This window comes from Pongo abelii, chromosome 1, assembly GCF_028885655.2.
Source record: "Pongo abelii isolate AG06213 chromosome 1, NHGRI_mPonAbe1-v2.0_pri, whole genome shotgun sequence".
Classification (NCBI taxonomy): domain Eukaryota; kingdom Metazoa; phylum Chordata; class Mammalia; order Primates; family Hominidae; genus Pongo; species Pongo abelii.
Window position 1 is genome coordinate 140,804,028 of NC_071985.2, and position 288,358 is coordinate 141,092,385.

The 288,358-nt window shown below is 39.5% G+C and overlaps 4 protein-coding genes and 2 pseudogenes across 13 annotated transcripts; 2 read left to right on the forward strand and 4 right to left on the reverse strand.

Annotated features, from left to right (window-relative positions):
• Positions 1 to 274: 274 nt before the first annotated feature.
• BTBD8 (BTB domain containing 8) lies at positions 275 to 104,585 on the reverse strand. 4 transcript variants are annotated; one of them, XM_024237260.3, is made up of 18 exons: positions 104,178 to 104,585; positions 96,108 to 96,305; positions 82,366 to 82,562; positions 77,033 to 77,150; positions 55,244 to 55,333; positions 45,622 to 45,702; positions 43,894 to 43,990; positions 37,830 to 37,918; positions 37,316 to 37,418; positions 17,910 to 18,092; positions 17,050 to 17,187; positions 16,055 to 16,184; positions 13,568 to 13,629; positions 7,460 to 8,177; positions 7,108 to 7,195; positions 6,544 to 6,683; positions 2,407 to 4,737; positions 275 to 1,135 (listed from the first exon to the last, which is right to left on the reverse strand). In XM_024237260.3, exons 1-18 carry the CDS (start codon positions 104,324 to 104,326, stop codon positions 669 to 671), a joined length of 5,379 nt encoding a protein of 1,792 aa, XP_024093028.2. In that variant the 5' UTR covers positions 104,327 to 104,585; the 3' UTR covers positions 275 to 668. The 4 variants fall into 4 exon arrangements, with proteins under 4 accessions (XP_024093028.2, XP_054387147.1, XP_054387137.1 ...); XM_054531172.2 differs by having other exon boundaries at positions 104,428 to 104,581; XM_054531162.2 differs by lacking the exon at positions 96,108 to 96,305.
• LOC100940164 (cAMP-dependent protein kinase type I-alpha regulatory subunit-like) lies at positions 56,803 to 59,989 on the reverse strand (annotated as a pseudogene).
• On the forward strand, positions 69,352 to 70,244 carry LOC100940225 (glyceraldehyde-3-phosphate dehydrogenase-like; annotated as a pseudogene).
• On the forward strand, positions 104,467 to 110,971 carry SETSIP (SET like protein). Its single transcript, XM_009235471.3, is given in 4 exon segments — positions 104,467 to 104,844; positions 109,347 to 109,602; positions 109,604 to 109,664; positions 109,667 to 110,971. Coding segments are annotated over 3 exon segments (873 nt in total). The 5' UTR covers positions 104,467 to 104,844; positions 109,347 to 109,422; the 3' UTR covers positions 110,299 to 110,971.
• A 10,354-nt stretch (positions 110,972 to 121,325) lies between these two features.
• EPHX4 (epoxide hydrolase 4) lies at positions 121,326 to 158,171 on the reverse strand. The gene is made up of 7 exons (XM_002810606.5): positions 157,846 to 158,171; positions 155,526 to 155,611; positions 145,153 to 145,310; positions 142,455 to 142,583; positions 137,695 to 137,798; positions 135,448 to 135,596; positions 121,326 to 121,922 (listed from the first exon to the last, which is right to left on the reverse strand). Exons 1-7 carry the CDS (start codon positions 158,074 to 158,076, stop codon positions 121,691 to 121,693), a joined length of 1,089 nt encoding a protein of 362 aa, XP_002810652.1. The 5' UTR covers positions 158,077 to 158,171; the 3' UTR covers positions 121,326 to 121,690.
• Positions 158,172 to 172,000: 13,829 nt separating this feature from the next.
• On the reverse strand, positions 172,001 to 236,062 carry BRDT (bromodomain testis associated). Of its 7 annotated transcripts, none has more exons than XM_054531251.2 (21): positions 235,777 to 236,062; positions 235,504 to 235,562; positions 222,758 to 222,986; positions 220,933 to 221,070; positions 217,433 to 217,547; positions 210,736 to 210,908; positions 209,781 to 210,128; positions 208,869 to 208,997; positions 207,395 to 207,583; positions 206,332 to 206,504; positions 205,969 to 206,258; positions 205,766 to 205,879; positions 205,389 to 205,529; positions 202,361 to 202,474; positions 195,195 to 195,256; positions 194,142 to 194,192; positions 192,198 to 192,369; positions 184,444 to 184,544; positions 181,976 to 182,181; positions 181,399 to 181,579; positions 172,001 to 172,222 (listed from the first exon to the last, which is right to left on the reverse strand). In XM_054531251.2, exons 3-21 carry the CDS (start codon positions 222,947 to 222,949, stop codon positions 172,154 to 172,156), a joined length of 2,958 nt encoding a protein of 985 aa, XP_054387226.1. In that variant the 5' UTR covers positions 222,950 to 222,986; positions 235,504 to 235,562; positions 235,777 to 236,062; the 3' UTR covers positions 172,001 to 172,153. The 7 variants fall into 7 exon arrangements, with proteins under 7 accessions (XP_054387226.1, XP_054387209.1, XP_054387221.1 ...); XM_054531234.2 differs by having other exon boundaries at positions 235,504 to 235,572; positions 235,777 to 235,823; XM_054531246.2 differs by lacking the exon at positions 235,504 to 235,562 and having other exon boundaries at positions 235,777 to 235,903.
• Positions 236,063 to 288,358: the final 52,296 nt, after the last annotated feature.

Consider the following 288,358-nt stretch of genomic DNA (forward strand, 5'->3'; position numbering starts at 1 on the left):
TGGAAAATGGAGAATGAGTGACTACCTGTAAAGGAAGTCTATGCTTTTGAACAAGGGCAGATTCCCTTCTGTGGATATATCCCCAGAAGAGAGGGACAGGAAATTCCATTTCTCTTGTTTTAGTAATGATGTGGTTGAAATTTGAGATGTACTTGCTTCAGAATTTCCTGGGCCTGAATTGCTGGGAAAGCTAAGAATTTCCCCAACACTCAGCTATCAGCCTCAATCACCTAAATGTGAGTTTGAATGTTAGTCACAGAAAACTCTACATGAATGGACACAAGCACAGTAAGTTTTTTATTGTTAAATTACTATGTTACCCTATGCAGAGCAAAAAGTAAAGGGACTGATCTACTTGTGCATTCACATTTTAAATTCTTGAATAATGAACAAGTGAACAAATCATCAGCTAGGAAAGGAAAACTGAAGCAAGGGTTTCCTTATAAGTCTTCTAATTTCTCTAATAATTAGAGAAAACATGCTCAAAAACTTTAGAAAAACATTTTTCTATATGTGATATATTAATAAATAAACTATGTTTACCTCATTAAATTTTAAAGACTCAATATTAAGGAAAGTTTATAGCCGGCTAATGCAATTATCATTTGGATATAATATAGGCATCAAAAAATAAAGGAGTGGCATAAATGTTTCCAAAATGTTAACACTTAATGCTGAGTTTCCAGTTCCAGAATTGTCCAGTCGCCTTGAGGCGAACAATCTTCAGAGGAAAAACTAGCCATGGTGATGCTCGCTGAGGAATCAAGTGGAGATGTTAATTCACTCCATCTGTTCAAAGTGTCAATATGTGCTATACCCTGAGGTTTTGAACTATCTCGTGCTAAAAGTAGTGTCTGATTGATTAGATACTGTGCTAAACTTAAGTCTTCAGGAACGGAATTTGTAACATCTAAGTTTGAATCCTGTTCGGAGAGCAGTTGCTTTAGTAGTGTCCAATCTTGTTTTGCAAAATGTTGGTCATCTTCAAAATCCATATCTGTAACATGTGTTTCTGATTCCACTTTCTGCTCAAATGCTTCTATTACATCCATCTCATATATTGGAGACAGGGTTTTTGAAGGCCGATGGTCATACATGCGGGTTTGTGCCAGTGTGTCACAATCATCTATGTCTCCTGAAATAATTCATAATACTACACAATGTAAAAACTGCACGTTGGTACCTTCAGAGTTTTGTAGAATATTAACACAATATAACAGTGATAGTCCAAAAAAAAACACAGAATGGGAAAAATAACATCTATACAAAATTGACAAGATTTTTGAGGCATTTTTCTGTGTTAAAAATTCAAGGGTAACGTTTAGAAGCAAAATCAACATAGGTAACTAACAATAATTCTCCATACTTTAATTTGAAAACTTCTGATACAGAAAACATAAATCATTTAAACATAAACATAGAATGTGCACATATATCTAATTCACTACAATAGAAAAAGAGAAAAAAAAAGACATAGTGTTTTGATGATGATTTTTAGGGTAAGTCCGTTGCAAAAGGCAGGGATAAATACATTTCACCTAAAGGCTTATTTGTATATTGCACATGCAAAGGAAGATGCAAGCAAGGACAAACAAACAAAAAAGTACAACTTTAAAGACCTCCTTATTCTTCCGATTTTGCTGAACAGGAAACTACTGATCAGTATTTTTCTTAGTTATAATACACAATAGCTACTCAGTTAGCCACTATTGCATATTTTAAATGTGGGTCATTAGTCTGAATTACTATAATAAGGAAGACAAAAAACACAAAACAATTAGACAGAAAATCATCTAAACAATATGAAATAAGCCTGGGCTTTTTTCATATATTATCATTGCTTCTAAATATAATCTCTTTTAGGAAATTTATCTTTTTATTTGAAAACTTTAGAATAGACAGATCCTGAAAATTTTAATCTCTGTAAAATGTATATAAATTGTAATAATCAATCTAGTTGTTAAAATAGTTCAGTGCTTTTAGTTACACATTACTAGAGTGATTGCACAGGCCTCTTATATACTATCAAGTCTATAAATCATATCCAATGTATAATAAAATTCTAATAGTCAAGAATTCTTGTGTTAAATTATACATAAATAACTAAATAGCAGCAAACTAAGTTTTTCTTTTTATTCTTTCATGTAAAATCTCTTAGTAGGTTAGCTCTATATAACAATCAAAATTTTTACTAGATATTACTTCTTCATTAGGATTTTAAGTGAACAATAAAGAATGAGTAACTAGCTAATTTTCATATTAAGACATTTTTCATTTAAAATTTTAATCTGTTGCTTAAGTAATTATTCTATCTGACTAAAATATAACATTCAGGGCTTCATACAACTTTAAAATTTTATAAACTTATTTTCTTATGCATTTAGCATTTCTATTTCTGTACATTACCTGCAGATAAAGCAATATTAGCTTTTTCAGTAGTTGTAGAATGGCTCTCTTTCACTGGACCTTCCTGAGGCAGAACTTGACTCCGAAAGGAGTCTAGAGATTTTGTAGAGCTGTTCTTTGGTATGTCAGAATTGGGTTCTCTTCGATGAAGCTCCAAGTGACATGGTCTTTCTTGAGATTTTACATCACTATCCAAGAATTTGCTGCGTTGCTGAATGTCATTATCCACATTGCTTCCATTGTTTACTTTTTTATCTTCTGGAAGAAGCTGTCTGCTTCTACTGGATAGGATGTCTATTGTGTTTTTTTTTCCTGTGGCTGAAATACTCTCTTTATTTTTTCTTGAAGAGTCAATGCTACTAAGATCCAAGAGAGTGCTTTCATTTTTACATACACTATTGCCTTTATTTTGTTTACATTCTAAAATATTATCTTCACTTTCTCGTGAGAATCTGGAATAGCAGGTCCTTCCATGATGTTCATGAGAAATGCCATCAAAAACATCAGAAGGTGAAAAAGAATCTACAGAAGGCTGAAAGGGAGTATGGACTTCTCCTTCATCTGATCCCAGCTCTTCACATTCATCGACTGAAAGTAAAACTGACCTTTTAAACTTTTTATTTGCAGAAAATTCACGACATTCATTTTCAGTTGCATCTTCAAAAGCTAAATTAATTATTCCCTGAAACTGCTGAGGAGCTGGGTTAGATATAGAGAAATTTTCTGCAACATTTTCAGCTTCAGATCTTTCATCTTCTGTTTCATCTGCTGAAGAAGATACCTGATCTATTTCCTGAGCAAACTGGACACTGCCTCGTGGAATATTTTCTCTTTCCCTAGAGTGAACTATTGCAGATCGAGACCATATTTCTGGCCTTTTCCTAGGGATTTCATCATCACTTGTTGAATTAACTTGGAAAAGATCATTACTACTTTGCTTTTTCATTTTTACTTCAATTCTTAAATTACTATCATAAATTTTTAATTCTTCAGGAGTACTGGTATCACTGCTACTTCTTCCAAGGAAATCATGGCACAGCATAGTGCCACATTTAGAGATACCTCTGTCATTTGACCCATCATCATCCTGAGACCCTCCGGCATCATAGTCTTCAGATCTGGGCTTTATGTCATCAGAGGAGGTGGTAGCACTGCCAGTGTCAGATTCAGGACTCTCTCTCTGATGCAGAACACCGGTACTCAAATTCCAGTGACCCGCAAATGGAGTTTCTGGAGTTTCATGGCTCTCTGGAGATTCTGATGTTTCCATATTTTTAGGAGAATTTTTTTCTGATAGCTGTCCCGAAAAACACTTGGAAGATACATCTGAGTCTGCTGTAGCATGTTTGTCTTCATCCATAGCAGATTCATCAGACAACTTACTAGGAACTGTCAGTCCTTCCACAGGAACTTTCGATTTTTTGTCTTCTTGAGCAGAATTTAAGGTACCATTTGTCCTTTCAGGATTACACAGTGAAACATCTTCCACACATTTAATACTTGATTGTTTGTTTGTATCTTTTCTCCCTACTTGGTTCTCCCTAACTGCTATCAAATGGATTTGCCCTGCACTTGTTGAGTCTAAATCACAAACTGGATTAGAGTTCAAGGAGTTTTCATTTGGATTTGAAACCATGTATTTCAGGGCTGTGGTGCTATAAAATTTTGAATTTACATTATCACTCCCATCAGAATGACAACATATGTTAGCTGCATTGCAATGATCTGTTTCTTTGTGATTGGGAAATTTTGTTTCACTTTTATCTAAACAAATCTGTTTTGATTCCAGTTCATGTTTTAATGATTTATCCAGCTTTGAAATATTTTGGCATTCTAACGCCAACTTCTCTTTTTCTTGATCGTTTAATGGCTTTTGTGGGTCAGGCCTGCAGGATGACTGGAGTGCTTCTGCATCACTGATTTCAGATGCAAGATTAATGAGAGGTTTGTGAGGCTTCTGTTCAGAAACACTGTCCTTGTTGTTACTATCACGCACATCATGAAACATACTTTTTTGGACAGTAGATGTTTCATGTTTTAAAGGTCTTTCGGAGGAAGGCTGAGTTTTTGATATAACCTGTCCAGGAAGCATTTTCTGTTTTGAATCTTTATTATTCAAAGTTTCACCTTTCTTTGACTGATTTAGATTTTTAGGCATTGCCACTATTTTTGCATTAACCTTAGGCAAAGCTGTGTGTACTTGCTTGACCATTTTTCTCTTAGGTGCTTGTTTCTCTGTAGTTGTATTGTGGTCCAACTTTGCCACATTTTCATCAGACTGCCTTGAAGAGACTGAAGATTTTACTGAGTTTGGTGACTCTCCTTGGGATCCTAAGAAAAGTAAGAGGGTATATTCAGTAATGTAATATCACCTCCAATTTGTGAGTAAAATTTAGTATTTGTTTTAAAGTTACTTCAGAAAAAATAAAATCAAGAACACAATGGAAGGGTAACATATCTATGCTCAAATGGACAAGCACAGATTAGGAATCAGTTACATGATAAAATAAAAATTTTTTTCAATTAAAAATATAGAGGGACTACTCCAGGGTCCCAGTAAAAATTACTAAAATAGGATCTCTCTTCCTCAAGTAAAGAGACTTGATTTTTATGCCAAAACTGGATTTGCAAAAATATATGAGGGTGAAAAAATTGGATTTTCTTTTATCAAAGGAGCAAGAAAGGTCTTCCCTTTGAAGTTTTTGGAGAAAAAAAATAGTGTGCTCTACATAGCTGAAAAGGAGAATCAAGCTAAATATAAAATAAATAGAACTGTTAAAATTGTTGCAGTTGTTTTCTTCAAACATGAATAAAACCAATTTACTTGTCATAACCAGATTATCATTACTGTAGCTCATTAGGGTTAACGACTTAGATCTCCAGTGGAAACTAAAACTGCTGACTGGAAAGAAGGGGATTAATTTGGGGAATCCATTTGTTTATACTGGTGAAAGTCTTAGAGATGATATTTTGGACATTCAAATCTGTCAAACAGAATTATCAAATATTTTAAAATGTTTAACATTTAGCTATTACTAGGATATGAAAATGTTTTCTCTACCTTATTTTTAATTGATTTTCAGTAATAATTCATAATCTAAATCAAAATTGTTTTTAGCATTTTACGAACTGCTTTTACATATGTGAATGCTTGATACATAAAAGCAATTTTGAAAATCAGTTATTATGTTAGCAAATTATGCAATCTGATCAGTACTCTTTTCCTTTTCAGAACACTGGAAAACAATGGATTCACACAGATTCTGGAAGGGAAATTCTTCCTCCTTATGTATTATAGTTGTTTAGACTGCACTATTATTATCATTATCACTTTTTTTTTTTTTTTGAGATAGAGTCTCGCTCTGTCGCCCAGCCTGGAGTACAGAGGCACGATCTCAGCTCACTGCAACCTCCGTCTCCCAGGTTCAAGCAATTCTCCTGTCTCAGCCTCCCAAGTAGCTGGGACAACAGGCACACACCACCACACCTGGCTAATTTTTGTGTTTTTAGTAGAGATGGGGTTTCACCATATTGGTCAGGCTGGTCTTGAACTCCTGACCTCAGGTGAGGTCTCCCTTGGCCTCCCAAAGTGCTTGGATTACAGGCGTGAGCCACCGCGCCTAGCCTGCACTATTAGTTTTTAAAGAGCTCTTTAGTGCCAGTTTTACAAATGAAATTCCTATAATTATCAATGGAACTTTCAAGAAACATGGGCATAATATTTAAAAGGACCAGAAATGCAGATAAACTAGTGACTCCCTTAATTATTTCTCTCACAAAAGACAATAAAAACCAAACAGAGGCCAGGTGTGTTGACTCATGCCTGTAATCCCAGCACTTTGGGAGGCAGAGGAAGGAGGATTGCAGTGTGATCACGCCACTGTACTCCAGCCTGGGTGACAGAGCAAGACCCTGTCTCAACAATAATAACAACAAAACAACAAAACCAAACCTACATCCCAAAACACCTGTCTGAAAAGTAAAAGTTTACAATCCCATCTCTATGGTGTGAAACAAACATAAAATGAGTAAAACTGTATTTTGCTTATTTGCTACTGAAGTTCCAAATCAGAGTTTGGCTTATCCAGTTTACACAAGGAAATAATTTCAAGATATCCAGTACTATTTCGGCTTTACCTTGAGTTTTAGTAAGATTAGATGGGGTACTCTTTGTCCTCTGCTGAGCTGCAGTACATCCATTGCTAGTTCCTCTTTTCTTCAAAATTGCCTGTGGTACTGGCTCACTACATCCTTTGCCACTGACTTTCTTTAGTACACTAGGAAAAATTATTTGCATTCAGTATTACACTGAGATTCCAAAATATGAACTTTTTAAAAGACCAATACCTGAAACAGTTTTTTTTCAAGAAATAAAAAATACATCTCTCCTGAAAATAGAAAAATCATATGCTCATAAGTCTTTTTAAGTTTATAAAACTGTAGATCAAGTATAATAAAGCAATGTATAATCATATGCCATAGTACACATTAATATATTCTTTTAAATATTGTGCCTCAATCATTTTGCATATACTAATTTCTTTTAATAAATAAAAAACTGTGTTAAAATATTATGTAAATACATTACTTTTTCTTAACAAAAAATAAAAGATATTTTAAAAATATTTAGCTAGCAGTTAGCATATAATTAACTTTGAGAGAAAGCTAACAGATAGGTTAAAACACTGAATGAAGACCTACCTGTTATTTATATTAGTGTCTTGTTCATGAATACTTTTTTTATTGGAAGTTCCATTGGTAACTCTTGAAACAGGTCGAGATTTTATGGCTATAAATTAAGAAAAAGTGAGTCATAAGAGAGAATACATTAAATATGTAACAAACGTGTAAGTTTACTGGTTAGACACTATAAACAAAATGAAATATTAAAGTGGGAAGCACTACCATTTTCTCTGTTTGCATAAGTACATATACATAAGTATTCTGTTGGCATCTGAAACTAAATAAAAGCCCAAATACAGGTTTAGGTTTTTGTTTTTTTAAGGAACTTTAACTGTCAGGAGATATTAAAAATTACAGTGCTAAAACCCACCTACAGTGGAATTTTTGACACTATTTACACTGTTTTTCACCATCTGTCCTGGAGAATCACAAAAGGATAGTTTATGTCCAGAAGGCTTTTCTTCTCCTATTGATCCATTTTCTTTTGGTTCATCCAGACATTCAGTGGAAATTGAGAATTCCATACTTGAATCTGTGGATCTGCTGGAGGGTCCTGCGATGCTGAGGCATGGAGAATCCTTCCCAGTAGCTTTCTTCAAAGGCTTTGCTTTGGCTTGCACGTTTAAGTTTCCTGTGAGTACCTTGGGTCTGGCACCTGTAATTTGCCCTTCCTGATTTCTCACTCCTTTTCCATTTATTAAATTCTTCTGTCCAGTTGCTGCTGCTGCTGCTGTTGCTGATCTTTCTACAACTTGTCTAGGTGACATGTTTTCCAACCGTGCATTATCACCATTTTCTGTTTTGGATTTTGTTAAAGTTTTGGGCTTTCCAGAAACATTTTTTCCCCCAGTTTTTAGTTCTTTTGTAATCTTAGATGCTATTTTTGTACCATCTTTTTCCTTTACATCATCTTGCTTCAGAGTTTTATTTATACTATTTCTATTGGTACTTGATGAATGTCCAGATGCTCCTAATCCATCAGATTTCATCTTTTTATTAGTAGAGAGATAACTCCAACACTCTTTCTTGTTATTTCCCCTCCAAGATTTGATTTTTATATCACCAGAGTCAGAAACTTGTTTCCTTTGCTATAAAGAAGAAAAAAAATACTTTGTAATTTGACTGAAATCTTTAACATATAATATTTTATGTTTCCAAAAGCCAGTCTTTCAAAGAAGAAAAAAATAGAAAAGTTCATATTATGATTTAAGGTCAAAGCTTGAACTGTCTTTGATCATTTGGATCAAAATTTTGTCTTAGATTACCTTAATCAAATCTGAAATACAGCATAAGTGTTTATTTTAAAGGCATGCTATTCTATCTATTAAAGTAAATAAATAATAAAAGGAATGCTTTATTAATGTCTGAAGTTTTGGTAGAGATTAATGTCTATAAAGATTCAGGATGCCTTGAGGAATGATAATATCCAAGATTTTTTAGAACGCTTACTCCCATGTTTTATACTACATCTTTTGTATACATCATCCAACTTAATCCTCACAACAGTGGCATGAACTAGCTCCTGTGGCTGTTTCTATTTCTTAGACAAGAAATTGAGGATTAAAGTAGGTATGTGATTTACCCCAGGTCTCAGGCTGGTGAGGGATGGAATCAGGACTTGAGCTCATGATTTAACCTCACACCGAAGTCATCTATATGGCATAATTTGAGGGACATTATAAAGATTTTCAATAAAAATTCTCTCTTCAACCTTATTCCAAGTGCCAGAAATTTTATCATTAAAGACTTAATCCTCTGTGGGAAGAATCCTTTAGTTCTTGGAGTCCTTATTTAAAAAAAATTTTTTTTAAAGCTCCTAGGAAGCACAGCACATCAATACGCTGCATCTGCAAAGCTTGGTTTTTGGACAAATAAGATACTAGTATAGCACTGGCTGGCTATAGGAAGCGAAGGAAAAGGGATCCTAAAAATAGTTGAAATAGGCTAAAAAGGGACAAATAAAATGGCACTGAAGATAAACGTACCTACTTCATCATTTTCCTTAGAACCAACCTTGATATGAAATGGAACAAAGAAAATTTTTAAGTTGGTAGAAATTCTAGGATAATACTTTAAGATCATATTGTCATTCTTTTTTTTTTTTCTTTTTTTTTTGTTTTTTTTGAGACAGAGTCTTGCTCTGTCACCCAGGCTGGAGCGCAGTGGCCCAATCTCCGCTCACTGCAACCTCCACCTCCAGGGTTCAAGCAATTCTCCCGCCTCAGCCTCCTGAGTAGCTGGGACTACAGGCACATGCTGCCACGCTTGGCTAATTTTTTTGTATTTTAATAGAGACAGGGTTTCACCATGTTGCCCAGGCTGATCTTGAACTCCTGAGCTCAGGCAATCCACCCGCCTCGGCCTCCCAAAGTGCTAGGATTACAGGCATGAGCCACCGCGCCTGGCCAATATTGTCATTCTTTTTTTTTTTTTTTTTTTTTTTTTTTTTGAGATGGAGTCTTGCTCTGTTGCCAAGCTGGAGTACAGCGGCACCATCTCAGCTCACTGCAACCTCCGCCTCCCAGGTTCAAGCAATTCTCCTGCCTCAGACTCCCGAGTACCTGGGACTACAGGCATGCGCCACCATGCCCAGCTAATTTTTGTATTTTTAGTAGAGACAGGGTTTCACCACGTTGGCCAGGATGGTCTTGATCTCTTGACCTTGTGATCCGCCCACCTCAGCCTCCTAAAGTGCTGGGACTACAGGCGTGAGCCACCACCCGTCCTATTGTCATTCTTTATGTAAGTATGCAAATGGTTTTTTTTTCCTTTGGAAGCTGTATGAGATTGTAGAGGTCTAAGGCAGGGCCTGTGCTCTCTTCATCTTGTGTATCCCTCAGCACCATGTCACATATTGGATACTCAAAAAACAAACAAACAAAAAATGTAATCAACGTTGTTAACTCTGGGCATATATTGCATATTTTGATATGCAGTTTAAGGTGTATTTTTAAATATGAAAAGCTTCCAATTACATTAAAAGTTGTCAAAGATAAAATAACATATATGAATGTGTGTGCACACAAAAAAACACACAATAAATAACTTGGTTAAATTTAGAAAAAAGGAAAGCATGGTGATAAAACAATCACTATATTCTTGTCCTAGTTTTGCCTCTAACCAACCTGGGACATTTCAGAAATTATTAACAGCTTTGGGTCTCAGCTTATGCCTGTCCACAGCGTAGAGACTGGTCCTATTCACAGCAGTCTTCTAGGATTCTAACATTTAAAACGTTCAAATAGGCTTGGTCCTCAGTTTTTGTTTTCTTGCTCAAATCTTAGCTCAAAAAATAACATTTCTCTATTTTTAATACCTAAAACCAGGCTGACTTCTGCTTTTAGAACTCCTTCCCACCCTTAACACTGAATCTACTTAATTTATTCTATCCTTGAATTTATGCATCTTGAAGTATTATGCTATGGGTGAAATCTATATAGTATATGGTATAGCTGTATGCCTTGAAAAATTTCACAATAGGTCAGGTGAGGATTGCTCGAGCCCAGGAGTTTGACACCAGCCTAGGCAACATGGCAAAACCCCGCCTCTACAAAAAAAAAATACAAACATTAGCCAGGCATGGTAGCTTGGGCCTATGCCAGCTATTCAGGAAGCAGAAGTGGAAGGATCCCTTGAGCCCAGAAGGTCAAGGCTGCAGTGAGCTGTGATTGTGCCACTCCACTCCAGCCTAGGTGACAGAGTGAGACCCTGTCTCAAAAAATAGGAAAAATTAAACATCATCACAAGAGGACAGAAGAGTATAATGAACACTCACGTAACTAATAGCCAGCACTAAAAATTATTAATTCATTATTAATTACAATTCCATTTCATACACAGCTACCCCCATTTTATTTTGAAGCAAATCCCAGATATCATATATTTTATCCTTAAGTATTTTGGTACTAAGCACTCTTCTTAAATCGCTCTATGAAGGAAAAATGAAGCAGGCAACAACAACCACCACCACAACAAAACAAACAAACAAAAAACCTCTTTCCCTGTCTTATCTGATTAACTTTCTCCCATCTCCTAGATAGCTCATCCCTGTTTGGAAAACACATTTATTTGCTCCACATTTATTGAGCACTTACTACATACCAGATAATTGCACATAAATTATTTCACCTAATTTTCACAATAATCCTGCTAGGTTTTATTACTCCATTTTATAAATAAGCAAACTAAGACTCACAGATGACACATAATAAATGTAAAGCCAAAATTTGAACTCTTTTGATTTTGTGTCCAGCATCCATTTCAGCACATCACTGTCTTTCTGGGGGAAACTTCCTTCCTTCCCATTGTTCTTAACAGAAAAAAGACTTAGACAACCACAAAGTCAGGAGGATGAGGAAAAATAATGAAACTTTGTTCTATTTTGCAGTAAGGCAAGGAAGGAGGAAAAGCCTGGTTAGTAGCAGGGGATAGGAAGGCAAGTAGGCTAATTCCTGGAGGCCTTTAAAAAACATGGGGATAATAACAAACACAGAAAAAAAAGTCCTAGTGCACCATTTCCTAGAGTATGTTCTGTGGAATCGTATAATATGCTTTAAAAGGCTTGAGGGGACCCTAGTTGTATTCCATAGCTATAACATTGGGGGAAATTTTGGATGCAATAATTCAAAAGTATTCTTTAGTGTTTCTCAGCCCTTTCAAGGTATAATATGCATCATCGGTCTATAAGAGTTGCTATGGGGCTGGGCGCGGTGGCTCACGCCTGTAATCCTAGCACTTTGGGAGGCCGACACGGGCAGATCACCTGAGGTCGGGAGTTCGAGACCAGCCTGACCAACATGGAGAAACCCCATCTCTACTAAAAATACAAAATTAGCCAGGCGTGGTGGCACATTCCTGTAATCCCAGCTATTCGGGAGGCTGAGGGAGGAGAACTGCTTGAACCTGGGAGGCGGAGGTTGTGGTGAGCCGAGATCATGCCATTGCACTCCAGCCTGGGCAACAAGAGCAAAACTCCATCTCAAAAAAAAAAAAAGAGGAGCTATGGTGTGTAGCAACTCTCCAACTTATAGTTGATGCTAGATGGAGCTCTTATCTCGTGAAACCCACTTTGGAAACAATCCTAAGAGGTTAACTGGCAAAAACTCCAGTCTCCCAGTTTCTCACTCAAGACATTTAGAGCTTGACCTCTTCCTCAAGCCATGAGAACTCTCAGTTGTGGCTTGGAGCTGCATTAGTTCCTATCAACTGGCTGATGAGGAAGAAAAAAGGATTTCCTATTCCACTCTGCAGGGCAATACGTTCATTGCATTCCAAACTGGAACTCTCAATGTATGTCTATCATTGTACCACACAGAGGTTAGAATAATTTTGTACTTTGAATATATTATTGGTTAAGTGAACATCTGTAAGTTAGCTAGGAACCCTAACCATAATTAATAACATTTTTGGGAAGAAAAATTTATTTCAGGTTATAAGGAAAACACCAAATAACTTTGTGGATGGTCAAAAACAAACAAACAAACAAACAAACAAACAAACAACACACAAAACATGAAATCTACCATCTTAACCATTTAATACACTTAAGTACTCTTTAATACACTTCAGTAACAGTGTAGTAATGTTAGCTGCATGCACTTCGTTGCACAACAGATAACTTTTCATCTTGCAAAATGGAAACTCTGTACTCATTGAACAACTCCCCCTTTCTCCCTCCCCCTAGTTTTCAGCAACCACAATACTACCTTCTAAGAATTCAACTACTTTAGATACCTCATAAAAGTATACCAAGTAACTTTTAAAGTAAAACACAGTTGTACTCTTAGTACTAATTGTTTTTTCCAAAAACACCAAAAATACATTATGTGAATTAAAATCTTTTTTTTTTGAGACGGAGTTTTGCTCTTGTCACCCAGGCTGGAGTGCAATGGTGCAATCTCGGCTCACTGCAACCTCTGCCTTCCGGGTTCAAGCAATTGTCCTCCCTCAGCCTCCCGAGTAGCTGGGATTACAAGTGTGCGCCACCATGCCTGGCTAATTTTTGTATATTTAGTAAAGATGGGGTTTCATCATGTTGGCCAGGCTGTCTCCAACTCCTGACCTCAGGTGATCCATCTGCCTTGGCCTCCCAAAGTGCTGGGATTACAGGCATGAGCCACCATGCTTGGCCTAAAATCTTCTTTTTTAAGAAGTAGACTAATTAGAAAAATAGACATTGAATTAGGTCTAGAGTTCTAAACAACTTCCAATAGACTGAAATAGCTCTAATATGTTAGCTGCCAAAAAGGTTTTCAAGGAAATGAAAAAGGTAGATACTTCCAGTGCCAACTGGATATAAAAAATTCACTTTAAAACATTTATTAACTGTTCACTTGATTTAGAAAAAGAAAAATTTTCCATTAAGAAATAGCTTCAATTAATGAATAGATTTTTAAAACTTTTTCTGAAATATAAAATAATAAGCTTTAAATAATTTGTTATCTTTTTCATTTGTACCTATAAAATTTAGAAAGTTTACCTGCGAGCTACTGAATATAGGCTTTTTGCCAAGTCTTCGATCATCACCTTTGTCAAATGCAGCTGTAGAAAGAAACAGCAATTTATTTTTATAGCGAACATTATTATTACCTTAGAAGTAAAGGAAAAATAGTATGTCAGCAGAAAAAAGGTTATATTTTGATGGAAATAACTTAATAAACCTGAAACCAATCTAGTATACAAAACAACTCCCTATTATATTTTGGAATTTTTTTAAAAGAACCTCATTTTCTATCTTATTCTCTGGCCCCTAGGTTTTATGTTATTAAAATTAATAAATAAGAACTGTACAATCTCACAGAGAAGATTCATACATTTACAAAAACACAAGAATTTTCTCAAACTGTGACATTTTAGATAATTGGTTTCATTTAGTTTTCCAAATCACAAAAAATTACAGATTACGGCAAATGTAACATTCTACAAGCTATTAAATATGAGAAAATGTTTATACTAAACGTAAAAATACTCTTGAAACTAAAAATATTTTCTAGTTTTGCAGATATATAATGAGGAAGGAGGAAAGAGAAAATAAAAAAATAAGGTTCTATTGAAAATAAAACAAGAAACAATCTTCAAAATATTCTTTTTATAATTAAATAAAAATTCATTTTATAAGTTAGGTTTATATGGGAATTTATTGCAGAACTCATGTCTATGCTCTTCAAATAAGAATTTGAATGATGTCAGGAAAATATGTAGGCTGGAATAATTATATGAGAGCTACAAATATAGTTTAGCAAATGTATTTCTTTCTTTTGAAGGTTACTGGGCTATAAGATATATTTTGAAGAAATATATGCAATCTCTGAAAATTATTTGATTTTTATTAAATCAGCTAATAAAAAATACATTAAATTATCTGTAACTACCGTGCATCTTCCATGATCTCTGTTCTATAGGATATGTGCCATAAGACAAAGCAGGATCATGAAAATGGCACTATAGGACTGATGTGCAGTAAGCAAATGACTCTGCACAATAATACACAGGAAGAAATTAAAATAAAAAATTTCTCCCAAAGGTCAAAACTCAACTATGACATACGAAATGTAGTAACAGACAACCCAGAACCATTCCTTTATCTGGGTTTCCCAATGAAGTAATTATGCATAAGTCGGAACTCATTATAATTCAACTTATTTAAGATTAAAACATTATTATTACACGGATACAATGTAATAGAATGAAAAGTCCTTTTTGACAATTCAAAAAGGATTGTTGGATTAGTTGATAGTTGGATTACCAATAACATTTTACTTAAATATGGGTATTTACATGTATTTTTAATTAGCACTTTGAAGAATTAAAGAACACAGAAGCTCAACATAACTATGAAATCCTCTAAAATAGAGAAAACCAAAGTTTGCTACTAATTGGAAGAGAGCTGAAGACACCTACCGAAGGAATGCTGATCTTATCTTGTTACTTCACATTACATAAATTTTGTAAAAATAAACCATCATTTAAAAATCAGCACAGAAATAGTCACAAGGAAAAAAATGTCCAATTTCTAAGACCTTCTTCTCATAATTTTTGTTTAAAATAATGGAATTTCTTTGAAAAGTGCTCTTCATATCACATCTAGCTACAGTATCATATAATGCTTATAATGTAAAAGAAGATCCTATTCTGATGATACCACTAAAGAATTTAAATATTTATGCATTCTCAAAATATATTTTAACAGACATGGCTTCCACGTTTTACAGTACTAAAACGTTTGCTTCATAAAATTTAGTCTCTTAAAATGTTTTAAAAAGTATACACACTGAATACACCAATATTTTTTCTAAGGCACCTGCTTTAACCCAAAAATAGTCATGAAGCCATTTTCAGTTCCACACCCTCAAATTTTTATTTTGATATTTTTTTTAAACACATGTTCTGAGCAATACACATCTTTTGTTTAATGCTAATGTTTCAGATGATACCTATTAAATGTCACAGACCACTGTGCAGCTCCTGAGGGACAGTCCGCAATAGCACACTCCATATCACTGAACCAATCAGTTGTGAAATAAAGCTGTCTATTCCAGCCAAAACCACAAGAAAGGGTGTCTTACGAAAAAGATGGAAAAGCTTTATGACAAAACATATTTAAAAAGGAGGAAAAAGTATGTTTGATACTCTGTTCTATGTGGGTTACATTTTCTTACACTTTTAATCTCTTCACAAGAATGCTTGTAAGCAAATTTGCCTAGAACATTGTTGCTAATATATAGTAATATTAGAAATTTATATATATATACATATATATAAAGGAAATGAGTTTCATTTTCTAAGAACAGCTAAAAAGCATGATTTATTAAAACTGCCTAAACATATGAGCACCAGTTTCAGTTAGCATCCTATTATCCAACAGAAGCACACAAATGTTAACCTTTTCACTATCAGAATGCCCTCAAAATATCTGCTGTCACAACGATCATTACATAAGAATTGAAATATCTCAAGGCTAATGTACCTGCTTGGATTTTCTGTTGATCATCTGTGCTCATCAGCTTCCAGCTTTCTGTGTGCCGAACAGCATAGAAAGACTGAACCAGGAAGATCCACAGCTTATCACGGAGAGCCTGGATCTTGCACGTAAAACCCTGTGTTCAAGCAACAAATCAGCAGCTGGTGAGAGCCACATTGTCATAGCAACCAGTCATTATTCCTTTCAGAATCTACTTACTCCTAAGCTAGATCAATGATGTCATCATTTAGATTTTTAAGATCGTTGGGTACATGTTATTTATGAAGACTTATTAATAACAAAATTTTATAAATGAACACAAAGCTAAAAAATCTAATCTTTTCAACCAAACGTTATTTTAAAACACCAATGCCCTTGATACGAACACCTTCCACAGCCTTTTCATATCAACTATGACATTACAAGGTCAAATGCTCTACGGAATAGTAACAAATATGATACATTTTAAAAACCATTCTTGTTGAACAAATACAGAATGCCAATAATTTGTGATTACCTAATTAATGGCCACCACTGATTAACTGTACTTAAAAATAAGTATTTTAATTTTGCTTCCCAGCCTAATTTTAAAATACGATTTTTTGAAGAGAAAAATTAAGATTATAAAAATAAAAGACACTGATGATTAAAAACTCTAAAATATACATTTTATATCTAGAAAATTTACTGTAGGACCAGGGAGAAATACGAGAGTTATGCTGTGCCAAATAATGTTGCTAAGTATCACACTACATTTAAAATTACCCAGCCAAACTGCCAATTTCTAAACTTTTATAAAAAGTCCATTTGGAGACAAATGGAATTTTTAAAATTTAGTATTATAAAAAATTCCAAACATATACAAAAGTAGAGACCTTAATCCATCCCTAGGTATCCACTGCCTAGCTTCAATGACCCATGCAACATTTAAAATGCACATACATTTAAAAATCTTAGTTCAAATATTGCATTATTTTAATAAATTTCATTACATTCAGTACCATTTCTCTTGTACTGTCAGAGTTCAGCAATGTGTCCAGAGCCATAAGAAGAGAGCAGCTATTTTCAGTGGTGATATTTTCTTCAATTGCTTTTAAAATTGTGTCCAACAGATCGGCTGTGCTACTCATTGCTTGTGACTATAAAACACAGAAATTAATATTTAAGAGGAATACATATAAAACGCGCAACAAATGTGAAAGTCTGGCGTAACAGATCATTATAACTAGCTGTATGAAGTCAACCAGAAATCATATTTGTCTTTTCCCTTTCTTTTGTTAAAAAATTTGCATATATGCATATGCACGCAGTTTTTATTTTTATTTTTATTTATTTTTATTATACTTTAAGTTCTAGGGTGCATGTGCACAACATGCAGGTTTGTTACATATGTATACACGTGCCATGGTGGACACATAGTTTTTAAAAGCCAACATAGCTCTAAATACAGAACCTAGAAATAAAAAATAGGAGTTATTTATTCAGTGAATAATTTCAGAGAAAGTAGCTTCCCAATAAGACAGAGAATTCTGCATGGACCATAATTGTATTACTGGCCAAAACAGTATCTTTATGACTTTGGTTTCTAAAATGTGGCTTGCTGAGGGAGGGCTAGAGTTGGCCAGAATTACACTGTGCCTTGCCAGGGCACTCAAACCTGTCCCTCTCGCCTTTCTCATCTTGTGAGCCAAATATCCTGTCCATCACTGCCTTAAATCCTATGTAAACATGCCATCTGCTATGGAGTTTATTTAAATCACATTAATTTAATCAAAAGCAACCTGCATTTAAAAGCCCTTACATAATTGAAATCAGAACACAAAAATGGAACTAAATATAGGATATAATTTAGGCATAGTACCTGTAAAAGAAGAGCAAAATTTTCACTCTGAATAATCTTGGAGAAGTTGTCTACAATAAATGCAATACATTTTTCTTGAAGCTGAGACGCCATGGTCAGTGCTGCTTCCGTCCACTTCACTCTGGGTAAACTGATGATTAGCCTGTCACTTTCCATCAGAAGAAAAGCAGCATTCTTATCATTCTTAGATTTAAAAAAAAATTGGAAAAAGTTAGATGCTATTACTGCTAATAAAATAACTCTCTAAGCAAATCAAATACTTTTGTTGTTATGGGATGTTTCCTGCAAAAACAAAATTCCAAGTAGCTAATGTCTTTGTCATTAGTTTTACATATAATATTTATTCATTCATTCAGAATTATTCAAAAGGGTAAAGTTTGAGCTAGGAAGAAACCACCTTTAAAAGGTAGCTAAAACAGGCAGGGCACGGTGGCTCATTCCTATAATCCCAGCACTTTGGGAGGCTAAGGCAGGTGGATCACTTGAGGTTAGGAGTTCAAGATCAGCCTGGCCAACATGGTGAAAACCCACCTCTACTAAAAATACAAAAATTAGTTGGGCATGGTGGTGCACACCTGTAATCCCAGCTACTCGGGAGGCTGAGGGAGGAGAGTTGCTTGAACCCGGGAGGCGGAGGTTGCAGTGAGCCGAGATCGCACCACTGCACTCCAGCCTGGGTGACAGAGCAAGACTCCATTTCAAAAAAAAAACAAAAAAGAAAAGAAAAGAAAAGTAGCTAAAATAAACCTGACAGCAAAGTGATAATAACTAGAAAGAAAAATTTGAGTTCCCTAAGATTATCACTACCAAGTTAATTTTTGTGCTTATAGATATCATTCATAACTGCATAGCTACACCAGCATGGCACTAATTCTTTTCTGACTACAAAATACCTTTCTTTATGCAAATTTGGAAAGACTAAAAATTACTTATAATCCCCGGGGATTTTCCTCCTCTTCTCTAATTAGGTTAAGACTCTACTGTTTATATTTTATTCATTTCATGATTCATTATTATATTATGGAAAAAAAACATTCACAAATATTGATCTCTATGGAAAATGGAATGACAATGCACAAATACCATGTACTCCACGGAAAAGGAAAAAAGGCAACTTATATATTACTGTCTCTTATTCATGTTTGATTTCCAGTTCTTAAAACAATGCTTAGTAAATAACTATTTATTAATTAGTTACTTGATAGACTGGTAAATTGAAAAACATGGCCACAAATTCCATCCACCAAGAGGTGGAATCTATCTCCTCAGTCTTGACTCTAGACTACTAGCCTTCTGACTTGCCTTAACCAACAGTGGTGATGTGCAAGTTCTAGAGCCTAGGCCTCAAGAAGCCTTGCAGCTTCAGTCTTTACCTTCTGAGAATCCTGGGACCACCAGACCAAAAGAGGACTGATAGGGAAGACCACTTGGTGCAGGAGGACCAGGCCCCCAGCTCAGCCCCCAGCTGAATGCAGCCGCCACAGGCAAGACCAGCAGAAGAATCACCCAGTGAACTCACAGAATTGTGGAGTTGTTTTAAGCTGCTAAGTTTGTGCGTGGTTTGTTACACAGCAATAGATCATTGATAAATCTGGAAATGACTGAAATACCTAACATGGACAGCATGATGTGGACTCTGCACAGCCTCTGTTTTTTTTTTTTTTTTTTTAGGTCCAGAAGCACTACATCTTCCCTGATACCATATATCTACATCAGATTTCTTTTATACACGCTATAAGAAAATCTGTCGCTTTTTGTTAGAGCATTTAATTCATTTGTAAGTAATCAAACATGAACATTACTATTTGATTAATGTCTGTCTCCCTCACTAGGCTGTATGTTCAATGAGTGTAAAACTACCTCTGTTTTAGCTCACCAATGTATCCTCAGGGCCTAGTATAAAACTGGGTCATAGTAGACACTAAAATTTATTTGCTGATCTTTTAACATGATTGGCGACACAGTCTATCAGTCAATCTCTAAGATAACAAGTTTAATCTTTCAACTTCAAAACTAAAAATTTTAACCATTTACTAATAATTCTTTTTTTTTTCTTTGACACAAGTCTTGCTCTGTCACCCAGGCCGGAATGTAGTGGCTTGAACATGGCTCACTGCAGCCTCAAACTCCTGAGATCAAGTGATCCTCCTGCTTCAGCCTTTCAAGTAGCTGAAACCACAGGTACATGCCACCACGACCAGCTAATTTTTTTAAAAAAGTATTGGCCAGGCGAGGTGGCTCACACCTGTAATCCCAGCACTTTGGGAGGCTGAGGTGGGCAGATCACAAGGTCAGGAGATTGAGACCATCCTGGTCAACACGGTGAAACTACTAAAAATACAAAAAATTAGCTGGGCATGGTGGCGGGCACCTGTAGTTCCAGCTACTTGGGAGGCTGAGGCAGAAGGATGACGTGAACCCGGGAGGCAGAGCTTGCAGTGAGCCGAGATCACACCACTGCACTCCAGCCTGGGCGACAGAGCAAGACCCCGTTTGAGATGGCAGAGTCTCGCTCTGTCGCCCAGGCTGGAGTACAGTGGTGCGATCTCGGCTCACTGTAACGGGGTCTCGCGCTGTCGCCCAGGCTGTGGTGCAGTGGTGCAATCTCGGCTCACTGCAACCTCCACCTCCCCAGTTCAAGCAATTTTTGTGCCTCAGTCATGTGAATAGCTGGTATTACACATGCACGCCACCATGCCCAGCTAATTTTTTGTATTTTTAGTAGAGACGGGGTTTCACCATGTTGGTCAGGTTGGTCTGAAACTCCTGGCTTCAAGTGATCCACCCGCCTTGGCCTCCCAAAATGCTGGGATTACAGGTGTGAGCTACCACGTCCAGCTCTAAAAAATTTTGTAGGGATGGAGTCTTGCCATGTTGTCCAGGCTGGTCTTGAACTCTTGGCTTCAAGTGATCCTCCCACCTCGGCCTCCCAAAGTGCTGGGATTACAAGTGTGAGCCACTGCATCCAGGCAATAATCCTTTAAAAATGTATTATATTCTTCCACTGCTTTGAGTAAAATAAAAAAAAGTCATACTTTGCTATAATTCGTCTCACTTTTAGAACCATTGTCGTTTCCTCTTCCAGTGACTTCCTGAGTAACTGTACAATTACTAAGAGTTTTAGACAATAAGCTCAATTTGTTCTACTGCAGGCACTGCTCTGGTAGGGAAGCCAAATGTAAGGTATTTAAATAAATTTGGCAGATATCTACAAAGTGCTTACTATATACACAATGTGATGTGCTCTGACAGCATTTTTTAAAAAACCACAGATATAGAGTATAATTGTCATAATTTAGCTTGGAAAACTACAATATGGACATAGTTAAATAACATAGATGATACATGATCTTATTCCATACTCATCTGAATATATGATAAACATTAAATGTTAGAGTACCTCAAGATTCAAAGAAAATAAAAGTAATACTTTTAGACCAAACACTTAAATTTTAATTCAACAGTTAACACAATCACAGATTAAAAATTTCAAACGTAGGGCAATCCGCTCGGGTTCCCTTCCACACTGTGGAAGCTTTGTCCTTTCGCTCTTCACAATAAACAATAAACCTTGCTATTGCTCAAAAAAAAATTTTTTTCAAATGTATAAAGGACATTCCAGGAAAAGTCTTCCTCTCCTTCCTGTCCCCAAACCATCCATTTTACAACCAATATTATTTTTTCCCTTATCTTTCCAGAGTTATTTTATGCATATACAAACAAAACATATATGTAATTTTCTGCTTATTTTATCCAAATGAAGGCATTAATATGCACAGTACTCTGTATCTTGCCTTTTTTTTTTTTTTTTTTTGAGACAGTCTCTCTCTGCTGCCCAGGCTGGAGTGCAGTGGTGCGATCTCAGCTCACTGCAAGCTCTGCCTCCCAGGTTCACACCATTCTCCTGCCTCAGCCTCCCGAGTAGCTGGGATTACAGGTGCCCGCCACCACACCTGGCGAATTTTTTGTATTTTTTAGTAGAGACGGGGTTTCACCGTGTTAGCCAGGATGGTCTCCATCTCCTGACCTTGTGATCTGCCTGCCTCGGCCTCCCAAAGTGCTGGGATTACAGGCGTGAACCACCGCGCCCAGCCCTGTATCTTGCCTTTTACACTTAGCACACATCTTGAATATTTTTCTTACCAGTGTATATATATATTTTTCTGTTTTAATAGCCATGTCATAGTCCATAATATAGATACATCACAAGTCATTTAACCAGTCCTCTACTTAAAGACATTTACATTGTTTCCAGTTTTGCTATTATGTCGTAATGACTTACCTTGTATATAACATTATTTCACAAATATGTGAAAATATCTACAAGATACATTTCTAGAAGTAGAATTGCTGGGTCAATACTACTTCTCTTAACCTGGGTTCTGCCTAAAAATTGAGCCTGAGAAACAGGCTGATATGCAGACAGTTTATTTGTGAAGTGATCCTGGGGGATCTGAGGTGCTGGAAGAGTGCAACAGGGAAGAAAGGAAGGAAAGCCAATTCAAGGGTGTATTTTCTAGCTCTCTGCTATTCAAAGTGGCATCAGCTAGCCAGAGCCTGTTAGAAATACACAATCTCTGTATCCTCCCTTGACTTACTGAATTAGAATCTGCATTTAAACAAGACCCCCAAGTGTTTTGTAGATACATTAAAGTTTGAAAAACACGAATATAGAATTCACTATTGTAGGCAACTGGGACTCAATCTTGTTGGGGACCTTCTGAAGAGCTATGAAGGACATACTTTGAATTATCCATCCAACAGACAGAACAATGACACATTAACCACTGGCTCTCATCTCCCATTGGTCAAGGCTTGCCCTCAGGGATGTGAACTCTCTTTCACTGCCAGGTTTACACAGGTTCAGAATTTCCGAGCTGCAGGTATCTCACGTGGTGTAGCAGTGAAGCCTCAGTACAGAAAGTGAGAAAGATGTGTATGTGATGTGGCTGAGGGAAGGTGCTGTCAGAATCACATCCATGTGCAGCTAGATGCTGCAGCAATAGTTTGAGTACAAACATGGGCCAAGAGGCTATGAGGTGGGACACCAGGGGTATCCAAAACACTGCCAATATACAATCAATGGAGCACTGTTTTTCAAGTGGTAGATTCCTCCATAGCAACCTAGAGAAATGTATTTAGTGGTTCACAATCAGCACTAGAAAACAAAAGAAAGAAGGGGCTGGGTGGGTGAGAAAGACAAAAAAAGGAAGGAGAAACATAGAAAACACCAGTACATCATATGTAATAAGGCTAAGAGATCTTTGTAAAACTTGTGTTCCTGTTCTATACATGTTAGTGTATTGGGTTACAATGAAAACAACAACAAAACAAACAAAGAAAAAACATCTTTTTATTCTGGGTCACAGATAAAAAGCTTAGGAAACATAGAAAAAGTTGTGCTAATTTATGACCTTCCCAGGAATAAATCAGAATATTTATCCCACATACTCTTACTAACACAGTGAAAATTTCTTTTCATCATTCTGAAAGGTAGAAAATGGTCTGACATGGTAGTTCTCACGTCCATTTCTCTTAAATAAATGAAGTTCAGGATCTGCTCATCAAATTAAGAGGTATCTGTATTTCCTTAGTGAACTATCTAATTCTATCCTATGTTTCGCTTTGATTTTTAAAAATCAATTTGTAGAAACTCTCTATATTAGGAAAATTAGTGTTTATATCATGTGAACTGTTATCTGTCTTTTGACTTGGTGACAAAGAAGGGTAAAAATTTAAAGTTCCTCACACTAAAACATATTTAAAAATTCTCCATGTTATACTCTAATGTAGCAGCACTTTCATATCTCCCTTGATGACAAAGAAATATTTGATGGATTAGAGTACCTTCCATGGCACATGTGGTTGAACTGAATTAGAACTAAAGAAGGCTTAAGAAGACTGCTTGAGGAGAAGTGACATCAGCAAGATGGCAGAATAGGAAGCCCTAAACCCTCCTTCCCCCATGAACACACTGATTCAACAATTAACAAATTCTCTTTGTGAGAAATTGAGAAACTAGTTGAGAGGCTCCTGCACTGAGGATGAGCATGAAACCAGACACTTTGAAGCTGATAGGGAAATATGAGACACAGTCTCACCAGAATCCTACCCCTGGCACAGAGCTGTACAACTGGGAAGAAAACCACAAGCTCCCAGCTTCTCCCTGGGGAAGGAAAGAGTTAGACCATGTGTCAAACATCCCAACTTTTCCAGGGGTTGCCTAGATGACTGATTTCTGTCTTGCAGTCTTGGAGTGCTGATGGGACCCAGCAAACTCTAGCTACCTGGGAAAGAACACAAATGGTGATTTGGGCTGGTAGTCACCATATCTCCTCCTAATGGGACCTAGCATGTCTTAGCCATCCGAGGGCCAATGAGAACAAAGAAGGTAGATGATGTTGCATGCGACTAGTTGCCAGAACCCCTTCACTTGTCTCAGTAGAGAGTGAACAGCTGGAAAAGCCCCAAATCCTGCCTTCTACTTGGGGCAGGAAGGAGTGTATATCCAATGACCTAACTTTTCTGGGGGCTACCCAAGGAACTTGACTCAGAGCACTAATAGGACCCAGGATACTCTAGATGCTTGGAAGCCACTAGAAAGAAAGTGAGTTGGACTAGCAAGAAGGTTTGAGAGGCCCTGAATCTCTAGCTGGGCTGATTAGTAAGGGTCTTCTCCTGTATGAGGCCAGTCCATGAGAACTGGAAGAGGTAGCTGTTAATCTGATATGCAGATACAAAGAGAGTCAAGGAAAATGGACAAAGAAATACGTTCCAAAGAACAAAATAAATCTCCAGAAACTGGCCTAAATGAAATTGAGATATATGATTTAGCTCACAGAGAATTCAAAATCATCATCATAAAGATGTTCACACCAAGGTCAGGAAAATAATGCATGACAAAGTAATAATTTCATTAAAGAGATATACAATATTAAAAAAGTGCCAAACAGAAATCGTGGAGCTGAAGAATACAATTACTGAATTGAAAAATTCTTTAAAGGTGTTCAACAGCAGACTAGATCAAAGAGAAGAAAGAATAAGCAAATTCAAAGACAGGTCATTGAAATTACTATTCAATCAGAAAAGCAAAAAGAATGAAAAACAGTAAAGAAAGTTTAAGGCACTATGGGACAATATATACATTACTAAAGTTCCAAAGGAGAAAGGAGAAAAAGGGTCAGAAAATTTATTAAAAGAAATAATGGCTGAAAACTTCCCAAACCTGGAGAAGGAAACAGACATCCAGATCCAGGAAGCCCAAAGTACTCCCAAATAAGATGAATCCAAAGAAATCCACAGTGAGACATATAATCAAACTGCCAAAGTAAAAGAGCAAATTTTGAAAGCAGCAAGGAAAAAGCAACTTATGTACAAGGGAATGTTTATAAGACTCAAGGCAGATTTTCCAGCAGAAACCCTGCAGGCAATAAGGGAGTGCAATGATATATTCAAAGTGCTTTTTAAAAACAAACCAACCCTGCCAACGAAGAATACCAAACCTGGCAAACCTGTCCTTCAAAAATGAGGCAAAGATAAAGACAAAAGCCGAGAAAATTCATCACCAGTTGATCTGCCTTAAAAGGAGTGCTAATGGGAATTCTTCAAGTTGAAACAAAAGTACATTAAAAAGCAACATGAGAGCATAAGAAAGTATGAAACTCATTGGTGAAGGAAAATATATAAGGCAGGCATGGTGGCTCATGCCTGTAATCCAGTCACTTTGGGAGGCCAAGGTGGGCAGATCACTTGAGCTCAGGAGTTCGAGACCAGCCTGAGCAATATGGCAAAACCCTGTCTCTACAAAAAAATACAAAAAATTAGCTGGCTGTGGTGGCATGCACCTGCAGTCCCAGCTACTTGGGAGGCTGTGGAGCAAGAGGATTGGTTGAGCCTATGAAGCTGAGACTGCAGTGAGCCATGTTTGTGCCACTGCACTCCAGCCTAGGTGACAGAGCAAGACCTCATCTCCAGAAAAAAAAAAAAAAGGAAGAAAAGAAAAATATATATAAACAAATGAAGAGTAATGAATCACTTATGATTCACTTATGAAGAGTACTGTATCACTTATGGCAGTGAATAAATCACTTAAAAAAAAAAAGATTTTGGCTGGGCACAGTGGCTCATGCCTGTAATTCCAACACTTTCAGAAGCTGAACTAGGTAGATCGCTTGAGCCCAGGAGTTTGAGACAAGCCTGGGCAACATGGCCAAACCATTTCTCTACAAAAAATACAAAAATTAGCCAGGTGTGATGGCACATGTCTATAGTTTCAGCTACTTGGGAGGCTGAGGCAGGAGGTCAAGGCTGCAGTGAGCTGTGATCATGCCACTGCACTCCAGCTTGGGTGACAGAGTGAGACCCTGTCTTAAATTTTTTTTTCGTTTTTTTAAGCATGGTTTTAGGTTCACAGCAAAACTGTGAGGAAAGTACGGAGATTTCCCATAAGCCCCCTGATCTCACACAATGCACAGCCTCTCTCATTATCAACATTCAACACCAGAGTGGTATATTTGTTACAACTGAATTAATCACTTTTAATTTTTGCATATAAGTTAAAAGATAAATGCATTAAAAATAACTATAACTAAAAAGTATATTAACAAATATGTACTATAGGTAGATATAAATGGTGAAACCAGTAACAGAGTGTATGTGTGGGGGGAGAAGTAAAAGTGTAGAGTTTCTGTGTATGTGGATTGAGCTTAAAATAGACTGTTATATCTATGAGATATTTATGTAGGTCCCACGGTAATTAGAAACAAAATACATATAGAAGTTACACCAAAAAAGAGAGAAAAAAATTTTAGTATATCAATATTAAGAAAATAAAGCACAAAGAAAGACAGCAGAAGATAAAAAGAGGGACCAAAGAACTATAGGACAACAGAAAATAATAAAATGGCAATAGTAAATCCTTTCCTCTCAATAATTACTTAAAATATAAATAGATTAAACTATCCAATCAAAAGACAGAGTAGCTAAGTGGATTAAAAAACAAGATCCAATGATATACTGTCTACAAGAGACTCACTTTAGATTTAACAACACATTTAGGCTGGAAGTGAAGGAATAAAAAAAGATATTCCATATAAATGGTAATAAAAAGAGTAAGAGTGGCTATACCATATCAAACAAAATAGACTTTAAGTCAAAACTTGTCACAAGAGACACAGACATTATGTAATGATAAAAGAATATGCCAGGAAGATAGGAAGATACAACAATTATAAACATATATGCACCCTGCATCACATTACCTAAATATATAAAGCAAGTATTAATAGATCTGAAGAGAGAGAAAGCAATACAAAGATAGTAGGAACTTTCAATACACAACTTTTCAATAGTGAATACATGTTGGGCACAGTGGCTCATGCGTGTAATCCCAGAAACTCAGAAGGCTGAGATGGGAGGATCACTTGGGAAGAAAGTGGCCAGGATTTTGAGACCAACCTGGGCAACACAGCAAGACCCTATCCCTACCAAGAAAAAAAAAAAAAAAAAGCCAGTGATGGTGGCACATGCCTGTAGTTCCAGCTACTTGGAAGGCAGAAGGATCACTTAAGCCCAGGAGTTTGAGGCTGTAGTGAGCTATGATTGTGCCACTGAACTCCAATCTGGGAGACAAAGTGAGACTCCATCTCTTAACTAAATAAATAAATAAATAAGAATAATGAATACATCAGACAGAAAATCAATGAAGAAATACTGGACTTCAAAAACACTATAGACCAAATGGACCTAACATACCTATACAGAACATTCCAACCAACAGGGGCAGAATATACATTCTTCTTAAGCACACACAAAATGTTCTCCAGAATATATCATGTTCAGTCACAAAATGAGTCTTAACAAAATTAAGACAACTGAAATCATACCAAGCATCTTTTCTGAACACAATGGAATAAAAGTAGAAATCAACAGAAGAAAGACTAGAAAATACATAAATTGTAGAAATTAACACACTTTTGAACAACCAATGGGTCAAAGAAAAAAATCAAAGGATAAATTAGAAGGTATCTTGAAACAAACAAAAACCACAATACAATATACCAAAACTTATGGGATGCAGCAAAAGCAGAACTAAGAGGAAAGTTTACAGCAATAAATGTCTACATTAAAAACAAAATGATCTGAAAAAAAAAACCTTTATGTTATACCTCAAGGAACTAAAAAAAGAAGAAACTAAGCCTGAAGTTAGCAAACCAAGGAAAAAAAAATAAAGATTAGAGCAGAAATAAATAGAGGATACAAAAACAGTTTTTCAAAATTAACAAAACTGAGTTGCTTTTTTGAAAAGATAAACAAAATTGACAATCCTTTATACTAAGAAAAAAAGCAGAGAAGATGCAAATAAATATTATACAATCCAAAATGAAAGAGGACACATTACAATAGATGACACAAATTAAAATGACCATAAGGGACTGTTATAAACAATTACAAGCCAATAAACAAGGTAACCTAGAAGAAATGGATAAATTCCTAGACACATACAACCTATTAAGGTTGAATCATGAAGAAACAGAAAATCTGAACAGACTGATAATGTGTAGGAGATTGAGCTGTAATAAAAAAGCCCCCATCAAAGAAAAGTCCAGGACTGATAGCTTCATTACTGAATTCTACTGAAGGCTTCATTACTGAATTCTGCTAGTTAAAGGAAAGACCTAATACCAATCCTTCTCACACCCTTCCAAAAAACTGAAGAGGAGGGAATATTTCCCTCATTTTACAAGGCCAGCATTACTCTGACACCAAAGCCGCATAAGAATACTACAAGAAAAGAAAAATTATAGGCCAATATCCCTGATTAACATAGATGTTAAAATCCTCAACAAAGCACTGGCACACTGAATTCAACAGTACATTATAAAGATAATTCACCATCAACTAGTGGTATTTATTCCTAGGATACAAGGATGATTTAACATATGTAAATCAATTAATGCAACCCACATCATTAATAGCACAGACACAGAAGTCAAATGATTATCTCAGTAAATGCAGAAACAGTATTTGACAAGATTCAATTGCTTTTCATGACTGAAAACTCTCAACAAGTTAGGAAGAGAAGTAAATTATCTCAACATAATAGAGGCCAAAAGCCCACTGCTAGAATCATACTCAAGGTTTACCCTGAAAACTTTTAAGTTAATATCAGGAACAAGACAAGGATGCTCATTCTCTCCACTTCCCTTCAACATAGTCCTGGAAGTCCTAACCAGAACAATTAGGTATGAAGAAGAAATAATAAGGCATCCAAACTGTAAAGGAAGAAGTAAAATTGTCCCTGCTTGCAGATAACATAATCTTATATATAGCAAACTCTAAACACTTCACCAAAAAACTGTTAAAACAAATTCAGTAAAGATGAAAGATACAAAATGAACATACAATAATCAGTTGCATTTCAACTAACAACATTAATGACTGAAAAGGAAATTAGAAAAACAATCCCATTTACAATAGCACCAAAGAGTAAAATACTTAAGAATAAACTTATCTAAGAAGGTGAAAGACTTGTATGCTAAAAACTACAAAACATTGATGAAAGAAATTAAAGAAGGCACAGCTAGGCACAGTGGCGTGTGCCTGTAATCCCAGGAGGCTGAGGCAGGAGGATCACTTGAGACCGGGAGTTCAAAGTTGCAGTGAGCTATGATCATGCCACTGTATTCCAGCCTGGGCAACAGAGCAAGACCCTGTCTCATAAATAAACAGATAGACAGATAGAAATTTTAAAAAGAAATTAAAGAAGACAAACAGAAAGACATCCAGTACTCATGGACTGGAAGACTTAATGTTGCTAAAAAGTCCATACTACACAAAGTCATCTATGGATACAATGCAATCTCTATCAAAATCTTGATTGCATTTTTTATAGAAATAGAAAACACAATTCTAAAATTCATATGGAACCACAAAATACCCTGAATAGCCAAATTAATATTAAGAAAGAAGGAAAAAGTTGGAGTGACTTTGATTTTCTGATTTCAAAATATATAACAAAGCTGTAGTAACTAAAACAGTGTGGTACTGGCTTAAAGACAGACATAGAGATCAATGGAACAGAACAGAGAGCCCAGAAATACATCCACATACATACAACTGCTCTTTAGTAAAGGTGCCAAGAATACACAATGGGTCAGGAAAGTCTCTTCAACAAATGGTGCTGGGAAAACAGGATATCCATAAGCAAAAGAATACAATTTGACCCTTATCGTACAACATACCCAAACATCAACTCAAAATGGATTTCAGACTTCAACCTAAGACCTGAAACTCTAAAACTCCTAGAAGAAAACACAGGGGAAAGCTTCATGACATTGGTCTTGGTAATGATTTCACAGATATGATGCCAAAAGGACAAGCAACAAAAGCAAACATAAATGAGTGAAACTATAACAAATTAAAAAGCCTCCATACAGCAAAGAAAACAAGACACTGAAAAAATCTACAGCATGGGGAAAAATACTGCAAACCATACATGTCATAAGGGGCTAATTCCAAAATATATAAAAAACTCCTACAATTTAATAGCAAAAATCTGATAACACAATTAAAAATTGGCTGAAGACTTGAATACACATTTCTACAAAGATGACATACAAATGGCCAACAGGTATATGAAAAGATGTTCTGTGTCATTAATCATCAGGGAAATGCAAATTAAAACCACAAGAGGATGTCACCGCACATCTGTTCGGATGGCTATGATCAAAAAAATAAAAGATAACAAGTCTTGGTGAGGATGTGGAGAATAGGGAGCACTTGTACACCGCTGGCAGGAATGCAAAATGGTGCAGCTGCTATGTAGAACAGTATGCAGGTTCCTTGAAAAATTAAAAATAGAACTACCATATGATCAAAAAAATCCTACTTCTGGGTATTTGTGTTAACCTGTTTGCACTGCTATGAAAGGAATACTGCAGGCTGAGTAATTTATAAGGAAAAGAGGTTTATTAGCTCATGGTCCTGCAGGCTGTACAAGCATGGCACCCACATCTGTTCAGCTTCTGGTGAGGGCCTCAGGAAGCTTACAATCATGGTGTAAGGTAACGGGGGAGCAGGCACATCACATGGTGAGACAGGGAGCAAGAGACAGAATGGGGAGATTACAGGCTCCTTTTTAAACAACCAAATCTCATGTGAACTACTAGAGTGAGAACTCACTCATCACCATGGGGATGGCACCAAACCATTCATAAGGGATCCGCCCCCATGACCCAAATCCCTCCCACCAGGCCCCACCTCCAACATTGGAGATTACATTTCAACATGAGACTTGGAGAGGACAAACATCCAAAGCACATCAGCATTCATTAAAAAGAATTGAAATCAGGATCCCAAAGAAATATTAGCACTACCATGTTCACTGCAGCACTATTTACAATAGCCAACATGTGGAAACAACCTAAATGTTCACCAATAGATGAATGGATAAAGAAAATGTGGTGTATACATACAGCAGAATATTATTCATTCTTTAAAAAGAAGAAAATTCTGTAATATGTGACCACATGGATGAATGTTGAGGACATTATCCTAAGTGAAATAGGTCAGTCACAGAAAAGGCAAATACTGTATGATTCCATTACAAGTCAAACTCTTGGAATCAGAGAATGGAATGGTGGTTGCCAGGAGCTGGGGAAGGGGAAAATGGGGAGTTGCTATCATTGGACATTAAGTTTCAGTTACGAAAGATGAGAGATCTGCTGTTCAACTGTGTGCCGATAATTGACAATACTGTATTGTACACTTAAAAATTTGTTAAGAGCATAGATATCATGTTAAATATTCTTTCCAAAATAAAATAAGGATGAATAAGAAAATATATAGAAAGTAATACTAATAAACTAGAATTGCCAGATAGAATTCATATATAAAATAAATTACTTCCCACAGGTAAAAGTCACATTAAGAAGAAATGGTCATAAGTAATGCTTTGTGAGATATGCGAACACACAAGAAATTTTTTTAAATGCAATTCATTTTTTAAGTTAGTATCAAATGTGTAAAAATGTAACAATTTGGAACTATTTTTAAAAATAACACTATTAATATTGCATGTACATATTATAAGATTTTCTAAAAGGCCAATCTGGGGTTACTGCTAAAAAAAGACTGCTTGCTCTTTCTGGGTAACATACTTCGAATTTTGAGAAAATTAAAATACTCTGGTTTCCATCAATAAAGCTAAACACATTTTACTTATATAATAAAATATGACAAATATATTAAATTAGTGTTTCTTAAAACCTGTTTATCCACAAAGAAAGACAAATTTTGAGAATAATCACCATGATGCCAGAGGCTATTGATCAGACTGGATGTTTGGCTGTTCTGATGTTTATCTTTTTATCTGTCTTGAAAGAAAAAGTCAAGTATTCACCACAAAGCTTACAAGGACCTAATTAGAGCTATAAAATCAAAATAAAAGAGTATAGCATTGGGAGAGGCACAGTTTGATGGGCTTATTCTTCAATTAAAATCACATACCTACCACTTGTTTAAAAAAAAAAAATCAAACTCGTTAACAAGATACTCAGCTAAAATCCCTCCCCATCTATCTTTAGCCTGTCCCCAGACTCATCTTGTCTCATTCCAGATACAGCAGAATACTGACACTGCCTAGTCTCCATATCCCTGGTCACATTTTTAGTCTTTCAGGAATGCCCTAACCTACTTATTTTAAAATTGTCCTCTAACCAGGTTCATTTCAAATTAATTCTCTTATTATTCCAGTCAGATTTAACCTGTGTGATCCTATGTATACACCTGAATTCTAAGTTATACAATTCACTTACTTACCTATTTGACAATATATACTGAGTGCACTGTTCTATGGCTGAGGCTACAATGGTAAAGATTTGACATGTAACTTAATGTTTGTACTCATCATAGTCTAACCTGTATTTTACTTAGTTGTAAATGCCTATTTTTCCACCAATTTGTGAGTTTCTTGAAGTCAAGTCCCACGCATTTAAAAAAAAAAATCTTTGCTCACATGGAGCACTTATCATATTATATTTAGAATAGTAGCAATTGGTTTTAAGACTAGGTTTTGTCTTTTACTGCCTTGGGAACTTGAACAAGGCGCTTAACTCTTTGATTCTCTTTTCTCATATGTGAAGTAGAGACAACAGTACCTGTCTTATGCTAAATTTCACAAAAAAAGTATTTTGTGGAGCTCTGTAAGTCTAAAAAAGTCCACTAAATATTGGTACTGAGTGGATAAGAAAATGTGGTACATATACACCATGTAATACTACCGAGCCTTAAAAAGGAATGAAATAATGTCTTTTGCAGCAACTTGGATGGAGCTGGAGGCCATTATTCTAAATGATTCAAGAATGGAAAACCAAATACTGTATATATTCAATTCACTTATAAGTGGGAGCTAAGCCATGAGAATGCAAAAACATACACAGTCAAAAAAAGGAACTTTGGGGATTTAGGGAGGGGAGAAGGTTGGAAAATGTGTGAGGGATAGAAGACTATATATTGGGTACAGTGTACATTGTTCAGGTGATGGGTACACTAAAATCTCAGACTTCACCACTAAAGAACTCACCCATGTAACCAAAAACTGCAGGTCTCCCAAAAGCTACTGAAAAAAAATCATTAAAAAAAAATACTGGTACTACTACTACATTAGTAAATGAACCTGACTCTTCTATTGAACGGAACTATAGCTGGGCCAATAATTTGTTAATTATTCACTGACCAACAAACTAATATAAAACAGTAAGCAACAATACAACACAGTCTTTCATTAGCTAAAACACAGATTTACATTTACTTTTTTTTTTTTTTTTTTGAGACACAGTTTTGTTCTTGTTGCCTAGGCTGGAGTGCAATGGCACGATCCCAGCTTACTGCAACCTCTGCCTCCTGGGTTCAAGCGATTCTCCTGCCTCATCCTCCCAAGTAGCTGGGATTACAGGCATGTACCACCACGCCCAGCTAATTTTTTGTATTTTTAGTAGATTCGGGGTTTCACCATGTTGGCCAAGGTGGTCTCGAACTCCAGACCTCAGGTGATCCACCCGCCTCGTCCTCCCAAAGTGCTGGGATTACAGGCGTGAGCCACCGTGCCCGGCCTCACATTTACTTTTTGTAGTGGTATCTCACCAGCTGATATCCTACACTTATTTTCTCAGTTAGATTTTGACGTAACTTCTATGTAACCCAGTCTGATGTTATCCTTCAGGGTTCACGGGACCACTAGGAGGTATTTATATATACATAGGAGGTCCGTGAATAATGTCATACTGATTACCGTTGTTTTATTATAATGTTGATGAGGGAAAAAAGGATTCCTGGCCAGGCCATTGTCTGTGTAGAGTTTGCATGTTTTCCCCATGTCTGCATGGGTTTTCTTTGGACACTCCAGTTTCCTCCCACATCCCAAAGATGTGCACATTTGGTGAACTGGCATCTCTACAATGTCCCAGTATAAGTGAGTGTTCTGTGCTGTGAGTACACCCTGCACTGGAATGGTATCCTGTCCAGGGTTGGTTCCAACCTTGGGTCCTTAGCTGCAAGGACAGGCTCCAGCCACCCACAAGTGAAACCAGAAAAAGCATGTTGGAAAATGAATGAATACAGAAATTACTGTAAAGTAAAAATTCACAAAGTATATGGTGATCATACAAATATATGACAATAAGCGATGCAGTATAAAAACACTCCTTGAGCCTGCCACATTTGTGATTGCTTTGGAACTGCCTGTGGTAGGAGGTGCTCTTTACAATTTTTGCTTTGCAAACATTTATTCCTTGATTTAACCCACCATTGCTACTACTGCCACTCACAGATTCACCAAAAACTGGGTAAATACTTAACCTTGTTTTTATTAATATTTCTGAGATGTATGTATAGCTCACATTATTTCAATATTCAATACAAGAAGTGTCCTGGGTCTTTACTAGAAGGCTGATGATCTTTTTGTGACCAGAAATATGCCATAGGAACTTAACTCTTGTTCATATCCATTAGTCTGTAGTAAAATTAGTTTTGCTATACATTGTTTTGCTTAATGTCAAATTAGATTCCAAGATTCTAAGATTCCAAGGACCCATCAATGACATCAGTGCAGACTTATTGTATAAAGAAATTTGTTACAGGGAGTTGACCTTACACAATTGTAGGAGCTGCTTATACAGCCTTTGTATCTGATGGTGTAGTTTGAATTCCACAGGGCAGGCAGATGAGAAGAGGAAAGATGGATGTAATGTTGGGGAGAGTGAGAAAAAACTGACACCAAGAGAATCAGCCGGAATTGACAAGGATGGGCTAACGTCAGTCTTACTGCCTCCAATCTGGACGCTATGGGTATCCTGCAGGAGATGCTGGTGCCTTTCATTATGGAGCTAGACATATACCTGGCCTGGAGTAAGAGAAGCTGAAGGAGGATACAGGGCAAGGAAGAACAGTTACAGATCTGGCTGCAGTGAGCCAGTAAATAACTTTCCTAGTGTAAATGAACATTGCAGTAGTGTTCCAACCTTCCTAGTGTAAAAGCCAAAAATAGCTGCTGTTTCACTCCCGTCCTCCAAAGTTCACACAAAATTGTCTCTTTTGGCCACTCTAACTAGAAACATACAAGAAGGAAATTCTGCGAAGTGTAGTTGACCCTAGTCAAACTAACATGTTACAGAGTCAGCATCTTGTCAATCTGGCAACTATATACGTCTCTTAAAACCATACTTAGTTCCCAAATGAAGAAAGTAACAGTCATGCTTCCATCTAACATGATACAACTATCCCTCCACACAACAAACATGCTAACCCTTTCCTTCTAAAAGAGAGGATACGAGTTCCTTTTTTTGTTTTTAGGAGATGATCATTCTTCAATCTGATTCAGTTTTCTTTGATATCTGTAACTTAAATATGTAGATACAAAGTTAACTATTATTAACATGTCTTATATTAGAGGATGGGGAATGAGACAGCAGGAGGAAAACAAAAATATTTGATTAATATATAGACAAACATATATTAAGAAGGAATATGAACGTTTATATCAGAACTACTGCAGTGTTCACTTCTGTAACTCCTCACGTAGCTGTAGCTGTTATTTTTACATACATTTTTCTACTAACCACTCCATATTTCCTTTGTCCTCAGCAAGTACTTCACTGTTCATAGTTTCTTATCTGGAAGGGTAGCCCAAACTTTATTCCTGAAAAATCATCAGCACTGCCTAAACTGGGTTCTTATAGCTTTCTATTGATTTTACTCATAGAACCTGGGAGTACTGCATTCCAGATGGACTCTACATTATCCACATCATATAGTAGCAACTCAATTTCCTCTTGATAGGCTCAATCTATCAATAATTCCCCTTCTTTGCCTGTGGGTTTACAGTGGCTACAGGAAGGCAGTCTCAACTTCCAGTTCAACAGAATCATTACTTGTGTCCCCACATGGAAACATTCTTCTTTTGGGGATTAAGCCTTATAAATCAGCAGAGCCTAAAGTTGTGAGGAAAGGAAGCAAAAATTTTGCTACTGAATCACTAGGAGTAACTGTGTGTGGTGCCACACCTATTTCCAAACTTTGGTTTTTAGGCCCATGAATCCTGGCTAGAGGAGAAATAGCAGCATAAATCAAAATCTGATTTACAGCATGTATTGCATCCTGGAGGATACTGCCCCAGCCCCACAGGGCATTGCCACCTAGCTGGCACTGTAACTGAGTCTTCAAAGGCCTTTCCTCCATACTATCAAGCCAGCTGCTTCAGGATGATTGGGATCTTTCTAAGACAGTGAATTCCATGAGCAAGGCCCAATTTCTATACTTCATTAGCTGCTAAGTGAGTACCTTATTCAGAAGTGATGCTGTGTGGAATATCATGATAATGGATAAGGCATTCTGTAAGTTCATGGATGGTGGTTTCGGCAGAAACATTATGAGCAAGGGAGGCAAATCACTATCCAGAGCAAATGTTTTTTTCAGTGAGAACAAAGCACTGCCTTTTACAGGATAGAAGTGATCCAATGTAATCAACCTGCCACCAGGTAGATGGCTGATTCCCTTGAAGAACGGTACCATTAAGAAGTTCAGTGTTGTACCCAGATCCACCTGGGTGAGTGGGTCAATACTGCTGAGCCAAGGCATAAGCGTTTCTCTGTGGGACCATGTCTGCTTTGTTCATGAATCAATATAAACATCCTAGTGGTTCTGCTTCTCTGTTTCAACCCTGACTGATGAGCTGGGTATGCAGAGCAGTTTCAAAGGAACTGAATCTTAGGATTAGGTTATCTGAATTGGTTCACACCTCTTGCTTTTACAATATTTTACATTTATATTTCAATCACTGAAAGTACTATACAAAATTGAATAAACTTTTTAATGGCAAACACACAAAAGAGTATTCAGGTTATACTTACTAAGGACTGAATCAACATATTAAGACAACTTTTCTGAATCTCAGGAGGTATATTTGCAAAGCTTCTCTCAGACCAAAATCTTGCAAAATGCTTTACAATCCACCTGTTAAAATCAAAGAATACCAAGTTAAAGAAATTAAAATGTTTTTCATTATAATAGTCAATATTTTGGTTTTCAATTACATAACTGTACATATATATGACCTAATACTATTAATTTTATGAACCCTAAAATGGACTTTATATTCTCTTTCCTGTAAACATGTATTTTAAATCCATGTGCACAGATTTTAACATAATTAACCGTGGTTCAGCTAAGATAAAATGATCCCAAGTATCTTGAGTAATATCTAAATTAATACTCTGCTTAGTGGTGAAACTAGTTCAGCACTAAGCTACTTACTTACATTGTGTCCGAGAAAATAGGCCAACTCTAAAGTTCCCCACAAAATTAGAAGAACAGAAAAACAAAATCCCTAAATTAATAGTATCAGCATTACTTAACATAACTTACTTCATGCAGTCAGCAAAAAGACTTTCCACTCCAACTGAATGAGCAATAATCAGGCATTCTAGTATAGACGTCAATGTTCTGGGAACAGGCTAAAATTGATGGAAAACACCATATTTATTCTTTTTCAATTTACAAAGGCTAAAAATATTTAGTTCATAAAGATAATCCAATTTATGTACCTAAATTGCAGAACACATACAACTCAAAATTTGGTAAATTCAAAATTTATTTTCTATATTTAACTCTTTATCTGAAATTAACTTCTGCTGGTACTGAGGCTACAAACATGCTCTAGTCAGAGTCTTTCTTTTTTTCCTTAAAAACACCTTTCTACACAAAAACCTAAACATGAATGTTTTTAGCAGCTTTCTTCATAACTGCCCAAACTTGGAAACAACCATGTTGTCCTTTACTAGATGAATGGATAAATAAACTGTAGTACATCCATGCAATGAAATATTCAGCTCTAAAAAGAAATGTGCTAACAAGCCATGAAAAGACATGGGGGAATCTTAAATGCGTATCACTAAGTGGAAGAAGCCAATCTGAAAAGGCTATATACTATATGATTGCAACTACATTACAGCCTGGAAAAAACAAAACTACAGAGACAGTAAAAAGGTCAGTGGTTGCTGGGGGTTAATGGGGAGGGAAGGATGAGCAGTCAGAGCACAGAGGATTTTACGGCACTGAAAACACTCCGTATGATACTATAATGGTAGACACATGTCATTATACATGTGTATAAACCCATTAAATGTACAACACCAACAGCGAACTCTATTGTAAACCATGAATTTTGGATGATAATGTGTAACTGTATGCTCATCGGTTGTAACAAAGGTACCACTCCAGTGGGGGATGTTGACAATGGGGGAAGCTATGCATGTGTAGAAGAAAGTGGGTATGTAGGATATCTCTGTACCTTCCTCTCAATTTTGCTGTGAACCTAAAAATGCTCTAAGTTTTTTTTTTTTTAAGTCTGTTATTCTTTTAAAACCAAGTGTCACTAACAACTTTTAATTTTATGGCATATCATTTGAACTCTTTTGGCTGTCAGAATGCACACAATTTTTATTCTAATTTATTTTAGGTTAAATATCTTTTTTAAAGCCAAAGTGGTATAATAATTTCTAGCATATCACATTGCAATACAACATGGTCTAATCTGCTTCCTAATGTATAAATATAAATTAAAGTAATTGTGCAATGAGAGGCCCTATATTGATCTCAGATAAGAAGAATTTAATTAGATCATAATTACATAATGTATTTTTTTTTCTTTTGAGACAGAGTCTCACTCTGTCTCCCAGGCTGGAGTGCAGTGGCGCGATCTCGGCTCACTGCAATCTCTGCCTCCTGGGTTCAAGCGACTCTCCTGCCTCAGCCTCCTGAGTAGCTGGGATTACAGGCGCTAACCACCACGACTGGCTAACTTTTTGTATTTTTAGTAGAGATGGGGTTTCACCATGTTGGTCAGGCTGGTCTTGAACTCCTGGCCTCATGATCCACCCGCCTTGGCCTCCCAAAGTGCTGGGATTACAGGCGTGAGCCACCACACCCGGCCTACATAAGGTATTTTTTTAAAGCACATATACAGAAATAATAAATGAAAACAAATAAAAGGTAGATACAAGTAGTGAAAACAACTCACTTCTCTTGTTGTTACATATCTTTGCTATGTATTGCCCATGCCATGTATTTTCATGTTTTGGATGTTTCTAAGCACACTGATTTCTCAATTAGGTTGAAGAGTTTAATTTCTCTTTATACACTTAATAAAGACCATCAAACAGCCAATTTGTATATCTAGTCTCTAAATGTGTATTTCTAAAGATCTCCTCTCTCAGAGAAGAGCAAAACCTTCTTTGGAAATGTCTCCAGCATAGTCCTTCTGGCAAGGTCAGTGATTTCCAACTCTTTATTTATGAACTGCTATTAATTTGATTTTCTAATACCCCTCTCCTAAAAGTATTATATTAGTATTAAAAAAACTGAATGTAGGCCAGGTGCAGTGGCTTACACCTATAATCCCAACACTTTGGGATGTCGAGGCAAGGTGGATTACATGAGGTCAGGAGTTCAAGGCCAGCCTGGCCAACATGGCAAAACCCCATTTCTACTAAAAATACAAAAATTAGCCAGGCATGGTGGCACATGCCTGTAATCCCAGCTATTCAGGAGGCTGAGGCAGGAAAATCACTTGAACCTGGGAGGCAGGTGGAGGTGGCAGTGAGCTGAGATCCCGCCACTTGACTCCAGCCTGGGTGACTGAATGAGTGAGACTCATCTCAAAAAAACAACAACAAAAAAGAAATTGAATGTAAATATTTTGCTTTGCATATTAACAATTTAAACAATTAAGATCCCTTTGAGATAACTGGAGATACATTAAGTTATATAAAACATATACGTGTGTGTATACATATGTGTGTGTGTGTGTATGTGTGTGTATATATATATATTTTTGTTTGTTTTGTTCTGTTTGTTTGGCTCTGTCACCCAGGCTGGAATGCAGTGGTGTGACCATGGCTCACTGCAGCCTCAAACTCCTGGGCTCGAGTGATCCTCCTACCTCAGCCTCCTGAGTAGCTGGGACCACAGGCACATCCCACCATGCCTGGCTAATTTTTTTTAAATTTTTTGTAGAGACAAGATCTCTGTTGCCCACGCTAGTCATAAACTCTTGGGCTCAAGCAATCCTCCTACCTCAGCCTCCTAAAGTGTTGGGATTATAGACATGAGCCTCCACGCCTGGCCTAAAGTATATTTTTAATTGGTGACAAAAAAAAAAATGTAAAGCCTACCAAAATCCTATAAATGAAGTCCAAAATGTTTAATTGTGTAAAAGGCAGGATTGTGAAGCTAATGAAATTATTGAAGCTAGCTTGCTAGGAGTTCTGGGGCCGGTTGCCCATCACATTATACCCATATTTGTATTACTGTATAACATTGTTATAAAAGTTTATGATATTTAAGTCACAGCCAAAAAATTGCATAATTAAGAACTAAGGCTGGGCACAGTGGCTCACTCCTGTAATCTCAGCACTTTGGGACACCAAGGCGGGTGCATCACCTGAGGTCAGGAGTTCGAGACCAGCCTGACCAACATGGTAAAACCCCATCTCTACTAAAAATATAAAAATTAGCCAGGCATGGTGGCACGCATCTGTAGTCCCAGCTACTGGGGAGGCTGAGGCAGGAGAATCGCTTGAACCGGGGAGGTGGAGGTTACAGTAAGCTGAGATCATAACACTTGCACTCCAGCCCAGGTGACAGAGGGAGACTCCATCTCAAAAAACAAACAAACAAAAAAAAAAACTAAAAGTTCAAAATTATATATATTCAAAAGTATATTTATAAAAATATACATTAAGAAATATAAAGCAAAAATTTTAAGGATTAGGTCAACAAAACCAGAAATTGTTCTCTCAAATATCTATTACCACAGCAAAATAGACAATATTAAAATAAGTGGCTGGGCGCAGTGGCTCACGCCTGTAATCCCAGAACTTTGGGAGAGCGAGATGGGTGGATCACCTGAGGTGAGGAGTTCAAGACCAGCCTGACCAACATGGTGAAACCCTGTCTCTACTAAAAATACAAAAAATCAGCTGGGTATGGTGGCACGATCCTGTAATCCCAGCTACTCGGGAGGCTGAGGCAAGAGAATCGCTTGAACCTGGGAGGTGGAGGATGCAGTGAGCCAGGATCGTACCACTGCACTCCAGCCTAGGCAACAAGAGCAAAACTCTGTCTCAATAAATAAATAAATACATAAATAAAAGCAAAAAAATTTTTCAACAAAATACCATACTGATAATTAAAAATAAACTCCATTTTCTGTTGTTTTATTAATAATATAAACAAATATGTCTTTTGTGTTTTTAAAATAAAGTGAATTATTTAAAGTAAAATACAAGAAGCTGCATATAACCCACATATACTCATCCACATATTAAAAAAAAAAGAGGCAATGGTCCAAAGACTACTCATAAGATTATTTTTACAACTTTTAAGGCTCTTAAATAAGCTTTAACTGGCTTACTGAAGAATCTCAGCTCAGAGAAGATACTAACATGAGACTTTTTATTTTCCCAACTAATGCTTTCAACCATGCTATGTCAAATCTCCCCTTTTTCCCATCCCTTAATGAAACTGTAGGCAGATTCCAATAGTTTCTGGATACTATTGTTATTGAAATTCAGCACAGTACTATTTTAACACCTATTTCTTCATCGTATCTGATTTAAATCTTTCCCTCCCCATTGCTGACTAGATTTATGGTTGAGACATGAAATAGGGAGTAGAGCATGGTCTGATCTCCTGCTCCTCTATTTTCTGGGTCAAATTCGTATGGAAGAAAACTATAGATGGCTCTGGTCACCTTATGTAATTAAGCAGAGACCAAGATGATAGTAGGGAGATGTCCTTAGCTTTGTTCTAATTCAGATACTGGAGGGCCTTTATTGATATAATGGCTCTTTTAGTGGCAGATCAAGCTTCAACCTGGCCTCCCTGTGGGTAAGAACTCTTCAAGTGGCTCGTGATGCACAATACCTCCCAAAGTGGGACACAGTGTCATCTAGCCCTGTATCAGTCTCCTCTAATTTTCATGAAACCATTAAGGTCCTCCTCCTTCACTGTGGACCATGTGTAACGGGGGTGCAGAGTGGACTCCTCATACTTTTTTTCTCTGTTTGACAATAACTGTAGTCCCTTATACCAAGGCTAGTTTTGGCTTCTCCAGCAAGCCTTCTCTCTTTAGAAATCTCCTCACTCAAGTACATTCTCACTGGCTTCTCAGACATATTCCAAGCTCTCCTAAGAAATTTCTTAACCACTTTCTCTTCATCTTTGATAGAAGCTCCAGGGTCGGATGGTTTTACAGATATGGTTAACGTTCATCTAGAGGATGAGAAGACATCATCTCCTCATTGCAGATATTCTCTAGCTTTAATCTTTGTGATTTACTTGGATCCCCCTAACTTTCACTTGGTTGGAAATATGAGGGAGATATATGAAGGAAGAACCTTTCACTAGAATTCCTCACTTTCTACAAAGCTGAGGACACCACCAGCTGCCCTCCTTCTTCCAAGTCCCTTATTTACAGAGGCTGAAGTGAATGGTTCGTTAAAGGAAGTTGAAGGGTTAACTATTTCTCAGTAAACCTTGTGGGATGGGTAGTGTTCGTGGTACTAGACCCAATTGTTTATGGCTTTCGTTTAGCACATGGGCTGCTTCCGCAGCTACAACTTGTAGGGAGATAGAAAAAGACCTACCCGAAACAAAAATCTAAATTTAAGCATTATTAAAACCACCTAATTAGAGTTCACACAATGCATATTATTGCTTCAAACATCAGTAAGAGAGAAATACAATGTAAAAAGTTAGATTTGTTTTTCTTGATTATAAACGTAATACATGTTCTTTGTAGAAAATTTTAAAAACATGGAAAAGCATAAATAAGAAAATAAAAACCTACAATCGCAGAATGTATTAAAACAATGGATAATCTAAGAATAATATATGAATGGCTTCAAAATGCATAGTATGAGATCTTTCTTTAGACATTTAACTTACCTTTGCAGTAACTAAAATTAAAATTAGTTAGTATCCATAAGTCACCTGAAGAGACTGGCATAAGAGAACTACATTCCACCCCAAGTCCCTGCTATAAAGAGAAGTGGTAGAAAGAAGGAGTACACTTTCAGGAGTAAGAACAAATAAAGCACTGTGTAGCCCTTTGATAAATGGGGAAAGTAACCTTAGTTCTTAACTTCCTTTCTCCTAGTTCCAAACTCTGAGCACCTTTGAATTATACAGGATACTCCTACTCAATCCCTGCCCTCCCATCAATTTTGTTTTACTTAAAATTATTTGAATTAGTTTCTGATTTTTGCAAGCAGATCATATGTATTATTTCTCAACTGGAGTTCTCATTAGTTAAATTTACTTAATATTTTAAATATTTAAAGCACTATTACTATCAGAGTTAAAAATCTAGTAGGTAATAATGGATGACAATGCACTGGATAAAAGATTTCTGAGGCTCAATAATTACCTTCTGAAAGAAATTACAGTAATCTCTTCTTAAAATATAGATTGCTACTTCTTTTAATCCTTCTAGTCCATACATATCAGCCATATTGAGTATCTGACTAAAATAAAAATAGATGCACTGTTAATTCTCCAATTTAAAAATCAAGGCACAACACACACTAATTTATTGATAATATATAGTCTTTTAAAAAAAGAATAATCTGAAATATTTTAATTCTAATTTTCTGCCTTACATAATATATACCCTTTATGGATTATAAACAGGGCATAGGCCAAAAGTTGAAAGCATTGACACATGATTTGATTAGTAGAGAACAAGAAATAAATCTGGAGATGTCTCAAATTCCCTTCATATACTAAGTGACATACAGAACAAAATCCAAGAAACTGCTTTAAAGGCTGTAAAAGTTACAAAACTCTCTGCAACAAATTTGTATAATAAAAGTTTCTTGGCAGGGGCGGGGAGACAATTCACTAATGTCTTATCATATTGAAAATGTCTACAAATAACCCTAAGATTGGAGACAGCATCCAATGACCAGAGTTTCTTTTGCTTCTTTCATTTGACAAGTATTTCTGAACACCTACACATACTTTAAGTACTTAAGAAGCCTACAAGCTTTGAAAGAATGATAAAATTTTGTATAGGTTGCCAAGGGATAAAACCTTAGTAGTAAATCCTGGGACTCATGGTATGTTCTCCTGAAAAACATATTTATTCAGTTTAAAATTAAAGGGACTAAATAATTTTTAAAATTAAAAAAGTAGCTTTCATTTGTCTGATGTTAGAATAGCAAGAAAATGGAAGACATCCAGAAAATTAAAAGAGCACGGTGAAATTTTACTCCCAAGTAGGATTTCAGAAGCTTAGATGGTATTTCACTATAGCGCATTTAAAAATCACAGTTGTTGGTCTTTAGGATGCCCTATATTCTTTTTTTTTTTTCCCCCAAGAACAGGGTCTTGCTACAGACCCAGGCAGATCTCGATCTACTAGCCTCAAGCTATCCTCCCGCCTCTGCCTCCCTAAGTGCTGGGATTACAGGTGTGAGCCATCGCGCCTGGCAAATGCCCTATATTCTTTTTTTTTTTTTTTTTTGAGACAGAGTCTCGCTCTATCACCAGGCTGGAGTACAGTAGCACGATCTTGGCTCACTGCAACCTCCACCTCCCAGGTTCAAGCGATTCTCCTGCCTCAACCTCCCGAGTAGCTGGGACTACAGGTGCATACCACCATGCCCAGCTTTAAGTAGAGACGAGGTTTCACCATGTTAGCCAGGATGGTCTTGATCTCTTGACCTTGTGATCTGCCCGCCTCAGCCTCCCAAAGTGCGAGAGCCATTGTGCCCGGCTGCTACATTCTTAAATATGTTTTTTCTTTTCTTTTGCTGTTTAGAAAAGATATCCTAAAATTTAAAAAGTAGTAATTTTCAAAGTTTGATAAAAGTTTAATCAATTTATTGATCTATAAACCATAATTTATAGCTTCTTCTAAATTTAAGTCTAATAAAGACTGTTCTCAATCTTATTACTGTGAGTTGATAAGTCACCTTTTCTTCTAAATAAGGTGATTTGCTTATTGTTTTTAGATGTTCTCAAAACATACTGAAGATATAGTAAAATAAATTATAAAAAGCAAAGTTTCTACTTAATTAACACTTTGCAACACAGCTCAACAAAGCAGAACCTAACTCTTTTACATTTTAAATTATTAAAAAGGAATACATACCCAACATTAGTTTTGTCTGGAATGTCCAGAGTTCCTCCATATATAAAATGCATCATAACATTCAGTTCTACATGGCTTATACTGAAAAATAAAAGAAAACTCAAATCCAGAAATAATTAAGGTTTAACTGATATCAATGATTCATTCTATTTTCCCATAAACTTCGAGCCAAGATGATCTTCTAATCTTCCTTTTACCTGAAGAATATATTCTTCAAATAACATCCATGCAGGTATATCATTAATTTAAACAGAACTACAACAATGGATTTTTATATAAGTTATACAATGTTATTCGTATGTTATCAAATCATTATTTATTGAGCATCTTCTACCATAGACTTTTAAAGTTAGAAAACACTTCTAGTCACTGTCCAACCTCTGTCTCATTAAGAAATCCTCTTCTCAGCACTTTCAACAAACGCCCTCTGGTCTTGCTTAAAGCCTCAAATGCACAAATCTATTCACTAGGAAGATTCTTGTTATGCTGCACACATTTCTTAATTTGTAACACCTGTCAGTGGCTCTAAGATTGGCCAACGTACTCACTATGTAGATGAAAAAGAAAAGGCATGACTTAAGAGGTAGTTTGGAATGATAACCTTTATGTCCAATTGAGTGCCATGTCTCAAACTCTAAATTCATGACCTTCTTCTTACTCCCCACGCCAAACTTAGTCCTCTTTCTGTTATTCTCATCTTGTTGAGAGCACTGCTGTATAGCGTCTTGCATCTTACTCCAGCCTCTATTCCTCTGTACTAAAGGGAGTGAATTATGTGGTTGGTGGACAACCACTGGTTATCAGTTGGGAGGAACTCCAGATAAAAGGTCATCTGATATATGTTCTCCTTTCTTCTCTGCTGAACCAGTGGGAAGAGGTGATGGAGAAGAAGTACATCTGCCATGCAGATTCAAACTTTCTCTCAGGTGGGCTGTTTCAGAGGGATACAGTAAGCAAGCCAACTTTGGCTCTTGCATTAGAGCACATTCTACAGGTTGAGCATCGCTAATCTGAAAATCAGAAATCTAAAATGCTACAAAATTTTAGCATTTTATGAGAGATAGTGACACCTTTGCTTTCTGATGGTTCAATATAAACAAAATTTGTTTCATTCACAAAATTATTTAAAATATTGTATAAAATTGCCTTCAGGCTACAAGGTGTTGTGTAAGTTGATTATACAAATTGGATCATTCTTTTCATACCCAACTAAATCAGAGTCAAGTTGTGGGGGGCAGAAGCACTTGGGGTACATAGCATCTGCTTGAAGAATTGAATTTTCCACAGATCCAGCTGCAGAAACAGCCTGCTGTAACCCTAAGAACTGTTTTACCTAGTAGCTGCTGAAACAACCTGCCTTGACTAGTCTTACCTACCGCCTTCACTCAAATCAGAGTTTGCCAGCTCCCAAAAGCTTCTCTAGTGCCAATGAGCTTTCTTTCCAAACAGTACATGTTTCTCCAGTAAAACCCCCAACCTCTCATTGCTCTTCAGACATACGGAAGATCACAGCAGTCTGTGTGTAGGCTCTGAATTGTAATTCTATGATTCTCAAATAAAACATTTAATTTAGAGATTTGTCTCTATATTTTATTTTGAATTTGACAGTGTATACGAAACATAAATTTTGTGTTTAGACTTAGGCATCATCCCCATCCCCAAGTCCCAAGATTTCTCATTATTACATATGCAAAGATCCCAAGATCTGAAAAAATCTGAAACACTCTGATCCTAAGCATTTCAGATAATGGACACTCAACCTGTACTGCTTTAACAGTTTTTATCTGTAATAAAAGAAATGTTTTCTTACTTCACTTACTGATTATTTTGTCTTACTCTGAACAGGAAGGAAGTACGCTATTTACTGCACCCCTTGAAGACTCCAACAGACCTTATTCATCTATATGCCTAAGTCAGAACCTGAGGTTCATCTTAGTCCTCTCCCTCACTATGTCCTGTCCATCATTTGTACCTTCCAGAATTTCTTGAGTTCAGCCTCTGCTCTCTATTGCCTCTTTCACTGCCCTGGTTCAGCCTCTTATTTTCTCCCATCTGTACTATGACCGTATCCTCTCATACAGGTTTCCTGCCTGGAATCTTCCACTTGCATCCCATTTCCCACATAGCTATTAGAGTGACTTTGCTAAAATGAATATACGATATAGTATCCTGCTTAAACTCTTCAATTATTCTATTTTAAACTCTAATAAAACTCTTCAATTATTCTCCAAAGCCCATAAAAGAAAGTCCAAATTCCTTTATCATCTGACCTCCAGTTCTCCCTCTCTAGCAGCTGTTCCAAGATAACTGAACTTACTCATTTTCTATACCTGAGCTACTTACACTTCCTTATACATCTATGTCTTAGCACATACCGTTCACTCTGCTTAAAATGCTTTCCCTCTCCACTTATTTTATCTTTCAGACACAAGACATGTGGCTTTTTATCCCTGATTGTTTCCTAATGTACCCAAGGTGAAAAAAAAATACTGAATGTTAAAAACAACAATTATCTATTGAGAACTTATGAGCCAGTCCCTGAGCTAGTAAGTATTCTGAATGCTATTGGCTCATTTAATTACCATACCAACTCTACAGCAGATACTACTATCAGTCTCATTTTATACATGAAGAAACTGAAATTAAGTAAATTGCCCAAGATCAAAATGCACTGGAATTTAAATCCAGGCAGATTGAATCGAAAGCCTGGGCTCTGAAGCAGTATACTACACACACTTCCATTATCACATTTATCAAACTGACTTGCAGTATTTTTGTTTACACATCTGTCTTTCCTTCTGAACTGTGTTCTGCAAGGGCAGGGTCGTGCCATTTATCCTTGTATCTCTGATAACAGCAGAATGTCAGCAATGATTCAATACCCCCAGGATCAGAAGAATTTCCTTTCCCCACATAATACTGGACCTCTGCAGTAGAATCATGATCTGGACAGTGCTGGCAAGATCCCTACAGTTTGTTAAGCATAGTACCTAATATCTGCTAAAGAAACAAAACGAGGAAGGCAAGAAGAAAACAAATGGCTATGTTCTCAATGGCAGGTTCATAAAAAGAAAAAGAAAAAAAAAGAAGAAAATAAGTGGAGTCCCCAGAAAGCAGGAATCAGAAAGGTGTTTGCTTTGATTCTATGGCCTTAAATAATATATGTTCAATAAATGTTTGATAAATGTTTAACGAATGGCTTATTAGGGCACTTACAGCATCTTCTCAAACCTTCAGAGGGAGACTAAATTGAAAATACAGAAATACTTTTCCATTAATTAAATAAATATTTACTGACCCCTACCATGGCTAAGTACTAGTTTCTGCTGATTCAAAATTCTGCATCTTTAATACTTGGGAAATAAAGTCAAATATCTAAATGTTCTCATTTATGTACTACAGATATGACAATATTTAATCTCAGAATAATTAAGCATATTATCTGTAGTTTGCTAAAACACTAGCATAATTACTTGAATGTGTAATACTCTATATACTTTTCCTCAGAATTTCAAGAACGATTCTTATCAACATTAATAAGAATTGGCTATTTATGTTGAAATAATAGTTTCTTAAAAAATACTTGATATGTTAAGCAAAAGATAATGACTAAATAAAAATAAGTCATATTAAAATAAACAGCAAAATCTAGACATTTGAACCTATATATCAATATATATACTATAAAAAGGGTAAGAAATAGTTTTCCTGCTGTCCTGAGAGATGTTTTACTAAGCTGCATTCTCATTATATTTTAAGTCATTTGTATTGTATTTTTTACTAAACGTGTTTATAAAGACATGATCAACTGGCCTAGAAAAGCAACTAATTGTTTCAATAGCCCATAGTTTAAATGGAAAGATTTAAAGCACTATTCCCATTAAAATGTAATCAGAATAAAAGCTTACAGGAGATGAAAACATTACATGTATTCAGAAAAAAGAAAAACCGATTTTAGGACAAAGATCTAAGATCAGAGACTAAACATGAATGCAGACTACTAAAATCTGTGTTACCAGCCTGGCCAACATGGTGAAAACCTGTCTCTACTAAAAATAAAAAATTATCTGGGTGAGGTGGCACACGCCTGTAATCTCAGCTACTCAGGAGGCTGAGGCAGGGGAACTGCTTGAACCTGGGAAGTGGAGATTGCAGTGAGCCAAGTTCGTGCAACTGCACTCCAGCCCAGGTGACAGAGCAAGACTGTCTCAAAAAAATAAATAAAATAAGGCCGGGCACCGTGGCTCACGCCTGTAATCCCAGCACTTTGGAAGGCTGAGGTGGGTGGATCACCTGAGGTCAGGAGGTCGAGACCAGCCTGATCAACATGGAGAAACCCCGTCTCTACTATAAATACAAAATTAGCCAGGCATGGTGGCACATGCCTGTAATCCCAGCTGCTCAGGAGGCTGAGGCAGGAGAATCGCTTGAACCCGGGAGGTGGAGGTTGCAGTGAGCCGAGATCACGCCATTGCACTCCAGCCTGGGCAACAAGAGTGAAACTCTGTCATCACAACACAACACAACACAACATAACATAACATCTCTGTTTCATGTGTACTTTCTAAAGTTTCAGGCTCCTATGTGGAGCCCTGTGTGTGGGCTAAGGGGACACAGAGACTCCATTCATTCATTCATTCTTTGTTCATTCATAATTAATATTTTTGAATGACAGGCTCATTCTAAACTTTGTAGATGTAAGAAGTTTAACATTCTAGTGGAAGGACATGGACAATATTAAAAAGATAATTTTGATAGTCAAAGTGCCATGAAGACAACACAATAGGATAATATAACAGAGAGTAACTGAGGAGTCGGTCTGTAGCTATATTAGGTGAAACAGTTTGGGAAGGTGATGCTTGATCTCAGATTTCAAGCATGAGAAGAAGCCAGCCATGCAAAATAATAGGTGAAAAACTCGTAGGCAGAGGAAGCCAAAAGAACAAAGGCCCTGATGCAGGAATGAACTTATTGGAGGAAAGATCCACAAATGCAGGTAAGAATGGTACAAAACTAGAGGGAGGCCAGGGGCCAGATCATGGAGGGTCTTGTAGGTCATGGTAAAGAGTTTGGGTTTAATTCTAATTGTAATGAGAAGACACTGAAGGATTTTAGTCAGGACAGAAATACATCTCATTTATATTTCAAAACTTATATTGAAGGCCAGGGCAACCCCAGGGATCTCCCAAGGGAGATAGGAAAATCCAAATTTATGCTCCAAAGCCCAAACACCACTGGAAGACTTTTAATTAATAAAATGAAACAAGTGGAGTTCCTTCACGGAAGTGTTGGCTGTGGTTCAATTTACGTTATAGTATGTGGAAAATTTTCCCTTTCTGTCTACTAGAGCAGGAAAATTTCCTTCCAACTATATCCTTCCACTCCCCAACTCTGGGGCATGGATGGAAATAGGATCATAGAATTTTTTTTTTTTTTTGAGACGGAGTCTCACTCCGTTGCCCAGGCTGGAGTGCAGTGGCGTGATCTCAGCTTGCTGCAAGCTCCGCCTCCTGGGTTCAGGCCATTCTCCTGCCTCAGCCTCCCGAGTAGCTGGGACTACAGGTGCCCACCACCACGCCCGGCTAATTTTTTGTATTTTTAGTAGAGATGGGGTTTCACCGTGTTAGCCAGGATGGTCTCGATCTCCTGACCTTGTGATCTGCCCGCCTCGGCCTCCCAAAGTGCTGGGATTAAAGGCGTGAGCCACCGCGCCCGGCCAGATTATAGAATTCTGCTGTCCCCACACTCAAAATTATTGAAGGCAATTCCTCTTGAAAAATACTATGTGTATTATGTTCTCAGTATCTGGCGAATTACTAACTCACTAAAAATATGGTGGTTCCTTCTGTAAGGACAGACAGGATTGTCTTCGAATCTATTGATAGAAAACATCCTGCAGACATGCAACAGTGGCACAGTTCCAAAAGAACCTGCTGGTTATGCAAAGTAAGCATTGCTGTCCTGGTATTGGGTAAGGCCCTCACTTGAACCCTTTTCTCTCTAGAAAATGAGAACAATCTAATTTAGAGAAAGAAAGAACAGTCAATATTAATGAGCACTACATACTACGCCAGTTTCTTTCCTTACTGTATCTCATTTAATACTTTCAACCACCTCAGGAAGCTGAGGAAAGTTAAGGAAGGTCCCCAAAGTCATATAACAAGTTAGGACTGGATATATTACTGCCTGTAAGGACACCAAGGTTTATGATCCTTCTGTGACACCACACTCCTCATGGAAACATCTGCCCAGGTTTACAATGTAAGTTAATGGGAAACTGGAATTTGTTTTGTGTATTGTTTCAATATACAAATTCCTAAAAGATGTAATTTTTTAAAGTAAAATTCCTTAATCCCCTTTAGCCTTCCAACAGCTTTATATGCCACAATGCTAATAATTTGAGACAATCAATTTGATATATGATACAACGGGGAAAGGCAAAATATATCATAGCACTGTGTGATAATAATAACAATAAAGGGTATAGATGAAACCATGCATCCACCAGGTGATACTTTCTTCTTTTAGTGTTACAGAACCTTGCTTTATCAAGCAAGATAAAGCATTTGAACAACAACAACAAAAGTATCTTCATTTTCAATGCATTAACATTAGGAGTCAATAAGCCAATTAGAGGTGAGCCTCCACTGTTAATAAAGCAGCTCTAGGTAAAATGAACCAGTGAGAAGCAAAGCCTTGCTTACAGTAAAAGTGAAGGGAAAATCCTGTAAGAGGGGTGAACCTGGTCATGCCTGGCACTAATACAATGTATGGTCTACTTATTTAGATGACATTTTGAAACTAACTGGGCTACTTCTATTTGGCTTTCCCTTGAACAAGCTACTAAAGTTGGTCAACAGGAGTCAAGCCACACTGCAAAAGGGGTTATTTATCCATTACTTCCATTGTAAATTAAAGACAGAAAATTACAGGTGAAAGAGTAGAGACGAGTAATTGATGTCACTATTTCTTTCTTGCCCACTGACCTCTGCCCACTGGTCTATTAATAAATAGACCTCATCTTTAAAAGCCTGAGTGAATGTTTACTCTCATCAGCTCACGAGGGGTGATTAAGGAAGACTGAAAAAAAAAAAAAAAGGACACCCCCTTGCCTTTATTCATATAGCTAAACTCAAGAGGTCACCTTGAACTACACAAAACAGATAAAAGTTGAAGGGGTATCCCTTTCCAAATGGCCTTCCCCTAAGATCCCAATCCTATGCCATGTGTTTCTCCTAATGTGCCTACTAGGAACTTTAGGGTTCTGTGGGACAAAGATTTACACAGTGGAGAAGAAGAGCAGTCTGAGCTAGCTCAAGAACACATACCAATGGGAAAACTTTTAAATTTCTTCAATGACTGTGGTGGAATGAACTCTGAATTATGAATTGACAAATGTGATTTAAGCTGGGTGTGGTGGCTCACATCTATAATCCCAGTACTTTGGGAGGCCAAGGTGGGAGGATCGCTTGAGATCAAGAGTTTGAGACTGGCCTGGGCAACACGATAAGACCTCATCTCTACTAAAAATTATAAAAATTAGCAAGGTGTGGGAGTACACATCTATAGTTCCAGCTACTTGGGAGGCTGAGGCAGAAGGATCACTTGAGGCCCTATATTGACCTCAGATAAAAAGAGGGAATTTAATTAGATCATCATTACATATAATGTGTTTGTTTTTTTTTTTTGAGACAGAGTCTCGCTCTGTCGCCCAGGCTGGAGTGCAGTGGCACGATCTCGGGTCACTGCAACCTCTGCCTCCCCAGTTCAACCTATTCTTCTGCTTCAGCCTCCTGAGTAGCTGGGATTATAGGCATGTGCCATCACGCCCAGCTAATTTTTGTATTTTTAGTGGAGACGTGGTTTCACCATGTTGGTCAGGCTGGTCTTGAACTCCTGACCTCTGGTGATCCACCCACCCTGGCCTCCTGAAGTGCTGGGATTACAGGTGGGAGCCACCACGCCCGGCCTCCATAATGTATTTTTTAAAAGCACATATATAGAAATAATATATGAAAACAAATAAAAGGTAGATACAAGTAGTGAAAACAACTCACTTCTCTTGTTGTTACATATCTTTGCTATGTATTGCCCATGCCATGTATTTTCATGTTTTGGACGTTTCTAAGCACATTTATTTCTCAGTTAGGTTGAAGAGTTTAATTTCTCTTTATACACTTTAATAAAGACCATCAAACAGCCAATTTGTATATCTAGTCTCTAAATGTGTATTTCTGAAGCCTCTCTCAGAGAAGAGGAAAACCGTCTTTGGAAATGTCTCCAGCATAGTCCTTCTGGTAAGGTCAGTGATTTCCAACTCCTTATTTATGAACTGCTAGTAATTTGATTTTGTAATATCCCTTCCTAAAAGTGTTATATTAGTATTTAAAAACTTGAACGTAGGCCTGGCGCAGTGGCTCACGCCTGTAATCCCAACACTTTGGGATGCCAAGGCAAGGTGAATTACTTGAGGTCAGGAGTTCAAGGCCAGCCTGGCCAACATGGCAAAACCCCATTTCTACTAAAAATATAAAAATTAGCCAGGCGTGGTGGTGCATGCCTGTAATCCCAGTTACTCAGGAGGCTGAGGCAGGAAAATCACTTGAACCTGGGAGGCAGGTGGAGGTTGCAGTGAACTGAGATCCCGCCACTTGACTCCAGCCCGGGTGACCGAATGAGACTCCATCTCAAAAAACAAACAAAAAAAAGAAATTGAATGTAAATATTTGCTTTGCATATTAACAGTTTAAACAATTAAGATCCCTTTGAGATAACTGGAGATATTTTAAGTTATATAAAATATATACGTGTGTGTATCTATGTGTGTGTGTGTGTATGTGTGTGTGTGTGTATAAATATATATATATATATATATTTTTTTTTTTTGAGACAGGGTTTGGCTCTGTTACCCAGGCTGGAATGCAGTGGTATAACCATGGCCCACTGCAGCCTCAAACTCCTGAGCCATGATTGTGTCACTGCACTCTAGCCTGGGCAACACAGCAAGATCCCATCTCAAAAAAATAAAAATAAAAGAAAAATTAGAAAACTACCTGTTATGAACTGAAAAGTCTGTGTTCCCTCCAAATTCATACGGTAAAGCCCTAACCCCCAGTGTGGTCATATTTAGAGATGGGGCCTCTGAGAAAGTAATTAAGGTTAAATGAGGTCACATGGGTCCTTGATCTGATAGGATTCGTTTCCTTGTAAGAAGAAATACCATAAAACTCTCTCTCCAAATGCACACACCGAGGAAAGGCCATGTGAGTGTACAGCAAGAAGACAGCAGAGTGCAACCCAGGGGCAGAGCCCTCATCAGACACCAAAACTGCTGGCACATTTATCTTGAACTTTCAGTTTCCAGAACTGTGAGAAAATAAATACCTGTTGTTTAAATCACCCAGTTTGGATATTCTGTTATAGAAGCATAAGCAGATTAACACAGTACCTCTATTAATAAATGCTCTCTATTACTTCCTGTTTCAGAAAATGTACTTTGTTGAATTCTACATGAGAAATATTTCATTGAACATCCAGGGAAATCAGATTCATAAAAAGTGCTTTGTATGAAATACAATTTGCAATCATTTGCAGTCAAATGGCCCTGTAAAAATATGCTTACCCTTGAAGAGTAACATACTCTTGGGAGCTTTCAGCCCAACAGCCACTCAGCATTGCAGCAAAATAACTAGATCTGGCACTCAAAATGGCCCTAAAGGGAAGAGGAGGGAGAAACACAGGTAAACATTTACATATTATTCAAAATGTAATTTTTATGAAAATTTTCATCTTTATGTATTAAAACACAATAATCTATTTGTTTTGTTTGTATTCATAGGCAGGATTATTACATAATAAAACTTATAAGCTTATATTTATATCTAAGGGTTTTTTTTTTGTTTGTTTTTTGTTTTAAGAGACAGGGTCTTCGTCTGTCACCCTGGCTGGAGTGCAGTGGCGTGATCATAGCTTACTACAGCCCTGAACTCCTAGACTCATGTATGATCCTCCCGCCTCAGCCTCCCAAGAAGCTAACACTACAGGCATGCAGTATCACACTCAACTTGATTTTTAAATTTTTTGTAGAGACGGGGTCTCACTATGTTGTCCAGGCTGGTCTCAAACTCTAGACCTCAAATAATCCCCCTATTCCTGAAGTGCTGGAATTTATAACTAAGCATTTTGATTGTTTAAAACATTAATTCCAATGCCCTTGCTATCTTTTTTTTTTCTTTGAAGGTTCTTTAATTTTTTAAGCTTACAAAAACATAATTTTGATATTTAATTTTTTAAATATAAAAGGGTAGCTAAAGACAAAGTACTGATCAGCAAACCCTCATTTAATATGGATTATTTTGGAAATTTAAAAATTTTTAACAAGGTGGCCTCCTATCTCATACTAAAGTGTAAATCAAGGCTCTTTCCCAGATTTATACTTCATACTTAGTAACAATCTAAAACCTTTTCAAATCAATGAAAACAAAAAACAAAAAACAAAAAACCTACCATGACCAATTTAAATGACCTGGGAAAGGGTAGGAGAGGTGACCAATAATCAGAGCCAGTTGCACACAGATGGAAAAATGCTTGCTGTCACTCCCAAATATATCCCTACATTACATTATATGTAAATCACAATGGAAATAAGTCCCTACATTACAGAACTATGAAATTCTATTTAAAAAATAATAGGCCAGGCACGGTGGCTCACGCCTGTAATCTCAGCACTTTGGGAGGCCGGGGCAGGTGGATCACCTGAGGTCGGGAGTTCGAGACCAGCCTGGCCAACATGATGAAACTCTGTCTGTACTAAAAAAAAAATACAAAAAAATGGCCAGGCGCGGTGGCTCACGCCTGTAATCCCAGCACTTTGGGAGGCTAAGGCAGGCAGATCATGAGGTCAGGAGATCAAGACCATCCTGGCTAACATGGTGAAACCCTGTCTCTACCAAAAATACAAAAAATTAGCCGGGCGTGGTGGCAGGCGCCTGTTGTCCCAGCTACTCGGGAGACTGAGTCAGGAGAATGGTGTGAACCCGGGAGGCAGAGCTTGCAGTGAGCCGAGATTGTGCCACTGCACTCTAGCCTGGGCGACAGAGCAAGACTGTGTCTCAAAAAAAAAAAAAAAAAAAAATTAGCCAGGTGTGGTGGCGGGTGCCTGTAATCCCAGCTACTCGGGAGGCTGAGGCAGAAGAATGGCTTGAACCCAGGAGGTGGAGGTTGCAGTGAGCCGAGATCGTACCACCGCACTCCAGCTTGGGCAACAAGAGCAAAACTCCCCCTCAAAAAAAAAATAAAAATAAAAAATAAAAATAAACTGTTGGGTATCATTGGAATAATGTAACTCGTAAGGCTAGAAAATATTGAAATACAGTTCAGACTCAAAAGATAAGTTCACTTTTTAAAAAGTCTGCTAGAGAAATAAATGCTAGATAGGAAAGTAGGACTTGTAGCAGGATGGCCTTTTATACCAATTTGAAAAACACAGACACACCATACCCTACCCCCATCCCACCAGAAATTCTAGTTGAAATAAAAAGGAAGGAACAAAGGCTAAAGTAAAAAGCTTCGGTCGGGCACCATGGCTCACACCTGTAATCCCAACACTTTGGGAGGCCAGGGCGGGCAGATCACTTGAAGTCAGCCGTTCATGACTAGCCTGGCCAACATGGTAAAAGCCCATCTCTACTAAAAATACAAAAATTAGCTGGGCATGGTGGCTGTGCCTGTAGTCCCAGCTACTTGGGAGAATCACTTGAACCCAGGAGGCCGAGGTTGCAGTGAGCAGAGATCACGCCACTGCACTCCAGCCTGGGTGACAGAGCAAGACTCTGTCTCAAAACAAACAAACAAACAAACAACAACAACAAAAAACTTCCAAAATCTCATGTCCCAGTGAATTTAGTGGGGAAAAATTCCAGACACTGAAATTTGTCAGCTTGACACTTCTCCCTTTAGCAATATCACCTCCATTTCTGTTATGACTTTCGTTCCAACTGAATCTAGTTGTAGCAAATTCAATCTCCTGGTATCAGCTTGATAAGCATAGGAGATTATACTAGAGTCAACGGAAGGATGTACATTAACCAAAAGCTCTAAATTAACAACCAGGAGTGTAGACCTCAAATTCTGATCCTCAATTCAGCATATGATCAATATTTGGCACTAGCTGGATAAAGGTCTAATCAGAATTTGTGAGCAGAGGCAGATGTAGTTAAATCATAACCCAATATTCGCAGTCTATGATTTGGTTCCAAACTTAAAAGGCAGGTATAGATAGCCACATCTAAAAATATTTCAGAACTGGAGGGAAAACGTTAATAACAAGATATAAACAAAACCAGGCAAATTAGCTTGGCAAACAAAAATTCTGGTTAAAAAAAGAAACTAAACTGATCATACCCACTGATAATTTAAGAGTGGAAAAATGAGCATTTTTCCACTCTTAAACTAGTTTAATTACAGGCAGATGTTTTTCTACTATATTAAGATTTTTCTGTATCCATTTTTCCTAATCCTTAAAGCATATATGGCCACAGTCTAAACATGCTTAAAACCGGAAAGTTATGTCAGTTAAAAAAAAAATCTTATACTGTTACATCATTACTCTGGTAATTCAACTGATGCTGGGATCTGCCTTCACCCAAAAGCATGGCACTCACTGCTCAGAGGTTGAATGCTAACATTGCCCAAAATGAAGCAGTAACAGCAAAGACTCCATAAAACTCTATTTAATTGTGTACAAGCATTTAATTACTGCTCCAAATTAAAAACTGTACAATAAGTGCAACTTTTAATATATAAACAGACAAGAAGCTGGGATGCCAGTGTCCATTTGGCAGTGCAAATAGCAAAAATAAAGCAGTCTGCATGAGTGAAGTACCGATTGAGGAGAGGAGAAAAGGGAGGCCCAAGAGGCAGATTTCAGACAGTGACACAAAACTGTTGTACTGCTGGATGTTTCGTTTGAGAAGGTCTGAGCCTGGGCCAAGAGCACATTCAAATCTAGGCTGGTCCAGTTTAATGTACTTCAAGGGGCCATGTACAACCACTGTGGCAGCAGGAGGGTGATTCATCAGGAATGTAAATTCACCAAAATAATCAGAAGGCCCCAATCTTCCCACTTCAACAAACTCTTCATTTTCTGACCAATGTTGCAGCATAGCAGCTGGCCCCTTAGAATAATAAGGAACTCATCCCCTGGTTCTCCCTGCACCACAATCTTCTGCCAATCTTCAAACTTGACTGGTTCCCATGTATCAGCTACCGTAAGACGCTCTCACTTATCCAGAGACTCTAAAATAGACACTTTACTAAGGAATTCCTCATACATCTTCCACTTTCTCAGTGTGCTTCCCATACGGATTCTTCTACAGCTGTCTGATACACTACCATTTGATACACTATCATTGATACACTACCATTTCACATTTGCCTTTGCTTTGACAGTGGCTACTCTAGGTGTTCCATAAATCAAAACAGATTCTCCAAAGCTCCCTCCTTCTTCAACACTGGTTGCTCATTCATCATTGACACAGACATCCCTCTCTCCTTGCTCAATCACATAGAAGTTATCCCCTTCATCACCTTGCAGAATCACTGTCTCTCCAGTGATAAAGGAGACTGGAAACATGGCATCAAAAATATCACTTCTTTCATTATCATCAAGATGTGAAATCAGCATATTCTTTTCAATGGCTTTGGCTAAAGGCATTGCCTTATAATGGCTTTTGGTATAATCTTATAATCTTTTGGTATAATCTTTCTAACATGTGATGTGGCATCCTCCTCCATGTAGACTTCAGTGCTGACGGTACCTTGTCACCTCTGATCTTTAACTACTGGGTTAGGTGGAGGAGGAGAGATTTCATTCTCCTGAATTCTGTACAAGTGCCTGCTTCCTGCAGATTGTGAATTTGTTTTGCCTCCTCCTTCTCCAACCTCTCAAAGTGTTCCCTGATGAATGCCATTGGTCCCTCAGGTTGAGCAGTACACAACTTCACAATAGAATCTTTGAGCAGTGCCTGAATGTTGTGCTTCTGGAGGTATAGCTCACATTCTCAAATGCTATGCTCCTCCTCTCTGGCAGCAGTGTCACCAGACGCCATGGTTCTCTGTCTCTCTCTGCGTGTCTCAGGTCCCCTCTATTCTTTCTTCTGCTCTTCACTCCCTCTCCATGAGGCTTTCATGAGCTTCCCTCTTCTCTCCTCTGCATCTCTGTCCACCCTGCTCTGCCTCCAACTTCCCTCAATGCCTCTCAAAGGCTCTTTAATTAACAACAATGGAAACTATGTCCATGAGTAAGAGGAATAAATCATTTACAAATGGAGAAACAAAGACCAAAGATGTTACTTTAAATCTTAAGGAAATATCAATAAGAGACTATAATTACTGTTAGTCAATTATACATTTTTAAATAAAAAACACATTCTACAATATCTTAGAAAATAAAAATAAAAATAGGGACAACTCTAAATTTAAAATATTTTTAAATTTAAAAAAAAGAGCTTACAATTCTAAAGGTCCTGAGTTCTAGTTCAAAACTCACCATAACTATGTTCAAGAAAGGATATATCTTAGATTTGAAAAAATGACAAGAAAGGTATTTTCTTTTGAATTACGATTCTATCTTCTCAAATAAAATGCTAATTAATTCATTCTTTAAAAAGAAATTTAAAACATATATAGAGAGACAGAGTCTTACTATGTTGCTCTAGCTGGTCTCAAACACCTGGGCTCCAGTGACCCTCCTGTCCCAGCCTCTCAAAGTGCTGAGATTACAGGTGTTAAATCACTGCACTCACCCTCATTCTTTCTTTTTCTTTTACTAGAGACAGAGTCTCTTGCTCTTTCACCCAGCCTGGAGTGCAGTAGCACAATCATAGCCCACTGCAGCCTCAAACTCCTGGCTAGCCTCATCTTTAATCCAACAGATATTCTATTCTGTGCTCCGCACTATTCTAAGTGCTGGGAGTACAGCAGTAAATGAGATACACGGAACAATATTATATTCCAATGAAGGGTGGAGGACAGGGAGAAGAGAAAGACACTTCTGGAATGGCTTCCTAGGTTGTCTCAGATCAACCCTCCTGTGAAAGCAGCTTAGGAAAGATGGACAAAATATATATATTTAAGAAAAGAAGCCAAAAAAGGAAAGCATGCTTTGAAGGCATCAGAACACTGCCACAGTGATTAGAAAAGTTACACAAGTTATGAGAGAGAAGACAAAAGAAGCAACCCAAGTATTTGAGGTAACTTTTTCCATTGAGGCAATTGCCAAATCTGAAAGCAAAAGCAACAGCTGGAAGGCTGATAAGCTGAGTATAGCTTCTGGCAATCTTCACACAAATTGGAACTTGGGGACCATCAGAGAGGAGGGGTTTTAGTAGATAACCCAGGATTTCAGTTGGATCCCGAAGGCACATTCTAAACAGAAGAATGAACAGGAAATAGACAAGCCCTTATTAGACTTGAAAGCCAGTTTTGAATTATCTCGGTCCCTGACTGGAACTAAGTGATCAGCATCTAGTCTGCCAGCCAGACAAAAGCAAAAGGAAATCTGTCTCCATTAAAATATCACCTTGAGTGTCAAATTATTTCTACAAATTTTCAATAGAATGTTTAGTAGTCACCCAAAGATGATTTAGTGTAGTAATGAACAACTAGAACATAAAAGAAAAAATTTTCATTTACACTAGTATCAAAAAAGGTCAAATACATAGCAACAAATGTAACAAAATGTGTAAGACCTCTACACTAAAAACCATAAAACACTGCTGGGATAAATTTTAAAAGACCTAATGGAAAGCTAAAATATGCTCATGGATCTGAAACTTGAAACTATTAATATGTCCATTCTTCCTAAATTAGTTTCTAGATTTACCGCAATCCCAATCAAGCATTTTTAGTAGTAATAGGTAAGTTGATTCTAAAATGTCTATGAAAATGCAAAGGACCCCTAATTGCCAAAGCAACCATCAATGGAAGAATAAAGGTGGAAGACGTGATTTCAGGCAACATGATGTCACTTACTATAAAGCAGCAATAATCAAAATAATGTGGTATTGACATAAGGGTAGACATATAAATCACTGGAACAGAATTGAGAGTCCAAAAATAGATCCACATATATATATGGCCAACTGCTTTTCATGAGGGTGTTAAGATAATTCAATGGGGGAAAAGACAGTCTTATCATCAAAAGGTACTGGAACAACAGGATGTTTGTAGAAAAAAAAATTAAACTTGACACTTGCCTCACACCATATACAAAAACTTAAATCTAGAATACATAGAGAACCATAATAACACAACCCAATTAAAATATGGGCAGGAACAACAAAAAATATCAGGTAAGAATCACTTGCTAGAAATAGTTTTACTTCAAAGCTAAAGTTTATGGCTAGTTACAAAAAATGACATCCCTGGCCGGGCGTGGTGGCTCACACTTGTAATCCCAACACTTTGGGAGGCCAAGGCAGGTAGATCACTTGAGGTCAAGAGTTCAAGACCAGCCTGGCCAACATGGGAAAACCCAGTCTCTACTACAAATACAAAAATTAGCCAGGCATGGTGGCACACGCCTGTAACCCCAGCTACTCAGGAGGCTGAGGCACAAGAATCTCTTGAACCTGAGGGGCACAGGCTTGTAGTGAGCCAAGATCATGCCACTGCACTCCAGCCTGGCCTACAGAGTGAGACTCTGTCTAAAAAAAAAAAAAACAAACAAACAAACAAAAAAGGCCAGGTGTAGTGGCTCACGCCTGTAATCCCAGCACTTTGGGAGGCCAAGGTGGGCAGATCACGAGGTCAAGAGATCAAGACCATCCTGGCCAACATAGTGAAATCCCGTCTCTACTACAAATATAAAAATTAGCTGGGCTTGGTGGCACAAACCTATAGTCCCAGCTACTCAGGAGGCTGAGGCAGGAGAATCACTTGAACCCGGGAAGCAGAGGTTGCAGTGAGCCGAGATTGCACCACTGCACTCCAGCCTGGCGACAAAGCAAGACTCCGTCTCAAAAAAAGAAAAAAATAATAATAATAGCTAAATACTGGAAACAACCAATATTCCATCAACAGGAGAATGAATAAACAAATTGTGGTATAGCTATACAATCCAATATTATGCAGCAATAAAAATTGAATGAATCACTGATACACATAATATGCAAGGATGAAGCTCAAAAACATTACACTGAACAAAAGAGCCCAGACACAACAGTATGTCTGAGTCCATTTACATGAAATTCTAGGAAAGGTAGAATATCCTACAGTGTAGAGAACACAATAATAAGAAAACAAACAACCTGATTTAAAAGTAGGCAACCAAGAGTAGCAGTGTGTGCCTGTAGTGCCAACTACTTGGGAGGCTGAGGCGGGAGGATCCCTTAAGCCCAGGAGCTCAAGACCGGTCTGGGTAACATAGCAAGACTCTGTCTCAAAAAAATAAAAAATTAAAAAATAAATGGGCAAAAGATATAAACAGAAAACTAACCAAAGAGGTATACAGATGGCAAATAAGCACATGAAAATCATCTGTTGCCTGTGGCTGGGGTAGGGATAGGTACTAAAGGTAAATGGGCACAAGGGGACTTTTTAGTTGACGAAAATTCACTATATTTTGCTTACAGTGGAAGTTAAACAGGTTTATACATTAGTCAAAATTCATCGAACTGGACTTTAAGTTGTGTGCATTTTTTTGTGTATGCACTCTAACTCAATATACTTAAATATAAAAAAGAATGAAAACAAAATTTACTCAAGAAAGAAAATAACAGGCCAAGATAACTTCCCTAGTGAATTCTAATAAATATTTAAGGAAGATACAAGTTTTAAAAAAAATCAATCTTACTCAAACTAAAGCATAAAGAAGAGAAAATAGTTCACAGTTCATTTCATAAAGTCAACATAACTTTGAGGCCTAAACCTGACAAGGACATTACAAAAAAGTAAAATTACAGGCCAATCTGTCTCATGAACATAGATGCAAAATTCCTAAACAAAATATTAGCAAACTGAATTCAGCACAAAATAGAATGAATAAAACATCACAACCAAACTGAAATTATTTCAGGAATGTAAGATATATTTTCATTCAAAAATTAAGCAATATAATTCAACACATTAACAAAAGAATGGAGAAAAATCATGTGATCACCAAAATCGATGCAGGAAAGCATTTGACAAAATTCAACACCAATTTAGGATTTTAAAAATTTAGGCAATTTTGGCCAGGCGCAGTGGCTCATACCTGTAATCCCAGCACTTTGGGGGAGGCTGAGGCAGGCAGATCACATGAGGCCAGGAGTTTGAGACCAGCCTGGCCAATGTGGCAAAACCCTGTCTCTACTAAAAATACAAAAATTAGCCATGCTTGGTGGTGCACGTCTGTAATCCCAGCTACTTGGGAGGCTGAGGCGTAAGAATCGCTTGAACCTGGGAGGTGCAGGTAGGAGTGAGCTGAGATCCTGCCACTGCACTCCAGCCTAGACTACAGACCGAGACTCTGTCTCAAAAAAAAAAAAAAAAAAAAAAAAAAATTAGGCAATTTCAATCAAAATCTCAGAAAGCTACTTTGTAAATACTGACAAGGTGATTCCAAAATGTACAGTCATGTGCTACATAACAATGTTTGAGTCAACAAGGGACCACTCACATATGAAGATGGTCCCATAAGATTATAATGAAGTTGAAAAATTCCTGCAACCTAGGGATGTCATAGCTGACAGAAGGTCAAGTGCAAAGCATTACTCACATGTTTGTGGAGGTACTGATATAAATAAACCTACTGTCCTGCCAGCTGTATAAAAGTCTAGCATATACAATTATGTACAGTACATACTTGATAATAAACAACTATGTTACTGGCTTATTATTTTATTGTACTACATTTTATATTGTTATTTTAGAGTACTCCTACTTACATATAAAAAAAAAGTTAACTGTTAAATAGCCTCAGGCAGGTCTTTCAGGAGGTATTCCAGAAGAAGGCATGTGAGGAGATAACAGCTCCATGTGCGTTACCGCCCCGAAGACCTTCCAGTGGGACATGATGTGGAGGCGGAAGGGATTGATACTGATAATCCTGGCTCTGCGTAGGCCTAGGCTAATGTGTTTGCTTCTGTCTCAATTTTTAACAAAAGTTTAAAAACTTAAAAATATTTTTTAACAGAAAAAAGCTTATAGGCCAGGCGCGGTGGCTCACGCCTGTAATTCTAGCACTTTGGGAGGCCGAGGCAGGTGGATCACTTGAGATCAGGAGTTCGAGTTAGAGATGGTGAAACCCCATCTCCACTAAAATACAAAAAATTAGCCGGGCGTGGTGGTGCATGCCTGCAATCCCAGCTACTCGGGAGGCTGAGGCAGGCGAATTGCTTGAACCCAGGAGGTAGAGGTTGCAGCGAGCCAAGATAGTGACATTGCACTCCAGCCTGGGCAATAGAGCGAGACTCCGTCTCAAAAAAAAAAAAAAAAAAAGAAAAGGGCCGGGCGCAGTGGCTCACACCTGTAATCCCTCGGGCGGATCACGAGGTCAGGAAATCGAGACCACGGTGAAACCCCATCTCTACTAAAAATACAAAAAAAATTCGGTGACGGGCGCCTGTAGTCCTAGCTACTCGGGATGCTGAGGCAGGAGAATGGCGTGAACCTGGAAGGCGGAGCTTGCAGTGAGCCAAGATCGCGCCACTGCACTCCAGCCTGGGCGACAGAGCGAGACTCCGTTTCCAAAAAAAAAAAAAAGAGAAAGAAAAAAGAAAAGAAAAGAACTTATAGAATAAGGATACAAAGTAAAATGCCTGATGTGGCAGCTCACACCTGCAATCCTAGCACTTTGGGAGGTTGAGGCAGGAGGATTGTTTGAGCCCAGGCGTGTGAAACCGGCCTGGCCAACGCAGGAAGAACTTGTCTCTACAAAAAATAAAAAAATTAGCTGGGTGTGGTGGCGTGCACCTGTGGTCCCAGCTACTCAAGAGGCTGAGGTGGGAGGATCACTGGAGCTAGAGAGGTCAAGGCTGCAGTGACCCAAGATCGCACCACTGTACTCCAGCCTGGATGACAGAGCAAGACCCTGTCTCAAAGAAAAAAAAAAGAAAAGAAAAAAAGAAAAAAATTTGTGCAGCTATACGTGTTTGTGATTAAGCTAAGTGTGATTACAAAAGAGTAAAAAGTTTCAAAAAATTAAAAAGTTTATAAAATGAAGTTACAATAAGCCAAGGTTAATTATTGAAGACAGCTTTTTAAAATAAATTTCACGTGTATCCTTAGTATTTATAAAGTCTACAGTAGTGTACAGTAATGAACTGAGACTTCACATTCGCCCACCACTCACTCAGTGACTCATCCAAAGCAACTTCCAGTCCTGCAAGTTCTATTCACCGTAAGTGCCCTATGTAGATAGGTGTATCGTTTGTCTTTTATACCAGAGATATCTTTTAGTGCCAGAAAGTAAGAAAATGCTCAACACACACACACAGACACACACACACTGAGGGAGTAAAAGGGACACAAGAGACACCTGAAAGAGCTCCCACAGCTAAAATTGTAACAAATTGAGAAAAAAAAAAAAAAAAAGAAAAGCCAAATTATAAGCTAAAGTACAAAATAAGTATCTATGAGTCTACACTGATATATGTAAGTGATTGAATAAATTAATATGTGGAGGAGAAGAGATAAGTTTTTTGTGCAGAAGAATTCCAAATAATTTATGTGGATAATACCCCCGGTTCAAGGAGGTAGAACATTACTTCCTATCACTTAAATATGGGCTACACACAGTGACTTCCTTCCAGAGAGCACAGTCTGGAAATGGGAAGTGAGGACAGGAGTAACTTATAGTGGAGAAACCAGATGAAAACAAGGTCACCATCAAGGTTAACATAAACAGTGATGTCATGTTGATCACATGTACCTTTAACATGATGTAATGAAAATGGCCCTTTATCTTTGTGGTCTTCCTGTCCCAAACCCATAATCCATGTAATTGTGAGAAAAACATCAGATAAACTCCATTTAAGGGACATTTCTATAAAATACCTGACCAGTACTCCTCAAACTGGAATGCCATCAAAAAAAAAAAAAAAAAAAAAGGTCTGAAAAACTGTTACAGCCAAGAGGAGCCTAAGGAGACATGACAACTAAGTGTAATGTGAGATCGGGGATTGATTCCTCGAATAGAAAAGGACACTAGGTAAAAACCAAGGAAATCTGAATATACTACAGACTTTAGTTAATAACAATGTATTGATATTGACTCAACTGTAACAGACTTTAGTTAATAACAATGTATTGATATTGACTCAACTGTAACAAATGTACAATAAGATGTTAATAATGAGGAACCAGGTGTGGGGGTATATGAGAATACTGTACTCTCTTAACTTGTCCGTAAATCTGGAACTGTTCTAAAAAATAAGGCCAACTAAGAAAAAATTAGGATTTTGCTTCGACCCATAAGTACAGGACTTCCTTACCTTCCATTTAATAATTAAAAAATTGAACAACATATGACCATGAAAAAAGGCAGTACAGGACTCTGATCCCCAAGAGAAGAAAAACAAATGAAGTAAGCTCTACAATCACAATGCTTTTCTTCCTAGAAGCAGTTTCTAGTCAATGCACAGGAAGGACAAACGAGCAGAGCCTTGTGGCTTAGCTGAGCTGAGGAGACAGACATAGGAGACCCAAGAAGCTGAGTCAGCTGAAATTTGTGGGGTGCAGTAATATAGAAGAGGGAGTCATGAAGAACTGCAGAAATCAGAGTAGATACTCCCTCCCTTGAGCTTTTGTCTGAATGTAATTTGAGTGTGCATAAGGTAAACTACACAAAGCCCGGCAAAGAATAAAAGCCAGGAAGCTATATGGCTGACAGATATTCAAGTTCTTTCCGGCCAGAACTGAATACTTGGGGCACTAAGAAAAGATCCCAGAGCCTCAGTAGAAAGGCTTTACAACATTTAGAGCAAAGGCTATCCTAGATGCACCCTAACAAAATTTAAAAAGAAGCTTCATAAACATGAAGCTGACCCACCATAACTTACACGCCTGCTAAAAAAAAAACTTTAATAATCTTTTTCAAGAAAAACAAAAAGTTCAAACATTCAAAAACATAATATTTGTAATGCCTGGCATTTGATTAAAAACTTACTAGGTAATGTGAAGCAGCAGCAAAATGTGAACATTAAAAGGGGGAAAAAATCAGTCAATATTATCAGACCCAGAAATGACAGAGAAGATGGAATTAACAGACAAAGCATTTTAGGGCTGAGTATGGTAGGTCACACCTGTAATCCCAGCAATTTGGGGGGCTGAGGCAGAAGGATTCCCTTCTGCCAGGAGTTTAAGACCAGCCTGAGCAATAATGTGAGAACCCATCTCTACAAAAAATTTTTTAAATTAGCTGAGTATTGATGGCAAGTGCCTGCAGTCCCAGCTACTCAGGAGGCTGAGGCCAGAGGATCACTTGAGCCCAGCAGTTCAAGGTTACAGAAGCTATGATCGTATCACTGTGCTCCAGCCTGGGCAACAGAGAGTGATCCAAAAAAAAAAAGTACAATGGTAGACTTACACTCAAACATATTAATAACTACATTATTACAAATAGTCAAATAGTCTACTCCAATTAAAAGGAGATTATGAGACTGGATAACAAAAGCAAGACACAACTATTTGCTATCTACAAGAAATTAATTTTAAATCCATTTTAAATATAAAGACAAAGTTTAGAAGTAAAAGGATATAAAAAGAATACCATATAAACACTAATCATAAGAAAACTGGAGTGGTGATATTAACCAAAGTAAACTTCACAACAAGTGACACTACCTGGGGTAAAAAGCAACATTTCATAATAAAAAGGACTCAATTCATTATGAAGAAATAACAATCCCAAATGTGTATGTACGAAATAATAGAGCTTCAAAATACATGAAGCAAAAACTGACAGAACTAAAAGGAGAAACAAATTTATAATGATACTTGGAGACTTCAATACTCCATCAGTAATTAATAGGATAGGTAGACAAAAATTCAGCTAAGGATACATAAAACTTGAGCAACACTATCAACCAACTTTTTCATTTATAGAACACTCCACCACAGGACAACAGAACACATATTCTTTTTAAGTACATGTGGAACATTCACTAACACAGACCATATTCTGGGCCATCGAACAAGTCTCAATAAATTTAAACAAAACTAAAATAATATAAAATATGTTCTATGACCACAACAGAATTAAACTAGAAATCAATAATGGAGAATTATCTGGAAAATTCCCAAATAGTTGGAAATTAAACATACTTCTAGGCAACCCATGGGTAAAGAAGAAATCAAAAGGAAAATTAGAAAATACATTTATTTGAGTGAAAATACAATATATCAAAATTTGTAGGCTACAGCTAAGCAGTGCTTAGAAGGAAATGTTTAGCTTTTAAATGCTTATTGTAGAAAAGGAAAAAAGTTTCATATTAATGATCTAGAATTCCATCTTAAGAAAGTATAAAGGGCAGCATACATTAAACCTAAAGTAAGCAAAAGGAAGAGAAAAAGTGACAGAACCTTGCCCTCTGCTCCTTCCATTCCTGGGCAGCACCAGCATGTCCCTGAGACATCATGGTAAATAAAAGTGAAGCCCAGAGTAATGGAATTGGCTATATTGGGTGCCTGGTAATCAGGGCTGCTTTTAACTCTAGCAAAGTAGATGCTGTTACCATCAATGACCCCTTCACTGACCTCAACTACATGGTCTACATGTTCCAGTATGATTCCACCCATGGCCAAGTTCCACGGCATCGTCAAGGCTGAAAACGGGAAGCTTGACATCAATGGAAATCCCATCACCATCTTCCAGGAGCGAGATCCCACAAAAATCAAACAGGATGATGCTGGTGCTGATTATGTTATGGAGTCCACTGGCATCTTCACTACCATGGAGAAGGCTGGGGCTCACTTAGAGGGTGGAGCCAAAAGGGTTATCATCTTTGTCCCTTCTGCCGATACCCCCATGTTTGTGATGGGCATGAACCATGAGAAGTATAAAAACCTCAAGATCATCAGCAATGTCTCCTGTACCACCAACTGCTTAGCTCCCTGGTCAAGATCATCCATAACAACTCTGGCATCATGGGAGGAATCAGGATCACAGTCCATGCCATCACTGCCATCCAGAAGACTGTGGAAGGCCCCTCTGGGAAACTGTGCTGTGATGGCTATGGGGCTCTCCAGAACATCATCCCGGCATCTATCTACTGGTGCTGCCAAGGCTGTGGGCAAGGTCATCCCCAAGCCAAACAGGAAGCTCAATGGCGTGGCCTTTCATGTCCCCACTGCCAACATGTTAGTCATGAACCTGACCTGCTCTCTGGAGAAACCAGCCAAATATGATAACATCAAGGTGGTAAAGCAGCATCAGAGGGGGCCCTCAAGGGCATCTGGGGCTACAATGAGCACCAGATTGTCTCCTCCAACTTTAACAGTGACACCCACTCTTCCACCTTCAGTGCTGGGGCTGGCATTGCCCTAATGACCACTTTGTCAAGCTCATTTCCCAGCATGACAATGAATCTGGCTACAGCAACAGGGTGGTGGATCTCATGGTCCACATGGCCTCCAAAGAGTAAGAGCCCCTGGACCACCAGTCCCAGCAAGAGCATGAGAGGAAGAGAGAAGCGTTCAATTGTTGGGGAGTCCCTGCCACACTCAGTCCCCCAAACACACTGAGAATCTCCCCTCCTCACAGTTTGTACACCAGATCCCCTGAAGAAGGAGGGATCTCAGGGACCCTGACAATCAAATGAATATTTAATGCACTAAGTTTGCTATATAGTTTTTATTTTTCTATAAAAGAGGACAAAGATAGTGACCTCAGAGTACGATTGAGCCTATCTGAACAGATAAAAAAAATTATGTGTGCTGCCGAAGCAAGCACAGAATAAAAAATGTTTAGTCTGTAATTCTTTCCTTAAAAATAGAAAGCCAGATTTTAAAAACTTTTTTAAATTATAAAAACAATATGTTTGTAATAAACTTCAATATAGAATTGGATAAAGTGAAAATTTTAAGTTCTCACTCTGCTTCTTCGTTTACTTCAATTCCATGATCTAGAAATAACCACTTTTAGCAGTTTATTGGATATCTGCCAGGACTTTTTTCCATGGCAGTCTTTTCTTTCACACTGTTGAATATCGATAGATAATCCATTTAATCCTCAGTACTTCATTCATTTCTTTATGAATCCCAATCTCAGCACCATAATACTCAGCAAATAATAAGTGTTTTTTTTTTTTAACAATTCTTACTTTGACTATGCCTAGTGGTAAAGATATATGAATATATAGCATGTCATGATTTATATGTGTAGCAGTCATGAGAATATATCCCTCTAATCTTTTTTTTTTTTTTTTGAGACGGAGTCTCGCTCTGTTGTCCAGGCTGGAGTGCAGTGGCGTGATCTCAGGTCACTGCAACCTCCGCCTCCTGGATTCAAGCGATTCTCCTGCCTTAGCCTCCTGAGTAACTGGGACTACAAGCACATGCCACCGTGCCTGGTTAATTTTTTTGTATTTTTAGTAGAGACAGGGTTTCACCGAGTTAGCCAGGATGGTCTCAATCTCCTGACCTCGTGATCCGCCCGCCTCGGCCTCCCAAAGTGCTGGGATTACAGGTGTAAGCCACCGCACCAGGCCTACCCCTCTAATCTTTGACTGCATAATGACTGATAGCTTCGGCTACAGCACTCTGAATTTATTCCACCTGGGTCACAAGGCCGTCTTACCAGAAGCTATTTCCTGACAATGACTGAGGCCAGCAAGGATAATAAGGCAGGTCTAGCCCTAGAAAACAGGCGCTTCTCTGATGGGTGCCTTTGGCATAGGAACTTTCCAATAATGGCCTTGCCCAACTTTTCTTAGAACTCCACTGCAGTCTAAGATGCTTCTAACTTCCTTCTCTTTCTCCTTCACTCAGAGTCAAATCAGTGTTGCAGTCTAGCAGCTGTTTTCTCTGGCTTTCTCCCTATGTTCTCTCACATACATTTAGCCTAATACATTTCTTCAAAGTCTAATCCCATCTTTGTGTCTACTTCTCAGAAGACTTGAACACAGCATGTCAGCCATTTCCATTTTAGTAAAATTAGAAGCATCTAAGGCTTAAACAATTACTTTGACCTTAAAACAGAAACTTAGAAAACATTTCTACTTAATTAGGACACATGCCTCAGGTTAAAAAATAATGCTGTAGATGGTATGGTGTATTAAAAATCTTTGCCAAATTTTTTATTTTCCAACATGCCAAAAACTATTTTCTCCTTTTGATTAAGTTTCATTTCAACTGTTAATGCTGCTTCTGGCTCTATCAAGATGCCCTAATTTCCGCCTTGCTGCTGCTTTAGTACACTGCTATTCAATACTTCCTAATGTTAGCTGAACTAGATTCACTACTCCAGGCAGAATAATGGCCTGGATTATGCAGAGAAGCTCTAGAGAAGGAAATTTTAGTGGGACTAATTTTTAAAGTATTCTTGCTCTAAGAATGTATTTATTTATTTATTTGCTTTAATTCCAATTCCACATAACTAAGGATTAAATCCAGCGTGGCGAATCTAAATTTTTGGAGTAATCACTATTGTCCATGTCACTTCTTATCAAATACTTCAGAGAACATAACTTTGTAAAAGCAAAGTTAACCTTCTCTTGAGAATTTTGTGACATCCATTGACTATAGCTTTCATAGGACTGGCCTTTCTGAAGTTAAGTGCCGTGGATACTCTATTACCCAACACAATTTGGACTAATAATTGTTTAGTTAACTGAAAAAATGAGGAATTAAAAAAGCTATTTCTGTATACTATAATTTTACTCTAATTTAAGAAGAAATATGCATTTAATTCACAAATCTTTTATCATAAGGCCCATCTTTTTTTTTAACATGGGTTTGCTGATATAAGCCTCATTTTCACAAAAACAATACATATATACACTATGATACCTAGTTTGATTTTAATTTTTTTTGAGACAGGGTCTTGTTCTGTTCCCAAGGCTGGAATGCAATGGCACTCACTGGCTCACTGCAACCTCAAACTCCTAGGCTCAAATGATCCTCCCACCTCAGCCTCCCAATTAGCTGAGACTACAGGTGCACACCACCATGCCCAGCTAAATTTTTTTGTAGAGATGGGGTCTCGCTTTGTTTCTTAGGCTGCTCTTAAACTCCCTGGTTCAAGTGATCCTCTCGTCTCAGCCGCCCAGAGTGCTGGGATAACAGGTGTGAATCACTGCACCTGTTCACAACAGCAATTTTTTAAGTGCCTTTCCCTTATTTAATCCTTCCAAAGCACTCACCCGAGTTTTCACTGGAACAATAACTTTTCTCTTTCATATTTTATGTATCATTGACTTATATTCATTGTCATCAAAAGAATAAATTCAAATGGCATACGCGGGTTTGGGAACAAACCCAAGTGACTCTTGAAAGGCATTTTAGACTTGCAGGTCCTTGTGGCATTACTTGTCTCTGCTTTTTTGTTGCCTCATACAAAAACAGGCCACTTAACTACATTTAGGCCATAGTTTGCCCCCTGATATAAGACAAGCTAGAACGGGCAACATATGTGCCAGTCTTACAGATATCTATTACATACTTATAGCAACTAACATTTACTTTTGAAAGCTTACAATGTGCCAGGTACTATGCTAAGTGCTTCATGTGCATTATCTGATTCAATCTTCACAGCCATCCCATGCTATAATTTCTACTAATATTCCTTTTACAGATAAAAATATTGAAACTTGGAGAGATTAAGTAACTTCCCAACAATTAATAAGTGGTGGAATTTTAAAAATAAGTGGTGGGATCATAATCTAAACACAAAAAGACCAACTTCTCAATTACTAAATCATACCACTTCTGAAAACACTTTTAGCTTTTTCAAGGACATACAAAACAATGATCTTCGGACACAGTGACAATTTACTAAATATTTAGAAAGATATTAAAGGAAGATTTGACATCTTAACCAAATGAATGAATGTCTAATGGTATATTATCAGGCATTGATAAGAAAGGTATTCTGGAAGATACACCAGATTTTGAGTGTCACAAAGCTCAAGTTAGAAATGATGGGGACAGGTGCAGCGGCTCACACCTGTAATCCTAGTACTTTGGGAGGCTGAGGTGGGCAGATCACTCGAGGTCAGGAGTTCGAGACCAGCCTGGCCAACATGGTGAAACCCTGTCTCTACTAAAAAGCACAAAAATGAGCCAAGCGTGGTGGTGTGCGCCTGTAATCCCAGCTACTCGGGAGGGTGAGACATGAGAATCCCTTGAACCCGGTGGGCGGAGGTTGCAGTGAGCCGAGATTATGCCACTGCACTCCAGCCTGGGCAAAAGAGCAAGACTTTGTCTTAGGAAAAAAAAAAAAGGAACGACTGCTCTGCTTTTTCAATGAGGCAGCATAAGAGAATTTTAATTACGGAACATAGAAGTGCAACAAATTATCTTAAAAATGTAACATTCAGCTTCTTTCATGAAACATTAAAATAATAAATTACACTAAAAAATGGGAAGTCAGCAGCCGGGTGCGGTAGCTCACGCCTGTAATCCCAGCACTTTGGGAGGCCGAGGTGGGCGGATCACAAGGTCAGGAGATCGAGACCATCCTGGCAAACACAGTGAAACCCTGTCTCTACTAAAAAATACAAAAAATTAGCCGGGCGTGGTGGCGGATGCCTGTAGTCCCAGATACTTGGGAGGCTGAGGCAGGAGAATGGTGTGAACCTGGGAGGTGGAGCTTGCAGTGAGCCAAGATCCCAGATGGTATTCATATGGTAACCGAGAGCATTTCAGGCAGGAAGATAACGTTACAGAGGTCCACAACAAGGGGTAATGTGCAGTAGTATCCCAGGATACAATATTCAGAAAAGTAGTAACATAACTAACTAATGGAATCCATGAAGGCTAATCAGGTAGTAAGCCCAATGAGTGCTCAGTAACAACTGTAATTTAATTCTCACAATCACATTATGAGATGGAGACTGTTATAATCCCCATCTCTGATAAGGATGCTGAAACGCAGAATCAATGGTTAAATGACTTACCCAAATTCACACAGCTAATAATGGTGGACATGGAATTAAAACCCATGCAGATTGTCCCCACAGTCCACATACTCTTAACCACTCTGTTACAAATGATTTCTTTGGCTTAGTTGTGCCACAAGCAAGTGACTGGCATCAGACTGTCTTTCAGCATAGAAAGTGTTCTGAGGATTGGGCTGAGGATCATGGTAAAGAATGGACAGAGCAACTGGAGACTACCTTGGAAGACCTGTGTTATGAGGGGTGTTACTGAGGAAGTAACTTGGCCATGAAACATTAGCTTAATAGAAGACCATACCAATTTGGGCACATTAAACTAGCAAACTAAGGTTTTAAAAATGTTGATACCTAAACTGAATAAAATTCCAGTCATAAATCCTGGTCCTTTGTAAGTACTTGTGTTGCTCTTTTAATATATAAGTATGTATAATTAAAAAATTAAAGTAGCCATATTACAAAAGGATTTTTAGCCACACCACTAGAAGAATGCTGACAATGATCACCTAGAACAAGAAGTAACTGAGAAAGTTCCAATGTTGGGCTTTAGATGAGGTATGTATTCTCTGAACTACTGACACAATATTCCTTAAACTACATAATAAAATTAGTATGTACTACAGACATAAAGATGTTTGAGTCTGGACTAGGAAGGTAACCTTATAATTTAGAATTGGCTATTCTAACTTACATAAGGGCAAGAAAAAAGTAGGAAAACTTGTCTTTCTAGTTAATATGAATTTCTTTTTTATTGCTAGGTGAACAAAATAAACTAGAAATGTGAGGAAGAGCTGTCCTAGAACACAGACCTGATATTCTAGGTCCAGATCCTAAAACACAGTCCTGTTAGTTGATTGTCAGGCAGCACACAGGGAGAGGCCAAATATAGGCACTGTTTGAGGACATACTGGAAATGGTCACAGGGTCCCGCCTTCCCTGTATAACAGCAATAGCTATAGGGCTCTATAACTTTGGTAGGATGCCCACACGGTGTCATGAAAAACCTGAACACAAAATAAAATTAATTTTTAAAATACAATTGTGTTCGCAAAAAAAAAAAAAAAAAGAAAACAAGACAGAGAGACACACACCTACACCCACACCATGATTTAGGAAATATACCCATGATATGGAAAATAAAATGATCAATCTAGATTATATTCTGAATTTTGCAACATTTAATACAGATTTCACAAAAATTAGGAAAATGCGTATATGTATATTTACAAAGTACATATTCCCATAGAGAAAAGTTCAAATTTTGAATAGTAAATAGCTAGTTCAGACTAGCAATCCTTGGGTTTGTACTGCTGTCAGCTGGCAAAACCAGCATGATTTCCAAGAGTACAAATATTACTACTATTTGGCTTGGTGGATTACAGTAACCTAAACCCACTGCTAATTTCATTAAGGGCTGTGCACCCTTGAACATAGAAGATTACCACTTGCCACTGCAAATACTCTGGCTCTTTCTGTTCAGGAGCACCAGAATAACTTCTTATCAACATTCTGTTTGAAACACAAAGAGGAGGAAGAACTGTCTGGGTTCCTAAGTTTTCTGGTTCAGATTCTAGTCCATAGTGAGACTCAGCTGCACTTCTTTCCCTTGAGTTCCAAAAGATAATGTGTATTTCTTATTAAATTTTTTTCTGCTTTTAAGCAGATTTTAGTTACTTGCAATCAAAGAGCCTGACTAAAACAGGCAACCGGCTTTAATTTGAAATCTAAATGCCTGGAATGTCTAAGCAACCCAATTCTGAAGCAGAACAATGGTTTTTAAAAAGTACATTGAAATATTAAACCTCCTAATCAATGCTATTCATGAGTATCATCTATTTTCAATCACAGAATCTGAGCCAAAATGCATTCAGAGAAAATACATGTCATTCATGTAGAAATAATACTTCTCAATACTATAATGCCTATAAAATTAAAAACTGTATTTAACTACATTTTCTATGACAGTGGGTTTCAAATCTATTTTAGGCAACAGAACATTTTCTTCTAATAAAATCTTAGGTTCATGCCCAATGCAGAACACAGATGAGATCTGCTCTGGCAGAAACATATACATGCACATGTCTGGGTAGGCCCACATGTGCACATGTGAAAACCTGCAGAAAACCTTGCCTGATGGTCAACCTCCTCCCCTGTTGGACTCCCCCTGAGGAATCACAGTGGAACCCCTTTGGCCTTCATGGAACCCCTGTGGCCTGTGTGAAAACCAGAGCTTGAAAACCACCGTGCTGGAAAGAGACAGCTGCCCTTCCACACTCTACAGCCACAACCAAGACAGCAAATCAGTCGTGTCTATTTACCTGTGAGCTTTAAAACGTTTTCCATCAACAAAAATATCAATATCTGGGCAACAAGGTTTCACATAAAGCTTCAATAAATCTTCTCCTAATTCAGATGCAGGCTCCAAGTCATAATTATCTTTAAAAAAGAAAAACAAGACTAAAAAATAGTTTAATATTACAAACATCCAAAAATTGTTTTCTATTATTATCAAGGTTTCCCACATAATTATCTCAATTAGTTGGAATATGTAAGTGGTAAATTAAAAATAAAACAAAAAGTTTAAATCATCTAGACTTTCTCCTTTGAAATATATATATTTCCACTTACATATAAATATAGATATAGTCACGCATTGCTTAATAACAGTCATGTATCCCTTAATGACAGTTCTGAGAAATATGTTGTTAGCTGATTTCATTCCTGTGTGAACATCAGAGTGTACTCACACAAACCTAGATGACATAGCCTATTACACACACATAGGCTATAAACCTGTACCTCATGTTACTGCAATGAATAGTGTTGGCAATTGTAACACAATGGTAAGTAGTTGTGTATGTAAGCATAGAAAAGGTACAGTAAAAATCCGGTATCATAATCTTATGAAACCTTTGTCATATATGTGGTCCATTGTTGACCAAAATGTCATTATGCAGCACATGACTGTATACTTTTAAATATACATATTTAAATATAGGTAGTATTATCACAAAATTATACACCAAAAATGAAGCCTCTTCATGAACATCTTTTTCTAATTTTTAATTAGAATTAATTAATTCTTAATTAGAAATTAGAAAAATTTCTAATCTCTATGTTTCTTCTTGTGGGTCTCTAGGTTACTATGACCTGTGTTACCAGACTAACAACAATATTGGATTATCTAAAAAAAGACTGTATTTTATTTTTTAGAGACAGAGTCTTGCTCTGTCACTCAGGCTGGAGTGCAGTGGCATGAACATAGCTTACTATAGCTTCAAAATCCTGGGCTCAAGCAATCCAATCCTCCCACCCTAGCCTCACAAGTAGCTGGGGCTACAGGTGTATGCCACCATGCTCAGCTAATTTTATGTTTTATAGAGACGGGGTCTCCTTATGTTGCCCAGGCTGGTCACAAACTTGGATACCTTTTGAAATCAGATCGTTCTACAGCAAACTATGGTCCTTAATCACCATCATTACCTGAACAGACTATGACCAATTTGACTCAAATATTGTTGAACTATCTATCTTGCCTAAATTTTGATTTGATTAATTTTGATCAGTTTGGTTTGTAGGGGCCCCTATAAAGGACTACATTTTTTTTTTTTTTTTTTTTTGAGACGGAGTCTCACTCTGTCGCCCAGGCTGGAGTGCAGTGGCGCAATCTTGGCTCACCACAAGCTCCGCCTCCTGGGTTCATGCCATTCTCCTGCCCCAGCCTCCCAAGTAGCTGGGACTACAGGTGTGTGCCACCAAGCCTGGCTAATTTTTGTATTTTTAGTAGAGACAGGGTATCACCGTGTTAGCCAGGATGGTCTCGATCTCCTGACCTCGTGATCTGCCCGCCTCAGCCTCCTAAAGTGCTGGGATTACAGGCATGAGCCACCACGCCCGGCAGGAGTGCACTTTTGTCTTTTGGTATTAGCCTCCTGATAGTCATGATAGTAGCATCCCTGGTATACCATATCCTCTCAGGAGTCTTAAATATTTGTATGCTGCCATCCATCGTGCATTAAATGGTCTTAACTTTGACTAAAACGGCAAGAATGTAAAGAATCATTTAACTGACCTGACATGGAGACCAGTAAATTCTACTCTGAGACCAAACAAGTCCATTATGATGGTATCAAGAGACTGGCATCAATGCCCAAGGTTTTGGTCAATCTCACAATCAAGAGACTAATCCAAAGGCAGAAACTGTTAACTTAAGTTTGAAGTAAGCTGCCTCCATACTTTGAGTTCCTCCTTAAGAAACTGCAACCTTAGTATGTAAACAAACCAAAACCTAACCTAACTTAGGAGTGTTTATTTTTGGTAATAGATATCTAGATCTCAGCCAATTATAAGCAGCCGAGCTTTGGCCAATTATAGGCAGCCAAATGATCTGACCATGTCCAAATAAGGCACACACTTAGTTATAACCAATCAAGCCATTTCTGTACTTTACTTCCATGTTCTGTCTATACATACTCACTGGCCAGTTGTAAAGCAGAGTTCTCTGAACCTCTTCTGGTTCTGAGTGCTGCATGATTCATGAATTGTTCTTTGTTCAAATAAACTCAGGTTCATTTTATCTAACATTTTTCTTTTAACAACTGTTTATCGTAACTTTGCCTGTCAACAAACTTTGGCCAGTAGCTCTGGTGAAGATCAGTCACTGGTGACAGAGTCCCACAAGTTGAATCTGGGACAGGTTACATTTCAGATATTTAAGATATATTTTGGCTGGGCACAGTGGCTCATGCCTATAATTCCAGCACTTTGGGAGGCTGAGGCGGGTGGGCTGCCTGAGCTCAGGAGTTCAAGACCAGCCTGGGCAACGCAGGGAAACCTCATCTCTACTAAGAATTATTAGCCAGGTGTGGTGGTCACCCCTCTGGGCCCAGCTACTCGAGAGGCTGAGGTGGGAGGATCACTTGGGCCTGGGAGGTAGAGGTTGCAGTGAGCTGCGATCATGACACTGTACTCCTGCCTGGGTGACAGAGTGAGACCCTATCTCATTAAAAACAATAAAAATTTAAAAAATAAAAAAATAAGGGGCCAGGTGCAGTGGCTCACGCCTGTAATCCCAGCACTCTGGGAGGCCAAGGCGGGCGGATCACAAGGTCAGGAGATCAAGACCATCCTGGCTAATACGGTGAAACACCGTCTCTACTAAAAATATAAAAAATTAGCTGGGCGTGGTGGCAGGCACCTGTAGTTCCAGCTACTTGGGAGGCTGAGGCAGGAGAATGGTGTGAACCCAGGAGGCGGAGGCAGGAGAATGGTGTGAACCCGGGAGGTGGAGGTTGCAATGAGCCAAGATTTGTGCCACTGAACTCCAGCCTGGGCAACGGAGCAAGACTCCTTCTCAAAAATAATAATAATAATAATAATAATAATAATAATAAGGTAGACTTTAACAGATATGTTTAGTCAGTGGTTGGATATGAAGCTCAAAAAAATTACAGAATACCATTTATTTAAGGGGTAGAAAGATGATACATCAGTAAAAAAGACTGAGAAATGACCAAGAAGGAAAATCAGGAAAGCATGGTGTCACAGAAAACAGAAGTTTCAAGGAGGGCAGTATTAACAGTATGAAAGGCTGCAAAAAGGTTTATAAGATGTAGACAAAAAAATGTCTGTTAAGCTGGCAACTGGCGGGTTACTGGTGAATGTGGGGATTTTCCATGGAGTGATGGAGAAAACAGTCAAAAGGCAGAGGCTCTTTTCACTTAAACTCACAACTTATTTGGCCATTTTAAAGGGTTGCCATAGAGCCACAGCAGAGCTCTAGACTAGAGTAAGAAAACTGGATTTCAAATATCAGCTCTGTCAATTGCTCTGTGTGACCTCGGGAAAGTCTCTTATGTTCTCTGAGTCTTAGAGTCCTATCAGGGTCTTATTGATAACATCAGTCTGTAACACTTCCTAGGGTTTTATGAGACTAAATTAAATAAAGCATATGAATGATATACCTCAAGGCCTAGAATGTGTATTCATTCACTCATAATTAGATATGTTGACTGTAATGTAACAGGAATCTAACCAGGATAAATTAGATGAGTAACTGTTGTTGCTTTACACACCAGTAATAAGATCCTTTAACACAAAAAATATTTTCAAATACAATCAATTCTGCTCTAACACTTGTTTTGAAAAAATGAGTTTGATCCAGTAGAATTCATGTATTAGGGAACAATTTGAGCATAACATGAATTTCGCATTTGCTTAGGTGCAAAATTCAGACGAGAAACACTAGGTTAATGCAGAAAGCTGCACTCAGCTGAACTGAGCCATGCACCTGCACACATGCACACCTAAATATCTACCAGATACCTTAGTTTACTGCATGTGTTATGAGACACACCCATCTATATCTGGTTTTATAAATTCCCATCTGACTTCAGATAACCAACTATTGGGAGACACTTTTCTATGACTATTTTTATGTTTTAGCATGGTCTGACCTGTCTGAGGAGAGCACCAGTAAACTTGGTTAAAGGATGATTAAACAGCAAACATGCCTTGGAAACTAGAGATATGTATTACTCCAGAAAAATTGAGAAACAATTCCTCCCCTGGAAGTCATTTCCTTATATTACAGGGTAAGGAAACTACCTTCTCCTCCCCTCCCAAAGATTTACCTTCCAAAGGAAGGTCTTTCTGTCTCTAGAGAGAATGGGAAGATCTGCCAGCAACCTGTGAAAGCTTAAAGTTTCCTAATTTTGGTGTTCGTTTTCTGTGGTGCAATCCCACTGCATGGGCTAGGTAACATCAGGCCCTCACTGCAGTGCCTCACGGAGTTTAGGAGCTGAGAACTGGCACTAAGATGCTCTGCAAATGATAAATGGTCTGTTCTCTGATCCAGGGACCTCAGGTTTCCTGTCAGAACCTCTCTCTACGTATGCATCCATCCTTAATGCATTCCATCCTTAATGCATATGAATGCTCTACCTCAAGGCCTAGAATGTCTATTCATTCACCATAATTAGATATGTTGACTGTAATATAACAGGAATCTAACCAGGATAAATCAGGTAAGTAATTGTTGTTGCTTTACACACCAGTAATAAGATCCTTTAACCCAACAAATATTTTCAAATATAATCAATTCTGCTCTAACACTTGTTTTGAAAAAATGAGTTCCATCAATTCACAATAACTCACAAGCTGCAACCCTTCTGAAATCCACTTTCTCATTCCATCAATTCGCAATAACTCACAAGCCGCAATCCTTCTGAAATCTACTTTCACAAGCAAACTTCAGGTCTTTTTCATGGTAAAATGCCGTATGTATTATAGTATTTATGTATTTCTTAACCATTTAATATGCATAAAACTAGGCTACCATTTTTGTTAGGGTGTTAAACAGAACTGACTCTGCCAAAGCTTCTTTATTGGTATAGATTATCATAAGGACAATAACTTAGAGGCATAGTGGCTAAAAGGAGAATTGTGAGTTATGTATGGATTTATTCATAATAACCCTATCTCCAATTACTTGGGAAAAACTGGGAGTTAACAATACTAGTGTTTTCAGTTCTCCATGCTTATTAAAAAAAAAAATCAGTAAAGCATATTTTTGAAGTATGCTTTTCTCTAACTGTATCAGAATATAATTATTTTCACAGCTATAAATAAAACTCCATAAAAAATACCTCACCATTGGAAATGAAATCATCATCTCTGTCACTGATATCCTCTGGAATTTCATGCTTCTGAAGAGAACAATCAGATGAGTTTTCACACTTTGGAAAACTGATGTCAAGTTGCTTTTGTGATATCCCAATCTCCATTATCTTTTTCCTAAGAATTTCCTCTTCATAGTTTTTTATGTTTCTGTTTGATGAATATATAATCCTAAAAGACAAAATATAAAATATTAATTAAATAACATTGGTGATTCTTAAAAAGAAAGAATGCTAGTTTCCTTAGTGTGCCACTTTCATAAATAATATTAAACCTTCTTAATTTGGACTAACTGTAGAAAGGTCAATCTAAAACAGCAGAAGCCGGCTGGGCACAGTGGTTCACACCTGTAATCCCAGCACTTTGGGAGGCTGAGGTGGGCAGACCACTTGAAGTCAGGAGTTCGAGACCAGCCTGGCCAACATGGCGAAACCCTGTCTCTACTAAAAAAATACAAAAATTAGCTGGGCGTGGTGGTGGGTGCCTGTAAGCTACTTGGGAGGCTAAGACATGAAAATCACTTGAACCCAGGAGGCGGAGGTTGCAGTGAGCTGAGATTGTGCCACTGTACTCCAGCCTGAGCGACAGAGAAAGACTCCATCTCAAAAAAGAAGAATAATAATAATAAATAAAATAAAACAGCAGAAGCCAGGTATGATGGCTCACGCCTGTAATCCTAACACTTTGGGAGGCCAAGGCAGGAGGATTGCTTGAGGTCAGGAGTTCAAGAGCAACCTGGGCAACATAGTGAGACCTCGTCTTTACAAAAAATTTAAAAACTTAGCAGAGTGTGGTGGTGTGCACCTGTAATCCCAGCTACTTGGGTGGCTGAGGTGGGAGGATCATTTAAGCTCTGCAGGTCAAGTTGCAGTGAGCTGTGATCATGCCACTGCACTCCAGTCGGGGCAACAGAGTGAAACCCTGTCTCAAAAATAACTAAATAAAAATAAAAAATAAACAGCAGAAAGTTTGAAAAGGAGTCTATAAAAATGTTAAATGTTAAAAAGTAATATATAATGCCAAAAAATGGAATTAGTGGCTGCTGCTGGCTGCCCACAGTGAGTGCCACCTCACCCCTGGAACCTTCGATGCCTCTGTTTCCCCTTGGGGGACTGCATGGCAGGTGGAAGTTCCCCGGGTCCTGGTGGGGCAGTGAGTAGTGTGTCTGTGGGAGCTGTCTTCTTCCATATGAATTTTGTCATGCTTCAGTAAAATTATTCTGGGGATTTGCTTGGAAGGCATTACTTTCACCGAGATGGCTGGAGCCATGTGGATGGGCATAAATGGCTAAGGTCCAGCAACCATCAATGTCAAGTATCCATGCACCTGGCCTGAGTTGATCCTTGTGCCCTTCAGAGCTTGGGATATGAGACTGAAAATGACAACTCAGAATATTCCTCAGAGAGAACTACCCTGTGATATGGAAGTAACTCAGGATTAGAAAACATCGTATGTTCTCACTCATAAATGGGAGCTAAGCTATGAGGATGCAAAGGCATAAGAATGATACAATGGACAATGGTGATTGGTGGGGGAAACGGTGGAAGGAGGATGAGGGATAAAAGACTACAAATTGGATACACTGTATACTGCTTGGGTGATGGGTCCACCAAAATCTCAGAAATCACCACTAAAGAACTTATTAATGTAACCAAACACCACCTGTTCCCCCACAAACCTATGGAAATAAATAAAAACAAAAAATAATAATGCCAGCCAGGCGCAGTGGCTCATGCCCATAATCCCAGCACTTTGGGAGGCTGAGGCAAGAGAATCACGAGGTCAGGAGTTCGAGACCAGCCTGACCAACACGGTGAAACCCCGTCTCTACTAAAAATACAAAAAATTAACTGGGCGTGGTACAGGGTGCCTATAATCCCAGCTACTTGGGAGGCTGAGTCAGGAGAATCGCTTGAACCCAGGAGTCAGAGCTTGCAGTGAGCTGAGATCATGCCACTGTACTCCAGCCTGGGTGACAGTGTGAGACTCCGTCTCAAAAATAATAATAATAATGCCAAAAAAGTAGATAATCTAGATGAAATGGACAATTCCAAGAAAGACACAAACTATCAAACCTGACTCAAGAATAAACAGAGTATCTGAGTACACCTATAACAAGTAAAGGGATTGAATTAGTAATCAAAATATTCCCTCAAAGAGAAAAACAGAACCAGATAGCTTGACTGGTAGATTCCACCAAATGTTTAATAATTAACACCAATCCATCACAAATTTTTCCAAAAACACAGGAGAGGAAGGAACACTTCCCAACTCATTCTGTGAGGCCAGTATTACTAATACAAAAGCAGACAAAGGCATCACAAGGAAAGAAAAACATAGGCCAACATTCCTTATTAGTGTAAATAAAAAAACCCTCAACAAAATAATTTTAAACTGAATCCAGCAGCATATAAAAAGGATTATACACCATGACAAACAGATGTATCTCAGGAATTCAGAAAATTAATGTTATACACCATACCAGTAAAATAAAGTACATAAAACCACATGATCACTTCAATCAATGCAGAAAAATCATTTGACAAAGCCCAACACACTGTCATGATAAAACATTCAACAAACTAGGAATAAAAGAGAATGTCCTCAACTTGATAAAGGACATCCATGAAAAACCCACAGCTGACATCATACTTTAATGGTAACTGAAAGCTTTCTTCCTAAGATCAGCCATGATGTCTGTTCTTACCACTTCTATTCAACATTTCAGAGAAGGTTTTAGCCAGGGCAATTAGGCAAGAAAAAGAAATAAAAGGTATCTACATAGTAAAGAAATAAGTAAAGCTATCTTTATTTATAGATGACAAATTTGTATAGATAAAATCCTTGGAAATCTACAAAAATACTACTAAACAAGTTTAGCAAGGTTGCAGCATGCAAGATCAACATGCAAAAATTAATTATGTTTTTATATACTAGCACTGAACAATCAAAAATGAAATTAGAAAATAATTCCATTTACAATCGTATTCTAAAAAATAAAATACCAGGAATATATTTAACAAAAGAAGTATAAGGCACTCATTGAAAGCTACAAAACAATGTCGAAAGCAACTAAATAAATGGAAACACATTTCGTGTTCACGGATTAGAAGACTTAATATTGTTAAGATAGTAGTACTTTCTGAATTGATCTACAGATTAAATGCAATCTCTATTAAAATTCCAGCTGACTTTTTTTTTTTTTTTTTTGCAGAAATTGACAAGCCAATCCTCAAATTCAAATGGAAATACAAGGGGCCCAGAACAGCCAAAACAATCTTGCAAAGAACAAAGTTGGTGGATTCACACTTCTCAATTTCCTAAGCTTCCTACAAAGCTACAGTAATCAAGACTGTGTGGTACTGACATAAGAATGGTGGACATGTAGATCAGTGGAATAGAACTGAGTCTAGAACATACATTTATGGGCAACTAGTTTTTGATAAGGGTGTCCAGACAATAACACAATGGGGAAAGAACAGTCTCCCCCATAAATGGTGCTAAGACAAGTGAATATCCAAATGCAAAAGAATGAAGTTAGACCCTAATCTCATACCATATACAAAAATTCACTCAGAATAGATCAAAGACCTAAATGGAAAAGCTAAAAGTACAAAACTGTTATAAGTAAACATAGGCATAAATCTTCATGACCTTGATGTCTTAGATATGATTCCAAAAGCACAGCGACAAAAGAAAAGATAAAGTGGAAATCACACAAATTAAAGATGTTTGATTTCCAGAATACCCTAAAAGAGAACCCATAGAATGAGAGAAAACTTCTGCAAATCATGTCTGATAAGAGTCTAGTATTTCAGTATATACAGAAAATTCTAAAAGCATAATAGTTTAAAGAGAACCCAATTTTAAAATGGGCAAAGGATGTGATTAGTTTTCCAAAGAATATGTAAAAATAACTGATAAGCATACAAAAATTGCTCAAGATCATTACCTATCATGGGAATGCAAATGATTAGCTATCATGGGAATGCAAATGAAAACAATAATACTAGTTCACAGCCACTAGGATAGGTATAATTAAAAAAAAAAACAGATACACATGTTGAGAATATGGAGAAATTGGAAATTTTGTACATGCTGGTGGTAATGTAAAATGGTACAGTCATTTTGGAAAAGAGTCTGTCAGTTCCTGAAAAGGTTACTATATGACCCAGTAATTCCACTCCTAGGTATATAATACAAGAGACTTGAAAATGTATGTTCCCACAAAAAATTTATATATAAATGTTCATAGCAGATTTATTCATAACAGCCAAAAAGCTGAAATAACCCAAAAGCCTATCATCTGATGACTAGGTAAACAAAACATAGTATATCCATATGTAGGGGAAAATAGGTAACATAGCAGGCCTGAATGCTATACCTTGAAAGATTTATTTATAAGCTTGGCCCTTGGCTGATATCTGGAAACATGGATTTGGGCGCTGTTCTTAGCATTCTCTAAATGTAAAGGTGGCTCACTATGTCTAAACCGTTTATACAAGCAATAGTTTAGGCTGAACACAGACTTTCCTCCTGGGAGTCTGGAATTCAAGTACACGTGGGCAGGAGTGCCTACGTGACCAATTCCCAATAAAAAAAACTTGGGCATTGAGCTTCTAATGAGTGTCTCTTGTTGGCAACATTTCAGAAGTATTGTCACAACTCATTGCTGGAGAAATTAGGCATGTCCTCTGTGCTCCCACTGGGAGAAGACCCTTAGAAACTTATGCCTTGATTTTCATGAACTTTGCCCCACGCAGCTTTTCCATTTCCTTTCTCTGTAGTAAATCATAGCCTTCAGTATGACTATACGCTGAGTACTGTGAGTCCTCTCAGCAAATCATCAAACCTGAGGATAATCCTATGACCCCTGATTTATCATATAATAAAATATACAGCCACAAAGGGAATAAAGTATTGATACATGCCACAACATAGATGAACTGTGAAAATACCGTGTCGAGTTTAGAAAGCCACATGTAAAAGGCCATATATTGTATGACTCCATTTATATGAAATGACCAGAATAGGCAAATCCTTAAAGACAGAAAGTAGATTGTTCACTAGGGGCTGGTTGAAGGAGGAAATAGGGGTGGCTGCTAATGGCTATGGGGCTTCTTTCTGGGATGATGAAGATATTCTGGAATTAGTGATGTTGGTAGCACAACATTGTGAATATATTAAAACCACTGACTAATACACTTTAGAATGGTCAATTTTATAGTATGTGAAAATTATATCCATTAAAAAAAGAGTAGATGGCAGGAAAGGAATTGGTGAGAGTATGATAGATAATTCTTGAGTATTGATGTGAAAAGGAGCAGAGCATTAGGGTATTAGCTGGTGGAGTATTAGCTGAAAGTGAAGGCAGGTCAGGAAAGAGTCATTTTTTAGGCAGGGGAGAAAATACCATGTTTAGATGAGGAGATCTAAGACAGAAGAAATTTTCTGTGGAAAGATGAAAACTGCTGCAACAATGTCCCTGACTAGGTGAAAAGGAATAGGATGAGATCTGGTAGACAAATAGAGGATTTGATTTTAGAAGCACTGACAGTTCATCAGTAATAACAGGGAGGAAAATAAAGCATATAGGTACAGATGCAAGTATGTGAACAGATATGGAAGAAGTTTGTAAAAGTTCTCACTGCTTTGAGTTTCTCAGTGAAATAGAAAGCAGGTCACCAAAAATGAGAATGAAGAGGAACGGCTGAAGGTTCAGGAAAGAGGAAGTATAAAATAATACTCCAAGAAAGTGGGAACTCAAATAGGACTAGGGAAATATAGGTGATTGGCCACACGCTATGGCTCATACCTGTAATCTCAGCGCTTTGTGAGGCTGAGGTGGGAAGACTGCTTAAGCCCAGGAATTCTAGACTAGTCTGGGCAACACAGCAAGACCCCATCTCTATAAAAAATAGAAAAATTAGCCAGGTGTGGTGGCATGCACCTGTAGTCCCAGCTACTCAGGAGGATCACTTGAGTCCAGGCATTCAAGGTTACAGTGAGCTATGATTGCACCATCACACTCCAGCCTAGGCAACAGAATGAAATACCATCTCTAAAAAAAAAAAAAAAAAAAAAAGGAAATATAGGTGATTGCATGTAATATGACTAACAGCACTAAGTGCCTACTGGTGGTTAGCATGACTGTGTGTTTTTCCAGCCACATTCAGCTGTGTGAATGCAGAAGTGGGGAGGTCACAGCTGAATGTAAGATTTGGGGTTTTGACATACAAATCAAATTCAAAGGGAACAACAGAGTTGAAGCTGTATGAAAAGGGAGTAATACAATGATAGTGAAAGGCATTTAAGCTGAGTAAGGAGGGAAATGAGGACATAAGAGGATAAAAGAAAATTAAAATCTAGGCTGGGCTTGATGGTTCATGCCTGTAATCCCAGCACTTTGGGAGGCTGAGGCAGCTGGATCACTTGAGGTCAGGAGCTCGAGACCAGCCTGGCCAACATGGCGAACCCCTGTCTCTACTAAAAACACAAAATTAGCTTGGCATGGTGGTGGGCGCCTGTAATCCCAGCTACTTGTGAGACTGAGGCACAAGAATTGCTTAAGCCTTGGAGGCAGAGGTTGCAGTGAGCCAAGATCACGCCACTGCCCTCCAGCCTGGGTGACAGAGCAAGCCTCTGTCTCAGGAAAAAAAAAAAAAGTAGTAAGATTAACTCTACCAGGACCTGCAATTAATGAATTATTAGAGTTGAAGTCCTAAAGGGAGTAAGCTAGAAAGACAGGAGGTAGAAGTTAGAGAGTAAGATTCTTAGAATCAAGATGATGGGGGGCTGCAGTTATTGATAACAGCACTATTTAGGATTTGACATGGCAGTGAGTAGTTGAGGTAGAGTGGATAACAAGATCACTGGAAGGCAGGAATTGAAGGCACTGAGAGGCCAAGTTACTGGAAACATCATCTATATAGCAATTGCAATTACTAAAACATATACTTAGGAAAATTGACAATAGTAGCTAAAATCTTTATGGAAGCAGGACTGAACTGGCGGTCTGTAGATGACTGTCCTATGATATAGACTAGTAAAATGAGATTCAATGATAGGGGAGTAAGAAGGAAGGAAGCAAGGACATTCATGAGTGTTTAAAATGTACAGGAATTTTGGTGTTATTCAGGTATAGTGAGGCCAACAGATCAGGAGACAATTGCCACTGAAAAGATAATTTGTTAGTTATAATTTACAAGAGGAGGGGGCACACCATGCAGGGCCACACAGGGAAGCAACAGGGTTGGTCAGAAGGAGCAAGGGGAAAGCATGCACAAAAGCCTTTATTGGGGTTTTCAAGGGAAGAAATAAGCAAGGCAAGGTAAGCAACTGAACAGGATCAGGACTGGATTGTTTGAATAATGTTGACTAGCTCTGGCCTACAGGAGTGATCCCTACTTGTCTGGTACTTGGCTACAGGGAGATTAGGGGAAAAGAATATTATCTCCTGGAATATGAGAACCAGATAGAGAATGTGGATATACGGATGGATATATAGGTGGGTCCATGTACTTAGGATTGGCTGGTTCACAGGCAAGTCATTTACTATCTCTAGGAATTAGCGAACCCTGGGAGGGGCAGTCTTTTCCCCCAACCCCATCAGCAAGACCCCAGACATCAGAAAGAAAATACAACAAGGAAGACACCTATTCCAACCACTTTCAATCCTTGTAGCATAAGGGATGTGGGAGAGACAATGGCTACCGCCAGAGAAAGCTTGCAGAGGAAATGATATCCTTTGTTCTGTGCTGTTTTATGTATTTACCTGATTGAGACTTTATCCTGGCATCTCCCAGCTCTTGATGTTAAACTAAACATTCAAAGGTCCTCCCTCTTTTCTTTACCTCTCACATGCACACACACTCTCACAACAATAACCAGGTTAGTCTTCTTGGGAAATCAAAGATTTTTATGATCCTGAATTGAATTTTAATCATGAGGTCATAAAGCAAGCACAACTTTCCACTGACAATCATTTGAGCCATATCTGAAGTCATGCATATAAAACAACTTTTCAAACGCTGTATTTCATACTCTAACTCAAGTGCACAAAGTGCACACCAAAGGGCTACAATAAGTAGTAACATAAAAGACTATTTCAGAATCTTTATCCATTACTTAAAAAGAAAGGATGTGAACTGAAGACTTACAAGGACTGAATTTCACAAAGCAAAAATTCAAGAAATTATTTCATGGGAATTTTCACTAGAAGAAATTTTCATGTGAACATTTTTCATTGTACTCCCTTCCTTTTGCCTTCTTTTCATACAGACAAATGTCAAAACAATCTGCTTTGAAAGCAAAAAGGGTACGTCACAAGCGCTTTCTATGTGCAAGATACTACATGAGGCACCAGTGGAGATGTGCACATCAATGAGACAATCTAATCTCAAGGAGCTTACATAATCACAGACACACACGACTAACCTAATACAAAACAGTATATGATTAAGTGCTTGAAATAGAGCACTGAAAAGTGCTATGAAGCACAAAGCCAGCTACTCCGACTACTTTCTTTGAAATGAGAAAACTGAGGCTGAAAAAAAATAAAACAAGATAATGCACAGCCAGAAGGCAGATCTGTCTTACTGCCAAATCCAGTGCTTCCTCCACTCTCCCATACTGGGTCTAATTCAATCTTTTCCAATCACTTTTAATGATAACAAATAAAGGATATCATTGATGTAATGCCTCCCTTTCTCTAATGTATAAAAATTTGATCTATGCCATGGATCTTCTTTTAAACATACATTCAACAGCTGAAGAAATGTATAATTTCATAGCACCTACTATTATGAATAACACAATAATCATGAGATAATAAAGCAAGCACAACTTTCCACTGACAATCATTTGAACCATATCTGAAGTCACTACCTATAAAACAATCTTATTCAGTGCTTACCATATGCCCAGGCCACTGTGCTAAGTGCTTTATAACCATCACATTTAACCCTCACAACACCACTATAAGTATTATTAATGTGCCCATTTTTCAGATGAGGAAACTAATGGTAAGTGATTAGCCTAAGTTCATACAGAAGTAGTAGAACTGGCTTCACCACAAAGCTTGTTCTTATAACAACTCTCTATCACCTATTAGGAGAAAAAAGTGTACACTTTAAAATTGGTATTTCGGCTGGGTGTGGTGACTCACACCTGTAACCCTAGCACTTTGGGAAGCCAAGGTGGGCAGATCACCTGAGGTCGGGAGTTCGAGACCAACCTGACCAACATGGAGAAAACCTGTCTCTACTAAAAATACAAAATTAGCCAGGCATGATGACACATGCCTGTAATCCCAGCTACTCAAGAGGCTGAGGCTGGAGAATTGCTTGAACCTGGGAGGTGAAGGTTGCAGTGAGCTGAGATCGTGCCATTGCACTCCAGCCTAGGCAATGAGAGCAAGACTCCTGTCTCAAAAAAAAAAAAAAATTGGTATTTCAAACTCAATGATGAGCCTATAACCTGTACTGAAAAATGATAATGATTTTCTAAGTTGTACTTAAAGTATCTGCTTAAATTATAGTATATTAAGTTCTTTTAATGAACACGGGTAGCCAAGGTTAGGCAATTTTCCATTTATGCTTTCCATAGGAGCTTCACACATGAAACAGAAATAATAAAGAAAAAAGTCATTAAAGCAACCGCTAAAGCATAAAATGAATAAGCCAATCACATAATTACACTTAAAATATAATTATCCAAAGATAATTTTCTATACTAATGTAAATGTCATTTTGATTATAGGCAAAAACCATGTTAGCAAATAACTAAAAGACTGGCATCCAAAAAATTTCTGGGATATAAGGACAGATATCCCAGAAGTGTTTTAGACATACAAAAGATACATAAGGACATAAAAACACAAAAATCCAACTGACTTCTCATAAAAGTCAGAATAGATAAGTGGCACCGGCATTAAGGTCAGACATACAAACCGGTGGAATAGAACTGAGAAACCAGAAATAAACCCTCACATTTATGGGTGAATTAACTTAGGCTGCCATAATGAAATATCATAGACTGAGTAGCTTAAACAACAGAAATGTATTTTTCAGTTTTCAGAGGCTAGAAGACAAAGATGAAGTGCCAGTATGTTGGGTTCTGGTGAGGGCTTCCTGACTTCCAGACACCATTGCCTCACTGTGTCCTTGGATGGCACAGATAGAGTAAGTATGCACACAAGCTCTCTGGTGCCTCCTCTTTTTTTTTTCTTTCTTTTTTTTTTTTTTTGGAGACAGCCTCACTCTGAGGCCCAGGCTGGTGCGGTGGCATGATCTCAGCTCACTACTCTGCCTCTGGGCTCAAGTGATCCTCCCACCTCAGCCTCCTGAGTAGCCAGGACTATTAGCTGCCCACCACCACATCCAGCGAATTTCTTGTATTTTTGGTTAAAGATTGGGTTTTGCCATGTTGCCCAGGCTGTTCTCAAACCCCTGGACTCAAGTGATCCACCAGCCTCAGCCCCAAAAAGTGCTGGGACTACAGGCATGAGTCACTGTACCCGCCCTAAGTCTTCTTACACAGGCACTAATCCTTATGAAGACCCCACCCTCATGAACTCATCTCAACCTATCTCCCAAAGGCCCAATCTCCATCTACTATCACACTGAGGGTTAAGGCTTCAACATATAAATTTTGGGTGGAGACAACTGCAGTCCACAGCAACGGGCAACTGATTTTCAGTAAGAGTGTCCAGACAAGCTGAGGAAAAGAAGGGAGAGGAGGAGGAAAAATTGGTGCTGTGACAACTGCATATCTGCATACAAAAGAATGAAGCTAGATCGCTTCCTTACCTGATACATGGCAATTAACTCAAAATGGATCAAAGACCTAAATGTAAGAGTTAAAACTATAAAAACAGTAAATTCTTAGAAGAAAATATAGGAGTAACCTGGGCATAGTGGCACATGCCTGTAATCTCTGCTACTCAGGAGACTCACTTGAGCCCAGGGGTTAAGAGACCAGCCTAGGAGGCTGAGGCAGGAGAATGGCAAGGACCCAGGAGGCGGAGCTTGCAGTGAGCCGAGATTGTGCCACTGCACTCCAGCCTGGGCGACAGAGCAAGAGACTCCATCTAAAAAAAAAAAAAAAAAAAGAGAGACCAGCCTACGAAACACAGCAAAACCCTGTCTCAAAAAAATATGTACATAATACACACACATACACACATACACATACACACACACACACAAGTGTATTAGTCCGTTCTCACCCTGCTATCAAAAACTACCTGAGACAGCATAATTTATAATGAAAAAAGGTTTAATTGACTCCCAGTTCCCCAGGCTGTACAGGAAGGCATGGAAGCATAGCTGGGGAGGCCTCATGAAACTTACAATCAAGGCAGAAGGCCAAGAAGAAAGAAGCATGTCTTACATGGCCGGAGAAGGAGGAAGAGCTCTAGACAACAAGGAGGAGGTGCTACACACTTGTAAACAACCAGATCTCCTGAGAACTCACTATCATGGGAACAGCAAGGGGGAAATCTACCCCCATGATCCAATCACCTCCCACTAAGCCCCTCCTCCAACACTGGGGATCACAATTTGACATGAGATTTGGGTGGAGACACAAATCCAAACCATATTAATGAGTAAATCTTCAAGACCCTGGATTAGGCAATGGTTTCTTAGCCATCACACCAAAAGCACAGTGACAAAAGAAAAATTACATAAGCTAGACTACATAACAATTTTTTTTTTTTTTTGAGATGGAGTCTTGCTCCGTCATCCAGGCTGGAGTGCAGTGGCACAATCTCGGCTCACCGCAACCTCCACCTTCTGGGTTCAGGTGATTCTCCTGCCTCAGCTTCTCAAGTAGCTGGGATTACAGGCATGCGCCACCATGCCCAGCTAATTTTTTCGTATTTTTAATGGAGACAGGGTTGCACCATGTTGGCCAGGCTGGTCTCGAACTCCTGATCTCAGGTGATCTGCCCACCTCGGCCTCCTGAAGTGCTGGGATCACAGGTGTGAGCCACCGCACCTGGCCTGACTACATAAGAATTTAAAACTTTTGTGTCATAAATGATACCATCGTGAAAGTGAAAAGACAACCCAGAGAATGGGAGAAAATATTTACAAATTATATTTGTGGTAAGAGTCTAATATTACAGAATATATAAAGAACACTTAGAAGTCAATTATATAAAGACAGTCCAATTTCAAAATGGGCAAAGGATGTAGACAATTCTCCAAAGATACAAAAATGGCAAATAAGCACACAACAATATGCTCAACATCATTAGTCATCAGGGAAATACAAATGAAAACTATAATGAGATACCAGTTCACATCCACAAGGAGGGTAATAATAAAAAATACAGAAGATAATAACAAGTGTGCGGAGGATGTGGAGAAACTGAAGCCCTCATACATTGCTAGTGGGAATGTAAAATATTATAGCCAGTTTGGAAAACAGTTCAGCAGTTCCTCAAAACGTTAAACACAGTTACCATATATATGACCCAGCAATTCCACTCCTAGGTATATACTCAAGAAAAATAATAACACAGGTTCACAGAAAAATTTGTATATAAGTGTTACAGCAGCATTATTCATCATAGCCAAAAAGTATTAATAGAAACAATTTAAATGGCAACGAATGGATTAACAAAATATGGAATAACCATACAATGAAATAATATGCAACAACAAAAATAAATGAAGTACAGAATGAAGATTAATTTAAACTAGTTTCTCCCATTATTTAGCTGATGACAATTCTGAGTTCAAACATGAGTCCCTAAAATTACTAAAAAGTCAAATTGATGTTCTGTTCTCAAAAAACAATTTGACCAAATACAGGTTACTATAGTCTGAATGTTTGTGTCCCCCCATCCCCAAAATTCATATGATGAAACTTAATCCCCAATGTGGTGTTATGAAGAGGTGGGACATTTGAGAGATGATTAGGTCATGAGGGCTCCATCCTCATGAATGAGATTAGTGCTCTTATAAAAAAGACCCAAGAAAGTCTGTTTATCTCTTTTGCCATGTGAGGGCACAGAAAAGACGCTATCTTCAAGGAACTAACCCTCACCAGGCACTGAATCTGCTGGCACTTTGATCTTGGACTTCCCAGGCTCCCAAACTGTGATCAATACATTTCTGTTGTTCACCAATTACCCAGTCTAAGGTATTTTGTTATAGCAGCCCAAATGGACTAAGACATAAGCCATGAGAATAAAAACAGTTATGATGTTATATTTTTATAAATATACATACTTTAAAGTTTCACTACCAACAATACAGAGTCAGTACGTAGCAACGGTTCTCAACAGGGGGCAATTAGGACCTCCAGAGGACATCTGGCAATGTCCGGAGACATTTTGGTCACAACCAAACATCCTAAAATGCACAGCATTGTCCCCACAACAAATAATTATACAACCTGAAATGCCAGTAGTGCCACTACTGAGAAACCCTGGAATAGAATAATTCATTTAAATTACTGAAGAGCACACCATTTCCCCTTTCTCAGGATCAGTCTTAGGTTAATGCTTAGCCTCTACCACTACTAAGCTTCTAATATTAACACTTAGCCTCTGTTAACACTAATTACTAAGACAATTTGGAATTTAAGTGAATGGATTTTTCTTATCAGGTTACAATATACATATGAAAATATATTAAATAAAAACATACATGTTAAAAATAAGCAATTACATATTAGACTTATATGGATAAAGAAAGCACTTACTGTAAAAATGTTCTAAATTCTAAAGCTTCAACATTCTCCACAGCAATAGGCTCCTGATTTGTTAAACTATTTGATGTCTGTCCAATAGTATGAAAATAGAAGTCAGGAACTCTTGCTAAAAGGACTGCTTTGTGTGCTTTGAACAAAGTACAACCCACAGAGAAGGTGACATCTGTATGGAATTCTTCCCTTAGAAGCCTATAAGGAATAAAAAGGAATCATAGTTTAATTAGTGATACTAAAAAACATATACGTATTTTTATAAAGTAGGTTTAAAATAACACGTAAGGTAAAAAATAGAGGCAACATAAAATTAATACAAAAATGAGTTTGTTCTCAGTTCATTCCAAAGAACATTGTTTAATATTGGCTTAGAGCCTAATTTTCTAAAATTCATAGTGAAAACAAAGACAATTTCACTAAAAGAGTAAGACTACTGTTTCAAAATATTTTCTTATGAATTCCTTCTGATAATAAAAAAATATTTTCTGCTACTTATGTTGATTTTCCTTTAGATGTACTACCTTCTTTAGATTTATTTTAAAAATGCAAAGTTGACATGATCATTAATTATTTAAAAGAATCAATTTTTTTAAATCTTACTTAAATTGAAGCAAAAAAAAAGTTAATAGTTAATGACAGCAACAAACCACACATATCAGTAGAAAATTCAGGTGAGAAACTGGTACTTAGTTCTGGCTAATGTTAATTAACAAATCTGAAATCCAGGTGTCGCTGTCAAAAATGTGACATTTAGTCTCTTTTCCAGTCTCCCACTCCCACAAATAGAATTATGTTCTAATCTATCATTAAAACGATGGATTCGTGATCCTTTCAAATCCCTTTGCTAATGTACAGATACAGTTCTTGAAAAGCCCACTGATTACATGTATAACGTCAGTGATAGAAGAATAGAAATCAACATAATAGAAAATGTCATAATCTTTTGCCTCTTTGCAGTAACTATTTTACTCTCTAAATATTAAATAAAACTTCATATTGCTATAGCAATATCATCAGCAAGGTATGCATTCTCAGAGGACTTCTGTATTACAGGATATATAAAACTGGCAATCACACCAGTACACTACAGGAGGTACAAGTAACCGATAAAGATATCCATTACAGTGAAAGCTTGGAAAGCAGCCAATGACACTCATACTCCCCCAGGACCAAGTTAATGGCTCCTTCCTCTAATCCCATCACATTCAGTACATACCTCTATTATAGCATTTCTGTCATTGCATCATTATTATTTTTACATATCTTTCTCCCCACTAGACAATGAACTCCCCAAGGGCAAAAACTGTATCTTCAGTATACAGCAAGAGTTCAGTATCTGCTTACTGAATGATCCTATTTTACCCTAGACAAAACAAATGCTTCAGAGCACAAAAGCTTTCAGAACCTTGAAAATAATGGCCAAATAGATGCATCTTAGTTTGGTCAATATTTTCAATTAATTATTTTCATATGTAATTTTTAAAGTTACACAAAAATGTGTTGGGCTCTCAGACTTTAATTGAAATAGAAACTCTACAAACACTCAATTTGTTCTTTCCTCCCACCCTCCTTCCCCCCATCCCACCCCTCAAGTGAATAAGGAAACACTGCAGCTGGTAGCCATACAACCATTAGGAGGGAACCCACCTTGCTGCTAACAGATGCTCATGAGTACTTGCTAAATGGAAAAAAAAAAGTGTGTATAAAATTGTTAATGTGAAAATATAGTGCTTTTTATTTGATAGAACCACTTTTATCAGTTTCAAGTATATTTTGTTATGTTACAAATCTGAAAATCTGACTTAGACTGGCTTAAACATTAAGGAGTTTACTGGCTCATCGAATAGTAAAGTCCAGAGGAAAGACAGACTGGAGCAAAGTCTCAATGATGCCAAGGCCCAGCTTCTTTCCATCTCATATCTTTGCCCACTACTGTATTCACCTATCTTAGTCCATTTGTGCTGCTATAACAGAATACCACAGGATAGGTAATTTATAATGAACAGACATTTATTGGTTCACAGTTCCAGAAGCAGGGAAGTCCAACATCAAGGTGTTGGCATCTGCAAGGGCCTTCTTGCTAAGTCATCACATGTAGAAGGATAGAGGATAAAAGGGAGCAAGAAGGAGCCAAACTCATCCTTTCATAACACTACCAATCTCACCCATGAGGGTGGAGCCCTCTTGGCTTAATCATTTCTTAAGGGTCATACCTCTTAATGCTGCTAAAATGGCAATTAAATTTTTTTTTTTTTTGAGACAGAGTCTTGCCCTGTTGCCCAGGCTGGAGTGCAGTGGTACCATCTCAGCTCACTGCAACCACCACCTCCTGAGCTCAAGGGATCCTCCCACCTCAGCCTCCCAAGTAGCTGGGACCACAGGCATGCATCACCACACCCGGATAATTTTTGTATCTTTTGTAGAGACAGGATTTTGCCATGTTCCCCTGGCTGGTCTCAAACTCCTGAGTGTTGGGGAAAAGCTGAGTGTCAGGAAAAACGCTGAGGCAGGGCTTGCACGTCTGACATAATGTAAAAGAGTCTTGGAACATGTCTGGGGTCCAGGGTCTAAAACTCCTCATGGCCTTTGGAACACCAACCTCTGTGCCAAAGGGTGGAAGGCTGCCCTGCCGCACCACAATCTAAGCCCAGGGCATTAAACCCCTTGAGGCTTGGATGGAATCCAGGGCTCAGGGCATAAAACCCCTCGTGGTCTCTGGCTCCTTGCTTCTAGCACTCCCAGGCTCATAGATCAAATTGTACCTTAAACCAGAAGAACACATTTCCCATTATCTCAAGTAGCAGAACATGTTCCATATGCTTCAAAGAAAATGCTAAACCGTCACAGCTGTAGATCATGCGCTTGATACACCACTTTCTTTCAACCCCCACATCCTCACTACTTGCTTCTTTGTTTGATCACCAAGTAATAGTGTGGGCTTCCAGAGCTCAGGGCCTTCACAGCCTCCATACTAGCATTGGCCCTCTGGTCCCACTTTATGTCTTGTCTCATTCCTTCGACTCTGCCGAACTTCGTAGCTCCCCAAGGCCTGGTGTTGGGTCTGATCACCCCAACACTGAGCTCAAGCAATCCATCCCCCTCAACCTTCCAAAGTGCTGCGATTACAGGAATAAGCCACCTGCCTAGCCTGTAAATTATTATTATTTAGACGGAGTCTCACTCTGTCACCCAGGCTGGAGTGCAGTGGCGTGACCTTGGCTCACTGCAACCTCTACCTCCTGGGTTCAAGCAATTCTCCTGCCTCAGCCTCCTGAGTAGCTGGGAGTACAGGTGCACACCACCATGCCAGGCTAGTTTTTGTATTTTTAGTAGAGATGGGGTTTCACTATGTTGGCCAGGCTGGTCTCAAACTCCTGACCTCAAGTGATCTGCTCACCTTGGCCTCCCAAAGTGCTGGGATTACAGGCATGAGCCACCGTGCCCAGCCAGGCCTGTAAAATTCAACATGAGTTTTGAGAGGACAAACATTCAAACCATAGCATAACTTGTCTAAAGCAATTTACACTGCTGATAAAACCCAGTTATCACTAAACACTTATTGAGCACATACTATGTACTAAGCACTGGGAACATAAAGATGACTAAAACATAATACCTATCCTCAGGGAGTTTATAGTATAGTAGGGAAGCCAGGTATGAAAATTAAAGTGTGTGATATATTCAATAGCATAAGTAAATTTTGTTCAGGGACAGACAAAAGATGAGACCTCATAGAGGGCATGAAAACCAAATGGGATTTTAAAGACTGAGTAAGAGCTGGTTAGAGAAGTAAGGCAAGGTAAGTAAGTGCCTGGCTCCATGTTCCTTACAAAGATATATGTGAGTGTGGAACTATACGTTGGTCAGCACAGAGTACTGAGAGGGTGCGAAGTGGCAGATGAAGCTGCAGAGATAAAGATGAATAAGAGGCAAAGAGCTTAACTGTACCCTACAGTGAAAGAGGAGTCATAAAATTGTGTGTGCTGAACCTCTATTAACCTCAATAGGGAAGGCACCAGGTTCCAGAGGCTGAAGAGACCCAGAGCCAGCAAACGAGATACGGGCTTTTATTAGGGGCTTACATACAGGGGAGAGAGTCCAGTGGTGGCAGGTAAGATATCCACCTTACCTACAGTCCAGTGGTGGTGGACTGGGCAGGAAAACTGCAAACCCTTGCAAACAGCATGGAAGTTTACACAGCATTTTCACTTAACCCCCTTCCTTTAATGTCCTCCACCTGGCAACCTTCATACAACCCTAACCCAGGACTTCAATCCCCTTTACAGCCTGTGTTCCACAGTACGGGCCCAGGAGCTCAGATGTCCCTCACAGACAAGGAACAAATCTCTGGGATGGTGACTCCCAGATTCCCTAGCTCGCAATACACGAAGGTACATCCACCATACAGGGTCATTTTAAGGGTATGCCTACATTATTGCTATCAGGTGTGTTTGCCCTGCAAATGGTTTGAAACAATGGCAAATTTATTTTTCAAAATAAATAAATTTGTATAGAAGAGGAGTTAGATGAAAATGAGAATGAAGATGAGAAAACTACCGCACAGATGAATGAAGCCAAGAGAGGATCAATGGTAATAAAGAGGGGATGAAATTAAAATAAATTTAGGTAATAAAATTGGCAGGAGTTGGCAAAATTGGCAGGAGTTGGTAAAATTGGCAGGCAAGGCAATAACCTGGCTCTTTCTCATATTTGGATAACTAGGTGCTAGTGATATACCAATCTGCTAGTACAACTTCCCTCCTCTACTCCAGACATATTTCCAGTTGTTTCCTGGATATAGCTTGCTGGACATTCATTATACACCTCCCTTTCAGGAAAGATCAGGCTTGTTCAGAGTGGTATGGTAGTAGCCTACATGCTTCCCTTTCAAATGTCCTAAGATTTGGGGCCATTTTCAATGCTTCCTTTTCCCTGTTCCCCAGCATGTCATCAGTCACCAAGCCTATCAATTGTTCCATTTCCATTGCCATTGTGTATCCCTGGACTATTATAATATCTCCCAGCTGGTCTCCTTGTTTCCAATTTCCCTTTCCTTATATTCCAGATTCAAATGTGTTAATTCCCTATTTTAAAAACACTGATGGTTCTCCACTGCTTCTAGAATACATCACAAACATTTCACTGGAGAAAGAAAGCCCCTGTGATCTAGTCTTAGTCTACCCATTCACCCTTACCTACTGTCACTTTGATTGCCTGCCATACAATCTCCTTCCAAATAAAGCTACCAAATTTATTTATTACTTATATGTGGCCCTGGTTTGTACCACATGCCCCTACATCCTAATCACATCTGAATGGACAATGGGCTGAACCAAGGTTAGCCACTGGCCAATGGAGTAGTCAAGCAGGAGAACTTGAGCAAAGATGTTCTATAATAAACATGAACCAACTGATGGCACTGAAGAGCATTCTTAAGCAAATCTATGGTAGAAAAAGAAATGGGTAAGGACAGAAGAGGAGATGAAGGTACAAAGTTAACTGGAAGATCAGTTTACTGTAGAGGAGGCAGACTGCTTGGGTTCATATTCTGGTTATGTGACCCTGGACAAGTCATTTGAAAGTCTCTGGAGCCAGATTGCAAAGGTTCTTATTCTGACTCCATCACTTTTTTTTTTTTTTTTTTGAGACAGAGTCTTGCTCTGACACCCAGACTGGAGGGCAGTGGCTTGATCTCAGCTCACTGCAATCTCCACCTCCCAGGTTCAAACAATTCTCCTGCCTTAGCCTCCCAAGTAGCTGGGACTACAGGCGCCACCATCATTTCTTTTTTAACATTCAGTTTCCTCTTGTGTTAAATGAGATTAACAAGACTTACCTCACAGGATTCATGAGAGAAGTAAGTAAAACATTTCATGTAAGCCCACTGTATAGCAAATAGTAGGATGGCAATAAGTATTAGTTTTGTTTTTTTTTTTACAACTGCCCTGAATAACAGTCCATTTGTCAATGTGGTCTTATTGTATGACTGTTACCATATCCCAAACGACTTTCCAGTTCTACATTGGAGCTGGCTTTTTGACGGCTAAAACTGTCTCCCACTTTTCCTCACTTCTCTACATATCTTGTCACGTCAGGTAACCTAGGAGTGTCTCTGTTCCTTACTATTTGGCAGAGTCTAATACGACTTGCTTTCTCAAAATCAATCAAGCTCTTTCAAATTTCCGTGCTTCCACAGAAGTTATTCCCCTTGTTTAGATATCCTCTACCTCTCCCTTCCCAATCTTTACCTAATCAATTCTTAACCAATCCCTAAGAGCTCAATCAAATGTCACCCTATAAAGTCTTCCCAACTCACCCCACCACAACTAACACTTTTATTTAGCCATTACCTCTCTCACTAGAGTGTAAAGACAAACAACAAAGCAATGTTTTATTAACCTTTATTACTTAAGACCTAGTACCGGGCTAGGTACGTGGTCGGTGCTAGATACTTCATTAGTATTTGTAGAATAAATAAATGATATTGCTATGCTTGGAGAAAATTAATTTAGTATAGCATTTAAGGTGGTTGGGTGAGCATTTTGTTTTGTTTTGTTCAAAAAAAAAAAAAGCCTTGCTCATCTATTTTTCTTTGTTTATAATAAGAATTTGAGAGTTCTGAGTCCTAACCTCAGTTGTAACTAAGATGAGGATAAACTGTTCACTAGCAATACTTTAACCTCATTTTCTTCATATAAGTTAGATGTGTTACCCTAGAAACGTTAACAACTTTAGTATTATTTTTTCCATCTTTTTCTTCAGTCCCTCCCTGGTAGAGACAAAGTAGCTTCCCCAGTAGATAGTCCCAAATTAAAGGGATTTTTTTTTACTTTGATAAATTCTGTTTACAGCTATCGGAGCCTTAAGTATGGTGAGTTTTTGACAGAAAGCACTTTAAACTGTAGAATCCTGGCTGGGCGCGGTGGCTCACACCTGTAATCCCAGCATTTTGGGAGGCCGAGGCGGGCGGATCACTTGTGGTCAGGAGTTCGTGACTAGCCTGGCCAACATGATGAAACCCCGTCTCTACTAAAAATACAAAAATTAGCCGGGCGTGGTGGCGCGTGCCTGTAATCCTAGCTACTCGGGAGGTTGAGGCAGAAGAATGGCTTGAACCTGGGAGATGGAGCTTGCAGTGAGCTAAGATCGCGCCACTGCATTCCAGCCTGGGCAACAGAGCGAGACTCCGTCTCAAAAAAAAAAAAAAAAAAAGTAGAATGCTGCACAACTTTTAATTATTAGTAATCATGTTTACCTCAGTGGTTCTCATAGTCACCCTAGCCAGCAGCATTAGCATCACCTGGGGCCTTGTTAGAAATGGAAAATTTCAGTGAAGCACACTGAAGTTTAAGAATCAATGTCTTGCTGGAAATGTAAATTAGGTCATATTTCTAAGCTTCATTTTCTTTGTAAGCTGAAATTACTTTAGCTGGATTCCCAATAACCCCAGATGGATATCCATGAGGCTTACAAAGGTTAAATGTCAGGACGACCCTCCATTTGCTTTGGTCCTCACAGGAGCTCAGAGTTGCTGGGAGCTACAGAGAGCTCTGGGTGAAGATAGGAAGCCAGGTCGAAATCAGGAAGCATTTCTGGTAAATTGTTTAAAGAAACCTCAGAAGAGACCTCCAAGACTATAGTATTGTTCTTTCCTCGTTTCAAATAATCGTTTTCCTAATTTTATTATTTTTCTTAAAATAGTATAAGCTTATTTTAAAAACTGTGTAAGTTTCAGGACCTGGATCCACCCGACCTTAGTGATTTGAAACAACTAAGCGTGCCTGTGTTGAGATATTTCTAGCAAACTGGTGCTGCACACAACTAAGCTTTTTTTGTTTTCCTTTTGAATCTGGTACATGGTGTCGAGGTGCTCGGGATTGTTTATTCAGGGCGAGCGAAGCCACTTTTCGGAATAGTGGGGAGACTGGCTAACGACCCGCAGTCGCCTGAGGCGAGGAGAACCAAGTGCTGAGGGAGGGGGAGGCAGAGCCGAAAGAAGCCACAGCTTCTGGGGCGGAGGTGGGCGATTTAGGAACTGAAGCAGCCAGAGTTCCCGCCTCCTCCTACCTGAGCAAATCCTGGCTGAGCTGCTCCGACACCGTCGCCTTCAGCCGGCGCCGCTCACACGGCCCCTTCCTTTGCAACCCCTTACTGCAAACTCCAGCGGACCCCAGAAGTACCATGGGGGCCGCACTGCCTTCCCCACAGCGAGCCATGTCTCACAGAGGTACGACGCCCTGGAGGCCCAGTACTCGGCCTCACTTGCCCCGCCCAGGAGGAAGAAGGGGGCGTTTCCGACCGAACGCTCGGCTCCTACCCAAATCCGCCCCCTAGGGTAAAAGGTTGACGCCTCTCGTCGGTTTGTAGACAGTCTCCCAGAGCAGCCCGACCGCGGTGGGGAGCCTCAGAGGCCCAGAACCGAGCCGGCTCGTGACCCAGGAAGAGCGTGCGCAGGCGTACTCGCTCTGTTTACTTCTGCCGGCGGGCACCCCGCCTCCCATGGCTCCGGCGCGGACCGTCCCGCGGGGCAAACCAATCCTCAGGCTCCTTATCCCCTCCCCTTTTCTTTCCCTTCCGGTTGGTGCTCATTCATTTCAATGTTTTACTGAGGCTCGAGTTCAAATCAGCACATGCAGCCTTTGTATGCTGTGTCTTTCTGACAGGTCTACACTTTTTTCCAACGGAAGTCTGGGCGAGTCACACCCCCTCACTTACCTGGCTTCTTAACCCTGAGGTATAAATGTTTGGGGCAAGAAAAATTGGCGATGGGAGGGGTAGGGGAAGAACTTCATAAACTGCCAGTCAGAACAATTCTGAGTTCAATATAAGAGATACTTACAGCATCTAGACGGCCCCATCCCCTTCTTATCGAAGGAGTGGCTCATACAAGCCCTATCATTTATGACCAAGAAGGGAGAAATAGGTAAGGGGCAAAGTCTTTGAGCAGTGAAGTGATGGATGGATGAAATATAGAATTCTCTTTTGTCCCAAATAAAGTAGCAAACGTGATTATCATTTAAGGTTTTGTTATTTTTTATTTGATTACTGCCTCCAAAAGAAGAAAACTCAGTAGTTCCGCTTCGGGCCAGGAAGTCCCATCTACTTGGGAAGCAGAGGCGGAATGATGGCTTGAGCCCGAGAGGTCGAGGCTGCAGTGAGCAATGATTGCACCACTGCACTCCAGCCTGAACAGCACAGCAAGACCCTGTCTCAAAAAAAAAAAAAAATCTGTTTCATTCACAAACTCTACACACAAGGTGAAGAATAGTAATTGCTTGGAAAATACATTGGCCAGGTTGCGGTGGCTCACACCTGTAATCCCAGCACTTTGGGAGGCCAAGGTGGGAGGATCACTTGAGCCCAGGAATTAGAGACGACCAGCCTGGGCAACATAAGGAGACCCTGTCTCTACCAAAAAAAAAAAAAAAAAAAAAAAAAAAAAAAAAAAAGGAGTGGGGGAGGGGAATATATGGACTTTGTATTTGTACCATAAGATTGGCCAAGAGGTAACCATTTCTTCAGATAATGCCCCTTCCCAAATACTCAGACATCTTAATTCTGAAAATTATAATTGGATAATTGATTTTTTAAAATTAATTCCCAAATGCTTGGATGGATAATTGATTCTTAATTATTCCTGTAGAAAAGAGGAGTGTCAAAGATAACATAATAGTAGCTTATATTTGAATCCTTATTACGTGGTAAACGCTACTCTATTTGCTCTGTGTGTTTTAACTCAGTTAATCCTTACAACAACCATTTAGCTAGGTACTGTTTTCAGACCTAATTTACAGATGAGGAAGCTGAGGCATACAAAGGATAGGTAAACTTGGCCAAGGTCACACAATGTCATATATCACACTATAATATATGGTGTGTTACACCATCTAATGGTGTATTATAACCCAGGCAGTATTTATCTTTTGACTGGCAAATTTAGTCAATTTACATATACTCTTGGTAGGAATGTAAATTGGTGCAGCCATTATGGAAAACAGTATGGAGGTTCCTCAAAAAATTAAAAATAGAACTATGACATGACCCAGCAAACCTTCTTCAGGTATATACCCAAAGGAAATGAAATTAGCACCTCATAGAGATATCTGCACTTTCATGTTTGTTGCAGCATTATTCACAATAGCTAAGATATGGAAACAACCTAACTGTCCCTAGGATAGATTAATGGATAATGTTGTATATAGACAATGGAATATTATTCATTCTTAGAAGATCCTGCCATTTGTGACAACATGGATGAAGCTGGAGGACGTTAAGTAAAATTAGCCAGGCACAGAAAGACAAATACTGCCTCACGCCTGTAATCCCAGCACTTTAGGAGGCCAAGGTGGGCGGATCATGAGGTCAGGAGATCGAGACCATCCTGGCTAACACAGTGAAACCGTCTCTCCTAAAAATACAAAAAAAAAAATTAGCTATGCATGGTGGTGGGCACCTGTAATCCCAGCTACTCAGGAAGCTGAGGCAGGAGAATGGTGTGAACCCCGGAGGCAGAGCTTGCAGTGAGCCGAGATTGCCACTGCACTCCAGCCTGGGCGACAGAGCCAGACTCTGTCTCAAAAAAAAAAAAAGGTAAATACTGCATACTCTCATATGTAGGATCTTTTAAAAAGTACATAAACAGTAGAAAGGTGGTTGGGGGAGATGTAGGTCAAAGGGTACAAAGTTGCATTTACGTAGGATGAGTAAGTATAGAGATCTAATGTACAGCATGAGAATTATAGGTAATAATATTTGTTGTGTACTAGAAATTTGCTAAGCGAGTAGATTTTAGGTGCTCATACCACAAAAAAGTAACTATATGTGGTGAGAGGGAAAACAGTAACTGTGTGATGATGATATGTGCTTGACTAAATCATTTCACTACGTATGTCAAAACATCATGTTGTATACCTTAAATATCCACAGGTTAAAAAAAAAAAAAATCAAAAAACCACCCAGGTAGTCTAGCACCAGACTCCCTTCAAAGCCCTGCCAGATTTCTACCAGGCCTCTTTATCACCTGATAAAGTAACAACTAGGCTACTCTCTGGTTGGAAATGGGTGACAGAATGATTTCTGGTTCATGTTTTATCTTAAAACAACTTAAGTTAGGCTGGGTTTGGTGGCTCATGCCTGTAATCCCAGCATACTGGAAGGCCGAGTCGGGCAGATCACCTGAGGTCAGGAGTTCGAGACCAGCCTGGCCAACATGGCGAAACCCGGGTTCTACTAAAAATACCAAAATTAGCCAGGTATGGTGGTGCATGCCTGTGGTCCCAGCTACTTGGGAGGCTGGGGCAGGAGAATCACTTATCATTTCACTGCAGAGGTTGCAATGAGCCGAGATCGTGCTACTGCACTTCAGCCTGGGTGATAGAGCAAGACTCCGTCTCAAGAAATATATATAGAAAAATAAAAAAACTTAAGGTAGCTTAGGCGGCTATGTGAAATGATTAAAGAATAAGTAAATACTCCCTTAAAAAACAAAACATGGCTGGGCATGGTAGCTCACACCTGTAATTCCAACACTGGGAGGTTGAGGTGGGAGGATTGCTTGAAGCCAGGAGTTCGAGGCTGCAGTAAGTTATGATCACATCGCAGCACTGCACTACTTAGCCTGGGTAATAGAACAAGACTGTCTCAAAAAAAAAAAAAAAAAAAAAATCTTGTCATCGATGCTTCACATTCTACCATTAGATAATTTAACTTAAAGCATTATTTTTATTTTAATTTATCTCTATAGTCATTTATCCCTTAATGTGAGTGAAGTTTTCAGATGTTCTTCCTGAAAGAATTTTTGATCAGGAGGAAAAGAGAGTTTAAGGAACTAGCGGTGGGAGCTGGGAAGGTAAACATGGCTAAACTCCTAATTTGGTTTAAGGTCGTCTTTAACTGTGATCTTAATGTGAGAAAAGTAAATTTAGGTAAAATTGCCTTGGAAGGAAAAACTTCTTTCAAGAACTCTAATCTCATGAAAGCAAACCCATTTTTGATGCATTATTTCTCCCTCTTTAAAAATGCTTAGGTTGAGCTTGGTGGCTCACACCAGTAATCCCAACATTTTGGGAGTCTGAGGTGGGAGGACTGCTTGAGCCCAGGAGTTCAAGAACAGCCTAGGCAGCATAGCAAGGCCTCGTCTCTACTTACTTACTAAATAAATAAATAAATAAATAAATAAAATTAAAGCCAGGTGTGGTGGCACATGCCTGTAGTCCTCGCTACTCAGGAGGCTGAGGTGGAAGGATCGCCTAAACCAGGGGTTAGAGGCTGCAGTGAGCCGTGATCGTGCCACTGCACTTCAGCCTGAGTGACAGAGTGAGACCCTGTTTCAAAATAAAAAATGGAAGTTTTAATATGAAAAATTTCAAATCCCAGCTACTCGAGGTTGAGGCAGGAGAATCGCTTGAACCCGGGAGGCAGAGTTTGCAGTGAGCCGAGATGGCGCCACTGCACTTGAGTCTGGGCAACAGAGGGAGACTCCATCTCAATAAATTTTTAAAAAAAAGCAAAAAGCTTTTCAGAGAGAGCAAGAGAGCTTGTTATGTTTTCCAGGCTGACTTTGAACTCCTGGGCTCAAGTGATCTTCCTGCCTCAACCTCCTGAGTAGTTGGAACTATAGGCACGTGCCACCATGCCCAGCTGAGTGGTGTTTTTTTGTTTGTTTGTTTTTGTTTTTTGTTTTTAAGAACTATATATAAAAATGCGCTGACCGTGGTAGTTCACACCTGTAATCCCAGCACTTTGGGAGGCCGAGGTGGGCAGATCACCTGAGGTTCGGAGTTCGAGACCTGCCTGGCCAACATGGTGAAACCCTGTCTCTAATGAAAATACAAAATTAGCTGGGCGTGGTGGTGCAGGCCTGTAATCCCAGCTACTCACGAGGCTGAGGCAGGAGAATTGCTTGAACCTGGGAGGTGGAGGTCGCAGTGAGCCGATTATCAAGCTACTGCACTCTAGCCTGGGTGACAAGAGCGAAACTGCATCTCAAAAAAAAAAGAAAAAAGAACTATATATAAAAATTTAATGGATAAGACAGCTAAATATAAAAAGTGAAACTACATACTACTAGAAATAAAGTAGGTAAATTCCTTTATTACCTTGGAAAAAAGAATGAATGTGTTTATGTATATGTGTGTATTCCATATATTTCATGTACTCAGATCACCCCTTCTTAAACATAAGGTAACATGCATACTATATTTAGTATTCTGCATCTTGTTCTTCCTCATTTAACAGTACATCCTAGAGTGTTCTGCCTGCTTCCAGACAAGCGAGGAGACTTGTGGTCTGGTTCTTGGACTTCCCTAACAGCATGGCCCCTAAACGCCAGTCTCCACTCCCACTTCAAAAGAAGAAACCAAGACCACCTCCTGCTCTGGGACTGGAGGAGACATCGGCCTCTGCAGTCTTGCCGAAGAAGGGAGAAAAAGAACAGCAAGAAGCAATTGAACACATTGATGAAGTACAAAATGAAATAGACAGACTTAATGAAAAAAGACAGTGAGGAGATTTTGAAAGTAGAACAGAAATATAACAAACTCCGCCAACCATTTTTCAGAAGAGGTCAGAATTGATCGCCAAAATCCCAAATTTTGGGGTAACAACATTTGTCAACCATCTACAAGTGTCTGCACTGCTTGGGGAGGAGGACGAAGAGGCACTGCATTATTTGACCAAAGTTGAAGTGACAGAATTTGAAGATATTAAATCAAGTTACAGAATAAATTTTTATTTTGATGAAAATCCTTACTTTGAAAATAAAGTTTTCTCCAAAGAATTTCATCTGAATGAGAGTGGTGATCCATCTTCAAAGTCCACCGAAATTAAATGGAAATCTGGAAAGGATTTGATGAAATGTTCAAGTCAAACGCAGAATAAAGCCAGCAGGAAGAGGCAGCATGAGGAACCAGAGAGCTTCTTTACCTGGTTTACTGATCATTCTGATGCAGGTGCTGATGAGTTAGAAGAGGTCATCAAAGATGATATTTGGCCAAACCCATTACAGTATTACTTGATTCCTGATATGGATGATAAAGAAGGAGAAGGAGGAGATGGTGATGATGATGATGATGATGATGATGAAGGGGAGGAAGAATTAGAAGATATTGATGAAGGGGATGAGGATGAAGGTGACGAAGATGATGACGAAAGGGAGGAAGGAGAGGAGGATGAAGGAGAAGATGACTAATAGAACACTGATGGACTCCAACCTTCCTTTTTTAAAATTTTCTCCAGCCCTGGGAGCAAGTTGCAGTCTTTTTTTTTTTTTTTTTCCTCTTGTGCTCAGTCACCCTGTTCTTGAGCTCTCTTTTCTCTACTCCATGGTTCTCAACTTATTTGGGGGGAAATACCTTGAGCAGAATACAATGGGAAAAGAGTCTCTACCCCTTTCTGTTTGAAGTTCATTTTTATCCCTTCCTGTCTGAACAAAAAACTGTATGGAATCAACACCACTGAGCTCTGTGGGAAAAAAGAAAAACCTGCTCCCTTCGCTCTGCTGGAAGCTGGAGGATGCTAGGCCCCTGTGTACTAGTGCATAGAATTCTAGCTTTTTTCCTCCTTTCTCTGTATATTGGGCTCAGAGAGTACACTGTGTCTCTATGTAGGTCAAAGGGACAATATGGACAGTTAGCATTTACCAACACGTATCTGTCTACTTTCTCTTGTTTAAAAAAAGAAAAAAAAAAACTTTAAAAAATGGGGTTATAAAAGGTCAGCAAAGGGTGGATTTGAGATGTTTGGGTGGGTTAAGTGGGCATTTTGACAACATGGCTTCTCCTTTGGCATGTTTAATTGTGATATTTGACAGACATCCTTGCAGTTTAAGATGACACTTTTAAAATAAATTCTCTCCTAATGATGACTTGAGCCCTGCCACTCAATGGGAGAATCAGCAGAACCTGTAGGATCTTATTTGGAATTGACATTCTCTATTGTAATTTTGTTCCTGTTTATTTTTAAATTTTCTTTTTGTTTCACTGGAAAGGAAAGATGATGCTCAGTTTTAAACATTAAAAGTGTACAAGTTGCTTTGTTACAATAAAAGTAAATGTGTACACACACGCGCGCGCACACACACACACACACACACACACACACAAAACAGTATATCCTAGAGGTTATGCCATACGAATGCAGGGCTTTGTTATTTCTTTTTATGATGGCAATTCCACTACATTTTACTCAGCTACCATTTTAATTTCTTCTTTGAATAATTATTCATATCCTTTGCCCATTTTGCTTTTGGTCTTTTCTCTATTTTTGGATGTTGGAGATATTAGTGTTGTCTGTGATATAATTTGCAAATATATTTTTCCCATTTGTCATTTGTCTTCTGACTTGGCTTGGCTTTTAGTGGTTTTTTTTTCCCCCTGGTGTTTTTGTTTTAATGTAGTCAAATTTATTCTTTCTTTTTGTTCATTTTTTCTGGACTTTGAGTCATAGGTGGAAAGATTATCCTAACTTCCAGATTGTAAAAGAATTCATACGCTTTCCCCTAATAATGTGTGATTTCACTTTTTATACTTAGCTATTTAATTCATTTTGAATTTATCTTGTTACATGGTATGAAGAAAAGATCCAATTGTATATTTTATTTTTTTCCAAGTGGTTATCTAGTTATCCCAATACCGTTTATTAAAAGTCAACTTTTCCCCTTCTCATTTTAGATGCCACTTTTTTCATATGCTGAATTGTTTTGTCCCTTAGTTCTATTTCTGGACTTTCTAGTCTATCACATTGTTCAGGCCATCTATTCATGTGCCAATATCACAGTTTTAAATAGAGAGGCTTTATATACATTGCTTTAAAAAAAATTTTTACTGGCTGGGTGCAGTGCCTCATGCCTGTAATTCCAACTCTTTGGGAGACTGAGGTAGGTGGATCACTTGAGTCCAGGAGTTTGAGACCAGCCTGGGCAACATGGCAAAACCCCGTCTTCATCAAAAATAAGAAAGATTAGCCCTGGGTTGTGGCGCACACGTGTGGTCCTGGCTACTCAGAAGGGTGAGGCAGGAGGATCACTTGAGCCCAGGAGGTGGAAGTTGCAGTGAGCTGAGATCACACTGCTGCAAACCAGCCTGGGTGACAGAGCAAGATCCTGTCTCAAAAAATAAAAAATAAATTGCTGAATGTTCTGTGCCCAAGGGTGAGGGTGCAGTAATTTTTTGCCTTAGTATTGGTCAACTGTTAATCTGTCAATGTCCTCTCAGTGCTAACAGCAACACAAAGAACTGATAAAGATGGGAATTCTGCACAAACCTCACTTATACTGTTTCTGGACTCTTCCCTGCATGTATGGAATGGTTAAAAGCATAGACTTTAGAATCATGATATTGAATCCAATTTAAGTTGTTTATTAGTTGTGTGACCTAGCCTACTGGTCTAATAGTCTAAGTCTACTGAGCTTTAGTCTATTGTGCTGATCCATGAAGCTCTCCAAGCCTCAGTTTCCCTATAATGGGGATAAGGGTATCTCATGTGGTGGTTAGAAAGACTAAATGAGATGATCCATGTAAAATTCTGCTATGGTGTGCATTATTAGCTTATGACTTGTCATCACAAAGTAGTTTTGAAGGTTATTCTTTAGAGTTTTACCTTTCCCCCCACATTGTCTTCAATTCAAATAGGCAATGTCATTTTGCTATTAGTATTTGTTTCCTCCTAGCAGTTAAGTTTTACTAGCTCCAGTGGATGTGGAGGGTTTACAAAGGTGATAGTGATGATGACCACTGAAGGTCTTCATGTACGGGGAAGTTGTGATTTTGATTTCTTCCTGCCATCATATTCAAGAATAGGCAGCCATTTGGAAAAGCCATTTCGAAAAAGAAAAGCGATTACAGAATCAGAATAGCACCATATTACAACCCTCAATGATTTAAGTGATGAGCAGCAATACCTGCAAAAATCACAAAAAGAAAACCAGGCAATATATGCTTTCTGATGAAAAACACACTACATGTATGATCTTGCCAAATGAATCAAACCTGAATTTGATCAAGCCTCTGGATTCCAATCAGCAGAAAATACAAAGGGCAGAAGGATATGCTGATTTGTACCATAAATATGCAGTTGGCAAAATGCAGACTATGGGAAATTCCACAGATCAAACAGCCTAGGTTCTGCAATAGAAAAAGTATAAGCAAAATAAGGGATGGAAGGGAAATCTATAGATTTCAAAAGGCCTAAAAAATATCTTTCATGGGCTACAATGTAGGGAGAAAAAACATCCAATGTCAAAAATGCGCATGAATAAACTATGGGGTCTAGGAATAGCATCTATTATTAGAGTTTTCTGTTTCTCTGGAGAGAGAGATATATATGTGTGTGTATATATATATGTATACGTATCTATATGTATATAGATACGTATATATACGTATACTATATATACGTATATATATGTATACGTATATATATACACATATATACGTATATATATACGTATATATACACATATATACGTATATATGTGTATATATATATATCTATATATATATGCCCAATTGGTTCTGTTTCTCTAGAGAACTCTGTGTGTGTGTGTGTGTGTGTGTGTGTGTGTGTGTGTGTGTGTGTATGGGGTAGGGGGCAGGATTTAAGGAACCGGCTCACACAATTGTAAAGGATTGGCAACCCCCAAATCTGCAGGTAGGCCTGCAGGCTGTAGACCCACGGAAGAATTGCACATTAAGTCTACAGGCAGTTTGCTGGCAGAATTCCCCCCTCTTCAGGGTAGGTCAGTCTTTTTCTATTAAGGCCTTAACAGATTGGATGAGGCCTACCTACATTATGAAGGGCAATCAGCTTTACTCACAGTCTACTGATTTAAATGTTAATCTCATATAAACAATCTCTCACAGAAACATCTTGAGTAATCTGTGACCAAATATCTGGTACCATGGCCTAGCCAAGTTGACACATAAAATTAAGCATCACGGTATCAAAATATGCACATTTAGATGATTAAAAAGTAAAGAAATACAGGAAGTGAAGCTATCCAAGTCAGGAAAGGAGCTTAATTTTGAGAGGAAGAGGGAGTTTGTAATTATGATAGGGGTATGGAAGAGCTTGTAAGGTGGCTGGACAAGTTTTATTTCTCAATCTGAGTGTTGGTTGCGAGAGTATTCATCTTTTTTTTTTTTTTTTTTTTTTTTTTGTATGAGACGGAGTCTCCCTCTGTCGCCTAGGCTGGAGTGCAGTGGCACAATCTCGGCTCACTGCAACCTCTGCCTCCTGGGTTCAAGCGATTCTCCTGCCTCAGCCTCCCAAGTAGCTGGGACTACAGGCGCCTGCCACCACGCCTGGCTAATTTTTGTATTTTTAGTAGAGACAGGGTTTCACCATATTGGCCAGGCTGGTCTTGAAATCCTGACGTTGTGATCCACCTGCCTCGGCCTCCCAAAGTGCTGGGATTACAGGCGTGAGCCACCGCACGCAGCCAAGAGTATTCATCTTAAAACAGATTATATTTAGAATATGAAATATAGATATTTACAATATAAAATAATTATTAGCTATAGATTTCCCTGATATCGTTTTCTGTATCTGTATTTATTTTAAAATAAAAAAAAATTTAAGTGTTAAGTGTTAAAGAGGATTTAAACAAAGCTATGTTAAACTTTTTTTTTTTTTTGAGAGAGTCTTGCTTTGTTGCCCAGGCTAGAGTGCAGTGGCATGATCTCAGCTCACTGCAACCTGTGCCTCCTTAGCTAACGCAATCCTCCCACCTCAGCCTCCTGAGTAGCTGGGACTATGGGCATGCACCACCATGCCCAGCTAAACATTTGAGGTTAAAATGTAGAGAGTATAATAATGACCCTGCTTTTTTGTATAGCTCACTATCTAATGAGAAACAACCTTAAAAGAGTTCTACAAATGTTTAAGTTGCACTACTACTGTTTGAATAAAGATATTGCTTGATAACTACTTGTAAGTGAAAGCTCTTATTTAAATGAATAATTTTCAGTACATTTAAACAAATCATTGTATTGAATTCTATATATATATATATATATATATATATGCATTTATTATCATGGGAATATTGCACCAGATGGGGATTATGAAAAATCACTTATCCAAATCCTTTTTTTTTCAGGGCAGAACTGCATGGAAATTATCTCAAAATAATATTTGATTTTTTTTACTTTTCCTTTCCTTCCTCATCTCCTTACCTTTCTCCCATTCTTCTCTTCTTTCTTTCTACCTTCTGAAAGTATCAGGAAACTGACAAAGTTAAAGCTTTAGGTGCCCCACTTCCATAAGCCCCTTCTAGGGTTCTAGTAGCATCCCTAAAAATGTGTTTACTTGGTTATGTTTTTGTAAAGTTGGCAAACTTTGGTCAAATGTTACCTCATATCTGGTGCTACTGAGTAGCTACAAGCATCTTTAAGATTCAGTCACAGTGAAACTAAGTAGGGGATTCAGTGATTAGGGCTGGTGGAGTATGTTTATCAGTTCACATTCACTTCTATGTCTCGATAGGTTGTTGCTCCCTGTCCGGGTATAGGAATGGTTTCCAGGAACACTTTGCTGATTCACCCTGCATGGTGACATGAAGGGGTAGGGCCCAAGGGTCACATCACTATGTGAAGATGTCACATCACTATGTGAAGATGTCACATAGCGACAGGTATTGGAAATAAATGTGTAAATAAGTAGAGGCTTCAATTCTCATTGATGCCTTATTGGAACAAAAAGAATATTTTCAGTAATGCAGAACATGTTAATTATAAACACTTTTTTTGTGTTTTGATTAAAGTCATACAGAATGAAATTTGTCAAAATTCCTATATTTATGACCTATGTTTATGATATTTTTTCAGGTTTCCAGAAATTGTAATCTGTTGTGATTTCCCATTCTAAATAATCACTTCTATACTTCAAAAAGGCAAGCAGCAGACAGGCATACCATATATAATTGTTGCAATGTATTCCCAGCACTATATCTTTCTAATATTTATTTTATCTTGAAAAATAAGAAAATGTGGCCAGGCACGGTGGCTCACGCCTATAATCCCAGCAATTTGGGAGGCTGAGGAGGGTGGATCACCTGAGGTTGGGAGTTCGAGACCAACCTGACCAACATGGAGAAATCCCATCTCTACTAAAAATATAAAATTAGCCAGGTGTGGTGGCTCATGCCTGTAATCCCAGGTGTCTTGGGAAGCTGAAGCAGGAGAATCACTCGAACCCGGGAGGCAGAGGATGCAGTGAGACAAGACTGCACCATTGCACTCCAGCCTGGGCAACAAGAATGAAACTCTGCTTCAAAAAAAATAATAATAAATAAGAAAAATAAGAAAATTGAGGCTACTTTTCAAATGACTAAAGAGGTATTTATATAGCTCTTTCCTTTTTTTGGAGGAAATGCAAATGGTAATTTAATGTTTTTATTTACTGTCAGTATAGCTCTTTTTTTTTTTTTTTTTTGAGATAGGATCTCTGTCGCTCAAACTGATATAGTGGTGCAATATCTGCTCACTGCAACATCTGTCCCCCGGGCTCAAGTGATCCTTCCATCTCAGCCTCCTGAGTAGCTGGGACTACAGGCGCACGCCACCACACTAGGCTAATTTTGTATTTTGTTTAGAGACGGGGTTTTGCCATGTTGCCCGGGCTGGTCTCAAACTCCTGGTCTCAAGCGATTCTTCCACCTCAGCCTCCCAAAGTGCTGGAATTATAGGTGTGAGCCACCGTGCTTGCCCAAGTGTAGCTCTTAATATGATATTTTTTTCTGCAACAGTGAGGGATAGGTGATAGGCTTTAATGTTCCTCTGGCCTTATTTTAGCATTAAATACAATAAAGGCACTAACTAGAACCCTGCTGGGTGAACAAGGTTTATGACTAGATCACTTGTTCTTCTACATTTAGGTCACATTAAAACAAATGCTATCTTAAGAAAGAAGAAAAATAGATACTATTAAATCTAACTGAAATATTCCTCAAGCATATTTTAAATATCATAATTGTCTATGCCTCTTAGAGTGAAAACTATTGAGTTTTTCCTCAAAGAGTAATTTTTACTTCAATCATCATTTCTATCTAGAAGATACTTTCACTATTTTCCGGGCTAACTTGTAACATTTGAATACAGTGATTAAAACTGTACTTTTTGGGGTAATGAATATATATAGGCTGCCTGGAGGTCTAGGAGTGAATTAAATAACTTGGGATATGCTGGATGCTTCAGGGCAAATTTCTTAAATCTCTCATATAAAATGTACACTGATTTCTGTCCAGCTATTTCCTGAAAGAGCCTGGAAACATCAAGATCTGGCACTCCAAAAGCTGCCTGAAGTATAGCAGCGAACTCCTGTTCTGTTATTAAACCATCCGCATCAAGATCAAAAAGCTTAAAGGACATTTGCAGACTCTTTTCAATGTTGGCAGGATTGCATAGAACAGTCAGACCTATTATATACTCTCTGAAGTCTATGCTGCCATCATTATTCCTGCCAAAGAGGGCAGGGGGTTGTCTCAAGGGCTCTGAAATTGGGAGTTTTAAATAACTTGAAAATTCTTCAATTCCTGTCTTCCCTCCTTTTGAGGCAACTGCAATTGCAGCATATTCATCCAAATGCTGATGAATGTTATCCCTATCTAACTTCAACTTCTGGTTAATTTTTGTAAATTCCACCAAGCCAGTTCTATGGGTAGTTGAAGGTTACCTGCAGAGATCATCAGTCTGCAGTCTTTGTAAGTGTGCCCTGTCCCAGGCACCCCTAGAGCATTTGCCGTGTCTGATGTGTACTGTATTGGCAAAAAGGATGGGGTCTTTTTTTTCTTCATCATTTGGGATATAAACAGGCATAAACTCAACTTCTACCCTGGTGAAGAGTTGACTGAGTGTCAACATACAGGCCTGGAAGGCTGTAAATCCCTGCCAGGTCCAGATTGCCATGTCCAGGGTGTTTGGGTACCTGAGCAGCACTGGCTACACAGGAACACCTGGACAGAAGGCCTCTAGTTTAAAAGTGACTAGACGGGAGCGATTGGTGCACACACCTTCTAGGAAAATCAGAATCTGTGGCCACTTCTTTCCAAATGTCACTCACTTCAGGATTTCATCCTTAGTATTCTTCCTGGAATTGGGGTCTTCTCGGATCACAAGCACCAGCTATGTTGACAGTAGGAATTTCCCAGCCAATGGGATCTGCACATTTTGACTTGCAGAGACCACTGAGGGTAACCCCGCCACCACACAGGGGATTGAGTCAAAGAAAGTGGACCGTGGTGCTGTAACGAAGATAGGGGCCTTGTCTTGGGTTGCCTTTTTCCCTTTCACTTTAGCCAGGAACCCAGCTAAAAAGAAAGCCACCTGAAGCATGAGCTTGAGTACTGGTTTCACCTGTTTTTTTTCTCCAACTCTTGGCAGGGTTGCAGGATTTGAGCAGGATAGCCAAAGGTGGAAAGCATGGCCACTGGCCAGACGAAGAGGAAGGCAATGCAGGACATTCGTACCCACGAGGATGATGCAGGTCCAGCACCATGCACAGATGCGTGTCTGCTGAGGGTACAAGGACTTGATTAGCTCCTGCGTGATCCCAGACTCCTTCGCCTCCAACTCAGAGTCTGTGGACTGCAGAGCCATGAAACCGACTTAGTAGACCCAGGCTGTGTGTAGCCTGGATTTGGGGGCAGCCTTTGACATGCACCCCTTCCCCACATCCAATTGCTTTTTCTGTTTGCACATAATTAGAACTCTTAGAGGCAATTGTAGGTTAATAGAAAATGCTGCATTACCTTTAAAATCAGAAAAATCAAAGATGGTAAATGATGTAACAGGAGAATTTGAATCATATCAACAGCACAATCTTTTTTTCTTTTTTTGCAAACATCTTGCTTTTGACATATGCCTAATTATTTTCACATAGCAATTTCTGATGTTAAATTAGGCATATATTACATACTACTAGGGATATATTAATTTGAATAGATGAATATTATTAATAATTACAACTTTTAATTTAGGTGCCATTACCTGTTTTTATCTACTGTGAGCTGCTTTGCCAGCTAGTAAGTCAAATTCACTTACTTGCCCTACAAATAGATTTCTACAGAGATAGTAATAACTGTTTATCCTAAGAGGTTTAACTCAAGATGGCACCCTTGAGGCTTTATATCTGTTACAAGTACTTTTCCATATCCATTAAATTAGAGTACATTCATTGTCATAGGCCAGAATTGTCCATGGAACGTTTGATTGATAAATTCTTAGTATTAGTCCACATGAACTTGTCAGCTTCCTAAACTGACATAAGTAGCAACAACAACAAATCTTAAAATCACCTTTGTCAGTAACAGGTTTTTATCAAAATAAGTCAGGATTACTTTACTATGTCAACACATCCTGTTCTTTCCCTTGTTGCTGCCCTTCTGGAGGGATCAAGAGGGAAGCACCAAGTTGGTATGAACCAGGCTTTTTTCTATACCTTGTGGCATTTGCAACTCTGACAATGCTCTATAGAATATTCCTATGTTTACTAATTGCTAATTTGAATTCCTTTTTCCTTCCAAAATTAAAAGTCAAATTGTAGGTTCCTGAGAGATATTTCCATCTATTGAAACACACCAGATTACTGCTGAAACAGGAAGAGTGGCATGGATACCACAAGTCTGCTAAACGGTATCTGTTGTAAGTGGGATCATGAGCTTTACCACCAGATGGCTCTAGGTCAGATCCTAGCTCCCGAACTTACACTATGGGCATTGGCAAAGTTACACGTTAAATCATATTTTTACTATTTATAAATTGGTGATACCCACCTTGCATGTTGTTATGAAGTAATGTGTTATACAGAGAATTGGATTTTTGTTGTAAATACAAGTTGCTGTGATACAGTAACGAGAATTCTTAGGGACATTCTCCTTTGTTCTGTCACGATCAGAACTATGCTTAATGAGGAAAGCAATACTTTCACCAATTTAGGGCTTATCTGTTATGTGATGTGATTTGGCAGTGTTACTTGTTGCCTCCCATGTTAAAGGAGAACAACCCAAAAGAATGAGTAGTAGTCCCTTGAGTTGGTATTGTTCTCTATTCTATAACTCTTTTCAACTCTTACTTATAATGTTCATTTCTACTCTTGAACCTTTGTTTAATTTAACTGCATTCTATGTATGCGTCTTTTTTTTTTTTTTTTTTTGCTCTTGTTGCCCAGGCTGGAATGCAGTGGCGTGATCTTGGCTCACTGCAACCTCTGCCTCCCAGGTTCAAGCAATTCTCCTGCCTCAGCCTCCCAAATAGCTGGGATTACAGGCATTTGCCACCATCCCCGGCTAATTTTTGTATTTTTGGTAGAGATGAGGTTTCACCATGTTGGCCAGGCTGGTCTCGAACCCTTGACCTCAGGTGATCCACCCACCTCAACCTCCCAAAGTGCTGGAATTACAAGCATGAGCCACCACACCCGGCCCTTAAGGCTTCTTATGGGAAAGTTCTATGTTACCACCTTATCTTTCTTTTATATTCCCCCACCGAGTGCCTAGCATTGTGCCAGATATATTATTTATTCATTAAGCAAATATTTGAGTGCCTACAATATGCCAGGCCCTTAGTCTAGACTTGAGTATGTATCAGTTAATAAAACAACAAAAAAATCCCTGCCCTGTGGAGCTTAGATTCTAGTGCACATAAGATGTGTAGTATTCAATTCTTGTTGCACTGAATGGGGTAAAAGGATCCTTTCCTTCCCTTTCCCTCTCCCTTTCCCTTTCCGTTCCAACAGGGTCTCACTCCATTGCCCAGGCTGGAGTGCAATGGCGCAATCATGGCTCACTGCAACCTCAAGCTCCTGGACACAAGCGATCTTCTTACCTCAGCCTCATGAGCAGCTGGGACGTCAGGTGTGCACCCCTATGCCTGCCCACTTTTATTTTTTATTTATTTTTGGTAGAGATGAGGTTTCACCGTGTTGGTCAGGCTGGTCTCAAACTCCTGGTCTCAAGTGATTCTCCCGCCTTGGCTTCCCACAGTGCTGAGATTACAGGCATGAGCCACCACGCCCAGCCAAGATGTCAGCTTTAAAAAATGGTTCGATATTCCCAGTATAAATAGTATATGGCCCATTTTAAAAATGCATATTCATTTAGCTATATTTGCCTTCAAACTAATAGATATACTATAAATCCAAAGAGATTCGATAATATAACTTTTTAATGGTTAAAAATAGTAAAAAGAACTTTTGAACAATAGAATGAAAATTTATATTATTGCAGGTTTGCCTTATAATATGGCACAGCTAATCTTTAATATACATTTGTAAAAGGCACCATATGTTAACAGAGTAAAAAAAAGCAAGAAACCAAAATGGGAGCACTTACTCCAAACTTCCTTTTTGTACAAGTGTATATATTTTAAGGCAGATGCTTGTCTGTGCAAAATACACCAGAAGAAAATCAACATTGTATTATATGTTCACATGATCTCAGATTTTTTTCAATACCATTTGTCAGGATATTTATTTATGATAAAGCACATTAAAACAGTTTTTTTCCTAATAAAACATAAGTTGATGAATAATTTTTAAAAATTATTTAGAGATTTCATTACAGACCCTTCATAGAAGATAAAGAAAAGTCAATCTTTTTTTCTTGTTTCTTCTTTTAGAAATGTCCATATCAATTTGTTCACTATGTCAGGTTGGTCTTGCTGAAGCCAATGACTGGCTTCTGACAAAATAGTTAGCCTGAAATAGTTTTTAACATAAATCTTTGTGACTTCAGCCATCTCAACCTCCATGAATGCGTCATTCTCTCCCCACAGTAGTAGTGTTGGAGTGGTCACCATGTGATGTTTGAGAGGCAGGCAGCTATAAAAACAAAATACATGGGCTTGAGATTCACTGTCAAAGTTAAAACGACATTTTCCTATAGTGCCCCATTAGGCCATTCATTCTTGAAGTGGGCAATCTTGCCTCTAAAAGGGTGAAAATTGTGTTCTTGGGAGGGTGAAAAAAATCTTACCCTTTGCATATATAAAGCATGGATATACATACAGTACATAAACAGATATTAAAATTTCACAGGGTGGGGGTGATTAGGGAAAAAAAGTTCTAAAAAGGCTCCTTAGGAAAGTGATAATGAAAAACTGATTGAGAAACAATGCATTAAGTAATCAACATTTACTATAAAATATTTAAAAGGCTATTTAAGAAAAGGTCTAATAAAATTTAAATTGGATGAGGCTAGTAAAATGTATAATAAAAGCTGTAAGTTAAATAGGAAATTCATCACCATGAGGAGTAATTTGTTTCAAAAGGATACCAGAATTACTGAATGGTGTAATGAAAGAGAGATTTAAACTATTTATATGTTACTGTTTAGCTTTATTTTAAATTGTTCTTAGATAATCTGATGCATTTTATGTGAAAATTGGAGTTGAAAACTCAAAAAATATATTCGAACTGAGCTTTAATATTACATGATACTATATTTTGCAAGAAGATTATTTTTTAAAACAAAGTTTTTGTTGTGTATATATATATGTTTTTAAAATTAATTTGAGATGGGGTCTTGCTATGTTGACCAGGCTGGTCTCAAACTCCTGGCTTCAAGCGATCCTCCCATCTTGGCCTCCCAAACTGCTGGGATTACAAGCATGATCCAGCACACATGGCCTGTACTTTCTTAAGTAGAAAAATATAAAGAACAAAAATAAAATCATTTATAATTCCATTATCAAAAGGGTAATATTTTGGCATTTTCTATGCATATTCTTGAAACCATACTATAAATATAATGCAATATAGACAGTTTATACACAGTACACGTATACAAGTTTCACATTAAATGATATCAAGAATTTTCTAATTTCATAACATTTTTCAAAAATAATTGTAAAAGATACTAGTTTATGGCATAACTCATAAATGACTTGACTATTCCCCTATAATTGAATATTTAGGTTTTGTGTTATTTCTCCTTGTTTTAAATTACGCTATAATAAGCATTTTATGCCCAGATTTTTCTTGGCATTTCTGATAATTCCTTTGAGCTGCAGCCTAGAAGTAGAATTCCTGAGCTTAAGGGAACAAATATTTTTGAAGCTTTTGACATCTTCTGTTACTGTTTTTCAGAAAAGTTGATGGTATTAATTATACTCCTATTGATTAAGAATGAAAATGAACATCTAACTGTTTAGCACTGAGTCACATTTTTACTAGTAAATAAAAAAGCCTGATTTGTGGCAATTCGGAGTTGACAGCAGGATATTACACATGCCTACCATGGACTTAACTTCTGACACCATGCAAGTAGCCACCATTTGGTTGTAATGCTCCTAAAAATTAAATTCTTTGTAAATGGGTAAATTTATAGAAAAATGTATTCTATACTTACTAACTGATGGGTTAGAATACAAACTTTAGAGCCGGGCACGGTGGCTCACACGCCCCAGCACTTAGGGAGGCCAAGGTGGGCAGATCACCTGAGGTCAGGAGTTCAAGACCAGCCTGGCCAACATGGTGAAACCCTGTCTCTATTAAAAATACAAAAATTAGCCGGGTGTGGTGGCTTATGCCTTGTAATCCCAGCTACTTGGGAGGCTGAGGCAGGAGAACCCAGGAGGCAGAGGTTGCAGTGAGCCAAGATTGCACCATTGCACTCCAGTCTGGGGAACAGAGCAAACTTCATCTAAAAAAAAAAAAAAGAACACAAACTTTAAAGCCACTTACATTCTAGAGCACAATAATGTTCAAAAACAAACCATTTTCTAACAGTTATCTGCATGGTTTAGCAATATCGGTGCACAGAACATTTGAATTAGTAAAGTAAGGGGAGTTTTAAAAGACCATAAGTCAAAGAGCAAAGAGAAATATAAACTCTTCACCAGATCACTCAAAAGAAGACATTTATGCAGCCAAAAGACACATGAAAAAATGCTCATCATCACTGGCCATCAGAGAAATGCAAATCAAAACCACAATGAGATACCATCTCACACCAGTTAGAATGGCGATCATTAAAAAGTCAGGAAACAACAGGTGCTGGAGAGGATGTGGAGAAACAGGAACACTTGTACACTGTTGGTGGGACTGTAAACTAGTTCAACCATTGTGGAAGTCAGTGTGGCGATTCCTCAGGGATCTAGAACTAGAAATACCATTTGACCCAGCCATCCCATTACTGGGTATATACCCAAAGGACTATAAATCATGCTGCTATAAAGACACATGCACACGTATGTTTATTGCGGCACTATTCACAATAGCAAAGACTTGGAACCAACCCAAATGTCCAACAATGATAGACTGGATTAAGAAAATGTGGCACATATATACCATGGAATACTATGCAGCCATAAAAAAGGATGAGTTCATGTCCTTTGTAGGGACATGGATGAAATTGGAAATCATCATTCTCAGTAAACTATCGCAAGGACAAAAAACCAAACACTGCTTGTTCTCACTCATAGATGGGAATTGAACAATGAGAACACATAGACACAGGAAGGGGAACATCACACTCTGGGGACAGTTGTGGGGTAGGGGGAGTGGGGAGGGATAGCATTAGGAGATATACCTAATGCTAAATGACGAGTTAATGGGTGCAGCACACCAGCATGGCACATGTATACATAGGTAACTAACCTGCACATTGTGCACATGTACCCTAAAACTTAAAGTATAATAATAATAACAAAAAATAAAAATAAAAAATAAAAGAGAGGTGTTTCCAGAAAACAGAAGAAAAGCATATTCTCTAGCCCTGAGGTTTCAAATTACTAAATTTCACATTAAATATGTTACATATGAAATAAAGTAATCAGTAATTAAGATGATATTTTAGTTTTTATCTGCTGACTCATTTGATTTCTCAACTGGTTCAAATATTGGGCAGCAAAGAGGCGCTATTTGTCAGGTTCTCCCCAAATACCCAACAGTAGTACATGCATTTCTACAAATACATAAAGGTGTTTGGGATGCATTTAAACTGTATATATAAATGGTATCATACTCTACATATCCTTCTACAACTTGTTTTTGTGCCTTAATATATTTTTAAGATTTATTCATTGATGATGATGAGGTAGGAGGTGGGACTCGACTCTGGACCAGATTGAAGACTGGCTGAAACAGGTAAGAGGCACCAAAAGCACTTCTCTATATGACATGCCCACCAGTGCCATGACACTTTACCATTGCTGTGGCAACACTCAGAAGTTATCACCCCTTTTCTAGAAATTTAGAACTTAGAAATTACATGTTCCTTAACTTGCATGTAATTAAAAGTGGGTATAAATATGAATGCAGAACTGCCCCTGAGCTGCTACTCTGGGCACACTACCTATGGGTTAGACCTGCTCTGTAAGGAGGAGTACCTCTGCCGCTGCGGTACACTGCTGCTTCAATAAAAGTTGCTGTCTAACACCACCAGCTTGCCCTTGAATCTTCCTGGGCAAAGCCAAGAACCCTTCCAGGCAAAGCCCCAATTTTGGGGCTTGCCTGCCCTGCATCAATGATACATGAAGTTTTACTTCACTCATTTTCATTCCTATATAGAATTCCATCATATGACTATACTGCAATTGATCCATTCTTCTGTTAATAGACATTTTAAAATTTCCAATTATTTTTATAATTCAAATAATAACCAAATTCATTCTTGTACACATCCACTTATGCACATGTACAAGAGTTTCCTTACAGTACATCCCCAGAAATAGAACTGCTTTTCAGAGTATACGCAACCTCAACCTTACTTGATATTGTCAAACCGTTTTTCAAACTGATTGTATGCTCTACAAGCAGCATGTAAGAATTCTCTTTCCTCTACTTCACTGCCAATATGTTCTCAATTGGTTGATATTTTTCCAATCAAATGAGTGTGAAACATTTTCACTTACCTGACGTGCTAGATACTGCTCCACAAAACTTCTTCCCTTCCACTACAGTGTTTAAAAAATCCAAGTTTCAGCAGGACAATTGGCCATCCAGAATTCCTAAACTTCCTATTGCTAGGTGAGGATGTAATGTGTGCCCAGCATGCCCTGTCTGACCCTTCCCACTTCCCACTGACAAATGCAGATGTGGTGGTAAGCCACCATGGACCACACAGACAAGGGCGACACCCTATGTATAAGAGAACAACAAAACAGAAAGCACCAAGGCTTCTGACCAAAGAATAACATAGCTGTGATATGTGGGGTAGGAGGTGGGATATTTTTAAATATTAATGTAATCAAATGCATCAGTCTTCACAATTTGAGAGCTTTTTGTGCTTTATTTAAGAAATCCTTCCCACATGAGGTCATGAAAGTTTTATTTTCTAGACATTTGAAAGTTTTATTATCACATTTGGGTTTTTATTTCCCTAAAGCTTATTTTTATTTTACTTTATTTTATTATTTTAGATTCAGGGGGTACACATGTGGTTTGTCACATGGGTATATTGTATGATGCTGAGGTTTGGGCGTCTATTGATCCTGTCACCCAAATAATGAACATGGTTCCTAATAGGAAGTTTTTCAACCCTTGCTGCCCTCCCTCCCTCCACCACTTTGGAGTCCCATTGTCTATTGTGCTCATCTTTATGTCCATGAATACCCAATGCCTGAAGCTTATTTTTTGTTTGGTAAAATAAAATATAGGGACCTAATTTAGTTTTATTCTATATGCATATCCAATTAGTCCAACAAAATTTATTGAATCTTCACCACTGGTTTAAAATGCTATCTCTGTCATACCAAGTTCCCACATATGTGGTTCTGTTTTGGGGCTTTCTTTGCTGTTTCGTTAATCAATTTGTCCATCCCAGAGGGAACACCATATTCTATTTATTTTATAGCTCTATTATAAGTCTTGATATCTAAGAGTTATTCACCCTATTCTTTTTTTTTTTTTGAGACAGGGTCTTACTCTGTCACCTAGGCTAGAGTGCAGTGGCATCTCCGCTCACTGCAACCTCAAGTGATTCTCGTGCCTCAGCCATCCAAGTGGTTGGGATTACAGGTGTGCACCACCAAGTCCAGCTAATTTTTTGTATTTTTAGTAGAGACGGGGTTTTGCCATGTTGGCCAGGCTGGTCTTGAACTCTTGGCCTCATGTGATCCACCCACTTCGGAATCCCAAAGTGCTCGGATTACAGGTGTGAGCCACCACGCCCAGCTACTTATTCTTTTCTTTAAAATGATCTCGGCCATTCTCCCATATAAATTTTAAAATCAGCTTGTCAAGTTTCATTTAAAAACTTTCTTATGGTTTTCACTGAAGTTGCATTGTTTATAGAATAATTTGGGGAGAATCCAATAACTTAATTTATTTTTAAATTATTAATTTAAAAACTTTTTTTTTTTTTAGACAGGGTCTTGCCGTATCACCCAGGCTAGAGTGCACTGGCACTCTATCATCATCATCATGATGCAGTGAGCATCATAGCTCACTGCAGCCTTGAATTCCTGTGCTCAAGTGATCCTTCCACCTGAACCTCCTGAGTAGCTGGGACTGCAGAGGCATGCCACAACAGCTGGCTAATTAAAAAAAAATTTTTTTTCTAGACACATTGTCTTACCGTATTGCAGGCTGGTCTCTAACCCCTGGCTTCAAGCAATCCTCCCACCTCAGCCTCCCAAAGTGTTGGGATTACAGGCATGAGTCACTGTACCTGGCCCCAATAACTTTATGATATTGCAGTTTTCCACTCATGAACATGATAAACCAGAGCTGGTTTTCAGTAGTTTATACCAGCAAGCCTGTATCAATTGTGAAATTATTAAAATACTTCTCGGTGGGGCAGGGTGGCTTATACCTGTCATCCCAACACTTTGAGATGGTGTCCTTTGAGGCCAGGAGTTCGAGGCTGGAGTGAACTGTGATCATGCCACTGCACTCCAGTCTGAGCAACAACAAAGTGAGACCCTGTCTCAAAGGAAAAAAAAAATACTTCTCTACTGGTTGGTAAATAGCCACTGCTCTAAGCCCATATTCTTTAATGTCTTAGAATAAATTTTGATAGTGCATAAAGGTCATCTTTTGTTAGAGTCATTCCTATATGCCTTAGAATTTTTTGTTGCATTTGCAGGTGCATCTGTTTAAGAAATAAATGTTTTATAATGGTTGTTGATTTGTGACACCATAATTTTGTATCTTGAACTTTTATATATCAACTTTGCTGAGCTGTTTTAATTTTGATAATTTTTCTGTAGATTCTCCTGGTTTTTCTAGATATATAAACACATTATCTATGAATTATTATTTCTTCCTTCCCCAATTCTCACTTTTTTTTCCTTATCTTACATGCTGGCTAAGACATAATATAGTGGTGAATAGAAGTAGTTACAGTAGTCAAGTTTATCTTTTTTTTTTTGAGACAGGGTCTTGCTCTGTCGCCAAGGCTGGAGTGCAGTGACAGAGCTGGGCTCACTGCAATCTCTGCCTCCTGGGTTCAAGCCATTCTCATGCCTCAACCTCCAGAATAGCTGGGATTACAGGCGCCCACCACCACACCCAGCTAATTTTTTGTATTTTTAGTAGAGACTGGGTTTTGCTATGTTGGCCAGGCTGGTCTCGGACTCCTGGCCTCATGCAATCCACCTGCCTTGGCCTCCCAAAGTGCTGGGGTTCCAGGCGTGAGCCACTGCATCTGGCCCCTCGAGTTTATCTTTATTCTTTATTTTTGAAAGAAATGCTTTTAGTGTTTCATCACAAAATGATGTTTACTATAGGTTTTTGGTAGATGAAGTTCCCTTCTTCATTGTTGTGGTAATGGAACCGTAATATGATTAACAGATAGACACCAACTGACACAGAGAATATAAAGTTTAATGACAAAGGAAAAAGAAACTTACAAAGATGGTTTCATAAAGCAGGAGATAATATATTACTCTCTCAGATACCAGTAGAACTTTCCAGGGCCTCCAAAGTTTCCCATGGAAATACAACTGTGGAGAGTACTACAAATGCATTACTTACTTTGTAATACAAAGCAAGTATTATACCATTTTATATTATTTTAATAGAGGTTTTGTATCTCCTTGGCCCCAACTTCTGAAGAATCTTGTGTGCCTGCCAGCTCCCCAGGTGCAAATAACCAGTGCAAAACACCCTTGATGTTTTATTATTATTATTATTATTTCTGGGACAATTGAATAAAGCAAAGGTCAGTTTCCCAGAAATATCCCTTCAGCAGATGCAGGCTTATCCCACCTCTCTGAGGTCCACTCCTTTCTCCTCTATTTCTAGATTACTACGAATTGTTGCATGAATGTGTGTTAAATTTTATTAAATGCTTTTTCTTAATTTATTTAGCCGGTCATATTTTCCCCTTTAATCTGTTAATGTGGTAATTAAATTAATGGATTTTTTTTTTTTTTTTTTTTCTGAGATGGAGTTTCGCTCTTGTTCCCCAGGCTGGAGTGCAATGGCGCGACCTTGGCTCACCACAGTCTGCACCTCCCAGCTTCAAGTGATTCTCCTGCCTCAGCCTCCTGAGTAGCTGGGATTACAGGCATGCACCACCACGCCTGGACAATTTTGTATTTTTAGTAGAGATGAGGTTTCTCCATGTTGGTCAGACTGGTGTTGAACTCCCGAAGTCAGGTGATCCGCCCGCCTCGGCCTTCCAAAATGCTGGGATTACAGGCGTGAGCCACTGTGCCCAGCCTAACTAATTGGATTTTTAATGCTAACTCATCCTTGGTTTAATTTTTTAATGCATGCTGAATTCATTTTGATGTTTTATTTTGAATGTGTGGATCTATGTTTATAACTTAAATTGACCTATAATTTGCCTGTCTTATTCAATCCTTCTTTTGGTGTGAAAGTTATATTAGCCTCATAAGATGAGCTGAAACATATCTTCCTTTTATAATATCTGAAAGAGTATTTAACAGTGGGATTTTCTGTGGTAAAACTTACCTGTAGGCCGGGTGCCGGTGGCTCACGCCTGTAATCCCAGCATTTTGGGAGGCTGAGGTGGGTGGATCACCTGAGGTCAGGAGTTCCGAGACCGGCCTGGCCAACATGGTGAAACACTGTCTCTACTAAAAATACAAAAATTAGCTGGACACAGTGGTACACACCTGTAATCCAAGCTATTCGGGAGGCTGAGGCAGGAGAATCACTTGAACCTGGGAGGCGGAGGTTGCAGTGAGCCGAGATTGCACCACTGCACTCCAGTCTGGACGGCAGAGCAAGACTCCGTCTCAAAAAAAAACAAAAAACAAACTTACCTGTAAAACCATCTAGGCTTCTACGTATGGGTGTGTATTTGTATGTCTATGTGTGTTATTATAGATATGCTTTAAATTCATATTGGTTTGCTATAAGTCTTTTCATGTTTTTGAATTCTTCATGAGTAGTTTTGGACAAGTTATGTTTTTCTTAAAAATTGCCCATTTTGTCAAAGTTCTAAAATTTATTAACTTAAACATTTATACCTTAATGTCTGTTATATTTGTATTAATAGTTATTTTTTTTACTGCTTTCTGGTTCCTAACTTTGTTTATTTGTGCCTTCTGTTTTTTCTTAACCATTCTTGCCAATAGTTTATCTATCTTAGTAGTCTTCAAATAATCGGTGTTTGGTTTTGCCACTTATCTCTATTGTGTCTTTGTTTTTTATTGTATTAATTTTTGCTTTATATATGTAATTTAAATTATTTGCCTTCTAATTTATTTTTGTTTACATGTTATTTTTCTAACTTCTTAAGTTGAACTCTTATCTCACTGATTTTCAATCTTCTTTTCTAATATAACCCTTAAAGCTATGTATTTCTTCCTAAGTATTGTTTTAACTATTCCTCATGTTTTGAAATATCATTTTTTCTAAGTTTTTACTAATTTCCATAGATTTTTTACCCAGAGTTATTCAGAAGTCAAATTTCTGAATATATGAAGTTTTCTAAAAGTTTGTTGCTATTGTTATTGATTTCTACTGTAATGTGTTCAGAGAAAATAATCTATGTAATATTTTTTGGTATTGGTTAAGATTTGCTTTGTAGTCCAGTAGGTAATCAATATTTGTAATATTCTTTACATGTTTGAATAGGCTGGGTATGGTGGCTCACACCTGTAATCTCAGCACTTTGGGAGGCTGAGGTGGGAGGATCGCTTAAGCCCAGGAGTTGGAGACCAGCCTGGGCAACACAGTGACACCTCACCACTATTTAAAAAAAAAAAAAAAAAAAAGAAAAGAATGTGTATTTTTCTAATTGTTAGGTGCAGAGTTGTAAAATTTTTCATCAGATCAAAGATATTACTAGAGTTGTTCAAATCTTCTATATCCTTGTTAATTTGTTTCTGCTTGATTGATCAACTTCAGAGAGAGGTGGGTTAAAATCTCCTACAGTAATTATGGATTTGTCCATTTTTTCTTATAAGACTGTCCCATTTTGCTTTATTATTTGATGCTCTGTTATACGTTTAGAATTATCTTTTTGCAGTACAGGTCCTATAGCTAGTCTTATTCCCAGTTCATTCTGGTTCCTCAGGTCCAAATTTTGGCAAGTCTTTGGATGAGGACATAGTCCCAAGGAGGCTTAGGGTAATAAATGAGGGCTATTTTCATGCCTGACTATACCTTATTTGTAGTCTTAATGTGCATTACATAGCCCTGTTTTTAATGATATACTCAGCTTTGCTTATCTATATAAAGAATTACTCAGAGGGGGGTCAGAGAGCTTCTAGAGGTCTAATGTAACTTTCCCCCAACTAGATTTAACCTACAACCAACTAGTTTAAAACTCCATCTTTTGCCTTGATAAAACTGTTTTGAAGTTTATAGGCCTGCTCGCTCTCGTTCTCTTTCTCTCTCTCTCTCTCTCTGCTAATTAACAGGATTCCAGTGATTTCTCTTGGGAATGCAAGTCCTCCTAATAAACAACTATTAGTAAAAGAATCTCAGAAAGACGAGAATATTTTCCCTCTTTCCTTATAGATACTTACAACGTACTGTTCTACAACTCAAAGCAAGTGCTGATAAAAAGATAAATTGAGAACATGTTTGAAAACTGTCATTCTTGTCTCCTATCCAAAATTAAGATTTTAAATCTTTTTTCTTGAATATAAAAAAAGACTTGTTTGAAAATGTGCCATTCTATTTTCTCTTTACAAATGTTATTTGTAACAAACAAACAAACAAACAAACAAGGAGACGTGAACTTCAGTCACTGTTGCTATATCCTATAAAATATAACCTGTAGCCTCTGCAATCTATCTGCCTTTCTAATCATTGCCTTGCTTGATAAACTGTTACCTACAAAGAACATTTAAATTAACATCTCTGTTTTGCCAAAGATATATATATATTTGTAAGTTTGTTCTTGTTATTCAAAAAAAATTTGGATTTACCTCTTCTTCCCTCATTCATATAATCTCATGACTCCCTTTGGATTCCACAGAGTTTGAAAGATTTTGTTTTATTTAAATCAATATCTGCTGTAACTTTCCATCTCTTACTTTCAACCATTTTGTGTCCTTGTGCTTTAATTGTAACTGTGCAAACACCACATAGATGGATTCTTTTAAACAATGAGAACACATGGACACAGGAAGGGGAACATCACACTCTGGGGACTGTTGTGGGGTGGGGGAAGTGGGGAGGGATAGCATTAGGAGATATACCTAATGCTAAATGACAAGTTAATGGGTGCAGCACACCAGCATGGCACATGTATACATATGTAACTAACCTGCACATTGTGCACATGTACCCTAAAACTTAAAGTATAATAATAAAAAAATAAAATAAAATAAAAATCCAATCTGATATTCTCTGTTTTGTAACTGGCAATATTAATATATAAATGCTGGTTGTGCATGCTGACATATTGAAATTGTTTTGTCATTTTAGTTTTGCTTTCTATTTACCCTGCTTTGCTTCTTTTTCTCCCTTTCTGCCTTTTTGATAGTTTTAAATTTTTTTATTGACAGTTTTTAACTGATCATTTTCTTGTTCCCCTCTACTGGTTTGAAAATAATACTATTCTATTTCTATTATTTTATCACAAAAAATTATTAGCATATATATACATATGCAATTTCTAATTCTGTCCTCCATATAAATTACAACTTGCTTTTTACATTTTTACTTCATTGTCTCTCTAAGCTACATTCTGGGTAATTTGGGGGGGGATTTATCTTTCAATTCACAATTCTCTTTGGCTTGTCTGATCTGCAGTTTAACTCATCTATAGACTTCTAGATTTCAATGACCATATTTTTCATTTTCTAGAAGTTTTTTTTCAGCTCTTTCCAGCCTGTCTTGATATTACTTTATTCTTTCCTCATATTTTTTATTCTTTCTTATGTTTAATTATTTAAACATACTTTATAGTCCCTGTTGTTCTATTATTTGAAAGTTGTAGGAGTTTGGCTGCGATTGTATTCTGACTGCTATTAATGGTAGGTTAATTTTTTTTTTTTTTTTTTTTTTTTTTTTTTTTTTTTTTGAGATGGGGTCTCTCTCTGTCACCCAGGCTGGAGTGCAGTGGTGTGATCTTGGTTCACTGCAACTGCCGCCTCCCAGGTTCAAACGATTCTCCTACCTCAGCCTCTGAGTAGCTAGGATTACAGGCATGTGCCACCATACCCAGCTAATTTTTGTATTTTTAGTAGAGACAGGGTTTCGCCATGTTGGCCAGGCTGGTCTCGAACTCCTGACCTCAGGTGATCTGTCCACCTCAGCCTCCCAAAGTGCTGAGATTATAGGCATGGCCCAGGTTGATATTTTTAAATTTGGATTATGAACTCATCTTTAGGGGACTTCATCTGTGGGAATATTGTCAGGCCTGAATTGAGATGTATCCTGGAGAAGTTTTGTCTTTGTTTCTGCCAGGCTTCCTAGGGAATGTTAACAGCCTAAGGCATGTTAACACATAATTTCTGCCCTGAGAATTCCAGAATCATGGAGGTAGCACAAATTCAAATCCCTAAACCTCAAATTCAAGGCCAGCTGTGGCTCCTAATTCTTAAGAGAAATGGAATCTCATTTTTTTCCCTAAGTACAGACCCAAACTGACAAATATCCATGTCTTATCTTTCACTTTATACTTTCTCCCCAGACAATATGTTCTAAAACCAAAGCTTGTCTCTACGTCAGTGACTCCCAGATCTTATATATCTTCATTGCAGATTCTCTCCTCTGAGTTCCAGACCCTACTACCCAACTGTGTATTTGAATATCTAAGGTATCACCCAAAAGTCAACTAGCCTAAGATCAATAAAATTCATGTCTTTCCCATAAAAACTAGCCCCATTCTAGTGTTTCCTGTCTCAGTAAATGGCACGCTTATCCATACTGTTGTACATGCCAGAAATCCAGGAGCCATATTTGATATCTCTCTTCTCATTCCCCCTCCAACCCATTGCCAACCCCTGTCAATTTTACCTCTTAAGTATCTCTTAAATCTGCCCACTCTCTCCATCTCCACTTCTTTCAGACTAGTTGTTCAAGTTACCATCATCTCTAGCCTGGACTGCTGCAGTTTTCCCACATTTACTCTGAAAATTCTCCAATACATTCTCTGCACTATGACCACACTGAACTTACTCAAATACACATGTGGGTTGTTTTTCTTTTCTGCTTGAGATTCTCATTCACTGGCTTCGCATTCGTGGCTTTTACATCCTTCATATGGTCTACTTGGCTGTGCATGGCCAGCTGCTACCCACCTCTTGGACCCAGCCTCATAATGCTCTTCTCACCCTTACTTTCTGTGCTCCAGCCAAGAAGCCCTAATTCTGTTGTTTGAAGCTACAACCCTCTTCCATCTTCCCACAGGGCTTTGGTACCTGCTGTTTCCTTTTTCTGGAATGCCAGTCCCCCTGTCCCCAATCTTGTTTAGTCAATACCTAACTCATCCTTCACTTCTTTGGTCTAACATCATTTCCTCAGTTCTCATCTCTTTCTTTCGAAGCCTTTCTGTTAGTTTATAACTATTCACTCATTACTGTGGTTATTTGCTTAATGTCTGTTTTCCCTATTAGGCTACAAGTTTTGTGAGATCAGAGACCTTATCTAGTTTTGCTTATTACTATGTTCTGAGTAACTAACACAGCCCAGAACATAGTGGTTAATAAATATTTCTTGAATAAATAAATCATCATTTAAAAAGAACTAAAAATATACATCTATTCCAAATAATCTAAAAGGAGAGAATAAGTTGATACAGTTATGGATAAAACAAGTGACAGCTACATGGAGGATTTGTTATATTACTCCATCTACTTTTCCATATGTTTGAAATTGTCCATAAAAAGATTATGCAACTTACTAAAAAAATTAAAATACCTTATTTGAGTCTTTGGATAAGTGGTGAAGTTAACCTTAAAAATAAAATATTGTCCCTTTAGGATCAGACTGAAATATTTTTATTTAACTAAAAAGAAATTATACTGACCTGAAGATATTTCGGTAATGGTTAATTGGGCCACTTAATGCTCCAGGCTGAGAAAAGACATAAATATAAGCTTCAAGATCCTCTGTTGTTAATTGGCATCCTTTTCTTCCAATGCCAGTGCTGTGACTGGTAAACAGATGTTTCAAAATCTAATTTAAGTGAGAAAACAATAATTAAAACTTTTTTGTTATGTAATAATAAGCTAAGTCTTTGGCTTTGGAAAGGGGATGGTGGTCATTGTGCGGTGACAACTCCTAATTTCTGCTCTAGCCAAGTTTGAGATCTCATTGTTTATGCATACATAATCTATGCATTTCTGCTTTCCTGGCTTTATTTTTTCTATATTCTTCCCTTCTAATCCCCCCTGCACACTGCATTTTTATAAAAAGCATCCTGTCTTCTTGGTGCCCATTCATATTCTACAAGGCCCAGCTCAAGAGTTCCTTGGATAAATGACTAATTCCCCTTCTGGGCAGGAAATAAAAGATAAGCCCAGGGCATTGAAGAGGCAAGCTATCACTGACTAAAGGGATTATGTCAAAAAGCCACAAGAGCCAACCTGAAGGGATGCCTCATTTGATGCCTATTGTGGGATAATTTGGGCATCCAAAAGAATAATGACTCTAACTGATTGATATATTTCAAATATATATTCATTACTCTAAAAGTTGTTTGTAAAAAGAAAAAGAATGAGCATATATCCTGCCATTCTTGTGTGAACTATATTTCAGAATAAATAGTAGATGTGGAAAAATTCTTTATAGCAGAATTTCAATTAAAAGCAGAAGGAATTATAAAATTAGAAAATAAGCATTTTTCATATCCTAATGAAATAATGGGCCTAGGCTGTGATCACTAATGTATACTAAAATTAATTTGGTGGAAGGATGTTAGGAAATTTTGGATAGGCTGACAACTCATGAGCCCACGATCACTGTTAGCATTAGTAAAACTGGACCAAGTAGGTATCATGCACTTCCCTGATGGGATGCGTTAGGAAATACACAGCACCACCTACTAAGTATCCTTTTCAAATTAAAATTTAATCAAGCCTCTAGATCACCAATACCTATGAAGTAGGAAAAACAAAGGTTAGAGGAACAAGTTAAATACCACCATGATGAAGCAATCAGCCAAATCCAAAATATGGATCTTTCCTCAGGGCAAATTTCTTCAATAAATAAGTGATATTTAAAAAAAAAAAAGAAAAAAAAGAAAGAAGGAACTATTGTACATTTTAAAAGCCATAACAACTAAATACAAGGTATAGACTTTGGTTCCTGATTCAAACAAATGACGTATATCAAGACAGTTATGACAGTTAATGAAATTTGAATGGGTATTAAATGATATTAAGGAGTTGTCATTTATTCTGTTAGGTTTGATAGTGGAATTGGGTTTTTTTTTTTTTTAAGTTCTTATCCCATCACAGTTATACACATAATTATTTACAGGTAAAATTATATTATGCCTTTTAAAAATCCTCACCAATATCTAACACCATGTTGGACATGTAAGAAGCATTTATGCCGGGAGTGGTGGCTCATGCCTGTAATCCCAGCACTTTGAGAAGCTGAGGTGGGAGGATTGCTTGAGGCCAAGAGTTTCAGACCAGCCTGGGCAACATGGTAAAACCCAGTCTCTACAAAAAATACAAAAACTAGCGGGGCATGGTGGTACATGCCTGTAGTCCCAGCTACTTGGGAGGCTGAGGTGGGAGGACTGCTTGAGCCTGGGAGGTTGAGGCTGCAGTGAGCTGCACTCCAGCCTGGGTGACAAAGCGAATTCCTGTCTCAAAAAACAAAGCAAAACAAAAAAATAAAAATAAAAAAGAAGAATTTAATAAATTTCCAAGATACTTGCATATGACTACTGGTGTCAGTGTATGTGCAACACTAATATCTGCATGTTTACTTTGTTTAGGGATTTTTTTTTTTAACCCCAAAGTCTTCTACTTCTGCTACTATTAAACCTGACATTTGTATTCCCTCATCTCCCCATGAGATGTTCTCTAAAAAGGGGTATACCCATAGGGGCACAGTCTCACAAAAATTTGAAGAACAGCCAGGTATTTAAATACATAAACAGAGACTATGAAAATAAGCAAGACTATAGTTAAGTTTTTAAAACCATTTAAGTTATAATAATTTCCTTTCATTTTTCATTATTCTTCTTAAACGTGGACTTTAAAATATTTTTCATTAATAATAATAATAATAAATTATTTGTTTGATTTGTTTGGCTTACCTTGAAATCATTTATCGAGAACATAAATTCTGGGAACCATGGTATTTGGAAGAAGTAATAATAACTGGATTTCAACAGCTGAGCAGGGTGTCGTAAAATATATTCTGAAATTAAAATGCCATGTTAGACCTTATCCAAGGGGTATAAATTACTTACTGTTAGAAGAACTTCTTTTTAGGACAATTTCACTTTAAGATGATCCCATAAAAGAATCCATAAATAAGGCTTCTTTGGAACAATTTCTATGCTCTTGTATCTTATTATGAGTATTTCCAGTATTTCCAAAATTTATACCACTTTATTTATTATTTTTATTTTTTATTTTTTTGAGACAGTCTTGCTCTGTTGCCCAGGCTGGAGCGCAATGGCGCGATCTCAGCTCACTATAACCTCTGCCTCCTGGGTTCAAGCGATTCTCCTGCCTCAGCTTCCCAAGTAGGTAGGATTACAGGTGCCCACCACTGAGCCCGGCTAATTTTTTGTATTTTTAGTAGAGGCAGAGTTTTACCATGTTGGCCAGGCTGGTTTCGAACTCCTGACTCAGGTGATCTGCCCACCTCAGCCTCCCAAAGTGCTGGGATTACAGGCATGAGCCACCACACCTGGTCTTACACCACTTTAAATAAAAAGAAAGTTTCACTTTATGAAATCTTGACTCAAAAGGGAACAGGAAGCCCAAACAACGCTGCTTTTCCTCCAAGGTCATTATCAGTGACCTACCACTTTTCCTAGGAATACATGGTGATGTAATTTTCGGTTGTTTAAAAGATTTTCCTTACAAGTTGATTCAAATTGAATGCCTTGTTCACCTGGCCTCAAAAGTTTTTCCTATAAATTCATTGACGTATCTAGAAAACTCATTCATTCAATGAATATTTGACTATCTACTATGTGCCAGGGGATTTAGCAGTGAACAAGACAGAAAAGGTTCCCACAAACAATGAACTTACACAATAAATAAGTCCAAATGCTTACAAGATCACTTTAGAGATCAATAATACCATAAAGAAAATAAAAGAAGGCGATCTGATTGGCAGTGATGGTAGGGTGGAATGGAGGGACTGCTACATAGTAGAAGTGGTCAGGAAGGCCTCTCTGGGGATGCGATGTTTGCTGAGTCCTGAATGGTTACAGGGAGTCAGCTGTGCAAAGATGTAGGGAGAACATCCAGGAACAGCAAGTAGATCCTGGGCTTGGTACATTCCAGATGCAGAAAGGCCTTTGTTGCTGGTGTATAATGAATGAGAGGAAGATGGTATATGATGAATCAGAAAGAAAAGCAGAAGCCTGATCATGTAGGACCAGAATAGTAAGATTTTATTTTAAGTGCTTTGGGAAGACACTAAAGTTTTAAACTGGTGAGTTTATATATATGTATATATAATCATATATAATAAAAAAGTGTGTAAAGCCAGGCATGGTGGCTCATGCCTGTAATCCCAGTGCTTTGAGAGGCTGAGGGAGGAAGACTGCTTGAAGCCAAGGGTTTGAGACCAGCCTGGGCAACATAGCAAGACACTGTCTCTACAAAAAAAACAGTGGTGTAAGCCTGTAGTCCCAGCTACTTGGGAGGCTGAAGTGGGAGGATCACTTGAGCCCAGCCTTGAGGTCAAGGCTTCAGTGCACTATGATTATGCCACTGCACTCCAGTATGGGGGACAAAATGAGATCCTAAATGAGACCCTGTCTCTAAAAATATGCGAAAAAAAGAGTCTATGCTTGAGTACTATGCAATCTTATTTTCCTTACTCTAAAAGTCATTTTTTCTTATTTCCCATTTCATAACTATATTCAACATGGAGTTTTTAGAAATATAATTTTCAGATAAGTATACCATTGTTATACTATAGTTTTTGCAAAGTCATAATTTAACAAGATTTATTCATCCCTGCATTAAGAGATATCAATACAATTAAGGGAAAAATACAGGCAATTTATTTGAAAGCCTCATATTGACCTAACAGGGCAGAAACAATTATTGATAAAATAATTCCAGAAATATTCCAAGTATTTTCTTGCTGAAATCACCAGCTACAGTTTGTCCATATAGCACCACCACCAAAATAAGATTTACTCTTGGGTCCTGATCAATTGAACGAACATGTAGCATGACTTCTGCTGTTGAATTCAACCTAGAAAAATACAGTGACTCTCAGGACATTTGAATCCTAAGCATCCATCCCACTATACCTCAATAGTGATAGGTCAGTTGGATATGTATCTAAAATTCAACTCAACACTTACATTGACTTATATATTTACATAGTCATGGTCCCTTTCTTCCTTACCTGTTTAATTTTTAGGAAGAAATAGAAATATGTGGTTCTGAATTTTTTATTTCCTAGAGTCCTGCTGTGGGTAGTAGTAGTACTTGAACCTCAGAAAACTTAACAAGGGTAAAGAATACAAAATTATTATTTTTTGCCAAACCAAATAAAAATGTGCCTGGCCATGGTTCAGAGGTCTTTAATCACTATTAAGTTTTTAAGAGTTGCCTTTAAAGTGAAGGTTCTCAAAGTATCGTCCATGTGAACCCCTGGGGATTCCCAAGACTTTTTAAGGTATCCAGATGATCAAAACTATTTCATAGCAATATTAAGATATTTATTTGTTTTTTTCTCACCATATTGATATTTGCACCAGTACTACAAAAGCAATGATGGTTAAAGCCACTGCTGGTTTAGCACAAATCAAGGCAGTGGCACTGAACAATACTAGTAGTCATCCTATTCTTCACCACCACACACTGGTGGCAAACTAACTAATTAATTACATTTAAGTAAGTGCTTGTTTCACTTAACAGTGTCCTTGATGAAACAGCAAAAAACATTAATTAAACTTGACCTTTGAGTACATCTTTTTAATATTCTATGTAATTAAATAGAAAGTACACATAAAGCAGTTCTGCTGTCTCAAGACAACACAAATACAGTGATTATCCCAAGGAAAAGCACTTCTACAATTGTTTTGAGTTGATGGGTTGAATTAGCTGCTTTTTTTTTTTTTTTTTTTGAGACAGGGTCTCACTTTGCCACCCAGGGTGGAGTGCAGTGGCACAATCTCAGCTCACTGCAGCCTCAACCTCCTGAGCTTCAGTGATCTTCCTGCTTCAGCCCCCCAGGTAGCTGGGACTACAGGTGCACACCACCATAGCCAGCTAATTTTTTGCTGCATTTTTAAATGTAACATTGTTTGACTTGAAAGAATGACTAACAACCAATCATCAGTCAGACATGGGTATCTGGCAGATAATCTCTTGAAAATTAACAAAGTGAGCCTGTCACGTCAAGGAAAACAATCATCAGTAGTTGTTGCCATTGATAAAAATCAGACTTTCAAATGAACCTTAGAACTTTGGAAAACTTATATCTGCTACTGTGAGCTTCACAGCTTTGCAATACTTTAAAGGCTTTTCTGATGAGATTAGGGTGATGTCAAAGAACGTGATTTTTTGATCCTGTATGATGAAATGTGTCAACTTATGGAAGATCTGCATAGATCAGTGAACCAACATCTTCCAATGCATGATGATACAAAACCAGGCATGGATAAAAGATCCAATAAAAGTGCTAGGGAGACCTGTGGGTTTTAATAGAGTACAGTATAAAAAAATCATTTATTTGCCATCACATTCCACATTGTTACCTTTAAGAAACCATTGGCCGGGCACGGTGGCTCACGCCTGTAATCCCAGCACTTTAGGAGGCTGAGGCGGGCGAATCACAAGGTCAGGCATTTGAGACCAGCCTGGCCAGCATGGCGAAACTCTGTTTCTACTAAAAATACAAAAATTAGCCAAGCGTGGTGGCGGGTGTCTGTAGTCCCAGCTAGTCGGGAGGCTGAGGCAGGAGAATCGCTTGAACCCAGGAGGTGGAGGTTGCAGTGAGCCAAGATGGTGCCACTGCACTCCAGCCTGGGCGACAGAGTGAGACTCCATCTCAAAAAAACAAAAACAGAAACAAAACAAAACCATTAATTTTTAAGTTTGGTATAGTATTAAGAAAGAAAATCCACAGTTATCTGAAAAGGCTATGAAAATACTCCTCCCTTTTCCAATTACAGATCTGTGTGAGGCCAAATTTCCTCACATACTTCAATGCAAACAACATATTGCAACAGATTGAAGAGATTTGCAAAAATGTAAAACGATGACACTCTTTTCACTAAAATTTTGTTTTGGAAGATGTAGTTAGCTTTCATTTAAAATATGTTATTTATGTTAACATGTAATGGTTTATTTCTTTTGATGAATTAACATATACGTATTTTTAAATTTCTATCTTAATTTCCAATACAGTGAATATTTACAAACCGTATAAGTAAAAGCTCAATGGGGTCTTTAATAATTTTAAGAGCATAAAGAAGCCCAAGACCAAAAATGTGAGAACTGCTTTAAAGAATACTGCTATTCCTGACAGCCAAAGCAGTCAAGCAAAAGAAGAATTTATTTCTAGGCTGTCAGGATTCATTACTGTCAAAGCAATGTCATTGTATGTTTCCCTTTATCTCTCCCCAAGTTAACAGTAAAATCTTTTTTTGAAGGAATAAAATTATGTAAGCAAGTATAAAGCTAAATTTTCTTAGATTCCCCAGGAAGATTGAAAACCAAGGTATCTGACACTGTCATGTGCTATCATGGTTTAGTCATTTAATTTTAAAATATGATAGTAACCAAACTTTGCTGTTTCTAATCCAAAAGGTCAGTGGCAAAAGTGAATTGTCACATTAGCAGAACTGTTTTGATAAAAACTTGAACTCACCTGTAAATACATTTGGATGAGGGAAGTTAATAACAATAAGCTTCATCACCATTTCAGGATAACAGATGGCAATTAGCCAAGCAATCATGCCCCCCCAGTCATGGCCAATAAGAACACATTTGCTATACCCTGTAATCAAGAAATAAATGTTGACATCATTAAAAAGAAACAGGTGGGTGCACTGTAACCTCACATAAAATAGTTATACTTCTGAAGCACCTCTTTTCATTATCTTATCCTAATTATGCACTTTGTGCAGATATTGAGTTCAGTGGTTCCAAAACTTGTCTGTACATCACCTATATAGCTCCACTCTAAACCTATAGATTGAGAATCTCTCCCAGGAATCCATATTAAAAAAAAAAAAATCTGAAATAGGCCGGTGTGGTGGCTCACACCTATAATCTCAACACTTGCGAGGCCAAAGCAGGAGGATTGCTTGAGGCCAGGAGTTCAAGACCAGCCTGGGCAACATAGCAACACCTCCCCCCCCCCACACACACAGTCGTCTCTACAAAAAAATAAAGAAATTATCCAGGTGTGGTGGTGTCCACCTGTAGTATAAGCAACTGTAGAGCCTGGGGTGGGAGGATCCCTTGAGCCCAGGACTTCAAGGCTGCAGTGAGCCATGATCATGCCACTGCATTCCAGCCTGGGTGACAGAGCGAGACTGAGACTCTGTTTCTAAAAAAGAAAAAAAGTGTGGGGGGGTACAAAACAAACAAAAAAAACATCTGAAACAGCTTATGTTGCTCAGCTCTGGTCCCATGGACCTGAGTTTGGAAACCATGGTAAAGACTGCACATAATGAAGTCAAAAGCAAGATTATTTGGGTTTTTTTGGATGCTCAGAAATTTCTAGTTATAGTAAAATTATAAATGTCTCATCTATGTCCAACTCATAAATCTTTATTTCCAGGAAGCATCTATCTCTTCCCTAACTTCATAAATCCTATGTACAATTCAACACAGAAAATTTGTCACTAATTTGGAACTGTGAAGTCAAATTGAAGTAATGGAAAGTCTTAATTATAGCACCAATTTTGCACCAGTTTCATTTCATGTAATCACCCAGTTAATTTAAAGTAGGTTAAAATGTTGATTAATAGAGATTCCTACAGGATTTCCATTGTATGGATGCATAAGATTCATTTGTAATTTATTCCTGGAGTACTTAAAATTGCTTAATTCTTTCAAGGAAGTAATTCTCACCATCACTCCTCATTACTATACTAATACACACACATAGACATAGACACACATGCATAAATCTTGTTTATATTAATTATTTGCCTAAAAATTTCATGATGACAAATTTAGGCCAGGTCTGACTGAATTATCACAAAATCTGAAATATAATTGTTCAAAATCAGTGTCTGAGTCTCTTTTACTGTAATCAGATGAAATGACAATATTGTATGTGACACCCCCAGACCCCATTCATTTTTTCTCCCCTAAAAATATTGGCCTGATCCATGCTCTCACTAGATTACTGTAGAAACTGCCTTTGATTTCATGGTATTTCTCACCATATTGCTTCCATTAACATACTGATGGTAGCAGCTTGGTTTCAGTCAAAAGGGATATAGTATTAATAGATTGGATTATTGTTAAAAAGTATTTACTTTCCCCTTCTCCCTGCTGTCACAGTAGCCTACTTGCTGCCCCTTTGATTTTAGACTTGGCCATGTGATTTGCTTTGGTCTCGTGGTGGCTGTGTAACTTGACTTTGGGCTCCACCATATGACTTGCTTTGACTAATGGGCTGCCGGTAGAAACTTAAGCTTGTGCACCTGGGCTCACCCTCCACCATCGCCAGGAGAAAAGCTTCCCTCAGGCAGCCACTCCCTTTTATCTTGGGCTCCAGCCCAACTCACAGAGAGAAGCCAGTCCCAGCTGGACCTGCAGCCTGAGGTAAAGACCAGAGGAGTACAGCCTGTGGTTAACCTGCAGATCCATGAGCACAGGAAAAAATGGTTATGACCCTATGCCACCGAATCTGGGGTGGTTTGTTCCACAACATTATGTGGTTCTAACTGATTGATGCAACAGAAATAATGCAAGTGCATCTGTATCTTATAACATTTTAAAATGAATATTTAGGTGTGTGTTCTAAAGAAATAAATTTTCTAAGTATAAAAATAAACTTTTCAATAATTATTTCTGAAAATAATAAACAGCATACATTAGGTCTATTTTTCTTTTTTTCTTTTTTTTTTTTTTTTAGACAGAGTCTCATTCTTGTTGCCCAGGATGGAGTGCAACGGCACGATCTTAGCTCACTGTAACCTCCATCTCCTGGGTTCATGCCTGGCTAATTTTTGTATTTTTAGTAGAGACAGGGTTTCAACATGTTGGTCAGGCTGGTCTTGAACTCTGACCTCAGGTGATCTGCCCACCTCAGCCTCTCAAAGTGCTGGGATTACAGGCGCAAGCCACAGTGCCTGGGCCATTAGGTCTACGTTTAAAAACAAATCTGAAAAGTCATTCTTGGCTGGTAGACAGAATAGTTGCTCTAGATGCATCATTTTAAATTTCCTGTATAGATATTTTGGGCTGACTACCTGAAACCATAGTGACAGGATCCAGATAATTTGGGTAGATGGAATATGCATCCTCCCAAGAAAAGAAGTCATTGATTCACAATTTGTTGAATGTTTGTCCCTTAAAAAGAGTTGTTTTGTTTCAAACTAACCTACCTAAAGAATCTAAAATATCCTTTATATCTGTAATTAGACAATCCAATTTATAATTCTGTCGATGAATGGGAGCATCTGTTTCTCCATAACCTCTCAAATCCAGTGCTACAACTCGATATTCACTTTTAAATTCTCTCAGCTGGTAACGCCAAGAATACCTGCAGGAAAAAAGGAAGCATTTAAAATATCATATTAGCTAGTACAAATAGTAACATTACAGATTTTCTTTTTCTTTTCTTTTTTTGAGACAGAGTTTTGCTCTGTCACCCAGGCTGGAGTGCAGTGGTGCAATCACAGCTCATTGCAGCCTCAACCTCCCTGGCTCAAGTGATCCTCCTGCCTCAGTTTCCTAAAAAGCTGAGACCACAGGTGCACACCATCACACCCAGCTAATTTAAAAAATTTTTTGTAGACACGGGGTCTCCCTATGTTGCCAGGGCTGGTCTCAAACTTCTGGGCTCAAGTGATCCTCATGCTTTAGCCTCCCAAAGTGCTGAGATTACAGGTGTGAGCCACTGCACCTGGCCACATTTCAGATTTTCGATTTTCTCAGTGGAAAACTGTAAGAAATTCCTTATTTTTAGAACAGATATATAGCTGCAAGTAAGCAGGAAAGAGACCTACTTGAGAAGGAAACACTGACATTCTATGAGAATTATTTTGTCTTTTTACCAGTTCCAGTGGAGGGTAACAAAGTGCCACTATTTATAGAAACTACATAGTATCAGATACTAAAATCATTGTATTTATTTATGTCTTAATAAGTCCATTTTAAAAAAATTGAAACAGGGTCTCGCTATGTTGCCCAGGCTGGTCTCGAACTCCTGGCTCAAGTGATCCTCCTGCTTCGGCCTCCCAAAGTGCTAGGATTACAGGTGTGAGCTAACATGTCTGGCCAATAAGTCAATTTTTTGTTTGTTTTGAGACAGAGTTTCGCTCCTATTGCCCAGGCTGGAGTGCAATGGCATGATCTTGGCTCACTGCAACCTCTGCCTCCCAGGTTCAAGCAATTCTCCTGCTTCAGCCTCCGAAGTAGCTAGGATTACAGGCATGCACCACCACACCTGGCTAATTTTTGTATTTTTTTTCTTTTTAGTAGAGACAGGGTTTCTCCATGTTGGTCAGGCTGGTCTTGAACTCCTGACCTCAGGTGATCCGCCCACCTCAGCCTCCCAAAGTGCTGGGATTACAGGTGTGAGCCACTGCGCCTGGCCAAATAAGTCAATTTTTAAAGCTTTTCTTAAATGGTGTGTATAGCCACCAGGGAATCTGTACTATGAACAGTTAGTTATTTCACAGCCCGAATTTCTAGATAATAAATTGATTATCAAGTATAAAAAAGTGAATGGGAAGATGAGCTTGACAGTTTTACCAAAACATCTGAATGCTTATCTGGCCCAGGAATTTTGGTGGAGTAACATAAGTAAAATGCTTCTGTATTGCAGAACCATTTGATTCTCTGATTGAAAAAATTGACTAGATGAAATTTTATATTTCTCTCACAAGTAGATTTTACTCACCTTACTCCACTGTCAAATAGGGTCAAAGTTTTAGTAATAACCACAGCTTATTTATGGGTGAAAAAGTCTGAAGGTTTTTTTAAAAAGATTATCACTGAAATAATCTAATAATAAAACAACCATTTAAGATAAACCTCTGCTTGCTAAAGCAAAATTCTGTGGAGAAGATCCTGAACCATAAGAATAAGCAAGAGTGATACTAAAAACATTTAACAACCAAAATGGCACCAGCACTGACCAATTAGAAGGGCCACAGTGCTGCAGCCGAGTTCTGGAGGCCACTGCTGAGCCAGGCATTCCCCCTCTGCTTGATCATGGAACTGCAGAATTAATCGAAATAGAGAGAGCTGTAAGATTTTCTTCTTCAAATAAGCAAAACCATTTTAGATAACCAACAGAAAAAAAAGACATGGATTTTTAAAAGTGACTCACTATGTTACAGGACTCAAAATACGCATTAAAAAAAAGCTTCTGCGTGCACATTTGTTCATGGAAATACAGTGTAAAATTATCTGACACAAGCCAAGTGGGAGATCATTGTCTGAAAATACTTTTGAAGTGCAGTAGGCAAGCTAACGCAACTGAATGTTAAGATTATAAACCAGTGTAAAGATTGTAATATAAGATTATAAGCCAACAGTGAGAGGGGGGCTGCGATGTGAAATGATGCACAACAGTAAGATCAATGTAACAAACAGGCCAGGCACAGTGGCTCACACCAGTAATCCCAGCACTTTGGGAGGCCAAGGTGGGCAGATCACTTAAGCTCAGGAGTCTGAGACCAGCCTAGGCAACATGGCGAAACCCTGTCTCTACAAAAAATTAAAAAATTAGGCCGGGCGCGGTGGCTCATGCCTGTAATCCCAGCACTTTGGGAGGCCGAGGCAGGCGGATCACCTGAGGTCATGAGTTTAAGACCAACTGACCAATATGGAGAAACCCTGTCTCTACTAAAAATACAAAATTAGCCAGGCATAGCAGTGCATGCCTGTAATCCCAGCTACTTGGGAGGCTGAGGCAAGCGCCGGAGGTTGAAGTGAGCTGAGATCGTCCCATTGCACTCCAGTCTGGGCAACAAGAGCAAAACTCCATCTCAAAAAAAAAGTATGTATGGTGTCATGTGCCTGTGGTCCCATATACTCAGGAGCTTGAGGTGAGACGATGGCTTAAGCCCAGGCAGCAGAGTTTACAGTGAGCTGTGATCGCACCACTGCACTCCAGCCTGGGTGACAGAGCCAGAACCTGCCAAAAAAAAAAAAAAAAAAATCATTGTAACAAATCAACCACCTTACATCATCAGGAAGAGTGTCAGACACATATTTGGAATTATGAATGAATATAGAATTTTTGATCTATCACTAGGATATTTATGATTTATGAAAATCTGCCAAAGTATTGCCAACTAAGATGGATTTGAAAATGTTAATAAAAACAAAAACAACAAAAGAATAACAACAAAAAAGAAAATGCTAATAAACATGTCTTCTGGCTGGGCGCAGTGGCTCACGCCTGTAACCCTAGCACTTTGGAAGGCCAAAGTGGGCGGATCACTTGAGGTTAGGAATTTGAGACCAGCCTGGCCAACATGGTGAAACCACGTCTCTACTAAAAATACAAAAATTAGCCAGGTGTGGTGGCGGACACCTGTAATCCCAGCTACTAGGGAGGCTGAGGCAGGAGAATCGCTTGAACCTGGGAGGCGGAGGTTGCAGTGAGCAGAGATCGAGTCACTGCACTCCAGCCTGGGCAACAAGAGCGAAACTCCGTCTCAAATAAATAAATAAATAAACAAACAAACAAACAAACAAATAAATAAAATAAACGTGTCTTTTTTGGCTAGGCTGTAGTAATGTTGTTAATCTTGTCTGTGGATTGTAACAAATAAAGTAGCTTGTTTCCTTAAAGATACTCATCTGTCAACACATATGATTGTATTTTTTCCAATTTGCCTTACTTAAAATTTTGAATTGATTTTTTATGTCTTCATAACTGAAGCCTAATTCTTCCCTCTTTATAATCCATCATACCCAATCAATAAAGTTCTGTTCATTTAACCTCTTAAATATTTATTTAAACACTCCTATCTACCATTCTGTCAGTACCTTAATTCAGGCCTCCATTTAGGCAGCAGCATATTGCTTGGTCTAAGTGTGTGGCTTTCATTCCCCTCTGCTCTATCTTCTACAAAACCAGTGATGTAGCAAAGATACAAACTCATGTCATCTCCTTGCTGAAAATCCTTTCTTGACTCCCTGTTACCCATAACATGAAGCTCCAGCTCATTATTCCACCAGAAAAAAATCTGACAGATTTGACTATTGCCCAATCTTCCAGCCAGATTACTTTACACTCTGTCATTTGCTTTACAACAAAAAGAGCTAACATCTATACCATTCTTACGACATGCCAGGCCCAATTCTAAGTGCTTCTTGTATGGTAATTGATCTTCAAAACAATACTATGAAGTAGGTATTATTATTATCTTCACTTAACAGATGAAGAAATGGAAGGAAAGCAAGGTTAATTGAAGTACCAAAGGTCACAGAGTCAGCAAACAGCAGAGCCGAGATTCCAGCCCAGGGAGTCTGGCCCCAGAGTCCATGTTATACTGCCTCTGCAGCACTAGGCTGAAATAGGTGAACAAATAGAGATATTGGTTTTTGCTTTTATGACTTTCTTCATATGGTTTCCTTTGTCTGAAATACCATCACTCCCCACCATTCCCCTATTACCCCATAATCCCTGACTCTCACCCCTCAATTAACTCCTTATCACATTAAGCATCTCCTCTTCTAGGAGACTTCCCAGCTCTCTCCATTACAGCTGGGGTGCGTGGGCCCCTTCCACGCTTTCGCACTTGTATGTGCACTCTTCAGGGCTGGGGCACAGCTCACTTTTGATACCTGGCTCTTCCACGAGATCGTTTCCTGGGTCGTCTATGAGAATATCTAGCCCCTGTAGGTGCTTAATAAAGATTTGTCAAATAAGTGAAACAACAAACGAATAAAAACACTGAATAATGACAGTGCTAGAAGTACCAGTTGTGCAGTAGGACTTTGGTCCCTGTTCAAACCTTGAGACAATGACAGCTAATGGTCCCAAATTCCTATTGGGGAATTTGTATTCAATTTCTGTTGAACTGCACGTTGTTTCAATACCTTAAGGGTCGGTGTCTTCATTTAGGATTTAATTAGAGATTTCAAGGTAGAAATTTGACTTTATATAATCCTGCAACATTTTACATTTAGAATTGGATTAGAGATTATGCAAACACGATGCTTCCATGTCATATTAGAAATAATTTAAATTGCCTTAAAAATAAACCCAGCTACTGCTTTTAACAATGAGTGAAGCCAAACAATATCCTAAACAATTCTAAGAAATAGGGCAACTGCATGTTTTTAATAAATTACTAAGGAATAATTTTTAACTGTCATCTTCCTGAAGTTCATAAATAAAACACATTTGATGTACACATTAGCCCTAAACTGAAAAAGAAGTCACCCCAGTATTAGACTGATGGACATATCATTTACATGAATAAAGTGAAAACAATCTCCTTGATACAGGAATGAAACACATTACAAAAGCAGTAACCCTAAAAAGATTATAAATAAGCAAAACTATTTTCATCCACATTGCCTTTTTTCTGGTAGCTTTAGGTAATAGCAGAGGACACTCAGGAAAAATACCAGTCTCTTTCCCCGTGATTGCTCTTTACCTAGGAGGGCTCCTGGTTTTACCAGGTTACACTTTCAGATGTAGACTATCCTCCTCCTCTTTACCACAGAGAAATGTCACAGTTGTCAGCTTCTGTGCTCAGCTGTATGATGAAGGCCCCTCACTCGCCTTAGCACTTGAGTGATGACGCATGCATTCCATACAGCTGGAGACGAAGACGACTCAAAGAAATTGCCTGCCTCAGCTCAAAATATTTTTAAAGGAGATGCAAATTGAAGTGGAGAGAGAGAGTGGGAGAAAGATCATCCTTTGACAAACAGCCTTACTTGGGGTTAATTTAGTCAAAGGTCCTGTAGATGTGTATCTTGTTTAATATTTCCTTTAGATTTTAAGAAGACCCAGGATTTTATTGTTGCTGTGTAACAGCTAATTGTATACATGAAATATCACCATTTCTCAATAGCTATTCTCAGGCAATGATGGTAAATGCAGATAATATGTTACATTTGCATGGTGCTTTTCTGTTTACAAAGCACTTTCACACACATTATCAATTCTTTTTTTTTTGTTTTCACTGTATCAAATATTTATTACCTATTTAATCTACAATCAAGCATACACTTTCATGTGTATTTAGGCAAAACTTAATTGCCAGAGGAATAACATTTACATTTGTAATGCAAATTGAAATTGGTTTGAAATGCCAGGCATGAAGTTTTTTTGGCCTTTAAAATGAAAAAAATAAAAAAGAGTTATGTCTTAAAACTCAAACCCTAGAATTTTGTCCTAAATTCTAAGACCTTTTTTTTTCTTGTTGTTTGTTTCCACTAGCACCTCAATGAGACTGACTAGACCTCATAATGGGTAACAGTGGTAATTTGAGTGATTGAAAGGAAAGACAGAGTGAGCATCAACAGGGGTCTTGGTTTAGAGTATGACTCCAGAGATGCCTGATTACCAACAATCTCCATGTAGTATTTTCAGATGCTCCCTAAACAACAAGGTAGCTTTCAGATTAATGATCAGCAAAGTTCAATGAATTCAATATGATCTATCTGAGTAGCTGAGCTATCTGCGTTTGTAGTTGTTGCTGTTTTAAATTCTACCAATGTTCTTGCTGGAGTAACAAATGACAGGTTTAGTGAATAGAAGGGACTCATGCCTATCTATGATCTTCACATATTTCTTAATCTATGGCTTTTCAGAGTGAAAATATCTCTAGGAGCTTCCCAAAAACTAAACTATTCCTCACAATGACCAAATCCCTTTTGGATACATCCAAGACTTGACTTTGCGGGGGCAAATGGGAATGATGTCCAGGGACCAGTGCTGGACCCCTCCTAGGCTGTTTCATCCCCTGAAGATTCTAGGACAAGAATCACCAGCCATTTCTATTTTGCAAAAGGGCTCTCATGAGGAGTAAATAATGAGACATGACTGTGAAAAACACGCACAAAATCTCTTAGAATATGACAGAGAGCATCTACTGCCCTGTATGAAAGTGGTTGTAGGTTCATTTTTATCTTTGTGTATACTGTTCTGCATGTAAAGAGGTGAAATTCCAGAGGAATAAGGATGGCCAAGTACTGGGGTTGGTGTGAGGTAGAGAAAGAAAATAGCTTCCAAATGTTTTCTTTCTAAAAAGTTAAGTATCATCTCCCCGATGCAGGAATTTTATTTAGGATGATGATTTAAAATGTTAAATTAAGGTATTTTTATATTGTTGGCTGATTTGTTAACACCCTCTTGAATGTTTGTATAAGGTGTGACATTTGAAAGGTAAAAATCCATCCATGTTATTGGATCAGATTACTATAATTCCTATAGAATGAGAACAAGCTGCAGAGGTCAGCCCTGACTTTCAAAAACAAGGGACACCTGACTTTCTGGCACTGCCAACTTCAGAAGGGTAGCTATGGGGCTTAAATGAGATGGTATATATAAGACACTTATAAAAGTACCTGGCTCGGGAGGGGAACAACACACACTGGTGACTGTGGGGGGTGGGGAGAGGGAGAGCATCAGGATAAATAGCTAATGAACGCTGGACTTAATACCTAGGTGATGGGTTGATAGGTGCAGCAAACCACCATGGCACACGTTTATCACGTAACGAAGCTGCATGTCCTGCACATGTATTCCGGAACTTAAAATAAAAATAAAAAAGAGAGTGCCTGGCTCATAGTAAATGCTCAGAAAATGTTAACTATCATCACCAGAGTTAGGAAATTATTATTTGACACATGGATCTCCACACTGAATGAATGGGAATGAAGGAAGAAAATGAACATTTACTGAATATTCACTGGGGCCACGTGAAAGATTTTTGACATTTTGACTCTCTTCATCCTCACCCAACTCTGCAACATCATTGTAGATGACTGTTTAGGGTTCTGCAGCAAACTAGTGGCTGAGCCAGAATGTACTGCCCATGCTATGTTAGGCAGATTTGATCAATGTTTCAGAGTAACATTTTATTGCGAACTAATTATGCCATGCACTCCATAAGGTGAGACCATATGCATATGCTCGAATTGCACTGGGCAGCTAATCTACCACCTCATTAAGCTGTCTCCAAATGAAAGAACAGATCAAAGCGTAACATGAAAATGACTTATGTTTATTTATGCACATAAATCCAGAAGGGGAAAAAAATCTTCATGCAGAGAAAATCTTCTAAGGAAGACTTCTCACTCTGGAAAAATTATTAGGTATAGGTGTCTTTGCCATCCTCCACTGTTTTCTTCAATGCCTAATACCTCCTAGTACACTAACATCTTCAATACATTTATTCATAAAGTCCCTTTCACTCACAAAGTATTAACTAAAGTGGGTCGGGTGCAGTGGCTCACACCTGTAATCCCAACATTCTGAGAGGCTGAAGGGGGCAGATCACTTGAGGTCAGGAGTTCGAGACCAGCCTGGCCTGTTTAACATGGTAAAACTTTGTCTCTGCTAAAACTTCAAAAATTAGCTGGGTGTGGTGCACACTTGTAATCCCAGCTACTCGGGAGGCTGAGGCAGGAGAATCACTTGAACCCAGGAGACGGAGGTTGCAATGAGCTGAGATTGCACCACTGCACTCTAGCCTGGGCAACAGAGCAAGACTGTCTAAAAAAAAAAAAAAATGTGTCTTAAGGTAGTAATCCTTTCAGCACTAGATGCATTTTAAATCAGGATTTTGAGTGACATAAAATCTTTAAGACTCTAAAGGAGGTAAGAAATCTGTAATGCTGGAATTCTAGGAATCATAAGATAGTAAGGGAGAATTTGGGGACAGGATATTGTCCTAGACCTTTCAAAATATACCAGATATTCCACCTTTGAGTCAACTAAGGGAATTGGGCTTTTAAAAACATCAATTTCTTGACCTATTTAGTTTATGAACTATTTCTTATAGCCCTGTGCTATCAAAAACTGGTTTTCTTTTACTGCCATGATATGTACCACCTTTTTTTTTTTTTTTTTTGAGACAAAATCTTGCTCTGTTGCCCAGGCTGGAGTGCAGTGGCACGAGCTCGGCTCACTGCAAGTTCCGCCTCCTGGGTTCACACCATTCTCCTGTCTCAGCCTCCTGAGTAGCTGGGACTACAGGCGCCTGCCACCAAGTGCAGCTAATTTTTTTTTTTTTTTTGTATTTTTAGTAGAGACGCGGTTTCACTGTGTTAGCCAGGATGGTTTCAATCTCCTGACCTCGTGATCCGCTCGCCTTGGCCTCCTGATATGTACCACCTCTTTTAAAGATGTTCATTGAAAAAAAAAAAAAAAAAAGTTTAAACATGTGTTGCTTTCATCTGTACTTATTTGGCCCAGTGAGGTCAATAGAGAATAGAACACTTCCCCTTAGGTAACTGCTATGGTCTGAATATGTTCTCCCAAAATTCATATGATGAAGTTTATTTGCCTGCAGAGGACACATCAACAAGGCACCATCTTGGACACACACAGACATGGATGTCACCAGACTCTGAACCTGCTGGTGCCTTGATCTTGGACTTCCCAGTCTCCAGAATGGTGAGAAATAAATTTCTGTTCTTTATAAATTACCCAGTCTCAGGTATTTTGTTAGCAACAAAAATGAACGAAGATAGTAACTAATAATTACATATTTGGGGCCCTAGATTTTCTTCCTAATGAGAAATATTTAGGTACTTAAGTTATCCTGCATTCATATAAGCCTATTGCTCTGTGCATAGGAAATAGTTCATTTTCAGTTTCCATAAGTGCTCTACTCTCTGCCTTCTCCTCACCCCAGCCTCACCAAAATCTTCCTGATAACAATCACTCCACGTCTTTGGTTTGTTTAAAATCTCCTTTCCCTACCCAGTGTTGTATTTTGTCTATAGTAGATACTCTATACAAACTGTTTTGTTACTATTTAAGAAATTTGAAACATTAAAAGATACTTCTTTTAATCCTCAAAAAATATATAAATTTAAATTGGTAGCAGGTAGGTCTTTTTAGGAGGAAAAAGACCTGTGATTCAGGAACATTTAGGAATATTAACTCTGGGCACATGATCAAAAAGTAGGGTCTGTTAAAAGTCATTACATGAGGCTTGGTGTGGTGGCTTACATCTGTAATCCCAGCACTTTAGGAGGCCAAGGTGGGAGGATTGCTTGATCTCAGGCTTTCAAGACCAGCCTGGGCAACATAGCAAGATCCCATCTCCAGAAAAAAAAAAAAAAAAAAAAAAGCTAGGTGTAGTCCCAGCTGCTTGGTAGGCTGAGGTGGGAAGACTGCTTAAACCTAGGAGGTCGAAGCTGCAGTGAGCTGTGATCATGCCACTGTGCCTCAGCCTGGGTGACAGAGTAAGACCTTGTCTCAAAAATTGCCATTGTAATAGTATAAAGAGGTGGGACCTTTAAGAGGTGATTAGGTCACGCAGGCTCTGCCCTCATGGATGGAAATAATGCCACTATGAAAGGGCAATTTTGGCCCCCTTTTGCCTCTTTGCCCTTCCTCCTCTGCCATGTGATGTTGCAGCAAGAAGGCCCTTGTCAGATGTTGGCACCTTGATCCTGAACTGCCCAGCCTCTAGAATTCTGAGAAAATACATTTATGTTCATTTTAAGTTACCCAGGCTGTGATATTCTGTTACAACAGCACAAAATGAACTGAGAAAATAAGCCAAGTTTTAATGTAACAATAAATGTTAGTTGGTAAGCTTACCAGAATTCTGGAAATCCATGAAGCAGCAGCATAAGTGGTTTGCCTCTTTCCCCAGCAGCAACATAGTGAAATCTTAACCCTGAATCCTGAAAGTAGAGGGCATGGAATTTGAGTGATGTTTGTGTTGATTGACAAAGCAATATATTTAGCATTTCCATTTCATTAAAAAAAATAACTTGCCTTATTTTTAAAAATTTGTGTATTTACAATATCTTCATGCCACTCAGTTGCCTTATTTTTATCATCAAGAAATAAATTTACTTTTATTAATTTTCAAAAAGAAAAGCAAACCCCATGACCTATTAATAGGGTAAATTGACAGATTCACTTTGTCAACACTCCCTTGACAGTATCTTCTCTTCTTGTTCTAGTACAGTCAATTTATATATTATGAGCTTCTGAAGCAATGTCACAATTTGTAACTTTCATCTTACCATTTGTAACTTTCATCTTACTGATGTGTCACATTTCATCTCCCTCAAATGCTGCAGGACATGTAAATAATTCTAATCTGAATTTATATTTCTGCCATGTTTACATCCTAGTCATCTGCTTTTCTCAGCTTGCCCATCAAGAACTGTGCCATCAGTTATATAATTCACACCTCCTTCTCTTATTTTTAGGTCTCTCCTTCCCACATTATTATTTTGAGTGTTGCATGTTCTGTTCCCCTTGCTGCCTGCTCATGTCATGTCAGTGTGCGTTTCTAATAACAGAATGCCCTGAGTGCTCAAGACTTCACTCTGCATGTGGGAGACAAGAAAACCCAAGGAAAATTAAAAAAACATGGGAATGAGACAGGACTTCAAGCAAATACTAAGCAAGCTGAATGGAGGAAAGTAGAGGGAACAGCAGGAAAATAAAAAACTCTGAAAGCAAGCAAGCTAGGAAACAAAAAGAACCAAAAGCTAAACACAGACATTGGGTTTTTATATCAGGCAACTCAAGCAACTGAGTTTTCAGATGTGAAAGAATCATTTTGCAGATTCAGAAGATGAGGCCCAAAGATGGTAACATGAGTCATAACATGGTTGAGAGCAGGGCTGTGACCAGAATCTCCATCTTGTCCTAACTCCCAGGACAATGTTCTTTCCACTCCGTTCTCTGTCCCTGGGGAAGCTCTTTAGGCGGCCAGAGCGAGGGGAAAAGTGTTTTATGGAATTCCAGATGGTTCTTATACTACTTTTACTCCTCAGGTTGAGCAGAGATAACAAATCTGACTTTACCCTCAGCTGCACGATGGCTTCCTAGAGGTTTAATAACTTTTTTTATTGGTGGTGAGTCTTGGAGGATTAAATGTTATGGGCACTGGATTGGATTTAATTAACAGATACTTTATTGCACTGACTATGCATCAGGCATTGTTCTAAGTTTTTCGTGTTTGTTTTTATAAATATTAACCTATTTAATTCTCATGTCGACCCCAGGCAAGAAAGAAGTTCTCTTGCCCTTCTGATCTTCAGCTGCGGGGCAATTTGGCTCCTAACAGGAAATAAGGACTTGGTGACATAATCATCCCCTCTTATGAAGCTGAGTTTGAAAGGCCTGTGAGTCAGACTGCAGGGTGTATCACGGGAACTATTTCCCTTCACCACCTGGAGCCTCAGGAAACAGAATATGTGTGGGCTGTGAGGAAGCTTGAACAATTAGAGTCTGCAGGCATAGCTGGATTTACCTTTCATTCCATTCCTTTCTTTGGTTCCTGACTTCATAAGTCTGCATTCCTCTCCACAAACATACACAATTTACTTATTGTTTCATGCAACCTAAGTCGTCTGTGATCATAATAAACTCATGACTCCCAAAGACTGTTTATTCTTATTATCTCTAAAATTGGGCAAGAACAGCCTCCTGAGACATTAGGATGCCACGAGGAACAATTCTCTACAGCTGATCTGAGCTCTAAAGGGCAAAAGGGTGACAGGAGACAGCTTCCCCTTGCAGTAGGAAAAGGAGCAGGTTTATTCTGGGTTGTTGTGGCGCCGGGGGGGCAGTAATATAAGAGGACCCTGATTAGAGAAGTTCCACATTCAGAAACCAATCAAGGTGCCTGCAAAGACCGAGTGCTGTTTATCTGTATCTCTCTCTCTCCCTCTCTCTCTTTCTCTCTCTCTCTCTCTCTCTCACACACACACACACACACACACACACACACACACACACACACACACACGACACACAGGGACCCGACCCCTCCTCCCCTCCTGCCAGGACACTAGGGGACGCTGAGCCGGCGTCTCGGAAGGAGAAGCCCGGAGCCCCCCACCCTCGCGGCGGTCACGCTCCCTCCCGCTCCCGCTAGGCCCGCGCGGCCATTCACCTTGATCCGCACGTAGCAGTGGGTGCCCAAGGAGGGGTCGCTCAGGCACGCGGGAGGGTGCTCCCGGGCGGGCCGCCGGAAGGTCTGCGCCGGCCCCTTGCCGAGGCTCCACAAAAGTTTGAGCAGGTGGATGGAGGCGCAGAGCCCGCAGTAGCAGTAGACCAGGGACCAGAAGAGCAGGGACCGGAGCGTGAGCATCAGGCGGGGCAGGCAATCCCGCAGCCTCGCCATCGGGAGGCGGCGGCGGGGCCCACTGCCCTTCCTCGGGAGCCGGTGAGCGAGCGCCGCGGCACGCCAGGCCAGCCCGCCGTCGCCGCTCGACGCGCGCCTCCCCCGGCCCGGGGCGGCCGGCGTTCCGTGTCACCGCGGCAGCTCCGCACACGCGCCGCGCCCAGCCCGGAGCGCGCAGGGGAGAGCCGGGCCTGCGGGGTGCGGCGGCCCAGGCCGGGGTGCAGAGCTTGGCTGTCTTCCGCGGAGAGCGAGATCCCTTTTCAAAATCGCAAAACTGTGGGGGAGGATGAAGGCGAGACTTTCCCAAACCATCCTGGGCACCAAAGAAGGAAGCGCCACTCGGTCTTCTTTGTTGTTCTCAATGTATCAAGCAAAACTATTTCTAAGCCCACATATTCGTGTGTCATAGTTCAGGGACACAGGTCAGCGACAAACTTCCATGCTATTACACCCAAAGAGATTCTTTATAGTGCAAAATCACTCTGCACTCTGAAAGATACCAGCCTTCCTCTTCTCAAAATCTTTCATGGATTCATAATTTCTGTAGAAATCCACCTATGCCTTGCCTGGTTCAGCCACAGCAAACTTACAGAGAGCTGCAACCCCAGGGACACAACGAATGCTTCAACAACGTGACGCTGCAGAAGCCTGGCCAGAAGGCCACACACCTGAGAGTTCGTCGAAGGGCGGGAAGCCGTGAGAGTGACAGTCCTCGGTAGGTATCTCAGCCTCAGCACCGACGTGGCCACTCTTGTCCTGACCTCTTCTATCGTCCAGTTCACTGTTAGAATTTCATTAAGCCTTTTCCCGATCACCGGGTCAGGTGTTAAGTGTTCATTTTTTATGAGAAACTGTCAAACTGGTTTCCAAAGTAGCTGTACAATTTTGAATTTACTTCAGCATGTGTGATTTATACAATTGACCTTTGAACAATACTGGGGGTTAGGGTTGCTGACCCCTTTCACATCTGAAAATCCATGTATAACTTTTGAGACCCCCAAACATAAGTACTAATAGCCTACTACTGACCAAAACAATTAACATATGTTTATGTATTACATACTGTATCTTTATAATAAAGAAAAATGTTAAAATCATAAGGAAGAGAAAATACATTTACTATTCATTAAGTGGAAGTGGATTATCTTGAGAGTGTTCATCCTTGTCATCATCATGTCTTGGGGTGAGGGGGAGGTAAGAGGTGGAAGAAAATCCATGTGTAAGTGGACCTACACAGTTCAAACACATGTTGTTCGAGGGTTAACTGTATTTTGCTCTTTTTTTCTAGGGTCTTGAGTTAGGAACTTATTGAGACCTTTGCTATTTCTAATGCAGTCATTTAGCACCTATACACTTCTCTCAGTACTCTTTTTTTCTTTTTTTAAGACGGAGTCTCACTCTGTCGCCTAGGCTGGAGTGCAATGGCGCGATCTCAATCTCAGCTCATTGCAAGCTCCGCCTCCCGGGTTCACGCCATTTTCCTGCCTTAGCCTCCTGAGTAGCTGCGACTACAGGCGCCCGCCACCATGGCCGGCTAAGTTTTTTGTATTTTTGGTAGAGACGGGGTTTCACCGTGTTAGCCAGGTTAGCTTGTGATCCGCCCGCCTCGGCCTCCCAAAGTTCTGGGATTACAGGTGTGAGCCGCCGCACCTGGCCTCTCTCAGTACTCTTTAATCGTATTACATATGTGTTGATATGTTGTATTTTGCCATTTGTTATGTATTTTTTAAAATGTCCTGTTTTAGGTTGGGTGCTGTGGCTTACGCCTATAATCCCAGCACTTTGGGAGGCTGAGGCAGGAGGATCACTTGAGCTCAGCAATTCAAGACCAGCGTGGGCAACATGGCAAAACCCTGTCTCTACAAAAAATAGAGAAATTAGCCAGGTGTGGTGGTGCATGCCTGTAGTCCCAGCTACTTGGGAGGCTGAGGTGGCAGGATCGCCTTAGCCCTGGAAGGTTGAGGCTGCAGTGAGCCAAAATCGTGCCAGTGCACTCTAGCCTGAGTTAAAGAGTGAGATTATATTTCAAAAAACAAAAAACAAAACAAAACAAAACAAAAAACAGGGCCGGGGGTGGTGGCTCACATCTGTAATCCCAGCACTTTGGGAGGCTGAGGTGGGCAGATCACCTGAGGTCAGGAGTTTTGGACCAGCCTGGCCAACATGTTGAAACCCTATCTCTACTAAAAATACAAAAAAATTAGCCAGGCATAGTAGTGCACGCCTGTAGTCCAAGCTACTTGGGAAGCTGAGGCATGAAAATTGCTTGAACCCGGGAGGCAGAGATTTCAGGGAGCTGAGATTGCACCACTGCACTTCAGCCTGGGTGACAAAGGGAGACTGTCTCAAAAAATAAATAAATAAACAAAAACAAAGATTCCTGTCTTCCTCCTTGCCCCATTGTGTGTTTTTAGTGTGTTTAGCAATTTTTCTATTATTACTTTCAGTCCTCCAAACTCTTAACTCATAACACATTAAATTTTTAAGAGATAGAGATCTTGCTATGTTGATCAGGCTGGTCTTGAACTCCTGGCCTCAAGTAATCCTCTCAGTTTAGCCTCCCAAAGTGCTGAGACTACAACCATGAGGTACTGTGCCTGGCAGTTTATTATTGACTTGCATCTGATTCTATTATGGCCCAAGAACATACTCCACATGACCTCTATTCTTTTAAATTTGTTTTATGATCTGGGATATGGTCTATCTTGGTGAATGTTCCATGGTTGTTTAAAAAAAAAAACGTGTGGATAAGAGTGTTCTACATTTGCCTGCTAGATCATGTTGGCTGCTAGTGTCCTACTTTTTTTTTTTTTCTTTTTCAAGAGACAGGGTCTCGCTGTGTTACCCAGGATGGAGTGCAGTGGCTATTCACAGGTGCAGTCATTAAGCACACTGCAGCCTTGGACTCCTGGGCTTAAGTGACCATCCTTCCTCAGCCTCCCAAGTAGCTGGGATTACAGATGCATTCCACCACACCCAGCTTGTATCAACTTTTAAATGAGAGACTTCCTGTTAAATTCATTCACATCAAATAAGTTCCTCAATTTATAGACCACAATACCAAAATCTGATGAAGATTAAAAAGCAATATAGACAACTTCTTGAATGAAAATAGTTTCAATAATTATATTAAAAAAAAAAAAGAAATTGAATCTACCAGTATATAATATGAATAATTCAACTATAGAGGCTTAATTTCAGGAAAGAATGGTCCAACATCAAGAAATCTATAAACATACTATATCGACATTTGTAGAAGAAAAACCACATATCAACAAATGCCAATAAAGGCATGTGGCAAAATTCAGCAGCTATTCCTTAAAAGCTAAATTAATCCAGGTAGCAAGACACTGCTTAAACATTACCATTACCAGCAGACAGTAACCTATAGTGAAATCCTCTATTTTAAGAGTTGGGAATAAGAAAGAATGATTGCTATTAGCTCTATTATCTAACATTATTTTTGGAAGTTCAAGCTAAGGAAATAACCCAGAAAGAACCAAATAAATTTTTAAAATTACATAAAAATTGGAAAAGAGGCAAAAATATAGCTATTTGCAGATTATATTTCTTTAAACCTTAAGAAATTAATAGAATAAAATTTGGTAAGGTGTCTAGATACAAGGTAAGTATACAAAGTCAATAGTTTTTCCATATCCTAGCATTAACCAATTAGAAATTGAAACTGCATTCCCCAGATTGCAGGAGAGCTCAACGTTGTATCATTCCCCCATATTATTGCATATAATTAATTTTTGATAATATTCCACTGTGAGATCATGATAGTTTATTCATTCTTCTATTAACAGCATTTGGGTTGGTCCTGTCTTTCCTTCCCTCCTCCCTCTCTTCTCCCTCCTTCCCTATTATGATCTTTGCATATGTTTTGTATATTCTTGTACATGTCTCCTTAGTCTGTTTTGTAATAGCTTCTCTAGGTTATATACTTTGAGCGAATTGCAGAGTTATGACTACAGAACTATTTGTATTAGTCTATTCGCTCATTGCTATAAAGAAAACCTGAGACTGTGTAACTTATAAAAAGATTTAATTGGCTCATTGTCCTGCAGGTTGTATAGAAAGCATAGTAGCTCCTGCTTTTGGGGAGTCCCCAGAGAGCTTCCAATCATGGCAGAAGGCAAAGGGCGGGGGGCAAGGTGGCAGAAGCAGGAGCAAGAGAGAGAAGGGGGAGGTGCCACACATTTTTAAACAACAAAGATCTCGTGAGAACTCTCACTATACAGTAAAGAGGGGATGATGCTAAACCATTCATCAAGACTCCAACACCATGATCCAATCACCTTCTACCAGGCCCCACCTCCAGCATTGGGAATTACATTTCAACATGAGATTTAGGTGGGGACACGTATCCAAACCATAGCACTATTCAATTTTATAAAATAATGTTAAATTGTTTTCAAAAAAATTTTTTCTTTTAACCTTTCTCTGTCTTCTAGGCTAGAGTGCAATGGCATGAGCATGGCTCAACTGCCACCTTGAACTCCTGGCCTCAAGTGATCCTCCTGCCTTGGCCTCCCAAAGTATGGGGATTACAGGCGTGAGCCACTGCACTCAGCCAATGTTGTTATATTTATACTCCTGACCACCAGTGTGTGAGGTCTTACTGATCCTCTTCCAACATTTGATAATGCTACATTATTTTAGCTAATGTGATGGATGGATAAAGTGGTATCTCCTATGGTTTCAATTTTCATTTCTCAGTATTAAATAATCTGAGCATCTTTTCATCTTTTTAACCTATGTTTCTTCTGAAGTGAAATGCCTGTGAGTGGCAGAAATTACCAATATCCACATGTTGCCCCAAATGTCTCATGCTTAGTCAGGTGTGGCCAAGTGATTGCGTTCTGGCCAGAAGGATATGAGTGCAAGAGGTTTAAGTTTCTCCCAAGTCTGGGCATTAAAAACACTGTAGACTGGCGTGGTAGCTCATGCCTGTAATCCCAGCACTTTGGAAGGCTGAGGCAGGCAGATAGATCACTTGAGCCCAGGAATTCGAGATCAGCCTGGGCAGCATGACAAAACACTGTCTCTACTAAAAAATACAAAAAATTAGCTGGGCATGGTGGTGTGTGCCTGTAGTCCCAGCTACTTGGGAGGCTGAGGTGGGAGGATCACCTGAGCCCAGGAAGTTGAGGCTGCAGTGAGCTGTGATTGCACAACTGCACTCCAGCCTAGGTGATGGGAGTGAGACCCTGTCTAAAAAAATAAAAATAAAAATAAAAATAAAAATAAAAATTCTGTGTAATCTTCTGACCCTATATTCCTGTGCTGTATCAATTTTAGACATATTTTCCAGGTGGCATAACTACATGATGGAGTAGAGCCACTCAAACTGCTTCAATGTCTATGAAAATGGAATATCATTTCTACATTTCTTAGAGTAGAACATTTTGTGGTAAACTTTTTTTCATCCTCCTTTTGATGATTTTGCCAAGTTAAGAATCCCAAGCTGCCTCCCCCACCCCAGTTTTCCCTCTTATTTAATCAAATATTGACAGATAAACATAATTACAGCACAATTCACATAATTCTTCATGTTGTATACACACAATTCTTCATATTGTATACACAGACCTTTAAATATAATCTAAAAGGAATCTGCAGTCCACAATGACACACATACAGCTTTTCCTTACTTTGCTTAAAACACATTATTTTATTTGAGGCAGGGTCTCACTGTGTCACCCAGGCTGGAGTGCAGTGGTGTGATCTTATCCTTGCCTCCCGGGTTGATGTGATTCTCCTGCCTCAGCCTCCCGAGTAGCTGGGACTACAGCCATGCACCACCATGCCTGGCTAATTTTTGGTTTGTTTTCATTTTGGTAGAGGTGGGGTTTCACCATGTTGGCCAGGCTAGTCTTGGATTCCTGACCTCAAGTGATCTGCCCACCTTGGCCTCCCAAAGTGCTAGGATGAGCCACCACACCTGGCAAAAAAGTTTTTAAACCATACAAATTTAGAATCCCATCAGCACACACTTTGCTGTGACATAGTTCAGACACAAATAGGGTACAAAAAATATGCTAACATATATATAAACTTTGTTAATAAAAAAAGACAGAAACAGGTATGATTGAGATACATTTAGTCACTGATAACTAGTTGTGCCCTAAGGGACACTATCAAGAGAAACTGTGCTGCAGAGAAAACCTATATATAGATATACAACAAGAATATAAACTGTAAGATTAATACATGCATGTTTAATACTGGGAAAAAATCACAGACCTCCAAAGTTTCTCCACATTTCAAGTTGACAGTTATTTTTCTCTCAAAACTTTGGGGATTTAATTCTACTGTTTCTGGTATTCATTGTTACTGATAACTTGTTTATATTTGGTAAAATAAAAATAAGCTGCTTTTCCCTTGCTGCTTGCAAAATTTTGCTTATGGTGTTGTGTAGGCCACTGAAAAATGTTTTAGGTATGAATTTCTTTTTAATTATCTTGTTTGGAATGTTACACTTACAGGATAAAATGACTTTTTTAAATTTTAAGAAAATCACAATTATTATCTCCTCAAATAATGACCCTCCTTATTCTTGTATTTGATTTCCAGGACTCTAATTTAGATATATGTTAGGTCTTTCCATTCTATCATGTAGATCAGGGGTTGGCAAACTTTCTGACATTTTTTCAATAAGAGGTCGGATACTAAATATTTTGCCTTTGAGGGTTTATTTTTTTATTTTGCTTCTCCTTGTCTCTCTGTGATGTATCCTGGTATCTTTATTTGGATACAGCTTCTAACCCATTAATTTTCTCTTCCCCTATGTCTAATTGTTTTAACCTATCCATTGAGATTTTTAAAAACTGAGTCTATGTCAACATTTTCTTACCTAGAAGTTTCATTTTTTTTAATCTGCCTATTCTCCCCCTCCCAAAAGTCTTTTTTTTTTTTTTTTTTTTTTTTTAATGGAGTCTTGCTCTGTCACCCAGGCTGCAGTGCAGTGGCACAATCTTGGCTCACCGTAACCTCCATCTCCTGGGTTCAAGTGATTCTCCTGCCTCAGCCTCCTGAGTAGCTGGGATTACAGGCGGGTGCCACCACATCCGGCTAATTTTTGTATTTTTAGTAGAGAAGAAGTTTCACCCTGCTGGCCAGGCTGGTCTCAAACTCCTGATCTCAAGTGATCTGCCTGCCTTGGCCTCCCAAAGTGCTGGGGTAACAGGAGTGAGACAATGTACCCGGCCAAAAGTCTTAAAGATTTTACAAACAGCTGTTCTACTGAAGTCCTAGGGAGAATGGGGTGCAAGTTAGTGGGTCTATATTTATTGTTCATTATTTCTGCTTCTACTTATTGTAGCTTGCTTTTTAATGTAATTCACCCTTGATCATGAGCTAATTTCATCTTGATCCTGCTTCTGCCAATAGCCAGTTGGGGATCTTTAGCTTCCTGAAGACCTTCATTCAACTTTCCCACCTCACCATTAGCCCACGGCACAATTAGCATGTTAACATGGCTCCAAGCATCTGACCTAAGGCAAATCCCACCATCCCAGCTGCTGACTGCTCTGCTCCCAGCTAATTTGAGGGTGAAAAACCTGGGAACCCCCTCACCTCTTCTGAGACGGGCTGTGCCTCAGAAAAATATATCCATGCAGGATATATTTGTAAAACTGGAAATAAAGTTGATAGGTTTCTAAGTTTAATTCTAACTAATCTCAATCAAAATTCTAATTTTAGTTCACTCAATTTTTGCAACTTAGAGTGATTATAAATTTCTCATAAAGTGACAGTGAAGCAATTCAGAGGTTCAGTAGTAAACGGCCATAGTTAAGCAATTCAGAGGTAGCATAACTGACAATTCATTTGGGGAAAAAAGAAAGCTGGCTCTCTACCTCATACCATATGTAAAAATATCTGTAATACATCTGGACTTTTAGTGTAAAAATTAATTATAGCTGGATTTTAAGTGCAAAAGATATAAGAATATTTTATTTAGCATCTTGATGTGAGAATACATTCCTAAGCAAGGCATAATATATCAGACACAAGAAAGGAAAAGTTTGACTATACAAAATTTAAAATTTTAATGAAAAAAAAAAAGACAAGCTTTGAGGGACAAACAATAGATTAAAAACCAGAGTACAAATTGATAAGAAAAAGATATCCCAAAAGCATGAGTAGGCAAGTCACATGGCAAACAAACATAAGACGATCAACTCCACCTGTAGTCTGCGAAATGCAAATTAAAGAAACCTGTTCATTCAGAGTAACCAAAAAAATACAGGCATAATGGCTTACACCTGTAATCCCAACACTCTGGGAGGCCAAGGCAGGGGGATCACTTGAGGCCAGGAGTTTGAGACCAGCCTGGCCAACATAGTGAGACTCCATCTCTACAAAAAACAAACAAACAAACAATTAGCTTGGTGCAGTGGCACACACCTATAGTCCCAGCTACTCAGGAGCCTGAGGTAGGAGGATCACTTGAGCCCAGGAGTTTGAGGTGGTAGTGAGCTATGATCGTGTGACTGCACTGAAGCCTGAGCAACAGAGCAAGACCCTGTCTCAAAAAAGACAAAAACATAAAAACAAACAAAAAAAAGACAATAATATCCAATGCTGGTGAAGATAATGGGAAAGTGGTATTTTCAAATTTATAAGGGTGTGAATTGCTCTAACACTTATTGGATTCAAAATCTATTAATATTAAAACTACTCCCTTTGACTATACCTTCTGACCCAGTGACCCTATTTTAGGAGCTCCACTCTTTGGAAACAGAAGTATAATTACATAAATTATGTGATTGCTCATGGTGGGAAAACGCTGTAATCAACTGAATGAACAAGGACTTATTTAAATTATAATATAGCTATACTAATGAATGCTGTACAGCCTTTAAAAATGAATTAGTGTATATCCTTCTAATGACTTAATGCTCAAGATGCATTAAATCAGTTGCCAAGTAACATATATAGATGATCATAATTTTGTAAAAACAAGTCCCTCAAACCTTCTATATGTTCATATTTGAATGGGCATAAATAAGACAGAATAATATATAAGATTTCACTTCTCCTTTGGGAGACTGAGGCGGGTAGATCATGAGGTCAAGAGATCGAAACCATCCTGGCCAACATGGTGAAACCCTGTCTCTACTAAAAATACAAAAATTAGCTGGGCGTAGTGGCGTGCGCCTGTAATCCCAGCTACTTGGGAGGCTGAGGCAGGAGAATCGCTTGAACCTGGGAGGTGGAAGTTGCAGTGAGCCGAGATTACACCACTGTACTCCAGCCTGGCGACAGAGCAAGACTCTGTCTCAAAAAAAAGAAAAAAGATTTCACCTCTCAGTATCTGAAGTGGACAGAAACTTTAATACCTCTAAATTTTATCTTTAAATCATATCTAAAAGCTTTATAATTTAAAAATTATAAAATTCATAATTGGATATAGTATTCATGTATAAATGACTTATAACAATTTTTGGACTGGCAAACTGGTTTTGACTGTTGGCTGCTACTTAATTGTGTACAAATTAATAAATTAATGAATGATATATATAGATAGTATTTCTACATAGAGTATTAATATCCAGAATATACAAAGAATGATAAAGAAACAGGAATTCCCATATAGAGTAACTATACTAAAAACCACTGAATTTCACACTTTAAAGCGTTTCATTTTAGTAATTTAAAAAAAAATACTATAAAGAGGTCAGGCGTGGTGGCTCACACCTGTAATCCCAGCACTTTGGGAGGCCGAGGTGGGCGGATCACGATGTCAGGAGATTGAGATGATCCTGGCTAACATGGTGAAACCCCGTCTCTACTAAAAACACAAAAAGAAATTAGCCAGGCGTGGTGGCTGGCGCCTGTAGTCCCAGCTACTGGGGAGGCTGAGGCAGGAGAATGGTGTGAACCCAGGGGGCAGAGCTTGCAGTGAGCCAAGATCGTGCCACTGCACTCCAGCCTGGGTGACAGAGTAAGACTCCACCTCAAAAAAAAAAAAAAAAAAAAAAAAAAATTAAATTACTATAAAGAAAAAAAGAATGGGCCAAGGATGTGAGGAGCCAACTTAGAGAAGAAAACCCAGGTTTTCTTCTAATTGAATTGTACTTACAGAAAAACCAGTGTATAAGCTAATTATTTATAGGAGGAAACACTGATGGTAGAAACCAAAATTGGTAGAATGACCTTAGGAAGGCAAAAAATTAGAGATTCCCCTTGAATGAGAGCACAGACAATTCATCCTTTGTAACAGAGGTGATAGCAGAGCATCTGAATAGTGATGCTTGTAGATGTGGTTTTGGAAGTCTATGGAAGGTCTCCTCAGATTGCTTCTGTTCTCAGTCCAAGAGAAGCAAGAAATAGGTAGCATAGACTGATGGTGGGGTAGTGTTGATTAGTGGTCTGAGTACAGTGGAGATATAAAATAGTTGACTCCCTAGGGAGAATAAATGAACCACGGAAACAGTAAGACTTCTGGGCAGCATTAAAGTTAATTTGAATTTATGCTCACAAATTTAAAGTGAGATTGGTTATCATGGTCACATATCTTTCTCTAACCACACTCAGCTTCCTGAGTGCAAAGTAGGCATTCATATTTAATAAGGATTTGAGCTTTGCCAAGGGAATACAACAAAGAAAGGAGCAATGGAGTTGACAGGGCATGCAAAGGAGTGATTATTAATAACGTACTACAGGCTAGGTGCAGTGGCTCATGCCTGTAATCCCAGCACTTTGGGAGGCTAAAGAGGGCAAATCACTTGAGGTCAGAAGTTCGAGACAAACCTGGCCAACATGGTGAAACCCCGTTTCTACTAAAAATACAAAAGAATTAGCTGGGCGTGGTGGCATGTGCCTGTAATCCCAGCTACTACTCAGGAGGCTGATGCAAGAGGATTGCTTGAGCCCAGGAGGCGGAGGTTGCAGTGAGCCGAGATCGTGCCATTGCACTCCAGCCTATGCAAGAGTGAGATGCTGTCTCAAATAAATAAAAAGATAAATAATGTACTAAAAACTTAGGATAAGCACAGAAGTGAGGGCATGAAAGGAGAGGTGCTGCAAAAACACTAGGATTAATGGATTGTAGGTCTTCATGAGGTCTGAGGATTGTTGGCGTCAAGAGCCTATAAGGAGTATGCTAGAAAAAAGATAGGAGAAAGTAGTGAGAGAATAGAATGCTTGAAACTGAGACTAAGGGTTTTTGTTATCGGTAATGACAAAGGAGTGAGTGGCTGAGGCTGATCTTGCTACTCAAGATCATCAGCAGAGAGGTCAAAGGACTGAGAAGTATCATTTGGAGAGTAATGGTGAGGTAGAGACTAAAATCTCTGAGAACAAGAAAGAGTGAACCAGGAATGGTAAATGACAATGGGTGGTATAGTCTGATGATCATGAAAAATTTTAAGACAGAAGTTTTTAGGGAGGAGGGAGGTGAGAAAGAGAATGGTCTATAAGCAGCACTACAAAGATAAAAACCACAAGAAAACAAGCACCAAAGGAGAGGCTGCAGGAGACAGCACAGAGTTCTGTGAGAGCAGGGGGATCTCAAACTTCAGTGTTACGAGAATGACCTAGAGGGTTAGTTCAACTATAGATTGCTGGACCCCACACCCGGAGTTTCTGATTTAGTAAGTCTTAAGTCTGAGAATCTGCATTTCTAAAAATTTCCCAAGCATTGCTGTGTGGTCCAGGGACTACACATTCAGAACAACTCAGAACAAAAGAAAGAAAAAAAGCAAAAAGATTGACTATGTAGAGAACATCATTGATGACTTATCATGGATTCTAGAAAACACAATAAAAAAAGGTTCCAGGAGTTGGAGCAGGTGTGAGATGGGGCCAGAAACAGAGGCTTCACAAAATCAGGCTTTAGTTGAAGACAGTTATATGCATGATGTTAAGAGAAGCCAATCTTTTACTAAAAATAATGTATAATATAGGAAGCATTGGTTATAAACCAATAGTATTGACTTTTATTTGCCAAACTGACTTTAACCCACTAAAAGTTTGTTGAGTATCTGCAATGTGCCAGGCCCCTTATAGCCTAAGAGGTTAAGTGCCAAGTCAGTTAAACGGAATAACCAAACATAGCTCTCTATAATCTTTTATATTATATAAATAAAATTTTATATATATATAATCATAGGACAATCTGTACTGTTTAGCACAAACTGATTTCTTAATTAAAATAGGTATAGTTGGATAAGAATACATTATCACTTTATTTATTTATTTATTTATTTATTTAGACAGGGTCTCACTCCCATTGCCCAGGCTGGAGTGCAATGGCATGATCTTGGCTCACTGCAGTCTTGACCTCCCAGGCTCAAGAGACCCAGCCCCCTCCACCCACCAACTGCCAGTAGCTGGGACTACAGGTGCGTGCCACCATGCCCCACTAATTTTTGTATTGTTTTTCTAGAGACAGAGTCTCAACATGTTGCCCAGGCTGGTCTTGAACTCCTGAGCTCAAGCAATCTGCCTGTCTCAGCCTCCCAAAGTGCTGGGATTACAGGCGTGAGCCACCCTGTCACTTTAATTCTGGCTGTGTCATGAAGGTCACATCACCATTTAGTTACTACTTAATCATGTTTTTTAAATGCCTGATAATTTAAAGATATGTCAAAAATTTATCATATTAATTATAAAAATAAGTGAAGTCAAGATAACTTTTTCTCTTCCTCTATAATAAACATACACTTTGAATTTTTACTTTAGATGGTATCAGAACACTGCCTGAATCATGTTACACTTCCAGAGTTCAAAATTTTGAAATACATTAAGCTGATACACATGATTTACACATAATTGCAACTTGAAAATAACAAAAGAGAAATATTTTACAGAATATTTAAATAAGTCTTATTGTAGTTAAAATATTTTAAACATTCATTGCTATCACATATGCATATTAAGAAATGTCTCATAAGTTTATATAGAAACTTACATACATAATATTCACTATTAAATATTACAAATAAATATTTTAGTTATTTTGACTCAAATTCAACATTTTTCAAACCATCGGCAATATTTTCTTGTTTTTTTTTTTTTTTTTCTTTTTTTGAGACAGGGTCTCACTCTGTTGCTTAGGCTGGAGTGAAGTGGCACAAACACAGCTCACTGAAGCCTTGACCTCGTGGGCTCAAATGATCCTCCTGCTTCAGCCCTCCATATAGCTGGGACTATTGGCATGTGCCACCATGCCTAATTTTTTTGTTTGTTTGTTTGTTTGTTTTTAGAGGCAGGGGTCTCACTCTATCACCCAGGCTGAAGTGCAGTGGTGCGATTTCAGCTCACTGCAGCCTCTGCCTCTTGGGCTCAAGTGATCTTCCCACCTCAGCTTCCCAAGCAGCTGGGACCACAGGTGCGCACCACCACACCCAGCTGATTTTTTGTATTTTTTGTAGAGACAAGGTTTCACCATGTTTCCCAGGCCCAAACTCCTGAGCTCAAGAAATCTGCCCACCTTGGTCTCCCAAAGTGCTGGGATTATAGGTGTGAGCCACCACAACTGGCAGTTCCAGCCAATATTTCTTTAAAACTAAATTTCAATATAAATTTTTAATATAGAACCAGCTGAGAATCTTATGAAATCTGACATTTAGTGAAACCAAGTATTATTTGTTAGAATCTAAATATTTTTGAAGGCAGACAAATATTTGTTTTAAAAGTTAAAAACTCAACAGGAACTATGTTTTTTATACACTTTCATATATTCTTCATTATTTTTCACTTATTGAATTAGAAAACTCATACTCTTCATTTTTAAACAAGCAGGAACTATCTCTTGGATTTTCATTGCTTAGTACAGGGCCTATAATATATAGACAATTATTTATAGAATGAATGAATATCTGGGAATTTGTCCAATTTTTAGGGATCCAAAATTATTAAATTTCCTTTGAATTATGTCGTTTAAAAAATAAGCATATAGCTATTAAAAATGTAAGTGAAAACTGTTTAATCATTTTAGAGCAGTCAAAATACAATATAAGATTGGTATCTTGTTATCTTGTTACCTGAAAGCAATCATTTTACCATATGCATTTTGATCTTTTACCATTCATTTTAAGTTGATGGTTAATTTTAAAACTGAGTTTTAATCAAAGCTGTTTTCAAACATTGTCATAATGTCACTTTGAAGGGTCATATCAATGGTACCCGCCATCTGTAGAAAAAGCAGAAAATTTTAATATTACTTTAAAAATGTATGTCTTTACTACAACTATACAATAATGATTATGCAACATTTGGGAACAGATCATACAAAAGAAAACTATTCAATAATTTTTTAATTTTTATTTTCTCAGGTTGAACAATAAATGTGTACATAATTATTTCTGTTCAAATACTACCTGATTTGTTAATATATTGTTCATGTAATAAATAAAAAACAAAACCTACAAGAACACTAAGAATAAGTTTGACCCCTCCCTACAAGTAAAAGAGAAAGTTCAATGTTGACAGAGTGGGTATGAATAAGAACATGAACGCTGAGAGCAGATTGTCTTACTTCTAAACCCAATATAATGCCAGACACACAAAATTACTTTCTGAATGAACCAATATCTTCATTATGTGAGATAACTATAATATGTAATGCTAAAACTATGGGCTTTCCTTGATTCTGCCACTTACTGTGTAACCTAGTCTATTCTATGTATAGGCATTTATGAAGAATCAGATTACATGTAACATTCAGCAAAATGCCATATTAATCACTAAAAAGCTGTTTAAAAACTAAGCCAAAGTAGAGAAAAAGCTAATTAAGACAAAGGAAACAAATGTCAACTATATTCTGAAGCCTTTTCTAACTGCCCTTATAGATAGATATTCTTTAGCATCCGAGATGACACCAAATATTAAAGTTCACAAAATTATTTTTAAAAAATAAATCAATAAACAGCAACAGGCCAGAGTGATAGGTAAAAGCACCAATTTGCAATCAGTTGGTTGGCTTCTTGAATGGGAATTAGCATTCTCATTAGCTATGTGGGAAAATATTTGGAATTGTGATTTACCTACTGAAAGTATTTGAAAGGTATGTCTGACTCTTACAAACCATACAAATTTCTTTAAATCTGCCTTAGAGACAAAAGAATACTTCTTAAATCTTAATCTAGACTACTTTTTTTTATCTTTATCTTTTTTTTTTTTTTTGAAACATTGTGTCGTTTTGTCAACCAGGCTGGAGTGCAGTGGCATGATCTCAGCTCACTGCAACCTCCGCCTCCTGGGTTCAAGTGATTCTCTTTCCTCAGCCTCCCGAGGAGCTGGGATTACAGATGTGCACCACCACGCCCAGGTAATTTTTGCATTTTTAGTAGAGACAGGATTTTGCCACATTGGCCAGGCTGGTGTCGAACTCCTGACCTCAAGTGATCCACCTGCCTCAGCCTCCCAAAGTGCTGGGATTACAAGGTGCAAGCTGCTGCAACTGGCATAAACTACAATCTTTTTTTTTCTTGTGACAGAGTCTCAATCTGTCGCCCAGGCTGGAGTGCAGTGGCATGACCTCAGCTCACTGCAACCTCTGCCTTGCAGGTTCAGGTGATTCTCATGTCTTAGCCTCCCAAGTTGCTAGGGCTACAGGTGCGTACCACCAAGCCCAACTAATCTTGTAGTTTTAGTAGAGACGGGGTTTCACTATGTTGGCCAGGCTGGTCTTGAACTCCTGACCTCAAGTGATCCACATGCCTTGGCCTCCCAAAGTGTTGGGATTACAGGCATGAGCCACCACACCCGGCCCCAGACTACATTCTTAACACCCAGTTTCTAGGATGCCAAATGTCTAGCACAGATTGTTCCTTTAAGTTCTATTCTAAGCCTCCAATATAGCATTGGATACGTTGTCCCAGTTTAAATATCATGTGATACTGCTATAAGTATCCAGACATACTGCAAAATTTGTAGAATATGTAATGAAACCTGTTTTTATTTAAAGGTTGTGTGTATTGGCTTATTTTAGATTCTCTTACATCTTGACTAAAATCTGTGCATGTGGAACAATTATCGATAGAGAACTGGTATTCTCTGTACCAATTAACCTTAGATACCATGATATATATATATATATATCTTTTTTTTTTTTTTTTTTTCAGATGGAGTTTTGCTCTTGTTGCCCAGGCTGGAGTGCAGTGGCGTGATCTCAGCTCACTGTAACCTCTACCTCCTGATTCAAACGATTCTTCTGCCTCAGCCTCCTAAGTAGCTGAGATTACAGGTGCGCCACCATGGCTGGCTAATTTTTGTGTTTTTAGTAGAGATGGGGTTTCACCATGTTGGCCAGGCTGGTCTTGAACTCCTAACTTCCAGTGATCTGCCTGCCTTGGCCTCCCAAAGTGTTAAGATTATAGGCGTGAGCCACTGTACCCGGCCAATACCATGATTTTTAATACTAATGCTCTCCATAGCTGACACCATAAGCTGGCTATTCCTTACTGTGTGGTCCTAAATACACTCTTCAACTATTCAAATTTAAGATCAAAAGTTTGGTCAAGGTAACTGGCATGAGGTGAACTTTTGGGAACTCTGCTAAGTGTCAAGTTACTATTGCTTTATAGAGTATGGCTCTTTCGACTGGCAGCAAGAGGCTGGGCTGTCAAAAATGATAGCAAATAGATCCAAGGTCAGGTTGTTAGTTATCAAGCTGCTAGACGTAACATCATTAGTCAACTTTCAGTGGGTTCCCAGTCTAGTCATGTTCCAGAATAGTGCTTAGGATATTGGGAAATGTATCAGGTTACCTAGTTGTGTTGTTGGGCCGCAACTAGGGTGCAGTGAAATCACTTGGGGGTGACTTAAGTCAGGCCCGTGTGAGTGCCAACAGGAAACATTTTTACATCACTACAGAAAGACTTTAGGTCGGATGGGCGTGGTGGCTCACACCTGTAATCCCACCACTTTGGGAGCCCAAGATGGACAGATCATGAGGTCAGGAGATCGAGACTATCCTGGCTAACATGGTGAAACCTTGTCTCTACTAAAAATACAAAAAATTAGCCGGGCGTGGTAGCGGGCACCTGTAGTCCCAGCTACTCGGGAGGCTGAGGCAGGAGAATGGCATCAACCCAGGAGGCGGAGTTTGCAGTGAGCCGAGATCGCGCCACTGCACTCCAGCCTGGGCGACAGAGCGAGACTCCGTCTCAAAAAATAAAAAAAAAAGAAAGACTTTAGGTCAACTACTAACTAAATTTACCAATGAGTTCCTAAAAACCTCCAAAAAGACAATAACAAAAAGTTTCTATTTAAAATTGAGTTCATTAAAATTAAAGTTTAAAATTCAGTTCCTTAGTTGCATTAGCTACATTTCCCGTGCTCAACAGTCCTATGTGGCTATTTGATAGTATGTTGGATAAAGCATATTTCTATCATTGTAGAAGGTTCCATTAAGATCACACTGCTCTAAAGTAAACTTCACCATATGTTAAATGTGCAGCACTATTAAATGCAATTTGTTTCTACCTTAGTGTTATAAAATATGTGGCTGACAAAACTTTTGTTATTCCCTAGAAAATTAATTTGTACTTTAACCAATACTATAGCTAAAGCCAATGGCTCTTCTCTTCTCAAACTAATGTTCTTATATGTCCTATGAATTTATACGTTTTTCCTAGGATTACAAAAATATCTAGTTCTATGTGACTGAGATTGCTGGGAAAAAAAAAATCTAGCACCCAATAAGGTAACATTCACGACACCTGGTATTTATGATTATTAGTTATGCAAAGAAGCAGAAAAACACTATTCACAAAGAGACTAACCAATCAATTGAAACTGACCCAGAACTGACATACATATTAGAATTAGCAGAGAAGCACATTAAAACAGTTATTTTAACTGTATTCCATTTTTTCAGAAGTTTAATAGAGATAAATAAAAAACCACACACATTTTTAATAAACCCAAATCTCACATCTACAATGTCTGGGATGAAAATTAATACACTGGGGGTTAACAGAAGATTAGACACTAAAGAAAAGACTGGTGAATTTATCCAAAATGAAATTCAAAGGGAAAAAAGAATTTTAAAAAAATTAAAAGAGCAGCCCAGGTGCAGGTGGCTCATGCCTGTAATCCTAACACTTTGGGAGGCAGAGGCAGGCAGATCCCTTAAGGACAGGAGTTTGAGACTAGCCCTGGCCAACATGGTGAAACCCTGTCTCTACTAAAAAAATAAAAACAAAAACAAAATCAGCTGGGCATGGTGGCATGTGCCTGCAGTCCCAGCTACTCAAGAGGCTGCATCATGAGAATCACTTGAACCTGGGAGGAGACAGAGGTTGCAGTGAGCCGAGATCACGCCACTGCACTGCAGCCTGAGCAACAGAGTGAGATTCAGTCTCAAAAAAAAAAAAAAAAAAAAAAAAAAAAATTAAAAGAGCATTAGTGAGCTATGAGGCAACTTTAAATGGTCTAATACATAAATAATTGGAGTCCTCACAAGGGAGTGAGGGGGGATATTATTTGAATAAATAATGGCCAAAATTTTTCCAAGCTTGATGAAAACACACATCTCGAATAAGCTCAACAAATCACAAGAAACATGAAGAAAACAATTGCTGAAACCCAGTGATCAATACAAATGTTAAAGGCAAGTAGAGGAAAAACATACTATATACAGAAGACCAAAGATAATAGTACTGGATTTCTCAGTGGAAACAATGGAATCAATGAGACAGTGAACAAGTACCTTTAAAGTGCTAAAAGAAAAAACATTAAAGCTCTAGAGTTCTAAATTCAGCAAAAGTATCTTTCAAAATTGAAGGCAGGGCCAGGCGCAGTGGCTCACACTGTAATTCTAGCACTCTGGGAGGCAGAGGCAGGCAGACTGCTTGAGCTCAGTAGTTCGAGACTACCCTGGGCCACACAGTGAGACTTTGTCTCTATAAAAAAAATAAGTAAATAAAATAAAAAATAAAAAAATTAGCTGGGTGTGGTGGTGCATGCCTGTGGTCCCAGCTACTGGGGGGTTGGGGTAGGAGGATTGCTTGAGCCTGGGAGGTCAAGCCTGCAGTGAGCCAAGATCATGCTGCTGCACTCCAGCCTGGGCAACAGAGTGAGACTGTGTCAAAAAAAAAAAAAAAAAAAAAAAGTGGCAAGTTGAAAAACCTGCAAACAAATGTTTATGGCAGCTTTATTCTTAATTGCCATAAGTTGGAGGTAACCAAGATGTCCTTCAATAGGTAAGTAATAACTAAACTGTGGTATATTCATATAATGTGCTAAAAAGAAATGACCTATTGTGATAGCCAAGACATGAAATCAACCTAAATGTCCATCAATGGCTGAATAGAAGAAATGTTATATATACATAATGGAATACTATTCAGTGTTTAAAAAGAAAACTCCATCATTTTCAACAACATAGATGAACCCAGAGGACATTATATTAAGTGAAATAAGCCAGGCACAGAAAGACAAATACCGCATGATCTCACTTATCTGTGGGGTCTTAAAAAGTTGAACCCATAGAAGCAGAGAATGAAATGGTAGTTTATCAGGATATGGGGAGAGGCTGGGGGTAGAGATAGGAAATATTATTCAAGGAATACAAACTTTCAGTTAGACAGTAGGAATTCCAAGAGATTTAATATACAACATGGAGACTATAGTTAAAACAATGTATTATATACTAAAAAATTACTAAAGAATAGATTTCAAGTGTTCTCACCACAAAAGGTGAGGTGATACATGTTAGTTTGATGTAGCCATTCCACAATGTACACATATTTCAAAACATAATTGTATACCATAAATATATATAATTTGTCAATTAAGATAATTAATTTTTTAAAATTCAGCTATCAAGCCATTGAAAGATAGAGAGGAACCTTAAACGCACATTGCTAAGTGAAAGACAACAATCTGAAAAGACTGCATAGGGCATGATCCCAACTATATGACATTCTGGACCAGATAAACCTGTGGAGACAGTAAAAAGATCAGTGGTTGCCAGGGTTGTGAGGAGGGATGAATAGGTGGGCCACAGGAAACTTTCAGGGCAGGAAAACTATTCTGTAAGGAACTATAATGGCTGATGCATATCATTATACATTTGTCAAAGTCCATAAAAAGTACAACATGAAGAATGAATCCTAATGTAAACTATAGACTTTACTTGATTATACTAAGGCTGACAATGATGTGTTGACATTGATGGTGGGGGAGGGCGTATATATAGAGGGGTATGGCAAGTAAGAACTCTGTATTTTCAGCTCGGTTTTGCTACGAATGTAAGACTGCTCTAAAAAATAAAAGTCTATGAATGGAAAAAAAAAAAGGCCAAATAAAGGCATTTTCAGATGCACAAAAGTGGAAAGAACTATTGCCAGCAGACCCACACTATAAGAAATGTTCAAAGGAAGTCCTTTATGCAAAAGGAAAATTATACTATTTGGATATCTGAATCTAAACAAAGGAATGGGCCGCGCACGGTGGCTCATGCCTATAACCCCAGCACTTTGGGAGGCTGAGGTGCATGGATCACCTGAGGTCAGGAGTTTGAGACTAGCCTGGCCAACATGGCGAAACCTTGGCTCTACTAAAAATACAAAAATTTGCCAGGCATGGTGGTGGGTGCCTGGAATCCCAGCTACTTGGGAGGCTGAGGCAGGAGAATCGCTTGAACCAGAGAGGTGGAGGTTGCAGTGAGCCGAGATTGCACCATTGCATTCCAGGCTGGGCGACAAGAGCAAAACTCCATCTCAAAAATAAATGAATGAATGAATGAATGAATGAATGAATAAATAAATAAATAAATAAATAAAATAAAGGAATGAAAAGCACAGGAAGTGGTAACTGCATATATAAATATAAGATTCTTTCCTTATTTAAAACAATTTAAGAGATATTATCAGTATTTAAGAAATAGCATAAGGCTGACGGGGAGGAATGGAAGTAACTATTGTAAAGCTCTTACACTAAACATGAGGTGGTATAACGTAAATTGAAAGCAGACTGCGATTAAGTTAAAGCTGTATATTGTAAACCATAAGCAACCACTAAAATAGGAAAACAAAGAGTTACTGACTATGTCAATGGAGGAGATGAAGTGGACTAAAAAAATACTCTGTAGACATAAAGAACAAGATCATGTCTTTTGCAGGAACATGGATGGAGCTGGAGGCTATTATCCTCAGCAAACTAATGCAGGAACAGAAAATCAAATACTGCATGTTCTCACCTATAAGTGGGAGCTGAATGATATGAACTTAGGAACACAAAGAAGGAAACAGCAGACACTGGGATCTACTTGAGGGTGGAGGTTGGGAGGATGGAGAGGAGCAGAAAAGGTAACTATTGGGTACTGGGCTTAATACCTGGGTGAAGAAATAATCTGTACAACGAACCCCTGTTACACCAGTTTACCTATGTAACAAACCTTCACATGTACCCCAGAACCTAAAACAAAAGTTAACAACAAAAAAGCTTAATACAAAAACGGGCAGAAAAAAAAAGACAGAAGAAAGACAGGAACAGAAAACAATTATCAAGATGATGAACTCAAACTTAACAATGTCAATTATTATACTGAATGTAACTAGTCTAAACATGTGATTAAAAGGCAGAGATCTTTGGTTAATGCCTGTAATCCTAACACTTTGGGAGGCCAAGGTGGGTGGATTGCCTGAGCTCAGGAGTTTGAGACCAGCCTTGGCAACATGGCGAAACTCTGTCTCTACTAAAAATACAAAAAATTAGCTGGGTGTGGTGGCACGGGCCTGTAATCCCAGCTACTCGGGAGGCTGAGGCATGAGAATCGCTTGAACCCAGGAGGCAGAGGTCGCAGTGAACCAAGATTGCGCTACTGCACTCCAGCCTGGGCGACGAGCGAAATTTTGTCTCAAAAAAAAAAAATAAATAAAAATAAAAATAAAAAACAGGCTGGGCATGGTGGCTCACATCTGTAATCCCAGCACTTTGGGAGGCCAAGGCAGGCGATCGCCTGAGGTCAGGAGTTTGAGACCAGCCTGCCTAACATGGTGAAACCCCATTTCTATTAAAAATACAAAACATTAGCCAGGCATGATGGCATGCACCTGTAATCCCAGCTACTGGGGACGCTGAGGCAGAAGAATTGCTTGAACCCAGGAGGTGGAGGTTGCAGCGAGCCGAGATCACACCACTGCACTCCAGCTTGGGCAACAAAAGCGAAACTTCATCTCAATAAAAACAAACAAACAAACAAAAGCAAGCTCCCATTACATGTTGCCTACAAGAAACTCACTTTAAATAATTAAAAAAAAAAACACAAGATAGGTTAAAAGTAAAACGATGGAAAGAATTTTACTATGCCAACGCTAGTCATCAAAAGGTGAAGTGCCTATTTTAAATTTCAGTGTAATTTTCAGACTAATTATTACCAGAAGTAAAGATCATTTCATAATGAAAAAGAAGACAAACCAACTTGGCCTGATTAACACCCTATCCAACAGCAATAAAATACACATTCTTCATGTGCACACAGAATATTTACCAAAGTAGACCATAAGCCAGGCCATAAAATAAGTCTCAATAAATTTCAAACAATTCAATCAGATATGTGTACAACCACAATGGAATTAAATTAGAAATCACTAACAGAAATCACTAGAATCAGAAAATTCCCAAATATCTGGAAACTAAACACTTCTGAAATAATCCATGAATAAAAGAAGGAATCAACTGTAGCTTTTAAAATATTACTTTCTGCATATTAGGACTCCTAAGTGAAAGTCAGCTTCTTAATCTAGCAGTCAACCGAAGAAACGCCGACCAGGAACAGATGGCACATCTTCTGGCCACAATTCATAGGTGGTTTACAGATTTTTAAACAGTAACAATAGTAAGTGATAAATCACTTCACCTAGTGCTAGGCATTTTCCTATGTGCTTAATACATGCTCATTCATTTCACCCTCACAATATGTATTATTATTCCCACTTTAGGGAGTTAGATAATCGCCAAGGTCTAAGAGTCTAGTAAATAGGCAGACCATCTTTTTTTGTTTGTTTGTTTGAGAGCACCATGTTGCTCTGTCACCCACCCTGGAGTGTAGTGGCGTGATCATAGCTCCCTGCAGCCTCTAACTCCTGGCCTCAAAAGATCCTCCCGCCTCCAAAATCATCATTTTAACTCAGGTAGTCTAATACTTCCAGGATCAATACTCTATTATTGCATTGCCTCTTTTGGCTATGAATTTTTTTATTTTAAGCTTTAATTTTAGAACCTGATCCTCACTAAAGTGGTAAGTCCACTGTCACTGAAAAATTACTCCGAATGCATCCTTGAACATAAAAAAGACAGTGCTCTATTAAATCTTTCCCTTGTTAAATTAGATTTAGTAAACTAAAATTCACTTACTGCTTCTCTCCTCCTCCTCTCTTGTTCTTTCTCCCTTGCTAAATTACGGTCTTTGAGAAGCCAGAGTTTGGATTTATCTTGAGCTTCCGATGACTGCTGATGTTCTTTCTGCTGTTCTCCAGAGCACTTGTTTTGTATTTTATTTGAAAAAGATTCTATAGTCAATCCATTCCCAAGATCCCTTAAAGAAAAAAAGTATAGCTCAAAGTAGGTTTCAAGTTCCTTAAAAGTATTACAAAAATGTTATTAAATGACAAATATAAAGCCATATATTAGACAACCATGTTCATGCTATAACATTATTTTAAGCTTTATTTTTGGTGCATCAAATTATACATAGGTTAATCTATATTAACAAATGAATGGTTTTAGAAAACTGTGACCAAGATGAACCACTATCTTCTAACACATCACCACTTAGAAAAAGTATCAATTCAAATGTACTTTTTGCAATTACAATTTGCTCTGTGTTCTACTAAATAGCTGAATCACAGTCACTTAACAAATAAGAAATTTAATGTATTTAAAATACATTCTATATCTCCCAAACCCTCCTTTAATCCAGTAAATTACAGACCTCTGATTTTCTTGAGATGCTTTTAGTTCCTTTGTATTTTGTTCCAAATGCTTCCGTATGAGTTCCTGTGTCCGAGCTTTTACTTCCTTTTCTATGGCTGCTTTTCTAAATTGGTTGAAGAGCTCATCTGAGGATTTCATTACACCTGATGGTTTCACTGGTTTGCCTAAACTTTTCCATGAATCTGCATTCTTAATCTTTATATCCTAAAACAAATATTTGGTTCAGTCTATGTCTACAGATGTTAACCAAATTTTGGAAGGAAGAAAACATTTTTTGATACAGCAATAGATCTAATTAAGATTCTAAAGGCCTTCATGTACTTTTACTAAAGTAAAAGGTTACTAAAGTCAAAGGTTACTAAAGTCAGAAAAAAAATACAAAAACATAATAGATCATCTAAACTCAATTATTAATCTGAGACCACATTAAAGTAGCACACTTGCCAATTATTTTAAGACATATATATTAACTGCATAATTTGCAGAAAGCATAAAATAAATAAATCCCTCAGTGTAATCAAGATACTTATTATCCTATAGGGAAAATAAAGCAAATGCTCAAAGGATTAATAAGAGGCAAAGTAAGATCGTACCCTAAAAATGCCATGGAGTTTGTTGAGAGTCCTCTGACATGGATATATTTTTCCTTTTGGTGGTTAAGAAGAAAAAACTTAAGTGATGTGACTGCTCTTCTTAAACAAGATACACCATGGTTGAGATTAGTGCTGCCCACCAGAAATACACGTAATTTAATGTTTTCTAATAGCCACGTTTTAAAAATTTAAGTAAATTTAATATATTTATTTAACCAAACATACCCAAAGCATTATTTCAACAGGTAATCAATATAAAAGACATAAGGTATTTTTTCATACTAAGTCATACCAATTATTTACATTTGTAGGACATTTCAATTTCAAATGCTAAATTCCTACTAGAAATAATTGACCTATAATTAGATTTCATATCACAGTTGAAAAACTAGTTATGTATAGTAAAACTGTTCCAAACACATCTAAGTCTTCTGAAACTGAATTGTATCCATTTTAAATTTTAATTAAAAGACAAATTTTAAAACTTAGTTCCTTTAGCTACATGCCAAAGGCTCAATTAGCCACATGTGACCAGAGGCTACCATATTAGATAAGCAAAAGTATAGATGGCCCTTTCTACAGTTAAACCTGTCCATCTATAATAAGGAAAGAGGGCTGTGCAATACTAAAACATCCTCTGCTGAATTTCTAAAAATACTTATCTCCTTAATAATTATGCTTGATTGCACTTTTGATATATTTCCATGAAATATGAGGAGAAAACTTGTCTAGGGCCCCATATAAAGCAAAAGAAAATGTATGACTAGATATATTTATAGGCCTTTTATTTCTATCTTGAAGTAATAAAAGGAGTCAAAACATCCCTCCCTGCCCCCAACGCAACGTCCTTTACCAATCACCAATGATTAGCCAGTTGTGCTTTCCTGTAAGTTGTCAATAAAACATGTTTTTGTCTCTACCTATGGAATGGGCTAATTACTAGTTCTATGACTCACTCAACTAAAGCATCTCACCTTCCACCTTCTCACCTTTAGATTTGTCCTCCAAAGTACTTGTAAGGAAAAGGTAAGAAGTAGAGGGTAATGGAACAGAGGGAGGGAGGGGGATAGAGAGAGAATATATAAAAATATTCCTTTCATAGTTTCTGAAAACACCTTGAACAGTACCTTATGTATCTTAATGTATCCCAATAATCTATTTGTTGAAAGAATGATATCAGTATATAATTTGAAGATTAAGTAGACATTAAGACTCCATTAGGAAATCCCTTGGATTTCTTAGATATCCCTAGAATAGATTCTAAAAGATGGTTTTATGACATGCTTTAAAATTGAGATCACTGGCAAATATCAACATTATAGAACTTTCAATTAAACACAAACAAGAGGGCCAAGCGTGGTAGCTCATGCCTGTAATCCCAACACTTTGAGAGGCCAGGTGGGTGGATCACCTAAGATCAGGAGTTCGAGACCAACCTGGCCAATGTGGCGAAACACTGTCTCCTCCAATAAAAATACAAAAAATTAGCTGGGCATGGTGGTACACACCTGTAATCCCAGCTACTTGGGAGGCTGAGGCATGAGAATCGCTTGAATCTGGGAGGCAGAGGTTGCAGTGAGCCGAGATCATGCCACTGCACTCCAGCCTAGGTGACAGAGTGAGAATCCGTCTCAAAAACAACAACAACAACAAAAAAACACAAACAAGAGGACCAATGATAGGTAGGTAGGTGGGTAGGGGAAGGATGTTGCTCACAAGTACTTTTTTAAAAAATTACGTAGGCAAAAATTAGGCTTAGAGATCCAACATTTCATTTAAGTCAGGGCTTTTAAATACCTCTTGTACCACTTTCAAACCCAATTTCAAATCCCTTCAAGGTTTGTTAGAAAAAAAAAAAAAACATTACTTTTACCTTCTGCACAGGAGCTTGACATTCAGATTCTAACATCGTTGTGTCATTATCACCAGATGGATGCATCACAGTTATGCCATTTGAGAGCTGTTCAGAATCACCTGGATGCACACATTTTTAGAATAGTATAATTAAAATATTTCATCCTACTTACCCAGCATTTGATTTTATTTTTCCTTCCAGGTCAGACACTATGAAAACAAAGAGACTAATTTTTTGATGCATCATTTAACTTTGGAATATTCTTAGTTAGGGACTTGTTATACTGTAAAATATTTCTCATTTGAAAGTTAACACTTTGCTCTTTTTTTGTTATTTTTGCTTGTTCTGGTCAGCATGAAGTATAGCTGACATACTCACCCACCAAAACCTTTTTATCTGACCCCATGCTATAGCAGCTCTCCAGTTTAGACTGACCTCAGCTCCAGAGGTGTTTTTTTTTTTGGGAGAGGGTCTTGCTTTGATGCTCCAGGCTGAAGTACAGTGGCGCAATCTTGGCTCACTGCAACCTCCACCTCCAGGGTTCAAGCAATTCCCCTGCTTTAGCCTCCTGAGTAGCTGGGATTACAGGCGCCCACCACCATGCCTGGCTAATTTTTGTATTTTTAGTAGAGATGGGGTTTTACCATGTTGGCCAGGCTGGACTTGAACTCCTGACCTTCAGTGATCCGCCCGCCTCAGCCTCCCAAAGTGCTGGGATTACAGGCATGAGCCATTGTGGCTGGCCAGGCCTGTAAATTTCAACGTGAGTTTTGGAGAGGACAAACATTCAAAACCATAGCATAACTTATCTAAAGCAATTTAGACTGCTGATAAAACCCAGTTATCGCTAAACATTTACTGAGCATATACTATGTACTAAGCACTGGGAACATAAGGATGACTAAAACGTAGTAACTATCCTCAGGTATTACGTGCCCAGCCTAGACGTGGGTTTTAATTAGGCCAAGCCAATCCTGGTAATTCTATCTCACCATCAGTAACTCATTTAGGAAGAGCAGACCTAAGCCAGTGCAGGGCTTCCAAGGGAAAGATGCTGCCTGGGGGGCCAATTGGAGACAAAAAAACACAGAGAGGGAAACTAAGATACCAGACACTCAAAATAGCTACCAAGGGAACAGGGATGAGAAATGCAGTAAGTCTGACTCTGAGGTGAGGAGAACAAACTATGCAATCTCATTAATTCTTAAGTTTTAATGCAAATATTTCATTTATTATTATTGGTGAACATTAACTACAGAGTGTGAGCCCTTATCAAGCCATGACTAAAAGATTGACCTATCTTTGGACTATTGCTTATGTATGCCAACAAAATTCCTTTATTAAATCAGTTTGGGCTGAGTTTTCTGTCATCCGCAACATGGAACATCCTGATGCATGAAACTTAATTGACCACTTGATTCAATTCTCTCTAGTCATAGTCTACAGGTTCTAATTCGTGGCTGAAGAACAAGAGGGACAAATCAAAACTGAGCTGCTGTCTTTGTTAACTAACCCAAACTAACAAAATCCTGGCCACTTACATATTACAGGGACTTACATTTAAGCTTCTACCACCCATCAATCCCTTGACTGATTCTCTGGCTAAATCATACTCTGAGGTTGAGGTTAGAAGAAGAGAGCAAGGAACATCAAGGAATAGCAGTGAGCATAGGAGGGCAAGACAAAAACACTGTCAAAGAATGCAGAACAAAAGCTCACATTTTTAATTTGTACGTCTATACACAGCCCCAATGTAGCCATGTTTCCTCACTTCAACAAGGAAAGGAAAAAAATAGTGAGAAAAGCTGTAAGTATAGGACTACCTTCCCTTCTCTGCTTCCTGTCAGTGATTATTTAGGAAGGAGAAAAAGTATGTATGGTAAGTGAAATTCTAAAGTGACCCTTAATTTGCTGATTCTAAGTTGGTAAGTGGTGATAGTGCCATTATTGACAATTAAAGAGGAAGGATTAAAATCTGGGGACCAGGCTGGGTGCACTGGCTCAGGCCTGCAATCCCAGCACTTTGGGAGGCCAAGGCGGGAAGATTCCTTAAGCCCAGAAGTTTGAGACCAGCCATGGTGAGATCCCATCTCTACCAAACAAACAAACCAATTTGTTTGTTACAAAACAAACAAATAAAAACTTAGCTGGGCACAGTGGCACGCATTTGTGGTCCCAGCTACTTGAGAGGGTGAGGTAGGAGGATGACTTGAGCCCAGGAGGTTGAGGCTGCAGTGAGCCATGTTTGCGCCACTGTACTCCAGCCTGAGCAACACAGGAAGACTGTCTCAAAAAAATAAATAAAATCTGGGGACTAAAAGGGGGAATTCAGTTTTTACATGGCTGTGTTTGGAATGCCTATGTGATGTTTAAGTAAAGACATTAGTAGAGTTGTATAAACACGCCTGGGGCCTGGATACATTTGAATTGTAAAAATGAGACTAGAAGTCATGGATGCCAAAGATCACCCAAGTATAGAGCACTACTTCCAACCTTTTCCATGTCATGACATATAGAAAATGATCAATGTATGGCCACCTGCATAAATGGGAAGGCTGCTCCGAGCTCATTGCTATAAGAGCTGAGGGGACATTCATTCAGTAAGACTGTGCTTTGAAACATGGTTGGGAAATTCTGGGGTAGATGAAAAAAACAGAGAGGCTTAAGGATGCAATTCAGAGAATTATCAACATCTAAAGGGAGGCAAATAAAGAGATATCTGTAAGGGACAGACAGATGGGATGGTTAAGAGAGGTGTCATAAAAGCCTAGGAAGTATGTCAAGGGTCCAACTCTCTGAAAAATATTTTTACATGAATGACCCTGTGAGACCTCAAAACGTTACAAAACTCATCTTTCCTCAGAAGCCTATTCTTCATCTGTGTCCCAGGTCTGTCAACCTGGACAGTATCCAGCCAGTATCCTGTGAGCCATCAAAGCTTATATCCCTGGGTTATTAACCTAGCATGTTTTCATATTTTGCAGACCTGCCCATTCTACTCTTGTAATTTCTTTTAACTTTCCCCTTCTCTTTCCTTCTATCACTTTATGTCGTTTTTTCCCTACTACTGCAACAGCCCAGCTGGTCTCCTCCTTTCTCTGGTCTCTATATTCTCCTTTCCTTCAACTCACCTAGATAATATTGGCAAATTAATCACCCAGAGGCACACCCTCACTCAAAAAACCTTCATTGCCTCCCCACTGACTATGCTATTATAATTAAGTCCAAAGTATCTAGACTTAAAGGGTTAAATGATCTAAACCTGGTCTACCTTTGTAATTTTCCACATTCCTGTTTAATCCAACCAAATCTTTAATCACAAGGAATTATGAGTTGCCTAAATACCTTCACATTCATGTTGCTTCCTCCATCCAAATGCCTTTCCATACTAAATAAACATAGGTAAGCCTTATTTTTTTTCTGCAATATCTAGCTCAAATGATACTCATTCTGTAAAATACGTATCTGCCAAACAGATCAGGTGATTCTGCCTTCTTCACCTCCGTAAGGTTCACTTTAGCTTCTTTAAGGGTACATTATTTTTACTTTATATACCAGTTGTTTATTTCTCCTATGAGATAGCAAACTCCTGGATTTACTTTTTCATTTGCAATTATGAATTCATGTTTATATAACAGCCTAAATATTTTAAAAACTCAATATAATTTGGTGAAGTTTAAAAAAAAAATTTATTATACTCTAAGTTCCGGGACACATGCGCAGAACGTGCAGGTTTGTTACATAGGTATACACGTGCCATAGTGGTTTGCTGTACCCATCAACCCGTCATCCACATTAGGTATTTCTCCTAATGCTACCCCTCTGCTAGCCCCCTATCCCCCAACAGGCCCCAGTGTGTGATGTTCCCCTCCCTGTGTCCATGTGCTGTCAGTGTTCAACTCCCACTTATGAGTGAGAACATATGGTGTTTGGTTTTCTGTTCTCGTGTTAGTTTGCTGAGGATGATGGTTTCCAGCTTCATCCATGTCCCTGCAAAGGACATGAACTCATCCCTTTTTATGGCGGCAATTTAGTGAAGTTTTTATGAGAAGGGGAAAGGGTAAACTATAAGGATAAGGGTATGGCTAAAAGCTTCAACTTATAAGGAAAAAAAATTCAACATTGTCCATTTCATGTGGGGATCATATGTGGGCAGGTGTGATGAAAACCAGTAACACTTAAACATTCACTTATTAATCTTTTATGTACTCTAACATTTTGTCAAACTATTTTTCCAATAAGAAAACTTCAACACATTGCTTTTATCATTTAATTATAAGGTTTAACAAAAAATTTATTTCTATTGAGATTTAACTCCAGCAAAAGAAAACTTCTCTATAAATTTTATGGCTCACATACATTTGCAATTTCCCTTGGGCATAGTGCCACCTACAGTTGGCAAACGTAAACCATGTTGTTTCTCAGAATCTTGCTAACTGCAAAAGAACAGCTCCTCTGGCATCATCCAAACTTTCCTTTATATATTAGCTTACTAATAGGCATCATATAAACAGAATTTCAAGTAATATAATAAACTGATCCTTACTGAAGGTGTAGGCATTAAAAGCCTGACTTTTCATAGATAGGGGGTTTTCTTAAATTAGGAATAAGAGAACACCCTGACTACATTCTCACCTTTGTTTTTCATAATCTATTCCTTTTCAAGGGCAAGGCTACCCTAGCATTCTTCTAAAACATACTCTAGTAAAAAGAGTAACTTTTTCCTACTTTAGCTCTTTATAATGAGCCTTCAAATGGTCAAATCTCTCCAATTAAAAAACTCAAAATAATCTTGCCCACTCCTCCAAAAAATCTATTTTCCTGTTAAAGCCACAAATATCTTCCCATCCTCTTTACTAACAAAGTTCTTCAAAGAATGCTTTACATTCACTACACTCAAATTCCATTACTTCTCAATTTACAACAATCTAGTTTCTGCCCCATCACAATGGGTATTAAAAAAGCTTCCGCAAAAGTAAAAATTCTCACATTCCCAATGTAATGCTCTCTCTCCATTCCTCATCCTACTTAAATGCTCTGCAGTATGTGATACTTTTGATTTCCTTCTAAAAAAAAAATCTATCTTCCTGGGCTTTTATTACACTATTTTTCCTTTTTCTCTACCATTGATTACCTCTTCTTTTAACTATTTTTTTCTACTTTTACTGAGGAGGTTTTATTTCTTAGAATTTTGTCTTTAAGGTTTTCTCTTCCTGCTCTGCAGATTTTCCTGGGTGTTTTCATTTATTCTTATGGCTTCAAGTAGCTTCTACATACTGTTAATTCCTAATTTCTAATTCCTGTTACACCCTGTTAGTTCTAGAAACCTATTTCTAGCTTTATATTTCCACTTAGATATTCTGTAACATCTCAAACATGTGCCAAATGAGTTCTGTCTCCTGTTTTCAATCCAACTATTAGATAATCTCCCAGTAGCTCATTCATCCTAACAAAGTATATCAATTCTGCCACAAAAATACCTTATATATCCACATCCTTTCTATAGTTGCTGTGTTAGTTTTGGTCCTAATAATTTATTTCCTAGACTACAGCAGTGTCCTTACTTGATCCTAACTACATCAGAGCATCATCTTAATCCATCCTCTACATGGTAAGCAGCAATTTTTTCCCCATTATAAAACCTGGGGCTGGGTGTGGTGGCTCACGCCTGTAATCCCAGAACTTTGGGAGGCCAAGGTGGGTGGATCACTTGAGGCCAGGAGTTCAAGACCAGCCTGGCCAACATGGCGAAACCGTCTCTACAAAAAGTACAAAAATTAGCCGCGTATGGTGATGCATGCCTGTAATCCCAACTACTTGGGTGGCTGAGGCATGAGAATTGCTTGAACCTGGGAGGCAGAGGTTGCGGTGAGCAGAGGTTGTGATACTACACTCCAGCCTGGGCAACAGGGCGAGACTCTGTGTCAAAAAAATAAATAAATAAAATAAAACTGAATAAAATCTGATTATGCTTCCTATACAAAGCTCCTTGTTGTACACAAATAAAAGTATACAAATTTGTATACAATTTGTTGTATACAAATTAATAGCACTGGTATTCTAGGTAACTCATGACCTATAGCTATCATATCTTCTGTTATTCTCCAAGTATCTTGAAAATGTATTTCCAAAAAAGAGTAGACATAAACATTTCCAATAAACGAATTGGATATTTGTTTATTCTTCTTCCTGGAATGCCCTCCAGTGTGGCCTTAGATATTTTCTCCATTGATCTCCATTCCCTTCCCCACAATGAAGAGATATAACTTTAATTAAAGACAAAATGGAATATTCAAACACAGAATAGGGAGGCTGAGGCAAGCGGATCATCTGAGGTCAAGAGTTCGAGACCAGCCTGACCAACATGGTGAAACCCTGTCTCCACTAAAAAGACAAAAAATTAGCTGGGCATGGTGGTACATGCCTATAATCACAGCTACTCAGGAGGCTGAGACAGGAGAATCACGTGAACCTGGGAGACGGAGGTTGCAGTGAGCCAAGATTGCACCACTGCACCCACGCTGGGCAACAAGAATGAAACTCCGTCTCAAAACAAAAACAAAAACAAAAAACTACAAAAAAACTAGCTGGGCATGGTGGCACATGCCTGTAATCCCAGCTACTCAGGAGGCTGAGGCAGGAGAATCGCTTGAACCCGGGAATCATTGCTGAGATTGCAATGAGCCAAGATTGTGCCACTGCACTCCCACCTGCAAGACAAAGCGAGACTCCATCTCAAAAAAAAACTTTAAACAACACACACACACACACAGAATAGTAGGGAGCTTTTAAACTGAAAGCTGTGAAGAAGGATCAAAACGTCTCCCTTTTCCTCCTAATCTGTGTTGCAGTAAAACAGCTTGGAAAGGTATTCTGCTAGGGAGACACCTCTGCCCTTGGGTGGCCAAGTGGAAACCAGGGCACATTCTAGAGGGAAGAAGAATAGACAAGGAATATTCATATCTGCCCTTAACCTAGGCCTAAATACATTAGTGTCTTAAGGTTTAGTCATGCTCTAGGCTAAACTCGTATCAGAAGTACCCTTCGTGCCACACATCTCCTTCAACCCAACAGAACCAAGTTGAGACAGGCAAAACTTTCCCTTCTGATAAGATATTAAGTCAAATGAATCTAAAAATATAAAAATTTAACCAGTTTTAGACAAATAGGAACTACCCTTAGGCAAATATTTCTAGCCCAAGTTTCCTTAACTGTAAACTATTTTATATATCTGTAACTTCATTTCTTTACCTATAGAATCTCTAAGTATCTTTCCCTTATTCTTTCCTACTTTTCTAACCCAGATAGGTGTCATGGAAGTTAAAACAGCATTTCCCAGATCTGCTCAGAACTTGGTAGTATGAGCTCCAGCAGTAACAGGTGTGTGTGTGTGTGTCTGTGTATGTAAAATGTATGTATATTATACACATATATGTGTATACAATTTATATATATAATATTTGTATGTGTAGTGCGTGTGTGTGTATATATATATATATATCATACCAATGTATATAATTTACATGAAAGTAAATTGGGTGTGAACTGTATACATAATTTTCTTTCTTTTAAATATAATGAATGCCTACAGGTATAAAGCAGATAATTGCTAACGATGTGCTTCAGTGATTATTTGTAACCTGGAATTTACTAATTATGATTGTTGGTATTTCCCAGATATTTAACATTTAAGATGACCATAACATTTTCATATATGTATAGGTTTAGAAGTCAATTTCTCAATAACAGTTGTTTACTTGTTAATTTCTTACCTGAGGGAGGCAGAATTTGTAAAGGTGAAATGTTTTTCACAGTCTGTAAATGTTCTAATTCTTGATAATTAAATGCTAATTGGTGGTGATTCGGTGGCATTACATGTGAAGGTGTGATCTGATGAACAAGGGTAGTATTGGCAGAGGTTGTGTCCTGCACACAATATTCTATCTGTTAAAACAAAATCAAAGTTATCACTTAGTTTTAACTATACAAGAAGTATACCAAAGAGAACAGAAACACAAGAGTCAAGAATATAATTTAATGCTACCTTTTTAAAATACCTTATTATTTAAGTCACACAAATCTATAATGTATAGTTATCCCTATCTTGCAAATGAGCAAACTGGGGTTTAAAAGCATTAAATAACTTGGCCATTATATGGCTTACAAGAGGTAGAGTAAGTCAAAGCCTATGATCTTAGTTATGAGTATGCATGTATATTTTACATGAGTATACATGTATACTATTAAACAATGCTATTCATTTAAAGCTTTCCTGTAATTACTAAAAAACAAAACAAAACAAACCCCTGAGCTTTTATAGCAAATCCAGAGACCAATTCACTTACTTTAGCCATTTTTCCTTACTGTATTATAGACATAAGGGGATAAATTTAAAATTACATCATGGTCAACCCACAAGACTATCAATAAATTCTAATTCAATATTCAGGTAACTATTAAGTAAAAGCTGTAGTGTAATAATAGCTAACATTTATTTAATGTTTACTATGTGTGAGGTACCAGGGTAAGTCCTTTATATAGTTTTTCTTTAATTCTCACAATAATGCTATGAGTTAAGTATAATTTTTATCTCTACTTACATTTTCTAGAAATAATAGAAGCAGCTTACCTAAAATCTCACACCTATTCTGTGGCAAGCGAAGTTACAGTAGCAAAGCCCAGTAGCCTTATCTAACTAAGCTCTGAGTTGTAGATGGTACAGAGATAAATAAGACAGTCTTTCTCCTTTGTCTAACAAGGCATTGGGGTGAGGTAGTAGGTAGGCAAGTGTACAAGTAACACCTATGCAAATATGAATAAAACAAATGCCATAGGAATGTTTATTACAACAATATAGATCCAGGCCAAAGCTCAAAGCCTAATGCTCAGGTTTAAATCAGCCAAAGAAAAAAATCACTTTCTGAACTACACAAATATATACATTCATACATGAACCTATGGATTAATATATACTACCTTTTACCATAAATAGGCATTTTTTTCCTCAGTGAGTGAAAGTGAAAAAATTTTGACCAAAAATAGACCATTAAAAAAGGTGGCATTCTACATGCTACGTATTGAGATAAAAATGCTTCCAAAGTTCCTTCATAACTTGACATAATTTTTTTATTCCACTAATACACCTTTGGCAAGACAGACCATCTATAACTTCTTCCTATTCAAAAGGAACGGGAAGGCCAGGCATGGTGGCTCACGCCTGTAATCCCAGCACTTTGGGAGGCTGAGGTGAGTGGGTCACCTAAAGTCTGGAGTTCGAGACCAGCTTGGCCAACATGGTGAAACCTCGTTTCTACTAAAAATACAAAAATTAGCTGGGCGTGGTGGTGTGTGCCTGTGGTCTCAGCTACTCCGGAGACTGAGGCATGAGAATCGCTTGAACCCGAAAGGCGGAGGTTGAAGTGAGGGAAGATCGTGCCACTGCACTCCAGCCTGGGTGATGGAGCGCGACTGTCTCAACAACAACAACAACAAAATATATATATGTATAATTTCACTTACGTGTCCAAAGCCCCGTTATATACTCCAAGCCATCTAATAAATACCCTCAGCTTCCATATTTCTCTGAATATACTTGCTGTGGTTTTTTTTTTTTTTTTTTGCCTCTCTTCATGCTATTACTTATTTTAAAAAATAAGCCCCTAATCTATATGTAAACCATTTCTTCCCCGTTCTTTAAAACACATTTTAAGCATTACCTGTGTGACGCCTGTTCTTCCTTCAGGCAGTATACATTCATTCTTCATTTTCTAAAAATAATTATATAGATTATAGCATTAATCATATTATCTCTTAACCATGTGATTATATTCCTTTTTCACAAATTAGAGCTCTTTTAAGACAGTATTATTTGTTATTGTGTTTCCCTAACCTAGTTAGATGTTGTTACATAAATAATTCTATGTTTGGAAGGGGTACAAAGGGAAAAAAAAATGTATATGAGGATGACAACTTGAGCTAGTAAAAAAATCACTTCTGTTCTTTTTTCTTTTTTTTTTTTTTTGAGACAGAGTCTTGCTCTGTCGCCCAGGCTGGAGTGCAGTGGCACAATCTTGGCTCACTGCAAGCTCTGCCTCCCGGGTTCACGCCATCCTCCTGCCTCAGCCTCCCAAGTAGCTGGGATTACAGGCGCATGGCATCACGCCCGGCTAATTTTTTGTATTTTTAGTAGAGATGGGGTTTCACTGTGTTAGCCAGGATGGTCTCGATCTCCTGACCTCGTGATCTGCCCGCCTCGGCCTCCCAAAGTCCTGGGATTACAGGCGTGAGCCACCACGCCCGGCCACTTCTGTTCTTTTCAAAGCACATCAACTACTAGTCAAACATAGATGTGCCAAAATGGATAGCTGGCAATTATAAGCTTTATCTGTAGAAACCTTAACTACCATTCTCCTACCACCTTTTGAGAAATTTCACTTCACTGTATGCATAGTTCTGTACACTCATTCAGGATACCAAGGCCATCCCTCTGTATTCAGACTCTCAGGGATAAGCTGAAGCTTCTAGAATTTGTTCTACTTATCCATTTGGCTCATATAACAGTTATATCTCATTGCAAAATGAAGTCAAATAGCTTCCCTATTCGGTTTTCTTCAGGAAGAAATCATTGAACATTTAGTTGATAAGCTAAAAACAGTGACAACTTTCTTCGTGTAAATAAAATTGAAAACAATTTTAAAGAAAGCTACTACTATACTCATGAGTTATACATACTTTTAAAATTCAGAGATACAAATAAAGAATTCACTTACCTTTACATTCTCTTTAGAAGGAGAATCATTTGGTTTTACTTCTGTAAACTTAGGGAACATTTCTGCAAATGTATACACATAAATATTTTAATATTTATTAGCTGAAAAAATACCAAGTTATAATTTTTCCATATTAGAAACACAGTGGAGGCTGGGCACAGTGGCTCATGCCTGTAATCCCAGCACTTTGGGAGGCCGAGGCGGGTGGATCACGAGGTCAGGAGATGGAGACCATCCTGGCTAACACAGTGAAACCCCATCTCTACTAAAAATACAAAAAATTAGCAGGGTGTGGTGGCACATGCCTGTAGTCCCAGCTACTCAGGAGGCTGAGGCAGGAGAATCGCTTGAACCTGAGAAGCGGAGGTTGCAGTGAGCCAAGATCACGCCACTGCACTCCAGGCTGGGCAAGAGAGCGAGACTCCGTCTCAAAAAAAGAAAGAAATATAGGGGTGATTTCAAGAAAATGCCTTTATTACCAACCTCTCATATCAAGAAATCCTTAGAGTCACAGGTTTTCACCCTCTTTGAATCAGCTAAAATTTCTAAAGGGATACCTGCTTTCAAGATTATTTTATTTTCCTATAGAGGAGTAAATATCCACTCACAAATTTCAATTTTCATTATGTTTCGGCCAAAAAGCACAGTAAGTTACATAACAGTAACAAGCTTGAATAATTGACAGTTTAAAAAGGAATATGTTGCAACAGAGATAAGGTTTCAAACAAGCAGCATCCATTATGCTAAAATCACCTTTTATCAAGTAGCCATAAATATAGCCCTAAGAGGCTTAATTTAAAAAATAAAGAATTTACTATAAGAGAAGGGGATGTCATTTACCTGAGAGGATACAGTCTTTTATTAAAAGTAAAGCTATTTTAGTTCTGTGGAAAGGTCTGCTGTGCTTGCTAAACTCTGTAATAAAGGTTGTATCTGATTGACTGCGAAGCTATTTGGCAGCCTCAGCTATACAGCAAGAAATGAGTTTTATAGTATCTCCTCTGCCTTTAGAAATACTGTACAGCTGACACTGGCAGTAGAAGCAGACATAAAAAGAGATCTCTCCAACAGGGTGCTAGTGGGTTTCTCTTTCTTTATCCTACAATTGTTTCTGATGCTATCCTCCCCAGTCATAATCCTGGGTCAGTAAGGTAAAGCACCAAACTGGTAGTAACTGCCTTGATCAGTCTCTCCAAGCCAGCTTTCATGACCACCTGAGTGTTATTTGTTTCATGCTCCAGGACACCACGGATGGTCAACACCAAACATTATTCAAACTTAAAACATTCTAATTTTAATAATTATCTTCTGCCTTCTGAAAAGCCATCAGTTTCCACTGGATGTGTTATTGTTCTTTCCTCTCCTAAAATGTTTGATGCTGGACATTGTTAAAATTGCTAAATGCCACTCAATGACATCCTTTAATTTAAATAATTCAAGTATTTAAAATGACATGAACCTTCTTAATGTCACTCAGCTAAGTATTATTTAAGTGTTGCGGGCTAGGCATAGGAGGAAGAGAAAGAGACAGACTGAGAAGATTGAGAATATACATCCAGGTAGCTTTTGCATTTAAAGGACATATTAGGCAGTGCATGGTGGCTCATGCCTGTAATCCCAGCACTTTGGGAGGCCGAGACGGTTAGATCACTTGAGGTCAGGAGTTCAAGACCAGCCTGGCCAACAAGTTGACACCCCATCTCTAGTAAAAATACAAAAATTAGCCAGGTGTGGTGGTGTGCACCTGTAGTCCCAGCTATTTGGGAGGCTGAGGAAGGAGAATCGCTTGAGCCCAAAAGGCAGAGGTTGCAGTGAGCCGAGATTGCACTACTGCACTCCAGCCTGGGTCACAGAGCCAGACTCTGTCTAAAAATAATCATAAGCATAAAGGAGAAATTATGGTTTCAACTTTGAACAAAAAAAACAACAAAAACCAAAGACTTCATTAATATGATCATATATGTATATCTATACATCTAAATTATTCAAATATGCACCTAAAACTACATTGTCCTACAATATAAACTCTTTAGTACAAATATGACATACCAGATTGGTGTTCTACTAAAAAAAAAAATTCAAGGGCATCACCTTAGTTTTCTAATATATAAAACTAAGCTCAAAATTATTATAAAACTTAGCATCTAAAGGCTGGCGCAGTGGCTCACGCCTGTAATCCCAACACTTTGGGAGGCCGAGGCAGGTGGATCACTTGAGGTCAGGAGTTCGAAGTCCCAAAAACTTAGCACCTCAAAATCTAAAGATATTAGCAAAAGGCATCAAGGAATTTTAATTAAAAAAATAAAAACACCTACTATATATGTCTCATAAAAGTCTCAGCATTTTGCTTCTCATTCTAATCTTACATAACTGACTTTTTTAAGAGCATAATAAACTAAAACTACATATATATGCTTATTCATGAGTTCCTGGCCTTTGAAATTAAAAGACAAACATACATATTTTCACTACCAAACTACAACTATATTTCAATTAGTGAAGAAGCTCTATCAGTGCTAGCAAACATCAATTAAAATCGATAACAAGGCCGGGCGTGGTAGCTCACATCTGTAATCCCAGCACTTTGGGAAGCCAAGGCAGGCTGATCACCTGAGGTCAGGAGTTTGAGACCAGCCTGGCCAGCCTGGTGAAAACCCCCCTCTACCAAAAATACAAAAATTAGCTGGGCGTGGTGGTGCAAACCTGTAATCCCAGCTACTCAGGAGGCTGAGGCAGAAGAATTGCTTGAAGCCGGGAGGCAGAGGTTGCAGCGAGTGGAGATTCTGCCATTGCACTCCAGCCTGGGTGAAAGAGCGAGACTCTGTCTCAAAAAAAAAACAACCCATAGAACTAAAAAAAAGATCTGCAATCATAGAGATTTGATTAAAGAGTTTACTTAATATCTATCACCAATCAAAGCACTGAGATAGATGTTCCAGAGATACTAAATATTATCAGCAAGCCAATTTGAACTAAAAAACCTGAAAAGTTGGATAGGAACATAATATGATTAAAAAAAAAACAAGGCCGGGCACAGTGGCTCACGCCTGTAATCCCAGCACTTTGGGAGGCTGAGGCAGGCTGAGGCGGGCAGACCATGAGGTCAGGTGTTCGAGACCAGCCTAGCCAATATGGTAAAACCCCGTCTCTACTAAAAAATATCAAAAAAAATTAGCCGGGGATGGTGGTGTGCACCTGTAGCTCCAGCTACTCAGGAGGCTGAGGCAGGAGAATTGCTTGAACCCAGGAAGCGTAGGCTGCAGTGAGCCGAGATCGCACCACTGCACTCCAGCCTGGACAACAGAGTGAGATTCCATCTCAAAAAAACAAACAAACAAACAAAAAAAACCAGAATGTGATGCCATATATAGCAGACATAATTACCAAAGACTTTTAAATTAGAAAAAGAAATCACACTTTTGTTATAGAGGACAGATTATAGAAAAGTGATTGGTAGGCCAGGCGTGGTGGCTCATGCCTGTAATCCCAGCACTTTGGGAGGCCGAGGCAGGCAGATCGCTTGAAGCCAAGGAGTTCAAGACAAGCCTGGCCAACATGGTGAAACCCAGTCTCTACTAAAAATACAGAAATTAGCCAGGCTTGGTGGTGCATGTCTGTTGCCAAGCTACTTGGAAGGCTTGAACCTAGGAGGCAGAGGTTGCAGTTAGCTGAGATCGAGCCACTGACCTCCAGCCTCGGCAACAGTGAGACTTTGTCTCAAAAAAAAAAAAAGGAATTTATAAAAGTCTAAAATAATTTAATAAACTCTAGTCATTTACCTTTAGCTTTCTAGTTTGAATGGCAAAGATTATTTAGAGGCTTTCCTTGTATACCTCCTGCACTTACTAAATTATCTTCCTCTAAAAAGTTAAAATCTAGGCTTGAACAAAGTTTGTCGGTTTCCAAACCTTGCATGAAAAAAATCATATCCTTGTCATGTCTATTGAAGACCTAGGTGGTAGTACTAAAATTACAAATATATTTATTCCTGTTTGATATCACCCACAACTAAGAAAGCTTTTTAAAAAAAGAAACAAATGTTAAAGAACTTATAAATTTCATTCTCTGAACATTACACTAAATCCAATAAAATGCAAAAAGTCCAAAGGATGAAGTGACAAATTCACTTTAAGTCTTAAACAACTAAAGAAAAACAGTGAATTGATGTCATGACCATTTAGTTTCTTTGTGTTTAACTCTGTAAAAATTGAAATTAAGTGCACTGAAAAAATTCTATTTCACACTAATCAAGTATCTGAGCTTATGTTTAGACAGTTCCTGGAGTTATTTCCTATAAGGCTTTAATTAAAAGCACTCCTATTGATAAGCTGTTCCTTTTGATTTTTTTTCTCAGTATCATTATTAGTCACAGGATTAAAGCTATTAGTTATATTCCTCCCTATAAATCACTCAAGGTAACCCCAAGGTTGTTGAGCATTAGAAAACTCTCAATAGCTTATGTGTGCATACTAGCACAGCCTAGTCAACATAAGATACATGCATTAGAATTGATTTCATTTTCAAGGCTTGGCTACATCTTTGATCTGACATTTAATGATTTTAGTTATGAAAAATCATTTTAAAAGATTTTATATTTATACCGATGTTTAATAAATGTTCTTGACTTATCTGCATATGCTGACACCAGTCAAAAAGATAAATAAAATCAAATCACATTAAAATTTGCAATGACATGCTGCTTCCAGTCCATAGAGCTCTCATTTTCATTTTTCAAGGATTTGGGCTGGACATGGTGGCTCACGCCTGTAATCCCAGCACTTTGGGAGGCCGAGGTGGGTGGATCACGAGGTCAGGAGATCGAGACCATCCTGGCTAACACGTTGAAACCCCATCTTTACTAAAAATACAAAAAATTAGCCAGGCGTGGTGGCGGGCACCTGTAGTCCCAGCTACTCAGGAGGCTGAGGCAGGAGAATGGCGTGAACCCGGGAGGTGGAGCTTGCAGTGAGGCGAGATCATGCCACTGCACTCCAGCCTGGGCAACAGAGTAAGACTCCGTCTCAAAAAAAAAAAAAAAAAAAAAAAAGGATTTGGGATTTCATTACAAATATCTTGAAACTGATTTAATATCTTGTTTAAAATGAGAATTAAGTGAATTTGCTAGATTTTTAAATAAAACTTTCCTTGGAAATCAATGTTCCACCCATGTGATCAATCCTACTTAACAAAGCAGAATTAAGGAAGTGAGGGTGATCTGGCTGCAACACCTGTCACCCCATTGATCAAAGGGTTAATTCGGCTGATCTGGATGGCCAGGAAGGTATCCCCTTTCTCCCTCACCACTCCATGTATATCCCTCCCGAAGCAGTGCACTTGGTCGAAGAGGACCTTCTCTGATAGAGGAGGACTGTTCATCGGTCAAGGGTATACAAGTAGCTGTGCTCCCCTGCTAGACCCTCCACACAAGCTCTCAAAGCAGAACTAAGTCTATATTTTTAAAAGTGCATAAACTGAAGTTTGGGGATGATGAAAGACAGCCACTTAAGTAATGTGGAATAATAAATAGCTTCAATACTACTTACAACACTCAAAGATTTTTCAGATATTAAACCTTAAAACATTTGCCACACCTAAACAGAATAACGATATTGTAGTAAAGAGAGACCAACTCATAACACAGTATAACTATAAGAAGTCAATAATATTTAAAACTTTAGGCCGGGTGTGGTGGCTTGTGCCTGTAATCCCAGCACTTTGGGAGGCCGAGGCGGGCGGATCACGAGGTCAGGAGATGGAGACCATCCTGGCTAACATGGTGAAACCCCGTCTCTACTAAAAAATACAAAAAATTAGCCGGGCGTGGTGGCGGGTGCCTGTAGTCCCAGCTGCTCGGGAGGCTGAGGCAGGAGAATAGCGTGAACCCGGGAGGTGGAACTTGCAGTGAGCCGAGTTCGCGCCACTGCACTCCAGCCTGGGTGACAAGGCAAGACTCAGTCTCAGAAAAAAAAAAAAAGAAAAAAAAAAAGACTTTAGAAAAAGTGCCAGGCGTGGCGACTCACGCCTGTAATCCCAGCACTTTGGGAGGTGGAGGCGGGTGGATCACGAGGTCAGGAGATCGAGACCATCCTGGCTAACACGGTGAAACACCGTCTCTACTAAAAATAGAAAAAAATAGCTGGGCGTGGTGGCGGGCGCCTGTAGTCCCAGCTGCTCGGGAGGCTGAGGCAGGAGAATAGCGTGAACCCGGGAGGTGGAGCTTGCAGTGAGCCGAGACGGCACCACTGCACTCCAGCCTGGGCGACAGAGGGAGAATCCATCTCAAAAAAAAAAAAAAAAAAGCAAAAGTAATTAAAGCTCTGTCTCTAACACAAACATTATAAAAGACTGACTTGCTTTGAAAAATTGCATATAGCCAAATTGCTATAAGAAAATCCAGGAAGACAGATACTAAATGAAAATTACATTAAGAAAAAATTACTAAAGACCAGGCACGATGGCTCACTCCTGTAATCCCAGCACTTTGGGAGGCCGAGGCATGCAGATCACCTGACGTCAGGAGTTTGAGACCATCCTAGCCAACATGATGAAACCCCATTTCTACTAAAAATACAAAAAATTGCCAGGCGCGGTGGCTCATGCCTGAAATCCCAGCACTTTGGGAGGCCAAGGGGGCGGATCACCAGGTCAGGAGATCGAGACCATCCTGGCTAACATGGTGAAACACCGCCTCTACTAAAAATAAAAAATTAGCCGGTGTGGTGGCATGCTCCTGTAGTCCCAGCTACTCGATTGCTTGAACCCGGGAGGCGGAGGTTGCAGTGGGCCAAGATTGTGCCACTGCACCCCAGCCTGGGCGACAGAGTGAGACTCCGTCTCACAAAACAATAAATAAAATAATAATAATAATAATCAAAGCCTATTATCTTCAATAAATAATCAAAAGCCTATTAATCAGAATTCTGGAATCATGATATCCAACTGCAAGTTTCAGTTCTGGCCAAATCATAATTATTTTTAAAGCAATAAAAATTATATTTATGGGCCGAGCATGGTGGCTCAGACCTGTAATCCCAGCACTTTGGGAGGCCGAGGTGGGCAGATCACTTGAGCTCAGGAGTTCAAGACCAACCTCGGAAACATGTTGAAACCCTATACATTTTTGTCAAAAAAAAGTACAAAAATTAGCCTAGCATGGTGGCACATACCTGTAGGCCCAGCTACTTGGCAGGCTGAGGCAGGAGGATGGCTTGAGCCCAGGAGGCAGAGGAGTGAGCTGTGATCGTGACACTGCACTGTAGCCTGGGCGACAGAGCCAGACCCTGTCTCAAAAAAAAATTTTTATTTTTTTCATATTTATATTTTATTTTTCATATTTATATTTTCAGTCAATTTTTACTGATGTAGCAGATAAAGCTTTTGCTGATGTGCCTAATTTTCATAAATTAAATTTTCTTAGTAAACAGCCTCATTCTGCCCATGCTTGAAACTTTGACATAGAATTTGCCATCTGTTCCTTGAGAATGTTACTAGTATAATTAAGAATAGTAGGTGCTTTAATTATTTTTATATTAGACATTGCTAATGATAATATTTGACTTGCTTATTTTTCACAATTTTCAGGGCTTTTTTTTTTATGTGTGTTGTTCCCAGGGAAGTAAAAAATGTTCTTAGTTTACATGCTAGAAATTAAGAGCCTTTAAAATAACAGCTGCAACTGAAATTGATATTTAGAACATTAGAAGATGTGGAGAAAGGCAAAAAAAATTAGGACAAAAGGTCCAATTACTTCATTTAGTATTAAGCAAAGATATAATTTTTTCCCATTTGTCTTTGCATTTGCAATTTATAATATATATAAAGTATTTTTCCAATAAAGCACAGTTTATTCATAAAACAATTAAAATTTCAAAAATAAACAACTCACACTATCAGATTAGAAGACAAATTGACCTTGTGTCACAAATTGTACACTATCCATAATGCAGGTTCAAATATAAAAACTTGCCACTTTAGGCTGGGCACAGTGGCTCACGCCTGTAATTCCAGCACTTTGGGAGGCCAAGGAGGGAGAATCACTTGAGGTCAGGAGTTCAAGACCAGCCTGGACAACATGATGAAACCCCATCTCTACTAAAAATACAAAAATTAGCTGGGTGTGGTGGCATACACTTGTAATCCCAGCTACTTGGGAGACTGCGGTGGGAGGATCACTTGAACCCAGGAGGTGGAGGTTGCAGTAAGCCACGATCACATCACTGCACTCCAGCCTGGTGACAGAGTGAGAATCCGCTCAAAAAAAAAAAAACAAAAACAAACAAAAAAAAACTTGCTATTTTGATTTCAACATTATATATTTTAAAACTCCTTTTAATTGAAAAAGATGACATTAAACAAAAATGTCAGCCATAAAATAAAAATTCAACATAGCAATGTTTTAAGATTTGAATTCTAGGCCAGGCGTGGTGGCTAATGCCTGGAATCCCAGCACTTTGGGAGGCCAAGGTGGGTGGATCACAAGGTCAGGAGATCGAGACTATCCTGGCTAACACGATGAAACCCCGTCTCTACTAAAAATACAAAAAATTAGCTGGGCGTGCCTGTAGTCCCAGCTACCTGGGAGGCTGAGGCAGGAGAATGGCGTGAACCCAGGAGGTGGAGCTTGCAGTGAGCCGAGATCGCGCCACTGCACTCCAGCCTGGGCGACAGAGGGAGACTCCGTCTCAAAAAAAAAGGATTTGAATTCTGAGACTGAGTTATTCTGATAGAATGTTAGAAAAACAGAGAATATATATTGCACTATTTTAAGAACACAAGTTAGTGATAAACATTCTTTCCTCCAAGCAACATATAATAATATTGTATCAGAAAGTGATAATTCATATTAAAATTAAGGTACTTTATTGAAAACTCTGTATTATATTGTACTTTTCCTCTAACACTTGAAGCATTTATTATAATTAGATAATTCAAACTAACAGGAACAGTAAGAGTTTTATCCTACAAAAAAAAGACAAAGTGCTCTAACTTATTATGCTTTATTTAGATGAAGTTACAAATGCTAATTACAATTGAAAATACTAAATGCAACTTAAGTTTTTCCAGTATTGTTCTATGCTTAGAAGTCAAATAAGGAAATACTATATAATCAGAGCCCTACATTTTTAAATTTTCTAATATGACAAATCCCGAAGTAAAAATTCTGTTTATTCTCCAAAAATGTTTATCACTATATACTTTAGAAATGTAAAAACAAAATACAGCAATCAGCACCATATAAATGCAAACTAAACAGAACTAAGAGTTAAATAGAACGTATTGCAAGTCAGCAGACCATACTACCACACTGAAAAAAAGAGGGATGCTTTTAATAATGCTAAGAATTCCTGATGTCACAATATTCTGTGTGAGATGTTTCTTTAAAAAGATAACTGAATTTCACAAGAAACACCTCATTTAAAATAAAGCAAAATTTAGGGACAACAGTGTCCAAATTCTGAATTTGGCTTTTGGTCAATAAAGATGGAACACCACTGCCAAGTCAGTATTCTTGGGGTAGTGATTACTTATCAACTATGTAATCATTAATAGAAAAGCACAAAGAAAACATAAATGACCTAAGCCTGATGCAACTGCTAAACTATACAAGATAATATGGCACTTGAGCATAGCTGAGAATCTGAATTTAAAGTACATTTTTCTATAGATGGAAGAAAATACTCTACAGTGAAGAAACCAAAGAAGTAGAAAAAAAAATCTGATTTACAGCTTCTGGGATGACTGGTTTCTTAACTCAAAAGGATTATTCAATTCAGAACGTAGTATCACAACACGGCATCTCTTGCAACATTAGAGTGATCTGATAGATCATGGAGAGTAAAGGGAAAGGTGCTCTCAATAATCTTTTATTTTATAAAACAAGTAAAGGTCATTATTTTGGGATATATTTTGATATTAAGATTTGAAATTATTTATTGAGACTACCCCTCCTTGAGGAAACTTTTTTTCAGCATTACAAACCTACATGTCATATACATATAATACGAAGTTTCATCTTACACAGTATCTCTTTTAGGGAAAATACTAAGATTGTCAACATGCAATTAAATAATTAGCATGATATACAAACCATGGATTCTGGGTAAGTAACAAATATTTCTTCAAAATATAAATCAATATGACAGGAAAAAAAAAAATGCTCCCATCAACAGAGGTACATTTAAGGGGACAGCTAACCTGGTTCAGAATCACTGCTGTCTGAAGAGCTTAAGTCACTGCTGCTACTTTCAGACTCTGATGAGCTGCTGCTGCTGCTGCTGCTGCTCTCACTCAGTCGGGAAACACTTCCAACAGCTTTGAATGGTTGCGTTTTATCAGCTACAAAACAGAGAAACATATTAAAATGCCAGAAGAATTAAATAGTTGCAGGAACATTTAAAAACTGCCACCTAGGCTGGGCATGGTCGCTTATGCCTGTAATCTCAGCACTTTAAGAGGCCAAGGTGGAGGATCACACGAGGCCAGGAGTTCAAGACCAGCCTGGGCAACATCACAAGACCCTGTCTCTACATACATACATACATACGTACATACATATAAAAACTGCCACCTACACTTTGTTTGACGTTTTCTAGAATTTAACTGATTATTAACATCCAGTAACTGCTTTTCCAACTTCTGCTTTTTCTGTGAGTGAAGTTCTTCTTTGGACATCATTATTTTCTTAGCTGTGTGATTTAGGAGGGAAGAAAGTGAGTATAACCAAAAACCAACATAAATACCAAACCGATTTCTATTAATATGCAGAAATACATACCAGGAGGTTTTAATGATCTCTTTCTTAGACATGCCGAAACATATTTTTCTAATTCTCTTAGTGTTGATGCTTTCAGTGTTTCAAAGTCTATCTCTATCTCATCAGGATTGGAACTGCTCAGAGAAGGCTCTCTTGATTGTATTATGCGAACTACTCGCCCAAGTTTATCTCCAGGGAGTTTGTTTATATTCAAACTTAACTGCCTTTTCTCATCATAGTTCATAGGTTTAGCACTATCTTCATCTTCAGATTTTAGACCAATGAACTGTTGTTTCCTTTTCTTTGGCTGACTGTAACAAAAACTCAATTTAGTCCAACTTATCGTTATTGTCTTAATAAGCTATCATAATAAAAGATACTTACTTTCTCTTGGACTTTTCCTTTAGTCTCATTCGCTCACACATTTTTCTTGGATTTTCATTGCTGTTATTAACCTTTTCTTTTTTCTTTTCCTTTTTAGACTTCTCTTTCTTTTTATTTAGCTTACGGAAAGGTACCTGGGACAAAACCTGGAGCTGTTGATGTACAGCTTTAAGCTGATAAAAGAAAAAAAATCTGTAAACATTCATGTCTCTAAATAATTAAAGAAACTAGAAAAAAATCAAGCCACTCCAAAGTCAAGAGTGTCTTTTGTGAAATTCATTTCTTATTACATTTCCTTCAAGTTTTTATTTAATTTCACAAATGCACTGAATTTTTAAAAGGCATATATTAAATTACAAAAACTATCATGTGCTCAACCCATAAACTTAAATATTCAACTACCAACAGATCAAGAATAAATAACATTTCCAGGTGGTCTTAAGTTTGTTTTTTGAGCCAGGGTCTTGCTCCGTCACCCAGGTGGGAGTGCAGTGATATGATCCTGGCTCACTGCAGCCTCAACCTCCTAAGCTCAAGTGATCCTCCTGCCTCGTTTTTTTTATTTTTTTGTAGAGACGTGGTCTCACTATGTTGCCCAAGCTGGTCTCGAACTCCTGGGCTCGTGCAATCCTCCCACCTTGGACTCCCAAAGTGTTGGGGTTACAGGCGTGAGCCACGGTGCCTGGTTGGTCTTAAGTTTTTAATCATTGATTTTTCAGACTTGAGCTCCAGAACCGTTTAACATTTTATCATAAAAAGCAGTTAATGTTAAATAAGACCTCATTCATAAAATATCTCTGATTATTTCTTAAATTATTTCCATGAGAATCAACCACTCATGATTAGGAATAGATAACATAATTTTTTAAAATAACAGATTTTTATGATAATAAATATTTGATTAGGAAAAACTATTAAACATTAAAAATTTGCCAATAAGTAAATAAAGCCACAGTTATGAAGCGATCTAACTATAACAGCTTTAAATCTGCAGAAAAAATTTCCTGATAGATTAGCAGCTCATAGATTATCAAAATTTGTATCAATACAATCAATCAACTACCTGCTCCTGAAGCTTTGCAAGACGCTTAACTCGTTCATCTTCAGAATCATCAGAAGAGTTCCCTTCAGAGGAGGCTTCATTAGTGTTCTCTCTACCAGTGGTTTCTGTGATATCTGTTTTGATGTAACATAAAGGCATACTCTCAACAGGTTCAACTGGGATCTTTGAAAAATGCGTTTCGAAAACATCCTATAATGAAAAATTAGTTTGTTATGGTTTTCTGCATTTTTTATTTAATCCAGCAATCATAGCTTTTAATAAAAAGTACATTTCAGTGTCATATTTTGACCAGAATTCTTTTTTCCTTTAAGATATATCAGAAGAAACGTATTAAGACTGATGCTGGCCAGGCGCCATGGCTCACGCCTGTAATCTTAGCACTTTGGGAGGCCAAGGCGGGTGGATCACCTGAGATGGGGAGATCAAGACAAGCCTGACCAACATGGAGAAACCCCGTCTCTGCTAAAAATACAAAATTAGTCAGGTGTGGTGGCGCATGCCTGTAATCCCAGCTACTTCGGAGGCTGAGGCAGGAGAATCGCTTGAATCCGGGAGGCAGAGGTTGCAGTGAGCCAAGATTGTGCCACTACACTCCAGCCTGGGCAACAAGAACGAAACTCCATCTCAAAAAAAAAAAAAAAAAAAAAGACTCATGCTTCTCTGCCTGCCAAACTTACCAACTTTTCTCCATTTTTTTCAGGCAAGATAGACCTCTCAAGTAATATAGGGGTTCTTTTTTTTTTTTTTTTTTTTTTTTGAGACGTAGTCTCGCTCTGTTGCCCAGACTGGAGTGGAGTGGAGTGGCACGGTTTCGGCTCACTGCAAGCTCTGCCTCCCGCGTTCACGCCATTCTCCTCCTGCCTCAGCCCCGCCAGCAGCTGGGACTAGAGGCACCACCACGCCTGGCTAATTTTTTTGTATTTTTTAGTAGAGACGGGGTTTCACCATGTTAGCCAGGATGATCTCCATCTCCTGACCTCGTGATCCACCCGCCTCGGCCTGCCAAAGTGCTGGGATTACAGGCGTGAGCCACCGCGCCCGGCCGGCACAGGGGATCTTCTTTCAAGGGCCCTGTAGTTGGTAAATCATTCTATTACCTCCAGCCATTTAGACTGTCCCCTCAGTGGGACATGGGCTCTAGTCAACCCTATATATCATATATCTACATCCCCTCTTCACTAATATTTCTCCAGTTTCCTTTGTATGCAGGCCAGCTTCATTAAAAGATTCGCTACTAAAGGATGCAAGAACTCAAAAAAAAAAAAAAAACAAAACAAAATAAAACACACAACCCTCTCAGTTTTAAAAGTATAATTCATAAACTGTTTTGTTGGTGCAAAAGTAATTGTGGTTTTTGCCATTTAATACTTAGAGGTGTAGGAGTTATTATTCTTTATCTCTTAAGTTATGGTTCTAAAAAACGTTTCAACTATGTTCAGAGGAAAAACACTTTCAGAGCACAGTAACAGCTCACCTGAAGCATTCTTGCCATTGTCACAACTTCGTGATCTGGAGGATTGTACTTGTAGCAATTCATGAACATTAATCTAACATCTGCCGCAAATTTGTATGCATCCTTATATTCTTGGTTATCCATTTTCTCCTAAATTAAAGAAAAACTACAGGATTCACAAACAGTTCAATTCAATAATTATTTGAGCACCTACATTAAATGTTCATATTACAAAATAATTCAAATATACAGAAAACAGTTGCCCACCATCCAGATTTGACAAATGTTAAAATTTTGCTACATTTGTTTCATATTTTTTAGACTTTGAAAAAAAATCCAGTGAATTTTGACAAGTAGAGATAAGGAAGGAGGACATTCCAAGTAAAGAGAACAGGAACAAAATCACAAAAGCAGAGAAGCAGAGTGTTTTCATATAATCTTTTTTTTGAGACAGAGTTTCCCTCTGTCACCCAGCCTGGAGTGCAGTGCATGATCTCCGCTCGCTGCAACCTCTCCTCCTCCCAGGTTCAAGTGATTCTCGTGACTCAGCCTCTGGAGTAGCTGGGACCATAGGCATGCACTACCATTCCCAGCTTTTTTTTTTTTTTTTTTTTTTTTTTTAGTAGAGACGAGGTTTTGCCATGGCCAGGCTGGTCTCAAACTCCTGGCCTCAAGTGATCCGCCTGCCTTGGCCTCCCAAAGTGCTAAGATTACAGGCGTGAGCCACTGTGCCCGGCCTAGAACCATGGACATGTTCAAGTGGAAGAAAACAAAAAGATATATTTAAAAATTTTCCAGAGACTCACTCCAGGTAGTATGACTCGGATGATCTTAATTTCCTTCATCTTTTTCTAGATTTTAAGATTTCTTTGCAATGATGAATTACTTTTATAATCAAGAAAAAGAAGTTCTTCCTTTTAAGGCAACATTTACCTTAATAGTTCCAAGATCCATTGGATTTTTGACAATGTCATAGTAGTTATGGAGTCCCAAAGCATTAACGTCAACAGGATTATAAAAGGGCCATGCATATGAAAAATGTTTCTTTGCAAGCATTTCTTTAAGAATCTCACTACAGTGTTTTAATTGTTCAGTTACTTTAACACTCTTCACATTATATTGTTGCTGAGAATCTGGCAAAACATTCTTTGGCATATTTTCTTTTATAGGTGGCAGTGTCACTGATTTTTCTGTGAATGTTGGAGAAAATTCACTACTTGCTTTAACTGCTGAAGTTGCAGGAGTTGTTGTATCTGCTTTCCTCTTCACACCCTTTGTAACCTAAAACAGAACAATTCAACAACAAAAATATATTTGAGATGATATTCAGAGCAATAGTTCCTTATCAGTTAAAAGAAAAAAAGGGAAAGATTATTGGCACCAAGTCTTTATATAGATAATTTACACATATTGTTGTCAATCCATGCATTAAATATTGCTAAAGGTTAATTTCCTTTTGTAGGCAAACTAAATAGTTCTAATATTATCTTCTCACATACCAAAGAATGTCTTGTGCAAACCTTAAGATGAATGACAAGTAAAAAATCAAAGTCACAGTTATACCAAATAAAGTTTCTGAATACCTGAAAATCAGCAAGAATATGTGATTTTTAAAAGAAAACTATGTAGGTGAACAACTTCTGATATTAATACTATCAAGATACCCAAACAGTACAAATTCTACCTAAGAAATATCTAAAATTTGGCTAGCCTCTTAGGTGTCTATTCATAAAATGCATAGAGAGGTGGAAACAGTATTATTTCAGATTGCTAGATACTAAATGAATTAAAAAAGAAAAATTGCTAGAGGCTGAAGACTAATTTTCCTATTAATGGAAAAACAATCCAACATTAAAAAGCAATGATTTAAAAACTACAACAAACTTACTTGGGCCGCAGTTTGTGAACTGGAGTTGACTGAAGCTCCCTGTGCCACGTTCAAGGGAGAAATAGATGTCTTAGGAAATACAGAAGGAATTGCTTGCTGCTTAAATACTTTTTCTGTTGCGCTGGGCAATGATTTTTCTTTAGCAGAAGAAACAGCTATATTCTGTTGAGTGCCTGGAAAATTATGAGCCAGAATCAAATATATGAATGAATAAAGTACAAAATATCACTTTCTGTCTTATTTTCTATTTCATTTAGTTCAGCTTTTTAGCAATATAAGCATAGGATACTTATTTCATTTTGAAATCTACACACACAGGATTAGACAGGTTAGACCAATTTAGATATAATAATGGAGACTTCAACATTTGTTATTAAATGGTAGGTTTATCAGTTTTATTCAAAAAGGTGCCTGGCTTAAACCAAGACTAATAATAGAGGTGTGTGGTTAGCTTCAGGTAGCTATGAATATGAGGAAAAATTTCAGATACTCTGGAGACCAACCATACAATACTATGTGAGGTCTTCAGAATGCTCTGCATAAATATCCAAGGACTTCATAATTGTTACATAGTCCATCACAGAACAAAAGATGTGAATATGATTCTCTTATCAATACCTTCTTCAGAAAATTCTGCCAAAGGAATAATTGTCACATTCTTCTGCCCTGTTCTCACAGAATGTTATGATGTAAGACATTTGGATCATATCACTCTGAAATCTGTTATTTCAAAAGTTCAACCTTCCATCAAGGCAACTCTATTCTTCTAATTGTTCACAACAAAAACCTGGAAGTCATCTTTGACTCCACTGTCTCTCAAACTCCATATCCAACCCACCAGCAAACCCTGTTAGCATTATCTTCCTATCTAGACTCCAAACACTTCTCACAAGTGGCATTCACTTTGGCCCAAGGCATCATCAGTGCACAACTCAATTATTGCAATAACATCCAGGCAGGTCTTCCTTCTGCTTCAGTACTCTATAGTCTATCCTCAAAACAGCTACCAAAGTGATCTTTTAAAACTTAAATCAGTGACAGCTTGTAATCTTGCTAAGTAAAAACCAAAGTGCTAATAGCATGTGTACAATCTGCTTGTCCTCTTCTCCATACTTCTTCCCTCCTTCCAACCTCACTTCTTATTTTTTTAATTTTTTTTTTATTATACTTTTAAGTTCTAGGGTACATGTGCACAACGTGCAGGTTTGTTACATATGTATACATGTGCCATGTTCGTGTGCTACACCCATTAACTCGTCATTTACATTAGGCATATCTCCTAATGCTATCCCTCCCTACTCCCCCTACCCCACGACAGGCCCCAGTGTGTGATGTTCCCCTTCCTGTGTCCAAGTGTTCTCATTGTTCAATTCCCACCTATGAGTGAGAACATGTGGTGTTTGGATTTCTGTCCTTGCGATAGTTTGCTAAGAATGATGGTTTCCAGCTTCATCCGTGTCCCTACAAAGGACATAAACTCATCCTTTTTTATGGCTGCATAGTATACCATGGCACATGTGCCACATTTTCTTAATCCAGTCTATCATTGTTGGACATTTGGGTTGGTTCCAAGTCTTTGCTATTGTGACTAGTGCCGCAATAAACATACGTGTGCATGTGTCTTTATAGTAGCATGATTTATATTTCCTTGGGTATATACCCAGTAATGGGATAGCTGGGTCAAATGGTATTTCTAGTTCTAGATCCCTGAGGAATTGCCACACTGACTTCCACAATGGTTGAACTAGTTTACAGTCCCACCAACAGTGTACAAGTGTTCCTATTTCTCCACATCCTCTCCAGCACCTGTTGTTTCCTGACTTTTTAATGATTGCCATTCTAACTGGTGTGAGATGGTATCTCATTGTGGTTTTGATTTGCATTTCTCTGATGGCCAGTGATGATGAGCATTTTTTCATGTGTCTTTTGGCTGCATAAGACACTTCTTTTGAGAAGTGTCTGTTCATATCCTTCACCCACTTTTTGATGGGATTGTTTTTTTCTTGTAAATTTGTTTGAGTTCTTTGTAGATTCTGGATATTAGCCCTTTGTCAGATGAGTAGATCGCAACATATAGCTATTTCTGGCTCTTCAATTCTTGCAAAACAAACTCAGGAACTAAGTAAATTTGAATGTATTTTAAGATAAGGTTGATATTCCTCAATATCTGAGTTGTCACTACTCTCTAAAACTTAGGAATCAAATACATTCAGATAATCTCACATCCTTTGATATTCCAACTGTTGCTCTTTGAACTCAGGAGCTAATTAGATATGCATAGTGAGGAATAGTTACAATTATTTAATTTTGTCTCTATCCCTCACAAGAATAAAAAGCCCTGTGAGGATAAGGGGACTTTGTTTTGGTCACCCCTAAATCCCTTGTGCCTAATGCAGTACTTTGTTCATGAGAGAAACACAGTAAATATTTGCTGCATGCCTATTGTGTGTTGGGCACCATTTTAGGTGCTAGGGCACAAAAATGAACAAGACAGACATAGTATCTGCTCTTGGAGCTTACTGTCTAGTGTAAGAAACAGACAAAAAATAAGTAATCAAACTGAATACAAGTGATGCTAAGTGTTAGGAAGGAAATATACAGGTTACTGACTAAATTAAGGCAGAGAACTATTATGGAGAGGGTAGCCAAGGAAGGCCTCCCTCTCTAAAGCTGAACACTAAGATGTCACTATAAAGGTAAGAAGTAGCCAGCCAGGTCAAGAGAACTATAGAATGGGAAGTAAGTCCACATGATTAGTGTGTGCACGAAGAAATAAAAGCATTTTAAGAAAGACACAGTAGTCTCCTAAGGCAAATACTGACAGAAGTCAAATAAAATGAGAATAGAAAAACACTACTTAAATTTTGCAGCATGAAGACTACAAGTGACCCTGACTGACAAAACGTTTTTGGTGGTGAATCAAAGCTAGAACTTGTGCTAAGGAGACTACATGAGTAAATAGGAAGAAAGAAACAAAGAAAAAAAAACAACAATAGCTGGAAGGATATGGATAAAGGAGTATTTTAAAGATGAGATACTAGAGCAAGCTTATAGGGTCATGAGACTAACCCCATAGAGGAGGAGAGATTAATGATCCAAGAAAAAAGGGAGATAACCAAAGGAATAAAATGGTTGAGATGGCAAGATCTGTTCACAAATGAAGGCATTGGCTCAAAGTGATGGAGGAGGAAAGGATCTGTTATAGGCCTTTGCTCTAGCTGATTCCTCTAGCTGGAATGTTCTTTCAAATCTTCACTTCTCAATGAGGCCTCCCCTGAATCTGTCATGTTTGTCTCTCACTTTCTACTGGAATATAAATTCCAAGATGGCAAAGTTTTTGTTTTATTCACTGATAATATCTCAAGAGCACAGAACAGTGTTGTGGTACATAATTAGCACTCAAGTATTTGCTCAATTAACATTACCAGTTTAATACCGAGTTTTCTTTGCCATAAATTATCAACATGTACGTAACATTATTTTAAACCAGCTACCATCATATGACAATTTTCCTACCACTGTGACTAACAAAGACACGACTCTGGTAGTGGAATGCTTTTGTCAAAAGTTTTTTAAACTTAGACATTCACTCTGAAGCCAAATCCTACCTATCCTTTGAGGTCAAACATAACTTATATCACCTCTAAAGCCTCTCCCAACTTTTCCAGCGTGATATGGTTTGGATGTTTTGTCCTCTTCAAATCTTATGTTGAAATGTGACCTCCAATGTTGGTGGTGGGGCCTGGTGTGGGAGGTGTTTGGGTCATGAGGGTGGATCCCTCATGAATCTCTTGATGCTGTCCTCGACGTAATGAAGGAGTGCTCACTCTATGAGTTCACATAAGATCTGGTTGCTTAAAAGAGCACCTCCTCCCTACCCCCACCTCACCATGTGACACAACAGCTCCCTCTTTGCCTTTGACCATGATTGAAAGCTTCCTGAGGCCCAGAAGCTAAGCAAATGCTGGTGCCATACTTACACAGCCTGCAAAACCATGAGCCAAATAAACCTCTTTTCTTTGTAAATTACCCAGCCTCACATATTTCTTTTCTTTTTTTTTTTTTTGTTTTTTTTTGAGAAAGGGTCTTGCTCTGTCGCTCTGTTGCAGTGGTGTGATCATGGCTCACTGCACCTTCAACCTACTGGGCTCAAGCAATCCTCCCACCTTGGGCTCTTGAGGAGCTGGGACTACAGGTGCATGCCACTATACCTGGCAAAGTTTCAAATTTTTCTATAAAGGGTCCTCCTATCCTGCTCAGGCTGGTCTTGAATTCCTGGACTCATGTAATCCTCCCATCTTGGCTTCCCAATGTGCTGGCATTACAGCCATGAGCCACAATGCCCAGCCAGGTATTTCTTTATAGCAATACAAAATGTACTAGCACACATCACATATCAATTTCTCACTCTTGGCCATGCATGGTGGCTCACGCCTGTAATCCTAGCACTTTGGGAGGCCAAGGCATGAGGATCATTTGAAGCCAGGAGATCAAGATGAGCCTGGGCAACAAAATGAGACCCCACCTTTGTAAGAAACAAAAAAATTAGCTGGGTGTAGTGGCACATGTCTTTAATATTGGCTACTTGGGAGGCTAAAGTGGGAGGACTGTTTAAGCCCAGGAGCTCGAGGCTGCAGTGAACTGATCGTGGAGTGCCACTGCACTCCAGCCAGGGTGACAGAATGAGACCCTGTCTCGAAATAAAACAAAATGTCTCATTCTTTTGAAACACAGCATATATTAACATGTAATTTCATCTGACACATGTCATAATGCATTGTCTTAATTTTTTTCCATAATGCACTGTCTTGTAATTTTTTTCAAGTTTTATTTCTAACAAAAAACTTAAATGTAGGCCAGGTGCAGTGGCTCATGCCTGTAATCACAGCACTTTAGGAGGCCAAGGCGGGTGGATCACCTAAGGTCAGGAGTTCGAGACCAGCCTGGCCAACATGGTGAAACCCCATCTCTACTAAAAAATACAAAAATTAGCTGGGCATGGTGGCACGCGCCTGTAATCCCAGCTAGGCAGGAGAATCACTTGAACCTGAAGTTCAAGGCAGAGGTTGCAGTGAGCAGAGATCATGCCATTGCACTCCAGCCTGGGCAACAAGAGTGAAACTCTGTCTCAAAAACAAAAAACAAAAAACAAAAAACTTACACACTTGAGAGTTAAGTTGCAGCTACTTGTTTCAGATGCTCAGGTAACTGTTAACAGCATGTTTCCCTCAGATAAAAGATCAATAAGAAGATCAATAATTTTTACCTTCTAGCAACATTAAATGGAAAAAATAATAATTTTTATCTTGCTAAGGGTAATAATTTAAGTCAGCAACAATTAGCACGTTGGTTTTACAATTTAAATACCATACTGATCTATGTATTATCTACCTCACAAGGGCTTATTTAAATCTTCTTGTAGAAGCCCAGGTCTCACATTGTCAGACATTAGATCAACCTTTTCTAAAATAAGAATAAGGACTTAAATAATCAGTGAGTATCTGAATATCTCATAGACTTGGTTAAAGCACTATAAGTTATGACCCACCTTAAGGATCTATTAGCAATAAAAAAGCATATATTAGCACCAATAAAAACCTCAAAAAAAAATCAACCTCTGCCATGAACCTATTACAAGCTTCCTATATCTCAGGCACTTAACTATATACTTTATAAACATTTACAATCATGAAAGATAAATATTTTTAGGGCCAGGCGCAGTGGCTCACGCCTGTAATCCCAGCACTTTGGGAGGCCGAGGCAGGCGGATCACGACGTCAGGAGATCGAGACCATCCTGGCTAACATGGTGAAACCCCAACTCTACTAAAAAAAAAAAAAATACAAAAAATTAGCGGGGCGTGGTGGTGGGCACCTGTAGTCCCAGCTACTCTGGAGGCTGAGGCAGGATAATGGCTTGAATCTGGGAGGCAGAGCTTGGAGTGAGCCGAGATTGCACCACTGCACTCCAGCCTGGGCGACAGAGCAAAGACTCCATCTCAAATAAACAAACAAAACAAACAAATAAATAAATAAATAAATATTTTCCTGATATTGTAAATGAGGAAACTAACATGGAATGACTAAGAATTTAAAGTTTACACTGCTTAAGTGATCCAAAGATAAACCAACATTTACTACATTCTTGGTTAACCTCTACAATAAATCTATTTGAATACTTAAGATTTAAGATTTTTGAAACACCATATTTAAATGATATGATTATTAGCTGTAAAGATGATTTCCTCCAAAGATTTTTGTGAGTGAAGAAAAAGTTAGGAAAAAAAGACAATCTTCCAACCCAATACTAACATTTTATTCTCAGCTATGGAATTTTTTTTTTAATACAGAGAGCACCAGCAATTTGGGCATTCTTATCAGTACAGCACAGATACAAGATCCACTGAAAACAGTAGTAACAGCTATGATTTTCTGAATCCCTACTATGTGAATGGCATTATGCTACAAGAAAGCTGGCTCCGAGGCCATAATCAATGCAGTCCTCACTATTCTTGAATGATATCCATCCTTGTGATCAAGGTTTGGCAGATTGTTTTAAGTGGACATTTTTTATCAATAGAATAGGATGTAGGACTTCTGGATGTCTGTCTCCTCTGAGGGATTTACACACACACACAAGACAGATAGAGAGGGGAAAAGAAGGGAGAGAACCATAAAGTGTTTACCTCCTGCCTTACCTTTCTTGATTCTTTCCTTACCACCCACAACTTGCTCTTCTTGTGGCATCTGAGATAATTTCTGCATAAACAGCTTCTCTAGAGTTTGTGCCATAAGAACAATGTCATCTCCAGGCTACAAAATATATTAAATATACCATAAGGATATACAGTATGGTCACTGTACCAAATGTTTTAAATTCAGCCCACTTTATGGAAGGCAGTAACATAGTAATCCTAGACGGTATTCATCTCTTATAAATTTAGAAAATAGTGAAACTGCTCACATTTTATTTTCTTATTCTCTATGGCTGAAAGCAGCTCACATTTAAAATTCTAGCATCCCACTCCTTCAACTTCTAAAAAGGACCCAAATGGCTTTCTGAACACTAAAGAATTACAATCCAACCAATCCTACTAAATCAAACAGGTATTAAAACTGATAATTTCGCCAGGCATAGTGGCTCACGCCTGTAATCCCAGCACTTTTGGAGGCTGACGGGGGTGGATCACCTGAGGTCGGGAGTTCGAGACCAGCCTGACCAACATGGAGAAAGCCTGTCTCTACTAAAAATACAAAATTAGGCTGGGCGCAGTGGCTCACGCCTGTAATCCCAGCACTTTGGGAGGCCGAAGTGGGCGGATCACCTGAGGTTGGGAGTTTGAGACCAGCCTGACCAACGTGGAGACACCCTGTCTCTACTAAAAATACAAAATTAGCCAGGCGTGGTGGTGCGTGCCTGTAATCCTAGTTACTCAGGAGGCTGAGGCAGGAGAATTGCTTGAACCCTGGAGGCGGAGGTTGCAGTGAGCTGAGATCGTGCCATTGCACTCCAGCCTGGGCAACAAGAGCAAAACTACATTAAAAAAAAAAAAATTTAGCCAGGTGTGGTTGCGCATGCCTGTAATCCCAGCTACTTGGGAGGCTGAGGCAGGAGAATTGCTTGAACCAGGAGGTGGAGGTTGTGGTGAGCTGAGATTGCGCCATTGCACTCCAGCCTGGGCAACAAGAGTGAAAACTCCGTCTTAAAAAAAAAAAGAGAATTTCTACTCACAAATAGATTAAAACAAAACTTACTCATGGCTGTACAAAGTATCTCATGGTTTGATTGGAAGTAATTCTGTTTAAGTAACTAATTAATAAAATAACACTGTAGCACTGACTCAATTTTTAAATATTTTTTTCTAAGCCAACTCTACCAACATATTCAATGACAAAGTCTCACTCTGTCTCCCAGGCTGGAGTACAGTGGTGCAATCTCGGCTCACTGCAACCTCTGTCACCTGGGTTCAAGCGATTCTCCTGCCTCAGCCTCCCGAGTACCTGGGATTACAGGTGCCTGCCACCGCGTCTGGCTACTTTCTGTAGCTTTAGTAGAGACAGGGTTTCACCATCTTGGCCAGGCTAATCTCGAACTCCTAACCTTGTGATCCACCCGCCTTGGCCTCCCAAAGTGCTGGGATTACAGGCATAAGCCACCGCACCCAGGCAACATATTCAATTTTTCAATCTTAACTATTCACTTACAAGTCTTCCTCTTGCTTCAATTTATGACTGAGAAAAAAAGTAAGTAATTTACAAAGCAACAGTTCTCTTAAATAAAGAGAACATTTATTTCTAAGTTAGGTAGCTCAGGAAAATTACTAAACTTCATTTTAAAATATTACATCTGAAAGGACCCTTTGGAATTGTAGTTAAATTAAAATGAAGTTGCCAATGGTACTGATTTTTTAAAAATTCACATTGGAGCTGGATGCAGTGCTGTGTGCCTATAATCCCAGTTACTTAGGAGGCTGAGGTGGGAGTATCACTTGAGCCCAGGAGATCAAGTCCAGCCTAGGCAACACAGTGAGTCCCTGTCTCAGAAAAAAAAAAATCATTCTCATTGGCTAATAGTTTTAAATCTTTTATACATATAAGCTGGCATTGGTAGTTTTCTTGGGAGCCAAATCAAACTTTCTATTACAATTCAGTGTCACTCACCAGTGATTTTGAATAAACGAAATCACAAATACTTAGAATTCTCATATTTAAATGAGATATAAGCTTTAAAATATTTAGATGCCCTAGAACAGCTAGAAAAGGATACAGTACTGTAGGAAATGGGAATACTATATGGAAGAAAACCAAATACACAAATCCAATTTTATGGATGAGAGCCAATATGAAGATTAAGTTTAAAATCTCCACATACACTGCACTCCAGCCTGGGCAACAGAGCAAGACTCTATCTCAAAAAAAAAAAAAAAAAAAAAAAAAAATCTCTACATATATCATATAGGCAAATTCATTAACACAAATCCAAGTACTACTACTGGGATAGAACAAAGAGCATATCTGATCTTTTTTTTAGACGGAAAAACAAGAGACAGGGAAAGGCAAAAGGGAGAGTCAAAGGACTCATCCCAGGAAGGTGGAATTTTTTTTTTTTTTTTTTTTGAGAAGGTGTCTTGCTCTGTCACCAGGCTGGAGTGCAATGGTGGCATCTAGGCTCACTGCAACCTCTACCTCCTGGGCTGAAGCGATTCTCCTGCCTCAGCCTCCCGAGTAGCTGGGACTACAGGCACACGCCACCACACCCAGCTAATTTTTGTATTTCTAGTGAGGCGGGGTTTCACCATGTTGCTCAGGATGGTCTCGATCTCTTGACCTCATGATCCTCCTGCCTCAGCCTCCCAAAGTGCTGGGATTACAGGTGTGAGCCACTGTGCCCGGCCAGAACATATCTGAACTTTAAATCAACTTGTGAAGTTTAGAAGTAGGCAATTGGTTTCACTTTTTAGGTTATGGCCAGGGGTCCATACTGTGAAAATTTAATGAAGATTAGTATACGCTAAGGCTTTTCCTTTATCTCATAAGTAAAATGACAGGAATGCAATAGAAAACGTTCTAAAATACCTTATTCACAGAAACCAGCTCTCACTGGTATTTTAGTTTTTAAAAACATAGCCACTACAGCTATTCAGGCACAAAAATATTACAGCAAATAGACTGAACAAGTATTGGTATGTGAAAATTATGAAATTCAGTGAAAAGTATTGTCCTTAAAAATATGTAAAAGATCTTGGCCAGGCACAGTGGCTCACACCTATAATCCCAGAACTTTGGGAGGCTGAGGTGGGTGGATCACCTGAGGTCAGGAGTTTGAGACCAGCCAGGCCAACATGGTAAAACCCCGTCTCTACTAAAAAAAGATACAAAAAATTAGCCAGGCAGGTTGGCGGGTGCCTGTATTCCCAGCTACTCAGGAGGCTGAGGCAGGAGAATCACTTGAACCAGGAGGCAGAGGTTGCAGTGAGCTGAGATCACACTACTGCACTCCAGCCTGGGTGACAGAGCCAGACTCCATCTCAAAAAAATAAAATTATATATATACATACACACACACACACACACACACACACACGTAAAATATCTCAAATGAAGAGACTTGAAATCTGAAATGATCACATGATTTTATACATTTCTCTCCTATATGTAATGGCAAAGAATTAGTAAGTATAACATAAGGCTTACATACCTTGTTATATAAATAACAATTTGAGAACATTGTATTGAAGTCTTCTATACATTCTGAGGCCTTCGCATAATATTTATTCTCCAAGCGCTTCTTAATTGTATTTAAATCCATTGGGTTTTTTATAATGGTATAATAATCCTATGGTTTTGAACAAATTCTAAATGTTAGTAAGAATGAATACACTACCACTATTGATACACAAAGAAATTTAATACACTATACACCTGTAACTAGAGAGAGCAACTGATTATCTTTAAAAAGCCATATTCTGGCTGGGCGCAGTGGCTCACGCCTGTAGTCCCAGCACTTTGGGAGGCCGAGGCAGGAGGATCACTTGAGGCCAGGAGTTCAAGATCAGCCTGGCCAACATGGTGAAACCCATCTCTAATAAAAATACAGAAAATTGGCCGGGCATGGTGGCTCACGCCTGTAATCCCAGCACTTTGGGAGGCCAAGGCGGGTGGATCACCTGAGGTCACGAGTTCGAGACCAGCCTGGCCAACATGGGGAAGCCCCATCTCCACTAAAAATACAAACATAAGCCTGGTGTGATGACGCGTGCCTGTAATCCCAGCTACTCAGGAGTCTGAGGGAGGAGAATCACTCAAACCTGGGAGGCAGAGGTTGCAGTGAGCCAAGATTGTGCCACTGCACTCCAGCCTTGGGGACAGAGCAAGACTCTGTCTCAAAAAACAAAACAACAGCAACAACAACAACAACAAAACAGAAAATTAGCCAGACGTCCTGGCGCATGCCTGTCTTCCCAGCTACTTGGGAGGGTGAGGCCCAAGTATCACTTGAGCCCAGGAGGCAGAGGTTGCAGCAAGCTGAGATCATGCCACTGCACTCTAGTCTGCGTGACAGAGTGAGACCGTCTCAAAAAAAAAAGGCCATATTCTAGAAACTAGAACCTTCAGTAATGAGAAACAAAGCTGACTGCTATGGCATTATTTTTAGATGTTTAAAAAAAAAAAAGCCAATAAAGATGAACAAAGGTAAGAATTTGAGAATAAAATTATCCTTGAAAATAAAAAGGGCATGAGGAAAAAGAACCTTGTTTTTATGGAGTCTGACTCCATAGAATAAAATTCCAGCTTCAAGTTGACTAGCTATATTGTAAACTACTCAACCATTGCATTACTGAATGGCTAAAAATTCCTAACGTAAGACCTAAAGTCAAATTCTGTATGTGATGCAACTAAGCCTGCCAGGAAGTGTCAAGAGAAACTTCATGGAAAAGGTAAAATTCAGGATAACTCTGCATCCAAAAGGTGAAGTGACATATACTATAATAAAAAAAACACGTATTACAATTTATCACAAATTATTAAAATAAGAATGCGAATGCTCAGAAAAATAAGCTTTTTTTTTTTTTTGGAAAAAATTACTCATTGGGATAGACTTTAATGATGCTAAATAAATCAGCTGTTAAATATTTTTTTATTTTTTATTTTTGGAGATGGAGTTTTACTCTTGTTGCCCAGGCAATGGTGCAATCTCGGCTTACCGCAACCTCCACCTCCCAGGTTCAAGAGATTCTCCTGCTCAGCCTCCTGGGTAGCTGGGATTACAGGCATGCGCCACCACGCCCTGCTAATTTTGTATTTTTAGTAGAGATGGGGGTCTCTCCATGTTGGTCAGGCTGGTCTTGAACTCCGGACCTCAGGTGATCTGCCCACCTCGGCCTCCCAAAGTGCTGGGATTACAGGCAGGAGCCAATGCGCCTGGCCAAATATGTTTTATAACATTAAAGACTAGTTATGTCTTACAGAAATTTACAGGATTTTTCTTTTTTTGAAACTAACATAGTTGAAGACATACATACAGGCAACTTTAGTTTCACAGCATCCACAGGACGTTGAAAAGGCCATGAAAAACTATGCTTCCATAAATCCTTTAGGACAACTTTTTGTAGATACTGAAGTTGATTTGTCAATCGCCCATTTTTCTTAGTATTTATATATTCTGGTGGAGGAGGGTTAACAATAATAGCTGTTTGTCGACTTGGCAGAGACATTCTTAACTGCTTCGAATCCTGTCTACAAGTACATGTCCTGAAAAACAAAAACTGAATACTTCAGAAGCACTTTAGGAATGGTTTCCACAGGAGCTGAAAAGTGTTATTCAAGAGTAACAGAAGCCGGGCACAGTGGCTCAGGCTTGTAATCCCAACACCTTGGGAGGCCAAGGCGGGTGGATCACCTGAAGTCGGGAGTTCGAGACCAGTCTGACCAATGTAGTGAAACCCCGTCTCTACTAAAAATACAAAAATTAGCCAGGCGTGGTGGCGCATGCCTGTAATCCAAGCTACTTAGGAAGGTGAGGCGGGAGAATCCTTTAAACCCGGGAGGCAGAGGTTGCAGTGAGCCAAGATCGTGCCATTGCACTACAGCCTGGGCAACAAGAGTGAAACTCCGTCTCAAAAAAGAGTAACACATACTGTATTTTAAAGCACATCATGATTAAGACAGGATGAAAAAAAAAAAAAGCCAAATGGCAAAGGAATCAATTTTTAAACAAATACAAACTTTTTATATACAAGTAGTAAAAGTTTCACTATATATGCCTTAGCCTTGGATGTTTTAAATTATTTCAACATCTCAGTCTTTCTACCTTTCACAAAAACACAAATTGAGGTCTTAGCAGGAAAAGTCTATAAATTCCTAGTTGGAAGAAATAACAGAGAATGTTAAAGATATGATCAGTGTGTAAGTATTCTACAATTGTTAATTCAATGAAGAGAGAAAAACAAAGTAAAAAAATGTTCTGGCTAATTTGAAAAAAGTGATTGATTTATTTATGGTCTCTCTCTCTCTGAGATGGAGTCTCACTCTGTTGCCCAGGCTGGAGTGCAATGGCGCGATCTCGGCCCACTGTAATCTTTGCCTCCCAGGTTCAAGCGATTCTCTAGCCTCAGCCTCCCAAGTAGCTGTGACTACAGATGCATGCCACCACGCCCAGCTCATTTTTGTATTTTTTTGTAGAGACGGGGTTTCAACATGTTGGCCCGGCTGGTCTCAAACACCTGACCTCAGGTGATCCATACACCTCGGCCTCCCAAGGTGCTGAGATTACAACCTTGAGCCACCATGCCCAGACAAAGTGATTTCATTTTTATTTTTCTGTTTTTATTTTTTGAGATGGAGTCTCACTCTACCACCCAGGCTGGAGTGCAGTGGCACTCCACTCACTGCAACTTCCGCCTGCTGGCTTCAAGTGATTCTCCTGCCTCAGCTTCCTGAGTAGCTGGGATTACAGGCACCTGCCACTACCACGCCCAGCTAATTTTTGTATTTTTAGTAGAGGCAGGGTTTCACTACACTGGCCAGGCTGGTCTGGAACTCCTGACCTCAGGTGATCCGCCCTCCTCGGCCTCCCAAAGTGCTAGGATTACAGGCGTGAGCCACTGCACCCGACCCAAAGTGATTTATTTTAAAACCGAATTTATTAGATTAAAATGTTACTCTGTGGCACATATTGCTACATCTAGAATAAAATATTTTAAATTTCATAGGTGTTTCAGAAAGACAGTATTTCATATTCCTAGACAGCATCATTACTTTAAGGATAATAAAGGTACTACTAATGTGCACATAATACCTCAAGTACATGAGCAAAATGAAAAGTAATGAAATAAGTTGCCCATTTTTAGAGACCAGTGTTAACACTTAGCCAATAATATATCTTTGTCTGCATTAAAGTAGTATTAGTTCTCACCTCCTATTGCATATTAATCACTTGTAGATATTTTTGAACTGTGGCATAATACATACCAAAATTTACCATATTAACTCTTTTTAAGTGTACAGTTCAGCAGTGTTAAGTATATTCATGTTTTTTTGTGAAACCAATCTCTAGAACTTTTTCATCTTGCAAAACAGAAACTCTATGCCCATTAACCAACAAATCCTCATTCTTCTGTCCCCACTGTACCTGGCAACCACCATTCTGCTTTCTGTTGCCATGAATTTGACTACCCTAAATACTTCATTAAAGTGACAAATCATATCATTTATCTTTTTGTGTGACTGGCTTATTTTTCCTAATATAAAGCCCTCAAGATTCATCCATGTTGTAGCGTGTGTTAGAATTTCCCTTCCTTTTAAGTCTAAATAATATTCCATTGTATGTGTATCATTTTCTTTATCCATTCATTCATTGATGCCACTTGGGTTGCTTCCACTTCTTCACTATATTGTGAATACTGCTGCTATGAACATGGGTTTACAAGTATCTCAGGACCCTGCTTTCAATTCTTTTGGATATATATACACAAGTGGAATTGCTAGATCATATGGCAATTATATTTCTAATTTTTTGAGGAAGCCCATCCCATTTTCCATGGTCGATACATGATTTCACATTCCCATTAACAACGTACAAGAGTTCAATTTCTCCACATCCTTGCCAATAGTAATTTTTTGTTTTAATAATAGCCATCCTAATAGGTATGAGGAGCTGTGGATCTTCAAAAATACCAATGCTCAGGTCCCAATCTCTGGAGAGAGCGCCTGGGAATCCGTTTTGTTGGTTTTTTAAAAGTTCCCTGTTACTTCTGATGTGCAGCCAAGATTGAGTACTACTACATTAAAATGAATTGAAGGTGGTTATCAATCTTCTACTTTCACAATTTTCATGTTACACATATATGGAAATATAGCACTTAATAAAAGTCATAGGCTGGGTGCTGTGGTTCATGCCTGTAATCCCAGAACTTTGGTAGGCTGAAGAGGGCAGACGACTTGAGGGCAGGAGTTCAATACCAGACTGGACAACAAGATGAAACCTCCCATCTCTGCAAAAAATACAAAAATCAGTCGGGCGTGGTGGTGCACATCTGTAGTCCCAGCTACTCGGGAGGCTGAGGTGGAAGGACCACTTGAACCCGGGAGGTAGAGGCTGCAATGAGCCCAGATTGTGCCACTGCACTCCAGCCTGGGTGACACAGCAAGACCCTGTCTCAAAAAAGAGCTCAGGAATTCAAGACCAGCCTGGGCAACACAGTGAGACCTCACCTGTAAAATTTTTTTAAAAAAAAAAAGAAAAAGAAAAAGAGAAAAATCATTAAGAACAAAGATGGAGCTATTCTAGGATGTCACAACTAAACTGGCTCTTATCCTGGCTTTGTAATTATTTAAAGCTAACCTACTTTTTAGGTGCCCCAGTCACTGTACCCTCCCTCAACCACAAAGGTTAACCACTCCACTGACTTTTATCACTACAGACCAAGCTGTGACCATTTTTGAACTTTACATATAGTATTATTTACTATGTATTATGTTTTTGTTTTTTGAGATGGCATCTCACTCTGTTGCCCAGGCTGGAATGCAGTGGCGCAATCTTGGCTCAAAAAAAAAAAAATATATATATATATATATTTATTACACAATATACTTTCTGCAGTCTCATGGTTTCATTTTCTACTTTTTTGAGTCAGGGTCTGACTGTCCCCCAGGCTGGAGTGCAACGGTATGATCTTGGCTCACTGCAGCCTCAAACTCCTGGGCTCAAACGACTCTCCCACCTCAGCCTCCTGATTATCTGGGACTATAGGTACATGCCACCATATCCAGCTCTTTTTTTTTTGTACAGATGGGGTTTTGCCATGTCACCCAGGCTGGTCTCGAACTACTGAGCTCAAGCAATCTGCCCTCCTTGGCCTCCCAAAGTGCTGGAATTACAGGCAAGCCCACGGTTCCCTGCCTCATTTTCTACATTTAATTTTTTATCTAGAATTACTTTCCACTGGTATCTTTGTCTACAGACATTCCCCAGCCTTGATTTTTTTAAGAAATACCTTGCCACACAAAAAACTTACACAGGATGTTTATAGCAGCTTTATTCATAATTGTCAAAACTTGAAAATAACTAAGATGTCCTTAAGTAGGTGAAACGGTAAATACACTCTACTACATTCATGCAATGAAATATTATTCGGCACTGAAATGAGCTGTCGGCTGGATGTGGTGGCTCACACCTGTAATTCCAACACTTTGGGAGGTGAAGGTGGGCAGACCACCCAAGGTCAGGAGTTCAAGACCAGCCTGGGCAATATGGTGAAAACTCATCTCCACTAAAAATACAAAAACTAGCCGGGCATGGCGGTGAACGCCTGTAATCCCAGCTACTCAGGAGGCCGAGGCATGAGAATCGCTTGAACCCTGGAGACAAAGGTTGCAGTGAACTGAGATCCCACCACTGGACTCCAGCCTAGGCGACAGAGTGAGATTCCTTTAATAATAATAATTAAAAAAAAAAAAAAGACATGAGCTATCAAGTCATGAAAAGACATCGTGAAAGCTTGAATGTTGTTCTCAAAAAAAGGCAAAACTTAGCCAGGCATGGTGGCTGACGCCTGTAATCCCAGCACTTTGGAAGGCCAAGGCAGGTGGATCATTTGAGGTCAGGAGCTCAAGACCAGCCTGGCTAACATGGTGAGACTTCCCTGTCTCTAATAAAAATACAAAAATTAGCCAGGCCATATGGCGCATTGCCAGTAATCCCAGCTGCTCGGAAGCTGAGGCACAAGAATTGCTTGAATCTGGGAAGTGAAGGTTGTGAGCCAAGATGGCCCTACTAAACTCCAGCCTGGGTGACAGAGCAAGACTCTATCTCAAAACAACAACAACAACAAAAAAAAACCCAAAAAACACAGAACTATAGAGATAGTAAAAAGATCAGCAGTTGCCAGGAGTTTGGGGAGGAAGGAATAGGCAGAGCACAGAGGATATTCAGGGAAGTGAGACTATCTTGTATGATAGTATAATGGTAGATCCATTTGTTAAAACTCATAGAATGTACACCAAAACAGAAACTATGGAAACGATTAATGTTGGGTGATGACGTGTCAATGTAGGTTCATTGATTGTAACAAACGTACCACTCTGGTGCTGTACTAGTGTTGAAACGGTAGATGGGAACACTATTTACTGCTCAGTTTTGCTGTGAACCTAAACTCCTCTAAAACATAAAATCTTTTTTTTTTTTTTTTTTTTTTTTTGGAGATGGAGTCTCGCTCTGTCGCCCAGGCTGGAGTGCAGTGGTGCAATCTCGGCTCATTCTAAGCTCCGCCTCCCAGATTCAAGCCATTCTCCTGCCTCAGCCTCCAGAGTAGCTGGGACTACAGGCGCCCGCCACCACACCCAGCTAATTTTTTGTATTTTTGGTAGAGACAGGGTTTCACCGTGTTAGCCAGGATGGTCTCCATCTCCTGACCTCGTGATCCGCCTGCCTTGGCCTCCCAAAGTACTGGAATTACAGGCATGAGCCACTGCCCCCCGGCCAAAAATAAAATCTATTAAAACACACATACATACAAATCCTCTCCCACTAAGTTCAGCGCTAACACAAAAGTTTTTGCTCTCCCACAAATCATAAATACCTTAAAAGATTCCATAATTTCATATCCCTCACAGGCCTTCCTCAGTTACCTTCCTAGACTTCTCTGTAGTATTTAACATGGCTAAGTACATAGTACCTATAAATTACCTATAAAGCCTTTTTGCCAAAAATGTGAACAATTGAATGTAATCAAGATTTTATTTCTATTTTTAAAAATTTGGAGACAGGGTCTTGCTCTGTCACCCAAGGCAGGAGTGCAGTGGCTCAATCATGGCTCACTGCAATCTTGAACTCCTGGGCGCAAGCAATCCTCCTGCCTCAGCTTCCTGAGTAGGACTACAGGTACATATCACCATGCCTGGTTAATTGTTTTTTCAGGGAAGGGGGGAAGCCAGAGTCTCATTGTTTCCCAGACTGGTCTCAAATTCCTGGCTTCAAGTCATCCTCTCACCTCAGCCTCCCAAAGCGCTGGGGATTACAGATGTGAGACACCATGCCAGCCTAATCAAGCTTTTAGATATAACTTTTATTTTACAGAAAATTCAGGGACTTAGAGCTGTGCTGTATGATGGCCCCTAGCTAACCATAACAATTTAAATTACCCAAAACTTAACAGAATTAAAAACTTAGCCACATTTCAAGTGCTTAATAGCCACCTGTGGCTAGCAGCTGCTGTAGGAGACAATGCAGATATAGAACACTGCCATCACGGCAGAAAAGTTCTAAGGGACAGTGCTAAAATGGCCTATTGTACAAAAGTCAAGGTCATTACAGAAAATAAGAAAAATGACTCTACATTAAGATCCATGATACACAACCCAGGAAAAGCAGGCGGGGGGTGGGGGGTGGGAAGAACCATGATAACCAAACTCAATTGGTTATTCTATATCAAATCTTGGTTTTAAAACATCAGCCATATTTCCAGCCAGAAAGGTGGCAAAAGAAAAAAAGAAAAAGATCAGTCATAACAAACATTTTGAGACAACAAGGGAAACCCAGGGGATTGTTCATCTTGACAGATGCAATAGCAAGGTGTACAGGAAAAAATGTTAAGTGTTGCTCAAAAAAACTTGCGAAGTCGTATCTGTAACATATCTTTAAAAGGCTTGTGGGAAGGCTATATAGAAAAGCAAATATGGCAAAATGTTGACAACTGCTGATATACAGAGATGTTTTTTGTACTATTTTACCTTTCTGTACACTTGAAAATTTTAATAACAGCCTTAAATACACTGTAATTGAGGGCCACAGATGGCTTGAACATGAATGGACCAAACATTAATAATTCTGATATCATTGTCACTGGGCAAAACAATAGCTAATATTTGATCATCTGATTATCTTCTCAGTGGTGAATTCTCTGCATTTCTTGGCTGGAGGCCCCGGTTTCTAGTGTGAAGTGAAGCTCACTGTCCAGCAATATATGACTAAAAATTTTCCCTTTTATAATGTATCCACTGTCATTACCCATCTTACTGTTTCAATTACTTTAATCTTCTGTTTTTAAACGTTTAAAAATGGGCTTACGTGGCTTTTTATACTTTGCAAATTTCTATGCTAGACAGCTGTCAATTTTACTATTTCACTTTCCCTAAAGCCTTATTAATTTTAGCTCTTAATTTTTAATAACAAACAGAAAAAGCCACCACAAGAGTTCTACAAAAGAACCCAAAAGAGATTTTTGCTGTTGTTTTGTTTTGTTTTTAAGACCGAGTCTCACTCTGTCTCCCAGGCTGGAGTGCCATGGAGCAATCTCAGCTCACTGCAACCTCTGCCTCCCGTGTTCAAGCGATTCTCCTGCCTCAGCCTCCCTAGTAGCCGGGATTACAGGGAGGCATTACACTGCACCCAGCTAATTTTTGTATTTTTAGTAGAGATGGGATTTCATCATGTTGGCCAGGCTGTCTTGAACTTCTGACATCAAGTGATCCACCTGCCTCAGCCTCCCAAAGTGCTGGGATTACAGGACTGAGCCACCGCACCCAGACAATTTTCATCTTAATGGTGGGTCCTAACCACTTGTGAAGTGTCAGAAGTAAACATGTTGGTTAATTTAAGGTTCTCTCTAAAAAGCACTTATACTCACATTCCAATATGCCACCTTAAGGAGGGAAAAAAAGTACAGAGTTACCATTATACTGGCAACTATAATCTGCAGTCTAACCCATCTAAGTCAAAGTCCACTGTTTTTTTGTTTTGTTGAGACAGGGTCTTGCTTTGTCACCCAGGCTGGAGTGCAGTGGCATGATCACTGCTCACTGAAGCCTCGATCTCGGGCTCAAGCCATCCTCCCACATCAGCCTCCCAAGTAGCTGGGACTACAGGTGCATGTCACCACACCTGGCTAATTTTTGTAATTTTTTTAGTAGAGACAAGGTTTCCCCATGCTGCTTAAGCTGGTCTTATTAAACTCTTGGTCTCAAGTGATCCTCCCACCTCGGCCTCCCAAAGTGCTGGGATTACAGGTGTGAGCCATCACACCCAGCCTCCACTATTGCTTCTAATGTTTATAGTGAGTTGTCATTTTGTTATTTCTGCTTTCAAAACATTTTTTACCTGTGGATATATCTCTAGAAAGATGGGTCATACATGGTGGCTCATGTCTGTAAACCCAACACTTTGAGAGGCCAAGGTGGGAAGAACACTTGAGCCCAGGAGTTTGAGACTAGCTTGGGCAACATAATGAGATCTTGTGTCTACACAAAATACAAAGAATAACTGGGCATCATGGAGCACACCTGTAGTCCCAGCTACTCTGGAGGCAGAGGTGGGGGGATCACTTGAGCCCGTGAAGTCGAGGCTGCAGTGAGCCATGATTGCACCACTGCACTCCAGCCTAGGTGACAGAGTGAGAACTTGCCTCAAAAAAATTGCCGAGCATGGTGGCTCGCACCTACAATCTCAGCACTTTGGGAGGCCAAGGCAAATGGATCACCTGAGGTCAGGAGTTTAAGACCAGCCTGAGCAACATGGTGAAACCCTGTCTCTACTAAAAATACAAAAATTTGCCAGGTGTGGTGTCACGTGCCTGTAGTCCCAGCTACTTGGGAGGCTGAGGCAGGAGAATTGCTTGAATCCCGGAGGGGGAGGTTGCAGTGAGCTGAGATCACGCCACTGTACTCCAGCCTGGGCAACAGAGGGAGACTCTGTCTCAAAAAACAAAACAAACAAACAAACAAAAAAAACAAGAAGAAAATGGTAAGTAAAAAAAAATGTGTCATGAGCAGATGAAATCTAATGTCAAGAATTCAATGTTACATAGTAACCACTCATTACAACTGTTCAAAAACAATGTATCATAAATGATAATGAAAAGTTCAGTTCACTTTGTTGAAGACAATCACACAACAGTATAGCATTCCCTTGTTACACCAGTCTATGGTTGAATGAATAAATTGCCTGAAAACCACATGTCTCTTGCCCACTCAGTAACTCTCAAAATAACCTTGGCAACTCTGAAAAGAATCTTTTTCTTGCTGTCACCCAGGCTGGAATGCAGTGGTGTGAACTCGGCTCACTGGAACCTCTGCCTCCCAGGTTCAAGTGATTCTCCTGCCTCAGCCTCCCAAGAAGCTGGGATTACAGGCACCCACCATCAAACCTGGCTAATTTTTTTTATTTTTAGTAGAGACGGTGTTTCACCATATTGGCCAGGCTGGTCTTGAACTCCTGGGCTCAAGCAATCCTCCTGCCTCAGCCTCCCAAAGAGCTGGGATTATGGGCGTGAGCCACAACACCTAGCTGACAAATTTTTGAATTCCCTCAGTGATTACTAACTGTAATCAGTTATTAAATTGTGTTGCCCTATGTGCATACTTGAATCTCAGGAAACAGCACAGCATGGAACTAAAGAGCTTGGATTCTGGAGGTCAAAAGTAACCTGGCCCTTGATGAGCTCATACACTAATTCCAAATCCTACACCATCAAATGAGCAGTCTCTAATCCAAGGGAGAAAATAGTTTCTGCAAACTTAGATCAGGCTTCAATTTGGGCCAGAGGTAATTCATAGAAATGATTTACAATGTTGGGGTGGAGGGAGGGGGGAAGGATAGCATTAGGAGAAATATCTAATGTAAATGATGAGTTAATGGGTGCAGCACACCAACATGGCACATGTATACATATGTAACAAACCTGCACGTTGTGCACATGTACCCTAGAACTTAAAGTATAATGATAATTTTAAAAGAAAGAAATGAATTACAATATTTATTCCTTACAATGACTCAATCTTCTCATTTGCTTCTTCCTTCAGTCTAAGGATGAGGCACTTTTTCTATCTAGAACTCTTTTCCCAGGGACTCTAGATAACACTCCCCCATTGCCCCTGGAAGGCCCTTGGTCCCTTTTTTTTTTTTTTTTTTTGGAGATGGGTCTCACTATGTTACCCAGGCTGGTCTTGAACTCCTGGGCTCAAGCACTCCTCTGCCTGCCTCAAGCTCCCCAAGTGCTAGGATCACAGGCATGAACCATTGTGCTGGTTCATCTTTTCTGTATCTTCAACAGATGGCCTGGTCCATCTTCTCTGTATCTTCGACATTTATCTACTAACTTCCCTCTATATAAACTTTGTCAAGTCTCCTTTAAAATTCTTCCCTTAATCCTATCATTTTCTTGTGGCCTCAATCTTTTCTTCCATACCTCATCCCAGAGCATTTTCCACCTTTTGTCTCTTACTGAAGCGGACTCACAGCATTCAGCAGAAGAGCCCCTTTCTGGCCAGTGCACCTGCCGGACTGCAGAGGAAGCCAGAGCTTCAATTAAGCCCCTCAGCACGATCCTGTGGCCTCTCTCTCCACCGTCTTTACAGCCTACTTCACACTTGGCTTTTCCCCCAACATTCCTCTAAAACTCCCCTTACACTACAATTAACACTTACCATGCTAAATTGTTAAATCCAATGAATTATTTTTGACTCTTAACTTGACCTCCCAGGAACATCTGCACTAAACTATTATGACTCTTAAAATGCTCTTCTGGTTTCCAGGATACCATTTTCCAAATTCTATTTGTTCATTTATTGAATATGTACTAACATAAAGCACCTACAAATGGTGCCAAAGCATTGAGCTAGAATCTGGGGATACGGTCTCTTTGCAGAGTTTTTGTATTTTTTATAGAGATAGGGTCTCACTATATTGCCCAGGCTGGTCTCAAACTCCTGAACTCAGGCGATCCTCTGACCTTGGCCTCCCAAAGTGCTGAGATTACAGGCATAAGCCACTGCACCTGGCTAATTTTTTTTTGTATTTTTAGTAGAGATGAGGTTTCACCATGTTGGCCAGGCTGGTCTTGAACTCCTGGCTGCCCGATTCAACCTGCCAAAGTGCTGGGATTACAGGCCTGAGCCACCTCGCCTTCCCCACTTTGGAGTCTCACTCTGTCGCCCAGGCTGGAGTGCAGTGGTGTGATCTTGGCTCACTGCAACCTCCACCCCTCCAGGTTTAAGCAATTCTCTGCCTCACCCTCCGGAGTAGCTGGGATTACAGGCGCGTGCCACCACGCCCAGCTAACTTTTTTGTATTTTTAATAGAGATGGGATTTCACCATGTTGGCCAGGCTGGTCTTGAACTCCTGACCTCGTGATCCACCCCCCCCCCCACCCCACCCTCCCAAAGTGCTGGGATTACAGGCGTGAGCCACTGCGCCCGGCCTTTTTTTTTTTTTTTTTAATCCCATCTATACACAACCCCCCGCCGCCCTGCCGCCCCGCCTTATGCCAATCTCAGCCACTTCAAAGTATCAAATACATGGGCACAAATGACTGCTGAATATAATTTAAATATTTGAGATACTTACTGTTTTCCTATTCTCCATCCAATAAACCACTGCTTTTGTTCAATCACTAGTCACCACATAAATTATGCAATGGTGTTGCTTAAGATCATACAGTTCAACTCATTGCCCTTCATGCTATACAAACCCCTTTATAATCTGTCCCCTTGGCCACCTTACTAGACTCCTCTTGCTACTTCACCAATTTCCAACACGGTCAGCCACAGTGAGGCAGGGTATCTGTAGTACTAGCTAGCCAGTAGGCTTAGGTAGAAGAATCGCTTGAGGTCAGGAGTTGAGGCTGTAGTTGGCCATGACAGTGCCTGTCAACAGCCCCTGTACTCCAACCTGGGCAACACAGCAGGCCCATCTCTCTTTTTTTTTTTTTTTGAGATGGAGTCTCACTGTCATCCAGGCTAGAGTGCAGTGGCCCGATCTCAGCTCACTGCCACATCCACCTCCTCCTGGATTCAAGCAATTTTCCTGCCTCAGCCTACCAACTAGCTAGGACTACAGGCACCCGCCACCATGCCCGGCTAATTTTTGTATTTTTAGTAGAGATGGGGTTTCACCATGTCGGCCAGGCTGGTCTCAAACTCCTGACCTCAGGTGATCCAACCGCCTAGGCCTCCTAAGTGCTGGGATTACAGGCGTGAGCCACTCAGGCGATCCTCTGAGATCGCCCAGCCATAGCAGCTATCTGTATTAAAAAAAAAAAAAAAAAAAGCAATTATCCACTGTCCCACCCTACTCGGTGTACATACATCCATGACTTTGAGAAATTTCTCTTTACCTGAGCTTCCCTCCTCACTTTTTAGTCTAACTTCTATTTGTCCCTCAAGATCAAGATGAGTTATCACTTCTGCCCAGGAGCCTCTCTCATTCCCTCCCATCCACCCAGGCCTTTCCCCTGAGTCCCAAAGTCTCTGTACATACCTCTTTCTTTTTGGGGGGGGAGCAGGGAGACAGAGTCTCGCTCTGTCGCCCAGGCTGGAGTGCACTGGCGTGATCTCGGTGCACTGCAACTTCCGCCTCCTGGGTTCAAGCGATTCTCCTGCCTCAGCCTCCCGAGTAGCTGGGACTACAGGCGCCTGCCATCACACCCAGCTAATTTTTGTATTTTTAGTAGAGATGGGGATTTCACTATGTTGGCCAGGCTGGTCTTGAACTCCTGACCTCAGGTGATCCGCTTGCCTCGGCCTCCCAAAGTGCTGAGATTACAGGGGCGAGCCACTGCACCCGGCCTCCTCTATCTTAATTCTTAATACAGGCCAGCGCGCCTTGAAGTAAAGCCCACCACAATTCTGCAGTACCCAAAAGAGGGTTCAGCATGTTCCAGGGGCTTAATAAAGTTAATTGAATAAATAAATGAAGCAAGAACCCGAACTTCCCCGTCCCAAATGACCACTTGCAGAATAAACACAAAATGTCAGCTAAAGCTAAAAGCTCCGTACTTTCTCCTGCATTTCCAAAATTACAGTACAGGCAGCAGCGATCCACACCAGTCCACGACCTAAGAGGAACTACAAAGACCGTGAGTATTTTTCAAAATGGGAGGAAGCAGTTGGACAACCGGACCTCCCACTCCCTCGCCCCAACCTCCTCCTTCCCAGCCCTCCCTTGAAGAAAAACCAGACATTTAGGGGAAAAGAGAGAGAGAAAAAGATCCCTTGGGGGGCAACGAGCCTGAAGTTGGTAAGGCCAAAGGAAAGCGACTGGCAACTCACCTGGGCGGCAGGCACGAAGCGGGGTGGCCTTCTCAACTGTCCGGACTGTCGCACGATGTTGATGGGGTCGGGGAGGGGAGAGGGGGAAGAAACGGTTGTTCCCACCCAAGGTCGCACCTCGGGGCCGGCCTAAGGCAGCACCCCCTGTGGAGGGTACATTACCTGTATGTTACCTGTATATTACAAAACGGACCTTATGTGACTGCCCCTTTCAGGCTGCACAAAATGAAGCGGTGAAGGGCAACAGTTCTCCGCGGTTCCTCGCCGCCAGTTTTTGTTGTAATGGCAGCCGCTAGGCGGCTGCTACAGGCGCCTTTATAGGAGACCCCCCGCGGGCGGCCTGCCCATTGGTCTGAACCTGTCACGTGACCACACCCAGCCCCGGGCGGTGCGAAAAAGGTGTAGCAGTCTGAGCTGGGCGGCTCAGGCCTGTTAGGGCAGGCAGAGTGGGTTCGGGTGATTGCAGTGCAGAGAGCTGGGGGTTTAGGAGTAGGAGCGCTACACTCAAGGCGTTTGCTGTTAACACGACGTTTTCACTAATCAGTTAGCCTAGTAGAGGTTCTTGAGTTTTGGCTTCTGATGTTTTCGTGGTTTTCACGCTTTTTTTTCCAGCCTTCTCCACAGTTCCTGTCTCTTGCACGTAGTGAGTGCTTGATCAATATTAGGTAGCAGCTGAGGCTAGAGACATGCTCTCTTTGGGTTTAAAGTGGCAATTTAAGAGCTGTTTCACAACAGCTGCATGCTGAGCGTAAGTGATTTAGGATTTTGAGTCTTCGCAACTACCTCTTGATGGTTTGCAGATACTTTAGAGGTGCTAACATTTATCAGAAGAATATATTTAGTACAGTAGTTTCCCTTAGGATCAAATAGCAAACAATGCTTCTGAATTCCTAATACTCATTCCCAGTGGATGGATGGGAAGGGGAGGGCAAAAACAGCTGACAAGCTGCTCGCAAATCCGGCCAAAAAACCATCGATCTCCAGTTTCCTGAAGCGGAAGTCTAGGGGCCATTAACAGCTTGACACGTCTTAATTCAATCACTTTGATGTGGCAGGAAAGAACCAAGTGTTCACAAGAAAGCAACACACTTGATCTACTTACTAGACGTCACAATAATACCTGGATTGGCAAGCACTTTTTGTTTAGATTTAATTTTCGTGTTCTTGTTTTTGTTGTTTAAAATAGTATTAATGGTGTGGCTGCAGGCGCCTGCAATGCCCGTTACTGGGGAGGTTAAAGCGGAAGGCTCACTTAATCCCAAGGTTTCAAGGCCAGCCAGGGCAACAACGTGAAACTCTAATAGATTAAACAGAGATTAGATATAGAGATTATCTTATTGTTCAGGAAAAGAGTAGATGGGTACAGACTTAGGGTGTGACTCTCACATCATGAAAAATCTAAAGGAAGTCAAAGGAAATGAAAGAGAGGAATGACTCAGTACAAATTTTGCCCCAACTATCAACGTTTTGACCCTCCTCTTGAGAATTAGTGGCAGGGAGACATGTACACTCTAGGTAAAGAAGACTGAGTGTTTTTTTGAGATTGAGTCTTGTTCTATGGCCCAGGCTGGAATGAAGTAATGCAATCATAACTCAAGGTAGTCTCGAACTCCTGAGCTCAAGCATCCTTCTACCTCAGCCTCTCCAGGGACTGTAGGTGCAGACCACCACACTGCCTTCTGAATGATCTTTTAAAAAGCTTAATCTCAGGCTGGGCACTGTGGTTCATGCCTGTAATCCCAGCACTTTGGGAGGGGGGGTGGGAAGGGGTGGATCACGAGGTCAGGAGTTCAAGACCAGCCTGACCAACATGGCGAAACCCTGTCTCTACTGAAAATACAAAAATTAACCGGGCGTGGTGGCACGGGTCTGTAATCCCAGCTACTCAGGAGTCTGAGGCAGGAGAATCACTTGAACCTGGGAGGTGGAGGTTGCAGTGAGCCGAGATCATGCCACTGCACTCCAGCCTGGGCAACAGGGCGAGACTCCATCTCAAACAAACAAACAAAAAGCTAAATCTCATCATGTTGCCACCTTTAAAACCTTTCAATTACTTTCCATTATTTTTAGGATAAAAAGCAAACCCCTTAAGATGAGCTAAAAAGTCCTACATGCCTTCAGCTCCAACTACACCTTCAGTAGTGCCCCCATCTCCAGCCAGTGACCTTTCAGCTCTTTCCAGGACCCTATCCTTTGTCTCTGGGCTTCTACAATTGGCTCTTTCATCCTTCCTCCGATCCCACACTGATTCCTCAACTCTCAGGCTGAAGTCATTTCCTCAGGGGGGCCTCCACTGGATTAGGTCTTCCTGTTAAACACTCTTATTACAACCTAATTAAATAGCACTAATTACAACTGTATAGCCAGTGGTATATTTAATGTCTATTTCCTGCACTAGACAGTATGTACCATAAGTGCAAAGTATCGAAAACTTTTAAAGTATATTATCATTGAGTAAATTACCCTTCGATCCTGCCTTTATTTATTTATTTTATTTTTTTTGAGACAGGATCTTGCTCTGTCACCCAGGCTGGAGGACAGTGACATGATCATGGCTCACTGCAAACTCCACCTCCTGGGTTCAAGCTATTCTCCTGCCCCGGCCTCCCAAGTAGCTAGGACCACAGGCATGCGCAACCACGCCCAGCTATTTTTTTTTGTATTTTTAGTAGAGACGGGGTTTTATCATGTTGGTTAGGCTGGTCTTGAACTCCTGACCTCAAATGATTCGCCTGCTTTGGCCTCCCAAAATGCTGGAATTACAGACGTGAGCCTCTGCACCAGGCCCTGCCTGGGTTTTAATGACTCTGGCAAATTAGATTTGAATTAAGGGGGTGGGGAAAGTAACAAGACGAGATTTGAAGTTTCTTTTGTTTTCTGTTATTTTTGTTTTCTTTTTTTTTTAACTTGAAATGGCTGCAAAAATGGAGAATATGGAGAATGGGTTTATTTGGGAGGTAGACCTCCCCACCAGGATTTGGTATTAGATTAGATGTAAAAATGGTTTGGGTCGCATTGAGCATTTGGAGAATGGCACCATTTACTGAAAGGGAATCAGTCTTAGAAGGTTGAAGATCATTAGTTCAGTTTTGAATATTCTGTAAGATATCTAGGTGGAGATTTTGAATAAGAAGTTGATTAACCAGTTCAAAATACAGTCTAGGCTAAAGATGGGAAAGAAGGACAGGAAGGAGGTTAGGAGAGAGTGGAAATTTTTCTAAATAATTATTACAGAGAAGAGAACAAGTTGACTGGAAAAGTGCATTTAGTAAGACATGCTTGAGACAGTGAAGACACAGAAATTGGAGACTGTTTGTGGACAAATGAGGTAGTAGCATTGAGATTTGCCAGGGGTGTATGACAGAAAAATGGTAGGGGAAAGTAGCTTCAAAAATATTGAAAAGAAAGTGGGCTGGGTGCAGTGGCTCACGCCTGTAATTCCAGTACTTTGGGAGGCCGAGGTGGGCAGATCACCTGAGATCAGGGGTTCGAGACCAGCCTGGCCAACATGGTGAAACCCCATCTCTACTAAAAACACAAAAATGAGCCAGGTGTGGTGGTGGGTGCCTGTTATCACAGCTACTCGGGAGGCTGAGGCAGCAGAATCGCTTGAATCTGGGAGGCGGAGGTGGAGGTTGCAGTGAGCCAGGATTACACCACTGCACTCCAGCCTGGGCGACAGACCGAGACTCTGTCTCAAAAAAAAAAGAAAGTGGCTGAAGACTAGGATATTATGAGGCTATTCTATGACATATGGAAATACTCGTAATTATGATTTTTAAAAAAATCATCAAACAGTTTCAGGTAGCATTCATTTTTCATTTAAATCAGGCTATCACAAGAACATACTTTGGAGACATTTTAACATTTCCATCCTTCGCAGTGATTGGGGGATCACCAGGTTGCCTAAGGAGGGATGAACCAACCCAGGTCAGAAACGGACCAGGATGGCCGGGCACCATAGCTCATGTCTGTAATCCCAGCACGTTGGGAGGCAAGGAGGGGTAATCACTTGACATGAGGAGTTCAAGACCAGCAAAGCCAACATGGTGAAGCCCCGTCTCTACTAAAAATACAAAAATTAGCTGGATGTGGTGGTGCCTGCCTATAATCCCAGCTACTTGGGAGGCTGAGGCATGAGAATTGCTTGAATCCGGGAGGTGGAGTTTGCAGTGAGCCAAGAATGAGCCACTGCACTCCAGCTTGGGCAACAGAGTGAGACTCCATCACAAAACAAAACAAAACAACAACAACAGCAACAACAACAACAAAAAGAAATGTAGCAAGTCAAAACTCCTGTGCTGATCAGTAATGGGATCGTAGCTGTGAATAGCCCCTGCACTCCAGCTGGGCAATATAGCAGGACCTTGTCATTAAAATATATATATATCTACATATATATGTATGTGTGTGTGTGTGTGTGTATATATATATATATTTTGTTGTTGTTGTTTAAGTTTCCATCCTTCATCTAACATTAGATTCAACAAAAGGAAACCCATCTTCTGGTCTCCATAGCAACTACAGATTCACAAATGTCCCCAAAACTAAGAGTTAAAGAATTTAAATTTACAACCGGTTTATCACTAAAAATGAAAAAATATCACTCTTGCCTCAGAAGGAGGAAATTTTTAAAAAAGTAAAAATAGGCCAGGTGCAGTGGTTCATGCCTGTAATCCCAGCACTTTGGGAGACTGAGGCGGGCAGATCATTTGAGTCCAGGAGTTCAAGACCCGTCTGACCAACATGGCGAAACCCCATCTCTACTAAAAATACAAAAATTAGCCGGGCGTGGTGGCGGGTGCCTGTAATCCCAGCTACTCAGGAGGCTGAGACAGGAGAATCGCTTGAACCCAGGAGGCAGAGGTTTTAGTGAGTCGAGATCATGCCACTGCACTCCAGCCTGGGTGACAGAGTGAGATTGTCTCAAAAAAAAAAAAAAAAGTGTAGAGACAGGGTCTCACCGTGTTGCCCAGACTGGTCTCTGGTCTCGAATTTCTGGCCTCAAAGGATCCTTCCACCTCAATCTGTTGAGTTTTTTTTTTGAGACAGGGTCTCGCTCTGTTACCCAGGCTGGAGTGCAGTGGTGCAATCAGGCTCACTGCAGCCTCAACCTCTTGGCCTCAAGCCAACAGATCCTCCCACTTCAGCCTCCTGAGTAGCTGGGACTACAAGTGCATACCACCACCCCAGGCTAATTTTTTTTATTTTTTGTAGAGATAAGGTCCTGTCATGTTACCCAGGCTGGTCTCAAACTACTGGCTTCAAGAGAGCCTCCCAAAGTGGTGGGATTACAAGCCTGAGTCACCATGCGTGGCTCACGGCCCCCTCTCCTCCCTGGAGGTCCAAGGTCGGGGAGGATGGGGACTGAAAGTTCCAACCCTCTAATCAAGTATTTGGTCTTTCCAAAGACCAGCTCTTATCCTGAAGCTATCGAGACGCCCCACCCTGAGTCACCTTGTTAGCGTATACTGAGGTGTGATTGAAGGCACTTGTGATGAATAACTAAAGCTACTATCACTCAGGAAATTCCAATGGTTTTAGATGATTTGGGCTAGGAACTGGGGACAAAGACTAAACGTATATTTCATTATACCACATAATGCAGTGATCCTTCCTTACCTGCAGGGAATATGTCCCAAGAACCCCAGTGGATGCCTGAAACTGAGGATAGTACCAAACTGTATATACATACATTCCCACGATAAAGTTTAATTTATAAATTAGGCATAGTAATAGAGTAACAATACATAATAATAAAATAGAACAATTATAACAATATACTGTAATACAAGTTATGTGAATGGTTTCTTTCTCTCTCAAAATATCTTATTGTACTGTACCCACACTTCTTGTGATGATGTGAAATAATAAAATACCTATACAATGAGAAGAATTGACAGAGCTGTATGGTGTAAGATTTTATCCTGCTATGCAGAGTGGCAGGCAATTTAAAACTTATAAAATTTTTTTTCTGGAAATTCCCATTTAATATTTTCTGACTGCAGTTGGCCATGGGTAACTGAAACCTCAGTAAGTGAAACCTAGGACATGGGGGCACTGCTGTACTCTATATGTACCTATTAACCATGTATAATTGTATATGTTCATTTATTAACAATGATCTCAGTTTTCGCTTTATTTATTTATTTATTTATTTATTTTTGAGACGCAGTCTTGCTCTGTCGCCTAGGCTGGAGTGCAGTGGTGCGATCTTGGCTCACTGCAACCTCTGCCTCACCGGTTCAAGCAATGCTCCTGCCTCAGCCTCCTGAGTAGCTAGGATTACAGGCGCCTGCCAACACACCCAGCAAATTTTTGTATTTTTAGTAGAGACAGGGTTTCACCATGTTGGCCAGGCTCCCGCCTCGCCTCCCAAAGTGTTGGGATTACAGATGTGAGCCACTGGGCCTGGCCTTTATTTTTATTTTTAAACTTCGTTGACGATCTCTTAATCTTTAAACAGGAGCTTTGGGATTATACTTCATTTATTTATTTTGAACAATTCTCCAATAGTAAACAGTGGAGGTAGAACCAAATGCATAGGTTTTTTTTTTTTTTTTTTTTTTTTAAGACAGGGTCTTGCTCTGTCACCCAGCCTGGAGTGCAGTGGTGCAATCACAGTTCACTACAGCCTCAACCTCCTGGGCTCAAGAGAACCTCCCAGGCGTGCACCACCACACCTGGCTATTTTTTTTTTTTTTTTAAAAGATGGGATTTCACCATGTTGGCTGGGCTAGTCTCGAACTCCTGAGCTCAAGAGCTTCACTCGCCTTGACCTCCCAAAGTGCTGGGATTACAGAGGTGCCCGGCCATATTTTTATTAAAACATAATTAGGAGGCTGGGTGCAGTGGCTCACACCCATAATCCTAACACTCTGGGGGGCCGAGGCAGCAGGAGTGCTTTTGAGATCAGGAGTTCAAGACCAGCCTGGGCAACATAGTGAGAGCGCATCTCTGTTTATTTAAAAAGAAGAAAGGAAAGTAAGAAACTTAAGCCATTGCTAATAAGTGAGCATATAAGAAGTTCTCGGCCGGGCGCAGCGGCTCACTCCTGTAATCCTAGCATTTTGGGAGGCCAAGGTGGGTGGATCACCTGGTTGCGAGTTCAAGACTAGCTTGGCCAACATAGCGAAACCCTGTCTCTACTAAAAATACAAAAATTAGCTAAGCGTGGTGGTGGATGCCTGGAATCCCAGCTACTAGGAAGGCTGAGGCAGGAGAATCGCTTGAACTGGGAGGAGGAGGTTGCAGTGAGCCGAGATCCTGCCACTGCGCTCCAGCCTGGGCGACAGAGTGAGAGTCCATTAAAAAAAAAAAAAAAAAAAAAAAAGGCCGGGCGCAGTGGCTCACGCCTGTAATCCCAGCACTTTGGGAGGCCGAGGCGGGCGGATCACAAGGTCAGGAGATCGAGACCATCCTGCCTAACACGGTGAAACCCCCTCTCTACTAAAAATACAAAAAATTAGCCGGGCATGTTGGCAGGCGCCTGTAGTCCTAGCTATTGGGGAGGCTGAGGCAGGAGAATGGCGTGAACCTGGGAGGCGGAGCTTGCAGTGAGCCGAGATGACGCCACTGCACTCCCGCCTGGGCGACAGTGCGAGACTCCGTCTCAAAAAAGAAAAAAAAAAGTTCTCACAATGACTGTTGGATATGCCAAGAATTTTCAATCTGCTATGTGATTTTTTTTTTTTTTTTTGAAACAGGGTCTTGCTTTGTCACCCAGGCTGGAGTGCAGTGACGTGATCTGGGCACACTGCAACCACCCACTCACAAGTTCAGGCAATTCTGCCTCCGCCTCCCGAGTAGCTGGGACTACAGGCACGCGTAACCACGCACAGCAAGTTTTTGTATTTTTAGTAGAGACGCGGTTTCACACTGTTGGTCCGGCTGGTCTGAAACTCCCGAGCTCAAGTGATTCACCCGCCTCCGCCTCCCAAAGTGCTGGGATTACAGGCGTGAGCCACCGCCTCTTGGCTTGCTGTTTGCTTTTTGAGTGACACTTGGGTAAATTTAAATACTCCCATAGTATTTATAATGTTGTCGTTTCTGACATCATTATTAGCACCAAATGTGTGGGAATTTTCTACACCAAATTTTCCAATTCTCCCCAACTTGGTGTCCAACAATTCAATTCTAAGACTATTGGGAGTTAGCACAGACTCCACAGGTTAAGAGATTAGTCCCGGGTTGGGCGTGGTGGCTCACGGCTGTAATCCCAGCACTTCGGGAGGCCGAGGCGGGTGGATCAAGAGGTCAGGAGTTCAAGACCTGCCTGGCCAACATGGTGAAACCCCGTCTCTACTAAAAATACAAAAAGTAGCTGGGCGTGGTGGTGGGCGCCTGTAATCGCAGCTACTCGGGAGGCTGAGGCAGGAGAATCGCTTGAACCCGGGCGGCAGAGGTTGCAGTGAGACGAGATCGTGCCACTGCACTCCAGCCTGGGCGACAGAATGAGACTCTGTCTCAAAAAAAAAAAGAGAGATTAGTGCCACAAGACCCCCCACTTCGGACACCAGCTGCAAATAGAGTGCTCAAGCTACCTACACTTCTGCCACGGAGACTACAAATTCAGGGGTTCTCATGAGCTCAGAAAAACGCTTTACTTACGTTTATGGGTTGATTACAGAGGATACAATTCAGGAGGAGCCAAATTGAAGACAGGTATATTAAGTTATGAGGGGTAGGGGGTGACTCAGAGCTCCTTGCCTTCTTCGATGTTTCACCCTCTCAGCATCTCTACCTGTGCACCAACCCGGAAGCTCCCCAAACTCCATGGTTTAGGGGTTCTTTTAAATCAAGGTTTCATTACATAGTAACGGCGATTAAGTCTTTGGTCACTGGTGATTGAGCCTAATCTCTCAGCCCCTCTCCCTTCCTGGGAGGTGAGGTGGGAGGGGACTGAAAGTTCTAACTCCAATCACCTGGTGGGTTTTTCTGGCCAACCAGCTGGTATCCTAGAGCTGGCTATCTAAGAATCCCTACGTTGAGTCACTCATTGGCATACAAAAGACATTCTTATTACTCAGAAGATTCCAAGGGTTTTAGGAGCCAGTATTAAGAACCTAGATCAAAAACCATTTGTTTTTTATTATACCATAATCTTACTTAGAAAATACAAACTTTGCTATGGTTTTGTGAATAAAAGTTTCTCAGTCTAAATTTTTTCCTTCCTGTTAGGTATGAAAGTTAATGAATAGCTTATGTAACAAAAAAACTTTAGAGATGTAACTGGCTATCTTCCCATTGATTCAGAAATTTGTTTTGAATACAAAATGAGTGTTTTATATATACCGTGATCAAAATAAGTGCTTTAATTTTTTTTTTTTTTTTTTTTTTTTTTTTGAGATGGAGTCTCACTCTGTTGCCCAGGCTGGAGTGCAGTGGCATGATCTCGGCTCACCGCAACCTCCACCTCCAAAGGCAAGTCTCCTGTCTCAGCCTCCAGAGTAGTTGCAATTACAGGCGCATGCCACCATGCCCAGCTAATTTTTATAGTTTTAGTACAGATAGGGTTTTACCATATTGGTCAGGCTTGTCTCAAACCCCTGACCTCAGATGATCCACCCGCCTTGGCTTCCGAAGTGTTGGGATTATAGGAGTGAGCCACCAAGCCTAGCCAAAAGAAGTGATTTAATTTTAACTGATCAGTCACCATAACTGATGCTTGATTAACAACTGTCTATAACTTGCTTAAAATGGAAAAATATATAAAACACCATTTCAGGAATGAAAGACAAAGCAAAACTATTTTCTAAGAAGGTAGACCTTAGAAAGGACATCATCAGTAGGTTAAACTACTCCTCAAAAAGAGTAAGCTTAGGTTTTGAATCTATTATAAACATACTGGGCTGGGCATAGTGGCTTACGCCTGTAATCCCAGCACTTTAGGAGGCCGAGGTGGGCAGATTATCTGAGGTCAAAAGTTCAAGTGAGACCATCCTGGCCAAAATGGTCAAACTCTGTCTCTACTAAAAATGCAAAAATTAGCCAAGTGTGGTGGTGTGTGCCTATAGTCCCAGCTACTCGGGAGTTGAGGCAGGAGAACTGCTTAAACCTGGGAGGTGGAGGTTGCAGTGAGCCGAGATTGCACCATATCACTCCAGCCTGGGTGACAGAGGGAGACTCTGTCTCAAAAAAAAAAAAAAAAAAGATAAAGATAATGTTTTCCTCTTCTCTGGCTGATCTTTAAAGATATCTGACAAAGTTGATTTATTTTTTTCTTTTGAAAAAGTCTCACTCTGTCACCCAGGCTGGAGTGCAATGGCACAATCTCAGATCACCTCCACCAACTGCATTCAAATGATTCTTGTGCCTCAGCCTCCCCAGTAGCTGGGATTATAGGGTTGCACCACCACACCCAGCTAATTTTTGCATTTTTAGTAGAGATGGAGTTTTACCATGTTGGCCAGGCTGGTCCTGAACTCCCAACCTCAGGTGATCCGCCCAGCTCAGCCTCCCAAAGTGCTGGGATTACAAGCGGCCACAAGTTGAAAATTTGTAATTAACAAGCTGGAAATGGTAATTTCAAAGGAAACTGGGAATTCTTCTGGCTTGTGGAGACATTCACTGTTTTTAAGATAGCTATTCTTCTTATTATTATTTTTAGAGATGGAGTCTCACTAAGTTGCCCAGGCTATCCTCAAACTCCTGGACTCAAAAGACCCTCCAACCTCAGTCTTCCAAGTAGCTGGTATTTTATTTTATTTTAGATGGAGTTTCGCTCCTATTGCCCAGGCTGGAGTGCAATGGTGACATCTTGGCTCACTGCAACCTCTGCCTCCCAGGTTCAAGCGATTCTCCTGCCTCAGCCTCCCGAGTAGCTGGGATTACAGGCATGCGCCACCACACCTGGCTAATTTTGTATTTTTAGTAGAGATGGGATTTCTCCACGTTGGTCAGGCTGGTCTCGAACTCTCGACCTCAGGTGATCCACCCACCTCGGCCTCCCGAAGTGCTGAGATTACAGGTGTGAGCCACTGTGCCCGGCCTGGTCTTTTAAACATAGTTATTCTTAAGAGATTCTGTATGAGTTTGCTAGTCCTGACATAACAAAGTACCACAAGCTGGATAGCTGAAAACCACGGGAATATATTCTCTCATAGTTCTGAAGGCTTGTACAACAGTTGCCTCTTATCCTCATAGGATATGTTCCAAGACCCCCAGTGAATGCCTGAAACCACGGATAGTACTGAACCCCGTATATACATATATATACACACATATTTATATATATGTATATACTAGGCCTGAGTTTCTTTTTCCTTCTTCACAGTTTCATGGATAGATTTGTTCCTACTGTATACCTTAACAACTTTAACATAAATTTTTTTTCTTTTTTTATTAAGTCAAAATTTTTACCCTTTCACTTAAAGGAAACACTTTATGGCTTCTTTTTGGCATATCTGAATTGCCAGCATCACTACTCTTGCACTTTGGGGTCTTTATAAGGTAAAATAAGGATGGCTTTAACACACGCACTGCCAAACCAAAACAGTTGATCTGATAACCAAGACAACTACTCGGTGACTAGAGGGCAGGGATGTCAAGGCATGGATACTCTGGATAAAGTAAGGCATGGGTACCCTGGATAAAGGGATGATCCGCATCCGGAGTGGGACAGCACCAGACCTCCTCACATTACTCCAAACAGCATGCAATGTAGAACTTATGAATTGTTTCCATATAATATTTTTGGAACATGGTTGACTGAAACTTTCCATATAATATTTTTGGAACATGGTTGACTGAAACTGCAAAAAGTGAAACTGAAGATAAGGGGTGACTACAATAGACTGAAATCAGGGTGCCAGCAGGGACACACGCTAAGGGAGATTCGCCTACATGCTTTTCTCTTAGCATCTGGTGTTGCCAGCTATCTTTGGCGTGTAGATCCATCGCTCTAATCTCTGCCTTCATTGTCACAAGATGTTCTTCCTGTATCTGTCTCTCTTTTTTTTTTTTGGCAGGGTCTTGCTCTGTTGCCCAGGCTGGAATGCAGTGGTGTAGTTTCAGCTCACTGCAGCTTCAACGGGCTCAAGCACTTCTCCCACCTCAGCCTCCTGGGTAGCTAGGACTACAGGCATGCACCAACATGCCTGACTAATTTTGTATTTTTAGTAGAGACAGGGTCTCACCATGTTGCCCAGGCTGGTCATGAACTCTTAGCCTCGAGCAATCTGCCCCCCTCAGCCTCACAAAGTACTGACATTAGAGCCACCTCAACTGGCCTCTGCCTCTTCTCAGAAGGACACCAGTCATACTAGTTCAAGTGCCCCCCATTCTGGTACAAGCCCATCTTAATTATATCTGCAGAGACCCTATTTCTTTCTTTCTTTCTTTCTTTTTTGTTTTTTGAGACAGAGTCCTCCTCTGTCTCCCAGGCTGGAATGCAGTGGCGTGATCTTGGCTCACTGCAACCTCTGCCTCCTGGGTTCAACAATTCTCCTGCCTCAGCCTCCTGAGTAGCTGGGATTATAGGCATATGCCACCACTCTGGCTCATTTTTTGTATTTTTAATAGAGATGGGGTTTCACCAAGTTGGCCAGGTTGTTCTCAAACTCCTTACCTCAAGCAATCAGCCCACTTTGGCCTCCCAAAGTGCTGGGATTACAGGCATGAGCCACTGCGCCCAGCCTGAGACCCTATTTACAAGTAAGGTCTCATTCACAGATATAAGAATTAAGACTTGAACATACCTTTTTGGAGAATATAATTCATCCCATAACAGATGACAACAGTAGATTATATTTTTTTCATGGATCAACTCTTGGGCCTCCTTTACTCCTTGTGCATTTTTCTTTTTTTTTTTTTTTTTTTGAGACAGGGTCTGAGTCTGTCACCCAGGCTGGAGTGCAACGGCATGATCATAGCTCACTGTAGCCTCGACCTCCTGGGCTCAAGAGATCCTCTCACCTCAGCCTCCCAGTGTGCTGGGATTACAGGCATCAGCCACCATGCCTGGCCTTAATTTTTTTTTTTTTTTTTTGAGATGGGGTTTCGCTCTTTCACCCAGGATGGAGTGCAATGGCTCGATCTCAGCTCACCGCAACCTCTGCCTTCTGGTTTTCAAGAGATTGTCCTGCCTCAGCCTCCCGAGTAGCTGGGACTACAGACGCCTGCCACCATGCCTGGCCAATTTTTGTATTTTTAGTAGAGACGGGGTTTCACCGTGTTGGCCAGGCTGGTCTTGAACTCCTGACCTCGTGATCCGCCCGCCTCGGCCTCCAAAGTGCTGGGATTATAGGTGTGAGCCACCGCGCCCTGCCGCCTGTCCTTATTTTTTTAACCTCTCAGTAGAAAGAGAAGAAAAAACCAACAAATTCTAAAGTTTTTGCTTTTATTATCATTTTTTACAAAATAACAAATTTATGCTATGTAAAAAAATTTAAAAGACCGCCAAATTCAAGAGGGGGCTTTTATTTAACACAAATTAAGGCCTATATTTTTATTGTTTTTGTGCTGATTATAGGCTAAAAGAATAAACTGGAAGTAAGATGATTAAATAAGTTTAAACATAATCACCTATACTAAATATATATACATTAAAATTAGCACAAATAGAAAACAATAAATATAATTAGATTGACATATTAAAGGATAAAAACCACATGGTCATGTCAATAGATTAAAAAAAGCATTTGATAAAATTTAACATCTGTTCACGATAACAACTCTTAGTAAATATAAAGATATTTATAGACTGAATTGTATTATAGACTGGTGTTATATAGACTGAATTATGTCCTTCTTCCCTGTCCCCAATTCATATACTGAACCCCGAGTCCCCAGTACTGCAGAATGTAGCTGTATAGTCCTCTCTCAGTATCCATGGGAGATTGGTTCCAGGACACAGTGGATACAAAAATTTACAGAAGCTCAAGTCCCTGATATAAAATGGCATAATGTTTGCATATAACCTATGCACATCCCCCTATATAGTTTAATCATCGCTAGATTATTTATAATACCTAATACAATAAAAAAGCTACATAAATAGTTGTTATACTGTATTGTTTAGGAAATAATGACGAGGAAAAAATGTCTGTACATAATCAGTACAGATGCAATTTTTTTTTCCCCAAATATTTTCCATCTGAGGTTGATTGAATCCATGGATTCAGAATCCACAAATATAGAGGGCCAACTGTATTTGGAGACAGGGCCTTAAAAGAGGTGATTAAGTTAAAATGAGGCTATTAGAGTTTTCACTGTTTATTTTTGTTTTTTGTTTTTGAGACAGGGTCTTTCTCTGTTGCCCAAGTTGGAGTGCAGGGACACCGTCTTGGCTCACTGCAGCTTTGACATCCTGGACTCATGCAATCCTCCCTCCTCAGCCTCCCGAGTAGCTAAGACTACAGGCGTGTACCACCAGACCTGGCTAATTTTTGTTTATTTTTTACAGAAACAAGGTCTCACTATGTTGCCCAGGCTGATCTTGAATCCCTGGGGTCAAGCAATCCTCCCAAAGTGCTGGGATTACAGGCATGAGCCACTGTACCCATCCTCACTGGTGTTTTTATAAGAAAAGGAAACTTGGATACACAGTGACATCAGCAGTGCCAGTACATAGAAAAAAATCATGTAAGAACCCAACAAGAAGGCAGCCATCTGCAAGACATGGAGAGAGGCCTCAGAAGAAACCAAACTTGCTAACACCTTAATCTTGGACTTCTTTACTCCGGGACTGTAACAAAGTACATTTCTGTTACTTATGATAACTAGTCTTTGGTATTTTGTTATGATAGCCCTAGCAGACTCTTACAGAAGAGTACCTGTAAAAAGTCTATATCCACTAAAAAAATCTAAAGACATCATGATGGCAGATGGGCAAACATTAGAAGCATTCTCCTTGAAACTGGGAATGAAGGTTGCACATCATAGTGAAACCCCATCTCTGAAAAAAATAAAATTAGCCAGGTGTGGTGGCACTCATCTGTAGTCCTAGCTCCTAAGGAGGCTAAGGTGGGAGGACTGATTCAGCTCAGGAGTTGAGGCTGCAGTGAGCTGTGATCATGCCACTACACTCCACCTTGGGTGACAGAGTGAGACCCTGTTTCAAAAAAAAAAAAACAATTAAATTTAAAAAAAAAGAAGCCTTGGCCAGGCGCAGTGGCTCACGCCCGTAATCTCAGCACTTTGGGAGGCCAAGGTGGGCAGATCACGAGGTTAAGAGATCAAGACCACTCTGGCCAACCAACATGGTGAAACCCCATCTCTACTGAAAATACAAAAATTAGCTGGGCGTGGTGGCGCATACCTGTAGTCCCAGTTACTCTGGGGGCTGAGGCAGGAGAATCGCTTGAACCCAGGAGGTGGAGGTTGCAGTGAGCCGAGATCACGCCACTGCATTCTAGCCCAGGTGACAGAACGAGACGCCATCTCAGAAAAAAAAAAAAAGAAAAAAAAAAGAAGCCACCTTCTTTTTGAAATGTTGAAGGTTAGTAGTAGGCACTGTACTATAGACCACTATTGTCCAAGACAACTTTTTGCAAGGACAGACATGTTCTATATCTGCACTGTTCAGTATGGTAGACATTAGCCACGTGTAGCTAGCTGTTGAGCACTTGAAGACGGCTAGTGCTATGAGAAACTGAATTCTAAGTTTTATTTAATCCCAATGAATTAAAATTTAAATAGCCACATGTGGCTACCATATTGGACAACACAGTTTTAAATTAAGGAGATTAAAAAAAAAGGAGATAGATGTCTTGAAAGTCTTTTCAAAGAGAAGCTTAAAACCTATATACAATACTTCCTTTACAAAATTTATTATAGATAAGAACTCTCAAAGCTAGTTCTCTGCAACTCCTACTCATTAACACTTTAAGCATTTGAACTTTATAGATAACACTCAGAAACAAAAAATAAATGTAACTTTATTCAGAGAGACCTCTTCTGTTCACTTTGGGAGTATTATAAGTAGATAAATGTACTTCACTAACAATAATCCCTTCAGTTTATCTATACCCCATTAAGAGACCGAATAGGTAAGGTACAGCATGGAAGAAGCTATTTGTAACACGCATAATAACAAAGGTTTTGTTTTCAGCATATGTGGAGAACTACTGTAATCAATAAGATAACGTCAGACAGCCCAGTAGAAAAATGGGGTGTTTGACAAAGATGTCCACGTGGCCAATAAACATACAAAAAGGTACTCCATATCATGAATCATCAGAGAAATGCAAATTAAAGTTACAGCAAGAGCCTGACGTAGTGGCTCACACCTGTAGTCCCAGCACTTTGGGGTGCCGAGGCAGGAGGATCACTTGAGGCCAGGAGTTCAAGACTAGCCTGGCCTAACAAAGTGCAACCCCCCCATCTCTATTATTTAGAAAGAAAAAAAAATTTTTTAAAGGAAAAAAAAATCATAGTGAGATTGCATTACACACCTACCAGAATGGCCGAAATATAAGACACTGATATCAAATATTTGTTTTTGTTTTTGAGACATGGTCTTCCTCTGTTGCCCAGGCTGGAGTGCAGTGGTGCAATCACGGCTCGCTGCAGCCCCAACCTCTCCGGCCTGAGCGATCCTCCCACCTCAGCCTCCTGAGTAGCTGGACTACAGGTACATGCCACCATGCCTGGCTTCACTGTTTTAAATAGTGTCAGAGAATGTTAAGTGCTTAGGAAAGACACATAAAATATCTAAAGGGAAAATTATAAAATGTTAAGAGACATTAAAGAAGACCCAAATGGCCAGGCGCGGTGACTCACGCCTTTAATCCCAGCAGTTTGGGAGGCCGAGGCGGGCAGATCACGAGGTCAGGAGACAGAGACCATCCTGGCTCACACCGCGAAACCCCGTCTCTACTAAAAATACAAAAAAAACACACACACACAAAAAACAAAAAACTAGCCGGGCGTGGTGGCGGGCGCCTGTAGTCCCAGCTACTCCGGAGGCTGAGGCAGGAGAGTGGTGTCAACCTGGGAGGCGGAGCTTGCAGTGAGCCGAGATCGCGCCACTGCACTCCAGCCTGGGGGACAGAGCGAGACTCCATCTCAAAAAAAAAAAAAAAAAATTCCCAAATGCAGAGATACCATGTGGCCATGTGAAGGAAAATTCTGTACCTTAATGATGTAAGTTCTTTCCATATTGGTCTGTAGATTCAATGCAATTCAGACAACACTCAACAAGGTTTTTATAGAACTTGACGAGATTATTAAAAAATGTGTAAGGAAGAGTAAAGGTCTAAGAATAGCCAAGAATCTTCTGAAAAAGAAAAGCAAGAAGGGAAATTGTCTTCTCTTATATTAGGATTCATTATGAAGCTATTTTATTATAAATAGGAACTCTTAAAGCTGGTTCTCTACAACTCCTACTCACTAACACTTTAAGCATTTGCATTTTGTGGATAACATTCAAAAACAAACAAAAAAAATAACTTTATTTAGAGAGACCTCTTCTGTTCACTTGGGAGTGAATTTAGCTACTGTGATACAAATTAACCAACATGGGCAGGCGCGGTGGATCATGCTTGTAATCCCAGCACTTAGGGAGGCCGAGGCGGGCGGATCACGAGGTCAGGAAATCGAGACCATCCTGGCTAACACGGTGAAATCCCGTCTGTACTAAAAATACAAAATTTAGCCAGGCGTGGTGGCAGGCGCCTGTAGTCCCAGCTACTCGGGAGGCTGAGGCGGGAGAATGGCGTGAACCCAGGAGGCGGAGCTTGCAGTGAGCAGAGATCGTGCCACTGTACTCCAGCCTGGGCGACAGAGCAAGACTGTCTCAAAAAACAAAAACAAAAACAAAAACAAATTAACCAACATAATAGAGAGACCCATTTATGTTTGGACTTTGGTATATATTGGAATGCCATGTCAGGTAAGTGGAAAAAGGAGAGATTGGTCATTTAACACAGCTGAGAAAAATGGTTATCCATTTGGAAAAAAGATAAATTGAATTTCTACTCATACCATAAAATAAAAAAAATCAACTGCAGATGGATTAAAAACTTAAATGTCAAAAACAATAATTTAAGAAAACTTTTAATAGAAAACAGGTGACTTGGTTAGGAAAAAATGTCTTAAGACACTAAAAATGTTATGTATAAAAAGAAAATGTAGATAAATTTGACTGTTAAAATCAAGGCCGGGTGTGTTGGCTCCCACCTGTAATCCTAGTAGTTTGGGAGGCTGAGGTGGGAGGATTGCTTGAGGCCAAGAATTCAAGGCTAGCCTGGCCAACATAGTGAGACCTCCCAGCCCATCTCTCCAAAAAAATTTTTTTTTTTTGAGCTGGAGTTTTGCTCTCGTTGCCCAGGCTGGAGTGCAATGGCACAATCTTGGCTCACTGCAACCTCCACCTCCTGGGTTCAAGTGATTCTCCTGCCTCAGCCTCCTGAGTAGCTGAAATTACAGGCGCCCACCACCACACCCAGCTAATTTTTTTGTATTTTTAGTATTTTTTTTTGTATTTTTGTATTTTTAGTATTTTTAGTAAAGATGGTGTTTCACCATGTTGGCCAGGCTGGTCTTGAACTCCTGACCTCAGATGATCCACCCACCTTGGCCTCCCAAAGTGCTGGGATTACAGACATAAGTGCCCAGCTAAAACATTTTTTTTTTAAAAAGCCAGGCGTAGTGGCACACGCCTGTAGTCCCAGCTACTTGAGAGGCTGAGGCATGAGGACTGCTTGAACCCTGGAGTTCAAGGTTGTAGTGAGCTGTTACTGAGCCAGCCTGGGTGACAGAATGAGAATCTGTTTCAAAAAACAAAACAAGGCCTGGCGCCGTGGCTCACACCTATAGGCTGAGGCAGGTGGATCACCTGAGGTCAGGAGTTCAAGACTGGCCTGGCCAACATGGTGAAACCCCTGTCTCTACTAATAATACAAAAAAATTAGCTGGGCATGGTGGCACATGCCTGTAATCTCAGCTACTTGGGAGGCTGAGGCAGGAGAATCGCTTGAACCCGGGAGGCGGAGGTTGCAGTGAGCTGATTGTGCCACTGCACTCCAGCCTGGGCAACAAGAGTGAAACTCCGTCTCAAAAAACAAACAAATAAAACAAAACAAAATAACAACAAAACAAAATTAAGAATTTCTGTTTGTCAATAGACATCTTTCTAAATGCAAAGTATTATCATCCTGTGTTGGATCCTGGAACAGAAAAAAGGCCATGTTTTCCCGCTGCCTCTGTGATAATAACAGGGTAGGCCAACTTCTCTCTAAGTCCATAGGAAAAAGGGGTATTCCTTTCTCTCTCTGTTCTCTGTTAATCTTTTTTTTTCCATAAAATCTTTCAGAAAAGATCTAATAATTTTAGTAATACTTGAAGATTGACGGGAAACATACATTACCAATTTCTTTGTAGAACAAAAGTGATAGGAAACCTCAATTATCTGACATAAAAAAGGTGACGTATCTTCATATCCCCAAATAGTTGCATCTTTTATTAGCCAGTACTATCTATGTGGGAGTCATATCTGACAAAAAAGTATAACTTTTTTTTTTTTTGAGACGGAGTCTTGCTGTTGCCCAGGCTGGAGTGCGGTGGCGCGATCTCGGCTCACTGCAGCCTCTGCCCCCCGGGGTTCACGCCATTCTCCTGCCTCAGCCTCCCGAGTAGCTGGGACTACAGGCGCCCGCCACCTCGCCCGGCTAATTTTTTGTATTTTTAGTAGAGACGGGGTTTCACTGTGTTAGCCAGGATGGTCTCGATCTCCTGACCTCGTGATCCGCCCGCCTCGGCCTCCCAAAGTGCTGGGACTACAGGCATGAGCCACCACGACCGGCCTAAAAATATAACTTTTAAAGACTAAAAACCAAGTCCAAAGCATATCAGTTTACACGCTCCTCCCCCACCACCACCAAATAAAAGACAAATGATTGTACCATCATTATGAGGAAAGATGGAATGATACCTTTTCATCACCCCACTCCCCTGTGCGTGATTTCTCACTGGATGACTCTTCCTGTGCCCTTCTGCATCTCAGAATAGTCTGAATTCTGTCTGCTCTCTACCTGCCTCTTGCTCAGGTTTACAGGGTCAGGATTTCTTACCCTTGCCCAGCATTGGGCCCACTTAATTTGTCCTCAAGATACTGGTCAGTTACTCTCCTGTGGCCTAGCTACTTCCTTCCATCTTGCTGACCACCTAATTCCTAGATCTCCATCCTGCTTCTAGCCCATCAGGATGATCTGTGTTCTCTTCATGGTCCCATGAGGCTCCCTTCCAACCCTGCTTTGCAATTTTGAGAATTCCATAGGTTCACTGTCATTTTCCTGGTGGTGATGTGCAAAAGTAATGGACTAAAAACTCAAGGATCAGCCAGGTGCGGTGGCTAACGCCTGCAATCCCAACACTTTGGGAGGCTGAGGTGGGTGGATCACCTGAGGTCAGGAGTTGGAGACCAGCCTGGCCAACACGGTGAAACCCGGTCTCTACTAAAAATACAAAAAAGTATCTGGGCGTGGTGGCAGGCACCCGTAATTCCAGCTACTTGGGAGGCTGAGGCCGGAGAATTGCTTGAACTGGGAGACAGAGGTTGCAGTGAGCCGAGACCACGCCATTGCACTCCAGCCTGGGAAACGAGGGAAACTCCATCTCAAAAAACACCAAACGAAGCAAAACAAAAACTCAGCAGTCTTTGTTCTAGGACCAGCTCTGTCACTAACCAGTGAAATCTTGATTGATCTGATTTTCCTCTTTTGTGAAACAGGAAACCTGGATTCAATCATCTCCAATTTTTCTTCCCCTTTAAAATTCTCTGAGTCTCTAATCCCAAGTATGGCCTCTTGACTCCTGGTCTTTCTTGGCTTTTGGCCCAGACCAAGGTTACTGTTCCTGGACCCCAGCCCTGCCCTGTTTTCCCTGCCTCCATTCCTGCCTGACCCTGCATTCCTCTGCAGCCTGGCATTAGCATAGCTCCTCCTGCCAAATGCCACTGCCTTGTCTCCAGCTCTCCTTCAGAATTTGTACATTTCCTTATGATATTATTTTATATGCATGTGTTTTATCTCCTCAGTTGAATTATAAGTGACTTTAAAGCAGGAGTCCTGTCTTGTAACCTACCTTTTCAGGTTACCTGTATATAGTGGACATTCAGGAAGTATTTATTTCTTCATTGAAGAGTGTCTTGAGAATTTATGTACTATTGTGAAAATTTTCTTTTTTTCAGAGACAATCCTAAGTAAAAATAACTTTGGTTTGCCTGATATAAGTTGTTTCTCTCTCTTTCTTTTTTTCATTTCTTTTCTTGGTTGTTTGTTTTGTTTTTGAGACAGTGTTGCCCAGGCTGGAGTGCAGTGGCATGATCACAGCTCACTGCTGCCTCCATCTCCTGGGCTCAAGTGATCCTTCTGCCTCAGCCTCCCGAGTAGCTGGTACTACAGGTGTGTACCACCACACTCGGCTAATTTTTTTTATTTTTAATAGAGATGAATTCTTACTGTGTTGCACAGGCTGGTCTCATACTCCTGGGCTTAAGCAAACCTCCTGCCATGGCCTCCCAAAGTGTTGGGATTATAGGCATGAGCCACCATGCCCGGCCTGATGTAACTTGTTTCAGTGTAAAGATGCCATACATTCTTTCTCTATAACCCTGAGTTCTCTTAAAAGAGCTGTTTTTGTAACTATTTTGAACAATTTTATATTCTTATGGGAACCATTTCTCACCAGGCATTCTATTAAACTTGTCTCTCAGGTTATTTGGTATTATCTTTTGTTTGTGAGAGAGTTACTCAGGATTATTAGGTCACTCCACTACTTAAAATCGCACTGTGACTCCCATCTCACCTAGAAATCCCAATGCCAAGTCCGAAGTCTTAACCATGGCTACACCAAGCTGGCATCCCCACCACCTCTCTGACCTTGTCCCCTAAAACCCGCCTACTCACTCTGCTCCACTGGCTTCCTTGCTGTTTTTCAATCACATCAAATATTTCCCAGCATCAGGATTTTGCCCCTTCTGTTTCCCCAGCCTGAAATACTCTCCCTGCACCCAGGCCTTCCCTGACAGCCCTGTCTGAAGTGGAGCACACACGGCCTTGCCAGTCACACTCGATTCCTCCTGCTTAACTCCATTTCTCTTCATTAAATTCATCATCAACTAACATATTTTGTATTTATCTGTTTATTGTTTATCTCCCCCACTACAATGTAAGCTCCATTGAAAGCAGGAACTTGTGCTGGCTTCTCTGCTGTATCCCCAGCAGAGTAGCTCCCAATAACTACTCTCATGTGCAATGAATACATGCTCGAAAAAAAACAGATCTGACTTGAAAAAATGTGGTGTTAGGCAGGTCATAAATTTTAGTTCAAATAAATTTAAATTATCTAATTATGTTTCTGGTGCTGTGTTTTCCTACTGCATTAAAGATATAAAGTTAATAGATTCAGTAAATATTGAAATTAATTGGATAAATTGGGTGCCAGATGTGGTGGCTCATGCCTGTAATCTCAGCACTTTGAGAGGCCCTGGCGGGAGGATTGCTTGAGGCCAGGAATTTGAGACCAGCCTGAGTAACATAGCAAGCCCTGTCTCTACAAAAAAATTTTTTTAATTAGCCAAGCGTGGTGGCACGGCACCTGTAGTCCCAGTTACCTGGGAGGCTGAGGTGGGAGGACCGCTTGAGCCCAGGAGATCGAGGCTTCAATAAGCTATGATCATACCACTGCACTCCAACCTGGGCAACAGAATGAGACTCTGTCTTGGTTCGACGTTTCCAAAAATATGAACAAGCTTCCTTTCACTAATTTTACCTTAATACCAGAAGCATAAATATTAAAAATGATTTCTTCTTTTGGCCACGAGGTGGCAGAATATGCACACATACTTTGTCAATGGAGGTGGTATTCTGTATCACCTTTTGGAAGCCGTAATACTACTGCTTTATATTTGAAGAGTACTTTATACCAGACAAAATACTTTCACAAACTATATATATATATAATATTATATTATATTATATATAATATATAATATATTATATTATATAATATATAATATAATATATTATATAATATATTATATATTATATATTATATAATATATTATATATTATATATTATATAATATATTATATATTATATATAATATATTATATTATATATTATATTATATATTATATTATATTATATATTATATTATATATTATATATTATATATTATATTATATATTATATTATATATTATATATTATATATTATATTATATATTATATTATATATTATATATTATATTATATATTATATATTATATATTATATATTATATTATATTATATATTATATATTATATATTATATTATATAGTGTATATATTATATATATTATATTATATAGTATATATAATATATTATATTATATAATATATAATATTATATATTATAATATATTATATATATTATATTATATATTATATATTATATTGTATATTATATATTATATATTATATTATATATTATATATTATATATAATATTATATATTATATATTATATATAAAATATATATTATACATTATATATATTATATATACACACACATATGTATATATACGCACATATGTGTGTATATATGTATGTACATATACAAGTATGTATGTACATATACAAGTATGTATGTACATATACATGTGTATGTACATATACATGTATGTATGTACATATACATGTGTATGTACATATACATGTGTGTATGTACATATACATGTGTATGTACATATACATGTATGTATGTACATATACATGTATTCACATATACATGTATGTACATATACATGTATTCACACATACATGTATGTACATATACATGTATGTACATATATGTACGCATACACAACATGCATATACATACATGTACATGTACACATACATGTACATATACATATACACGCATATGTACACCTACATATGCATATATGTACACAAACATGCATATATGTGCACATACATATATACACATACGTGTGTGTATATATATACACATACGTGTGTGTGTATATATAGTGTGTGTGTGTGAGACGGATATATATATAGTGAGACTATATATATATAGTGTGTGATATATAGTGTGTGATATATATATAGTGTGTGATATATATAGTGTGATATATATATAGTGTGTGATATATATATATATATAGTGTGTGAGACTATATATATACAGTGTGTGTGTGTGAGACGGAGTCTCGCTCTCTTGCCCAGGCTGGAGTGCAGTGGTGCAATCTCCGCTCACTGCAAGCTCCGCCTCCCGGGTTCATGCCATTCTCCTGCCTCAGCCTCCCTAGTAGCTGGGACTATAGGCACCCGCCACCACACCCGGCTAATTTTTTGTGTTTTTAGTAGAGACGGGGTTTCACCATGTTAGCCAGGATGGTCTCAATCTCCTGACCTCTTGATCCACCCGCCTCAGCCTCCCAAAGTGCTGGGTTACAGGCATGAGCCACCGCGCCTGGCCCACAAACAATATCTTATGATGCCCCTGTGAAGTAGGGAAGACAGTCAGGGCTCCTGATCATGTAACAGCATGTACCTGGAAATTTCTGCCTCTTAAATGATGAGTGCTTTTGAGTGTATTTTCCGTGGAGAGCTGGTGTATGCAATTCACATGGGCATTAATGAGAATTGTGTGTGCACTGAGCCCTGGATGGATCTGGAATACTGAAGTGAAATAGCAGAAAAATTACCTACATGTAAAAACTAGCACTTAAATTCATTAAATATTGCTGTTAAGTTTTCTTTTTCTTTCTTTTTGTTGAGACAGAGTCTGGCTCTGTCGCCCAGGCTGGAGTGCAGTGGTGCAATCACACTCACTGTAGCCTTGACCTCCTGGGCTCCAGCAATGCTCCTATCTTAGCCTCCCCAGTAGCTGGGGTCACAGGTGTGCGCCACCACACCTGGCTAATTTTTATAATTTTTGTAGAGGTAGTGTTTTGCCATGTTGCCTAGGCTGGTCTCGAACTCCTGATCTCAAGCATTCTACCCTCCTCAGCCTCCCAAAGTGCTAGGATTACAGGCATGAGCCACCGTGCCCAACCGCTGGTTAGGTTTTCCAAGTTTACCGTAAGCAACTGATTGGTGTCCTTTTAGCACAGACTTCTATTGGCAGAAAAATGATTTAACAAAGTTCACTTGATTCATTGTACTTTGCTATAGTGCCATGTGGCATATAAGAAAGAATTTAGGCTTCAGAAGCTGGATTCTTGGGTGTGGTCCTCGTTTAGCTGCTTACGGGTTATGTGACCTTCAGCAAGTGATGCTGAATTTTTGTATTTTTAGTAGAGACGGTGTTTCACCATGTTGGCCAGGCTGGCCTCAAATTCCTGGCTTCTGAGCCTCACTTTCCTCATGTGTAAATGAGTATAACACCTGCTTCATGGAGTTGGTATGAAGATGAAATGAGATAATGATTATGATAGTGGTTTAGAAACTAAAATCCATACATGCAGCGTGATTGTTATGATCACTAAAGGCAGGGGAAAGGCATGAGTTTTTTTTAAGATGGAGGGCCTGGGCTTTGTCATTACTAGCTGTTGACCTTGGGTTACTTTATTCGTATTGTTGGACCTCAGTTTTCTTACTGGAAAAAAAAAAAAATGGAAGGAATCAGCAAGTTTGTATTATTCTCCTTCCTTCCTTTTTTCTATTTCTCTCTTTCTCTTTTTCTCTCTCTTCCTCCCCCTCCCTCTCCTTCTCCCCTCCCTCTCCTTCTCCCCTCCCTCTCCTTCTCCCCTCCCTCTCCTTCTCCCCTCCCTCTCCTTCTCCCCTCCCTCTCCTTCTCCACTCCCCTCCCTTCCCCTCCCCTCCCCTCCAAGGTCTTACCCTATCCCCAGGCTATAGTGCGTAGCTCACTGCAGCCTTCAGCTCCTGGGCTCAGGTGATCTGCCTGCCTCAGCTTCCTGAGTAGCTAGGACTATAGGTATGCACCACCACACCTGGGCTAATTTTTTAAATTTTTTTGTTTTTGGTAGAGATGGAGCCTCTCTATGTTGCCCAGGCTGGTCTCAAACTCCTGGGCTCAAGCGATCCTCCTACCTTGGCCTCCCAAAGTGTTGGGATTACAGGCGTGAGCCACCTCACCCAGCCTAAGTGGTGGCTTATGCCTGTAATCCCAGCACTTTGGGAGGCTGAGGTGGGTGGATCGCTTGAGCTCAGGAGTTCGAGACAAGCCTGGGCAATATAGTGAAACCCTAGTTTCTGCAAAAAATGCAAAAATTAGCTGGGCATGGTGGTGTGTGCTTGTAGTCTTGGCCACTCAGGAGGCTGAGGTAGGAGGATGGCTTAAACCCAGGAGGCGGAGGTTGCAGTGTGCCAAGATCATGCCACTGCACTCTAGTCTGCATAACAGAGGGAGACTCTGTCTCAATAACAATAATAAATTTTTAAAAAATCTTCAAATTAGCTAATTCTGGATTATCCGGGTGGGTCCTACATCCAATGACAAGTGTCCTTATAAGAGACACACAGAGGACAAACACAGACAAAAGTGGAGACCATGTGAAAATGGAGGCAGAAATTGATGATACAGAGTCCAGACAGCTGAACACACAGAGGTTCCTGGAGGGTGGCGCACCCAGGGAGGGCATGGAAACTCCACACCCTTCACCCATACTTTGCCCTATGTGTTTCTTCATCTGTATCCTTTGCAATATCCTTTATAATAAACCGGTAAACACAAGTAAGTGTTTCCCTGAGTTCTGTGAGCCACTGCAGTGAATTAATCAAACTCAAAGAGGGGGACATAGGAACCCCAACTTGAAGCCAGTTGGTTAGAAGTTCTGGAGGCCTGGACTTGAGACTGGTGTGTGTGGGTGGGTGGGGGGCCAGTCTTGGTCTCAACCTGTGGGATCTGACACTATTCCGGTAGACAGTGTTGGAACTGAATTAGAAGACACTCAGATGGTGTCCACTGCTTGGTGTCCAGGGGAAAATAAACCCATACATATGGTCACAGAAATCTCTTTTTGTGTTGATGATTGCTGTGGTGTGAGTAGAGGAAAAACACAGTTAGAGTTTTCCCTACACAACTGATGTCAGTGAAGCGGGATTTGCTGGAATGGCTCTGACTCATGGAAACATGTGGTTTGGGAAGAGAAAGAATAAAAGGGTGAGGATGAGAAATCTTTGATTCCCAGGTGGCCACGTGGTCACCCATGGTATGAAGCCACTGCTGTGTTGAGATCAGTTACTAAAGGTAAAAGTTACAAGTGGAGTTAAGATATTTAATTCATTGGTTATTGTTATCTGCAATGGCTAAAATGAAAGTAAAAGATGGTGCTGGGTCAGGACTTGAGGCTGACCAACCTCAGATGTCGGTCTGTCTGAGCTCAGGCCACTAGGCTCAAAGTCACCCACAAAGGAGAAAATTATACAGGGACAACAGAATGTGCCTCTGAGATCTGTGGTTACCAAGAAGGTAGTCAATGTGAAGGAAGGGCAAAACCAAGTAACTATTGAAACCAGAAGGAGAGTGTGAAGGAATCGTTCCATTTTGTAGACTGGTATCATTGGCTTTCTGAGGATGCTTTACTAAAATGGATTATGAGAGTGACTAATTCAGGGGAAGTATGCAGAGTAGAAGGACATGTTTGGGGTGATGCAGGACACACAGACACACAGGAAGTTATTCCTGAGGCAACAGCCAGCCTGGTGGAGTGGATATAAGCCTCTGTAAAGTCTGTTTATCCTGAGAAGAAGGTCTGCCCGAATTCACCTATAAATGTCAAATGGAACACCCCAGATGAGGCGGCTGATCTGCTTTGTATTCAAGCCATGTGGGACTAGCTTTGGGATGACCAGGATATTCACCTGATGAAGGTGCCTGTTAACCAGGTCAGGGTAAATGCTGTGATTAAGGGGGCCCCTTCTACCTAGGGACCCCATGTGATATTACTCCTGCAGACTCCAACTACAGAGAAGCCTTAACAAATTTGCTTTGTGGGTCTTACAGATGTTAATAAAAGCATTAGGTTACTTAACAAGAGAACAGGGAAAGGCAAAAGGGAGAGTCAAAGGACTCATCGTAGGATGGTGGACTTTTTTTTTTTTTTTGAGATGGAGTCTCGCTCTGTCGCCAGCTGGAGTGTAGCGGCATGATCTCGGCTCACTGCAACCTCCGCCTCCCTGGCTCAAGCGATTCTCCCGCCTCAGCCTTCAGAATAGCTGGGACTACAGGTGTGCCACCACCACACTCAGCTAATTTTTATATTTTTAGTAGAGACAGGGTTTCACCATGTTGGCCAGGATGGTCTCGAACTCCTGACCTCAAATGATCCACCCACCTCGGCCTCCCAAAGTGCTGGGATTATAGGCGTGAGCCAATGCACCCAGCCAAGAAATTTTTTAATGGTTATTAAGAAATACGGTGAATAAAGAAATAAGATGATGGGGTGAAACTATGAAGAAAAAAGAAGGCTGGACAACAAAGCAAGACCCCATCTCTACAAAAAAATGAAAAAATTAGCTGAGCATGGTGGCACACACCTGTGATCCCAGGAACTTGGGAGGCTGAGGTAGGAGGATCACTTGAGCTGGGAGGTCAAGGCTGCAGTGAGCCATGATCATACCACTGCACTCCAGCCTGGGCAACAGAGTGAGACCGTGTCTCGAAAGAAAGAAAGAGAGAGAGAAAGAGAGAGCGAGAGGAAGGAAAGAAGGAAGGAAGGAAGGGAGAATAAGAAAGGAGAGAGTCATGGGACTCATCCCAGCATGGTGGAAATATTTAGATGGCTATTAAGAAATGGAATTAATAAAATGAAAATTGATGAGGTTATAATAAAAGTCTTAGTTCTGTTGCAGGTTGAGTGAACCAAATCTTCTGGGTCTCCCACAATTAAAGGGCCCAAACCAGTTTGCTGTGTTTTTCTCAGTTTGGAGAGATTTAAAAAGCTGGAAGGCAGAGGTTACAATGAAAAATCTGATCTGAAATTCTGAAATTGCTTAGGGCAATAGTCAGGCAGACTAATCAAGATAAAGATTGACAAAAGAGGCAGGGTCCTTTGGCTCAACCCTTGACTGGGGACCCAAAGACTTTGGCACAAGAGAGGGTAAAATGGTCTGGGGGTGAGGAAGAGTTCATGAAACTAGAACATAAAAATGGAGGAGCCAGTTATGAAAGTTGGTGTATTTGAATACACTTCACGTGAAGTGGTTGCATTTTTTTTTTTTGAGACAGTCTCACTTTGTCGCCTAGGCTGGAATGCAGTGACACGGTATCAGCTCACTGCAACCTCTGTTTCCCGGGCTCAAGTGATTCTCATGCCTCAGTCTCCTAAGTAGCTGCTACCACATGCTGTCACGCCGGCTAATTTTTGTATTTTCTGTAGAGACGGGGTATCATCATGTTGGCTAGGCTGGTCTCAAACTCCTGAGCTTGAGTGATCTGCCCACCTTGGCCTCCCAAAGAGCTGGGATTATAGGCATGAGCCACCGCACACGGCAGCATCTCTTCTACCTGATTGTATCATGGGAATGAACGTTTTATCTGATTGGGGAATGTTTTCCCTACCTGGTACTGTAAAACATAAGGCATGTGAATCTGTTTTTCAAACATTAATTGGACATGCTAAATGGGAACCAGTAATATTGCCCAAGCTCACACAGTGCACAGTAGAAGCTAGAGTGCTGGTAGGGACAAATTCTCCACTTTCTAACCCTCGGTGGAGTATTTCCTGGGGTTTATGGCAAAAGCCTCTGGGCTGGGCGTGGTGGTTTATGCCTGTAATCCCAGCACTTTGGGAGGCCAAGGCGGGTGGATCATGACGTCAGGAGTTCCAGACCAGCCTGGCCAACATGGTGAAACCCTGTCTCTACTAAAAATACAAAAATTAGCTGGTTGTGGTGGCTAGGGGCTGCAATCCCAGCTATTAGGGAGGCTGAGGCAGGATCGCTTGAACCCAGGAGGCGGAGGTTCTAGTGAGCCGAGATTGTGCCACCGCACTCTAGCCTGGGCAACAATAGCGAAACTCCATCTCAAAAAAAAAAAAAAACGCCTCTGAACACCTCCCAGCAACAACTACTGGAACCTTTGGACTAGAGAATTTCCTCTTGATGGGCCTTGCTATGAAACATTAGCTGAAGTTACCTGTATACCACCTGAAATACCCATGCTGTCTCGGGTGATGTCAGAGAAACACTTTTTTTTTTTTGAGACAGGGTCTTGCTATGTTACCCAGGCTGGTCTCTAATTACTGGGCTCAAGCAATCCTCCTGTTTCAGCCTCCCAAAGTGCTGGGATTACCGGTGTGAGCCACTGTGCCTGGCCAGAGAAACATTCTGTTTGTTTGTTTGTTTTTGTTTTGTGTTTTTGTTTGTTTGTTTGTTTGAGACGGAGTCTCACTGTGTCGCCCAGGCTGGAGTGCAGTGGCACGATCTCGGCTCACTGCAAGCTCTGCCTCCCGGGTTCACGCCATTCTCCTGCCTCAGCCTCCCCAGCAGCTGGGACTACAGGCACACACCGCCACGCCTGGCTAATTTTTGTATTTTTAGTAGAGACGGGGTTTCACTGTGTTAGCCAGGATGGTCTTGATCTCCTGACCTTGTGATCTGCCCGCCTCTGCCTCCCAAAGTGCTGGGATTACAGGCGTGAGCCACCGTGCCAGGCCCAGAGAAACATTCTAATGGGGACACAGTGCCCAGAAGAGTTCATAGTAAAATGGAAATGGTTTATGGAGGATCATCATGCTACTTGGGGAATGCAGGGAGTTGCTTTTCCACTATGACTGACTCTGGAACTATGTGAGAAACTGTGGGATTCTACAGTGCACAATAAACAGCTCTCAACCGACTAACCAACAGCTGCTTGGTTTGTGGATGGCAATTCCAAGGCACAAAATGCCAGGAAGAACTATTCTGTAGCTCAGCAAGAGAGACAGGGACTGCTGATGTCCGTGGAACAGAGTCTGTGATGGGAAGGCCCCGATCATAGCTGGCAAGTGAGACTGATGCTGGAAGCCCTGGGGGGCTATACGTGGGGTCTTCACAGGAATAGATGCTGACTCAAATGGGCTTTGCTTATCCAATGGAAATGAAAACAGAGTGCAAAATAAAGAAAAACAGAACAGAAGATGTTGCCTGGACTAGGACGGCCAACCATCAGTTCTTCAGATTAAGGAACACACTGTACAGCGCAAAATGTCCAACAATGGGCAGAGAAATACCCTCTTTAGAATAATAGTTTGATGGAGAAGTAGATGGGCAATTGAAACATTGTCTAATTCAGGGAGAGATAAGAGCATGCTGGGCTGGCTTACATACCTTCATAAGTGTGTGCTCACACTCAACAGGAGTGGGACTAGAGTGGCCCTGCTAGGTTTTTTGTTTTTCTGGTTGATCCGAGGAAGGGAAAGGTGGTTGGGGAGGATGCTGGTTTTCCTTACCAAGGGAGGAGTATGCCGGTATAACAACTATAATTTTTTCTTTCTTCCTGAAATCATCTCAAAATTTTTCTTTTCTCCCGTATGTGACGCAGTGGTCCCAGGGCCAGGGCTGCAAGTACAAGTGCTGGATCAGCAGGGGTGATTTCTTTTTTTCTTTTTTCTTTTCTTTTTTTTTTTTTTTTTGAGACAGAGTTTCGCTCTTGTTGCCCAGGCTGGAGTGCAGTGGCTCAATCTCAGGTCACTGCAACTTCCACCTCCCAGGTTCAAGTGATTCTCATGCCTCAGCTTCCCGAGTAGCTGGGATTACAGGCATGTGCCACCATGCCCAGCTAATTTTTGTATTTTTGGTAGAGAAGGGGTTTCACCATGTTGCCCAGGCTGGTCTTGAATTCTTGACCTCAAGTGATCCACCCGCCTTGGTCTCTCAAAGTGCTGGGATTACAGGTGTGAGCCATCGCATCCGAATCAGAATTTTTTTTTTTTTTTTGACATGGAGTTTCGCTCTTGTTGCCTGGGCTGGAGTGCAATGGCGCCATCTCGGCTCACTGCAACCTCTGCCTCCCAAGTTCAAGTGATTCTTCTGCCTCAGCCTCCTGAGTAGCTGGCTTTACAGGCATGTGCCACCATGCCCAGCTAATTTTTTTTTTTTGTATTTTTAGTAGAGAGGGGGTTTCTCCATGTTGTTCAGGCTGGTCTCAAACTCCCGACCTCAGGTGATCCGCCTGCCTCAGCCTCCCAAAGTGCTGGGATTACAGGCATGAGCCACCATGCCTGGCCCCGAACCAGATTTGTAAGCAAAAAAATGTAATGATGTTGTTAAACCTTATGTCGAAATTCCTAAGGGCATAACTGGGATGGGTGTACTTTCACTCTATCTAGCAAAATTGCAGCAAAGAGTGAATGCAGGCCGGGCGCAGTGGCTCACACCTGTAATCCCAGCACTTTGGGAGGCAGAGGTGGGTGGATCACAAAGTCAAGAGATTGAGGCCAGCTGGGCGCGGTGGCTCACACTTGTAATCCCAGCACTTTGGGAGGCCGAGGTGGGTGGATCACGAGGTCAGGAGATCGAGACCATCCTGGCTAACACGGTGAAAATCCATCTCTACTAAAAATACAAAAAATTAGCTGGGCGTGGTGGCAAGTGCCTGTAGTCCCAGCTACTCGGGAGGCTGAGGCAGGAGAATGGCAGGAACCTGGGAGGCAGAGCTTGCAGTAAGCCGAGACCGCGCCACTGCACTCCAGCCTGGGCAACAGACTGAGACTCCGTCTCAAAAAAAAAGGAGATTGAGACCATTCCGGCCAACAAGGTGAAACCCTGTCTCTACTAAAAATACAAAAATTAGCTGGGTGTGGTGGTGCGTGCCTGTAGTCCCAGCTGCTTGCGAGGCTGAGGCAGGAGAATCTCTTGAACCCGGAAGGCGGAGGTTGCAGTGAGCCGAGATCACGCCACTGCACTCCAGCCTGGCGACAGAGCGAGACTCCATGTCAAAAAAAAAAAAAAAAAGAGCGAATGCAGCTATATTGCCTAGTGGTAAAAATAGCTCACTAGTTCTACACCTACGTAACCTTACCCTATCAAAATAAGAATGGATTGAGGAGGAGGTACTTGCTAGACTTGCATCGCTACCTGCAGTTTAGACCAGCACAGTGGCAATTCTAATGTTCCTTCCAAAGGTGAAAAAGTTCGAATATTAATGGACAGAAAGAGAAACAGTAACTTCCAGTAAAGAAATTAAGTCCGGGCATTGTGGTCACGCCTGTAATCCCAGTACTTTGGGAGGCCAAGGCAGGTGGATCACTTGAGGTCAGGAATTTGAGGCCAGCCTGGCCAATATGGTGAGACCCAGCTTTACGGGAAGTTGTTTTAAAAATTAGCTGGTTTGGCCGGGTGCGGTGGCTCATGTCTGTAATCCCAGCACTTTGGGAGGCCGAGGCGAGCAGATCACAAGGTCAGGAGATCGAGACCATCCTGGCTAACACGGTGAAACCCCGTCTCTACTAAAAATACAAAAAATTAGCCAGGCGTGGTGGCGGGCACCTGTGGTCCCAGCTACTCGGGAGGCTGAGGCAGGAGAATGGCGTGAACCCGGGAGGTGGAGCTTGCAGTGAGCCGAGATGGTGCCACTGCACTCCAGCCTGGGTGAGAGTGTGAGACTCCGTCTCAAAAAAAAAAAAAATGAGCTGGGCATGGCTGGGCCGGTGGCTCACGTCTGTAATCCCAGCACTTTGGGAGGTCAAGGCGGGTGGATCACGAGGTCAGGAGATTGAGACCATCCTGGCCAACATGGTGAAACCCCGTCTCTACTAAAAATACAAAAATTAGCTGGGCATGGTGGCACGTGCCTGTAATCCCAGCTACTTGGGAGGCTGAGGCAGGAGAATCACTTGAACCAGGGAGTTGGAAGTTGCAGTGAGCAGAAATCACGCCACTGCACTGCAGCCTGGAAAAAGAGTGAGACTGCATCTCAAAAAAAAAAAAAAAAAAAAAAAAATTATCTGTGCATGATGGCATGCACCTGTGGTCCTAGCTACTCAGGAGGCTGAGGTGGGAGGATTGCTTGATTCTGGAGGTTTGCTTGAGGCTAGAAGGTTAGGGCTGCAGTGAGCCATGATCAAACCACTGCACTCCAGCCTGGGCAACAGAGCAAGATCCTGTGTGGAAAAAAAAAGAGAATGAATAAATGAGTTATTAATTGAGGATAATTCAATATTATGTTAACAACTCAAGTGGCTGGGCGTGGTGGCTCAAGTCTGTAATCCCAGCACTTTGGGAGGCCGACGCAGACGGATCACGAGGTCAGGAGATCAAGACCATCCTGGCTAACATGGTGAAACCTCGTCTCTACTAAAAATACAAAAAAATTAGCCAGGCGTGGTGGCGGGTGCCTGTAGTCCCAGCTACTCAGGAGACTGAGGCAGGAGAATGGCATGAACCTGGGAGGTGGAGCTTGCAGTGAGCCGAGATCGAGCCACTGCACTCCAGCCTGGGCAACAGAGCGAGACTTTGTCTCAAAAACAAACAAACAAACAAACAAAAACACAACAACTCAAAAATTCAAAAGAGTCTCAGAGTAAGAGATGACATTATGTCTTAGCTCCATCATCCCAGATGCCTGAAAGTGTGAACTGTATACTTACCAAGGCCACTTCTGCTTTGGAACCTGACAAGATTGAGAGGAAACCTGCAAACCTGAGTGGCCTCATCTTGGGAGATATTCAAACTGTAAGCCAAAAATAAAATTCCAGGGCCCCCCGACTATCTGAACATACCCCTCCTCTCAGCCAAGGACATTCCAAAGTTAACCTGAAAAACTAGTTCCATGATGGAAAGGAGGGGCTGGACATGCCTCACTATACTTTCCTCCCTTTTGGAATTTGGGAAATACCAACCAGCGTTAACATCAGCACGGACCTTAAGTCTGATAAGAAGTATTTACAATCTATTTTCTCTGAAGCTGGCTACCTAGAGGCTTCATCTGCATGAAAAAACCTTGCTCTCCACAGCCCCTTATCATAACCCAGACATTCGTTTCTATTGTTAATAACTCTTTAAACCAGTTGCCAGTTAGAAAATTTTTAAATCTGCCTATGACCTGGAAGACCCCTGCTTTGAGTTGTCCCACCCTTCCAGACTGAACCAATGTAAATCTCACATGTATTGATTGATGTCTTATGTCTTCCTAAATGTATAAAAGCAAGCTCTAACCGAACCCCCTTGGGCACATGTTGTCAGGACCTCCTGAGGCTGTGTCATGTGTGTCCTTAACCTTGGCAAAATAAACTTTCTAAATTGACTGAGATCTGTCTCAGATACTTTTGGGTTCATGAAACAATATGATGGTCTGGATTATTCATGATTGTGTGTGTGTGTGTGTGTGTGTGTGTGTATATGTATAGTCAGTATATATATATAAAGTGTATATATATAGTAAGTATATATATAGTAAGTGTATATATATATAGTAACACTATATATATATAGATAGAGAGAGAGAGAGAGAGAGAGAGAGAGAGAGTAAAAAATCCATGGTTGAAAACCAGGGTGTGGCCTGTGGTGTTATGATATATACTATTTTTACCAAGGGTTCCTGGCTCATAACTCCCATAGGCCCTGTTAGAACCTTCTGTTAGAATGTTGGCTGTGTTAGGCCTCAGGGGCAGGCCTCCTGTCCCCTTTCCTGTCCCCCTTCCACTCTAATGTCCTCCTGACTTTCTAATTGTGGGCCTTAAGGCCTTCCCATGAGAGGGTCCCACCCTATACCCTGGGGAAAGAAATGCTGATGTCATGAAGCTTCCAGAAAAACCCAAAAGGACTGGATTCAGTGAACTTCCAGACAGCTGGAAGGTTGCACCAGGAGGGCAAGGTGGCTCCACACCCCTTCCCCTATGCCTCACCCTACATGCCTTACGTGCCTCTTTATCTGTATCCTTTGTAATATCCTTCATAATAAACAGGTACATGTAAAAAAAAAAAAAAAAAAAGAAAAGAAAAATCGAGTGATACAGCCACAAAGAACACCTAGAGCCACCAGAAAGCTGCAAGAGGCAAGAAGTTTTCTCCCTGAGAGCCCCACAGGTAGAGCAGCCCTGCTGACACCGTGCTTTCAGACTTCTGGTTTCCAGAACTGGGAGAAAATACATTGCGATTGTTTACAGCAGCCATAGGAAACTAATACAGGGAGGGAGGAGTCCCGGATGCCCCCGACCCTCATCCCAGGTTTCTGAGTATCTGATATTGTCATTTACTGAGTTAGAGAAGTCTGGGTTTCTGGGGGTTGGGAGATGGAGTTCTGATTTGGACACATTACACTTGAAATGCTTGTAAGACGTCCAAGCAGAGATGGTTGATCAATAGCTGGATAGAGTAGTCTGGAACTCAGAGGAGGATCAGGCGGGAAGGTAGAAACTGGGAACTGTCAAGCATACAGATCACATTCTTTTTAAATTTTAATTAATTGATTTTTTTTTAGAGACAAGGTCTTGCTTTGCTGCCCAGGCTGGAGTGCAGTGGTGAGATCATAGCTCACTGTTGCCTGGAACTCCTGACCTCCCAGCTGGGACTACAGGTGTGTGTTGCCACACTGGCTAATTTTTATTTTATTTTTTAGTTTTTAGTTTTTTTGAGATGGTGTCTTGCTCTGTCACCCAGGCTGGAGTGCAGTGACGCAATCTCAGCTCACTGCAACATCCGCCTCCCGGGTTTAAGCAATTCTCTGCCTCAGCCTCCTGAGTAGCTGGGATTATAGGCATCCGCCACCATGCCCGGCTAATTTTTTGTATTTTTAGTAGAGATGGGGTTTCACCATCCAGGCTAGTCTTGAACTCCTGACCTCGTGATTCCTGCCTTGGCCTCCCAAAGTGCTGGGATTACAGGTGTGAGCCACTGTGCCTGGCCTCATTGGCTAATTAAAAAAAATTTTTTTGTAGAGACAGGGTCTCACTATCTTGCCCAGGCTGGTCTCAAACTCCTGGGCTCAAGTAAACCTCTTGTCTCAGCCTCTCAAAGTGATGAGATTACAGTGTGAACCACTGTGCACAGGTAATTAAAAAAAATTTTTTTAGAGATTGGGATCTTGCTATATTGCCCAGGCTGGTCTTGAACTCCTGAGGTCAAGCAATCCTCCTGCCTCAGCCTCCTAAAATGCTGGGAGTATAGCTGTGAGCCACCATGCATAGTCCAAAATACTTTTTTCCGTTTGTTGACTGATGGCTGGCCTTCCATAATTAGAGATTCATTCCTTTAGATATTCAAATATAAACACTCTTTGGGAGAAGTCATTCATATGCTTTTTCTTTATATGTTTGTTAGAATTTGTTTATCAGACACTTTCCTTAGAGCAGGTTATGATGTAGTGGGTGATAGAGTGTGAAAGAGCGAAAGTTAGGCAGGCTGAGTAGAAAAAGGCAATCAAGAGAAACTGGAACCCTTAAAGCCTGACCATCTCTGCTTTACAGTTTTGCGTGAGAGGGAAATGGCAGCCTAGAGAAAGATTCCTCACCACTATGCCATTGCCTGAAAACTTTTTTTTTGAGACAAGGTCTGGCCCTGTCACCCAGGCTGGAGTGCAGTGGCGTGATCTCAGCTGACTACAACCTCTGCCTCCCAGGTTCAAGTGATTCTCATGCCTCAGCCTCCTAAGTGGCTGAGATTACAGGCACATGCCACCACACCCGGCAAATTTTTGTATTTTTAGTAGAGACGGGTTTTCGCCATGTTGCCCAGGCTGGTCTCAAATTCCTGGCCTTGAGCGATCCACCCATCTCAGCCTCCCAAAGTGCTGGGATTACAGGCGTGAGCCACCGCACCCAACCTGAAAATTCATTTATCAAACTTTTTTCCCATAGATGGAATCTGAGCCAATACACCCTTCTCCAGAATGAAAAGAAATGTGAAAGAAACATGCTGACACACAGGGGACATCTTTACAATATTATGAGAGGAAATCTGCTGCATGGACTTCACAGCATTTTGTTAAGGGCTGTTCTGTAGTTTCTGCATTCTCCAATGTGATGGTTACTTTTACTGGCCTGTCTATGTTACCTCCTCTTGTCTCCATGGCTAATATCATCAGCCTAGCACTAGCCTATTGTGACTCTCCGGAACTACCACAGCAGCCCCCTACATCTGGCCAGATCCCCTGCAACCCTCCACCTACCCCCAACCTTCCTGCTAGCTCTGAGAGAGAGGGAGTGTTTTTAAGAAGCAAATATGCTTCCCATTCTTCAGTGCTTCTTGGACAAAAAAACCATAAAGCTTTGTTTGATCTAACTATTGCCCTATATTTCCAGCTTTATCTCTCCCCTCCCTCGCCCATCCCAACGCCCATGGGGACTTGGCTCTCTGATGTCCAGCTGCACTGACATTCATTCAGTGTTTCCAGCTCCACAAACCCTGGCAAAGTCTGGAATGGGTCCCCCACCCCTTCATTAGGAAAGCAGTCCTGACCTCTTTCCCTCTCCAACTGTATCAAGTCCCCCCTATTTTGAGATTTCTGGCACCGTGTACCTTTTCTGCCTGATTCTTATGAGAGTTGTAATTATATGTATATATTTTTTAGTGGGATTATTTTATTAATGTCTCTTCCCTATCAGATTTTAATCTTCATGAGAGCAGGTATCTTGTTCTTGGTGGCACCCCTCACATCCAGCTGCCCTGGGCCAGTTACACGATCTCATTGTATGTTGGCTGAATAGATGAAATAAATGAACATATTTTGCCACTAATTATTAAGTTACCAGATGAATTGTAAGAGTTCTCAGGATGGCTCACTTCTATGTGGCTCTTTAGGGCTTGAAAGCGATTCATAATAATATTGAGTCTGATTTTCCTCCTCCTGGGGAGATTCCAACTCTGAGTAAAAGGAGATAAGTTCTTGCAGGCCCCAGGAGAAATGGTATCTTTTTTGTGATAGCAACCAGCAGGAAGGGTTTCTCTTATGAATGAAGGGAAAACTCAATGAAGGACGATGTCCACCTTAACATAGAGAGCCACTCCCTCACCCCAACGTACACACTTTTACAATGTGCTCTGGTTATTTGAAAATGTGTTTGGCCTCCCTGAAAGAAGAAAGAAGAGGATAACTAAACTCAATCACTTTAAATAGAAAGGAAGACACAGGGGCAATGCTTGATAAAATTACCAAAAAACATTAATTTAAGAAAAAAGTCAGTAACATGCCTCACATGTAGTTCAATTTTTTTTTTTTTCAAATATTAAGTCTCCAAAACATGGCTCTAGTCTTCAGAGTGAGGAAAATATGGTGTACATCTGCACATTTGCTTTCTCATGGCTTGTGTTTAATTATCCACAAAGAAAAAAATTCACAAGATGTTTCATGTTCTTCTCTTTTAACTGCCAAAGCAGGAACTTCTGAGGCTTTGATAGAATTCGTTGCAATCCCTTTGAAAGTTTTTATTAATGTAGACAGAGTATGTTTTTAATCTTTTGTATTTTCAACACCCAAATTTATGTTGTGATTTGTTCATGCTTGATTCTATCACATTTTAAGTAAACAAGGAGTCAACAGTTTTTACCCAGCAAAATATATTGGGATTTTAAAAAAATATAGTGTAATGATGATTAATGAACAAACTAAGTATTAAATCAAAGGATTCTTCATTGCGACAGAAAGGAAGTCTTGAGACCCAGTGAGAGATTGATATCTACATTGATTTTAATGTAAACATCAGAGACATTCCACTGTGAACACATTTCTTTCCGGAGACTTTCTTTCTGGAAATAAATGTGTTCTGGAAAGAGGGAGAAAAGCATAATTACAAAGAAAAGCATAATTTTCTAGGACGATGCATACAAATTTAACCATAAGGTAATCATTTATATGATAAACATTAAATGAGATTTCATACCTTTTTGTTGTTGTTGTTGAGACGGAGTCTCACCATGTCACCCAGGCTGGAGTGCAATGGTGCCATCTCGGATCACTGCAACCTCTACTTCCTGGGTTCATGAGGTTCTCCTGCCTCAGCCTCCCAAGTATCTGGGATTATAGGCACCTGGCTAAAGAGATTTCACACTCTCTTAAATCCAGAAAAATAATGCATGTGGTACAATATTTCCATCTAGGTGTTCTTGAATTCAATCTGTGATGACAGTTTAGAGATTAATTTTTTTTTTTTTTTTTTTTTTGAGACAGAGTCTTGCTTTGTTACCAGGCTGGAGTGCAATGGTACAATCTCAGCTCACTGCAACCTCTGCCTCCCGGGTTCAAGCCATTCTCCTGCCTCAGCCTCCCAAGTAGCTGGGACTACAGGTGCGCACCACTATGCTCAGCTAATTTTTGTATTTTTAGTAGAGATGCTTTCACCATGTTGGCCAGGATGGTCTCGATCTCTTGACCTCGTGATCTACCCACCTCGGGCTCCCAAAGTGTTGGGATTACAGGTGTGAGACACCACGCCCAGCCTATTTTAATGTTTTAATGGTGTGTGATCTACTTTTCAAATAAGAAAAGATGTAGTTAAATGTTAATTAAGCATTTTACTTCTGTCTTCCAGAAGAGAAGCTCCCTGAGGCTGAGAATTTTTTTTTTTTTTTTTTTTTGAGACAGTGTCTCAGTTACCCAGGCTGGAGTGCAGTGGCACGATCATGGCTCACTGCAGCCTCTGCCTCCTGTGCTCAAGTGATCCTTCCACCTCAGCCTCTCGAGTAGCTGTAGTTCCAGCTACTCAGGAGACTGAGGCAGGAGGACTGCTTGAAGCCAGGAGTTTGAGGCCACAGTGCCCTATGATCGCACCTGTGAATAGCCACTGTACTCCAGCCTGGGCAACATAGCTAGGTGTGATGGTTTATTCCTGTAATCCCCGCACATTGAGAGGCCAAGGAAGGAGGATCACTTGAAGCCAGGAGTTCAAGAATAGCCTGGGAAATATAGGGAGACCCCACCTCTACAAAAAAAATAAAAAATTAGCCAGTCATGGTGGCACACACCTGTAGTCCCAGCTACTCAGAAAGCTAAAGTGGGAGAATCGCTTGAGCCAGAGAAGTTGAGGCTGCAGTGATCCATGATTGCGCCACTGCACTCCAGCCTGGGTGACAGAGTGAGACCCTTTCTCAAAAAAAAAATAAATAACGGCTGGGCGCAGTGGTGCATGCCTGTAATCCCAGCACTTTGGGAGGCTGAGGCAGGTGGATCACGAGGTCAGGAGTTCGAGACCAGCCTGACCAACATGGTGAAACCCCGTCTCTACTAAAAATACAAAAATTAGCCGGGCACGGTGGCATGCACATGTAAGCTACTCAGAAGGCTGAGGCAGGAGAATCGCTTGAACCCAGGAGGCGGAGGTTGCAGTGAACCAAGATGGTGCCATCGCACTCCAGCCTGGGCAACAGAGTGAGACTCTGTCTCAAAAAAATATATAATAAAAATAAAAAACAAATACATATCTTAATTACATTGACTGAATAAATTGCCCAGCCTCACTTTCATCTTTGGTTGTGTAGATATCATCCCTGAAAGGTACCCTATAAATGAGATGCAACACTTATATCCTAATTAGTTAAATTGGGATGGTATGGGTAAGATACATGAGAGAAGTTAGTAAATATTTTGAGAATATTAGAGAAAAAAACTGATTCGCATAAATTGATTCTACTTAATTACCACTTACAGTAGGTCACACAAAGTCCATTCTCCTTGAAAAGGACTCTGGAAGTACACCAAAAGATGTTAAACCCACTAGTTGCAAAAGCTTCCATCACTGCAATATATCATTTCCAGGGATGGTTTATTTTATATATATATATATTTTTTTTCTTTTTCTTTTCTTTTTTTTTTTTTTTTTTTTTTTTTGAGATGAACTCTCACTCTGTTGCCCAGGCTAGAGTGCAGTGGCGTGATCTTGGCTCACTGCAACCTCTGCCTCTCAGGCTCAAGATATTCTTGTGCCTCAGCCTCTCAAGTAGCTAGGATTACAGGTGTGCACCACCATGCCCAAATAATTTTTTATTTTTAGTAGAGATGGAGTTTTGTCATATGGTCAAGGCTGGTCTTGAACTCCTGGCCTCAAGTAATCCACCCACCTTGGTCTCCCAAAGTACTAGGATTACAGGCGTGAGCCACCACACCTGGCCAATTTATTATATATTAATTAGATAACATTTGAATTTGATGCCTTCCAGATGAGATTTTTATGCAATATCTTGGTGATTTAGGAAGACGCCCTAGTGTTATTAGTAATAAGTTTTCAAATTTTGGGTGTGTCCACTCTAGGGAAGATATTTTCATATAGCTCATCTCATTCTTTTTAGTGTTTTCATTGCAAAGGGTGACTACTTTTTTCTCACTTCTTCACCATATTCTATGATTATGCCCTGTTTGGATTGTGTACTCCCAAGGGAATACACAAACACACATACATACACACACACACATATATATATTGTTTACATCTTCTTTTCATCATGGATTTTTTTTTTTTTTGAGATGGAGTTTCGAGTTTCAAGTTTTGAGATGCTGGGATTACAGGCATGAGCCACTGCGCCTGGCTTCATCACAGATTTCTATTGGAGTTTTAAAAAGTTGTATTGGGCTGGGCACGGTGGCTCATGCCTGTAATCCCAGCACTTTGGGAGTCCGAGGCGGGCAGATCACCTGAGTTTGGGAGTTCGAGACCAGCCTGACCAACATGGAGAAACCCAGTCTCTACTAAAAATACAAAATTAGCCAGGCGTGGTGACACATCCCTGTAATCTCTGCTACTTGGGAGGCTGAGGCAGGAGAATTGCTTGAACCTGGGAGGCGGAGGTTACAGTGAGCCAAGATCGTGCCATTGCACTCTAGCCTGGGTAACAAGAGTGAAACTCCATCTCAAAATAAAAAATAAAAAAAGGAAAGTTGTGTATCATGGGGCCTACATAAATGTTTCCTTTTTTTCCTCCCTAATCATATACTCACCCTCACTCCTAGATTTGGAACATAACCAAGCTGAAAGATGAGATCATGTTTGTGGAGCCCAGTGAAATCTCAACAAGAATCTTCTAATTTGAGAGGCATCAGTATTCTACTCACTCATATGCCAAAATGCTGAAGAATAAAATCAAGAGTTTAAAAAGTCATTTTCAGCATTGGGATTAAACAAAGAACACCGAATTTTTCATTTTTGTATTTGTAAAATATTTATAATAACTTATTTTTTCTTGCAAGCATGATGCTGTTTCACTTAGAAAAATCGACTCAGCCAACAATAGTGATTTGCAAATGCAAATAATGCCAATGTCTTCCTTTTTTTTCTCAGTATTGTTGAAATTATTTCTATAATGTTAACTCTTTTGTTTTTATTTTGAAGTTGGCAAATTTTTATATTTATTTATTTATTTTTTGAGATAGGGTCTCGCTACGTCACCCAGGCTGGAGTGCAGGGGCTCAATCAGAGCTCACTGCAACCTCTGCCTCCTGGGTTCAAGTGATTCTCCTGCCTCACCCTCCCAAGTAGCTGGGATTACAGGCATCCGCCACCATGCCCAGCTAGTTTTGGTATTTTTAGTAGAGATGAAGTTTCACCATATTGGCCAGGTTGGTCTCGAACTCCTGACCTCAAGTGATATGCCCGCTTCTGCCTCCCAAAGTACTGGGATTATAGGCATGAGCCACCACGCTGGGCCAAAATTGGCAAAATTTTATGAAGAACTCTTAGACTACTATTTATTAATTTCCTGATTTGCTTTTTTAATATGAAGAAACATTTTTCCTTTGTTACTTTTTCATGTACTTGTATATAATTATTATTTATTAGTGGTCTGATTTGCTTTTTCAATATGGAAAGATAATTTTCCCTTTTTTCATGTAATTATGCACACACTTTATTGCTTAGGATGCAGACCATATGAGGATAACTTTTTTTTTTGGCAGATGTTTACCATATGTGGAGCTTAGTTGGCATAGAGAATACTCATGAGTCAAGAATGGCCCACCCCAATGCCCCTTTGAAACATTTGTATGTGGTTTCATGAAATAAATACTTTTTTTTTTTTGGAGAGGTAGTTTCACTCTTACTGCCCAGGCTGGAGTGCAATGGTGCGATCTTGGCTCACTGCAACCTCCACCTCCCAGGTTCAAGCGATTCTCCTGCCTCAGCCTCCTGAGTAGCTGGGATTACAGCAGGCGCCGCCACACCTGACTAATTTTGTATTTTTAGTAGAGACTGGGGTTTCTCCATGTTAGTTAGGCTGGTCTCGAACTCCTGACCTCAGGTGATCCACCCGCCTCGGCCTCTCAAAGTGCTGGCATTACAGGTGTGAGCCACCGCGCCTGGCATAAATGCATATTTTAATAGAGTCAAGATGGCCATGCTGAAGTCTTTGTTTTTGAGTAATCCAACCCAAACTATCTGTTGTGGGCATCTATTTTTTTTTTTTTTTTTTTTTGAGACGGAGTCTCGCTCTGTCGCCCAGGCTGGAGTGCAATGGCACAATCTAGGCTCACTGCAACCTCCACCTCCTGGGTTCAAGCGATTCTCCAGCCTCAGCCTCCTGAGTAGCTGGGACTACAGGCATGTGCCATCACACCCGGCTAATTTTGTATTTTTAGTAGAGATGGGGTTTCACCATGTTGGTCAGGCTGGTCTCAAACTCCCATCCTCAGGTGATCTGCCCACCTCAGCTTCCTAAGGTGCTGGGATTACAGGTGTGAACCACTGTGCCCAGCCGGGCATCTATTGTTTTTTCTGCTCACTCTACCATACCTCTTAAAAAGTTTTTTAAAATTTTTATTGTTTGTGGGTACATAGTAGGTATATATATTTATGGCATACATGAGATATTTTGATACAGGCATGTAGTGTGTGATTATCACATCATGGTAAATGTGGTATCCATCGCCTCAAGCATTTATCCTTTGTGTTACAAACAATCCAATTATACTCTGCTTTTTAAAAAAATGTACAATGAAATTATTATTGACTTGAGTCACCCTGTTGTGCTATTAGATACTAGATATTATTCGTTCTAACTGGAATAATATATTTTTTAAACAGTAAAGAATGAGATATAAAAGTGAAAGAGAAAGAGAAAGGTACTATACTCCTGGGTAAATATACGTGCTCCCTTTGCTTTCCTTGTTTCATTGACAGCCATGTACATTTACGTTTATATTCCTCATTATTTGATAATCTTCCCCATTAGAGAAATAGGAAAGGCTCTAGAACACATGAACACACTTATACAGCCTTTATGATATCCAAATTTATCCATTTTATGCCAAAAAAAAAAGTACTTTCAGTAGTGCCTCCCATGTATCTTTCAAAAGGTACACAGCTCTGGGTGCACATTAAAATTAACACGATTCCCTATACAAAAGGGACTGCTCAGAGCTAATAACAGCTAAAGAAGAGAGGCCCCCAATTGCAGGTACAGGCACATCTCTCTGAACCCTCCCCTAAAACAAATGAAGGACAGAAGAAAACAGAAAACTGGTTAATTCAATTATTACTCTGCGGAAACTTAGGGATAGTGCAAATAAAGCTCTGAAACTAGACTTTACTGAGCCCTGCCTCTTGGGCATCCCCCAAGAGGGGTCCGCGACCCCCCCAGAAACCTCAGGGCCACCCTCCTAGCCACCCCGCCCCACCAGCCTCACAGGGATGAACCTCCCTACCATTCTTTGAACCCCCCTACCATTCCTTTTTGTCAGGAATCAGATCTTGATTTCCTTTTGGGGAATCGCCCCTCCCCTGGCCATGTGGTTCTCGCGAGATGACCACAGTGCCCCACCTACTCTGAACTAAGAATCTTGTTTTTCTGAGACAGAGTCTCACTCTGTCGCCCGGGCTGGAGTGCAGTGGCGCGATCGCAACCTCCGCCTCCCGGGTTCAAGGGATTCTCCTGCCTCAGCCTCCTGAGTAGCTGGGACTACGGGCACACGCCACCACACCCGGCCAATTTTTGTATTTATTTATTTTATTTTATTTTATTTTTTTTAGTAGAGACGGGGTTTCACCATGTTGGCCAGAACAGTCTAGATCTCTTGACCTCGTGATCCACCCGCCTCGGGCTCCCAAAGTGTTGAGATTACAGGCGTGAGCCACCGCGCCCGTCCAGAATTATCTTTAAAATTTATTTCTTTAAGATTTGTAGCTACTAAGAAAGAAAGGAGCTTTTTTTCCTTGGGCCTTCAAACTGAAAGAACCGCATGAGCCTGAAGCTGCGCATGGTCTTAACATCAGGCTGTGCAGGAAGAAGCTATCTGCAGACGGATGCCAGCACACACAAGGAAGCAGAGCTCTGGCAACATTGAGGTCAATACATTCTTTTTTGCTTAAGCTAATATTAATTGAATTTCCATCATTTGCAACCAAAAGTGTTTTGATACTGCTTTTCATCTAGGGGTGAGAATGATCAACTTGGTGCAAGCAAAAGTAACTGGTCGGCCAGGCACGGTGGCTCACGCCTGTAATCCCAGCACTTTGGGAGGCCGAGGCGGGTGGATTAGCGAAACCCCGTCTCTACTAAAAATACAAAAAATTAGCTGGGCGTGCTGGCGGGCGCCTGTAATCCCAGCCACTTGGGAGGCTGAGGCAGGAGAATCGCTTGAACCTGGGAGGCCGACGTTGCAGTGAGCCGAGATCGTGCCATTGCACTTCAGCCTGGGCAACAGAGTGAGACTCTATCTCAAAAAAACAAAAACAAAAAGTAACTGGTCAACGGTTGTGAGTAATAGAAAACCTTATCACAGTCTCTTTTGGATAACTGGTAAATTTTTATTGGTTTGGCATGCTAAATTTAGAAAGCTCAAATAACTAGCATTTTTCTGTACCGTAGAGACAAGTGTTAAATAAGCCAACTGATCCTAAGGATTATTCAAAGATGTAATTCCGGGTTATGTCAGAGCGTCAGTGTGGATTCAACTTAATCACCTACATTTCCAACATTAATAGGATTATTCTGTAGAAACTGATGCCAAGAGAAATGATCCTGAGTTCTGTACTAATAATAGCTACAACATATTGACACATTCTTTGTGCCAAGAAGTGTGCTAAGCCTATCATTATTTATATTTAATTCGCCCAGAAATGCTAAAAGGTAGGTGTGATTGTTCCTTTTTTACAGATGAAGAATCTGGCCAGGCACGGTGGCTCATGCCTGTAATCCCAGCATTTTGGGAGGCCAAAGCGGGCGGATCACGAGGTTAGGAGTTCAAAATCAGCCTGGCCAATATGGTGAAACTCCATCTCTATTAAAAATACAAAAATTAGGCCGGGCGCGGTGGCTCACGCCTGTAGTCCCAGCACTTTGGGAGGCCGAGGTGGGCGGATCACCTGAGGTCAGGAGTTCGAGACCAGCCTGGCCAACATGGCGAAACCCTGTCTCTACTAAAAAGTACAAATATTAGCCAGGCATGGCAGCGGGGGCCTGTAATCCCAGCTACTCAGGAGGCTGAGGCAGGAGAATTGCTTGAACTCAGGAGGCAGAGGCTGCAGTGAGCCGAGATCGCACCACTGCACTCTAGCCTGGGTGACAAGAGAGAGACTCCATCTCAAAAAAAAAAAATCAGCTGCGCGTGATGGGGCGTGTCTGTAATCCCAGCTACCTGGGAGGCTGAGGCAGGAGAATTGCTTGAACCTGGGAGGCAGAGGTTGCAGTGAGCTGAGATCCCACCAGTCTAGGCGACAGAGCAAGAAAAAAAAAAAAGAATTTTAGGTTTAGTAATGTGCTCAAGCATGGGCTTTGAAATTAGAAAGACAACTGACAAGTAGTAGAACCCAAATCTAAGCCCTCATGTTGATATTTCTAAAAAAAAAAAAAAAAAAAAAAAAAATCCAAGCCCTGATCTTTCTAATTTCAAACCCATGCTTTTAAACACTGTGCTCTCTATAAGTTTCCAAAGTGAGTTTTTGAGTTAGCAGGGTTTTACTATAGTTTTTTGAGACAGTGTTGCTCTGTTGCCCAGGTTGGAGTGCAGTGGCACGATCTCGGCTCACTGCAGCCTCTCCCTCCTGGGTTCAAGCGATTCTTGTGCCTCAGCCTCCCGAGTAGCTGGGATTACAGATTACAGATTACAGGAACGCGCCACCAGGCCTGGCTAATTTTTTTTGTATTTTTAGTAGAGATAGGGTTTCACCGTGTTGCCCAGGCTGGTCTCGAACTCCTGAGCTCAGGCAGTCTGCCGCCTAGGCCTCCCAAAGTGCTAGGATTATAGGCGTGAGCCACCACGCCCGGCCAGTTTTACTAAGTTTTAATGTTAGATGTGTTAGATTGATTCTTTAAATTTGCTAACCATATGTAGCTAGCAGTTCATAAGAATTCATTCAAATATCATTTTTTTCAACATATTTTGAATATATATGTAGTTTATTCCTGCTATGAGCCAGGAATAAGAATGTCTAATTGACATGGAGATCTTATTTCAAAACTCTTTTTTTTAGACAGGCTGACTGCAGCCTCGAACTCCTAAGCTCAAACGATCCTCTCACCTCAGCCTCCCAAGTACCTGCAGAGACTACCATGCCCGGCTAATTTAAAAATTTTTTTTTTTTAGAGAGATAGGGGTCTCAGTATGTTGCCTGGGCTGGTCTTGAACTTCTGGGCTCAAGCAATCCTCCCACTTTGACTTCCCAAAGTGCTGAGACTATAGGTGTGAGCCAATGCACCTAGCCTGTCAAAATTCTTATAGATAATCAGAATTTGCCATCAACAATCATTATCTGAATGATAAATTCTTTTTCTTATGAGACAGAGGTCCAGATTGGCAATTTTTTTTTTTTTTTTTGAGGCAGAATCTTACTCTGTCGCCCAGGCTGAAGTGCAGTGGTGTGATCTGGGCTCACTGCAACCTCTGCCTCCCAGGTTCAAGCAATTCTCATGCCTCAGCCTCCTGAGTAGCTGGGATTACAGGCACACACTACCACGCCTGGCTAATTTTTGTATTTTTAGTAGAGACAGGGTTTCGCCATGTTGGTCAGGCCGGTCTCAAACTCCTAACCTCAGGTGATCACCACCCCCACCACCTCGGCCTGCCAAAGTGCTGGGATTACAGGCTTGAGCCACCGCACCCGGCCTCATTTTTTTTTTTTTTAAGTGAGGTGCTAGAAGACTGTTACCAGAACTTGGGAGTCACTCCTTTTTCAAAAAATACACAAAACCCAGTGGTTTTAGAAGATCTGGAGGGCATCCCTGCCCATCTCATGAGATCCTCAGCATAGCAGGCAGGGAAAAGAGGTTGGAGAGCCTGGCACTGCCCCTGTCCACAGCTGTCTCCTTTCCTAAGCTAAGTCTCTGATGCGAACTCTACTCCTGACCTCCATCATCCGTGTGTGACAATGCCTTGTTTTCATGTTGACTCTTCAGTGCTGGGTGCTGAATTAGCATCCTGTGTTTGTTTTAGCTTCTTATACAGGGACCAAGTCTGGACTATAATTAATTGAGCCCTTATTTGAAATAAATGTGTTCTGGGTATTCAGAGACCTAAAAAGATGTGAGAAAAAAAAAAGAAAGAAAAGAAAAAAAAAAAAGAAACTGCACTTGGCTGGGTGTGGTGGCTCGTGCCTATAATCCCAGCACTTTGGGAGGCCAAGGTAGGAAGATCACTTGAGCCCAGGAGTTTGAGACCAGCCTGGGCAAAATGGCAAGACCCTGTCTCTATAAAAATTTTAAAAAATTAGCCAGCTGTGTTTCTATGCGTCTGTCATCTCAGCTACTAGGGAGGCTGAGGTGGGAGGATTGCTTGAGTCCGAGAGTTTGAGGCTGCAGTGAGCTATGATCATGCCACTGTACTCCAGCCTGAGTGACAGAGTGAGACCCTGTCACACACACACACACACACACACACAAAAGAAAAGGAAAGAAACTGCACTTCTTCAAACAGAACTATGTTCTCTAATGGAGGAGTGAAAAGAAGTAGGGATTTGGAAAGAGAGCACCTAACTTTGAATTTCAGCTAACCATTTATTAAACATATGTCTTTGGGCAGATGTTTGTACCTCAGTTTTCCAATAATATTTAACTTATAAGGATGTAGGGGCAATTAAATACTGTGTATGCTAGTATTATGTAAGTTTTAAAATAAAAATTATTATAAATTAATGGAGCCTACTGATTTTGATAGGAAAATCTATAAATTCCTTGAGTATCAGTGAACACACACCGTTTTTTTTTTTTTCTTTTGGTGGGGTGGGGGAGGGGCAGAGTGTTGCTTTGTTGCTCTGTTGCCCAGGCTGGAGTGGTGCAGTGGCGTGTTTATAGCTCACTGCAGCCTCAAACTCCTGGACTCAAGTGATTCTCCCACCTCAGCCTCTGGAGTAGCTGGGACTAGAGATATATGCTACCATGTCTGGCTAATTTTAACTTTTTTTTTTTTTTTTTTTTTAAAGCGCCAGGTCTTGCTATGTTGCCCAGGCTGGTCTTTAACCCAGGCCTCAAGCTATCCTCCCACCTCTGTCTCCCAAAGTGCTGGGATTACAGGCATGAGCCTGGCCCACAACATTTATTCTAATGTTTATTTCCATAAAATTTCAAGAACAGTTGAAAAAGTTAGTTTGATGTCTTTAAACATGTTATAATATATAATAGTATACAATAACATTTGTAATATGAGAATGTACAATGCTATTATTTAAACAAAAAGCTGAATAAAAACAGATGTAAATCCTTGTCAGCTTAATCACATAAATAATCAGCTTACTGCACAGAGATTGCCTTGTTTCACTATAATCTTTGGATGCAGTTTCCATTCATTGCATATTTTCAGATATTAGTTCTGACTGTCCTTTTCTTCCATGCTGGAGAAGCTACTTCTTTTTCTTTGGATATTATTTGTATGTGTTTCAACTAACCAAATATTTGGATTGATGAAGAGTTGTTATATATTTTTCAGAGGATGAGACCCAATAAAAATACACCTTATAGAAAGTATATATGATTATTTTAAAAACAAACAAAAAAAACCCACAGAAAATAACAAGTGTTGGTGAGGATGAGGACATGGAGGCACTGGAACCCTTGTAAAGTGTTAGTGGGAATGTAAAATGGTGCAGCTGCTATGGAAAATGGCATACAGAGCTCTTAAAAAATTTAAAATAGAATTACCATATGAGAAGCCACATTCAGTGGTGCATGCCTATAGTCCCAGCTATTCCAGAGGCTGAGGCAGAAGGATCATCTGAGCCCAGAAGTTTGAGGCCAGCCTGAGCAACATGACAAGACCTTATCTCAAATAAAACCAAACCCAATAACTTTCTTTCATGACTCTTGAATTTGCTTTTTCAAGATAGGCACCACTGGGGAAATACCCAGAGAGTGGGGCAATCGCGGTTTTAGTATTTGATACTTTGAGACACTGTAAAGTGATACGATGATTCAGCTTTGCTGTCATCCCAACTATTTTCCAGAGAGTATTAATGTTGGACCACCTTGTGAATTATGCAAGGCTGTCAGTGTTGCCTTTGGCACTAACAGAAAAGAGTGAGTCAAGAATATACATTGCAAGGTAGAAATGGTCAAGATGTGGAGTTTCTTGTATGTGATACTTTTCTATTTTGTTTCATGAGAAAAAACTAGTTATTTCATTAGGAAATTAGTTGCATATTTAGAATTTTCATTAATAGTGATTTTAAATGTTACTGTTGGTAAAACAGTGAGTTTGTTAGTTTAGAAACGGTTCATCTAACAGCTAACAACTTAGATTTAAATAATTAAGTTTGGCTGGGCGTGGTGATTCACACCTGTAATCCCAGCACTTTGGGAGGCCGAGGCAGGCAGATCACCTGAGGTCTGGAGTTTGAGACCAGCTTGGCCAACATGGTGAAACCCTGTCTCTACTAAAAATACAAAAATTAGCCAGGTGTGGTGGCACACGCCTGTAGTCCCAGGTACTCGGGAGGCTGAGGTGGGAGAATCTCTAAACCTGGGAGGTGGAGGTTCCAGTGAACTGAGATTGTGCCACTGCACTCCAACCTGGGCAACAGAGTGAGACTCCATCTCAAAATAAAATAAAATGATGTAAAATAAGTAAGTTTATGGATGGAGAGGGATATCTAGGAGTATATTTCAGAATCTTTTTTTTTTAAACTACTCCAAATATCTATGCACAAAATTCAAGTCAACTGTGCAAGAAAAGTCAAAGAAGTTTCTTTTTGTTTTGTTTTGTTTTTAGAGACAGGTCTCACTATGTTGCCCAGGCTGGAGTGCAGTGGTTATTCACAGGTACCATCATAGCACATTATAGTCTTCAACTCCTGGCTAAAGTGGTTCTCCTGCCTCAGCCTCCTGAGTAGCTGGGACTACAAGTGCCCACTGTGCCCAGCCAAAGCAGTTTCTTGGTATTTCAGGAGTTCTTATATAAATGTTAATTTTCAGCCAAAAACTCAAGTTTGCTACAACTATACTCAATTAATGTTCTTTGTTTTATTTGTAGTTAAAGCAAGGACACAACATCAGAGGGACGGCAGAGAATCCTTGTGTGTAGATCTTTGGTGGTGAGTACCTGGGAAAAGTCACCTAAGTCAAGATGTCAGCGTAAAAAGCATTTTATTTTGAGCCAAAGTGGAATGAGCCATCTATCTAAGTGCTTATATGGTATAATGTGATTAGTAGAAAGGTTTTTTTGTGACTCTCTTACTCTGTTGCCCAGGCTGGAGTGCAGTGGTGTGATAACATCACTGCAGCCTCGACCTCCTGGGCTCAAGTGATCCTCCCACCTCAGCCTCCTGAGTAGGTGGGACTACCAGTGCACGCCACCACACTCGGCTAATTTTTAAATTTTTTGTAGAGACAGGATCTCACTATGTGCTGAATTCCTGGGCTC

Bases quoted from the DNA above. Each gene is read 5' to 3' on its own strand.
- BTBD8 (XM_024237260.3), bottom strand. From the start codon at position 104,326: ATGGCTCGCTGTGGGGAAGGCAGTGCGGCCCCCATGGTACTTCTGGGG. The intron at 55,334-77,032 runs GTAAATAGACAC...TCTTCCCTTTAG, and splicing joins AAACGTTTTAAAGCTCACAG to GGCCATTTTGAGTGCCAGAT. The intron at 1,136-2,406 runs GTAATGTACAGA...GAATTATTTCAG, and splicing joins TAATATTGCTTTATCTGCAG to GAGACATAGATGATTGTGAC.
- BRDT (XM_054531251.2), bottom strand. From the start codon at position 222,949: ATGTCTCTGCCAAGTCGACAAACAGCTATTATTGTTAACCCTCCTCCA. The intron at 206,505-207,394 runs GTAGTTGATTGA...TTCTTTTATCAG, and splicing joins TTGCAAAGCTTCAGGAGCAG to CTTAAAGCTGTACATCAACA. The intron at 202,475-205,388 runs GTTAGCTGTCCC...TTTTTGAGACAG, and splicing joins CAGCAGTGATTCTGAACCAG to GGTCTGGCTCTGTCGCCCAG.
- EPHX4 (XM_002810606.5), bottom strand. From the start codon at position 158,076: ATGGCGAGGCTGCGGGATTGCCTGCCCCGCCTGATGCTCACGCTCCGG. The intron at 145,311-155,525 runs GTAAGCTTACCA...TTTTTCCTGCAG, and splicing joins CATGGATTTCCAGAATTCTG to GTATTCTTGGCGTTACCAGC. The intron at 142,584-145,152 runs GTAGGTTAGTTT...TCTTGATTACAG, and splicing joins GGATATTTTAGATTCTTTAG to GGTATAGCAAATGTGTTCTT.